The sequence below is a fragment of the Mesocricetus auratus genome, unplaced genomic scaffold, assembly GCF_017639785.1.
Source record: "Mesocricetus auratus isolate SY011 unplaced genomic scaffold, BCM_Maur_2.0 Super-Scaffold_100013, whole genome shotgun sequence".
Taxonomy (NCBI): domain Eukaryota; kingdom Metazoa; phylum Chordata; class Mammalia; order Rodentia; family Cricetidae; genus Mesocricetus; species Mesocricetus auratus.
In genome coordinates this window covers 45,770,339-46,050,465 of record NW_024429196.1, presented here as the reverse complement: position 1 = coordinate 46,050,465, position 280,127 = coordinate 45,770,339, and the positions used below count along the sequence as shown (strand labels likewise).

Below are 280,127 nucleotides of genomic sequence, written 5' to 3'. Positions count from 1 at the left end.
TTTCTCTATTCTATATACCTTTCTTTACTTCTTACTGCATAGCTGGCTGTGTGGCTGTGTGGCTGTGTGGCTGTGTGGCTGTGTGGCTATGTAGCTGTGTAGGTGGGTGGCTGGCTGACTGACCCCTGGCATCCGGTCTTCTCCTCTTCTGGATCCTTCCCTCTTCTCTTTTTCTCCTTTTATTTATTCTCTCTGCCTGCCAGCCCCACCTAGCCTTCTCCTGTCTAACTATTGGTCATTCAGCTCGTTATTAGACCAATCAGGGTTTAAGCAGGCAAAATAACACAGCATTGCAGAGTTAAACAAATGCAACATAAAAGAATGCAACACAGCCAGAAGGCAGTAGCGCATGCCTTTAATCCCTGCATTCAGGAGGCAGTGGCAGGTGGATTTCTGTGAGTTCGAGGCCAGCGTAATCTACAGAGCAAGTTCCAGGACAGGCTCTAAATCTATACAAAGAAATCCCATTTCAAAAACAAAACAAACAAGCAAAAAAAAAATGCAACATGTCTTTGCATCATTAAACAAATATCCCACAGCATAAATGAATGTAATACATTTTCAACTAATATTCCACAACACTAGTGTCCTTAAAATTGGCCATAAGGCTTCTTTGAAAAGCATTTTCACTTATTACATATAATTTTATGCTTAAGATTATCTTCCAATTTGTATTTAGTCTATTGACCAGAAAATAATGCAATAAACACACTGATAAACAGTAGGGGTTCTACTCAGCATTTTAACCATAGAAAGACTGAGAAATCATGCCTCAAAACCACACAGTCATCACTCCTACTTCCTACCACATGTAACCTATATATGATAATAAAATTGTACTGTAATTTTAGCGTACTATGACGGTTACTCTCGCTTGTCAATTTGATGAAATTTCACCATGTTTCTGAGAAGTTTTCTGGATGAAGTTAATTGAGATGAGAAAGCTTTCTCATCTCAAGTCCACACCCAAACAGTCAAAGCAAACATTCCTTCCTTATAAGTTGATGTCCTCAGATAATTGGTTATAGTGTTAGAAAGCTAACTAGCTAACCCTCACTGTGCATAGCACCATCCCATAGACTGGAGTCCGGCACTGAACCAGACAGTTCAGCTGCATTCACCTCTTTGTGATCCTTGACTGGACAGACACAAGATGACCAGCAACCACAAGTACCTGCAGCCATTCCTTCTCCACTATGGTGGACTACACCTGGGATCTCTGAGCCAAAAGGAACCCTTCCCTTAAGTTGCTTTTGTCAGGCGTTTCATCATAGCAACAAGGCAAGTAATTTATACACTCACTATGTTGGCTGGGAAGTTTGTTGTGTAGTAATAGACAATGATGCAAGAGTTTATCTGCTTAACCATTTATGCTAAACCACCAGCATTTATGAATTAATGATCTTGCTTAGTCGATAACGCTTAGATTTACAAACCAGCAACGTCATATAATATAGAGTGTAGGAAAATAGAGCAAGTAATAATAAAAAGTATGATGTTGCTAGAATATATATTTTGAAAGTCCTCAAAAGCCAATGGGTTGATGACTTAGTTCCCACCCTGTAATGCTAATGAGAAAAAGTAGAACCTGTAGAAAGCAGGGTCTACTGAAAGGACACTAAGTTACTGGAGAATGTATCAGGACCCCCAGTTCACTGTCTCTCACTCTCTCTTTGCTTCCCAGCAGCCATGAGATAAGTAGTGTTCCACCATATGTACCTCTTCACCAAGACAATGAATGCATCCAACCAAATCCACACCCAAACAGTCAAAGCAAGCATTTCTTCCTTATAAGTTGATGTCCTCAGATACTTGGTTATAGTGTTAGAAAGCTAACTAGAAAATAGAGACACTGAAGAACAAGAAATCTAACAGTTTTCTCTTCTTTCACATTGAAATCTCTTTACTAAAGGTACCAGCAAGCCCTTTAAATAGACAAATGACAATAATTAGGAAGATGGTTATGGAACCAATGTTAAAATTTATGGAAAGCAGTTAGCATCTGTGAAAGCATTGTATCATACAGGCCATCTATCCACACAGAGAAGAACATCCTTGTTTATTTCCAGAATTAAGAGCTATATGTACTGCTTTTAAGAACAGAATATGCATGAAGACTTATGTTGTATAGTCTTTAGGTCTCCTATCCCCCAAAAAGCACATACTAAAATCCTTATCCCCATATACAAAACATTGACAACCTGTACTTTTTCAAAGAAATGCTTACCTGCAGATTCCAAAGAATTCCCTCCTAGTATCCCATAATAAGTGAATAACCTCTGCCAACCTTTTTTTCTTGAATTTAAAATGTAATGTTGGGGCTGGAATGATAGCTCCCTGGTTAATAGCACTTGCTGCTCTTGCCAAGGACCCAGGATGAGTTCCCAGCACCAACACTGAGTGGCTCACAACTGCTTGTAAATTCAGTTCAAAGAGATCCAACGCCCAATTCCGGCCTCTAAAGACACTGCAGGCATGTGGCACATACACATGCAGGCAAAACATTCATGCACAAAATAATCCTTTTAAAAAATAAAGAAGAAGAAAGAGTGGAGAGGAAAAGAGTAGCATATAATAAATTTTAAAAAGGGTATCTATTACTTCTTCAAATTTTTGTCTCAAATATGTCATGCACATGTGAATATGTTTGATACAAAATGTGTTTCTTTATGAATGTTATTAACAAAAATTGAGCTCCTAGAAAGAATAGCTAGCCAGCTACTAAATGACAGTAAATGTAAAAAACTACTGTTTAGGCTATTCATTTTATGTAACAAAGAAGTCCAAAATTTAGCAACTTAAAAAAAACCACTGTACTCTGCCCAGTCAGAGTTTAAATTTGAAAGGTCAGGCCACACACTCATGTACTGGGGGCTTGCATGCTGATGGCCACCTGGAACATAACTAGACCCTGAGGGCTCTGGCCTGCTGGGTTGGTAATATGATGAAGCGACATCAAAGTGGGGCTTGAAGGTGGGAGTCACCTAGAGAAATAGGTAGATATGCGTATGTGCTGGAAAGATGCATCTTGCATCCTCCTCCTCCTTTCTCTGTTTCCCAGCTCCTATGGACAAGAATCATACTCCATCACACATTCCGGCCACTGGGCTGTTCTATACCAGTGAAACTCACACCCATGGAGCCAGAAATGAAAGTCCTAAAGCCATGAGAACAAACCAATCTCTCCACTCTTAAGTTGTGTCTCTTCCATTTCTGTCAGTGGCAAGGAGTCTAATACCCCTACAGAGCCGATGCATTAGAAATTCAGATAGTGACAGAGGAGTTAGTTTATCCTTGTGCCCTGATGTTCAGGGTTACAGCTAGGAAGACATGATGCAGAGAGCTGGAAACCTTCAAGACTCCTTTCATGCTCTGCTCCTTGTACTAGGGGTGTTCAAAAGCTAGAATGGCTAAGCAGAGTATGTAAGTGGCTTCCATGTGCAGTCATCTTTATCATTTCCAGTGGTATCAACAGCACTCCCATGATTCCTATAGCTCAGGAATCCAAGGCTACAAATAAATTATCCACACTGTAAAACCATGGGCACATGCATGAGACTCTATGAGTAGACATGCTGGGCTACTTTTATTATGTGAAGCAACCTCTACATAGCTAGAAAAGAGATCAACTGGGCCTATGGGCACAGTGTGACTCACCTGTAGTCCTAGCACTTCAAAGGCTGGGGCAGGAAGTTCATGAATTCTATGTTGCTAGAATGGCCCTCTGTGTCACAGAGAAAGAACAGAAACAGTCTAAACAAAAACAAAACACTAAAGGAAAATGTTTGTTGGGGGGGAAGAAAAAAAACAAGGCACAAAATACTAACTGTGCTATTATTTCAAATAATTAAAAAACAAGACATATTGCTCAAGGATGCATATACATAATAAATTAAGAAAGAAAAAAAAACAAATGAATGGAAAGTCAGTTCAATAAACGTCAAGGTTATGAGAAAGAAGAACAGTATCTGAATATCTGAGGAAATTAGCACAGAAAAAAATGAAAAAATAAAACAAAGCTTAACAACATTTTAAAATAAACATGATCTTCACTCATAAAATGTACCACACCCTTACAATAGACACTTAGAAAACACATGCGAACTTAGACACAAGAATGAAAATTGTACCACACTAAGAAAACTATATAGCATTTTTATTATTTCTTCCACCTGGTGAAATAAGCTTTATTCTGAATTATTTTTAAATTTGTAGAAAAGTTGCAAAAGACATTCAAGAATTTTTTTTATTTCCTTCAACTGGCTTTTGGTAGTGTTGTTATTTCATGTAACTGTATATACTTCTCAAAAAATGAGAAATGGACATTGATACAATGCTAACTAAACTTCAGATGTTTTTCCAAATTCCACAGATTTTTCTCACTAGCATCCTTTGTTGGTTCTTGGACATGATTCAGAATATCACATGGAATTTAATTTTTATTTTTCCTTTTCTCTTCCAACCTGTAAGGGTTTGTCAATGGGCCCCATCTTTTGAAGACTGACATCAGTTGGGGACCAAACACACAGTTCCTTGTGTGTGCTAACTAAATTCTCCACTATTGATGCTTAGCTCCAATTGTGATCGCTCATTTTAAAGACTGTACTTTAGTTCGTATTGATCTGACGTTTTCACTGGAGTGATGTTATATGTCATCCTGGTGGGGTTCTTTTAATCAAATTGACATAACTCAGAGTCATCTGATAAGAGGTGGGGTCTCAATTGAAGACCCAGATCATATTGGTCTATGACCATATCTATGAGAGATCTTGATTGTTGATTGATGTGAGAGGTCCTGTCCACTATAGGTACTGCCACACTTGAGGAAATGTTTCTGGTTTGTATAAGAGAGCTGCCTGAATAAGCAGCTTTCCTACATGGCACCTTCAGGTCCCTGCCTCAGGTTCATGGTTTTACTTCCCTCAATGATGAGCTATAAGGTTTAAAAAGTGTTTCCTGCCCTGTGATGACTTAAATAAGAATAGTCCCCTGGGGCTCATATATTTGAATGCTTGCTGAAAAGGGAGAGGAACTCTTGAATAGAATTAGGATGTGTGGCCTTGTTGGAGAAAGTTTATCTCTGAGGATGGGTTTTAAAGTTTTAAAAGCCCATGCCAGGCCCAGGTCCAGTTTCTCTCTCTCTCTCTCTCTCTCTCTCTCTCTCTCTCTCTCTCTCTCTCTCTCTCTCTCTCTCTCTCTCTCTATCTATCTCTCTCTCTCTCCCTCCCTCCCTCTCCTTCTCTCCCTCCCCTCCCTCCCTCCCTCCCCCCTCCCTGCCTCTCTCTCTCCCCCCCTCTCTCTCTCTCTCTGTCTCTGTCTCTCTCTCTCTCTCTGTCTCTCTCTCTGTCTCTCTGTCTCTCTCTGTCTCTGTCTCTGTCTCTGTCTCTCTCTCTCTCTCTCTCTCTCTCTCTCTCTCTCTCTCTCTCTCTCTCTCTCTCTCTCTCTCTGTCCTTCTCTTGCACTGTGCTCCCATGCCTGCTATCATGCTCCTGGCCAAGATGATAGCTCATTAAACCTCTGAAACTGTAAGCAAGCCCCCAATTAAATGTTTTCTTTTATAAGAGTTATCTTGATCATAGTGTCTCTTCACAGCAACAGAATGGTGACTAAGATACTCCCCAAGTCACTTTTTTACCATGGTATTTATCACAGCAACAGAAACGACAACTTGGAAATAAATTTTTCCAGGAAACATGCCCAAATGGTGGAGCACACTTCTTGATATGAGGCGAGAATGTCACAGATACATCTTAATACATTGTGAAATTTACCTTTGTAGGTCAATGTGATTTCAATTGGAATTCTTCACTGTGGATGCATTATCTTTTTCTTCATAGCTAATAGATGGTTCTGGGAAGATGTGCAAAACTCTGGGAACCCTGTTCTTCCACCTCCACTACAGATTGCATCTATAAGAACTTAAGAGGGATTGCTTGGTAGTCTCCTTCTTTCCTTCCATATCTGTTAATTATACTTAAACCATATGAAAATTTCACCACTTCTATTTATTTGTAAATATGCATAAATGTAATTATATACATATATGTATAAGTATACATATATACATAATTCTATGGGTTAAAATAAAAATCAAATCTTATTCTTTTATTCTTATTCATAGTTCTATTCTTTGGTCAAATAGTACTATCTCTGGCCATTAAGAATTCCTTGAGATTCCCTAACTTTTATTTTTCAAGTAGCTTCCATGTTTCTTTTCTTCCCCAATCTCATTTTGCACCATATTCTAGGTCCATTCATAGTCTACCACACTCTAGCCATGGAATCAAACAAGCTTCAGTAAAGAACTCTAGTTCCTTTTGTTGGTGAATGGTGTATAAAAGTAATATCTATGTGGTAATTGCCACTAAGGAGTAAACTACTTCTATGTGCTAGCAACTGACAGAAAAGATGTGTTTATAGACATGTATATACACTGACCTGTCAACATTCACATATAAACCTATGTTCTATTTCTATAAATGTGGTTCCACTTTCAAGTGAGTTCTAGTAATATTACAGTATAAATTAATTCTATCAATATCACTGAGGTCCACAAGTCAAAACTCTGGTCTCATTGTCTACAACATGGAATATTATATGTGTTTGTCCAATTTTAATGTATAGAGACAGCTTTTTAACATCAATAGCCCATATTCCTAAAGAATTACTTCCACTAGATCACTACATAGGGAGTTCTGTCTTTGTGGCTATAGACTTATAGTGTTCAATCACTAGTTTTCCTTCATCATTTAACTTTATCTTTGTTAATCCCCCCAACCTTATCATGGTCTTCATTTTTAAAATAAAACTTTTTATTGATTCTTTGGGCATTTCACATCATGCACACAAATCCCATGCATTTCCTGGTCCCTCAATACCCTCCCTTCACTCTTGCAGCATACCCCCATAAAGAAAATGTTTAAAAAGAAGAATATTAATTAGAAAAAAAAAGGAACAAACAAACAAACAAACAAAAAAGTCACTTTGCTCATCCATCATCTTTTCATTCATCTTAGTGGCATTGGAAGCTGTGGTATGCCAAGCAGTATGCACTTTGATTCAAACAGCTTTACTTGTAAAGTCCATTGAAATAAATTGTTGGTGGGTCTGGTTCAAGGCCTCTGGCTTCTGGTACACCATCAATACTGGACCCTCACCAAATCTCCTCTTTTTTTTTTTTTTTTTTTTTTGGTTTTTGGGGCTGTTGGTCCAGCCCAGCCTCGAACTCACAGAGATCCGCCTGCCTCTGCCTCCTGAGTGCTGGGATTAAAGGCGTGCACCACCATTGCCCGGCTCTCTTTGGTGTCTTAATGTTGCCCCAAGTCATGGAGATCATCCAGCTCTGTCCACAAAAGGAGCAGGACCAGCCCCTTTGCTGCACCGCTGAGCAGCCTGTATCGGAGAATGTGCAGAGGGTGTTGGGATTGTTGACATAGAGACCAGTTGGTGGTGCAATGAAAACTTTAAGCAGGCCCCAAGAAGGCTCAAGAAAAACTTCCCAAGAAAGGCTTCCCACAAGAAAAGCTTCTGCTCCCTTCCTTACCCCTCGCTGATTCCCCAGACACCAGAGACAGCGGGTGGGTGGGTCAGGAAGAGTCGGTTAGTCTTTGGAAAATGTTGAGATCAGGGCGTTCCCTTGGGCGAGCCCTTTTCAGGAACTTATTCCTCCGATAAACATTTCTTATGGACACCAGATTGCTTTCAGTAAACGTGTTTTTAGTAAACATGTTTTTAGTAAACATTGTCTTACAGCTGCCTGCTCCCAGGCTGATGGGGAAGTGGGCCCCCGGCCAAGGTCATCTGTTCCCACACCCCTTCACACACTTCAGCACGTCATAGATTGGGTAGTTGTTGGAGCAGACCAACTCAAAGCACTGGATGTGGGCCTAGGTGGCACCTGAGTTGGTCAGTCCGGACATCCACAGGGACCACCCCCTTTAGGTAAAGACCATAGCCAGCTCTCCTCTACCCACGCCATCAGTGCCAGCTCACCTGTGGTCAAGGAACCCAAGCCGATGGTGTGGGGTGAGGTCAGTTCTCCTATGAGTGGTGAGGCCATGTCTCCAGCTGCAGGAACCAGTGAGGGGCTGCACCAGGTCTCCCAGGGCCAGTGAAGGGTGAAGCTGACTAACCACATACATGGCTTGCAAGACCCCTGGTGGTAACATGGGTCACAGACTACAACACAGATTCCAGCAGCAGCATGACCTTGGGCGGCAACACAGGCCACCCAGATCTGCATTGCCCCAGCAATGGAATGAGCCTCGGACGCCAACACGGCCACAGGTGGCAGCCCATACCCTGAGCAACTGTGTGGCCTTTGGTGGTAACACAGGCCACAGACATCAACATAGACCCTTGCTGTGGTAAGACAATGGACACAGACATAGTACTCAGCAGCAGCCCAGGCTAGACATCACCATGGCCCCAGGTGGCAGTGAAGTCCACCCACATCAGCCTCTTCCTCACCACCTTCACTTCTTCAGCCCCTGCTCTCTCCACAGCACCTGAACTGCTCCATTTCTCTTTCTCTACTATTTCCCCACTGTATAGTTGCTCATCATAATAGCACCAGGTGAGCCTGTGGATGTTTTCTACCCAGCCAGGCTCAAAAGGTGCTGGGAGGGCCTCTCTTGGTCTTCAGTTAATACAAGTGTCAGTGTTTTATTCTACTAGATTCCTACTGGTTTTAATCATTTATTTAAGAGCTTTTTTGCCCAGATAGCAAATATCACTACAATTGCAATTTAATGATGTATGTCTATCACACTTTTTTCTGTTTATTTCTATTCTACCTCCTGCATATAAGTAAGCAATCACTTCAGTTTTTACTTTATCTTCCCTGAATTTATTCTATACAAAAAGTATCTTACTTTATCTTTTTTTCTTAGTTTGCTTTCTTTATCACAGAGTTTCATACCATGAATCTTCTTTTGGATTTATATTGTTACATCAATGTATTTCCAGTAATTAAGTCAGTCTAAAGTAGTTCATAGTTCAAACACTTTTGGAGTTGTGCATTATTCCATCATGTAAACATATCCTTGTTCATTAAACCACCCTCATTCATATAGGCAAAGGGGTTGTTTCTGGTTTTTACAATTCCAAACACAACTACAGGGTATGACTTTGAGTATAAAACTCACAGCTTTATTTTTTACTTAACCAAAAAGGAAAAGTGATGCCTAAGATAATATATAAGTGCTCTGTTTATTATAAAACATCTCATCCACAATATATTAGCCATGATAGATCATACATAGCATTACATTAAAATGGCAAAGAACTCAGAGTTGCAGAGCAAAAGGAACTAAGCACGTGCCTCCAATTTCTTTCAACTCTTCTACAAACCACCTTGTTCCTCTTACTTGCTAACCTGTCGAAATGGAAATGATCAGAGCATTCCACATTTCTAACACTCTTGAGTTCCTAGAAATGATTTTAAAAGCCAGACAAGAATAGTGGGTTATGCCTATCACTCTACTACATAGGAGGTTGGAACAGGAGTGTTGAGTATGAATAAGGTCCTGAGTAAATGTTAGTTGTTTGACATAGGCATGGTTATGTCAAAGACCCGTGCATTAGCCCCATGGGGGTGGCAAAACCTTCCTCTGGTGAGGCTCAGGGGGATGGCAAAGCTTTCTTCTGTTCCAAGTGATAATAGAAAATGTCCACCATTACTTTCTCCCCCATAACCCCCACCCCAGATGTTATAACCTGAAGACTGACTCCCTCCAAAAACTATTCCTGCCAAGATTAGCTAAACTATTCTCCTTGACCCAGTTGTATACCAACTGTCAGTTGTATGAAGCTGCCCCGTATTCCTAACATGTGCTCACATCCTGTAGCATGTGTAGTCCCAGTGTTGGCTGGCAACTTGGCATACCTGGGAAAAGCGAATTGCTCCTGTCAGATTGGCCCACAGGTATGTCTCTTGGCCATTTTCTAGATTTCTAATCGATGTAGGAGGACCCAGCCCACCATACGTACTGAGCTATATAAGAAAGTGAGCAGAACATGAGCCAGGAAACCAATCAGGAAGTAGCCTTCTTCAATTGGTTTATGCTCAGGCTCCTCCCTTGATTTTCTTCCTGACTTCCATGGATGATAGACTATAACCTGTCATCAGCAATAAACCCTTTCCTCAGCAAGCTGCTTTTGGTCATAGAGTTTATGACAACAGAAAGCAAACTAGGACAAGAAAGCACAGATTTCCATGGAAACACTCACATGACAAGAAATAAGTTTGCCTTCAGTTCATTCCAGTTAGAGTTGCAGTGGCTCTCAAACTTGGCTGGGTAGAAGAATATTATGGAAAACTAAAACATTCATATTTTGAAGCATAAGGGGAGTCATTAGTCATAATCATCTGGAAAAAAAAACTTGGGAATTTGTACTTGAAATACAAGAACGAAGTTTCACCCATTCATGTGTAATTCTGCTATTGTCAGCTTGACTAGCAGATTAATGTAAGAGTGAAGCCTCTAATATTGTTCCTATTTCATTACAAAAAAGTATCAAAAAATCACTTGACTTAATATTGGGCAATCTTCATTGCCCTCTCTATCAGTTGAACAGTTTTAGTCTCAGAAAACATACTGTATCATAAGGGAAGATACAGAGGACTTGGATTATCTCAAAATTCAGGGACTTCAACACCCTCCCATCTTGAAGACAGTAAGAAATAAAGAAAGCAAAGAGAGATATTGGAGAACAAATACCAATATATTAATGTAAAATCCTACCATTTACAGCAGTGTGTTTGTTGTCACTAAAAAGAAGTTAAATCCCCGTCATTCGACATCAAACACCCATACAATTTCTCTAGTTCAGAGCTTTAATGAATACAAAAGTTTGCATTTATTAGTACACAATTGAAAAACTACATTATACCACAGAAATTCTGATAATCTGAGTCAATTTATATAAAATTTAGCATTAAAGGTAATACAGGATTTTAAAAATGCCTCATAAGCAGTGTGTTGAACTTCTGTGTTCCTTTTATTAGCATTGTTTGTGTGTGTGGCTGTTTGGAGGAGTGGAATTGATATTGTGATGTTAGAGGCAATCATATCACAAAAAAAAACAACTACCACATTATACTGTTAGCCAACATTATCTCTGTAGTGTGAGCCTTGTCATTTCTGAAGATAATTTCAACCAAACTTCACAGAAATAAGCATTGTCATCAGGCATGCATTGCCATGAGGTTTACTTGGTTGAACATCTGAACCCACTCTTTGAACATCTTTCAAGGCATGTCTTCAGAAGACAATGGCACTGTTAGGATGCCTTTTCAAAGCTGATTCTAAGATTAAAACCTACCTTCATTCACCCTGCATATCACTAACATTCAAGGAGATCTGTGAAACAGTCCGATGTCTTCATGAGGACTATCCATATATGGAGAGCAGCTGTTCAGTAACAGGTCTGGATTTCCCTAATGATGGTTCTCTAATGATGGTTCAGTTTCAGTTCTACCTAGTTTTAATATAGCATAGTAAAATCTATTTCTAAAACATATGCCAGAAGAACTATGCAAGACCCAAAAGAAATTCCTCAAAATAAAGCTAACCTCCACCTCCAAAGACTTCGAGAACACCATTCATAAGCTACTTGGAAATTAATCATTTCTATGTCTGCACCATCAGTATGTTTTGGGGTCTCCCCTACCTCTATACTTCTAAATTTAAGGTACCTCAACCCAAAGGAGTAGTTGTCCAGACAGATAGAAAAGCAACAGCCCCGCCCCCAACGCTTGGGAGCAGAAAGAAAAGAATTATCCTAGAAATTATTTAAAAACTTACGTGGAGCGGGCAGAAATAAAATCATAGATGCATAGACTCATGGCCTAGGAAAGCAGAATTTATCTCAAAGTGGTAAATAATCTGCTAAGCATTGAACTAAACCAGTTTGATGAACTCAAATGCCCTCGGCTCAATAGGCAGGACTCTCGGAGGAGCCTGTGTTACTTCCCTCACTTAAGTGCAGATTTATAATAAAAATCTTAATGCCAGTGGCATGATTTTTGGCCACATAAGAAGCTAACCACTTGGAGAATCGTCTCTGATGGGTCAGAAAACTGTACAGTCTAAGATCAGTTTATAATTTACGAAGAAAATAGAAAGTTTTGTTTCTCTGAGTTGAAATTTGCTGAGCACTGCGGGAAATATTGCAAGTTTTTGACAGAAGGCTTGATGCTTTGCTCACTATTTGAGATGTGCATGAAGCCCGAGGCTTCGGGGATCATTATTTGAGAAAAATCGAGCAATTCGATGTAGGGAATTTTGACATTTTTGGCTTTTTTTGAGGTATAACAAACACAACTCTGCATCCGAGAGGACACTCCGCGGCTGCCAGCGAGGCGGGCTGGACAGCGCACCAATCACGACACAGCTCCGCCCTATATAAACGGGCGGGCGCAGCGCCGCGGCCCGAGTCCCGGCCAGTGCCTCTGCTTCCGGCTCGAGTCCTCTCTTCTCACACACGCTTCGCTATGTCCGAGACTGCGCCTGCCGCGCCTGCCGCACCGGCCCCCGCCGAGAAGACACCCGTCAAGAAGAAGGCCCGTAAGGCCGCAGGTGGCGCGAAACGCAAGGCGTCCGGGCCCCCGGTGTCCGAGCTCATCACCAAGGCTGTGGCCGCCTCCAAGGAGCGCAGCGGCGTGTCCCTGGCCGCGCTCAAGAAGGCGCTGGCGGCCGCCGGCTACGATGTGGAGAAGAACAACAGCCGCATCAAGCTGGGGCTCAAGAGCCTGGTGAGCAAGGGCACCCTGGTGCAGACCAAGGGCACCGGCGCCTCCGGCTCCTTCAAGCTCAACAAGAAGGCGGCTTCCGGCGAGGCCAAGCCTAAAGCCAAAAAGGCAGGCGCGGCCAAGGCTAAGAAGCCCGCCGGCGCAGCCAAGAAGCCCAAGAAGGCTACGGGAGCAGCTACCCCCAAGAAGAGCACCAAGAAGACCCCAAAGAAGGCGAAGAAGCCAGCTGCAGCTGCGGGAGCCAAAAAAGCTAAGAGCCCGAAAAAGGCGAAGGCAGCTAAGCCCAAGAAGGCGCCCAAGAGCCCTGCCAAGGCAAAAGCGGTGAAGCCCAAGGCGGCCAAACCAAAAACCGCCAAGCCTAAGGCAGCTAAGCCAAAGAAAACCGCAGCCAAGAAGAAGTAATTTTCTTTGGCCAAATGCTTTGCAGCCCAACAACCCAAAGGCTCTTTTCAGAGCCACCCACAAATCTCAGTAAAGGAGCTGTTGCGCATTTCGAGGGGGCGTGGCCACGGTGGGAACGCCAGAGAGTGGGCTGTGCTCAGCGGGAGAAGTACAGGGCGGTGGTGTCCGGGTGTGCGCGGTGTTACAAGTGTGGTTTGGGAGTTAGCTAGTAAGCCACGCTTCTAAAGGGCAAGTGGTAGATATTTCCTGCCTGGGTCCATACATAACTTATTTTATGTACGGAGGCACAGTGGTAAAATACACACATGGTGAGCACTAGGCAAATAAAATGAAAAGGTTTAACTGCTGATTGCAGTAAACTTTTTAGGAGTTTACAATGGATCGTTAGCACTAAAAAACGGTTCAGCGCAGATTTAAGTTAGACAAAGGGCTTGGCAAGCGCCGCTAAATTTCATCGAAGTTCTCACTGGTGAGTCACCCCCCCCCACAGAAACAATTTACCCTTAAAAACTATCATTCCCCACGTTTAGCAGCGATCGTACTTGAAAAGGTTAGCTATCGCAGATGTGTGCACCTTAGTTTATACTTCCTGATTGGTGAACGTGAAGTGACCAGACAGCCAATGAAACAGTAGACTATGAAGTGTCGTTTACGTTCCTATTCGTGACGAAACACTAAAACTAATCCAATCCTGAAGGAAATCTTATTAACCTCATTTGAATACTGCGTAATGTAAATGGTTGTGGTGTAACTGGTGGCGGGGTGGGTTTTTTTTAGTTTGGTTTGGTTTAGTTTTTTCTTGTTTTGTTCTGTTTCCAAATGTTTGTTTGGTGTATCTGATACAGGGAGTTAAAATTTTATACAATGCTTGAGCTGGCTGAGTCCGCGCCTGCCCGGAAGAACTGTCCCCAGGGCGCAGGACAGCAAGAAGCGACAGCTTAGCCACTAGGAGAATTGCACGGTGTGTAAGTACAAGGTTCTGAAGCAGGTGCACCCCGATACAGGCGTCTCTTCCAAGGCCCTGGACAGCCTGAGAGAAGTCGCTCCGCACTCAGTAGATCCAGGCGGCCATTCGCCTGCCTGGTCCAGGGACTTGGACAAGCACCAAGGTTGTCACCACATAAACCACCCGAGTAGGCATTTTCACTCTTGATTTCAGACTCTTTTCAGAGCCGTGCATCCTTTCACCAAATGAGTAGTAGTTTCAAGTATCCTCAGATTTAAAACTTTTCCCCCCTAGTCTGTTGTGCACGTGGTCAAGAAGTCTAGCCCAAGTTAACCTGAAATTCCCAGTTCTTTCCAAGTGAAAATTATCTTGTGTGCACCACCATGCCTGTCTTCTCATGCTACTTCTGTTTGTGAGAAATCCGTGATGCCCTGGAAATGCGAGTAATTGGCAATAGCATCCAGGAACCGCAGTCACTAACACGTACAAGTCTATATGGTTAATTGACTGTCACTTAATTACAAGTACTAATATTAACTAAAGGTGTCGTTTTAAGGGTGCAGCTCTCTGTTCCGGTGTATAAGTGTCCAAGTTCCTTTTCTAGAAACTGAATTGATCTTAGACTCCCAAGATTGCTCTCCCTAAACACAAATGAGCATGCTCAATTTCATTTGGCTTGGAGCATTTTCTTTCTTTTTCTCCTCAAACTGTTTCCTTATATAAGGTATGTGCTGCTGACAGGGTGTCTTAAGACAAGAATTTCCAACAGAAATGTGGATATTTGGGGATGCTTGCTTTGCAAGTGAGCCACTTTTGTTGTGACTGGATTTGCCTCTGACTGATATTAAGTAGCCTCTGTCTGGAAAAAGAGAAAGCAATCTGGCATGTTCAGGTGCTCTGCTACTGAATCTTTTTTTCCGAGATTGTTTCTCTGTGTAGCTATTGGAGCCTGTCCTGGAACTAGCTCTTGTAAGCCAGGCTTTTCTCCAAATCACAGAGATCTGCCTGCCTCTACCTCCCAAGTGCTGGGATTAAAGCACCGCCCAGCCCTGTTACTTTATCTTAGACAGTTATCTGGTTCACTGTCTTTGAGCAACTTTCAGCAAATATGTTCTCTGGGTGCCTGTTGGGATGTGATACCTGCTGAAGCCAGAAGGAGGAAAACCCAGGTGTAACTGTGTGTTTACAATACAAACTGGCATCTTGTGGGTGAGGAAGAGACAGTAGAAAAAATAAATTAAGGAAATAGAGAGGTGGGGGAAGGGACGTAGGTAGGAAACAAGTAGATATGTGTCATAAATCACAATGTGGATCAGGAATAATTTGAAGTAAATTGGACGTGATGGAGGAAGTAATGAATTTAGAAACTTCCCACACCCTCATATTTCCGGATTCAATTTTTGTATAATATGATAACTTTCATACATGTATGGATAAATAAAAATCCTGATGATTTCCTATCACCAAGTAGGGCACTGGCTAGCTCAAGGAACTTGGCTTGTGTCAAACCCTAAGATCTACAGTTGACTTTTGTCCAGCCTAAATTTGGCTACCCACTGATGACTACACAGAAAAGCCCAAGCTCTGAACTTACTTCTGGACTGGGCTTGTTTATTTATTCCCAGCATTCAGACCAAAAAATACGAGTAGCTAAACTGAGGATTTAATTCAGATTTTGCTAAGGTATTTTGTGTCCTAGACCACCAGGAAGATCTGGTATTAATTATTACTATGAGGACTGTGTGTCAATAAATGTTGTAGAAATCATAGCTGAGAATTTTCTAGGGTTGATGGATTTCTCAATACTAGAAGTAAATAAATGAAAAAATTACAAAATGGTCATGACATCATGTTGAGTCAAACTATAAGCACTTAACCAATACAATTTATATTGTCTGGAGGCTCTCTTCTGGCCTCATTGGGAACCAGGCACACATGCAATGCACATATATAAATGAAGGCAAAATATTCATATACATAAAACAAAAATAAACAAATCTCACTTACTGGAGCCCATTCTATATGGAAAGATACCTTGCTCAGCCTAGACACAGGGATGGGGTGGGGGTTCCTTGGTCCTGCCTCAAAGAGATGATGGGACAGACTTAGTAGACTTCCTAGGCAAGGCCATCCAAGGTGCAGATGGGAGGTGGGATGGAGGGAAATGAGAGCAGGAAGAGAAGAGGGAGGGGGAACTGGGATTGGAATGGAAAAAATAAATTTAAAAATGAATAAATAGATCTCTTTGAAAGGAAAAAAAGAAAGCCATGGAGTGTGGTTGTACACACCTTTAATTCCAGCACTCATGAGGCAAAAGCAGGAAGATATCTATGAGCTTCAGGTCAACCTTGTCTACATGTCAAGTTCTACCAATGACTACACAGTGAGACCGTGACTCAAGAAAAGAAAAGAAAGGTTAATAGTCATCATTGTCTTTTAAGTTCCTTTCCATAATAATCATTTGAGGGCTTATGAATTATAGCATTTCCTTATGTATGTGTGTACTATTTATTGAGCCGTGGTTCCTTTCTAACTCTTAATTTTCAGTAAGTAATTATTTATGGATTTCATCCTTTCTATTTTTGGCATCTCATGAAATTGTACCCTTCCCTTTTTTGACCTGTTTACAGAAGTTTAGGTTGAGTTGAATTCCTAATGCTGGTTCCAGCTTGCATTCATAAGACAGGTAATTTTTGTTCATTTTGTATTATTAAATTAAATGTGCCTGGAGTATTTTGTTATTCTTTTACATGTTTTTTTTCAACTTTTGGTCACATATGACTCATTATGTTAGATTTTCTTTGAGACCTACCTTCCCTAGGTTTTGCCATTAAGATTATAGTAGCTTCATAATTGTGTTTATCTATTGCTGTTTAGAAAAAGAAGTCCCAAACCTGAGTACTTAAATCAATGAGTATCTAATATTATGTCCTGTGGGTCAAAAATTAAGTGGGAGACTAAAACTCAAGGATCTTTCCTAAGGGTAAAATCAAATGAAATCATGGCTGTGGTCATCCAAGAGCTTTGAAATATTTGAATGTTCCAAAGAGCTTCAGCATTTGCTATACAGAGCCATTCAGATGCCTCATTGGTCATCTTCAAAACAAGAATCCCAGCATAGAAGGCTGAAAGAAGAAGATTGCTGGTAATCGCAGGACAGCCTGGTCTATATAATAAGACAGCCTTAGCCGGGCGGTGGTGGCACACGCCTTTAATCCCAGCACTCGGGAGGCAGAGGCAGGCGGATCTCTGTGAGTTCGAGGCCGGGCTGGACCGATAGCCTCCAAAACAATACAGAGAAACCCTGTCTCGTAAAAACCAAAAAAAAAAAAAAAAAAGAGAGAGCCTTTTCTCAGGAAAAGAAACGGGGGAAAAGAGCACCCTACCCAAGGTGATGTTTGCCTTTAATTCCAGCATTGGTGAGGTAGAGGCAGGCAGATCTCTGTAAGTTCTAGGCCAGCCAGGCCTACATAGTGATATCCTGTGAAAGAAAGGGAGAGAGAGAGAGAGAGAGAGAGAGAGAGAGAGAGAGAGAGAGAGAGAGAGAGAGAGAGAGAGAGAGAGAGAGAGAGAGAGAGAGAGAGAAGGAGGGAGAAACAACTGTTACATTCTAACCTTTACCATGGATACAATGACTCTACTAGATTCCCACTACAAAGATACAGATTGACAACCTAGGAAAACCCCCAGGCCCCCAGGACCTTGACAATGAGACTCGTTTCTAGGCCTCAGTCCCATGCACAACAGTGCCTGCTTACACTGCTCAGTTTCAATTTCTTTCTAGCCAGACACAGATATGGTTTTGCCAATGTTTCCACCACAAGTGACACTAATAGACTGTCCAGAACAGATCAGGGTCACTGAAAAATAAAATATTCTTTAAAGATATGATGGTTTGAACAAGAATGCCTTCCATAGTCTCATAGTTGGTCCCTAGTTTGAGGAAGTGTGACACTGGAGGTAGAATTTGAGGTTTCACAGCACCCTAGCCATGCCCAGTTAGTACTCTCTGCCTCTTGCTTGTGGACTGTTGGGCCTAAAAAGGCTCAGCTATGAGGCCCAATGTAATTTCCTGAGTCTGGCTAGTTTGGCGACCTGTCTGTGGCCTGTAACCTCGATTTGGGGGTGACTCAGCAAAGCCTGATGTAAGACTGCCCCCTGCCTAGCTACCTGCCTGCTTGGTGGAATACTATTGGCCCTTAACTCCTTAGGTCACCTTACCCTATCCTAAGATTCCCATCCCCTACTTCAGTTCCTGCCAGTTGGAATAAAGCAAGATCCTGCTTCAACAGACTCCCGACTCAGTGTGTGTTTCTCCCAGGTAACTGGGCAGGCAGTGGGGGTAGGGGATCTGAGTCATTGGCACTCACCATGACACTCAACCCCTGGAAGAGACCAACTGGACTGGCCCTTCCCCAGTCAGTCCTACCTGCTTGAGGACCCAGCAGTGGGCTGGCAAGATGACTCAACAGATAGAAGTGGTTTCTTATTTGCTAACATTGAAAATGATATTGTCCTTAAAACTAAATATGGACAAAATATAGCTTGGTGGTAGAGCACCTGCCTACCATGTGTAAGAGTCCTGAGTACAGATCCAAGACAACAAAGAGATTGACTTTCTTTATTGAGTTCTCTCACATCCTTTCCTGTCCCATGGTGGTAGACAGGCTTTGCTGGGCTATGTCTGGTAGGAATAGCATCAAGGACCTCTTATCTCACTCCTCACTCCCTGAAACTTCTCCCCACATTGTGTCACCATTCCTCATCATATCCTGGGAGTCCTCCTCTTGTGTTCCCAGAAATGGGCTTCTTGGTTCTTCACCAGTTTCTCACACTGACAGCTTTGTGATGTGAGGAATACTGTTTTGTTTTAGTTTTTGTTTTTCTTGAAGGAAATCCTCAGACATTCTAGACAAACCTATTCCCACTGATCTGTTTTCTTAGCCTCCTTTCCCTTTTTAATCTTTAGATAACACCCCACTAATTCATCTCCCAAACTGACCTTGACTTCACAATACAGGCCAGGCCAGTCTTGACCATATAACCTTCCTGCCTCAGCCTCTAGGTAAGTAGGATTATCCCACAATTGAAAGAATAGCGTCACTTTTTTTATATGTCTTCTGTTTTTGTGTGTGTGTGTGTGTGTGTGTGTGTGTGTGTGTGTGTGTGTGTGTGTGCACGCACTTGTGGCAGTCAGAGTAAGGAGTATATTAGGCAGATAGAAAAACCAGGCATGGGCTTCTGAAAAGGCCTTCTTCCTGGGCTGGTTCCTGCACTAACATTTTGGAAGAAGGTAAGGAAAATGGGAGGGCCCAGACCCTAGGCACATCCCTGCCACTGGGATTCCCAAATGCATGTTTGTCCTCAGACTCTGGCTGGAATTGGCAGCCTGCCTCAATGGAGTCTTCTGCTCTTCTTTGCTTTTTTCTTGATTATTTTCCTTTTTCTTTTGCTCTAAAAGCATTTCTGCCTGTTGTTTTTCCTGAGACAATTATTTGTGAATCCCACAAAGCAAACTCTCCTAACACCATGTGGGTCCCAGAGTCAGGACTCCATCAAGGAGCCAAGCTTGGCAGCAAACGCCTTTGCCTGCTGAGTCATCTCACCAATCTCTGAAACCCTCCTTTTACAAACTCTGCCTGTCGCTGACCTCTGCACTTCCATAGTTAGTTGCATATCATACATTATTGCTATATGTTTATTTTAGGATCATTTCTGCTTGCTCCATTTCAGATACACTTGAGCATCCCTTGCCCCTTGCTTTATTAATCTCCCCCTTTTTATTTACCTAGACCCCTAAAAATCATTATTTTATAGCTTCTGTCAGAGAATTTCAATCTCTGAAATTTTTTGCTTATCTGGGGAACTCACGGTGAGGAGATAAAAGATTTATGTTTGATGACTGATGACTGTTCCAAGTTGCCTGTTTTTCTCTTTAACATCATATCACTTACTTATAACCTTATATTTGAACATCATAAGTCCTTGATGGTGAGTCTGCAGCATAAAAGGCACATAATGAATAATAGCTTAATAAACGATTTTGGCAAACCTAGAAAATCTCTTGCCAACTTCAAAACGTGTTTGACAATCTCAGAAGATGGTTTGCCCTTGTGCACCACTAGGTGGCGCGGCGAGACTGCATCATTTTTAATTCCAGGGCACTTGAAAACACTGCATTAATCTTTGGGTCCAATTTCTTCCTCCACCCTCTTCCAGTTTTGTAAACAAGCAGATTATACGGGACACTGTTTTTCGTTCCTGTTTTTGTTGTTGTCGTTTTGAATTTATTCTTCGTTCAGTAAAAAAATGTGCAACTCTACTCCAAGACAACAGATAAGAACTCCCAAATCTCAGATCTGATCTTGACAGTTACCCAAGGAATTCTAGTCTGTATGTTCATTACCGTTTTAGGTCTTAGGTGTGTGTTGTTCTATAGAGTTTAGAGGGTTCTTCCATTGTTATATAATTTCTTTTTTAAGCAGGCAAGGATGGGCTCCTGTGGGGTAAGGAGTTTCTCTGGTCCTTAGGGGCCTAGGTGTTTTGCAGTAAAAGATTTTCAGAATGTCAGGTCTTCATCTTCCAAAAGAAAAAAGAAATCCTTCCAGTTTCCCTTTCTATCACTAGCATGTTGAGTCTTAGTCTTTTGTCTGATAGTAAGGTTGTTATGTAGCATTCTCCAGTAAACACTACCCAGGTATATTTTTCTTTCATTGCTGTCTAAATCCATGCATGATTTGTTTTCAGGCTCATATACTTGTATATTTATTTTATATTATATGCATTTGTATAATAATTATAGCATGTAATTAATATACATATGGGTCCCTTATTTTAAAAACCATTATAGAACACTGTGCATATTCTAGCACTGGTACATTTTTAGAAAGCAGAAGTAAACATAAACTTTCTTTTCTCTGAGCTCACACATACACAGAAAAACCTTGGAATATATTTTAGTTAATGTGATTTTTAAGTTTTATTTGATGAAGTGTGAAAAAACAGTTTGTGGATGTGGAGAGATTTCACAAAGCAAGCTTCATCAGAACGGTCTTATTGTGAGCATTCTGCCATCTGTTCTAGTTGGTTGGTTGATTGACTCTTGGTTTCCTTTTGTTTTGAGACAGGATCTCCTGTAGCCCATGCTGGGCTAGAACTCACTATGTAGCTAAAAATGACCATGAAGACCTCATCCACCTGCCTCCACTTCACAAGTGCTGGAAATACAGCACATGTAACACAGGACCTGCTCTGACTTACCTTTCAAGCTAGCATCTTGTGGTCTAGTAACACCCTTCAGCACAGCATCGTCTGATGAAGACCTCACCAGAGAACGAGCAATTCCCACCAGGAGCTCTGCCCTCATGGTGAGTGACACACACCGTACATCACTGATACATGTCTACATCTACACCACACTAACACAATGCCAAGTGTGTTTCCTAGTCATTCATATGCATGAAGCCCAGCACTTTTTTTTTTTTCTGAGACAGGGTTTCTCTGTGGCTTTGGAGGCTGTCCTGGAACTAGCTCTTGTAGATCAGGCTGCCTCTGCCTCCCAAGTGCTGGGATCAAAGGCGTGCGCCACCACCGCCCAGCTGGCCCAGCACATTTTAAATGAGATACTACTTACTGTACCTGACAATACTGACCATGATCTGAGGTGGCCCTGGAAGACAACAGCAGTTAAAGGCACCCTAAATGTCTTCTTAAAATGACTTCCTTCAAGGAATTTTTTTTCTGAGAACAAAACCAAATACAGAACCTCTAAATTCCTACTCTCTCCCTCATAAATAATAACCTGCCTGTCTTGCATATTAGTTTAAACAAAATGTTTCTTAATTTTAGTTAAAATTGCTCCTTCATGGAGGCCCTTGGAGTTTCTGAGGCCCTCGTCTCTGTGCATGCTTATGACCCTACTTTTGAGAGTAGACTAGCTTCAAGCAAAAGCATTCTTTGGTCTTCTATCCTACCTGGCAGCATTTCACCACCCTATCCAATGTGAAGTAACATAAAACCATTTCTACTCTGCTTTTACTGGGAGCTATGGGAAATGAGACAGGGTGTCTCATAACCAAAACTAGGAATGGAAGCATTAAATTGGTGTTATAAAGGGATTACCAATAAATTTGCTTAGAAAACGTTATGTTTACGGAAGTTTCTTTCCTGCCTGGTCCCACAGCCATGTAGTCCCAAATAATCACACTGAGGCTTATACTAATTATAAACTGTTTGGCCAATAGCTTAGCCTTTTATTGGCTAGCTCTCTTTTAATTTTTTTTTTTTTGGTTTTTTTTTTTTTTTCGAGACAGGGTTTCTCTGTATTGTTTTGGAGGCTGTCCTGGAACTCGCTCTGTAGACCAGGCTGGCCTCGAACTTACAGAGATCTGCCTGCCTCTGCCTCCCCAGTGCTGGGATTAAAGGCGTGCGCCACCAACGCCCGGCTTCTCTTTTAATTATTAACCCATGTCTATTAATCTGTGTATCTCCACATGGTCTTGGCTTACCAGAGAATGCACAGGCATCTTCCGGACTCTGCCTACTGCCTTTCTCTATCCCTGTTTGGATTGCCCACCTGGCTAAATCCTGCCTGTCCTTTGGCCGAAACAGCTTTATTCATCAACCAATAAGAGAGACATAATCACAGCATACAGAAGGACCTCCCCAATCAACATTAAGTTGCACAAAAGTTAAAATTTAGCACAAGAGCCTTGCCTCTACCAGGAAGTTTAGAGAAGATGACCCTTGCTGACAGGTGATAATTAATCCCTACACCTGGGTCAGAATTCCACAGGATGAACCTGGTTAGCAGCTGCCTAGGAACTGCAGCACAGGTCCATTTCCAGGAAACTATGTCAATACTTGGCATTATCCATCTCTCCATTTGTCTAAAAAACCAAACCTTGGAATTGCATTCTGGGAAACAGGTTTAACTGCTCAAAAATGTAACCTGGGACCAGGAACCTATATAAACTGTCAAGGTTTTCTGTTCGGAGGGGTTGTGCACAATTATTACAAGCTTTTTCTTATTGATATCTAAGTACTTGGAGTGATTGCTCACTGGGAAGGCATATGAACTCTACAACAAAACAAGAAATGAACCTCATCTTCCCACCCCTATATCCCAACTTCTGAGGTTTTAGGTACCTGGCCCTTTTCTGATTTCCCCATGAAAGGCTTTTGCTTGGGAACCCAGGGGGAGCAGGAGGCAGACTGACTTTTGTGGTAAGAGTGTTCAAATCTATATCTCAGTGTTCAAAATGTAACAGGGCCCCAGACCTTAGCACAGCTGACTCCATAAGAAGTACATTCAAGCTGCAAAACTTAGGTATATAGACAGCACCACCTGCCAAAAACTAAAACAAAGGCCTAACCCATCAAAATCCACGGTTCTGGGAAAGTCTCTAAATGCGCTAACCTTGTTTTTTTGGTTCCTATAGTTCTGCTTCTGGCTAACTGCTCTTGTTAACTGAAGTATGTCAACCCAAGACATGGCTTTTGTGCTTAAAAGTCCACACTGAAAATGGCTTGAGGCTACATTGGGATCCAAAACATCCACTGTAGTCACTGTCTGGCTAATGAAAACGTTCTATTGATTTAAACCCGTGCCGGCACAATCTTCTCTGGTGAATGTCCCACAGCACAAAGTACTATTATGTCATTATACTATTATCAACTGAAGGGTTTAAACTTTCCCACTTTTACAACTGAATTTAGGTTTGAGTTCTCTGAGAGGGGCAAACAGGTGTCTCTCCCAACAAAGGGAAATTTATCAACAAATTACCTTCAGGGATGAGTGAGAGAGCATGACCATGACCTGAGTCAGCCCCACAGTGTTTCAAGGACAGTTCCTGCAACCCGCTTGAAACTCAGCCAATTATGGCCACAGATAAAACCTCAGGCAACTAAAAGTATACTAATGTAACTGCTGCCTGCTTAACCAATTGTATCTGAGATGACGTAACTGTCCTTAAAATTCCCTTAGTTGTGATTAAAAGGAGCCTGCACACTCCTCTCAGGGTCGTTATTTTGTACAGGAGAACGACCCACAAGCATGCTGGAATAGCTCATTGCTCTTGCATACTATTGAGTCTGGAGTCTCACTTCAGTGTTTGTTTCCTCAGACCCTTACACACCATCCAGGTGGTTTTTTAACTTGCTCCTGTGTGATCAGATGTAAAATGGGATCCATATAAGATTACAGATAACCTTGTTCGCCTTTACTCATCAGCGCAGAAGGATAGTCGTCTTGTCTGGACAAGCAATTCCAGGAAGGGCACGAGAGCCCTACATCTGCAAGAACTTCTTAGTTCCCAATCTGTAGTAACCCCATTCAGGTGAAAGACCCCTACCCAGGACTCCCTAGGAAAAGAAAAGCAAGGCCAGGCCGTTGCCTAATGAAAAAAAACCCAGACCAGGTGCCTCGCCCAGCTGGCAGAATGTCAAACAGGATCTGTGGTCACCAGAGCAGTCATGGGACCCGGATAATAATTGCTGAAGCGTGCCAGGGTCTTTTATGTGGCAATACCAGGACACCTAGTCCGTGGGAACTAACCCTGCCCCCAAGATGAGCCAATGAAATGCCTGTTGCTATGCTGATACTTATGTAACCATTAAAACTCTATAAATATTGTGTTCCCTGCAAGCTCAGTATGCTCTGCACCCGAGTTGCAGTAGCATCCGCAGGCGCCTGTGTACTCAATAAATCACCTCTTGCATTTGCAGCCAGTGGTCTGGCCCCGGTTCTTGGGCAGAGGGCTCGGTTCAGTGGCCGTCACTTTGATGCGAGGTCTTTCACAGGGAGACCACAACAGCCGGTTCCAGCCAGACTTACTGGTCCAATCCATGTTTGGAGGAAAGTGTGTGGATTAAGAAATGACAGACAGAGCCGGGCAGTGGTGGTGCACGCCTTTAATCCCAGCACTCGGGAGGCAGAGGCAGACGTATCTCTGTGAGTTCAAGGCCAGGCTGGACCAACAGCCTCCAAAACAATACAGAGAAACCCTGTCTCGTAAAAACAAAAACAAAAACAAAAAAAAAATGACAGGCAGAAAAACTAAAGATACCCAAAAAAGGGAAAAAAGGACAGAGACACAGATTAGGGCTGGGGGCATCCAGTGAATACTGAACCACCCATGTTTACTGGTTTTTATATGCCCATCAAAAGAGGGGGGAAAGGCAAAGAACAAAAAGACTTACTTCCTTAATTCTCCAAATACTCAGTAACCACACCTTAGTCTAATTCTCTCATTATCTGGCCTTGAGGGTTAAGAGTAACCACACCTTAGACCAAGTCTCTTGTTATTTAGGTAAGACATCCACACCTTAGACCCAACATCATTTGGTAGTCACAACTTAGACCTTTAGGTCTTATAACTTTAACCTTGGAATACTGAGGATAGTTTTTTAACTCTCTGACATTTACTCAAGATGAAGCAGAGCTATTGCTTTGGACCCTGATGCCAAGCCCCTCACCCTCCCCCTATGAGGGTTGAAGCCAGGTTTTTCCCTTTGCAGACCCTCCCTTTTCTGATGGGAGGCTGCCACTCCCAGTGTGCACTAGTACACATAGTCCTATCTGCGGAAGGTCAGTCTCCCAGCTCTCTGCCTCGGAAATCTATCATCATGTGCCAAAACCGAGGAAGGGCACCCAAGGTCAACCAGAACCCTCCACAAAGATGGGCCTCCCTTGTCCTCATCCACTCACAGGCCCCAGGCCACAATTAGGCCTGGCAGGGCCATCCATCTCTTTCAAATAGCCATTTCTTTCCTTCTCAATCTCCATCCTTCTCTCCCCGAATTTCCTTCTGTTTTATTCTGAGACTTTGACATCCAAATGGGAGTCCTTTCTCCATTTGACCAAACCATGAATCCAACACAGCCAAAATATTAGGACAAGGTAAGTCATAGGTCTTAACTAAAAGGCAACCCAATTAGGTCTCCTGGAATCCCCCATCTAGTCTTCAAACTGCTCATTCAAGGGCTCCCAGAGCTTTCCAGACCCCACAAGTTCACCTGGTCAAGAATTCCAGGAACTCTCCACAGGCCATCGAGACTCTCTCAGTGAATATTCCCTGGGCCCCTCTGTCTCTGAACTCTTGGAAAATACAAGAATAGGGACACCATCCTACTTTCCAGATACATATAGTTAATCTGAAACCTGAGGAATGCCTCCAAGTTGCTGAATTTGACCCTTTTTTTTTTTTTTTTTTTTTTTTTTTTACTTTAGGAACACACCTGGAATGGGTTCCAAATTGTCTATCCCTTAGCCTGTCTGGTCTAATCTAAAAGAGCTCCATTCAGGAGATCTCAGACTGACCACACTTGTTCAGCTCGCAGGCCCAACTTGGCCTCAATATAATTAATTAGACAATGGCCACCACTGGTTCAAATTTGAAATTTTCACTTTCAATATCTCAATTGATGTAGATAACTTCCTAAGACAAAATGGAAAATGATCTGATGACCTTCCCCCAGCTCCTCATAACACTTCTCATCCCCGACACTCAGCTGTCACTTGCAACTGAGCCAGTGCCCAAATGCAGGCTACCATTTGAACTGGTTTTCTAAACACACTTCCCCTGAGACAGAATAGTAGTTCTGTTTGGAGAACTCATCTGCCTTTGATTTATAGTCTGCCTCTGTTTCTGCCCCAGCCAACTTGGAAACTTTTGCTTGTATCTATAATTTTCTGTTTGGTGGCTTTTGGTTACAAGTCCTTATATTATTGGCAACTTGATGTCTTTATAGGAGAAAAAAATACTTGTTAAGCTTTTCAGGTTGTCACCCTCTGTAGACACACAAACTGGTTATGGGTAGATCTTTGTTCAGTATAACAGACATCCAAATGTCTTTGTGGGATAGACAATATTTGAAAATAGCCACGTGCTGCTTTATTTTACTGAAAGACTGGCTCTGAAAATGGGATTTGTCTGCCCATTTCAGACTCAAACAAGTTTGTCTCAAATTTCCCTTCAAAGCCCCTGTAGCAGGGAGAAGGAGAACAACAAAACAGCTCAGGAAACAAACATATTTGCTTGAAAACAGCTAAGAGGTAAAATATTTCCATTAGGGGTCACTGTTGTTTATCTCATACTAATTTTTTAATCAAGAGAAATTTATATATGAATGTTAAAATGGCCAAACATAATTACAGATAGCTGGCTCTCTGAGTCTCCCCCTTTCTTGGTTTTGTTTACAAAAATGCTCCTCCATTCAAGTCATGGATATCTTTGAAGCTCTGGCTAGAATGTAATTTTATTTATTTCAGAATTTGTAAGACTTTTAGAAATATGGTTTTAAAATTTGAACAATCCCGAGCACTGTAAAACTTATAATAAAAAGGGGTTGATAGGTAAAAGTCTATGTATGAGAAATCTTCATTTGTATAGCATACCATATATGCAACTTGTGCTCAACTCTTGTTTAGGAAAATAGAATGAAACAAAATGCAGGTTTAAAAATGTTTAAACAATAAACAAATATAAAATATAAGGTTATGTTTGGGGGGTAAAAATAAAAGTTTAAAATATTTTGGATAAGAATGATTTTTATGAGATAAAATGATTATTATTATCCTAAGAGTAAAAAAAAATAAATTAATAAGGGCAAAGTAACAAAAACTCAAAGTCATATTGCAGGAGCTCTGAGTAAGTTATACAAGGTGTATGCAACATATAGGACGTAGGAATAAAATATGTTCAATAATTAAGGTTTGTAAGTTCCTATGTTATAATTGCTAGCATCCAGGCACACCCTGGCCCCACCCCCTTGGGGACCTGGGTCAACCCTGAGCAAATACCTTGTCTCTGTATGCAGCCACAAAAGGTCCCTTTGAGAGACAAGCTCTGCCCACTCCCACTCTCTCTTCCCACTGTTCCTCTAAAGAAGCATGCAGGCTTTGTCAGCCTCTCCCCTCTCCACTCTTCCCCCTCCCCTCTCCTCCCCCTCCTCTCCTCTTCTCTTCCTCTCTCTTCCTCTGTCTCTCTCTGTCTCTCTGTCTCTCTGTCTCTCTCTGTCTCTCTCTGTCTCTCACTTTCTCTCTCTCTCTCTGTCTCTCTGTCTCTCTCTGTCTCTCTCTGTCTCTCTCTGTCTCTCTCTCTCCCCTTTGGCTTTCCCCACTTCCTTCCTTTCCCCCAATAAAACTTCCCTCGTAAGAAGTTCTGCCTGCATGGCTTATTTGGCTCCCACCTGCCATGGGATTCGCCAAGGTCCCCCTTGTGCCTGAATATCATATCTGTTCCTGCTAACAAAAACTGGCTTCACGATGTATGTCTAATTGCTTGTGTCTTTGCTAATTTCGGTAAGCTTTAGCTATTTTGAAAAACTGAATCACAAAAACTATATTTTCTAAAACTATGCAACAAAAAGATCAGGAAAATGAGGTTCCCAGTCTCTCCACAGACTGTATGCAAAGTTTATTTTGATACTAAGAGTTTCTATTCAAAATTGTAATTTTTAAGGCTTAAAATATTAACGGGGATAAAAATAGAAAATACTAATCTTATGGGAGTTACTAACGTATTAACTGTTTAATATAACTAAAACACAAAAGTTAATGATCAGTCATCTAACAAATGATCAAATATTTTATGTGCTTAGAACTGTTTGTGACCATGCTATGTATACATGTAATTCATTTACATAGACAAGCTTGGAGGTAAAGACCAACTCATATCTCCCATTGTATCTTCTGTATACATTGTCAACAGGCCTAAAACAAGTCACTCAAAACAAGTTTAAAGTAAACATTGTCTGCCTATTGTAAAATATTCTAAATTATTTCTAACCAGTGTAAAAATAGCTGGTTATAAAAAATTAAATGCTTGAGTAAAATAGGTTAAATTTACAATACACTTGTATGACAGGACATCCCATGGCCCAAGAACTGCCGTTCACCTTGGATGGGACACAGTTCCATCACAGCACACTGCATGCTAGTGCTATGATAAAGCTACAGGGATTTCATGGCTGGCGAAGGTAACCGAGGTCGGGGACAAACATGCCAGGCAGACAGAGCATAGTGAGAAGTTTTCTTAGAAAGGCGCGGGACGGGGAAGGAAAGAGAAAAGAGGTAAAGAGACACAGAAACAGAGAGGGGACAGAAGAGCGGTCCTGTCTACCACAAGAGAACATCGGGAATGAGAGCAGGAAATAAAGAACAAGGGGGTGGGGGGGTCTTTCTTTTAAAGGGGTCCTTTGCACTGCACGCTGACCAGGGTGCTGCCTGAGTGCATCCTGCCAGGTGACAGGAGCAGGCCAGATAATGCCTGAATCCTTACACCTAGCTTTCTTGCATGATAAGGAAGCATGGGGCAATAAGACTTGCTAGAAGCCTGTGTCTTCTGTCTCTGGCTGTGTAGGCCAGACCAGGACAACCTCCTCCTTGTCTATAGGGAAGATGAACTACTCCTCATGTCTCACATGACAGTCAAGGATCTTAGAGTCTGTATGAACACCCTAGATGTCTTCCAAGCAACAGAAAGAAAGCAGTAATCATTCTGTCCTCGATGTATCCTGAACTGACTTATGAGAAAGCTGTAAGCATGAAAATATTGCACCTAAGCTATCACACAGCTGGCAAGGGACATGAATGCTAATTCAATTGGCCATGTCCTTTACCTGGCTTTCAGTTCTTGCTTTTAGCAAAACCTAATTCCAAGGTCCACACACTAACCCCCCCCATGTTCTCCGATTAAAGGAGGCTTCTAGGCACTCTGACATCAAACTGACAGTTTGGGGTAAATTATTCAGAATATCCAAGAAGTGTCTTTGGAAACTTTGCTAGATAATCCTATAAAAGTGACTCAGTAGAATTCTATGTGTCTTTTAATGTGTTAGATGCTGAATTTAACTGACTTCCTTTACAAAGCTTTTAGGTACTTATTCTTAATGCAGAAGTCTGATGCAATGAACAGCTAAATACAGTTCCTCTCCTTCTACAGAACCCTCGTAATATGGTCTAGCCGGTGCAAGCCAGGAAAGATCCTGTGGCTTCCATCCTTGTTCTTCGGAGATCTCTTGAGCCTTGGAACAAGTACACTAAATGAGCTCCCCATGTTAGCAGACTGGAGGACTGTGTTCTTTGTCACTGGTGTCATGGCTTTTTCCTGTTGGCTGTCCTGTCACTGAACATCGGGCATGAAAGGGTTGGTTGGTGTTGCCTCTACTTGGTTTGTTATTCTCTCTTTCTGAAAGCATGACTGTAGCTCTTCCAGATGAGAATCTGATACTTATGGTTGGAATCAACACAGGTTCATTTGCAATTTCTGGAAAAACACAAGCAAATCTTTTTTCAAAGGCCAGCACTACATCTGGTCCATTCCTGTGTCAGGGTTTCCCAATAGACAAAAGCTGTGGGTTGGGGGCTATTTTGACCATGATATAACTCCATGGTATGTGACCATCCACACTGCAAGTGAAAAAAATTAATCACAGCTACATACAAAGATTAAAAGGAGGCAACAGTCCTAATGTAGTCGTCTCCCCTTTTGTTTTTCTAATTGAAGCTTTTAGACCACGCAGCCTCTCTATCATTGGGTGACCTTGGGGGATATAAGGTATCTCTATCTTATGAATAATATTCTATCTTGAAAAAAAAAGACTTGAAAGGGTTACAAACATATACTGGACCATTACCAGTTTTAACCTATTTTGCCATCCCCATAAGGAAAACCCAATATGGCATGTGAGTGATCACATGTGAAACTAATTCACCAGAAAGAGCTTTACCACATATACATGTGAATAAATATTCACTACAAACGTGAACGTATTGTAACTTTCCGAAGTAAGGTATGTGGGTAACATCCGTCTACCAGCTGGGATTAACTTTAATTCCTCTGAGGTTCACAATATCCAGTTTTCTCATTGAGTTAAGGGTACACAGGTGTTCCAAGAATTAATTACTTGTGAAGCTTGTTCTTTGATAGTAGAAATTTGGTCTTGTAACATTTTAGCAGGCTGATGTAATAAAACATGTGATTCAACAACTGTCTCAAATACAGGAGCTGTCAATTTATCAACCTCAAAATTCCCTTTTACTAGTTTTGGTAAACCAGAGTGTTACTTCAAATGACTGATAAAATAGAGAAGGTAGACTCTTTGCCTGGTTATTAGTTGCAAGTTATCAAACAATAGCAATAACAATGAATGAGATAGTTTTGACCTGTGCTGTTTCTATTTGAGCAATGTTCACTGCATACTGTGAATCAGAAATGACACTAAGGGGGTTTGTTACATATTGGAGTATACAACAGGTTTTTCTTTATATCACTAGCTCTCCAATAATGACATGGAGATTTTTTTATTAATTAGGGAAGCTTAGCCTTAGCTTAGGCTTATTCCCAAGTAGCTCTTAACCTTAACACTTAAATTCATCCATTTATATTAATCTATATTTTGCCATGAGGCTTGTTACATCTCCTTAGTACTATATATCCAATTTCCTCCTCATCTGATTGGCAAATATTTAGCACGTCAGATTCTTTCCCAGAGTTTATATCTCTCCCTGGAAGTCACACCTATCATCTCTTGGCTAGTTATTGACCATTCTTATAGCTCTTTATTAAACCAATCAGATAGTGTCTTAGGAAGGTTAGGTTAAACAGAGACACATCTTCACACAGTATACAAAATGATTACTTCAACAGGAGAATAGGTGAGGGATTACTTACAGGGGTAGAAATTCAGGAACCCAAAGACAGCTGCATCACCTAAGCCTATCCCAGGACAGATGACAGCTCACAAAGACTGGGTAACCTGGAGCACACTATACAGCCTGAGGCAGACCAACAAGGTGGAGACTGTCCCTTCCAAGTCATCCAGTCTGTTTAAACCTCTTCCAGGCAGCTCAGATGATTTCTGCTTCTACCAGTTAGTAGGTCTGGTCTCAGAGTATTTGCAGCTTGGCTTGTTTACTCTTGGGAAGAAGAGCCTGGTGAATCTGCTCAGTTTCAGGGACTTCCATAAAGATTTACCTTCCTGCTTAAGGAGCATCTCTGCAGGATGGAATGATTCAATTCTGGAGGAAACTGCTACACAACACTTGTCCATTATAGCTACTGTCAATAAATACTCTGGTGGAATCTTTTAGAGGAATAAAAAAAATGTTATTTTAGGGCAAAAATAAGAAGTTATAGGATGGGAATAAATAAATTTATTATAGGGAAAATGGTTCCTGATTGTTAAGTCCAAAGCAAGCCCAGACAATGTCCTAAAATGACAGTCCTAACTCATGCAGGACTCTGACCAGGTAACAGAAGCATTGTTACTAGATAAACTTAGCATTCCTCAGTACCTCCTACTGTGGTTTCTGCTTACCAGGAAAGTCACTATCACCCTTACCATCAAGGACCCCAGGCTGTTCTGAGCCACAAGCCTCCTCCCACCACTACCTTCCCAATAAGACTGGCAAGGCTTTTCCCACCAGCTGCTGTCCTCTAGTCTTAGAACCAGGTAGTTTGTTCACCCAATAAACTCTTCCTTCTACTCACAGAGTGGTATGGTTCCATGAATTTACTGCACCTTCATTTGCAGTGATTTTTGGAAGGGACAGAAAAAGTAAATCTAATTTGATCTTCAGGATATAAAGGAATGATTGTTTAAAAAGCTTTTAAATCTGAAACTCTCATATGCCATAGAACAATGAGGGAGGCCAGGTGGCAAGGATCTCATAGCTTGCATACTAGTATTAATGGCTCTTAAATTATTTAATAATCTCCATTTACCAGATTTTTTCTTTCTTTTTTTTTTTTTTTTTTTTTTTTTTTTTTGGTTTTTCGAGACAGGGTTTCTCTGTGGCTTTGGAGGCTGTCCTGGAACTAGCTCTTGTAGACCAGGCTGGCCTCGAACTCACAGAGATCCGCCTGCCTCTGCCTCCCAAGTGCTGGGATTAAAGGCGTGCGCCACCAACGCCCAGCCAGATTTTTTCTTAATGGCAAATACAGGCGTATACCAGGGAATACTGTAGCTGTTCTACAATTAATTCTTTAATAGCCACAAGTTTCTCCCTGAGTAGGAGCCACTGAAAGCCAAGTACTGGGCTCAACAGCTCTAAACTAAAAAGATTTTTCAATTGTCCCACTAGAACTTGGTTACTCATTTCAAGGGCAGTATAATTTTGAATATTTGTCACAGCTACTAGTAAATCAATGCCTTGTAGACTTCCTTAACTCCTTCCCTGGAATGTGCCCCCAAATCAGTCATCATGACTTAAGCATTAGAATTTAAAGTTATCCTCACTGAGGACAATACATTTCTTCCTCATAAACTCAATGGTAAACTTTTATCACATAAGGAATAAATGATCCAGCATGTTATTCTCTATGAGACCAATAAAGCAACTGTGTTAGTATTCTGATAAACTTGTCCAGGTGTGCCAACAACTGTAATGCCCCATCAGCCAACCTTTAGTGGGCAGGCAGATGACCACCATTTATCACCAATTATTCCAACAACCCTCGGACCCGATAATCTTTTAAAAGATTTCTTTTCTATTAATATTTCCAATTTGGGGCTGTGTTTCCCTAGCTTTTGGGTCCAAACTTCCCCACAGCATCTGAAACCTTGCTCTTTTTGGACACTAGAGGGAGTCTTTCCCTCATTATATGGTAGAATTAAGAGTTAGACAAGTCTGTCCTGGGTGAAATTCAATAAGTGAATTAGTGGAGACCATAATAATAATAATTTATCCTCTAAAATCTAAATCAATAGCTCCAACTCAGCTTTTGTCTTATCGTTTGCCATATCTGGTGCCAGTTCTTAAGATCTAAGTTTCCTTTTGGGGGGGAAGCAAGGATTATATTCAATTCGAATCTCTAAGCATTGTACCAAATCCTCCTTAGTTGCTTTTATTTTCCTCTTAGTTTCAACATATTACTTAACCACGACACATAATGTTTCCTCACATGTTCTGAGTTTTTCATGTTCTTGGGCATGTATTGTTCACAAGTCAATGTGTTCCCCAAACTTGCTTCATCTTGTATCACCCCAATCTGTTATGTCTGTAATTGTCATGTGTCCTTCAGGTTCCAAGTATAGGCATCAATCCCACACCACAATCGGTACCACTTGCTGTGTTCGGTCCAGTCAGTAAAAACAGCAAAAGTTAACACTTGGAGGTCCATGGAAGGGAAGAGCATGAGAGCAAATTTACTTGGAGCCTCTGGGTTTCTTTTAGGGGGAAAAGACAACAACTTTATTTTACAGTTTGGAGTATTTAAACAATGGGGGACACACCTGTGGGTGCAAGTATCAGAAGTATCAGGCCTTACCTAGAGCATTAGAGGCTACCGGGGGGTCGAGCTACCTCTCAAAATGTATACCTAAAAGCATTCTCTTCCTTCTATTAGTCTATGCAGTTTCCTACAGAGACACCTGAATGCCAAGGAGAGGATTAGCTGAATCACAGCTTGCCCTTGAGTTTAGGCTTGCCCTTGATGAAAGCTTTATAATAGGTCTGCATAGCAACAAGGGATTAAATTTAGTGTGTTTTACTTAACCAACTGTAGTTATCATTTCAACATGTGATTAATATGAAAACTATTCATAAAATCCTGTGTTTTTTTAATAATAAACCCTTTAGGGTTGATGTGTAATATAGACATAGACCACATCTCAATTGAGTAGCAAATAAAAATGTAAGGTAGTTCATCTGTACATAGATTGTATAAATTTAAAATCAATTCACACACCAAAGTTACATCTAGATACTTAGTTATCCAGTTCCATCAAATTTACTTGGGTATCTGTTACTCCAGGGTTACGGTTGTTGGAAAGAACATCCTCAGCAACCCTCAAAGAGATACCAAACAAAGCAAAAGTAACTTGAAGGGGCAATTTCTCTGTGGAAGAAGTGGTGTCAGGGAGCCGGGCATGGTTGCTCCTGCTTTTAATCACAGCACTCCAGCAGAGAGCAGGCAGATCTCTGAATATAAGCCAGCCTGGTCTACAGTGTGAGTTCCAGGACAGCCGGAGCTACACAGAGAAACCCTGTCTTAGATAAACAACAAAAAAGAGGTGTCAGAATCCCTGTCAGGCTAACTTTAGCACACTGCTGCAGTAAATTCACTTAGAAATAAACACCACTTGTGTTTTATTCTAATACAGGTGGTGACTGTGTATCATTCCGCTGATAGGAGGTGTTACAATCTGATATGATTGCCTAAGTCTAATTATGACAAAGGAAATGAAGGAAAAGGGAAGGGGCAGTCACTGTTGGACATAAAGTTTCAGGAATGAAGCAGGGCCTTTGTATAAACAAAAGATTTACCAGGTAGAGGAGATTAAAGGAGTGGTTTGGAGACTTTGGGAATATAGGCCCTTGGAAGGCTAGCCACCTTTGACAGAAAACACAAAAACAAAATCTTGCTCATATAGTGCATGGTGAGGCATACCTATCATCCCAGCCCCCAGGAGGCAGGAACTTAAGGACTGCTGGAATTCAAGGCCAGTCTGTACTATCTAGCAAGTTCCAGGCTAGCCAAGAAAATACACTGATTCCATCTCTTAAAAAAATAACTAATGGGGGAGCAGGAAGGTTAAGTTGGGGAAAGAATAGAGAGCAGGATGAGAGATACCATAATAGAGGCAGCCATTATAGGTTTGAGGAGAGATCTGGCACTAGTGAGATTTTCAGAGATCTACAGGGATGACACCAACTGGCATTCTAAGCAATAGTGGAGAGGCTACCTTAAATGCCCTCCCTGATAATAAGATTGATAACTACCTTGTATGTCATCCTAGAGCCTTCATCCAGTGACTGATGGAAGCAGAGGCAGACACTCACAGCTAAACACTGAACTGAACTCCTGGAACCCAGTTGCGGAGAGGGAGGAGTGATGAACCAAGGAGTCAAGACCCAGCGGTGAAATCCACAGAGGCAGTTGACCAGAACAAGGGAGAGCTCATGGACTCCAGACTGGTGACTGAGAGACCAGCATGGGACTGATCCAGACCCCCCTGATTGTGGGTGTCAGTGAGGAGGCCTCAGGAATCCAAGGGGCCTCAGATTGTAGATCAGTATTTATCCCTAGCGTACAAATGGACTTTGGGAGCCCATTCCACATGGAGGGATGCTCTCTCAGCCTGGACACATGAGGGAGGGCCTAGGCCCTGCCTGGGATGATATGGCAGACTTTGAAGATCCCCCATGGAAGCTCTCACCCTCCATGGGGAGCAGAGGGGGAATGAGATGGGGGTTGGGGGTGCTGGTGGGGGGCGGGGAAGGAGGGGAGGGAGAGGGAGCTGGGATTGACCTGTGAAGCAAGCTTGTTTCTAATTTAAATTTAAAAAATTAAAATAGAAAAAAACCTTAAAATCTTTAAGTGCTATTTTGAAATTCATTTTTGCAATAGCTTAGCCACACCTAGGTGAACTTAACACCTCTAGTATGTCTCTGAGCGTGTGTGGGGACACCAGACCTTGAGCAGAAACCCACTTCCCCTTCGGCCTGGGAGCAGGCAGCTGTGTAATGTTTACTGAAAACAATTCAGTGCTTTAAAGCTCTTGATAGGGCTCAGATAAGGGCTCACTCACTGAGATACCATGACTTTCACACCCCCTACGGCTAGATGCCTCTTCCTGTCCCCCCCCCCCCCCCTGCGGTGTCTCCCCGATTCTGGGGCCGGAGATTAAACCACCAGCCAGGAGAGTGAGAAGTCTGGAAAGAATTGTATGTAGATGGATGGCAGAAGTCCATAAAAAGGGAAGCTCTTTTTTCTTGGAGAGACTTCCCTGAGAGCTCTCTCCTAAACGGACTGGGGTCTCCTCCTAAGCTGACTTGGGAAGCATAAAGTTTTTCTTAAAGCAACCGACTGGTCTCTGTGTCATCTATCCCGACCACCTCGCTACATTCTCGGATGCAGGCCGCACAGCAGGTGCGACAAGCGTGAATTGACAGAACTATTCTATTTTAATTTGTTTCTCCAACACCTATGATGCTTTTGCTTTTTTGTTTTTTGGAGAGGTTTGTTTGGTGCATCTTGGGTTTTTGTTTTGTTTTGGTTTGTTTTAGCATTTGTTAAATAAGCAAATGCTATGCAATTACTAAGGAACTTTCACTATGTATAGATGGGGGCAAAATGTTCAGAAGTTCAAGGTCCCCCTTGGCTGCTGAGTGAGTTTTAGTCCACCTGGACTATATTAAGCCTTATATAAAACAAATAACTACTAGAACCTTCCATCAGTCAGGGATAAAAATTGTCAGCATTGGTGGGTAGTTTTGCTATTTAAATTTTTTAAATCATTTGTTGGGCCTAAGAAAGGCTCCTGAGCCTGACTTGAGTTTAGGGCTCAGATGTGAGGTCCAGTGTAACCTCCTGAGCCTGGCTAGAGTTTAGCGACCTGTCTCTAACCTGTAACCTCTAAGTGGGGGTGACTCAGCCAGATCTGAGGCAAGATTGCCCCCTGCCTAGCTACCTGCCTGCTTGGTGGAATACTATTGGCCCTTAACTCCTCAGGTCAAGTTACCCTATCCCAAGATTCCCACCCCTACCTCAGTCCTATATAAGTTCCTGCATGTTGGAATAAATCGAGATCCTGCTTCAACAGACTCCCTACTCAGTGTGTGTTCTTTTTCTCCCCGTAACTAATGGGGGGAGGGTCTAAGTGGTCCACACTCACCATCCCACTCCCGGCTGGACTGGCCCTTCCCCCGCCCTACCTGCAGGGAGGACCCTGCAATCATTGTCTTCAATACTTATGTGTAATCCCCAATTTTGTTCAACCAAACATAAAAGTGAAGGAATTTGAAAGTCTTTAGCACTAGTATTTTTTTTTAAATCAAAGATAGGTCAACTGTGCATGTTGGATTATTCCCATTTGCTAAGAATTTGGGCAGCTGAGGCAGGATTGCCTTTCTATGGAGGCCAATTTCAAGTATCCTGTGAATTCTGGACCAACCTGGGATAAGGGATAGGGTGCCTAGTAAGAGCCTGCCAAAAAGAAAACACCAAACTCTCAAATCCCAATGGCAATCTATCATCTTTAAAAATAGTTGTTGGTGCCAGGCATGGTGGTGCACAACTTTAATCCCTGCACTAGGAAGGCAGATGCAGATGGATGTCTGAAAGTTCGAGACCAGCCTGATCTATACACAAAGAGAGCAGCAGGACAGCCAGAGCTATATAGAAAGATGCTGTCTTGTCGGGCATGCCTTTAATCCCAGCACTCGGGAGGCAGAGGCAGGCGGATCTCGATGAGTTCAAGGCCAGTCTGGTCTACAGAGGGAGTTCCAGGACAGCCTCCAAAACCACAGAGAAACCCTGTCTCGAGAAAGAAAGGAAGAAAGGAAGGAAGGAAGAAAGGCGCTGTCTCGACTACAAAGTAGCTACTGTTCTCACCCCATCACATTTCCAGAAACTTTCTGTGAGCAGTCACTTGCAGCTGGGTTTTTGTTTGCACTCTTTCATAGTATTTCTGGAGTTGCCCTGTGTATCTCTCCAAACGTCTGATTATGTCTGTGCAACACATTTTGCAACTCCAAGATATTAGCCCACCATTTCTACGTAAATTTCTTCTTTACACTTATTTGCTTGTCTTTCTGATTACATCTTTTTTTTTGCCCCTCCCCAAGAACAATCTTCACCTTCACCCAACTTCTCAATGTCAGTTTTCTTTTCCTCTATAAATATATTTCCTAGGATCAGATCTGCATTTTTATCACTTATAGAAACTAAAGACTTTTAGGAAAGAACACACTCTCTTTCTCTAAATTTGTCCTATAGGAGAGCTGGAGTCCCGAGGCTCTGAAGTCAAGAATATAGGCATATTATGCCTAAATCATCTTTCAGCTCTACTACTTAAAAGCAATCAGGTTCTGGGCAAGACTCTCAAACAATTTGTTTTTTAATAGTAAAAAGACAGTAATATTCATCATATATGGCTTTTACAATAACATAAATATATACAAATCTATTAACTTCCAAAGATACAGTCCAAAGTGTTGCGTAGGAGTCCTTCAATACATAATATATGCGTACAGTATGTGATAGGCATTGGATGTTCACAGCTGATAAGGTAAAAGCCTAGGCCACCAGGGTTGCAAAACAATTTCAGGATCTTTTACTGCAAAGGGCTAACGTAATTTGCAAAATTCCCAGAACATATTATGGAAAAGGGGAAGGCCATAATTGAATGTCTTACAAGTTCGAGCCTTAAGCATGATTGTTATTTTAACATTCTACATTGAAAAATCTGTATAAAAGAAATGATTGTCTCTAGCACACATTCAGCAAATATGTTGCAATTTTTTAAATATTCATTTACTTTTTTTGACTGTCAGCAGGTAAGAGGCTTCAGTAGACTTCAGAGGCTCCTTTTTGTGGTCATGGCCAACAATTTCCCCTTTCTCTGCTGCCTTGGGATGTGGCAGGAAAACACTGACAGATGGTTTAGAACAGGTCAGTGGGGTTTACAAGAAATGTTAGTGAATTGGCTAAGAAGTCAGGCAAGAGAGGGGGCAAGGAAATGGAAGCAAGGAGCCTTTACCAATTTACCATTTTCAGGGTTTTTTGTTCGTTTTGGTTTTATTATTGTTGTTTGTTGTTTTTTGTTTTGTCTCATTTTGCTTGGCTTTGCTTTGCTGTGGTCTATATAGGCTAGAACTCCGAGATCCTCCTACATCTGCTTCCCAAGAACTAGGATCAAAGGCATGTACCACCATGCCTAGCTTTTGGATATGTTTGTTTTCATTTTTCTAGAAAGGGTTTCTCTGTTTGCCCCTGTTGTCCTGGAACTCAGTAGAACAGGCTGGCCTCCACCTCAAAACAGCCACCTGCCTCTGTCTATCGATTGCAGGCATTAAAGGCTGTGTACCACCGCAGCCTGGCTAGAGTGAGCGTGCGCCCATCGCAAAGGCTCTTTTCAGAGCCACCCATGCTATCTTTTAGAATGGTTGTAATGCTTGATTGAGAACTGCATTTCTCTGTTACTTTTTAGTCGGGTCTGTCTTGACAGGAGCTGGTGGTCTTAATAGTACAGAAAACGAGTAACAGCGCTTTGGTCGAGAAGGTGGGTGGCTCTGAAAAGAGCCTTTGTGTCAAGAGTGAAGTCAGAGCGTTCACTTGGAGCTGGTGTACTTGGTGACGGCCTTGGTGCCCTCGGACACGGCGTGCTTGGCCAGCTCCCCGGGAAGCAGCAGGCGCACGGCCGTCTGGATCTCCCGGGACGTGATGGTCGAGCGCTTGTTGTAATGCGCCAGGCGAGAGGCCTCGCCCGCGATGCGCTCGAAGATGTCGTTGACGAACGAGTTCATGATGCCCATGGCCTTGGAGGAGATGCCGGTGTCGGGGTGTACCTGCTTCAGCACCTTGTACACGTACACGGAGTAGCTCTCCTTGCGGCTGCGCTTGCGCTTCTTGCCGTCCTTCTTTTGCGCCTTGGTCACGGCCTTCTTAGAGCCCTTCTTCGGGGCGGGAGCGGACTTCGCGGGATCAGGCATGGTGAAAGATATTGAAAACCAAAACAGACAAACACACTACAGTATAGCAGTGGTCTGGTGCCTGGGCTTTTATAGTCCTTCTATGCAAATAAGTGATTCAGGGATCCTCAGCTATGATTTGAAAGCCAGTTAGTGACACCATTATGCAAATTGAGTTGCATTATGTGTCCTCTGCTATTGGCTGCAGCGAGACAGCTATTTTAACCAATCACACTTCACCCTTCCCACTTCCATCAACCAGTATAAGTACCTTCTCATTCCTTCTCAGAACACGATTGTAGCAAGCTTTCAACTCTTGTCTCTGTATCCACAATGTCTGGACGTGGCAAGCAAGGCGGCAAGGCTCGCGCCAAGGCCAAGACCCGCTCTTCCCGGGCCGGCCTGCAGTTCCCCGTGGGCCGCGTGCACCGCCTTCTCCGCAAGGGCAACTACTCGGAGCGGGTGGGCGCCGGCGCTCCGGTGTACCTGGCTGCCGTGCTGGAGTACCTGACGGCCGAGATCCTGGAGCTGGCTGGCAACGCGGCCCGCGACAACAAGAAGACGCGCATCATCCCGCGCCACCTGCAGCTGGCCATCCGCAACGACGAGGAGCTCAACAAGCTGCTGGGCCGCGTGACGATCGCTCAGGGTGGCGTCCTGCCCAACATCCAGGCCGTGCTGCTGCCCAAGAAGACCGAGAGCCACCACAAAGCCAAGGGAAAGTAAGACCACTGCTTTTCACACTGGTCTTCACTATAAAATACACAAAGGCTCTTTTCAGAGCCACCCACTTGTTTCTATAAGAGTGCTGAAATGACTGCGGTGATGTGATGCCCAGGGTATTGAGAACTACCTAGGTAAATACAAAGATTGTAATAATAATTCAGCAAGATAGTGTTTGGGGATGTGGGTGTGCTCTTGGTCTGACAGAATAGTCATTAAAATAAGGTATAAATGATAAAAGGACAAGGAAGAAATTAGATTTAGCATGCCTTATCAGATTTACACCCACGCAGCATGTAAATTCTCATGTCCTAGTAATGCTTGTAGCTACTACGATGATTTCCCTAAGGTTTCTACTAGTACTTCCGTTATGAAGCACCTGCCATTTATTCATACTGGTTTCCAATATCGAACTTAGGCTAGCAATTACAGTTTTTTCCACTTAGGTTGAGCTTTTTTTCCCAAGCGGTATATTACAAGTTTAGGATCTTTCCACCTAATTGCTTTTAGGGGAAAGTACTTATTTATCCAAGTTATCGGGTTTGAAACAAGAGCTTCACTGTTAATGCTCATTTGGGGTTGAAAACGAGGTCCCATTAATGACAAAGACCCCCTTCAAAGTTTAAGAAAGTTGGGCTTTTGGATTCTTTTATCTTGAGAAAGACCCCTTCAAAGTTTAAGAAAGTTGGGCATTTGGATTCTTCTACCTTTCTGTAGAAGGAAAAAGAAAACTCAAGTTTCTTGACCAATTAATTAGGTATAGCTGGTGCCTTTGAAAAATTAACCTTCGGTCCCACAGTTTGAAAAACGTTGGCAAGCAAACAGCCTATGTCCTAATAAGTAATGGTGATCTCGTAGGAAACTAGATAGTACATTTCTTTGAAAGCTGTAAGAACAGCTGTAAAGGAAAAGTGTAAAACCAGATCAAGGGAAAATATTTAAATGAATGGGACGGGTCAGGGAGAGTGATACGAACAGATCTACCAATACCGTCGCAGGGGTAATGTTCCTGTGTGGTCCAATGAGAACAGGGCTCGCTCGCTTTATATACATGTACTTCGGCACCAGGCATTTAGGCTTTCTTTGCCAGCCATTTCTGCTACTCTTCACTATGGCTCGTACTAAGCAGACCGCCCGGAAGTCCACCGGCGGCAAGGCCCCGCGCAAGCAGCTTGCCACCAAGGCTGCCCGCAAGAGCGCCCCGGCCACCGGCGGCGTGAAGAAGCCCCACCGCTACCGGCCCGGCACCGTGGCCCTGCGTGAGATCCGGCGCTACCAGAAGTCCACCGAGCTGCTGATCCGCAAGCTGCCTTTCCAGCGCCTGGTGCGCGAGATCGCGCAGGACTTCAAGACCGACCTGCGCTTCCAGAGCTCGGCCGTCATGGCGCTGCAGGAGGCCTGTGAGGCCTACCTGGTGGGTCTGTTTGAGGACACCAACCTGTGCGCCATCCACGCCAAGCGAGTCACCATCATGCCCAAGGACATCCAGCTGGCCCGCCGCATCCGCGGGGAAAGGGCCTAAAGGCTAGTGAGTGCGAACCTGAACACAAAGGCTCTTTTCAGAGCCACCCACGTTTTCTGTAAAAGAGTGTATACCGTTCATTTTCAATCCTCCATTACCTGCTACCAACCTGTTACTGTAAGCACACTGTAAAGGGTTAGGTTCTTGCTTTGCTTCCATGTCAGGTGAACCAAAATTGCCTGTATCTCCCACTGCATTTTATCCTGTGCACATACACACAGACATAAGTAAGCGTAATTAAAAATAGCAAGAAATTCAAAGTAGTCATAAATTCTGAAGAACGCTGGTTTTTTTTTAACTCTGGATTGCTGCAGTTTTGAGAGCTTCATGTTTTATTTATCCAGTGTTCAACAGGCGCAAATCATTGTACTGGATATTTTTTTACCCAAAGGTCTCTTGAGGAGAAAAAAGGTCAATTGAAAAAACTTTTATGAGAATGGCCTGGTGACTGGGACAGTACAACTCGCTGTGGGTGATCCGTTGCAGGGCACATGGTCATGAGCTCCGGCTGAGCAAGCCAGTACCAGAAGCTTTTCTCCACGGTCTCTGTTGCTGTTTCTGTCCCACATTCTTGCCTTCAATTCCCGCCCTGCTCTCATTGTTAGACGGTGATGGGGCCATGTTAGTCAAATAAACCCTTCCACAGATTGGTTTTGGTCATTGTTTCATCATAACAATAGAAAACAAACTAATATAGCCTTATCAAAGTCCTTGAATCTTTCACAGAGCCAAGTGTCAGCTTATTGCTTAAAAAAATTCTGCTTATATTTTTAATTCTGAGCTCTCCAATCAATCACACATTTTCGAATTTCCAGACCTTAAACAACTAATTTTTTCTTTGAGATTTACCTATCTGCTTTGTATTTTTTCCTATATTGAATAATTATTGTGTGTGTGTTTCCTTTTTTTAACCAAAGTTTCCCCTCCCTTGCCTCTCCCCAGTCCCTACCCCCATCCACTCCTCCCTCATTAGATAACAGGTGAGCATCCCATGGATATCAGCCAGTCATGGTATAGAGCAATGGGTCCTGCTTTGTATTTTAAAAAGCAAGGTTTTTCATTAATTCCCTGCAATCATTACAGTAACAGATACCCATTACTTCTTTCTGATATGAAAATTCTATTGGACCAAAACAATCTTGTTAGTATCTTTTTGTTGACTGTTTGGAGGTTGGATTTACTTAGGAGTTTCCAGTGTTCAAAGTCTTTTTCTTTTCTTTTTTTTTTTTTCTGGTAGGAAAATTAGATGCAATGAACAGTTATCTTCAGTGAGTAGCTGGGACTGCATTGGCTTATTTGGGGAGATACGGGGAAGGCATGAAGAAGGAAATAAGATGGATTTTTTAAATACGGTTTAAATAAAATTACTTCTTTTAAATTGATTACATTGGAGGGAATTAGTTAGTAAAATGTTAAAGTCTTTGGCTGTGCAGCTTGGCCATCTTGACATAGGGAAGAGAAACTTTGGCCAATTGCTCAAGTCATAGCATCATGGAACAGGTGAAAGTATACGTATGTATTTAGAATTGCATATATTAATTACTTCATTGTGGGGACAACAAACCTTGGCCAGAGACCCACTTCCCCATCAGCCTGGGACCAGGCAGCTGTAAGACAATGTTTACTAAACACATGTTTACTAAAAACAATACAATGCCCGGGGCAATAAGTTCCTGAAAAGGGCTTGCCCAGGGGAACATCCTGACCTCGACCTTTTCCAAAGACTAACCACCTCTTCTGACCCACCCTACAAAGTCTCTGGTGTCAGGGCAGAACCAGCCAGGGGTAAGACAGGGAGCAGAAACTTTTCTGGAGGGAAGCCTTTCTTGGGAAGTCTTCTTGAGCCTTTTTGGGGCCTGCTTAAAGTTTTCTTTACACCGTCGACTGGTCTCTGTGTCATCAATCCCGACACCCTCCACACATTCTCGGATACAGGCTGTGCAGCAAGCACGGGACTTCATTTTATATTAAAGCAAAGATATGTGGCTAGGCATCAATTCAGCCACCTGTAATCTCAGTACGTTGGAGGTAGAAGCAGGAGAATGGAGAATTCCAGGCCAGAACTGGATCCACAATAAATCATAAACCTCAGCAGTCTTCACCAAAAAGGAAAGTAATGCGCTTATGGTTTATGCTTCATATTAACTTGAGCAGCAAAAAGATGATTATAGTAGGTAATATGATATTCTTCAACCATTACGCTTTTTTTTTAATTCTTATTTTGAAACAGTTATAAGTGCCTGTCTGACAGCAACTGTGAAATGGAAACTATTGGAAACAAAGTCTAAGGAGTCAGGGTCTCACCCTTGATTTTGATCCGACCTAAATCATCAAAAAATGCATTCATTTGTGTAGTACATCAAAATTAAAATCATTAAAATAGAACAAAAAACAAAATAAAAACATAAAAACAATTCAAATGGTTTCTATAAGACACCAGCGCAATGTGTCTTCAAGGACAGCTATAGTCATGTGGACGCTGCACCACACCATCTGGAGGTTGAAACTACAGCCAGGTGAGATATTACAGTGGGGGCAGCACAGAAACAGGAGGCTCTGGAGGCTACCTTCTGGGACTCCTCATTTTATTATAAATCCATCCAGCTGTACCATTACTATAGCATTTGAAGATGGACAAATGCTGATACTGCCCAGTCAACAAGTGAAGCTCTTTTAATCAAATATTCTCCCAGAGAAATCTAGAAAATGATGATGCCTCAGATATTTAACATTTATTCACACTGTAGGTCGAGAAACTATTGATATCATGATGATCATCACTTTAGTGACAGTTGCACCGAAAGATTCGGTGACAACAGATCACATAAAAACGAGAAGATAAAAAGGAATACAAGTCATGAGGCAGAAAAGAACCTTTTCCATGACATTTCTGTCAGTAAAACTCAAGCTGGAAGACAAAGTCTGATGCAGAACTCCTCAAGATGAAACAGAAAAAGAGTTGTTGAGACAGATCAGTGGGTACGAGCTCTTGCACACTCCTAAGGACCAGGGTTTGATACCAGGATCCCACAATACAAAGGAAGGAACTGACTCTGAAAAGTTGTGCTCTGACCTTCATAGGCCTACCATGCCTTTCCTGCTAACAAATAAGACAAATTAAAAGAATAAAATGAAAAGACAGATGAAAGAACAGCCAGAAAACAATACAATTTACTGGGAAACATCATAATCTGACATGTCTGATATTCGGTTTTCTGAAGAAGGTTTGATGGGTTCTATGTTCTAGGAAATGACTTAGACCTAGAAGACGATGGGAGTTGGAAGATGATGGGAGCTTCACGGGGAAGGAAAGTAAGGGCAGACACTGCCCTGGTTAGTTTTCTGATGTAAACTATAGTTGTCTGGCAAGACAAACCTCAGTTGAGAAATTACCTCTAACGCATTGGCCTGTAAGCCACTTTTGTGAATGATGGTTGATGTGGTAGGTTATAACTCACTGTGGGCAGTGCCAAAATTGAACAGGTGGTCAACTGTATATTGAAGCTTGCTGAGTGAACCATGTGAAGCAAGTCATTAAGCAATGCCTAGTAGTCTCTGCTTCTACTTCTGTCTCTGTGTTCCTGTCTTGTGTAATTGACCTGACTTCCCCAGAAATGGAGCATAACCCAAGAGTTGCAATCTGAAATAAATCGAAGCTGCTTTTAATCATAGTCCTTATTACGGAAGTAGAAAGAAAATTAGAAAAATGGGAATGATATAGAAGACAGTCTTCTTAATGTAGGGGACGATTCCATAAACTGATACATTCTCCCCATCAGACAGACTTTGGCACTCCATTTCCTATAGCCATACTGAGACCATGTGGATTTTCCTGTCATGTTTGGAAAAAAGTAATGATGCCTTTCTGACATGGCACTTCCCTTCTTACTCTTGTCACCAAATGCAATCTGTCACATTTGGTGAATTTTTAATAAATTCATCTGTAATTATTTAGGTTTCCTACCAATTCTGATTGTGTTGGGAGTGGGGATAGAGTGGAGAGAGAAGTTAAGAAGGCCTTGACCCAAAGCTGAAAAATTGGCATATAAAAAAATCCCAACAACAAACCCAAGTTGATACTGAGGAAGTTGGAAAATGTCTTTCTTTCTCTCTTTTTTTTTTCCTTAAAGTCTTATCTACTATTCTGCCTGTATGTTTGCCTGAATGACAGAAGAGGGCATAGAATCTCATTACAAAGAGTTGTAAGCGACCATGTGGTTTCTGGGAAGTAAAGACAGAATCTCTGGAGAAATCAGTGCTCTTAACCTTTGAGATATCTCTCCAGCCTGGGAAATGTTTTTCAGTCCTTCACTACTCTGTCACTCTTGAAGGAGAAAAGGCACTTTATAAAGTCTTAAGGTGACCTAAAAAAACACATCACTTGGTGGAGATTTGGGATACTAATGAGACCTGCAATGTAGGAAGCTGTAAAACTGTATGTACAGCACAGTGACTAAACCCAGGCTATGCAGATGGCCCTAGAGCTATTTATGAAATTACTCCCCACCCCCTCCTCTTTGTATAGTAAGCCTTTTGAGAGGTTGTACTTCTTTTTGCTCTAGTCTGCTTCCTTCCTTGTATGTATGTTCCCTCTTAGTAAATTATCACTGCTTTTGTCACTACTATATATATATATATATATATATATATATATATATATATCTGCTCAGCGCTTTGTTCCTTGTCACAAAAATGTGGAATTCTTTGGGAAATATCCTTGTATTTGTAGATAATTCATTGTTCATGTATAATTCTGCTCATGAGAAAATGAAGGAATATGACATTTCCTATAGTCTATCTTACATTTGGTAGATTTAAACAATTTTGGCACCAAATTGATACTTCTGTACCAATATAGAAGAAAGAGAGTTGCTTATCATGGAACAGAAATGAAAACATCCATATACTCAAAAGACACGTAACAGGGACTATAAAATCAGGATAACAATCTTACTTGCCTCACAAAGGATACTGGAAGAATAAACTCAGTCTCCTGGAGCAATAAGGGCTGGATCTCTGGAACTCCCTGACTATAATGAGAAATTTTAAAGCTGATTCAAAAAGAATATCTGTTATTTGCCCATTGTCCTTAGAGACATCTCTGTATTATTAAAAATACAGATTGATTTAATCTACATAAGGCTTCATGTCTATTCCTGGGAAGATTGAAACGTAGTTTTACTATTTCTCTTTTAAAAATCCTGTAAGAATGATTGAAGTACAAAAATAATACCATTCGTTTACAGAGTCTTACAAATTTCCAATAAATCATTATTAGGAATACCTTTTTCATTCCAATAAGCATGTAACGTTTCTTGACTAAAACATACACGCAGGAAATACCGAGATTCAGCTAAGGCAAAGTAAAAATAGAACCCCCACTATCTTCATTTATAAATCCACTGATTTCTATGTGTAAATCAAGCTGAAGATTCACACCTGTGGGATGAATATCCAGAACATCTTTTAATCATTTAAAACCCTAGCTGTCACTTTCCCTGGTCAATCTACATGCTAAAGAACACTGCTGAGATTCCTAGGCAAACCTAAATCAGTAGAAACAGTCTTCGAATCTTAAAACTGTGTGCTTTGGCCGGGCGGTGGTGGTGGACGCCTTTAATCCCAGCACTCGGGAGGCAGGCGGATCTCTGTGAGTTCGAGGCCGGGCTGGACCGAGAGCCTCCAAAACAATACAGAGAAACCCTGTCTCGTAAAAAAAAAAAAAAACAAAACAAAAAACAAAAAAAACCTGTGTGCTGAAAACCTATTTAGACAAAGTGGTTCTTAACCTCTCTAATGCTGAGACCCTTTAATACAGTTCCCCATATTATGGTGACCCTCCCAAACATAAAATTATTTCTGTTGTTCCTTCGTAGCTGTATTTTGCCACTATTATGAATCCTAATTTAAAAATTTGACTTGTTAACCCGGAGGTCGCGACCCACAGGTTGAGAACCGCGGAGACTTGGAATATTAAATGAAGTATTTTCTGTTTAGTGAAGTGAACAATAAACGACGAACTAATATGTTGATAATACATATATTGTCCTTATTGAACGCTGAAAGAATTGTACGCATGTATGTAATACAGTAAGTTACATTTTAACTTCTGGCTTTGCTATTGTCTCAGTCCCCGCCTTGTCTCCTCCAGCCTTAATAGAACAAACGCACAGAAGGGCGGGCATTGACTGTGGGTTCCGCCCCTTGCCTTCAGGTTTTCAAACAGGTCCGCCATGGTATTATAAAAGAAAGAAAGCACGCCTGTAGGAGTCACTGTGTACTGGGCTTTAAGCTTGAAGTGTGCAGGATGTCTGGCCGTGGTAAGGGAGGAAAGGGCCTTGGTAAAGGAGGCGCCAAGCGGCACCGCAAAGTCCTCCGCGACAACATCCAGGGCATCACCAAGCCTGCCATCCGCCGCCTGGCCCGCCGTGGCGGAGTCAAGCGCATCTCCGGCCTTATCTACGAGGAGACCCGCGGGGTGCTGAAGGTGTTCCTGGAGAACGTGATCCGCGACGCGGTCACCTACACGGAGCACGCCAAGCGCAAGACCGTCACCGCCATGGACGTGGTTTACGCGCTCAAGCGCCAGGGCCGCACCTTGTACGGCTTCGGCGGCTGAGTTTCACACGCATCTTCACCCAAAAGGCCCTTTTCAGGGCCACCCATCTTATCACTTAAAAGGGTTGCATTCTCCTGTGCATTAGTTGTAAGTCTGCCTTAAAGTGAGCTGTGCTCCTTAACATGCTCATTTCCTAGTTTATAGAATGTTGCTTTGACAAACAGCTATGGTAATTCCCCGAGGAAAAAAGTCTTTTCCACGATTTGAGTTTAGATAAGGGGGATTGTTTTAAGTTTAAGGCTATGAATTTTTTATCTATTGCTTTGTGTAGCATGCTGGTTTGTAAATCATGACTGTGCCTCATCTACCGATTCTATGACTACCTCTCCCAGCTGTTTTCGAGTCATGCTTAATTTAAGCCTTAACACAGAACAATGGGCTTTTTATTGTATTATCTATACATTTTTAGTGTTTCTGAGACTGAAAATTTGTATAGCTTAGCCTATCCTGGACTATGTAGCTCCTAATTGGGCCATTTCCCCCAGGTTCTAAAGTTCTGGAATTACTGGTTTGAGGTATCGTACCTGAATATCCCGTTTCTTTAGCGCAGATTATTTTTCTGTGCTAGGATTTTTGTTTTTAACAATTTTGTTAGAAAGGGCAGGGCTGGGGTTTGGTTCCCAGCACCCACATGGTGGCTTTTAATTGTGTTACTCCAGTTCCTGGTGCCTGAGAGCAGGCATCGGGCTTGCATGTGATGAACTTACAGGTCCAAAGTAACAGAAAAAGCCTATTTAGGTACTGGCCAGTACTTGGAAGAGACAGAAAAAGGAAAACTTGTAGTTTCAGGAAGTGGGCAGATCCAGTGAAGTTTCATGACTGCTCAGTTTGAAGGAGCTGTTAGGGAGTAAAGTTCGTGAATGAAAAGTACAGCATCTCACTAAAGGAAAAAACATCCATGTATCTATAGCATGGCTTATGGTGAAACTACCTAATGTGGTCCCAGAGTTTCCACCCCCCACAATGAACCTTTATTGTATTTAAAATATATACATACATAATGCATGTGTGTATATACAAATGATTTATGTGTATGAGTGTTTTATTTTATCAATAGTGGTTTCTGGGAGGGCTTCAAAGCATGGGGGGGAGGATACTAGGAATGTGCTATGCTCAAGGAAGTGTTTGCTTAGCCAGGCCCAGGATTCCATTTTCCGTATTGCATAAAAGCAGGCATGGTCAGGGCTTATTCTCTAATGTCAATACTCAGAAGGTAGAAAATAGGAACAGAAGTTCAAGGCCATCATCTGTTCAAGGCCCATGAGGTATAGACGCTATTCTGTCTCAAAACCAACCAAACCCTCTAATCAGTCCACTCTTGGAAACCTGAAGAACTCAAACTTGTCCGTTCCCTGCTCAGGAGTTTTCTATAACTTCTTAGTCTGTAAAATAAACACCATAGTTAGACATATAAATCTCACATCTTCTCCTCAAAGAAAATCCCACAAGAACCAGGCTTTATTAACTTTGACCTGCATATCAGATGTTTCCAGAATATCACCAGAGAAGGAACATCCGTGTCCCCCAAGAACTTAAAAAACTTTGTGTGTGTGTGTGTGTGTGTGTGTGTGTGTGTGTGTGTGTGTCTATTTATAGCCTTTACAGAAGTTCCAGGGATGAAGCTCACATAATCAGGCTCGAAAGTCACTAGATTTAACTGTCCTGCCAACTATTTTTAAAAGGGGCCAGACCCTGCAGACATCAGAAGCTTGGGTCTTGGAGTCATCAGTATGTCCTTCAATGAGCCCAGGAGGTGGTGCTCACTGCTGTGGAGTCAAGGTGTGTTTTTGTTTGGTTGTTTTTTTTGTTTTGTTGTTGTTGTTGTTGTTGTTGTTTTATGGTAGAATCTTGCTATGTAACCCAGCCAGGCCTAGAGAAAAATTTGCAAAGAACCGATACTAAAGGTAGCCATGGGGATTTCAAACTGAGAAAAGATTAATAAACAACAAAACAAAAGGAAAGCAACTTGAAAAGAATCTTCTGAGGTTGTATTTCATGGAGGGCTAGATAAGGCCTAATTTGTAGGCACCAGTTCACTGCACTTCTGGTTTGAAGTTAAGTGGTGCACTGCTGAAAGGCTCTGGGCAGATTCAATCAGGAATGCTTTAAAAATGAAGGCTACAGCAGGATGTATGCAGGTGCACACCTTTAATCCCAGTTTCAGCAAGCAGAGGCAGGCAGAAGTCTGAGGTCACCATGGTCTTCTGAGTTCCAGGCTCTTGTTTCAAAAAAGCAAACAGGAAAGAACACCAAAGGGTGCGGTGGCCTCCACCTATGATTCCACATTTACAAGGGTGAAGCAAGGGGATTGCTGAGAGTTTGAGATTAGTTTGGGCTTCACAGCTGATTTCCAGGGTAGCCAGTGCTACAACACTGGGACCTTGTCACAAGGAGAAGAAAGCTAACCAAACAAGATATTAACTCGAACCTTTGAACTCTGACATGTAAATAATTCACCAGGAAGTTCCAGGATTACTTCTAAAGTCACAATGAGTAAGCTTGCAATTTTTAAAAAGTGAGAAAAAACATTTATCTGTATGTGCTCTACATGCATGGGATATCTGTGTAGGTTAGGTGTTTTGGGGGAATGTCATGTGGGTATAGTGGACACAACTCAGGACTTTCAGGCTTGGTGAAAAAAGCTTTACCCGCTGATAAGTCTACTGGATTGCAGTTGCAATTTTATGACTTTAAAGTGGATATTTTCTACCTTTGTGTTTCCATAACTTTTAAACAGAGGCCTAGGGAAGTGGGCTAAAGGTATTAACCCAGCCTCAGGAAGGAGACCCTGAAGAGCCTGGAACAGGGATTTTGGTTCCATCCCTAGCACCCCTGATAACCTATTTATATTTTCTTCTAACATTGGATCAGAGTCCCTCCCTGTTGGAACACATAGCTCCCAAACTGCTGAATTTTGAAACGATAGACTCTCCAGAGGCTAGAAACAGAGCCACACCTGACATTCCGAAGCTTTAACTGTAAGTAAAGTGATGTGGCTGAAAGCTAGTAGCTTTTTTTCAGGTCCCATTTACGAAATAAGTCAGGAGAGGAGTTTGGGGAATTTTCTCGGTATATTAAAAAAAAAAATCCCAGCAGCTTAAGAAGAGGAAGAAGTAAATTAAATGACTGAAAAGGCCTGCCTACTTTTTTTTAGTTTTACAAACCCTTTTCACCATTTCCCGTTAATTAATTCATTTCTTTAAATGAAAATCTTGCTGCTTTCTCCAACTCAATTTATATGTAAAACTCTTAAAATTCAAAAGCTCCAGGACAGGTCTTTAAACTCGAAGGAATCCTTAAAGATAGAAGCCAGAGCAGGCGCTTCAGGCATACTTTCGCTTTCAGCGAGCTGAGCTGAGCGTCTCTATACAAGACGGCGCCTCATAAAATGGCGACCTGAAAGTCACAAAGAGCCGGTTAACACACACCGAACAAGCTTGCGTTTTGAACGAAATCTAGAAAGATAGATTTATGTAGGCGTAAACCAGGTGGTAGCAAACCCAAGCTTTCACTCCTCCTGTGATAATTTCCCAGGAATGCTTAAAACAAAAACCCTGAAATACGGACGATCGCTCCGAGATACCTTCCCGATTCACCCCCATCTGACACCAGGGTTAACATTCGCTTAGCATGATAGCTAAAACTAATCTTCCCCAGCGCATTATTCCAATTTCGAATTCAGAGGCCAAACTATTTGGCAGTTTCAGAGAAACACGAGTGCCTACATTAACACTAATGAACAACCTTAGAAACATAAAATGAAGTAAACACTTGTCTCGACTAGAAGTGTACAGCTCTTATATGTGAACCTTTGGGTGGCTCTGAAAAGAGCCTTTGGGTAAAGAGTTGAGATCTCACGCTCACTTGGAGCTGGTGTACTTGGTGACGGCCTTGGTGCCCTCGGACACGGCGTGCTTGGCCAGCTCCCCGGGAAGCAGCAGGCGCACGGCCGTCTGGATCTCCCGGGACGTGATGGTCGAGCGCTTGTTGTAATGCGCCAGGCGAGAGGCCTCGCCCGCGATGCGCTCGAAGATGTCGTTGACGAACGAGTTCATGATGCCCATGGCCTTGGAGGAGATGCCGGTGTCGGGGTGTACCTGCTTCAGCACCTTGTACACGTACACGGAGTAGCTCTCCTTGCGGCTGCGCTTGCGCTTCTTGCCGTCCTTCTTTTGCGCCTTGGTCACGGCCTTCTTAGAGCCCTTCTTCGGGGCGGGAGCGGACTTCGCGGGATCAGGCATAGTGAGAGATGTTGAAAACCAAAAGACACAAACACACTACAGTATAGCAGAGGTGTGGTGCCTGGGCTTTTATAGTCCTTCTATGCAAATAAGTGATTCAGGGATCCTCAGCTATGATTTGAAAGCCAGTTAGTGACACCATTATGCAAATTGAGTTGCATTATGTGTCCTCTGCTATTGGCTGCAGCGAGACAGCTATTTTAACCAATCACACTTCACCCTTCCCACTTCCATCAACCAGTATAAGTACCTTCTCATTCCTTCTCAGAACACGATTGTAGCAAGCTTTCAACTCTTGTTTCTATTTCCATAATGTCTGGACGTGGCAAGCAAGGCGGCAAGGCTCGTGCCAAGGCCAAGACCCGCTCTTCCCGGGCCGGCCTGCAGTTCCCCGTGGGCCGCGTGCACCGCCTTCTCCGCAAGGGCAACTACTCGGAGCGGGTGGGCGCCGGCGCTCCGGTGTACCTGGCTGCCGTGCTGGAGTACCTGACGGCCGAGATCCTGGAGCTGGCTGGCAACGCGGCCCGCGACAACAAGAAGACGCGCATCATCCCGCGCCACCTGCAGCTGGCCATCCGCAACGACGAGGAGCTCAACAAGCTGCTGGGCCGCGTGACGATCGCTCAGGGTGGCGTCCTGCCCAACATCCAGGCCGTGCTGCTGCCCAAGAAGACCGAGAGCCACCACAAAGCCAAGGGAAAATAAGACCACTGCTTTTCACACTGGTCTTCACTATAAAATACACAAAGGCTCTTTTCAGAGCCACCCACTTGTTTCTATAAGAGTGCTGAAATGACTGCGGTGATGTGATGCCCAGGGTATTGAGAATTATCTAGCTAAATACACAGAGATAGTAATAATTCAGCAAGATAGGATTTGGGGATGTGGGTGTGCTCTTGGTCCGACAGAATAGGGTCATTAAAATAAGGTATAAATGATAAAAGGATAAGGAAGAAAGCCTTGCCCAAAAGTCTATTGGGCTTTTGCTTGTTGGAATTTTTTGTTTTCAAGACGGCATTAACCTATGTTGCTCTAGCTGTCATGGAACTGGCCGAGTAGATCATGTTAATTTCCACACAAAGTTCCAACCTCTTCTACCTCCCTATTTCTGCCATGAAAGGCATCGACCACTACAAGTGCAGCCGATAAGGAGTTCGGGAGGTTTTTTAGTGCTCAGAAAAACCAATAGTAATTAAAACTAAAATGAACTCCTTAATTATTCAGTCTTGAATAGTTCTATCAAACACTGAGACTGTTCTGATTGTAAAGTAGGACCCAGCTGCTGCTTTTTCTTTAATCATTGTTTGATTCATCTTTTTTTTATTTATGTGGAAATGTGTGTACCACATTTATTTGGTGCACTCACAGGCTGGCAGAAGGCCTCAGATGCCTTGGTATCAGGATTGCATGCTCCTGTGCACTATCAGGTATACTTGGGTACCCTTTCCATTTCAGGTCCTCTGGAGGAGCAGCAAGTGCTCTCAACTGGTTGTACAGACAACCCCAATGTACAAACCAATTTTATTTATGTATTCATCCATCCAGTGAGTCATTGACAGTATCACTACAACCCTGGATGCCCTGGAACTTACCTTGTAGCCTGATGAGCTTCAAATTCACAGCAATCCTAGTTCACCCTACTTTGTTCTCGAACTACAGGCATGAGTCACCATGCCCCATTGAGGGTTAAAGGTATTGACAAGACCAGAGCTGTGACTGGAATGGTGTCTATGTGTGGATTAGAAAAGGGAGAAGTGAGCAATGGCAGGATTCATGGCTCTTAAACCTTGAAGCCTTTACAATTGTAATCACTTGCACAGCCTAGGAAAAGCAAAGGAAATCATTTTATAATAGAATTACAATCTAGCAGACAGATCGACCACAGTCACTGCACAGTAAAGGTACACTTTTTGTCAAAGAAAACAAAACAAACAAACCTGTGTCTTTGCTTTATGACAATTATCCAGGTGTGAAATCCAAACAAACCAGTTCAAAGTATATAAAACCATAAGTTCGAAGTATGTAATTCCTGGGAAAATCACTAGAAAGCTCTACATAGCTCAAAAGAATATAGATTATCACAATATATGTGTGATTGGCAGGGGAATATAGGAATATATAGAAATACGGTCAGAGAAATATTTATCAAAATTATTCCTGTCTTGTGCCCTAGCTATACTGAAATCTTTGACTTATTTTTTCCTATGAGACAAACATATTTGTGCTTTTTAATGTAAAAAAATCCATCCCCATTGTCAGGATCTTTCAAGCAAAAGTCTAAATGCATAGATGTGGGAGTCTTAAAAAATAAATAAAACCATGAGGCCCTAGAAAATTCTGGAAAATCATTAACAAACCTTTTAGACTAAGCTTTCATGTGACAATGAATGGAAACACAGTCTGTAATCATTTTTTTTTTTTTTTAGTTTTTTGAGACAGGGTTTCTCTGTATTATTTTGGAGGCTGTTTTGGAAACTCGCTCTGTAAACCAGGCTAGCCTCAAACTCACAGAGATCCACCTGCCTCTGCCTCTCGAGTGCTGGGATTAAAGGTATACACCACCACCACCACCAGGAAGATCCAAATGTTTCTCAACAGTACTTATGGTTGCTCCATGGTAGCCAGAGTTCCTTTTTTGATGTCCTCAAAAAGTCCACATCAGATGAAGAATCAGCTTTCCTGTCTGCATTTTCCACCTTCCCTCATGCAAACAATGATGGTGTAACATTGGGGGAGCAAACTGGTGTTCAATTTCCAGAACTAAGCAACATGAAAAGACCAGAGGTTTTATAGCCCTCTCTTTGCCTTCAATCAAGTCCGTAGCATATTTCTTTCACTCATTATTTTAAATGGGTAAAACTGAGATAGAATAAGATAGGAACTTCGCCCTTACCTATCTGATCCTCACATTCATCTCTTGTTGAATGCAGTCTGTCCACATAGTTGACTAAAAACTGTCAAACTACACAGAAAATATCAGAACAGTATTAAGATGACTTGTGAATCATTCTCAGAATGAAAATATGTCTTAACTTCACCCATAGCCATTGTATAAAATTACTTTATAGTTTTTTTTGTTTTTGATTTTGGTTTTTACTTTTTTTGTTTGTTTGTTTGTTTTAAATTCGTTTTACAGACCAGACTATCCTCAGACTCAGAGATCCGCCTGCCTCTGTCTCCCAAGTGCTGGGATTAAAGGTGTGTGCCACCACCGAAGCACTACTTTCTGACTTTTATTCCTGTTTTTACCTTAGTCATACATTTCTTCATCATTTCTAGGCCTGTACAGTAAATTCACAGGTAATCTGATAATTATCTTTAAAGTAGAAATCAAGGGGTATATTTATTTAATTTGTTCTCAAATTAATTCTAATATTAATAATCTTTTCCATTGACAAATCATACCTCACACTTAAGAGATTATTAAAGGGGGAAAATCTCCTTAATACATATGGCACATGTCCACCTCTGGCTAATGATGATGGCCATAAGTAGATTTTCCTAACATGTACAGTTTAAAATTATGCGTTCCACATATTTTCATCCCTAGATTTCTTTTAGGACCCAGCCTCAGATTGCACATTGAACAATTTAAACAGACAAACAGGAGACTGCAAGCCACTGAATTATTTCTGAAGTACACAGGTGTTGTTCTTTTTGAATTGTTATTATCCAGCTTCTTTTTGCCCACCTGGCAGAATTATGCTTTTCCTGATAAGAGCTAAGAGGCAGACCAGGACATAATGGTTATTGTGATTCTACACTGCCCCCTGGAGCTGCAGGATGAGCATAATAGTGGGTTGTAAATGTTTCCCTTATGGGAATGGAAATTAATTGGGAGTAAATCTTGGTGAACAAATATTAGCATCGTAGTATCCTACCTTGCTTATCTCTAATAGACCTGGTTAGCATATTACTTATCTGCAGTATTCTGAAGGCAGTGCTCCCTCAGTTAAATTCTATTTTTTGTGACTTCATGTCTCTCTCCTATTAATAAATCCTCTAAGCATCATTTCCATCACTTTGAGTTTCTTCTACATAGATTACACCAATGAAAGGAGTAAAAGCTATGAAGGCCTTAAACCATTTCAGAAACTGAATGTTGTATAGAAATTTTTAAACAAGGATAAAATGTTGCTACCCTGGAATGAACAAAATTACTGTCCATAAGCCAATAAGCTTTGAAGTTCTTAGTTTTTGTTACATTTTTGTTTACGTATTTAATGTTATACCCACCCACAAATGCTGACCATGATGTGATAATCAGAAGACAATCTCCACAAGTCTAGTCTCTTTCTTCCACCATGTAGCTTCCATGGATTTAAACTAAAATCCTTGGGTTTGGACACCAAGTGCTCCCACCTGATAAACCAACTTGCCAGCTCTGATCTTTGTAGTGCTGTCTGTGCCACTAGTCACAAATAACTTGCACTGCTACACAATAAAAATGCTATAGTTAAAAAGTAAGATTGCATCAATAGAAAAGACAAAAATAAAACAATGTATTTCTCTACAATCCCATTGTGGCCTTAACATTTCCATACTGTAGAACAGAGCCTTCCATATATCACTGTTTTGAATTATTTTGTCCTAACTGTACATCTTTACTAGGGAAAAAAATAGTAACATAAAATGTCTGAATCCCCATGTAATTGTAATAGCGTGGACAAAGTCGAAACATCATAATCTGGTCAGTGTCCACACGTGTACCCACAACTTCACAATCTTCCAGGTAGCCCCCTCTCCCATCCTACACATTCCTTCCATTTTTAGTATTACTGTACATGGACTTAACCTTTCAAAGCCACTGAGTCTGTGTGCAGTCACAGTAAAATGCTCCCTGAAAGACAAGTCTCAGTGTCTGCCTCTCTAAGAATTTTATAAATCTAGTGTAATTCCCGGGTATATACTTTAGCAAATTATCTAATCATAAATAACTTCGCTGTTCATTCTTCCCAGACTCCAAATTAATTGACCCTAACTTTCTTATCTCCCTGTTTCTTGATCTTTGCCAAACTTCTCAAAAATAAATGGTTCTGTGGCTTTTGTTCTATTCATCAATAACTGGGATCTTACACACATATTTCTTCAGTCTTTAATCAATGAAACATGGAGTGTTTGCATATATAGAGATTCTTAAAAACTCAGTGACACCAATTGCTTAAAGTATCAATTTTAGGATCCTTTAAGATGGTTTCAGATGGCAGAAAAGATGGTTCAGTGGTTAAGAGTACATACTGTTCTTGCAGATGATCAGTTTGAATCCTAGCATCCACATCAGCCAGTTCACAACTACCAGTAACTCCAGTTACTGGACTTTACAGGCACCATGCATGACACACACATACACACACACACTTTAAAAACTAAAAATAAATCTAAAAACAAATAATAATAGCTTAGGCTGCAATCCCACCACACAAGACTGAAGAAGGAAATAAACAAACAACCTCCTAGATTTCACAATGAGATGTACATTCAGCTTTGAATTTCTTCCTGAAATATACTTGTTAAAGGTATGTGACTACAAAATTTCAGATAATGTCCATCTTCCTGTCATTCCATATTTGAAGAATTCAAACGTTAATGAAGTCCTTGCTGCTACGTCTCTTCATGACTTGATTAAAAAAATATATGGTTAGGATCTACCCTTGGTTTTCCAACAAAATTAACATACTGTGTATTCTTAAGAGTACTTACTAAGCAGCCAGGCTGTAGAGCCCAACAAGTTTGAATTCTTTTTTCTCACTATAACCATGTCACTTTGGTTGAACATGTTCAAAGGATTTTTCAAAGAGAAGCCAGGGATCTGTGAATTTCAGGTGTATATTTCAAACATACACCAACATATAAATTCATACACTTACCCACAAACTTTAAGCAAATCAAATGTTCAAGATACATATTAGCTTACTGGGTACAATGGTTCCAGTGCTGGGCTGACCAGAAATCTGTAAGACAAAAAGCAGGATGACAGAAATAGGAAAAGTAGCAGGGGCTGGAGAGATGGCTCAAGGATTAAGAGCACTGATTGTCCTTTCTGAGAATCAAGGTTAAAGTCCTAAAGTGACAAGGGGACTAACAGCCTTCTATAATCCCATTCCAGGGAATTTGACACCTGATTTTGGCCTCTACCCAGCACTGCATATAACTGGTAAACATACTTGCAAACAAAACACACATATATAGAATTAAAGTTTTTTTTAAATGAGCAGGGATGTGGGAACACCAGACCTTGAGCAGAGACCCACTTCCCCTTCTGCCTGGGAGTAGGCAGCTGTAAGACAATGTTTACTAAAAACATGTTTACTAAAAACAATACAATGCCTGGGGGCATTAAGTTCCTGGAAAAGGCCTGCCCACAGAAACCACCCTGACCTCCACCTTGTCCAAAGACTAACCACCTCTTCTGCCACGCCCAGATCAGTTTCTGGGGTCAGAGCAGAACCAGCCAGGGGAGAGGAGAGAGCAGAAGCTTCTCTGGTGGGAGCCTTTCTTAGGAAGTTTTCTTGAACCTTTTTGGGGCCTGCTTAAAGTTTTCTTTACATCGTTGAACGAGTCTCTGTGTTGTCAATCCCCGACACCCTCCACACGTCTCGGACACAGGCCGCGCAGCAGACGCGACACTGTGCCTTCAATGCCAGCTAAGGCTATGTTGGGCCTAAGAAAGGCTAGGATGAGAGGCCCAGTGTAAGCTCCTGAGCCTGACTTGAGGTAAAGTCTCGGATGTGAGGCCCAGTGTAACCTCCTGAGCCTGGCTAGAGTTTGGCAACCTGTCTCTAACCTGTAACCTCCACATGGGGGTGACTCAGCCAGATCTGATGCAAGATTGCCCCCTGCCTAGCTACCTGCCTGCTTGGTGGAATACTATTGGCCCTTAACTCCTCACGTCACCTTACCCTACCTAAGATTCCCATCCCTACATCTGTCCTATGTAAGTTCCTGCCTGTTGGAATAAATCCTGCCAGATCCTCATGCCACAGTCTACTGACTACTGAAATCACAGGTCCCTCACATCTAACTGATTTTTTTTTGGGGGGGGGTTTGATTTGTTTAGTTGTATAGAATCAAATCTAGGGAGGTAACAGGCCAGACATAATCCTTGGGGACTCAGCCAAAGTCTTTCTAATTTTATTTCTAGGAATGTAAAATAAAATTAAATTGAAACATAAGTTTATCCTTAAATCTGGCTTCACAGAGTGACAGACCATCCAAGTCCCAAATATGAGAATTGGACATATTTTTTTAGAGCTACATTTTGGACATTTAAAACACAAAAGCTGCCGGGCGGTGGTGGCGCACGCCTTTAATCCAAGCACTCAGGAGGCAGAGGCAGGCGGATCTCTGTAAGTTCGAGGCCGGGCTGGACCAACAGCCTCCAAATTACAGAGAAACCCTGTCTCGTAAAAAAGCTGTTGGGGCTGCAGAGATGGCACAGCAGTCAGGATCATGTAATGCCTTGTCAAGGACTGGGTTCGGATCCCATAACTGATGGACAGCTGACAACACCTGAAACTCTAGTCCCAGTTCTCTGATGCCCTCTTCTGACCTCCAAGGCCACTACACACATGTGGTGTAACATATATACGTGCTGGGAAAGCACCCACAAACAAACAGACAAAGAAAAAAAAATTAAAAGCTGTAAGAAGGTCACCTTGACTTGCCCTGTCACTTCCTGCTTCCACAAAGGCAACAACAACCACCTGGAGCCCACAACAGCCTTAATCAAGGGAAAGAACGTCTACCACAGAATATACAGAGTGCAAATAAAAGGCATTGTGACCTAACCTGAACTGAATCTTCCCAACTTCTGTTCCAACCTTAGTTACTTGCCTTAACCAAATTCCTTTTATTTGACTGGTCTGTCAAAACTGGTAAGCGTTAAATTAGGTGCTATGTCTTAATATATGAGAGCTCCCAAGTCTCTCTCTCTCTCTCTCTCTCTCTCTCTCTCTCTCTCTCTCTCTCCACACACACACACACACACACACACACACACACTGTACTAACACACATGTGTCTTTCTGTTGAGAATCATTACCACAGTGAACTCAGTGAACTCAGGTAAAAAACTAGGAAAATTATGTCACAATGGATTTCTTTTTCACTCCATTTATGTATCTTCTATACAAGGTTATGGCAGAAAACCATTTAAAAGCATCTCAAAAAGTCTGGTGCCCATCTTTTGTCTCAACACAGTCATGTTTTCAAATTAATTGAATTAATCAAAATTCTGAAAGACAGTGTATTAGTCAGGGTTCTCTAATGTCACAAAACTTATGTAATGGGGAAATATATGTATATGTGTATAATTTATTGTAATGATTTACAGGCTACTGTTCCACTAATCCAACAATGGCCAGACTAGCTGTGAACAGAAAGTCCAAAAATGTAGTAGTTGCTCAGTCCCACAAGGCTGTGTGTCTCAGCTGGTATTCTTTTCCTGACTTAGAAACATCCCAACTTTTATTAGAAATGGAAATGCCGCTAATTAACAAGTGCTCTCTGAGCCTTGGCGCTATGTAAGTAGCACCTTGAGACACGTACTGAAGACTGCCCAAGTTTCACACGCAATACAGCATCTTCCGGGGATACTGGAGTTGGCTCTTAAAAGAGCCTTTTTAGTCATGTGCCAATGTATTCAAGCCCTTTCCCCACGAATGCGGCGGGCCAGCTGGATGTCCTTGGGCATGATGGTGACTCGCTTGGCGTGGATGGCGCACAGGTTGGTGTCCTCAAACAGACCCACCAGGTAGGCTTCGCTGGCCTCCTGCAGCGCCATGACGGCCGAGCTCTGGAAGCGCAGGTCGGTCTTGAAGTCCTGCGCGATCTCGCGCACCAGGCGCTGGAACGGCAGCTTGCGGATCAGCAGCTCGGTGGACTTCTGGTAGCGCCGGATCTCACGCAGCGCCACGGTGCCGGGCCGGTAGCGGTGGGGCTTCTTCACGCCACCGGTGGCCGGGGCGCTCTTGCGGGCAGCCTTGGTGGCAAGCTGCTTGCGCGGGGCCTTGCCGCCGGTAGACTTGCGAGCGGTCTGCTTAGTACGAGCCATAACGTAGAAAATGCGAGAGGACGCTGGCGGTGCTGATATTTATAGAGTAAACGGGACGCTCTGATTGGATCTTGGCCAGCACCTCTCAGGCTTCTGACCGAATTTGCGGAAGTGCTTCTAGGGATTGACGATTGGCTGATTCTTCTAGCGTAATTTTTGATTGCTCAATACCAATGGTAAGCCCGCCCCCTTAAAATAACCTTTTTTTTTTTAAACGCTCTTAGTCCCGGAAGCTCTTAACTGGGAAGGTTATTAGTTTAGTCTGCTGTTTGGTAAGTTAACACAAAACATGCTTCAAGAACAAAATGCCCCAGAATTATAGTTTATCCACTTCCCGTACCTCCTTCATTGTCCTGCTTACAAGTCTCACTTGTTATTTCTTACATAAGTTTTCGTAATTGCGTGCACCGTTTATTTGGCAGCAAAAACTTTATAGGGATGCTCTGATTTCCACTCGCAGGAACCTGTAACTTTCCTTGTTTTACGCGTGCTAGTGTCGCCATGGATATTGACAAGTGTACTTTTTATGCCTTAAAAACGTAATTTAAATTTTTGTTAAGATACGTCAGCACAATCGTTTTATATTTCCAATGTGTGTTGGGGCATAGCGAGAAAGCATCTAAAATCTCGGAAAAGATGGCGGCGCGCCGCTTCTGGAGATGAACTGTGGTGACACAAAGGTTCTCCGTTCCCTTTTGCGGAGATCTGAGGCTCCGGAACAGAGAGAATTCTTTGCTGCTGGTCACAATATAGAATTAATTCCTTTCCTTAATTTCAGGTAAAAGCGCGAGTTACAACTCATTTTCAAATTATAATATAGATGAGTGTTGGTACTTATAAAAAGCATTCTGTGATTGGCTTCAGCTTTAGCATAGAATAGCGTTAAATTGACCTTCCTGCTTCCTCTTGCACGAGGTCAGTACTACTGTTTAGCCTGGTTTAATCTCATTAATTTTGGAGTTTTAGCATAAATTTTAAATTGTTTCTTAACAATAAGTAAAGTTTTTAGCTGGGTGTGGTGGCTCATGTCATTAAGCCCAACACCTGTGTGACTGGCAGATTTCTGTAGAAGTTCAACCTACTTTATAGTCCCAGGACAGTTAGAGCTAAGTACCAATATCCGGATTACAGTCTAGACAGACTCGGAAGCTCAAGAACCACTTTTTTAGAGTTGTGAGGGGGAAAAATAGTAAAAAAAAAAAAAAAAAAAAAAAAAGTTGAAGGAAATGGGTAGAAGGAAGAAAATGGCAATGCCCTTTGAATTAGGGTCCCAGAAAGCAGGGAGGTTTAGCCACTGGAGTTGGCAAGCAGCCGTAAAGGGGAGTGGAAGGGATTCTTCAGAGAAAGCAGAAGCCCAGAGTATCGAAGGCAAACAGGCTTCGGATTCTGCTCTGTATCTAATAATGACAGAAGGAAAATAAATAAATAAATAAGTAAATAAATACATACATACATACACAAGGTGGTGCAAGCCTTGGCCAGCAGAGAGGCAGGTCTGGCCTGGTGTACATAGCAAGTTCAGGCCAGGCCAGGACCTAGACTTTCTTGGTGGTGGTGGTGGTGGTGCAGGCTTTTGAAACCAGCACTCCAGGGGCAGAGGTAGGAGCATCTCTGAGTTTGATGCCAGAATGGTTTACAGATCAAGTTCCAGGACAGACATTCCCAGAGACAATCCTGTCTCTAGGAAACAAACAAAAGACTGCCCTAAAAGGAAAAAAGAGAAAAAAACAAGATAAAAATGTATTCTTTTTTAGAGTTTAGAAAACTTGTCCAGAAACATCATCTTAAACGGGTGTCCTGGAACATGTAAGTACATTATCCCATTAAGGGAAAGATTATTTTTCCCAGGTTTTAACACATCTTCAAGATACCAGCTTTTTTTTGGGGGGGGGGGAGCAGTCTTTTAGCCAAATGATGAATAGGCATTGTCTAATCTTTAACCCAAATCAGAATACCTTGTTTTTACCCAAGGTGGGATTATAACACCAATTTCATTCATCTGGAAAAGGAGGTAGATTTCTCCCAATGAGATTTAATGAAACCCTGATACCCCCACCTTTTCAGATGGTAAGTGGAAGGTGGACTCTGATCAGGGATGTTGCCCAGCTTCAATTGCTTCTAAAGGTAATGCCTGTCAAGGCAACCAACGAGAATAGTGGTTGATACTCAAATGTCTTTAGGAAGAATCATAATGTATTTCAGTTAAGATCACTAATGTGGGTCTTGTAATTTATTTTTACCTTTTTTTAACTCAAAATAACTAGTAACAAAAAATTTTAAAATATCTCTAGCACTTCAATATTTTTTGGTTGATAACATTGGATTACTGTATTTCCAACATGTAATAATATACAAATGTATCTTTAAAAATTTGCTCCAGGTTTTCACTCTGTAGGTTTAAATTCCAATTTTAGAAAAATGTAAATTGGTTAGTACTTCCAATTATTTTAATTATTTTCTCTCACATTGAAACTTATATATACTAATAACATACACATAGGTAGTTCATACGTCACCAAAGAGATGACCAGCTATGAAACATCCAGAAAGTCATTTCAGGCTCACAAGCATAATTTTTTTAATACCCCAAAATTAAAGTCTCAGAAGATGTGCAAAGTGGCAGATAACTATAATCCCAAAACCTGAGCAATGGAGGAAGAATCAGAAATTCAGTTATCCTTGGCTGTATAGTGACTTTGAGGTTATTATGGGATAGGTGATAAAGACCTGTCTCAAAAGCTCAAAACTGGGTTTTGACATGGTGGAAGACACCTTTAATCCCAGGACTGGTGAGCAGAAGCAGGTGGATCTGTATGAGTTCAAAGCCAGCCTGGTCTATATCAGGAGCTACAAACAGGTCAGCCTGGGATACATAGTGAGACCCTGTCTCTAAATAAAATAAAATAGAACGAAATTTTTACAAACTGCAAAATAATATAATGAGTTAAGTATCAGAAGCAGCTTCAGAAATAGAAGTTATTGCCGTCAATTCTCCTTTCTTCCTCCTCCCAAGACAAGATTTAGAAACCAGAATCTCTTCCCCAGTGTAGAAAACTCAGAGCTATTTTTCTCAAAGTAACAAATAATTACTACAGTCGTCTTCACCAACTTTTTAATCTTTCAGCTAGCAATACTAATAATGCTAATTTTAAATATTCACAAACCTCATTTGTCCAAAACTAGATCACAGTACATCATCAGTTATCAAGTTCTCCAATCCCCAGCAAGAAGGATATCACATGGAGGCAAAGAAGGAGGAACAAGCCTGGTTAGGTTTCTTCACATACTGTATGAGAAGTCAATTATATGTATTCCCTCTAATAATATTTCTACACAATGATACATGTTGTTGCTTTTCTCCTAATCATATCCCCGCTGTAATGGGAGCAGATATTCAAAAGCACCAAAGGCCTGAGACATTCCTCTGAGTCAGTCAATTGAATGACACTTATGTAATTAAACAAACAAATCACTAGCAGTGTATGCATCGTGATGAGAAATTAATAACTAAGAGATATAAAAATTAAGGCTGTGACAAGAAGGAGGAACTCCAGCTAGCTACCGATCCCCTAACCACAGAGTACATGGTCAAGGAACATAGGCGGCTCCCAGAATCAAAAGGAAGCCCAAACATTTTCCCTTGCCCCATTGTCTTAAGAGAACTGGGAACTGGATAGCCTCTTGACCTAATGATCATAAACCCTGACCCACAAGATATGATAATCAATCTTACCTGAACGGATGACAGTTACTGCCTTCTTTGTCCAGTACCCTCTGTTTCATGATAACCTTGTATTAACGTATGTACATTGTAAAATCTCTGTAACCATGGAAACCTTGGGAACTGAGTTTTGTGGTCTCACAACCCCACTCCCCTTTTTCCCTTTAAAAACACCTTGTAATTGCAAGACGGTTTCCCACTCTTCTGATAGAGTGAGGTCCCAGCCTATTTGGTTCCTAATAAAAACCTCTTGTTCTTGCAGTGAGTGGTCCCTGGCTCCTTGGAGGATTTGGGGGTCTCCCTCTGGGAACAACATGCATGTACATTCCTTCTCACTGAGTAAAGTTTAAATGTGGTCTTATAATAGACACTATGCAGTTCCCATGGTATTGTGTCCCTATCAGTGTTTTATTACTTAAGAATAAAATGTTTAAATTAGACATGAGTTGGAGTCCAAAGGCTCCTATGTTATGTAAAACTACAAGCTAGTTCATTTGTTCACATACTTTTGCTCCCGAGTATTTTATAAGACCATGACTCTCAATGATGGATTAAAAAATAATCCATAAATAGCCAGCAATTTTAGCTTATAGAAAGAAGAGCCAAAATGCAAGCAAATTCAGAAATACCATTTAATGGCTTTTCTACATTCTATCATCCAGCCACACATTTTAAATATTGACATTTCACATAGGAAATTTTCCTATTTTTGATATTCTCCAAAATTTGGGGTTGCATACATAAGAAGGAAAGAGAGAGAGAGAGTAATAAACTAGGCCATAAAGAGGAGGGTCAGAAAAAATTCCCATTGTGTTCATATGTATTTTAACATATATTGCTATATGTATTGTAAATCTCCAAATCCAACTGATAGCAGACAGTATTCTAATTCAGTTCATAGGATTTTAGAAATTCAGTCAAATGAAGCTGCACAGAAGGCAGCAAGAGAAAAGAATGATGGGCCTGACTCTGCTTCCTTAGTGCTATGTTTAAAAGGTATGAACATGGCAACAGGCATTTTCACTGGGTCTTCTGCCTTGGAGACCGGCTCAACAGTCCACACTTCCTTTTTGCTGTGCAGTCAATAGAAATGGCTGCGGAAAACTAAACACATAATCTTAAAACAATGATTTTAAGTACTTAAAGTATGCAAGATAATAGAATTAGTTACTATAATATGATCATATTTTACCCATGTATTTATTCATCATTCTTCAGTAACACTCGGAATATGAACTTCACCTCTTGCAGCAGATAGAAGGAACAATCAGAATATTAACTTCACTTGGAGACACAATAACTGCAGAGTATTCTGCAAGTATCTGATTACACACAGCACATCACAGGCACTTCAAAATGTAATAGGAAGCTTCCTGTCCTTTAAATTATTTTTTAATTACATGAAACTCAAAATCAGTGCCATCACTACAGTCCTTCCTTATCTGGTGTGTGTGTGTGTGTGTGTGAGTGTGTGTGTGTGTGTGTGTGTGTGTGTGTGTGTGGTCTGTTCTTTTCCATCACATGGGTACCTAGGATAGAACTAAGGTCTTCAGTCTTGGCTATGAAATTCTTTACCTACTGAAGCATCTCTAAGTGGTCCACTATCCTCCTAAAGAAATGATAGATTGAAAAATGTAGAATTATAAGAATACACACATGTGGCAACCATGCCACAAGCAACTCCGAGGTATCAGGAAAAGACCAGATGTCCAGCTGTTTGTACTAAGAAGTGTCTTTATTTTGCAAGTGCTAAGAGGTCTTTCTCTTGTAGAAGAGAGCAGTCTTATATATAATCATACAACACAGTAGAAAAACCCCAGGTGGCAGAGAACATGTTTTCCTCCCGCTAGATGTTGATGTCAGTGGGGCAATGTGGGGGAAGTAAGCCAGGACTAGAAAACAGGATGCACCTGTGGCTATCAGCTGACAAATAGCTCAGAGACCCTGTGGGGACAAGGCCCCAACACACACATGATATCTCAGTCACTGCAGGTGCTTGCCTCAAACCTGGAACACACATGGGGGAAAAGAACTAACTACTCCAAGTTGTCCTCTGACCTACACACAAATATATATATATATATGGGAAAAATATTTTTAAAGATGTATGTAACTTCTTACTAATAGGAGCTCCATTAAGCATCTGCAGACTTCTATTATCAGGATGAAACTCCTTATATTACCAGGATGAAAAATAAAGTATGCTCCCACTCTTAATAAAATAAACGAATAAAAACCGGTAATACCTACAGTGAAATGAAAATGACAAATGACACCCACAGATTCTGTTCAACTTCATTTTCTTTTTTTATTTAACTTTCACAAGTCCAGCTGCAAACCAGGCAGCCGTCCAAAATGGTTTTACCTTCAAATTGTTTACTGTTTTACTCGCTAAAAAAGGGAGAAAGGTCAGGCGTTGGTGGCGCACGCCTTTAATCCCAGCACTCGGGAGGCAGAAGCAGGCGGATCTCGAGACCAGCCTGGACTACCAAGCGAGTTCCAGGACAGCCTCCAAAGCCACAGAGAAACCCTGTCTCGAAAAAAAAAAGGGGGGGGAGAACAAATAAGCTAGGAAAAATTACGAAGAAGCAATGTGGTGTATGAACTGCCAAAAGTGCTAAAATTTTACTAAAAAAAAAAAACCTTAGCATTACGATTTAAAAGTCTAGTGACGATGGCATCAATCCCTACAAACTCCGAGGATGTTGAAGTTATTCAAGTCTTTCGCAGCAAACAAACAAAAAATCCAGTATCTCAGCCTCTCATCCACTTAGAACTGGTAATTTCAGAGGTGGGGGAGGGGAAATGGAGGTGCAGAAGAGCGGAGGGGGGGAGAGAACAGGGAATGCCTGCGTCCCAGTACACAAACGCAAACATTAGTATCCCAATCTCTGATTGGCTCAACGTTTCCACTCATGACTGATAGGATAGCCTGATTGGGTAATTCTCAAAACCACGGTCTACGGACCCATTGGAAAAGAACATTTCAAGAGTCAGCCCCAGTCTGTAATCCCCACTGTCGGATTGGTTTGCTAAACACAGTGCATTACCACGCCTGCGCGCCAGAAATGAGGACTTCCCGCCAAGAAGATAGTGATCATAAAAATGCCTAGATAACCCGCCCAGGCCAGTGCCCTTCCAAAGGGTTTTTTAAAAAACCGACCGCAGCCAACAAAATGAAGCTAGAATAGTCACAACCAAGCCTTGCTCTGGGCATTCAAAAACTTCCGAAACACACCCAAAGGGAATCCCACAACTGTGCTTCCGCCTACAAAGCCAGAGTCGGCTGACCAAGGCCACAAGAGGCAATTTAAAACATGGACAGAAATGCAGCTCTTTTGAATGAGATCTGTGGGTGGCTCTGAAAAGAGCCGTTTGAGATTTTTCAAAGCAAGACGCGCCATGTCTACTTCTTGCGGGGAGCGGCCTTCTTTGCCTTGGCGGCCTTAGGCTTGGTCGCTTTGGGCTTAGCGGCCTTAGGCTTCGGAGCTTTGGCCTTCGCTGGACTCTTAGCTGCCTTCTTGGGCTTAGCTGCCTTCACTTTTTTCGGGCTCTTGGCAACTTTTTTGGCGCCTGCGGCAGCCGCGGGCTTCTTCGCCTTCTTCGGGGTCTTCTTGGCCGCTTTCTTGGGTGTGGCAGCACCAGTCGCCTTCTTGGGCTTCTTTGCTCCAGCGGGCTTCTTAGCTTTGGCCGCGCCTGCCTTCTTGGCTTTAGGCTTGGCCTCGCCGGAAGCCGCCTTCTTGTTGAGCTTGAAGGAGCCGGAGGCGCCGGTGCCCTTGGTCTGCACCAGGGTGCCCTTGCTCACCAGGCTCTTGAGCCCCAGCTTGATGCGGCTGTTGTTCTTCTCCACATCGTAGCCGGCGGCCGCCAGCGCCTTCTTGAGCGCGGCCAGGGACACGCCGCTGCGCTCCTTGGAGGCGGCCACAGCCTTGGTGATGAGCTCGGACACCGGGGGCCCGGACGCCTTGCGCTTCCCCGCAGCAGCGCCAGTCTTTTTCGCCTTCTTCTTCACAGGTGTCTTCTCCACAGGTGCGGGAGCAGCAGGAGCCGCCGGAGCCGTCTCAGACATGGTTTATGCTTGCTGGGAGAGCCAAAAGTAAGCACAAACTGTCAGCGAGAGTTGCTCTCAGTACTGAAGGCTCTGGGTTTATATAGCCAGAAGCTGCGTGGTGATTGGTTCGCTGCTCCGTGCGCCGCGCAGCCAGAGAAGGGATCTTCAGCTCTGCCTGGTGGCTGTGTTTGTTGCCCCTTAAAAAAGGTTAAAAATATAAGAAATATGGGCACGAAATAATTAGGGACTTGGGGGAAACTGATCAGAGAGCCTGTATGCTTCATTCTTGCCTTAATTTGTACAGCTACTTTCAAAATCGACAGCCTGAAACTTCCCTGAATGACCTAACTCTCTTTCAAACTTCACGTAAATTGAGACAACTTTAAGGTTTTCCTTAAATATACTATTTCTCTCGCCATCATTCGCAAACTTTTATTTCTGGACATGATTCTGCACATTCTTATCGGTTCAAAATTATGTACATTAACTTGGTTTTACTCAAATATGTAGGGAAATTCGGGTTTTTCGCGGGAGCAACAGCACAGATGCTCCAGGGGCTATCTGCACCAAGCCCTAGGAATTGGCACTACATGGGAAAGTTGTATGTAACTGGGGAATGATTATTGTATAAAATGCCTGTCGTTTTTTAAGGTATTTGAGATACCAGTGTGTAATTCTGTTCGATTTCCTTGTTATGATATTTCACCATTTTCTGGTGTTGAGACGAGTCTGTGCCATTCCTGTTTTAGATCAACAGCTATAAACACATTTCTCCAGAGTTAGTGAGCAGCGGAGACCAACTCACACACTTATGGAAAAAAGAAACCTAGGTCAAGAAGGAACATAAGTTTAGCAACTGGGAGACAAAAAAAACAGTGGGAAAGAATCTGGCTTGACAACTCACTCCTTGTTTATAAAGCACGTGACTTCGGGACACTGCCATAAACCTTTTTGCCATGCCAATATTTACCACAGCATTTTCTGCATACTTCCTATGTTTTAAAATAACGTGAATTTCAATACTGAAAAATAAGCAGAACTTGAAAGAAAAATGTTTTTGAATTCTAATGATTACTGACCTTATTACATATATACTCTGCCCCAAGCAAAATTATTAACTGCTTGTATCCATCTGAGAATGTGAACAAAGGTTTCAAAATGAGGATGAATGCCTTGAAAATTCTTTCTCTGTTAGTCTGCAATACAATGAAACTTATATACTTGGCTCTTCTTGGATGATGAAGCAGAAAAGTCATATTTTCCATTAAAGAAACATTTCACTGAAGCCCCAAGTCTGTTTAATAAGAAAAGTGTTTTTGGTATTATATTTTAATAAATGCTTATTATGGTATAAACTTAATGATTTAATTATGCACTTATTTTAACAGGAGAGTAACTACTAGTAACTACTAGTCAGTGCTTAAGATGTCTTCTCTTCACACCTAGCTATACACACATAACTTGGCATGCTGTAAAGTGGTCATTTATTCAGTGGAAATAATAAGTCCTTCAGATATAAGAACATGTTATGATATAAACTATTAAAATACATACGGTAAATACTAGATTGTCCAGTCAATCAGACTGCATGTGAATCACTCAATGATTCCCTTATATGGCATTTTCTGAGTATGTGGAAGGAGCTGTTTCTATCATCTGTGGAGTCACTGTGCATGGCAGTCATCACAGAAAGTACATCAGCCTTTTCCTGTTTTATATATAGCTTTGCATTGCCTACACCTAAAGATATGATTAAAATTCTAATTTTAAAATTATTTTGATAGCTCAATTCACTTCTATAATCATGATAGCCATTGCTGACTACTTATTGGCATTGCCTACTGCTATTTATTCAGTTAGCAGAAGTTACCATTTCATTCTTCCACAACTCTTACTGGGCACTATGGCTGTTTTAAACACCCCAAATATGAGAAAGCACTAGTACCCTGAAACTCTCTAGTGTTCCTGGATGCAAGACATTAGGTAGGACTTGATATCACCAAGAAAATGGTTTTTCACATATTTACAGAAAAAGGACACACTGTGAACAGTTAACTTTGTTACTGCTGTGACCTGGCTACTTATCCTTACTATAACTAGCAAGAACAAGGCTCTTAAAGCCTTAATCAATCATGGGACTAAAAACTTGAACCCACAAGAACCTTCACTGATTTTCACTCATTACTTTGGAAGGTAGCATCAAAACCATGTTTTTGACCTTGAATCCAAAATGTAACCATACCCTAAAACATATTATCCTATGTAGTAATGTTTGAACTGTTTTTATAGAGATTAAAAGCATAATAAAAATTCCTATGAAAGCCATGGAATTTATGCCATCATCTCTGCTCAATTTTATGCTAAACACATACAACTGTACACCATTACCATAATGACAGCTGAAAGCTACCAGTCTCATTTATTCTATAGGCCAAGTTCATGGGCATTCTAAAATTTAAAGACTTTCAAAAGCTACAGGAAAGGGTAGTTGTATAAAATAAATCAATTGGGTGGTAGTACTCCATGCCTTTAATCCCATCACTCTGGGGGCAGCTGAGGGTGGATCTGGTCTGCAGAGTCAAGTTCCATGACAGTTTCAGAAAAAAATAATAATAATTAAGATAAGTATCAAGAAGAGATAATAAATAAAAGGAAGGAGACAGTTTTAGTGGAATCAAATGTGTTCAAAAGGTCTGGGAGAAATTAGGAGTATCAGTTTTACATTCTTCTCCATTGGCATTACATGAAGATAGTGGCAACTTAAAATTCACATCCAAGTACAACCAGTCTGCATTAATTTAATTTTCTATTAAATATTTGAATGAATTCTTCCAAATGTCCAGTTCCTTGTCCCACCCGCACTGCAATATCTTTTGTATGTAGAAGCTGAATAGGTTCTAGTATGTTTGAGGAGTAGCCTAAACCCTTCTTGTCTTCAGAAAGGCCAGTTCTTCCGGATGCAGCACATTCGTAACCACAGTCTGCATAAATGAAACTGTGTATTTAAAACAGTTTCAGTGCAAGGACAATGCAACTGGGATTTTGCTGCTTCACTGGGAGACTAGGCACCAGCTAGGAATATGCTGACCTGAAGGCACATCAAACCCCTCATCCTGAATTTAGTTTCCCCTTAAGTGGCCTTTCAGTTCTTCAGGGGGGGAGAGGATGTCACTGTGTCTTTCTCTGGGTTATTTGGGATAAGCTAAATACCAAGTACATTCTGAGTAGTTGGAGCTTTCTTTTAATAATTTTTCTCTTCCATCACCATAGACATTTCTCAGACAAGCACCAGCCAAAGCACATCTTCAAGATGACCTTTCCAGACAAGGATGGGACTCACATCAGCACTACAGATGCTAAAAAAGGAAAAATGCCTCAGGTTTGATTTCAGTATGGACTAGAGTGTATTCAAAAATAATCTTTGCTCTACTGCCTCAAAAAAAATCAAGAAAAAACTACCTCTGTAGTGCAGTGTGAGAAAACATTGAAACTCGTGTATTAGTTAATAAACTGATGTATGTGTACAGCCTTACTTCAATAACATTATTGAGCTGTTACTTTACAGAATTTAGGTGTTCCTTTTTTTAATTTGCAAAGCTTCTCGACAGGTCATATTTAATAATGCTTGCAAAAAATGAGACTTTTTTTCTAAGTATTCCACTTAAAAGGCAATCTTATTGTAGTGTATCTGGTTTCCTAGGCAACTGTATGGCTACAACCTTTTTGCAAATGATGACTGACTAGGAGATTTATAAAATATCAGCTGTCTGAACCCACAAGCACACTCCTAAAGGACACAACTAGTGACTAAGAACTCCAAGAGGACAGCGGGAGACTCACATTCCCCTCACACCACAGCTCCTATGCCTTCCTCCATTCAATGGGAGTCAGTCAGTCAGTGAGGTAGAGGGGCGGATACAGAAGCACATTCCCGCCCGCGCCTTTTCAGTTTTCTAAAAGGTCCGCAGTCCTCGTATATATAGCAGCTGTAGAGGGCGCTTGGTCAGCTTGAGCTTACTCTTAGCTTCTGTTCGTTATGTCTGGCCGCGGCAAGGGAGGGAAAGGTCTTGGCAAGGGTGGCGCCAAGCGCCACCGCAAAGTCCTCCGCGATAACATTCAGGGCATCACCAAGCCCGCCATCCGCCGCCTGGCCCGCCGTGGCGGAGTCAAGCGCATCTCCGGCCTCATCTACGAGGAGACCCGCGGGGTGCTGAAGGTGTTCCTGGAGAACGTGATCCGCGACGCGGTCACCTACACGGAGCACGCCAAGCGCAAGACCGTCACCGCCATGGACGTGGTCTACGCGCTCAAGCGCCAGGGCCGCACGCTCTACGGCTTCGGCGGTTAAGCCATTGTTGCGTGTTCTCCCATTTTCGCAAAAGGTCCTTTTCAGGACCACCCACTTGATCTTCAAAAAGCTGTACATTTCCATGTCTCGTGGCCATTCTGAACATTATTTGTACTTGGGAATATGCAGTTAATTGAGTGTCTTGCAAGGTAAACAGAAAATGCAGGTAATAGTAAAAAGTGAACTCTTGGCCCTGTCATCTGTTCTGTCACTCTCTGAAGAGGCGTGGAATGATCCAGGTCTTTGTGGTTGGTAAGCACTCCTTATTACAATACACCAGGCATAAAATTCTGAATTTCCCCATTTGCAGGGAAGCTCTTTGTTTAATACTGCCAAGTCTGAATGCCTCCTTTCTCACCTGTTCTCCAGTTCCAGGTTCACAGTATTAGACTGTCCTTGGTTGTATGTTAATGTGAAATCCCTAATAACCTTTGCTAGTATTGCCTGACAAGCCCTGTTTATAGATCCTCCCACCACACCAGATGACTTCAAAATCAACACCCAGGAAAGGAAAAAATAACATCCATGGCCAACACCTTGGAACAGTGAACCATGCTACTCTCATCCCAGGTAGGCCTTTAATGATTATCTGCTAAGAGGACCTATCTCGTTATGTTTCCATAATTTGTTTCCAACATAATTTTATTACCCATTTAATTTCCCACAATTTTAATAAGAGAATTTTATCATCTACCAGCAACAACTGCACTGTGTGTGTATCTTAATGGTCGGGAGCATGTGAAAGTAAATACATCATTAATATGTATGAATATTTCAATAACTACCATTGAGGGAACTTTCCATATAGTTTCCATATATATAGAACTCCAAACAAAGTAAGTTAAACAGAAAAATAGCATCCAACTCACATTTCTGTTCAAATCTGACTACCCTTTGGAATAATTAAATATTTTTGTCTGGCTACCATATTACTCAAGCCTGCCTTAAACTTGACAAGACAAATATCCCAGGTTTTTTAAAGACAAGGTCTGATGTTAGGCTTGCTTATTAGGCGATTTGGTTGAAATTCATCTTGAACAGCTGCTCCTCCTGGCTCACCTCCCAAATTTACAATTTCACATACAACACCACGACCCAAACATGCATCGCTTGAGATGCGTGCTACACTCGTCTAAAGTTATTTCCTAAGAAACAAACGGGAAAAAGAGACTCTACAGCACAAAGCACAATCTACTTTAGATCAAAGGAGGAACTATGTAGCAGCCCTTTACAAAGAAAATTGGAGGTGGCTCTGAAAAGAGCCTTTGTCTTTATCAGATTTTGTTATCAAAGTTACGCCCTCTCCCCACGAATGCGGCGGGCCAGCTGGATGTCCTTGGGCATGATGGTGACTCGCTTGGCGTGGATGGCGCACAGGTTGGTGTCCTCAAACAGACCCACCAGGTAGGCCTCGCTGGCCTCCTGCAGCGCCATGACGGCCGAGCTCTGGAAGCGCAGGTCGGTCTTAAAATCCTGGGCGATCTCGCGCACCAGACGCTGGAAAGGAAGCTTGCGGATCAGCAGCTCGGTGGACTTCTGGTAGCGCCGGATCTCACGGAGGGCCACGGTGCCGGGCCGGTAGCGGTGGGGCTTCTTCACGCCGCCGGTGGCCGGGGCGCTCTTGCGGGCAGCCTTGGTGGCCAGCTGCTTGCGCGGGGCTTTGCCGCCGGTGGACTTTCGAGCTGTCTGCTTAGTACGAGCCATTGCTGGAACAAAAGATGTGAGGCTGAAGCGCGAGGGGGAGTTCCTATTTATAACAGCAAGAGCTTCCTGATTGGTGGGAATCTTCAAACGCCGCGCCGTGAATGATGTCTACGGAAGGGATTGGTAATTAGATCACAGACCTCCACTTTAAAATGTGTAACCAATGAAAATGTCCTATATTATTTGCGGTCTGGTTCTTTGTTCCATGTTACTGCTTTAGAGACATTGGTGCAATTAAGTACCTTAATTTTGCTTACCAACAAATTAGAGACTATTGGGGATTTTGACCACTCCTGAGCAGTTTAAAGGTATATTGGTTACCCAAACTGAATTTTGTACTATTCTTTATATTGTAGTTCCAGGAAAGAAGGAAAGGGAACATATTGCTTTCAAAACCAAATGTAGTCTAACTACAGACGCACGAACACACTCGATTTTGTCCATCTTTTAATGAATTAATTAGTTTTATTATACGCTTTCCCTCAAAACGTAACTAAGAATGCATCTTAAAAAAAAACTAGAGTGATTTCCAGAAAATATATCCGGGGATCATTAGAATTGCACTGGTGTTGCAAATTGTAACTTCCTTTGATTCTTGAGAGGGAAAAAAAACCTGCCTGCTAAAAACGGACTGTACAATAATTGGGAATTCTAGAAGCATTAGGGTTTGTGACATCTACCCTCTGGGTCCTTCATTGAATTCATGACTTCAAAACATGAACCAAACTTTATGTGAAGCTAGAATTTATATCAGGTTTTTGTGCCTAGGGGACAGAATTCAGGGATACTAGTGACAAAATAATTTATTTTAACGTTTAAAAAGAAAGTTTGCCTTTACTGTGATGTCAGCGGGTTTTTTTTTTTTTTTGTCTAAAAGCTTTATTTCGTCTAATTTGAATATAGAACTTCTGATGTCTACTTTAGCCAATCGGAAACGAAGAAGGATCATACTTTATTTGCATAGGCTGCCTGTAAACACTAGAACGCTTGTCTTTCAAGAAATACGGTAGGCAATTCGCTAGATAAAATGCTTGCTTTGATTGGACAGTTATTGCATGACGTTTGCATACTCTGGCAAGACCAGCCACAGCGTTGTTTAAATAGCAGGGAGAGGAGAAGCGTTTCAAAACCTTTTTCTCTTTCAGCGCTGACTTTTGTGTCTGTTTACCATGCCTGAGCCCGCGAAGTCGGCGCCCGCCCCGAAGAAGGGCTCCAAGAAGGCCGTGACCAAGGCGCAGAAGAAGGACGGCAAGAAGCGCAAGCGCAGCCGCAAGGAGAGCTACTCCGTGTACGTGTACAAGGTGCTGAAGCAGGTACACCCCGACACCGGCATCTCCTCCAAGGCCATGGGCATCATGAACTCGTTCGTCAACGACATCTTCGAGCGCATCGCGGGCGAGGCCTCTCGCCTGGCGCATTACAACAAGCGCTCGACCATCACGTCCCGGGAGATCCAGACGGCCGTGCGCCTGCTGCTGCCCGGGGAGCTGGCCAAGCACGCCGTGTCCGAGGGCACCAAGGCCGTCACCAAGTACACCAGCTCCAAGTGAGCGCGCGATCTCTTGCTTATACCACCCAAAGGCTCTTTTCAGAGCCACCATGTTGTCATTTAAGAGTTGTTGTAATGCTATATTTTAAACAGCATAATAGCACAGGCTTTTTCATGCCTGTCTTGTAGTTGTAATGGGATAGATAGCAGTCCGTCACCATTTCTGTGTTGGATCCACTTAGGGGTGGGGTGTATTTGGAGCTGTAAAAACGAAGTACTAAAGGCCTTTTAAACATGTTTACAGGTCTGACTCTAGGAACTCTACGTAATACGGGGAAATACATGCCGATAATCTGCCGATAACTTATTTCTGAATATTGTAATTGGATGGTGTAAGATGTGGCTGGAAGTGAAACTCCAGCCGTGTTGTGCTGTAGTCTTACATTTCGGAGTTAAGTAGGTAAATTCCAATTAGAAGGACAGGGAGGTCAAATCAGTTATTTAGAATCACTAAAATCTAAGGTCTATGTCTCCACCTTCAGTTTTTCACTAGAGAACTTCAGTAAAATTCTTGGCATCTGCATCACCCGGGACATCACTACCACTCATGGCTTGATGAGGTCAGAGAAAATTACTAAAATCCTGGATCTGCGCCTCTTTACAATATACACCTTTAATACTGTCAAATGGGAACCCAACCAGGACAGCCTGGTCACACCTTTAATCCACAGCAACACAGAGACCCTACTCTCGTACATAAAAGAGATGGTAGACGATAGATCCTGAACCTGTATTGTGGAGGCAGAGCCAGACTAGGTTATTCATTTGCCAAGTATCCTGAATATTATTTTAAAAAAGGGGGGGGGGGAGAGTACAACAAGTTAACAATTACTTTGTCTTGTGGAAGGAAGCCAATTATTGACATTTTACAAAGCTTTATGTAGAAAGCAGCTAAGCCTAAAAGTGAAAGGTTCAAAAATGTCTCCCCAAGGGTACTTGAGGGATAAAATCAAAGTGCTCTGTGATTCATGACTCTTCGTGGAATAGTGTTTAGAAACTAGTGGTTTTAGCATTATCTGGGTGTTTTTCAACATCCAAGCATCAAATAAGTCTTTCTTCCATCAGTCATTGGCTTAGTCCCTTAAAAGCGAACCTTCAAAACCTCTAACAAAACGCTGTGATAATAACTTGTAGGACAAATCCAATGACAAGGTGGATGGCTTCCTAGTGATTGTTAAACCAACTGAACACAAATAACTAAAGAAAAACATGAAGTTTCAGGATCTCAAAAATAAAAAGCCCAAAGGGCAAGGCACGGTGGGGTTAAATGCTTTAATCTCAGCATTTTGCAGAGGGGAGGGGGTAAACAGGCAGGTCTCCTGGTTGCAGACCATTATGGGATACATAGCTAGTCACAGACTAGACTAAGATGCCTAAGTGAATCCGTTGAGGTGGGGGAGAAGAGAAATGGTTTGATAAAGGATTTCTTGGTGGGTTAAGAGTCTAGGGAAGCTGTGAAGTGCTTGCTAAATTCAGTTACCATTTTAAGTCTGGGAAAACAAAATTGACAGCTACAATTCTATTGCTTCTGTCCCCACTCTGAAGCGATTAAGAAGCGATTACATGGCGGGAGCCTCAGAATGTTAAGTCTATTACCAACAGGTTATATTGTAGCTGACACTACCAAACACGCCATACTAATACAAAGGAAAGAAACTTCTGCGAATTCCATGTAATCACCAGGAACAAAGCTTTGGCACACTCAAGAAAATACTGCGGTGTTTTAAAAATCAGGGTAAAGGGCATTACAGCTATTTTTTTTGGAAGATGGGTGGCTCTAAGAAGAGCCTTAAAAGTGGATACGTAGATGATCATACTTTACGCCCGCTCTCCGCGGATGCGGCGGGCCAACTGGATGTCCTTGGGCATGATGGTGACTCGCTTGGCGTGGATGGCGCACAGGTTGGTGTCCTCAAACAGACCCACCAGGTAGGCCTCACAGGCCTCCTGCAGCGCCATGACGGCCGAGCTCTGGAAACGCAGGTCGGTCTTGAAGTCCTGCGCGATCTCGCGCACCAGGCGCTGGAAAGGCAGCTTGCGGATCAGCAGCTCGGTGGACTTCTGGTAGCGTCGGATCTCGCGCAGGGCCACGGTGCCGGGCCGGTAGCGGTGGGGCTTCTTCACGCCGCCGGTGGCCGGGGCGCTCTTGCGGGCAGCCTTGGTGGCCAGCTGCTTGCGGGGAGCCTTGCCGCCGGTGGATTTGCGAGCGGTTTGTTTCGTACGTGCCATAACTGCAAAGGACAGTGGAAAACCAACTAACCTGCACTAAGGCTGCCTTTATGTAGGCTTGCGTTCGCGCACGCGCAAACACAAGCACCAGCTTGTGTTCCCCTCCTCCCCACAGAGATATAGTCTGATAGGCTTATGCATTTTTCAAAAGTCCCGCGCACTAGTACTATTGGCTGAACAGTTCAAGCGTTGATTGGTTAACTCTTGCATACTTATTAGGATGAATTGCAACACAAAGCATTTCTTTTAGCTTGGCACACCAGAGTTTTTAATAATTTATGACTCCATGCTTGTCTTATATGGAACCGCTTGCAAAACTTGAGTACAAAAGATTCCGACTATAAAATGCCTTGACACTCTAGATCCCAAAAACCATTCTGCAAAGCATGTTCTTCACCCTCCCGTGGGTTTTATTTTTCCCTTCTAGTAACTGGTTTGCGATGCTCTAGCTCCACAAATGAGGGTAAACCGGCTAGCGTGAAAATAACGGGAACAACCCAAGTCAACGAGCCTCTGAATTCTGCATTGTCACCTTGGGTGAAGCTTTATCCTACCTAACAATTTCCATAAAATCCTAGGGGCTGGTATTAACTTCTTCGATGGTGACCGCTTTTCAACCTCCTTACTCTTAATGAAAAACTATTTTGCAAGACACTAAGTAAAGCACTAAATGAGCGAAATTTTGTACAAGTATACCAACATGTTTTTAAGGTATCTGAGGCTGTGAGGCCTCTGTGACACGATACTCTTAAATACCGAAAACAAGGCCTTTCCTTTGTCCTTTTCTACTTTTGGTTTCATCAGGCTAGTCTGTCAGGACTTCGTGAACATATCAACATACCTTATTAGTACTAACTTGCCATATTTTCAAATTCTAAACAATCTCAAAAAGGCAATCCCTTCCTTAAAAACCGCATCTCAAAGTACCTATTTATATGTGCATACATGAGACTAAAAATGACTTGAGGGTAATTTTACCAACTGGTGAGAAATCATGATACATTCATTTCGGAAGTTTGCAGAGCTTGGGAATTTTATTGTTGAGAAGCTTCTGGTTAACAGAAATTAACCCAACATGCATAAATTTGACTAAGCCCAAATTAAATACAGTATTCAGCACTTTTTACTGTTAAAGTGGGTGGCTCTGAAAAGAGCCTTTGTGTATTTTATAGTGAAGACCAGTGTGAAAAGCAGTGGTCTTACTTTCCCTTGGCTTTGTGGTGGCTCTCGGTCTTCTTGGGCAGCAGCACTGCCTGGATGTTGGGCAGGACGCCACCCTGAGCGATCGTCACGCGGCCCAGCAGCTTGTTGAGCTCCTCGTCGTTGCGGATGGCCAGCTGCAGGTGGCGCGGGATGATGCGCGTCTTCTTGTTGTCGCGGGCCGCGTTGCCAGCCAGCTCCAGGATCTCGGCCGTCAGGTACTCCAGCACGGCAGCCAGGTACACCGGGGCGCCGGCGCCCACCCGCTCCGAGTAGTTGCCCTTGCGGAGAAGGCGGTGCACGCGGCCCACGGGGAACTGCAGGCCGGCCCGGGAGGAGCGGGTTTTAGCCTTGGCGCGAGCTTTGCCGCCCTGTTTGCCACGTCCAGACATGATGCGGAATTAACTGCAACAAAAAGCTCAGCGTAAAGCAATGGAGCACAGCAGCGAACTTATAAGCATCTCGCGGCGCGAAAACAGAGGAGTTTCATTGGCTACATATACTGTTTTACTTAAGCCAATAGTAACATGGTTTTGAAACATTCTTGATTTGATTGGACAATTAATGCATGACGTATGCAGACTCTCTAGCAAGACCAGCCACAGCGTTGTTTAAATAGCAGGGAGAGGAGACGCGCTTCAAAACCTTTTTCTCTTTCAACGCTGAGATTTGTATCTGTTTACCATGCCTGAGCCCGCGAAGTCGGCGCCCGCCCCGAAGAAGGGCTCCAAGAAGGCCGTGACCAAGGCGCAGAAGAAGGACGGCAAGAAGCGCAAGCGCAGCCGCAAGGAGAGCTACTCCGTGTACGTGTACAAGGTGCTGAAGCAGGTACACCCCGACACCGGCATCTCCTCCAAGGCCATGGGCATCATGAACTCGTTCGTCAACGACATCTTCGAGCGCATCGCGGGCGAGGCCTCTCGCCTGGCGCATTACAACAAGCGCTCGACCATCACGTCCCGGGAGATCCAGACGGCCGTGCGCCTGCTGCTGCCCGGGGAGCTGGCCAAGCACGCCGTGTCCGAGGGCACCAAGGCCGTCACCAAGTACACAAGCTCCAAGTGAGCGCGCGATCTCAACTCTTTACTCAAAGGCTCTTTTCAGAGCCACTCATTTATTCTTTAAGAAGAGTTGTAATTCTACATGATCTTCTCTGCATAACTGCCCTTTGTTAGTGGGTGTAAAACAATTCAATGTTTGGCTAAAGAATGTTTCATTTGGTCACTAGTGGCTTAGTCAAGATTCAGTACAAGTTTCCATACATGCCTAACGCGTAATGGAAAACAACTACAAAGTAACAAGACTTGAAAGTGACTATGGGATACATCACCCACCATCTGGTTGTATTTACATTATACTGAGCCTCCTAAAGTGACAATCAGGTGGTTATTTTCATAAACAGTTTTCATATAAAGTAAAATTAGTCACCAAAAGTTTTATCTGCTTTTGTCACCCTATTGAATTAAAGGTATAGGCCACCTGGAATTCACTGTAAATCAGGCTGGCTTCCAACTCACAGAGTTTCTCCTACTTCTATCTTGATTGCTGGGTTTGAAGGCCTGTGCCAACACACCCATCCCCCAAATTTAAAAACTTCTAAATATTATAGGACTGGGGCAGTTTGTCTGAAGTCAGTAATTTCTTATTACCTTCGTGACTTTCTTCAAGTACCTAAAAATTGATAGGAATGTTAAGTGTCACAATAACGTAAAGAGGCTTGTAATAGAAATTTACCCTTTTTCAATACTGTTTGCTAACTTTAAGGATTTTTTAAACAGTTTATTCAGAAATATTCAGCCATTTAATATAGCCTTCCAGACAAAGTAAGAGTTGTGAATGCTTAGAATTGTATACTGAGGCAAATAATCCCTCTTGGAGCATTTCCTAATCCTAAATGGAAGATACATAATAATTGCTGCATGGCATTCCTGAAATTAAGAAAAGCAGTTGAGACTGGACAGTGAGTGTACCAAGGGAATGGCCTATTGTGCTTCAAGCCTTGGATCTCACAGTGGAAGCCTCTAACCTGTGACTTTAATGAGACTGTGGCCTAGCAGCTTTGCTAAACCTCTGTGTCAAAGTTCTTCAACTGGTCCTGTAAGGGATACTTTTCTAACAGTGAAACTCTCTAGTGTTATTGGAAACCCAAGGTCTTTTACCTCTAAATATTGTCACCCCTCAACCTCCATCTAAAGCAATGTAAGGCCTTTACAGGATTCTCCACAAACTCACTAGAGCTAACAAGAATTAATTAGGGAAAGCCTAGATAAAAGGAGAAACTTGCTAAGTATGTCTCACCCCTGTATGGGCCTGGGCAGGCTGAGGAAGATGTAAAACAATATACAGAGAAGTGTTGGTCTTAGCTTCAATACTTAGACGAGTTATTTTTTATTATATGTATGTGTCTCTGTACAGAAGATCCCCCTAGAACTGGGGATGCATTTGGTTGTTGTGAGTTAGCCACCATAAGTGGAGAGCACTGATTCTCTGTGAGAGCGTACTCCGAGTAAGCTGGGATACCTAAGGGTGTTAAGAGAAAGAAGACAAAGACAACAAGGCAGAGTGAGGAGGACTGTCCAGTTAGTGCCATACAGCACACCAAACAGCAGAGTTTAATTTAGAACCTGCTTATATACAGACTAGAGGCAAAGAGCAGCATAGTCAGTAAACCAGCCCTCTGCTCTGTCGTTCGATTAGAAAGAGGAGCAGACAGGCTTGTTGTCTATCACATGAGTGGGGCTAACATTAAGATGCTTCATTATCTATTTCTGTGTCCCTTCAGCTGGCATCGGCAGCTTGTTAAATTTAACATGGAAGATTTAAGAATATTTTGTCCTGGGCTAGAGAGAATGCTCAGCAGAGGACTGAAGACTCATTCCCAGCACCCACATGGTGGTTCACAACCATCTTGAACCCCAGTTCCCCAGGGAATCTGAAACCTTCTGGCTTCCTTGTGTGCGTGCATGGTGCACAAACACCCATACATACACATTTAAATTATTTATACCTATAATCCCCAGAGCATAAAACAGTGGCTGACACGTAGTGCTGGGCCTAAGAAAGGCTTGGATGCGAGGCCCAGTGTAACCTCCTGAGCCTGGCTAGAGTTTAGCGACCTGTCTCTAACCTGTAACCTCCACAAGGGGGTGACTCAGCCAGACCTGATGCAAGATTGCCCCCTGCCTAGCTACCTGCCTGCTTGGTGGAATATTACTGGCCCTTACTCCTTACCCTATCCTATGTTTCCCATCCCCTACCCTCAGCCCTATATAAGTTCCTGCGTGTTGGAATAATTGAGATCCTGCTTCGACAGACTCCTGACTCAGTGTATGTTTTTTCTCCCCGGTAACTAATGGGGGAAGGGTCTGAGTCGTCGACACTCACCATCCTGCTCAGCCACGGGAAGAGACTTGCTGGATCAGCCCTTACCCCGCTCTATCTGCAGGGAGAACCCTGCAAGGTAGTGTGTTCAGAATTTTTTTTAAGCCTCGAATACTTTTTTTCTTACTCAAACACATTCTTCTTAAACTCCAATATAGTGTCTGATTTTTTTTTCCCCTTACCCACAGAAACGCTTAGCCAGGCGGCGGTGGCACAGGCACTCACTCAGGATTAAAGGCAAGGTGGCAGAGGCAGGCTGATCTCTGAATACGAGGCCAGCCTACTCTACAGTGACTCCCAGGACAACCAGAGCTACACAAAGAAACTATCTCAAAAAAGAAAAACCAAAACTATAATAACAATTAACTAATAAAAATTAAAAATGAGAAGCAAGGAGACAGCCAGAAGGCTGAGCGAGTCAAGTTAACAATTGCTGCAAAGCCAAAGTCTGTGAAACTGAGTTGCATCCTGAGAGAAGGGGGGAGGAGAGAGAAGTGAAAATCCCACTAACTCCATTAGTTTTGTTGATTTCAGGGGATAACCACACAAGTTACTTTCTAGCACCTTTTCCTTTTTTATTAAACAAGGTGTCAGGACATTTAAGCCCAAATTGTTTGGTGTACAGTACTCTCAAATCTTAGCACTCCTAGCTGAAACCTGATTCCAGAAGATACAAACTTGAACCACATTGAAAATGCCAATTGTACTTACAGTGTCTTGGGTTTTCTATTCGGACATCCAACCAACCAAAGTTGAGATGTTTGCATAAAGCTAGACAGTTTTACATTGCATCTAATGCCCAATTTTGAAAATCCTTTACGCGAACACCAGTCCTCCGTCATAGGTGTGCCAGAATAAAGCAGCCGAAGGCCGTGTGGGTTTGCAGCACACTCCAGACAACCTATCAAGCCTGGTTTCAGCACTTAGCACAGAACGGACCAACCACAGGAGTCTGTGTGCTTAGCTACCATACAAAGCCTTTGTCCCCGGCTACACCTCCAAGATCGAAGCCTTTGTCCACAAAACTCGAGCCGTTTACACACAGGGAACATATCAGGTAGTGCGCATTACCGTTCCCGTAAACACGATTGCTGAATCTTCAGAGTAGCCAACATTACAAGGACAAGTTAATGTATAATAGACAGCATTATAGGGCCTACCTTTTAACACTGGTAGAAAGGCAACATGGGGAGGTAAAAGGAGTAAACAAGTATCAGCCCTTTTACTGAAAACGTGGGCGGCCCTGAAAAGGGCCTTTGGTTTTTTTGCTAAGACAGAGGGAAGGACAGATTATCCGCCGAAGCCGTAGAGCGTGCGGCCCTGGCGCTTGAGCGCGTAGACCACGTCCATGGCGGTGACGGTCTTGCGCTTGGCGTGCTCCGTGTAGGTGACCGCGTCGCGGATCACGTTCTCCAGGAACACCTTCAGCACCCCGCGGGTCTCCTCGTAGATGAGGCCGGAGATGCGCTTGACTCCGCCACGGCGGGCCAGGCGGCGGATGGCGGGCTTGGTAATGCCCTGGATGTTGTCGCGGAGGACTTTGCGGTGACGCTTGGCGCCGCCTTTGCCCAGGCCTTTCCCGCCTTTACCACGGCCAGACATGATACAGCTAGAGGATGACTACACCTCAGCAGCGGGAGAGGCCCAAGCACTTCCCTTATATGCAGGGTTTTCGGACCTAATTGAAGACTGAAAGCTCGAGCGCAGCCGCCCCGCCCCGCTTCTGAGAGGGCCATGGCTAGTGACGTCACCAACGCTTGCTGTTCCTACTCCCTGACCTGGGTCCTTTGTTCCAAAATATGACTTCCCGACCATTTTAAGTAATTCAGACTAAAGGATCTCTTAATGATTCATATTTGCCTTGCTACGTATTAGAGCGACAGCAGAGCTTTGGTCATTCAGACGATCAGACTTGCAAGATGAGGGTTGCGTGTGAGTCCACTTCTCATAGTTTTATCCCCTGCTGTAAAGGACCAAACACTGGAGAGAACACAGCACCATTTCCTCCACGATCTCGACCTCAAGACAAACCTGACCCCAAAGTTTTGCTTCCCGCGTGGCTGATCACTAAGACTGTTATAAACTGCGGTGTCTATATTGTCTTGTTTTCGCCATTGTCGGAAATTCGTGATTCTCGTTTAAATATTTACTGTCTTTCTCGTCCACATCGACTCATTATTATGTTAATGTTTACTACTCTTGTCCGAATTCTTCCTACTTTGTAGAGTAGGCATAGGACACCAACTGCAATCAACGTTAAGAATATTATTAGCAAGCTCTGTTTGTGAAGCAGAGTGGCGCAGCGGAAGCGTGCTGGGCCCATAACCCAGAGGTCGATGGATCGAAACCATCCTCTGCTAGCTAAGGTTTTTTTTTTCCCTCCCAAGTCAAATATAAAGTCAAACGATACCTGCGAAAAGAAACCAGACATTTTGTGTTTTCATAGATGCCCAGCTGGTATCTACTGTGATCCCTTGATAACAAACCAGATTTATTCTGATTACTTTGCCCTATAACCTCTAAAATCGCTAACCGAAGGCATATATCCAAGGGTAAGAACGGAAGAACAGTTCAGTTTCTTTCACTTGATTTATAAGACCTTATTTGCCAAGGGTATGGTAATAGACTAGAATAGGTCCCGTCAGATGTTCTTTGCGATTACTACAGTCTTAATCTTGACAGCAACGTGTATTGTTTTGAGAAGTGTGGAGTTAGGGAACTGTGTCGGGGGTGGGGGTCTTCAATTTGAAGTCTGACCGAGAAAACCCTGTCTGCTGCCAACCCTGGTCCTGTCTTTTGCGAAGCTATAGCTATTCTCTACGCTTATTTTCTAAGCTATGAATTCACTGTCTCATGTATCTCTCCCAGGAAGGATTCCTGCCTAAATTTTATGTGTCCGTTGCCGTCATGGAAATTAATAAGAAAAATACTTTAAATACCCTATAATCTAGATAAGCGTTTTGAGTGACCTTGAACTGCTCCCCTTGCCTCTGCCAAAAGGGTTTACTATGTCTTTTAAAAACAACTTTACTGCATCCGAAAACAGAAGTTCAAAGGCCTCTCTCTCATTAGGCTGTGAGAGATGGGGATAAATTCTCCTCAGTGGGGGCTAAAGGTCAAGATCAGCCCTTGAGAAAATTGACAGAGCCACCAAGCACCTAGTAGCCTTGTTTTCTTGCATCAGACATAAATAAATAAATAAATAAATAAATAAATAAATAAATAAAATTTTACTTAAAAAAAAAAAAGGACTACTCAGGCAGTAGTGGCATACATCTTTAATCCCAGCACTCAGGAGGCACAGGCAGGTGGATCTCTGAGTTCCCACGCCAACCCCATGACAGAGCGGGTTCCAGGAAAGCCAGATCTACACAGATAATTAATTAATGATGATAAAGAGACGAGTTTTCAAGCTGTGAGAACAAAACCAGTTGTTGATTGCAGCCCCTAACCACCCAGTGCAATGACTTGGGGCTCAGTGTACACTCACAATTTAAAGATTACAGCAAAGATTACAATACAGAAAAAGACTGTCACAAGGATGACAGACCAGAGAAGGCTTTCTTGCCCTCTACTCCTTGGTAGCAGATACTCTTGTCTCCAACTGAGAGCTACAGCATCATCAGTCATTGCTATCTAGTAAATAAAAGTCCACTTGAACAGGAGTCAATGTGGTTACAGTGAGCTGATTCCCTGGTTCACTGGTCATATCTATGTTAAATATGCTGTCAGCTTCGGGATGTAGAACAGAATACTACCCAGGAGCCACATGCACATTCTGGGATTTCACTTTTCAGAGTGTGACCAAGGATCATCACTATGACAGTCATAGAGCAGTTTAGGTCTAGTAGCTTTGCCTTAGGATTATGGAGTTTGTGTCCCCTGGGAGAGGACTATAGACTGAATCCAGTTATAATGAAAAGATTGATTGACCAGCTGCTAAGCAGGAAGGACAATCTCTGAGCTAAATTTGAGGTTGCCATGAAGCAGGGGTCTGGGGAAGAGTTTATAAAGGGAAAAATCACAGGAAGACCTTCTGTATCTATGCAAGCAAGCAAGCATTTTGCCAAGTGAAGAGGTTAAGGAAGCTCAAAACAATCTTTGGGTATCTGTGTAAACAAGTTACAACAAAACCAACAGTCATATGATAAGAAAAATACATCATGACGGCTGTACGTTTTTTGGGTGGGATTCACTGAGTTGTGGTTACTGGAAACTTATCTCCCAGAGACTGGAGTCAGAACAAATGATGAGTGGGTACCAAGATGGATACACAGCATAAATGGAGTTTCTGCAGCCATCACACTGGCATTTATAGACCAGAAAAAGGGATGGATTTTTGACAAGAAACTTGAGTAAGTGCTTTCAGCACAGTCAAAAAAAAAAATCTGGGCAAAAGAGCAAACAGAAGGACACATGAGAAAGAAACATTTCTAACTATAATAACTCAGTGTGGAAGAATATGAAGGTGAGGGAGGGGGCTCGGCAAAGAGAAGCGGCTGCACTCAGTTCAGCTATTCAACCACTGGAAACGGCATGAAATGTTAGAACACAGGACCCCTAATACAGGTTCTATGGGATTGCTTCCATGTGTATGTCTGGGACTGTCTATATTCAGCTATGTAAGACAGACCCTCTTAAATTGGTAATCTCTACCTTAACATTCCATACACAAACTTAGCAAAACAGATCTTAAACACAAACACACACACACACACCACCCTCCCAAATGTTTCTCCAACACACCCAACACAAATTTGGAGGGTGTTGCTTATTTGTTTTGCAGTTTTTTTCAATTAAAATGTAATTGTAGCCGGGCGTTGGTGGCGCACGCCTTTAATCCCAGCACTTGGGAGGCAGAGGCAGGCGGATCTCTGTGAATTCGAGGCTAGCCTGGTCTACAAAGTGAGTTCCAGGACAGCCTCCAAAGCCACAGAGAAACCCTGTCTCGAAAAAAAAAAAAATGTAATTGTATCATTTCCCCCTCCCTCTCCACCTAGCTTCTCCCATAAGCATCCTGTCAATCCCTATGAAATTCTTGACCACTTTATTATTATTATATCATGACATATATATATATAAGCATGTACATAAATACAACCTACTAAGTCCATTTAGTTAACACAAACTTTGTTGTAGCTGCAGAAATAAGTCTCGAAGACGGATATGATTTCCATCAACCATTCTCACCACTTCAACCATTTCCCATGGTAGTGAAGGCACAGACTGCACTTGCCATTTGAACATCTGAGCAGCTTTTCAAGAAATCTCCAACTCCTGGAAGAAAGAGAACATCATTCTGTTGTGGGCTCCACTAGAGAAGACTGCTCATATGTGAGTTTAAGCCAATAGAAAGTCTTTTTTAGACAGCCAGGGAATACACTGTGTGTTCAGGATCCCAATGTCGTGTCTCAAGCCTTCTCAAGACAGGCTTTTAAGCGCAAGAAAAAAAGAAGAAAAAAGAAAAGAAAAGAAAAAGAAAAAAAATGTCCTGGGTTGGCATACTACAGTTAACAAGTCAGAAGCAGAGCTATAGGTGCCAAAAAGCAAGGTAAGGACATTTAGAGACTTTCCCAGAACTATGGACTTTGATGGTCAGATCCTTGTTTTCGTGTTGGCAGGTGGTGCTGTCTCCGTGCTGACTTTTACAGACTGAATGGCGCTTCCACCGTGGAGTCAGTTGTGCTAAGGCCCGGCGCGGTTACAATTCCACAGTCAGCTTTTGCAGAAGTGAAGAATGTGTCTGTGTAAACTCGGCTCACCTGAAAAACCACTGTGGGACTCACATTTCTATTTCATTCTTGCTATTTTCCAGATGTTATTCTACTGACAGGAAAGAAAGGTTGCAGAAAAGACCCCATTTGTGAACTCCAGTAACTGTGTAGCGATCATGAAAGCATCATAAACTCTATGAATGTTTCTTCTCTAAAATGATTTTAATGCCTTTTTTCATTCATGAATTAAGTGTAAAAACTAGTAATAGTCAAAAAAATTTTTTTGTATTTCTACTCCTCTTCTTAGTGAAAGCTAACTTAAAAATAAGTAATGGCCTTGGACCGCCTCCCATGACACCAGAGGCTTCCAATAAAACTATTTTTTTTTTCTTTTTTAAGCGAACAAGTGTGTCTCTGGAAAAGTGCTGTAATGCCAAGTAATAAAAATCAGCAGAAGTACCAGAACGTGGGAAGGTAGCTTTGTCACGCCGGAGGGTCACACCCACGCAGACGCTTGGTGTGAATGCTAAGTGCAAGGGAGCGTGAACAGGGAAGCAGTTGTGAGTATACGCAAACGACTTTTCTCTCCGTAAACCAGCCATGTATTGCAGTACCGAAATAATTCGGTCTCATCATTTCCCGAATCCGACCCTGTGACCCCAAATAATCCACAGAAATCCTCGGCGTGAACCAAATTGCCTTTTGTAATGTACCGCAAAAGCTCAGCCGAAAGCGCCTTTTACTTTTTAAATCTTGTGAGGCACCTACAGTACTGTGACCACGTGGCCTAATGGATAAGGCGTCTGACTTCGGATCAGAAGATTGAGGGTTCGAATCCCTTCGTGGTTAGCGGGTTGTTTACTTTTCTTTGTAAATATTACAAATTAAGTTGCAATATCTGTATTTTTTTATTATTTATTTTAAGTTTAAATTTAGATTAGAAACAAGGTTGTTTCACAAGTCAGTTCCAGGTCCCTCTCCCTTTCCCTTCCCTCCTCCCGTGCCCCCCCTAGCCCCCCCATTATCCCCTCATTTCCCCAATATCTGTATTTTTTCTTTCTAAATACTACAAATTAAGTTGTAATATCTGTATTTTTTTTTCGAAACTTTCTTCCTCCTTTCAAAGGGAAAAGGAAGACTTTTTTATGGCCTTAAAACAGTGGTTCTCGGGGCCGGCTGGTGTCCCCTCTCCGGCCGGTACCCAAGGAGGCTCTGGGGAAGCTGAAGCAGTTCGATGCCTATCCCAAGACTCTGGAGGACATCCGGGTTAAAACCTGCGGGGGCGCCGCGGTGACCATAGTCAGTGGCCTTCTCATGCTCCTGCTGTTCCTGTCCGAGGTGCGGTATTATCTCACCACCGAGGTGCATCCTGAGCGCTACGTGGACAAGTCTCGGGGAGCTAAACTGAAGATCAACATCGATGTTCTTTTCCCACGCGTGCCTTGTGCCTATTTAAGCATCGACGCCACGGACGTGGCTGGGGAGCAGCAGCTGGATGTGGAGCACAAACTGTTCAAGAAACGGCTAGACAAGGATGGCGTCCCCGTGAGCTCAGAGGCGGAGCGTCACGAACTTGGGAAAGTCGAGGTGTCAGTGTTTGACCCAGATTCCCTGGACCCCAATTGCTGTGAGAGCTGCCATGGTGCTGAGTCAGAGGAGTTCAAGTGCTGTAACCGTTGTGAAGATGTACGTGAAGCATACCGCCGTCGAGGCTGGGCCTTCAAGAACCCAGACACCTCTGGGCAGTGTCGACGAGAGGGCTTCAGCCAGAAGATGCAGGTGCAGAAAAATGAAGGCTGCCAGGTGTGTGGCTTCTTGGAAGTCAACAAGGTGGCTGGAAACTTCCACTTTGCCCCTGGGAAGAGCTTCCAGCAGTCCCATGTGCATGTTCACGACTTGCAGAGCTTCGGGGAGGACTATCCAGGCATTGTGAACCGCCTGGACCGCACCAATGTCACTGCACCCTAGCCTCCATGATGTTCCAGTTCTTTATGAAGGCGGTCCCCACAGTGTACATGAAAGTGGATGGGGAGGTGCTGAGGACAAGCCAGTTCTCTGTGACCAGGCACGAGAAGGTTGCCAATGGGCTGCTGGGTGACCAGGGCCTGCCAGGAGTCTTTGTGCTCTATGATGGTGAAGCTAACAGAAAAACACAGGCGAGGGTAGGGAGTGGAAGAGGCCAAGGCTCTGGGCCTGTGAGAATAGGGTGCCTACCGAGCCGTTCTGTGCCCCTGTAGGTCACGCACTTCCTGACAGGTGTGTGCGCCGTCACTGGGGGCATGTTTACAGCGGCTGGACTCATCGGCTCACTCATCTGCCACTCTGCCCGAGCCATCCAGAAGAAAGTCGATCTAGGGAAGACAACGTAGTCAACATCCTTCCTTCCCTCTGTCTCTGTGGTTATTCCCCAGCCTCTTTCACTACCCCTTAGTCCTCCTCTCCAGAGTCAGCCCGGGGTGATAAACATTGTGATAGTAAAAAAAAAAAAAAAAAGGTGGTTCTCAACCTTCCTATTGTACAGTTCTTCATGTTGCATTCCCCCCCATAAAATTATTTCGTTGCTACTTCATAACTGCAATTTTGCTACTGTTATGAATCGTAATGTAGATATCTGATGTACACCCCTGTAAACGCAGTTGACCACACAAGGGGGTCGTGACCCTCAGGTTGAGAATCGCTGCAAAGAACTGGGCTCTAGAAGGACAAGAATAAGAAATGAAGCTTTTGAGTGTCTTGAGAGGTCAGACTCTCCCAGGTTTAGGTTGTGGGCTTTTTTGTCTCAAAAACAGGGAGGATTTCAAGCAGCACAACCTGGCTCTATCAGGCATTCAGGCCTGCCACATCATGCCTGGCAGAAATGGGAATTCTGACCCAAGAATATAAAAACGTGCCTGAATCAAAGGATTTCCCATCCCCTTCCCTTTCTAATGCATACACAGCAAAAGATACAGAAAGAAAAAGCCTGTCCCACCCGGGGGAAGGCTGAACAAGTAGAGCGATCTTGGACACCCTGAATCTTCAGTGCTCACTAATCACTAGAAATTTGTCCCAAATTCAGAAAATAAGATATTTACACCCTTTGATAAACATGCTGCTTCAAGGTGGGGCTTCAGAAAATCATGCCCGAGCTCTTCAGAGGTGGTTGGAAAGTGAATGCAAGCGGGTGGAGAGGGGAAGAAGGGAAGGAGGGAGGTGAGGAAGGGAAGGGAAGGGACGGCGGGACGGCAGACATGCCATGACCTACTGACAGTACCAAAGTAAAACAGGAAACTAAGAAATAGCTAAGTACCCCACCCTCCACCCACTCTGCATGATGATGGCTTCTTTCCCACCAATAGCCACAGCCACACCTTATCGCTCTATCTATAGAAAAATGACTAGGCTATCCAAGAATACTTTCTGAGTTGATTGATTCACCATGACATTTTGCCTTCTTCGTTGTAATAAACCAATAAATTCCAATTTGCCTAGCTGGGAGTATGTTTCGGTTAATCTTTGGCCAGAGACAACCAATAGTTTTATTTTTATATGTATTTTATTGGTAAAAAGCAAATAATTAGATCAATCCTCCGGCAGGTAGAGCGGGTGAAGGGGCCGGTCCAGCCTGTCTAAAAGCAGGATGGTGAGTGTCAACGACTCAGACCCTCCCCCCATTAGTTACCGGGGAGAAAAAGAACACACACCGAGTCGGGAATCTGTCGAAGCAGGATCTCGATTTATTCCAACACGCAGGAACTTATATAGGACTGAGGTAGGGGATGGGAATCTTAGGATGGGGTAAGGTGATGTGAGGAGTTAAGGGCCAATAGTATTTCCCTAAGCTGGCAGGCAGCTAGGCAGGGGGCAGTCTTACATCAGGTCTGGCTGAGTCACCCCCATGTGGAGGTTACAGGTCAGAGACAGGTCACCAAACTCTAGGCAGGCTCAGGAGGTTGTACTGGGCCTCGCATCCGAGCCTTTTTAGGACCAACAAGGTCAAATGTTGAGTAAAAAGTCAGAGAACAGGTAACTCAGTGGTATAACACCTGCTTAAGGTAAACAGGCCCTGGCTTCCATCCGCAGCACCACAAGCCTTACTGTTTACCCAAGAGAGTTGGAAAGGAAACTGCAGCTCACAGAAACTTGCGCATGAATATCTATGAAGTTCATCCATAACTTCTGAAATGTAAATCTGCTGCCAGGTTTTCAGGGCCGGGGGCATCCTTCTCCTAATTCCCAAGAGCCAGCCAATACCTCCGTGCAGCCACCTGAGGGCACTAGAGAGCCACCAAATCCTTATCCAGAACTAGCAATTTTGAACTTTTAGTCTCTTGCCAGTTCTGGGAATCGAACCCCGAATTCGGGGCCTTGTCCATGCTTAAGCAAGTGCTCTGGGAATGTTGAAACAAATGATGAAGACTCAGCGGGCTGCCTTCCTTGTAACACTTTCATTTCATCCACTAATACACGAAACCAAGAACGAACGTGTGGGTTAAACATCTGAACACAGTTTTCACAAAACTCAACTGTAGCAGTTTTCTCCAATTTACCATCTTTTACCACTGTTGTATTTTCACTTATTTGGAGAACATTCTGAACTAAAGGACAATGTTCTTTAAAGATAAATGAGAAAAATAGAAAATATTTACTGACAACTTTTCATTGACGTTTTCTATTGAATTTGTATGATGTTATGAAACACACACTTTATATATTTTTCTACTATAATTTTTTTTTTTTTTTTTTTTTTTTTTGGTTTTTCGAGACAGGGTTTCTCTGTATTGTTTTGGAGGCTGTCCTGGAACTCGCGCGGTAGACCAGGATGGCCTCGAACCACCAATGCCCGGCTCTACTATAAATTTTTAATGGTCTCATAGTTTTCTATTTGGGGATAGAAGTGTGTGTGTGTGTGTGTGTGTGTGTGTGTGTGTGTGTGTGTGTGTGTGACCAATCTCTTATTCATTATGTTGCTAATAGTTATGGTTATAAGCAGTGCGGCATTACATATTTCTATAGCCAGTAAATATTTGCACATCGCAATGACCAGCACATTTTAGGGATTGACCTAACTGGATCCACTATGGGGAGAAGAAACAATAGAAGTGCATACAGAAAAGCTGGGATGGGGGTTGGTCATACACTGCACCAAGAGCAACCAAGAAGTTCAGTGGGTTTGTTGTACGTAGGTTTATCTTACTTGGTTAAGAACTCTCGATAGGGCAGCAGTCGTGGTCTATAAACGCCCAGCGGGAGGAAGGTGTGGTTGTTAGTTTCTGCAGTACAGAGGTTCTAACTAAAGGGCAGTCCTTTGGTAACACTAGTACTTGGACCAGAAAAAGGCTTTGCCACACCTTGAGGCCTCACTCAGAGAAGGTCTTGCCATTCATGTGGATGTGAGGCACTGAAGTCTTTGACACAGCCATGTGCTTGTCAAGGACACACATTCCCTCACCTTGATCCACACCACTTTTCCTGTGCCCTTTATAGACAAGTCATAGAAGCAGGGCCCTGGGTGCGCTTTATTTCATGTGTCCTGTTGTCACTCTTGATAGTTTTTTATTTGGTCTGGTTTGGTTTTTGTTTTGTTTTGTTTTTGTTTTTTGAGACTGGTTTTCTCTGTGTAGCCCGGTCTGTCATGGGACTTGCATTATCTCTGTGAGTTCTAAGGCCAGCCTGGTCTATAATACAAGTTCCAAAACCAGGCTGGCCTTAGAACTCAGAGATCCACCGACCTCTGCCTCCCAAATGCTAGGATTAAAGGTGTTTGCCACCTCCAGTAGGCCAATAATTATTTTCTTTGTCTTTTTTTTCTATTTTTCTCATCTCTTTGTAATTTATATTTGTTTTGTCTTGCTTTTTAAATTAATATTTATTTATGCTGTTGTTGTTGTTGTTGTGGATATCTTCCTCCTTTAGGTGCCAACCAAAGTTTTGGTTTTACCAAGAACACCATGGGGAACTGATGGATTTGTAAGACTTGCCTACAGAGTTTACCTGGGCCATTCAGGACAGACTTAGAGCTGCTGTATTGACTGGAAATTCTGCCTAGTACTGATGATGGCCCACTGAGTCTTCATAACCAGGCGGCTGGAGTCCCCTTTGCCTAACCTGGATACACTAGATGTTTTGGAAATTCCTCCCCTGGGACACTAGACTTGCACACTAACTAGCTGAGAGTGGTCAGACGTGCAGGAAAGGAACACTTACAGTCACAAAGTTCAGCTGTGTTATTTTTTATTTTATTATTTAGTTTGTTTTGCTTTTTCAGACAGGGTTTCTCTGTGTCTTTGGAGCTGGTCCTGGAACTAGCTCTGGAGACCAGGCTGGCCTCAAACACATAGATATTCACCTGTCTCTGCCTCCCAAGTGAGCACTGGGATTAAAGGTGTGTGCCACCACTGCCTGGATTCTTTTTTATTTTTTATTTTGTTTTTGGAGAGGGTGGGGTAGGGAAGATTTATTTTTTCTTTCTTTTTTTTTTATTTCCTACAATGTATTCTGATCACAGTTTCCCTTCCCAAAATTCCTTCCACCCACCCGGTGAGGCCTGACATTAGGTGTGGTTTGTGAGGGACCAAAAATTAAAATTATCTCTGTGAGTTCAAGGCCAGCCTGGTCTACAGAGCGAGTTCCAGGACAACCTCCAAAACAATAAAGAGAAGCCCTGTCTCGAAAAACCAAAAACAAACAAAAAATTAAAATTAATAAAAGTTTAAAAACCTGGGCTCTACATCTCTACAGAGAAAGGGAACTTCTAATGGAAAAGGAAACTCTTTAAATCAGGAATGCCATGGCTGGCGCCTGAGCCCTGCTCTCACAGAAGGGGAGGTGACTGACCACTATTCCTGCTAACATTCCTTGCTAATTGCTGGTCATAAAGATCCCCAGGCCCAGGGGATAACTGACAGACCCTGTGGCCCCCATAACACTGTAAGCCCATGCCCTGTCTTACCTTACTCAAATGTATCTTGCTTAAAATATATAGTTACTGCTTTACTCTGTACTTTGTATGGCCTTAAGTAACCATGGAAACTGAAATTTATGGCCTTCAACCTTATGGTCTGCTCCTTTAAAAACTTCTCCTTTTAGCTGGTGGGCATCTCATTTCCAGAGATCCGGCTGGCCAGCTGAACAATAAGTGGAACCTTTTGCTTTTGCATCAGAGTGTCGACTCCTTGGGTTAGTCTCTGGAATTTCGCAAACCTGGCACAACAGTTTGTATACTAAGACTCTTATTGAAGAAAAATGCTATTTTCTTCTCGAGTGGTTATCAACAGGAGATAACTTCTGGGTTAGGAAGGGAGGCTTCTGTCCATTGCCCCTCTCAGCAATGGTGCCCAATCTGGCTTAGATCTGTACAGGCAGGCCCTAGTTTTTGGTGTGTTTGTCTAAAGCAGGCACACGACTGACTGAATGAATGAATGAATGCATACACAGAGGCAGCTGGTTTATCTTTGAAGGTAGTACTGTGTAAAATTTCCTTCATAAAGGAAAGTTAAATCCCAACTACACAGGAAAGACAATGTATGGAATTAGGTTTGCATTTTTTTATTTAGTTGTGTTTTGCTTTGTTTGCTTTCTTTCCTTGGCCTTTGATCCCATCCTGTATATTTAGCAAGATCTTGAGAGATCCCAACTCAACATTTTTAGACCCCTAGTGACTAGCCCGCCACAAGAGTGACTTGCCCTTCTGCCCTCTCCTGAGAAACCAGAGACCTCAAGATAAACCTAAAAGATAACCCTCCCTTTTCCAGGAACTAGCTCACCACATTCCTGCTCAATGTTTAACTGTGAAATGCCTAGAGAATGCTTGCTTGAAATAACCTTCCTGTTAAGACATAAGCTATCATTTAACTTCCTCATCTGTTATGTTTATGATGTTTGCCTAACTCCCCAATTCAGTTTTTCCCTTTTAAAAACCCTCAACTGCAAGGGTCATGAGCTCGGCCCCAGTGCACCGGTTCCCCGAATAAACCGCCTGTGCTTGCAGCAAGAAGGGTCTCTCTTGAATTATTGGGGTGTCGGCTTATCCCGAGACTTGAGAGAGGGTCTCCCCACTCTGCCCATGCTCTGGGGAACCTCTCTAGCCATGTTCCCCCCAGTGTCTTTTCTGGTAGGGCCGGGGGCTCATGTAATCTATATTCTTCAGGTAAGATAAAAGTTAAAAATAGGGAAATTCAAGGAGTTTAGCTCTCATTTACAGAGCAGCACTAATTGAAGAATGTTATTACAATTCAGTCTCTCTGTCTGTCTCTCTCTCTCTCTTCTCCCTCCTTCCTTCCTTCCTTCCTTCCTTTTCCTGATATTGATCTAAATAGTGGACTGCTTCGGGAGGTAAGCTTAAATAATCTCTAGCTCAAGCAGAGGGCAGTGAGTAGGGAAGAACCCACCAAGCTATCTCAAATACTAGCCTGGCTCCTAGTGGGTACTACTGTTGCTGGAGCTGTATTCAGTTCTTGCTTTAAGAATCCTGTTGTGCCCTGTGGGAACAAAAGACCTTGGCCAGAGGCCCACTTCCCCATCAGCCTGGGAGCAGGCAGTTGTAAGACATGTTTACTGAAAACATGTTTACTAAAAACAATTCAGTGCCCTAAGAAATGTTTACCGGAGCAATAAGTTCCTGATAAGGGCTCGCTCACTGACACACCCTGACTTTGATCTTTCCAATGGCTAGCCGCCTCTTCCCGCCGCCCCCCCACACACCCTTGCTGACTCTGGTGTCAGGGATATATAACCAGCCAAGGGGAAGGAAAGGGCGGCGGAAGCTTTTCTGGGGAGAGTTTTTCTAGGGAAGTTTATCTTGAGCCTTCTTGGGGTCCCGCATAAAGTTTTCTTTACACCACCGACTGGTCTCTGTGTCATCAATCCTGACACCCTCGCCACATTCTCGGATACAGGCTGCGCCGCGAGCACGGTAGTACCCAAGTCGCAAAGTCTCCAGAGACCACCAGGAAGACAGCCCCCACCAACTGCAAAAGCAAGTTTTTAATGATTGTTCATCCAACCATGACAGGGACACCTGTCTGGCAGCAGCCACCAGAGGGAGTGAAGTTCCCTGTCTACTGCTAGGTTTTAAAGACAAAAGTTACAGGATTACATCAGTAGGTAATGGGTTGGTTTCTGATTGGTTGACATTTGGGAGCAATTAGGAGAATTTCTCAAAGTGTATTTTGGCATGAAATACCTGTGTATCAATTATTCTCATTGATCAGTGCTGAGAGGGAACATTCTGTAGTTTCTATGGCATGTCTTGTTACTTGCCGGTTTATAAGCTGTCTTCAAGCCACATATACTGTACACAAAACTCAAAATTTAAAAAAAAATATTGCTACTCAATCCCCAGTTCTTGTGAGCCTCTGAAAACCCTGGGAACCTGACCAGTCCAGTAACTGCATTGGAACTTGTTGGAAATACTTGCGTGCTTCAGTTGATGGATTTAAAACAACTCTATCTCAATGTCCGCATCTGTAAAATGACGAAGAAGAAATTTTTCAGAGACCATCTGTATTAGGGGCCCCATCAATTCCGTGTTTCTATTATAGGTGAGAAATCTTTTGCTGGTAAGTGGTAGTTTTTCTGGGATGGTGTACTAAAATTAAGATATAAGTGCAACAAGATGGAAGAGAGAGACGGACTGGAAAGCGTGAGAAGGTCTCCAATTAAAATATTACAGTGCATTCTGTCGGGGGAAATTCAAGGCAAAGGGCTACTACCATTGGTCAGAATCTCGCAAGTTTTTTTGGGGGGGGGTTGTTTTGTCTTGTTTTGTTTTGTTTGTTTTTTGTCAGAAGATATCAGAAACTACCAGTAGAAGAAACGTCACGCCCAGAAAGAGGAGGGGAGAGAAACCGCTACTAAAAGGCAAAGTCAGTCCGGAAACAATGGGCGCCCCGGGAAGGAGGTGAGACAACTTTGTACAAACATGCTTGAAGTCTCAAAAATGGGAATTTGAGCAAAAATAGACCTATATAGGAGAAGAAAGAAGTGAGTGGAATAAGCGTTCCAAGATCAGTGTTGGAAGAAAAAAATTGCAGATTAAAAGTGAACATGTGTTCTTCACGCCGCTGCTAAAATTTGAAACCCACATACTAGTGGGAGTATCCATACGACGAGGATGGGATTCGAACCCACGCGTGCAGAGCACAATGGATTAGCAGTCCATCGCCTTAACCACTCGGCCACCTCGTCACACCTGCTGAAGGGTACTTAAGATAAATAGTATTCTGTGTCTTCTTCTATGATTTATGGGATTGTTTGGATTTGGGGTAATGGGGGGAATCTATTAGTTGTATTTGGCTTCTCAATTAGCTTGTTTCAGTTTACAATCTTTATTTCATCATTGCTTATGTCATTAATGAAACCAATGCCTTTGCTGTCTGTAATAGACACCCTTGGTTTGATAAAAGAAAAAGAAGGAATAAATTGTTGGGAAGAAGTGTAATGTAACTGAATAAAGCCACAGACAAGGATGACTCTCGTTTTAAAACTCAAATTGGATTTTGTCATTTCTATGTGGCCATGCATATTAATGTTTTCATCATTGGGATTATGATGTATCTCTCCTTGGTCCCAAGTAGGATTCTAATATAAATAAATGCCTACCATATGATGTAACACTCAGCTCTGGGAACCCAGGTAGGATATGAGTGAAGAGCTAGGGGACTCAGCTAAATGATGATTGGTTCTTACTGTCAGACAACAGAATACAGACTTTGAGTCGCAGAATTGTCAGTATATCTGAGAGGACTTCATTTTGTTCATTCTGCAGAGGAAACTGAGAGAACTGGTCATTTGGCACTGCCATTTGATACAGTTCATATTGTTATTTATTTCTACACTAAACCAAATCAAGCAAAGATCACCAGGAACACATTGTCAGTCAGATGAACTGAATTTGTTGCTCTGAAAATAGGAAGAACACATATCATGGGGAAACCTTGGAAGACTCATCAACAGGGTGGAGTTAAGAGCTTTTGTAGCATTTGTGTGTGGAATTTGTGATATGGAGAAAGATGCAAGGAAGGTGCTTCATTCTACATTGACACAACCAGGTAGAGTGTTCAGATACCTAATCACTAAAATTTGGTAACTGATACACTAAGAAAAGAAAATTTTCATTAAAAAACGGTGTTTGTGTATCTGAATATATTTGATTTAGAAGGTAAGAGTGGAGAGGAAAGTCTGTGAACCCTGTGATCTCTCTTTATTAGTTGTCAAGAGGTGTTTGGTGACTGTTTAATCATCCTTGCTTAGTCAAGAATTGGAAAGTTTTGTTGTTGCTTGATCAAATTTCTACCTCCTTTCGTCGAAATCAGAAAGGTCAGTGTGCTGCAGAGTTACATAGGTCCAAAGACAAACCTTAGGGCCCAGCTGTGAATGTCAGGCTAGGTCCTGACATCCGGGACCAGTAAACAGTCACACCTGTCTCTGGACACCAGAGAATATGTTGCTTTTTTCATCTATACCTAAAGTTATTATTAAAAAAAAAAAGAGTCTGTATGTTTAACATGACCTAATGCAAAATAAATGGAGATGGGGCTGGGGCTTCCTTTGTCAGGAGGGAGAGTAAGGAGCTACGGTTTGTCCCTGAGAACAGGAAGTGCATGTCTGAGAGCTTTTCTAGCTATGCGTACCAGGTGCACTCCGGCTTTGGGTGATAATTAAAATCAATGACACCAAAACAGACAGATCCAGTGAGGCTTGAAATCCAGGTGCTAGACATTATATCCTGAGTTCTTCGAGTTGGATAATTACTGAAAGACTGGCACCCTTAATAGACAGTTAATCTTCTAAATAATGTCAGCCCGTTAGTATAGGTGCTTGGATGGTGTCCAAAACAGGAGAAACTCTAAGAAGCATACAACTGTACACTGGGAAGCCGAAACCTTTAGAAGACAAAGTCCATACTACATTACAGTTTTACTTTGAGCAGCCTCGACAAAAAAGAGAAACTGCAATTTTAAAAACGGAAGCATTTGCAGCTAGGTGTGTGCATCCTGAAGGTGAATTATGAATGATTCAGGAGACTAGGGATGTGGGGCACAGGTAGGAAAGATGTGACATGGACGGAACACATTTAAAAGTCACTATACCATATAATTCTCACATGTAGGAGAAGCTTGTTGCTATCATTTCTTTTGCATTCGAAAATATATTTTCAAGAGGTTCCAAAGAAAAGATTACTTGGAGAAAACAAAAACATTTAAACATCAGTTCCAACAACACACATACACTTTGCATAGGAACAGAATGAGTATAAAGAAACCCAAGTATTAAGAAGTTGAAGGAAGCACTGGCGGAAGTAACTCAAAAGACAAACAAGGTCCCACCGAGATTTGAACTCGGATCGCTGGATTCAAAGTCCAGAGTGCTAACCATTACACCATGGGGCCACTTGCACGAATGTGTGTCTAAGATAAACTACCTGAAGTATATATAAATATATCAAAGTTTCAATGAAACTTTAAACTGTATTTTCATCCGTAACAACTTTACCTCAGACAGAAAACGCAAGAATGACTCATATGTTTTGTTTTGTAAGAACCAAATTCATGCATGAAATCAACTGAAGTTCAAACAATATTTAGTCATTTACACAGGAATTCAGTCAGATTCAGGATAAACAAGGCGCACCCCTAGTCCTCAAATCTGCACAAAATTTTGCCTGATTAGGGTAACTCTAATTTCCAACAAAAAAGGGGAGACAAAGGGGATACGAGGAATCTTGGTTTATCTCATATGAGGGAAAAGGGCAGTTGAAGAAGAAAGGAATCTGATTTTGCGGCCTGAGAGGGGTTTTAGGTGAGCTGATGTTCAGATATTTTAACTTCAGAGAGTCTAAATTTGATGAGAACGTTACACAGACAACAAATTGTGAGAGAAATGCGCTAAAATGTAAGCGAGGTCCCACCGAGATTTGAACTCGGATCGCTGGATTCAAAGTCCAGAGTGCTAACCATTACACCATGGGGCCTCTGGAAGATGCTGCTCTGGGGAGATATTACAGTGAGAGTAGGGAGACTGCTTTCATGTTTTTCATGGTATGGATTTCTAGTATGTTTACTGCATTGCTGGAGAATCATTTACTAGTGTAGCTGCTCCTTGGGAAATGAGAACTGTGTGTTTGCCAGACTTGACATTTGCTGCACTGTAATTTACAGAATAAAGAATTTTATTTTTTTTCTACGACAGCAATACACAGCAATATCTGTATGCGTTAGGAAGCCTGGGCGTTTTAAATAGCAATAGAGTTTTGGGGGTTTTGTTTTCTGTCTTTTGTTTGTTTGTTTGTTTTAATAAAACTTAGTCAAAAAAGAGTTTTGAAAATTGTCTGGTATTTTGAATCAGAAATAGGGCCTCCGAAACAATCTATAGACAAGCCAAACTGGAAATTTGTTTGAAATATTGATTTCATAACTTCAAATACACTCTGGAGTAGAATAGTATTGTGCTGCGTGTGCCCAAGGTCTTGTTCAATCAAAAGGAAGTTATGTGAATGCAGGAGAGGTTTTGGAGTTCAGACGTGAAATTGTATACAATATCAAACTTGTACTAGCTTGCGTGTTGCTAAATTCCAAAGAAGATGAAATGAATTGGAGTAAAACGCTGTTCTCAACCAAAGAAAAGGGACAGATTTTTAATACCTGCAAAGAAAACACAATTGCGTAGTCGGCAGGATTCGAACCTGCGCGGGGAGTCCCCAATGGATTTCAAGTCCATCGCCTTAACCACTCGGCCACGACTACAAGAACACAAGTACTGTTAGGATATATTCCCAAGAGAAGTAATTGTTTTCTTTTATACTTTCGAAACAATCTTTCTGCAATGTAATAACAAAACTAGGCGACTTCTCATCGTATTAAAAGAGACTGCGATTTGAGATTGACACGAAGAAGTGTAACCTTCTGATGTGGAATATCCTCAGAACCTACCTTGCCGAGGCTAAGGCCAAAGTGAACCCGAATCTAGGAAGCTGAATGGCAAACTCTCCCAGGCACTGAATAAATAAAGATATTAACATTTACCTTTATGATTCTTCTATCTCCCGTTTGATGCTCAAAAGTCTATTTAGAGAATGGCTGGCCTCTTTTCAAAATACATAGCAGAGGATGGTTTCGATCCATCGACCTCTGGGTTATGGGCCCAGCACGCTTCCGCTGCGCCACTCTGCTAGTTGGTATAGTACTCTGTATTTCATATCTTTATTGAAGATAGAAACGCCCCTTCCCTGTTTATGTCTGTTTCCTTTTTCTAATCACTTATTAATTTGTCAGCCAGGACTGAAAACATAACACAACCCTAAACAATTGTGCTGCCCAACTTAGAATTCTTCCCAATGAAAATTAATCAGCTGGAGCTCAGGAGCTTGTTCAGGAGCTCGTTAACAATTGTTTCCGGAATAAACACCAAAGGCATACTGAATGACAGACTTTTAGATATGTATCTTTCAAAAGATTCGAGCTCGTTAAACTCAAGTTTAGGACACACAATTATTTTTGGAGAAATCCATAAAGTTAAAACTGTGCATTGGCCGGGAATCGAACCCGGGCCTCCCGCGTGGCAGGCGAGAATTCTACCACTGAACCACCAATGCAGCTATACGTGTCAGGCTCTTATTTTTATTCTTATATATCTCTTCTTATTTCGTCTCGCCCTTTTTGGATCTTTATAGAATGAATCAACACCTAGAAACTCAATATGCAACGATTTTTTTAAAGAATTATTTAGAAACAGAGATTGTTTCTACTAAAAAAAAGTTAGAGACTTTTATTACATGAAAGAAATGGACTCTGAAATTCTGTATAAAATTGAATGAAAGTCAGTCGTCTGGTCCATCTAGTTTTAATCACATCTTCAGAACAGAGTTGTGGTGCCTTGAGAAGGTGGAAGGGTACTTTTCGAAGCCGTGATATGTTGCTTTGGGGGGGGGAGGAAAGGAAAGGAAAGAAAAGCAAGAAGAAAAATTAAAAGCAAGAAGCCGAAATAACAAACTAAGAGGTTCTTACCGGCTTTCTAAAAAGGAAGAGCGGGAGCTGTAACCATGTTTCTCTAAGTCCTAGTAGGATACTGAGCAGGATAATACGAGAAACAGCTCGAATTTAATCAAATTACCTAACTTGTTCTTAATTAATCATCTCTAACAATTGAAATAAAGAACTAACTTCAAAGGGAGTTTAAATGGTGCTCAATTAAAAACAGTTTAAAATAAAACATTTCAAAGAAAAAAAATTAAAATCAACCTGAGGTGGCTTGGTAACCTGCGATTCCAGCACTGAGGCAGACATAAACAGTTCTCTGTGAATTCCATTCCATACCCACTCCAGACCCCTGAGTCTCCCACCCTACTCCACCCCCGGTTAACACAGCAATTTTAGACTGGCCAGAGTTACGTAGTGGAAATCTGGAAATTTGAGGGGAGGCGCCTGCGGGCGGGCCAGAGTGAGGGACAGAAAGACAGAGACAGAGGAGAGCCAGTTAATTTATATGGGACAGATAATCATTTGACTCTTGGATAGAAGCCTGTTACCGGGCATGTTGAACAAAATATTTTCAGCGCCCCCCCCCCAAAGAATGCGTGCAAAGCAGTCTTTCAGAGCCTTTCACAGAGACTCTGATGGGTATTTCAAGAGAATCTTGGAATAAAAGCACTTATTTGCAACATCTTGCTAGATTGATGGAAGTGTGAGACATAAACTCATAGGGATAATAAACCACATTCAATACCAGCTATCACAACATGTTAAAATTAAATTTATGAGAAAGCCAGTAGCTAGATAATCTTATAGATGTCCTACAATGAAATTAAAATACTTGTAGCTGAATGTGTTGGGACAATCTTGTAGTTACATCACCTGGAAGGTGAAGACAGCAGATCAGGAGTTCTAGGTAACTCTTAGCTATCAAGAAGCCCTCAGTTCAAAACTGGCCTAAGTTGTATGTGCAGACCCGCCTCAAATCCGTGATTAAAAATGACTACCAGTTTGGCAAACTTCTAGGAATGTCTGTGTGGGATTATCTAGATTACCCTAATTGAGGATGGAACCATTCCTGGCTTCGGGGTTCTAAACTGAATAAGAAGGAGAAAGCAAGCTCGGTGCTCGAATTCAGACTTTCTGCTCCCTTACCTGCTACCATGCCTTCTTCACATGACCGAATGTGTCACTCAAATCTCTGGGCTTTTTTTCTGGTGTTCTATCCCAGCAATAAAAAAATAAAATAATAATAAAATAACAAAAAAGCTCACCTGGACTCTAAAAGACACTCCTTCGCCTAATGGAAACTAAAGCCTATTCTCTGGTCTGAATTTTTGCCTCAAGCTCAAAGATCTGGCTCTTTCTGGGACTAAAGGCATGCACCACCACTGCCCAACAGCAGTTTGATTTTTTAACAACAGAAAACTGTTTTTAATTTTTAACACCGAAACATCTGGCCCTCAAGCCTAGTTACTTCAGGTGACCATGTCACTGACGTTGCTCTGCTGATGTAGTTGAGGTCTAAATCCTAGAAAAGGAGTTCATGTTTGTGGATGGAAAAAAGAAAAGAAATAAAAGGAAAGGAAGAGACTAACCAAGAGAGGGGAGCCAGATGCAGAAGCCAGGAGGCCCAAAAGGACAGGTAACCAAAATGGTTGGATTACACAGGGAAGGGCTGGTGGGGGAGGGCAGCCCAGCCACTGGGTTGGAGAAGTTTAGGGTAGGGGACCAGTACGCAGGTCATGAGGGCCTTGTAACAGGCAGGGACTGAGGGATGCAGGGAGAACCTGGCAGCCAGGTCAGAGTCAGCTTGTATATGTTAAGAAGACACCTCAGCCATTTGCCCCAGGGTTTGAGACTTAACGGTTTGGAGGTTGAACGCTTCTGTAAATGTCATTTTAATTTTACCTCAATGTGACTCGCCAGTGTAAATTGGTTGTGTGTACAATTCTGCTTTGTTTAAACTCGGTTTTGAGGGGGTTGTTGTTGTTTGGTGGGGTGGTTTTTTGTTTGCTTTTTCTTTTTGAGTTCAGCATTTGTGTTTCATTTCCCATTCTGACTCTAGTGTAACTCCAGGCTGGTTTACAGAGTGCTCTGGGATTGCCAGGGTAACACGGAGAAACACTCCCTCAAAAACAAACAAATAAACAAAAAACCCAATAAGTAAATAATGTCATGTCTTAGCTTGCAGGAGAATATATAAAACTAAAATGCTGGCTATGGTTGTCAATGAAAGATTCAATGAGAGGTCAAGAATCAGAGGTTCAAGTTCATCCTTCCCTATACTTCAAGCTTAGGCCAGCTTGGGTACATGATACCATGTCTCAACTTTGTCTCCCGACCTCCAAATCTAGAATCTTCAGAGCCATGGGTCATGTCAGCATGATCCTCTGGTCATGAACTTCTCCAGAGTGAGGAACTGGTGAAAAGAAGTTCCAGAAGCACAATGCCCACAATGCCACTGGCCACACCAGTCAGGCTTCCTGGGTTCTCTCTTGACATGGTGGCCTCAACCTTGCCTTGCCCAGCCCAATTTTAATAAGAATCCTGCCAAGTCATGCCAGTTAGTGAGGACCCTCCCCATCACCCTCCTTTCAGTGAAGGTGGGGGTTTAAATGAGTTCACCAGATCCAAGATAAATGATAAATAGGTTTTTTATTAGGGAAGAACTTAACACAGATAAGAGTAAATAACCGCTGCAGCCTTCCTGGTCCAGAAGATGCAGTCTCTATCTTTCCAGTGCTCGCCCAAATCCAAGAGAGAATGCCAGAAACTCCTCTACCTTAAAGGGATCATGTCTGCACCGAAACCACACCCAAAGTGCGTGGCCACTACTACAAGTTAACTGGTCAGACAAGATGCCATTACATCCAGTACTTTTCCATCTTTGTCTGGCCCTCACCTAGCCACTGTCTATGAACCTTCAGCTGCCCTTGCTATTTGGAGTTACAGGCAGTTGTGAACTGACTGATGAGGGTGTTGGAAACTGAACTCCAGTCCTCTGAAGCTAGCACTGAGCAACAGTCACCCTTAACTGCTGAGCCATCTCAGAACCCCTATACTCCTATTTTTAACAAATGTTCAAAACAACCATACCTTAACAACGTCAGAGAAAAAGAACATACGGTGAAAAGAAATTACGTCCAAGTTACAATAAAGCCTAAGTAACTGCCCAATTTTTTTTTTTTTTTTTTTTTTTTTTTTTGGTTTTTCGAGGCAGGGTTTCTCTGTATTGTTTTGGAGACTGTCCTGGAACTCTCTCTGTAGACCAGGCTGGCCTCTAACTCACAGAAATCTGCCTGCCTCTGCCTCCCGAGGGCTGGGATTAAAGGCGTGCACCACCAACGCCCGGCACTCACTGCCCAAATTTTTAAAATTTAATTGTTAGTTTTTAGGTGCTCTTCTGCACTATGCTTCAAAATACAACAACAACAACTGAAATTCTCACTGCTACTTTCTTGAGTTAGAGAGCCAATTTTTTCTGTAGTGCCATTTGCCATATACAAACCCTTAATTCGACTGTAATCTGTATGTAGTTCCTTCAGCCCTCCCACTCACCCCCTTGTTCTTAAACCCAGTATCTCCAAATTTTTTATACAAGCCTTGTTTTGGTCCACATATTCCCAGAACTCAGACCTGACTCCAGCATTATAACACTCCCATTGTCAGCCAAAGGCTGACATCACTCTTACAGCTCTGGGCTATACCTGGGTGGAGAACAGGCTTATTCTCGTGAACACCATAGTTTGTCCTAATCCCCAGTAAATGCTGGCTCTTCTCACCACTGAACAGCTGAAACCCTGGGTGTGATTCACTTTTCTAAGAAAATAGCATAAATTATCTGCTCAGCGTTTGTTTTTTTAACATAATTTATATGTAAGACTTTATCTTACACATCTGAAAAAAATATTGTTTAATCTCCTACCAACAAGTGTATGCTGTTAGTATTAGGCAGACTCATTAGTTGTTCACAAGGAACATGCTGTGTAATGTAATTGATGTACAATGGTACCTACAAAATAATGACCTCACACTTCTTTTAAGTTTCTTTTTTAGCCTTTGTTTTGTTTATTTGTTTTTATTGTTGTTGGTTTTGTTTTGAGACAGGATTTTGCTATATAGCCATGGCTGCTCTGGAAACCACCATGTAGGCAGATCAGACTGGCCAAGACCTAGAAAAGATTTGCTGCTTCTGCTTCATGTAACATCAGACTCAACCATTATAAGGGTCTCAAACATATTCTGTTAGATATTCTTGGGTATCTCTGCAATGGTTACAGAATATTTTGTTGTGTGATAGAGGTTTAGACTGATCCTCTTGTTAGTGTACGACAGGGACATCTGTTGAATGTGCCTGCAAAGGGGAGTGAGGATTGAGAAAAGGAAGAGACACAAGACAGAAGATAGAGTTGGGAGTGCTCTCAGTGAATACTATAGATACCTCGAATTTATTTCTCATACCCCTTTTATACCCAAAGCAAAAGGGAGGGCAAAAGACTTCTTACCATAACTCAAGGAACAAACAAGCATAATCACCTCCTTAACACTCAAAACATCTAGTAACCACACCCAAAGTCAAACATCCTGTTATTCGGCCTTGAGGAGCAAGAATAAGCTTGAACTCTCAGACCTTAAGTCAAGATGGAAATACAGTCACTGTGGGCTCCCACAGTATATTGTGTTGACATGTTTATTTTCATGTCTCTGAATAATCCCAAGCTTATCTTTGGTGTATCAGCTGAAAATGACTCTCAAGTAGGCCAAACAATGAGTTACAGTACATGGAAGCCCCTTCTCAAGGAGGTCTCATTCTTAAGCAGCAAGAGAACAGTTCCCAACATGGGATTAGCGACCCTAGGGAGGGCTCCACCCACTTCTAGTGCTGCCTGAGAAAGGTCCACTGAGGACAACAGAAGATGGCAGGTATGTTTATTCCAAGCACCCCTTGTTGTTGGGAAGTGTCATGTGACATGAATAAATGTCTACACACCCCAGAGAGGGAACTGATGGTAAACCAAAGCAAAAATACCACCCAAATCCTACTTGGTGAACTGGTGAGTTTTATTAGAGTTACTTATTAAAAAAAAAAAAATGAAGATTTACTTACAAGAGCAGAAATCACCCAAACAGCTGTATCACCAAAGCCAGCAGGGATAATGTTCACAAAAGCTGGAAACCTGGAGTATACTATACATCCTGCAGGCTGCTCAGCAGGCTGGAGAATGTCCTTTCCAGATTGCTCAGCTGATGTCTGCTGCTTACAGGCAGCTCAACTCCTCTGTCTCCCAGGAGGTCTTACTGCTTATGTGTGCTTGAGGAGGGAGGAGGATAGTGAATCTAGTCAGTTTCAGGGACTTCCTGAAACTTGTTAAGTCGTCTACTTCCTGAGTCTAAGGATCAGAATTCCCCATAGGACAGGATGCACTGCCTCCCAGTAGAACTTCCTATCGTCTCACCTCCCTTTAGCACTCATGTGTCTTCGTGAGCTTCTGTCCGATGGAAGGCTTTAATCTAGGAAGACATTGCTACACAACAGAAAGCTAGGAGTTGACAACAACTTCTCCTCGAATTGATATTTTTTGAGGTAAGGTTTCATTCTGTATTCTAAGCTGTCCTGGAACTCACTGTAATTCAGAATAGCTTCAAACTCTAGGATATCTCCTTCCTCGGCCTCTTGAATACGAAGAGTTTAGGCCTAAACCCATCTTGCAATATATTTTTCTCACTAAAGTCTATCCTTACCAATCTCAGTCCAGTTCTAGGGTTTTGTTTTGGTGACAGGGTTTCTCTTTGTAGCCTTGGCTGTTCTGGTACTCACTCTGTAGACCAGGCTGGTCTCAAACTCACAGAGATCCGCCTACCTCAGCCTTCCAAGTACTTGGGCAAACTGCCATCTGCCCGGCTAGCTCAGTCGGTAGAGCATGGGACTCTTAATCCCAGGGTCGTGGGTTCGAGCCCCACGTTGGGCGGGATGTTTTCTTTTTAGCCGGGCGTTGGTGGTACACACCTTTAATCCCAGTACTCGAGCCTCAGAGGCAGGCAGATCTCTATGAGTTCGAGACCACCCTGGTCTACAGCGCGAGTTCCAGGATCCTGTATTTAAAAAAAGGAAAAAAAAAAGTAAGTTCATTTTATATTTGTAAGAAAGTCATGACTATGAATAGAGTGGTACAACCCTTTTTTAAAGGCCTAAGGCCTGTACCACTCAACACTGGGAGGCAGAAGCAAGTGCATCCCAAAAGTTCAAACCTAGCTTGTTCTATATAAATTCCAGGTCAGCCAGGACTACATAGTGAGACTATCTCAGGACCCACAGAGTGGAAAGAGAACTAGTAAGTTGTCCTCTGACCTTCACACACATATGCACACAGTGAGTAACTATAATGCAAAAATAATAAGTAAAAATGTTTTAACAGATGGATAAAGCTTCTCCTAGAAGTCATTGGCTGGCTGTTAAGTGAAAACCCAAACAGGAATAGGCCACTTCTCTATGAATTGTTGGTCAGGGAGGCTCCCTCTGGCCATAGAACAACACTGGTCATTGTCTATGCTCTTGGTTGCCCACCAGAGCTAGAAGGTAAACCCCTATTGCTGAAGACATCTCACACCCTGGTTACCCAGGATCTAATGGTTATATGGAAGGGAGTTCTGAAGCCACTACTAAGATGCCTATGATACAGAGGCAGGGGATCTCTGTGAGTTCGAGGCCAGCCTGGTCTACAGAGTGAGTTCCAGGACAGCCTCCAAAACAATACAGAGAAACCCTGTCTCGAAAAACCAAAAAAAAAAACCAAAAAAACGATGCCTACGATGTCACGTCTGCTGCGTGGCCTGTGTCCGAGAACGTGCGGAGGGTGTCGGGTATTGACAACACAGAGACTCGTTCAACGATATAAAGAGAACTTTAAACAGGCTCCAAAAAGGTTCAAGAAAAACTTCCTAAGAAAAGCTCCCACCAGAGAAGCTTCTGCTCCCTCCTCTACCCTGGCTGGTTCTGCTCTGACCCCAGAGGTGGATGTGTGTGGGTTTTTGAAGGTGCGGTTAGTCTTTGGACAAGGTCGAGGTCAGGGCGGTTTCTGTGGGAAGGCCTTTCCCAGGAACTTATTGTATCATTTTTAGGAAACATGTTTTTACTAAACATTGCCTTACAGCTGCCTACTCCCAGGCAGAAGGGGAAGTGGCCAGGAACTTATTGTATCGTTTTTAGTAAACATGTTTTTACTAAACATTGTCTTACAGCTGCCTACTCCCAGGCAGAAGGGGAAGTGGGTCTCTGCTCAAGGTCTGGTGTTCCCACAATTCACCCCTTTTTATTTTCAAATGAGGCACTCCTGGCTTAGGTCAAGTAGGGTCACCCTCCCTTTCCCGTCTTTGGGGGACCTTGAACCCCTGTTTTAGGTGGGAGGGGTCTTCCCCACAGGTTGCCCGTCATCGGAGATACCCCAACCTTAAATCATCTGTAACCAACCTTCATGGCTATCGGGATTGCCATGGGCTAAGCTAAGCAATACTTGGTTACGGATCTCTTGTCTCTGGAACAAGGCACGTTTGAGCTTGGCATAAAGCCAGAATGCCTACCGCCACTGCCACCATTTCCAGGACCCCCATTGACATAGCGCCTCTCCATCACCATACCCATCACCAGATCTGGGCCATAACATTCTACCAGCCTTCATCTGTTACAAGGGTAACATGCACATGATTTACATTCTGTTACAAGGGTAACCCGCATGTGATTTACATTTACAATTTGATAAAGTTTCCAATCGTTTCAAGATCTGGTCAGGAAAGCATTTAGAAAGTGCACTTGCACAGATACATTGGGCACAATCATTGATGTTACACATGTAGCATTATGAAAAATATGAACAATAGTTGTCACATTAGGACAAGTTGCATTTCTCCAGAAAAATACACTGGCCTAGTCGTGATTCCAGAAACAGGAACCATCAAGTGACCATGTCCTGTTCAAATACTGAAAAGAGGCTTTTGCCACTCATAGTCCATATCAATGTCCAAATATTTTAAATGGGTCCTTTTTTCCCCTAAAGGGAAAACTGGCAAAATGAATTCTGTTGTTTCAAGGTGTGTCAAGGGCAGACAGTTAGTCTTTCCAGTTCTTTGTTGGCTTCGGGATGAAAACTCACGGGTCCGGAAGGTTAATGCAGCAGGTCTGTTGAGAAACTGGAAATCTCGAACTGACTGTTTTCTTTCTTTCTTGGGCTGTAGATTCGATGACATCAAGGGTCAGGAACACTGATTTAGGAGATCTCACTCAAACTGGCTTAGGTAGGCTCCCATGGTCTCAGGTCCAGTTTTTCTCTGCTCCATGCATCTCACTAATTGGTCTGACAGCTGCCGAAGCTTTATTCTTTTCCTGCAAGAAAACACAAACATGCCCTCGACCCCAAATTAGGGTCTTCTCCACTGTCTAGTGCATGGATGTCTCCATTTGACCTGAGCAATGGTTGCTCAAGTTCCATCATGCCAGAATCTGTCTGAAGCTCACTGGCATTCATATTATAAAATTTTTAAATGAGGAGTGTATTATTTGATGAGTCATGTGGGGACTGGGGGCATTATTCCCCCTTTTTTATTTTCTAAAAAAGTTTTCTTTTTGAACTGTTGAAGCTGGACCATAACAGTAGAAGGATTTGTCTACCCTCCTTGGTTAACTATCTAGGTAAATTGGGCTTACTAAATAACTTTTGAAAATTATTTGAAGTCTGTGAGCAGTCTTTCCCAATCTAACCTGTAGAACTCTCACTAGCTGACAAGGCCTCATTTGTATCTTAAATTTTTCTGTTAAAACATTAACAGACTGGCTGGATGTTCCTTTTGGCTATATTTAACGCAATCTAGGTAGCTTCTTAACTATTTTTGAAGGGATTTAAGTATCCTTTTAATCATATAAGCAGTTCACACTCACACATTCGCAATCACATTTCATACATACCGGTGTGGCCACACCATACATTCAGAACATACATGCATCTTTCAGTCATCCTTTTTCCCTAGGTCATGATTAGTCTGTTGCAATGAAGCTTCCTTAATTGAAATCTATGTAAAAGAACAACTCCAGCCAATCCTTGAACTAAAAAGGTTAAAAAGTCCTATATGTTTTTATCATTCCTCCATTTGAGCTACAGTCATGGGGTACAGCCGTACCTACTCCTTGTAACTCTGTAGATGCAAGGTAGAGAGGCCAGGCTTTTGGCCAAAAGTTTTTAGAGATGACTCACAAAATAGAACTTAAATGTAAACAAAATTTTCCATTCCATATACCTTTGTCTTTTTCTTTTTCTTTACTTAATACCAGTACCTCTTTTACTGTTACCAAAAAAAATTTTTTTTTTGAGTCAGGGTTTCTCTGTATTGTTTGGAGGCTGTCCTGGAACTTGCATAAAGGTGTGTTGGGATTAAAGGCGTATGCCGCTGGGAATCTCTTGGATTCCCCTACTTCCTGACCCTGGTATCAGGCTTAGGAGGGGGAAACTCAGAATGTCTAGTTTCTGACTTTTTAATCTCATTGGCAGCAGCCGCTTCCAATGTATTATTGGTGTTATAAAAATTGATGAACAGGGAGCTGGAATGACTAACTGGCATCAACATGGGGGGGAATCCTCACCAACGCCCATATTTCCCTTACCTGAGTGTTCAGCAATGGTTGGATCTTTATCATGGTGAGCATTCCTAGTATCCGGAGTAGTATTGGGGTCGACATGCCTGATGCACCGTTCGGGGACCCAAATGGGCTTCTCACTTCCTGGAGGGAAAACACAAACAGCCCCTCGGACCCTAGCTAGTAGGGGAGTGGGTGGCTGCCATTTTCCTGTAATCAAATCCTTCCATCTGACCCATCCCAAGGACTGGGAGGGTTTGTTCCAATGTCTCTCCATAGCAGACAAATTATTATGGTCTACGGTCAAAAAATTTAAAATGTAAAGTATGGTGGATAACTGAATATTGGGGGAGGTAACATACTCCCCTTTTTTATTTTCTTAAAATACTGTTTGAGAGTGGCATGGGTGCGCTCCACAATAGCCTGTCCCGTGGGGTTGTGAGGAATACCAAATGAATGGACAATGTGATGTTCCCTGCAAAAGGCAGCAAAGCGATTGCTGGCATAGGCAGGGCCATTGTCCGTTTTTAGGGCATCGGGTACGCCCATGTAGGCAAAGGCCTGTAGGCAATGAGAAATAACATCTTTAATCTTCTCTCCTGAGTGGAGAGAGGCAAAAATCAGTTTAGAATACGTATCCACAGAGACATGCATATATTTTAATTTCCCTGCCTGCGGCAGGTGAGTGACATCCATTTGCCAGAGATGGTTGGCCCTGAGGCCCCGGGGATTTACCCCCTCATTGGGAGAATTATGATAAGGGGCACAATCAGGGCACTGAGAGGTAATCTGTGTAGCTATGGATAAGGGGCACCCAGTGTGAAATTTAATGGAGCGGGCATTTAGATGATACCTCTCATGGAGCTGGTGGGCCAGCTGCTCCTGAGTAAATAAGACCCTAGGGCGGGTCAAGGAGTCAGCAATTTCATTGCCCTGGGCAAGGGGTCCTGGAAGGTTAGTATGTGCACGAATAAATCCCACATAAGCAGGGTGGATGCGCTGCCAAATAAGATGTTGGAGCTGAACTAATAAGGAACGAACCTGGGAGGTTGGAAGAACATATGGAGAAGTTTCTAAAGGTCTAACAATGTTGGCAACATAAACACTATCAGTATATAAATTAAAGGGCTCTCCCTCAAACATTTGGAAAGCCATCAAGCATGCAAACAACTCGGCGGCTTGTGCTGACATCTGCCCTATGGGTACCCTCTTCTGCACCTGAGAAGAAACCACCACTGCGAAACCCTTGGAGGAGCCGTCTGTAAAGACTGAGCGAGCTCCAACTAGAGGGTTCTCCTTTAAAATCTTGGGAAAGATCACAGGGTGTTGTTTGAAAAAAGACATCAAGGGGCTGTTGGGATATTGGTTATCAAACTGTGCGCCTGTAGATGTAATAAACAGGGTCCACCCATCATGGAAGATCTGTAGATGTTCCACCTCCTCCTTACCATAAGGAAGGATAATTTTATCAGGACTCTTTCCAAAGGTTTGAATGCTAAACTTGTGTGCCTTCCACAACAATTGTAAAATGAGATCATAGTAAGGGGTCACTACCTTCTTAGGGGAGGCTGACAAATGTACCCAATAAATAGGACCAGTCTGCCAGAACACGGCAGTGGGCGAAAAGCTAGATGAAAGTACAACCAGAACAAGGGGCTGCCCATAATCTATACGCCGAAGGTGGGCTTGCTCTATACTTCTTAACAACAATTGTAGGGCTTCCCTGGCCTCTGGGGTAATCTGTCTAGGGAAGTTGGAGCAGGGTCCCCAGGAAGAATATCATAAAGCGCTTTAAGAGCCCCTGTTTTAATAGAAAGAGAAGGGCGAAACCATTGCACCTCTCCCAAGAATCTCTGCCAATCATGAAGTGTTTTTAAATTTGAACAATCAATTTGGAGTCTTTGTGGCCGGAGGCCAGTTTGTTGAATTTGATGACCCAAATAAGTATAAGGGGGTCTCTTTTGGATCTTTTCAGGAGCCAAAATAAATCCTCGGGCCTCCAGAAGCTCCTGTAGCTCTGCAAAGGCTATGTAACATTGTCTTTCTTCGGCCGCAGCCAAAAGAATATCATCCATGTAGTGGATAATGTAAAGATCAGGGAACTTACGTCTGAGGGGATCTAAACAGGCAGCTACATAAATCTGGCATATAGTTGGACTATTAGCCATCCCTTGGGGGAGCACCACCCATTGGAAGCGAAGGGCAGGCTCCCTAAAGTTAATCGAAGGAAGGCTAAATGCAAACCGAGGACTATCTTGAGAATGCAAGGGAATAGAAAAGAAGCAATCCTTCAAGTCAATGACAATCAAATGCCAGTCTCTAGGAATGGCCACAGGCATGGGCAAGCCAGGCTGCAGAGCCCCCATAGGCTGCATGGTCGCATTCACGGCCCTCAAGTCTTGTAGTAACCTCCATTTCCCTGAAGATTTTTTTATTACAAATATAGGGGTATTCCAAGGGGACGTGGAAGGAACCAAATGACCTGCCTCCAATTGTTCTTGAACTAGCTGGTGAGCCGCCCTTAGTTTCTCCGCTGGTAAGGGCCACTGTTCCACCCATACCGGATCATCTGATAGCCATGTGATGGGTATGGGGGCTGGCGGCGCAACAGTGACCCTCATCAAAAATGGCCAAAACCCTTCCTATCCCCTGGGGCCCTGGTCTCCAAAGGGAGGGATGCCACAGGGCAAACCTCTCCCTGTTCTAGTTTACCTAGTTCCCTCCCCGGGCTCCAGCCCCTCCCTTGCGTCATCTGGGGGCCCCTGCTTTTGGACTTGGGTGCCTGGGTGGTGAGGACCACTCCCATTTCTTGCATGAGGTCCCGTCCCCAGAGGTTAATAGGGAGGCCAGGCAAAACATATGGCTGGAAAAGCCCTGTGTGGCCTTCAGAGTCTTGCCACTTTAAGATTCTGAGGCTTTTTTGGGGCACAGCCTGTCCTATTCCCTGGAGGGTCACTGTCCCTTCCTCTTTCGGCCAGGCGGGGGGCCAGAATTTATCTGAGAGGACAGAGAAATCTGCCCCAGAATCTAAGACACCCCTAAAGGACTTGCCTTCTATCTTTAATGTAAGCTGGGGGCGGTTCTCCATAGTGGCTACCCAAAATGCTGCCGGGCCGGTACTTCCAAAACCTTGGTTGCCCCTTTTCTCTTTAATTTTTCTAGCCTCACAAGGAGCTGTAGGGAGAAGGAGTATCTGAGCAATCAGTTCTCCTGCAGGGATGGCAACAACCCCACTGCCCACTGATGTCATTATTTTAATCTCCCCCTCACTATCCTGGTCTATAACACCGGGGTGTACCTGGATGCCTCGAAGAATAGTACTGGACCGTCCCAAAAGTAGTCTGACCGTGCCTGGGGGCAATGGCCCATGCACCCCAGTAGGGAGGGCCTGGATCCCCATTTCCGGTGTTAGGATTGCCCGGGCAGAGGGAGCGAGGTCCAATCCTGCACTCCCGAGGTGGCTCTAAGGAGGTCTGAGATATGAAGGGGTTGCTCTGGGGAGAAAATGAGTCCTGCCACTGCCCAGAGCAGGGGTCATTGCCCCGTACACATTGGTTTTGGGGCCCTGGGGCGGGGCCCTCCTCCCGTTTCCCTGATTATTATTAGCAGGAAGGAAATTTCCCTCCCGGTCAGTTTTAGAGTAGCAGTTTTTGGCCCAATGATATCCCCTTCGGCAACGGGGGCATAAACCAGGTCTCTTGAGACCCGTAGTACTATTTTGAGGGCACTCTCTACGGAAGTGTCCCTCCCTACCGCAGCTAAAACATGTTTTTCTCCTTCCCAGAGTAGGTCTTTCTTTCCCCACTTGGGGCCGAATAGCAGCAGCTAGCACTTGGCCCTGGATGAAGTTCCCATCAATGTCCCTACAGATCCGGATATAGTCATTTAGACTTTTATTGCGATAGGGGCGAAGGGCTTCCTTACAATATTTATTTGCATTTTCAAATGCCATCTGCTTTATGACTGGCATCGCAGGCCCAATGCCCCCAAATATTCTTTCTGCTACCTGACTGAGACGGTCTACGAAGTCTTGAAAAGGTTCGGAAGGTCCTTGAAGGACTTTGGACAGATGATCCCCTCCTTCCTTGGAAGGCAATGCTTTCCAAGCCCCTTGGGCCGCTGCTGCCACTTGGGCATAGACTGCGATGTCATATTGCATTTGTTGCTGAATGGTGGCGTATTGACCACTCCCGGTAAGCATCTCCACATTTCTCTGGGGCTGTCCGGCCTGTGCATTCCTTTGGGCTGTCTGGCTGCATCTTTCCTGAAACTCACCTCTCCAAATCAAATAATCTCCCCCTGACAGAGCTGCTCTGCAAAGCTGCTGCCAATCGCCAGGTGTCAAATTAAGAGACGCAAAAGATTCCATTAAGGAAAGTGTAAAGGGAGCCTGTGCTCCATAATTTAAAGTTGCCTCTTTCAGTTGTTTTATATCTTTGAAACTTAAAGGGTCATGGCGCCGAATGACCTGTCGAGAATTGTTCGGGTCTGGAACTTCCATTACCGGGGCCACCACCGGGCAGCATTGGACCCCTCCTCTGGGTCTTCCCTCCAGGTCCAAGAAGGACTGGGTTATCTCATAGGAGGAGTCCCTTTTTTCAGAGTATGGGGAAGGGTTTCTCTCCCTGTCCTGTCTTTCCTTAATTAGAATCTTTTTTAGTTCTTTTTTAAGGGCCGCGATCTCAGCAAGTAACCGTTCCTTTTCAGACTGTGACGAGTCTGAGTATGAGCTACTTCCATTTTCTAGGTCTGATAGAGAAGGATATAACCGATTCTGACCGGAGTCCTTCTTTTTTGGGTCGCACCCGGAGATGTCTACCCATTTTTTTGTTGTTACTAAGAGACTCCTCCTCATCCTCACTACCAATGGAGCCTCTAGTTTCAATCACGGTCTCTTCATCATCACTCTCTGCCCCTGAACTCAAGGAGGCTTGAGTCTCAGTCTCTTGTAACTCTAAAAAAAGCCTCTTTTGTGTCCTGAACTACCTGGCGGTGACGAACCTTATCTGTCAAAAGTGCTCCCCTCACTAATCTCCATAAGGAGAATGTCGTAGGGGGCAAGGACTCAGATCCCTCTTTTCGTAAAAGTCTATGAAGATCACGGCGAACCTCCTCCCAATCTGGAATATTTAAGCTTCCCCCAGTAATGAACCATGGACTGGCTCGTTTGATCGATTTTAGAAAGCCTTCTAGGGTTTTAGACTTGACTGCAGTCCCATGTTCTTTAAGTAACTTTTTTAGTTGATACTGTAATGATTCTAGCTTCCCGGAACTATTCCCCATAGTTTCTTAACCCGTCCACTTACCTCGCTTTCACGATCTCAGTGGGACCTCCAATTGTCACGTCTGCTGCGTGGCCTGTGTCCGAGAACGTGCGGAGGGTGTCGGGTATTGACAACACAGAGACTCGTTCAACGATATAAAGAGAACTTTAAACAGGCTCCAAAAAGGTTCAAGAAAAACTTCCTAAGAAAAGCTCCCACCAGAGAAGCTTCTGCTCCCTCCTCTACCCTGGCTGGTTCTGCTCTGACCCCAGAGGTGGATGTGTGTGGGTTTTTGAAGGTGCGGTTAGTCTTTGGACAAGGTCGAGGTCAGGGCGGTTTCTGTGGGAAGGCCTTTCCCAGGAACTTATTGTATCATTTTTAGGAAACATGTTTTTACTAAACATTGCCTTACAGCTGCCTACTCCCAGGCAGAAGGGGAAGTGGCCAGGAACTTATTGTATCGTTTTTAGTAAACATGTTTTTACTAAACATTGTCTTACAGCTGCCTACTCCCAGGCAGAAGGGGAAGTGGGTCTCTGCTCAAGGTCTGGTGTTCCCACACTACGATACTATAAGCAACCCCTTAGTCAGGTTCCTGTAAGCATTTTTGAAACTGGAACACACAGAGACACCGAAAGACAGGCAGGCAGGCACAAATGCACACACACACACACACACACACACACACACACACACACACACACACAGACCATAAAGGTAGAAGGGGTCTGATTGGGAAGAAGGAAGAGAGGGAACAGAAGTGGGGGGAGGGGCAAGAAAAAGTGATAAGGGATGAATATGATCAAAAATACATTTTATACATGTAACAAGTCACAGTGAAACCCATTGTGTATAATTTAGGATATGCTTGTAAAAACATTTAATAAAAACCAAGAGAACCAACCCCTCCAGCTGCCGGCAACACTTGGGGCTGTACCTCTCCCCTATCACAGCGAGGGATTTCTGCTCACTACTTTGTGAGCTACAGGTCTGCATGCTGCCACTGAACTATACGTCCAATATCTTTCCCAAATTGTTTAGTATTTCGTGGTTTGCCTCTTCCGTCTTCTTCTGTCACGTCTGCTGCGTGGCCTGTGTCCGAGAACGTGCGGAGGGTGTCGGGGATTGACAACACAGAGACTCGTTCAACGATATAAAGAGAACTTTAAACAGGCTCCAAAAAGGTTCAAGAAAAACTTCCTAAGAAAAGCTCCCACCAGAGAAGCTTCTGCTCTCTCCTCTTCCCTGGCTGGTTCTGCTCTGACCCCAGAGGTGGATGTGTGTGGGTTTTTGAAGGTGCGGTTAGTCTTTGGACAAGGTCGAGGTCAGGGCGGTTTCCGTGGGAAGGCCTTTCCCAGGAACTTATTGTATCGATTTTGGTAAACATGTTTTTACTAAACATTGTCTTACAGCTGCCTACTCCCAGGCAGAAGGGGAAGTGGGTCTCTGCTCAAGGTCTGGTGTTCCCACATTCTTCCATAGTTCCTTCAAAAGTGTTAAGCACCTTCTGTAAACCACATGCTTTGCTAGGCATTCATACACACTAACCTTTCCAGTACTTGTCAGTGGAGAACACTCAGGAAGCAAAGGCCTGACTAGAGTAAGAAAGGCTGCCTTGGAAGAACTGATATGTTTTGGTTGAGCACTGAAATGTGAGTGTCTAAACCAAGTGTTGAAGGCAGAGAATACCTTTTCACAACACCTTGTCAGAAACAGCAGCCACAAAAGTCCCATGGAGAGAAAGAGCAAACGCAGTTCAGGACCTGAAAGGCCCCTGTGATGGGACTAACAGGCACAGGTGCCAGGATAAGATTTACATTAAAACCAACGTAATGAGAAGTTAAGTGCATGTCTGTAATCCCAACACTCTGGAAACTGAGGAAGGAAGATACGAGATTTAAGGCCAGCCTCAGCTACACAGTGAGACTGTCTCAAACAGCATAACACAGTCGGGTGGTGGCACACACTGTGGAGACACAGGCAGCCTCTCTGTGAGTTCAAGGCCAGCTTGGTTTACAGCGTGAGTCCCAAGGCAGACTCCAAAGCTAAACAGAGACACCCTGTCTTGAAACAACAACAACAACAACAAAAGCATAACATTAAAACACCACAGTGGCTCCACAAATGTGCACAGTATCGACTGGTCTGATAAAACAATCTTAGTCTAAAAGCAAGCTTAATAGAGATACTAATTTAATTGAACAAGAGAAAAACTGGGAAGGTAACTGAATAGATTCATATCTATATGGTTATGACTTGCACATCATAGACAGGCAGTTTTTCACATGCACGGTTTATTGTTCAAACAAAAGGGGGGGTCAGTTTACAGCAAATGAATCTAATAACCTGACAATCCAGCCCTAAGGGATACCACTGATAATTGGAGTCAGAGTTCACCCACCCTCTGCCTGACTCCATCCCAAGGAGGGAAGCCATTTTGTTTTAAGGTCAGAGCAAGTTCATTTCTGTTCACTGCAAAATTCAAGCTGATGGTACTTTAACCTTTTTTTGGAATTTGACATGATTCCTACCCTATGGAGTTTGACTCACACTTTGAATACACCCCTGATAAGATATTCTGCCAAGTAATTTTAAACTGTTCAGCTAAGTTTACATGAAATCAAAATTCTTCTGGAAATTCCCCTAACCCCTGTAAAACTCCTAGTCTTGTAGGGTTTTGTTGTTGTTGTTGTTGTTGTTTTTTTGACTATAGAAACCCTACCTCTTTCTGTGTTCGATGATGTATTTCTTTCAAACCCTGCTTTAAGGAGATAGCTTTGACTGACAGAAAATAAAGCTTGCTTAATTTGATCAACGAATTTAGGTAGCAGTCTTTATTTTCCTTTGGTGGGATTAACATGGGTAGAAGTAAAACGAAGCTGATCCCAATCCAATAACCCAAGGCACAGCAGGCCACCACGTCTACATCGACTCTCCAGGAGGGGCAGTGGGAGGGTGCTGGTTCCGGTGTTGTTCTTTCGTGAGAGCAACGAAAGCGGCCAAGGTTTGCAGAGACCCTGGTTGAGGCGCCGCGGTCACCCGGAAGGTCTGGTGTCGCTAGTATCCTTGAGTCTTGAGCTGAGGCACGCTGGGGACTACCTCCTGCCGAGCTGCCTGGAACTTGGATTTTTTTTTTTTATAACCCTTTAGAGTTGTCTTAGCTAGGGTTTCTATTGCTGCGATGAAATAACCTTGCCCAAAAAGCAAGTTGAGGAGGAAAAGGTTTATTGGGTTTACACTTCCACACTATAGCCTACCACTGAGGGAAGTCAGGACAGCAACTCAAAGAGGGCAGGAACATGGAGGTCTCGGAGGGTGCTGCTTACTGGCTCCTCCTCATGGCTTCCTCGGCCTGCTTTTTTATAGACCCCAGGACCACCTGCCCAGGGATGGCACCACCCACAATGGGCTCAGCCTTCCCTTAGCAGTCAAAAGAAAATAGCATTTTCTTATCTTAGTTGAGGGTCCCTCCTTTCAGATAACTCTAGCTGACGTCAAGTTGACATATTAGCCAGCATAGACGTTTATGCCGTCCTTGGAGACTCTTTGATCCCCACTCCTGATCGCTGCTGCAGCCTGCTCCTAGGCCTTACTGGATACCCAGGTGATGGCTTCTGCGGGCAGCTGTTTTATGTCAGGACACTGAGCAAGAGTGTTCTATCTTGTAAACCACTCACTACATCTAGTTGAATTTTCTTCTCTACAAAGACAGTAGCAAAAGCTGGAAGTCCGAGTCCCACTTTGGGATCCCAGTAAGAACCAGGAGAATTCTCGCTGAGAGCAAATACCATGCTTTTGTTTGCCCAACCCTCAACCACTTTGGGATCCCAGTAAGAACCAGGAGAATTCTCGCTGAGAGCAAATACTATGCTTTTGTTTGCACAACCCTCAAGCTACAAGAAGCAAATTAAATACCAGAGTGGAGTTTATTCGAAAGAATCTTTAGTCCTACCTACCCACAAAACACTTGACCCCGACGTGATTTGAACACGCAACCTTCTGATCTGGAGTCAGACGCGCTACCGTTGCGCCACGAGGTCACCGCTGCATCCACTTTTTTTTTCAGACTAATTTAAGGATCTTGAATGACCTCCTCACCTGTGCTAAAATATTTGTGATTTTGAAGTTTGAGTCATTGAGTCCTCACAATGTACAGCTTCATTAAGGCCTTGCGTGACAGAGTAAGAAATTTCCGATTTAACCTTAACTCCAAACGCGCTTGCTTCTTACGATATGGTCTTCTCATTTGCTGAATTTTTCTACTTTTCAGAAAAATAGTGGTTGTATGAAGCTTAGATTCACAGCAAACAGAACCAAGAAACATCTCTTCCTCCCCTAGACCAGACTTTTAGATTTGTAGTGCGCCAAAGCTTTGCAATGGGCCACGCGAACTGGCCCCTGGAGGGCCTCAAAGTAGTGGCTCCAAAACGTCGACTCCAGATCAGAGTCCACCGACTTCCTGGCACTGACAGCGCCTACACGTTCAGTTCACAGCAATAATTCCAAAGCAGCCTTACTGAGATAGTCCTCAATTCCGTGGGACTTAGAAATCAGGATCAAGAGAGCACGGATGTAATATTGTTGCTGTTCCTAGGATGGAGGAAAGGGGGTTCTGACTTTTATGCAAAAGAGCACAGGATTGTATTCCGAAGCAAAGTGACCGGCTATTGAGCTTGATTGCCCAAGAGCCTTTTACTAGGGTTTTTTTGTTTTGTTTTGTTTTGTTTTGTGTTTTTCGAGACAGGGTTTCTCTGTATTGTTTTGGAGGCTGTCCTGGTACTAGGGGTTTTAAGATAGGGTCTTGCCTGGATTTGGATAGCCATCTTCATGCTTCAGCCTACCAAATGCTGGGGTTACATGCTGGAACCCTCCTGCAGCTGGAAATTAAGAAAAGGAAAATTTCCTGCTGCTAAATCTGAAAAAGAATCAAAAGTATGTATTTTAATCAAACCTCCAGGTGAGCCGCGGGGGAAAGTTTGAGGGTCTCTCATTGTTTTGATTGTATGGATGTGTTTTTGAGTTCTTTGTTTCTTTCTCTGTTTTTCATTTGTTTTAGGGAAGGGTCTTAGCTGGTCCACCCTCGCCTCACGCTTGCCAAGTACCTGAAGAGACCTGAAAACTGAGGATCCTTTCCCTGAAGCGCCAGTGTTGGAACTCCAGGCCTGTGACATCATGACAAGGCTAATACTTTGCTCCTGTAAAGCAAGAAAAAAATCTGAACAATCCCTTTGTTCCTTATTCTCAAATAAGCCTCTACATGCCAACTGTTCTTAGTTGTTTTTAGTTGACTACAGGCAGCTCTAACAACTGATACAGTTTGACCCATTCACTTTGTAATGCTCCTCAGTCCAGTGATATCTTCAAAGCCAACCCCTGAAGTTAGATTTGAGACTTGGTCTTCTCTCTGCACAAGCTGGAATAAGTCTTAGGAAGACTAACCAGCAAGATAGATAGATAGATAGATAGATAGATAGATAGATAGATAGATAGATAGATAGATAAATCTTGTTAAGAAGACAAATTTGCAGTTTGAGGCTGGGCTACCTAATGAATTCTACGGTATCCCAATCTGCAGTGTGGGGAGGAAGGGAAGGAGAAAGAAAGAGGTAAGGGTGAAGAGAAAGAGGGACACAGCGTCTGGCGGATAAAGACAAATTATTAGTCACCTAGGGCTGCCATAATGAATACCGCAGGATGCAGTACTTAAACAAGAGGAATTTCTGTTTGTTTGTTTGGTTGGTTGGTTTGCGCACACGAATCCGAGACATTGAGAGGACACAGCGGATCACCCGCAGGCCGCCTCAGCCGAGCTCAGGGTCGATGGCTGCTGTGACCTGCACGATGGGAACAGAAGCAGCGAACTACACAAATCCCTTTACCTGGTCCAGACTCAGGTTAGAGTTGAGTCTTCTCGGGCCTGACGGACAGTTGATGTTGCTCCTCCATCAACCGTCCAGATTATAAAATTTCTGGTCTCCACTCCTGAATATCTTTTGTACTATCTGAATTTATGTCTTAGGTCTGTTTGAATGGGGTCTGTGGAAAGAACGAGGTGAATTCTTGTCCTGGAAACATCGCTAGGTAACGGTGGCCCCGGGTCTGTACAGCAGTGGTTCCCCTCCTTCAACTCCCAGCTGAAGCCCTAGCCCCCACCAAAGCCTGTTATCCCTGCTTCAGGTCGATTAAAACAAAAGAACAAGCAAACAAATAAAAAAAAACCCACAAAACTATTTTCTATGACTAAATCAACAAATTCTTGTCTTCAAAAGTTTCTGGTTGAAACTCCGTGTTATTAAATTTAAACTTATCTCATCAATGAATTTGTAATAACAATACCATAATCGCAAGTCACGAAGAGAACATTGTTTTCCAATAACAAAAAAGCAGCAGACCCTCTATGCGGGACCACGTGGCCTAATGGATAAGGCGTCTGACTTCGGATCAGAAGATTGAGGGTTCGAATCCCTTCGTGGTTGCTTGGCATTATCGTTTTTCCATCTTACCCTCGATAATACTAGCTTACAACTACCTCCTGACACAGTACTGGTTAACAGTTAGTACTGGTTAAGCAGAGAGAAAACCAAGAAAATATAACCTGAATCTAAGCACCCTAATCAAGGACATCTAGGTTTCCATTTTATTAAAGAAAGTAAGAAATAAAAGCTGCCATAAGGGAAAACGAGTCCAATACCGAATGTGAGATATTCGGAAATACAATTGAGTTTCACTTTTAGAAAAGTCTTTTGGTTTGTTTATGTTAATTTATTTTTGCTTTTGTTTTTCGAGACAGGGTTTCTCAGTGTAGTCTGTGTAGTCCTGGTTGTCCTGGAACTCACTCTGTAGATCAAATTTAAGATACCAGAACAAAACACCAAAACTTCGACAAAGTATGACACTGAAGTCAAACACAATGAACCAACTTGGACCAGATCCCATGTAAAAAAATAGCTTTCATGCCTGTAATCCCAACAATCAGGAGGCAGGAGCATCACACCACGTTTAAAGATTGCACGATATCTATGCAAGCGGTTTCAGGCAAGCAAGGACTGCTGAGTGGAACATGATCTCAGAGAGGAAGAGAAGCAAAATCTGAGTGCGGGGTAGGGTGGGGGGAGACTGATATTTTAGAGAGATTGAAGTAAGAACCAAATATTATAGATACTTTTAAGGATGCTTCATTGCCATCAGTTGGACAAGACATAGCGGTTGTGTCAATATGTTTGTATGATTCGTGTTTATATATTTGATCATGTGTTCCCTAATTATTTTAATGTTATTCAGCAAAAAAAATAGTAGATGAAACTAATAAACAGTTACATATTGACTCTAGGTGATGATGAATATGCAGATAAATCCATCTTTTCATCTACTTTATATGTTGAAAAATATCATAATAAAAATTTGGCTAAGTGTGATAGCTCACACCTGTAACCCCAGCCCTTAGCCTGAGGCAGGAAGATTCCAAATTGGAGGCCATCCTGGGAAACATAGCAAGATCCTGTCTCGGGGTTTTTTGTTTTGTTCTGTTTTCTGTTTGAGTTTAAAAAAAAAAAAAGAGGTTTTGCTACTCACAAAAAGAGCCCAAAGGATGAACACATGGCTGTAAACACACAGAGCAAGGATCATGGTAAGGAAATATTTGCTGCATGAAGAAGGACAAATTTCTAGTCTCACAAGTGGTCTGGAGAGGAGCATAAAATCTTAGGTGGGGCTACAGAAGCCTCCAGGACTTCTTTCCAGTCATCTCTAGGTGGAAATGCAAACAGATGTGTTTTCCCTCCAAGCTCCAATAACCCTGAGGACATAGCCCACACTCCACACATCTCCAGTGTGCTTTCTCATTGCTGCCCCTCCGAAAGCAGTGTTCAAAGCTTTTTTCCACTGTTCCCATCCACGTTCCACGAGGTTTAAGTCTAGGACACAATTTCATTGCCTCCAGTTTGACTCAGCCTTATACATCATTCAGATGTGAGTTTAAGTATGATTCACTCTTTGAATATTTATCAGAACCCCACACATGATTCAGAGTTTAACACCACCAACAACAAAATGTAAATGTGTAATTGAAAACTGTATACGTGCACTTTGGGGTCTAGAGTGACCCTAGGGAACACTCAAGACCTTTATAGTTATCTAGCGTATGTTTCTCACTACTAGAGCACACTGCGCTATTCATGTCATTTTATGTTTTAATTTCATTTACTTAATTAGTGGGGGCAGGGCGTGTGCTGCGGTGCTCACGTGGAGATCAGAGGACAACTTTTAGGAGCCGGTTCTCTCCTTCCACCACAAGCATCCTAGGGATCACACTCGGGTCCTCAGGCTTGGTGGCAAGTCGTTACCTGCTGAGCCATTTCCCTGCTCTGCAATTTTCATTTTAATAATTTACTTCTGTAATGGTTTACACCAAAAATTATTGAAAGTTGTGGTCCTCTTTGTTTGCATTTTTAGATTCCTTTGAGACAGGTCATTACTATATAGCTTAAGCTAACCTTCTAATGATGTAGCCAATGTTAGTCCCCAATTCACTTATCTTACTTTAGCCTCCCCAGCGGCTAGGATTATAGGCATGCACTGCCACACCAGGGAGGGAGAGGGTGTTGTTTTGGGGAGTCTGAGTACACAAGCGAGAAGGGATAACTAGAACATATAACTATTCTGGAGCCTAGGAGAGAGGGCGGTGCGTAGGGTAGTGATTTTCAATCAACATGAAAACTTGCCCAGTGGATTTTCATCTATGGATGAAACCCAGAAGCCCTTGTTTTCTCACTAATGCATGCACAGACACACAGGCCATGGTAGTGAAGTTTCAGAAATGTGAAGTCTGTGGGGTTCTGTCATTGGGGATGGTCATTGTACTTCTAAACTATTATCTGCAGAATATCAGATACCGTCCCACTTCATTCTATGGGGGAATATCCCTCACAATGGAGAGGATTTGGCCATCAGCAATATTTCCTAATTTCACTCAGTGTGCCTGAAAGTATTTCGATGGAATTTTAAAACACTAATTTTAATGGCAGCTAGTGGTTATCAAACTTTTATTCTATTCCAAATACTGGACTAACTGGTTGTAGATGTGAATCTCTGAAAAAATACCTGTGTCAGACTCAAAATATGTGACATTTAAAGGTTCTGGGATGTGTGAGAAAAAAATTCCTTACAAGTCAAAAGTTGTGACCAAACACCACATTTTTCAACTTCCCATCTAAATGCATAGAATTAAACTTAGTTGAGTGTTCTTCAACTGCATTGATAGACTTCTAATTCAACTAAATCTTCAGTAAGGCTAGACTGGTAAGCAATATGTCATATACGTTAAAATGCAGCATACAGAATAAGTGGACAAGTACTTGTAGTCGTGGCCGAGTGGTTAAGGCGATGGACTAGAAATCCATTGGGGTCTCCCCGCGCAGGTTCGAATCCTGCCGACTACGACCGTGGTCTTTTGCGATCTCCATCACTGTTTAGAGTTTAAGAGCAAGTAATTAATCCCTTGTCACAGATTTTCCTTTGAGTTTGCCTGCAACGGGTGTGTAAGTATGTTGTTATTTTAAATCAGAGTTTCTTTATTAAATATATAAACTTCCTGTTCGGTGTTTCACAAGTAACTTTAAAATATTTTTCAAGAAATTCAACAAAAGTAGATACATCAGCAAAATTTCATTTCGTTTCAGTTTCGTGCCTTCGAGATGAAATAAAAAAAAAATACTTCACAAGGTAATCTTCAGAGCTCCACGATAATCCTTTTACCTCTTTTTTCTATAAGTACAAGACCCCATAGGTGGGCCAGTGGCGCAATGGATAACGCGTCTGACTACGGATCAGAAGATTCCAGGTTCGACTCCTGGCTGGCTCGAGCCTTATTGTTTGGTTTTGGAATAAACAACTTTCTCTTCTTTATTTGCATATCTATATATTGTTTTTTATATTTTACATTTTCACTTTTCAAAATAAATATAGTCTAGGATTTAACTTTGCCACTGTTCTTTTATACATGTTTTTCCTTAAGATAATATCATTAAATTATCTCTACCTGCAGCAGAAGATTGTGACTCAAACTCTAGTTTTTAAAAACTTTGACCAAACGTCCTCTACAGCAATTAGCATTCTCTGTTACACCCAGAGATGAAAAAGAATCAAAATACATTCCTTCACATCTATCTTAGATCGAAAACGCTCATAGCAGAGGATGGTTTCGATCCATCGACCTCTGGGTTATGGGCCCAGCACGCTTCCGCTGCGCCACTCTGCTGCTGCTTATGTTCTTTTCTTACTACTATTTGGCATTTCTCAGTTCAGTTGGACTTTGTTTTAGATCTTTTTGTTTTGTTTAGTTTAGATCTTTTGTAAATTGTTATATGACGTGTAACCTTAAATGTCCATGAATCAAGACCACTACAACAACTATTGCACATAGATAAAGTGGGTCTTTAGAGATGGTCCAATGGTTAAGAGTACTAGTTGTACAATTCCCAGTACCCACATCGTAACTCATAAACATCTGAACCTCCAGTTCCAAGAGACTCAACACCTTCTTTTGATTTCCGAGGGCACGTGCATGCAAAGCTTCTTACACAGAAAATAATAAATCTAAAAAAAAAAACAAGAAGAAAGAAAGAAAAAAGGGAGGGAGGCATGGCGAGGGGAAGGGAAGGGAAAGGGAGGGGAGGCAAAAATAGTAGGCAGCATCCGGGAATGATCCACAGAGCGAGTTCCAGGATAGCCAGGGCTACACAGAGAAATCCTGTCTCAAAAAAAAAAAAAAAAAACGCAAACCAACCGAAAAACAGAAACAAACAAACAAAAAAAATCTTTGTGTGTGTGTGTCGTACCTCATTCCTGATTTTAAGTCATCAACACAAAATAATTAAAAGTCTTCTGAAGAAATAAATGTGCAGGTGTTCTGTTGGAAGCTCTGAAGCCTTGGAAGATTAAGTAGTGGCACATTTGTTTTTTAAATATAGAGATTTATTTGAGTAGTGGTGCAAGAGACACGGTATCTGTCGCTTACAAGTTTTAATGGTTCATTCCCAGAATTAGGTGGCTGTTCTTTCATCTAAAGGTATTTACAAAACAGTTGACCCCGACGTGATTTGAACACGCAACCTTCTGATCTGGAGTCAGACGCGCTACCGTTGCGCCACGAGGTCCCTACGCAAGGGCTTCTTAATTACTGTCTAACCAAATCTATGTAATTAGTTTTTGGTACTCTTTAAACGCCTGGTGACGAGTGGGCTCGACAATTTCTTCCTCTCTTCTCCCTCAAGGGACACTAACCAGGGCAGGCTCTGAGCTTTAAAAGGGAGACTGGAGTTTCGTCGGCGGCTCAGGGAAAAAACTTCACGTAATGTCTGAGATTCTTATCCATATAGCATCCATCGTTCCTGCAAGGTAACAACAGCCTCTCCCAGCACCTCTGCTCCTTGTCTGATGTGGTACCGACCTGTATCAGAGCCTGGCCGCCTTCCAGATCCCATCTCTGTACTGGAACCGGGTAAAACAAACGCGTCTGCCTGAATCGGGCAGGGAGGGATTCCCGCACGGGTCAAGGCTGGTCAAAGGGCCTGCCTAGGAAAGCTGCAGAAGCCGAAAATTTCCTACTTCTCTACCTCTCCCCACTCCCCACCCTCGGCTAGAAATAAATAGCGGCTCTCCACAGAAATATCAATAAAAGAAACGAATGTTATTAGATACTGTGAAGTTCTGAATAAGATATGTGCCCCATAGGCTTGGATGTTAGACTATCAGGATCATAGTTGGTGGCATTCGTTAGGGAGGTGGGTGCATCTTTGCTGGAAGATGTCACTGAAGGTGGACTTGGAGATCTCATAGCCTTGCCCCTCTTCCATTTTGCTCATTCTGTTCTGTGTTTGCCTTTTAAAATGTGAACACTCAGCATCTTATTCGGGGTGTCCGCTGCCACGGTGTCCTCACAATTAAGGATTCTAATCTCTTGGAACTCGCAGCCAAAATAAACATGTTCTTCTGTAAATTGCTTTGGTCATGGAGTTTTATCACAGCAATAGAAAAATAAACAACCCAGGTACTATATGTAAAGTGTGTTTCTCTGAATGTTCATGTGTTATCATCTAATCACGTCAAGTCTTCACAAGTCTGTGAGGTCTGTCGAAACATGAAATTGGCCATAGGCAGATGAAAGTTGGGACAACTGAACACACTTATTTACAATCTGAACAATCAGTCGAGAAAGACCACTATGTTATCTGTACTGGACAAATGGACACAGAAACATCCCATAACTAGGTGGCGGGGGACGGGAGCGGAAACTTTACGAGCACAAACTTTCCCACTTCCCAGCATCACAGGCACTGTGCTTGCTGTCCAGTGACATCTATGTGCACTCCGTCCTCCTAAAAGCAATTTCAGGTTTGCCCAGGCATGCCTTGCCTTGCTTCCTGACCAGTCTGATTCCCTTTCTTTTCCCACCCTCTCTAAAGCCAGAGGTCCTGCCCTTCCACTATGGGGTGCTCTCCCCTCTCTCACGTTGGATAAAGCTAGCTTTCTTTGACCACTGATATATTTGTAGAGGTCTTTAGTAAATAGTCTTCAGCACACAAGAGAGCAAATTGCCGCTGGTAGAACAGAACATTAAATGCTAAACTAAAAAGACCATAGGAAACCTGTCTGAGGCAAGATTTCATACAAAAGATCACTTGCAAGAAGCAGATGGCCTGGGCTAAATCTAAAAGACATTGTCAGAGGAACAAAACTGAATTGGCTGCCAGGATGGGAGACTCACAAGTGAGTCACTGGCACAGATCAGTGCCAGTGAAAAGCTGCTACTATCTCCAAAAGTGGATGTCTTAAGGATACTAAGAGGCACTGAGATCCAAGGGCTGGAGGGCTATCCTGGCTTCTGCCTTATTCTCACCTGCTAATTATCCCAGGCCTACTTGGAAGCCAGAGGGCCAAAGGGTATGAGAAAGAAATCCTTTATGCTTTAGAGTAGAACAAGAGAAGGCCGGGCATCAACCTGACAACATGAAAGCAACTTGATTCACATAATAATCCCCATTATGATCCAGATGTTAAATCTATAACGGGTATCTCTGAGACACATATTAGAGTCTGCCCTTTGGGACAGTTCTTTCTAGTATGTCACTATAATTAGAAGATATTAGTGAAACAGATTTACTCAGGAACCATTGTGACAGGGTTTTCTTGTTTTGTTTCTTGAGATAAGTCTCACACTGTAATCCAGGCTGACCTTGAACTCCAACTTGCAGCAATCCTCCTACCTCTGCTTCCCAAGTGCTAATATTATGTATGTGAACCACCACATCCAGCAAAGGTTACCCTTGTTTGAGAAAAAAGCATTATGTGTGTATGTGAAATTTTTACATTGTTTCTAGAAAGGTCTCAGATGTCCAAAGCTGTTTGGTGTCAGACAGAAGGTCTACAAACACTGTGGATGGGCTGCACATAGCCTCTTGTTTTTTTAATCATTCATAGATGTTTTTATGTTTCAAATGGTTGATCATGAATTACAAGAATACTTCTCCAAGACAAATTACATGACATTTTATTGCCCATGTATAAGGGGTTGTTTGCATGAGTGTGAGTATATGTGGGCGAGTGTGTGTGTGTGTGTGTGTGTGTGTGTGTGTGTGTGTGTGTGTGCATGTAGAGGTATGAGGAGGGTCTCAGGCATCATTCGCTCCTCAGGCACCATTCACCTTATTGTGAGGTAGGGTCTCTCATTGCTTGGAGATCACTAAGTAAGCTGAGGCAGATGGCTAGTGAGCTCCAGAGAGCCCCCTTTCTCCATCTCCCTAGCACTGGAATTATAAACAAGTGTCACAAAGCCTGACTTTTGATATGGACTCTAAAGATCAATTTCAGATCTTCATTCTTGCATGACAAGAATGGTACTTTACCAACTGAACTAATCTGCCCAGCCCACATCCCAAGTTTTGTTGCTACAGCCACATCCAGGTTCATCTACAGCCACACCATATGGAAGTAGAAAATATTTAGTCTCTAACTCCTTACAAAAAGAAGGCTCCAGATTCCAGGCTAGAGAAAGGTGTCTTAAAGACACACCTACCTGCTGTGTCCTGGTAGCAGAAGCATCTCCACAACCTGATATCAGGAGCAGCGGGACAAGGGTTCTGACTTCTCCCGGCATGAACTGCTGCCTGGAGGAGGTGTGGCAGATGAGCAGTGTGAATGAAGGGCATTTGAAAATCAGCAGGGCAAGAAGAGGACACCGAGCCTGCTGCTTTTCTGAAACCAGTTCCCTGGGAAAGCTGTTCTGACTCTCATTTTCAAGGATGAGAAAGTGGAAGACCAAACAACTGTGCACAAATAAGCCTTGTTAAACTTATCTCCATAGGTACTCCTTCCACAGCCTCTATGATTTATGTAAAAGTGCGTAGGGAGAGCTCTAGGTACCTGTGGCGCTGACCACGCCCCTTTTGGGCGTGGCTACGGGTGCGGACCTAGCGTGTGGAATAAAGGGCTGAGGAGAGGGCCACTCGCTCTCTTGGGTTTCCGGTGTGGGTCTCCAAGAGCTGCACAGCGCTGGGTTCTCATGTAAGTGATTTCACTGCTGCAGCCACTGCCGGCTCCAGTCCCTGCTCCCCGCTTTCCCCAGTCCCTGCATCGCCCTCCCTCACGCCCCCAGAGTCCCTCCTGAGTTACGGGTTTCCCAACTCAGTCCCATTCTCCGGCTCAGCTTGGCTCAGCCCCTTGTTCTCCAGTGGCTCCTGGATCCCAGTGCCGCCCGCCTCAGCAACACCGCTTCAGCAACCCATAAGGTCCACTGTCTCACCTATCCGGCTGCAGCCCCAGTAACTGAGATTTCTTGCTCAGCCACCTCCCACTTTGGTGGAGCACAAGCTCCAGCGCAACTCTTGCCTCTGGACGAGTTCCGGCCACCCGCCTAAGCCGCCCCGGCTCCCCTTTCTCCCCACAGGTCTCCGCAAAATCACAGGGCTCTTTTTCCTCCTTTTTTAACAAAATCCTGCTCTCTCTAAATTTGTGTATTCAGATTTCATTTGGAACTGAATGATCATCCGAGGCTGAATTGTGCTTGGCGATATGTCTGCGCCACCTGCTGGCCAGACATAGTTACTGCAAGTTGAAATCCACACCACACCTCCAGACTAGAAAATCGCTGAAGGTAAGCATTGCATTCCTTGCATTTTAAGCTAGTAATAACAAATAAGATTAACTATACCAACGGCGGATAATCTTACGATGCAGAACGTTAGAGATCTTTTTGCTTCTTATGTGGATGGGATTTTAGAGGATTATGACTTGCTCAGAATATACCTATCTTTTTTTTTTTTTTTTTTTTTTTTTTGGTTTTTCGAGACAGGGTTTCTCTGTGGCTTTGGAGGCTGTCCTGGAACTAGCTCTTGTAGACCAGGCTGGCCTCGAACTCACAGAGATCCACCTGCCTCTGCCTCCCAAGTGCTGGGATTAAAGGCGTGCGCCACCAACACCCGGCTTTTTTGTTTTGTTTTGTTTTTTGTTTTTGTTTTACGAGACAGGGTTTCTCTGTATTGTTTTGGAGGCTGTTGGTCCAGCCTGGCCTCGAACTCACAGAGATCCGCCTGCCTCTGCCTCCCGAGTGCAGGGATTAAAGGCATGCGCCACCACCGCCCGGCCTTATACCTATCTTTAATACTAACAATTAGCTTCATAATCCATATACTGTCGTTAAAGAAAGGGTTTGATAATACAGCAAAGAACAACGAATTTGTGCAGATTATTCAGATCCTACGAGAAAATACTGATAAATTAGAGAGTATTGAGGATATTGAATGTGGCCATAATGATCTAATAAACAAATTAGAACATAAAAATGGCCAGCTAGAAGACAGATTTTTTTTCCATGTCTGCTGGTTTAATGACCAAAATAGGAACAATGCAAGATAGCATTAACAGACTAGCAGAAACAACTCGTTCCATGTCTGATGACTTGATTAATAAAAATCAAAGACTGGAACTTCAGATTGGAAAACTGACAGACAGAATTTGTTCCATTTCCAAGGATAATGACCATCTAGCAGATAGAACACTTCTGAAAGACAACTTACATCTAAGGATGAAAATATTAAAATGTATAGAATCATGTATAAATGAAAAATACAGAAAACTGACCAATTTTGTGAAATCTTTAGAAACTTGTATGAAGATAATGTTTAACATATGCTCAAGTCCCCCTCATTACCCCTCCCTATTTCCTGCACCTAGCTTATGCTGATAAGCATTTGCAGAATGCAACTGATGGAAAATTACAGCTTCGTCTTTACCTTATTTGGTGTATATTTGAGTTGAGACTTGACTGGCATGCTTGTACTGCCCCCTGAGTTGCTCTACCTATAAAAGCTATTCATCCCCAAGAATAAACGCTCTTGATCAGCAAAAGTTGTCCTGAGCCTGTTTCTTTAAACCTCTTGAAGTTTGCTTTTTAGATCGGATCTGCTCGTGAAGACCCACCAAATTAGTAGCGACCCTCATCACTTCATCCCCGCGCGTCGGGGGTCCCCTCCGGGTGTCACAACTGGTGCCCAACCTGGGACACGAGTTACAGACCACCAATCGGACGGCAGAGGCGTGAAGAGTCCAGAGCCCACTCATAAGACGTCAGGTAATCCCCATCCGGGTGGCTCGGAGTAGGGTCAGTCTAATAACCTAGGTTAACACCACCGTCCCATTCGTCCCGCAAAAATGGGGACTAATATCAGCAAGGAAGCCAAATTTATTAAAGAATTCAGGAAGAATTAAGAGATAGAAACATTGAGGTTAAGAAAAAAGATTTACTTAAGTTTCTGCTTTTTGTCCATGAAGTCTGTACCTGGTTTGTCATTACTTGCCCAAAAATAGTTTGCAGTACTTGGGAACAGGTCGGGGCCGAATTAACTAATTATTTTGAAACCAAAGGCTCTGAAAGCGATGAAAAGATTATGCAGCAGTATTGGGATCTCTTAAAAGGTATCATTGTTAACTCGGAGAAAAGCCCCCAAAATGAACAAATTCTTAAAGATGCCCAACAACATCTAGAGGTCGCTTCCCGAGAGTGTTCTCGTGCCAGCTCCAGGGCCAGTTCTGTCGCTGATCTTTCTAAAGATTGTTCCTCTTCCTCTGCTAACTCTGACTTTGTTAAACTTCCTCCTTCTCCTTCTGATCAACCTACCTCATTTGCCACTAAAGTTCGCTCTCTAGCCACCAGTATCTACCCCTCCCTACGGGCTGTCGCCTCTGCTCCTCCTGAGGAACCTCTCGATCCTGGGGACGCCCAGGAACTAGAGGAAAAGGTTGCCGCCTACCATCGGCTCGAGGTCTCTCTGTCTCTCTGGCCATGAGACCTCCTCCCTACGATCCTTCCTGGCTCCCTGATCTTCCTCGACCTTTTGCTCCCAAATACTCCTCCACTGTTGATTCTCTTGCTTCCTCTCGCATTCAAGCTCTCAGCGACAAGTTTTCACAGCTCCTCTCTTCGGCATCACCTAAACTCCAGTTCCCTCTTTTTGGCCCTGAAGGGGAAGGAACCGAACCGCCTCCCCCTACTAGACCTCCTCCAGCGGCACAGGGGCGACCACACACTATACAGGCGGCTCGAGCCAAAGAAGCGGCTCGCAAAAATCCCGACCCCGATACAGAGAAACCCTGTCTCATTAAAAAAAAAAAAAAAATCCCGACCCCGATGCTATTGAGCCAGATCCCGCCCTGATGAGGGAGGCGCAGCCGGAGGACCAGACCTCCCTGACCGCCCTGTTCACGAACAGCTCTTAGAGTATAGGGCTATTAACAAAAAAGACCTACATGAGCTTTTTAAGGCAGTTAACACCTATAGTCTTATGGCCCCCTACACCTTGTCATGCCTTGAATCTATGGGGGGCGGCGGAGTTGTCATGCCTTTTGAATGGAGGGGTGTAGCGAAAACCGCACTGAAAGGAGAGGTATATTTATTATGGGAAGTTGATTTTTTAAGCCACTGCAAAGAGCTAGCTGGAGGGGACAATGACTTATTCGCTCGCATCTCTGGTTCCACTCCTTATGATAAACTTGCTGAGCAATGGAAGTTCCCCCGCAACCTCCTTGCCAATTCAGCCCTAGCTGCTATGGGAACGTGAAAGTCTCTACCCCGGGCAGGCACCTCCACGGCTCCTTTAACCCAAATTGTTCAAGGCCTGGATGAATCCTATAACAGTTTCATTTCCCGCCTCCTTGAAGCTGTAGAAAGAATTTTGGGTGTCCCCTCCACTGATACTGATAATACTTTAGTGAAGCAATTGGCTTTTGAAAATGCAAATGATACGTGCAAAAACATTCTTAGGGGAAATTTGAAAGGAAAAACTTTACATGACATGATCAGCCTATGTAGAGAGGCCGATCCCTTTGTTCACAAAATAACCAAGGCCCTTGTTGCTTTTCAAGGGCAGAACAAAGGAAAAACTTGCTTTCAGTGTGGCACCCCTGGCCACTTTGCCTCCCGCTGTCCCCAGCGGCAGGCCCCAGCACTGCAGACAGGCAATTCGGCTCCACGCCCTTCCCCTTGTCCTCGGAGCCGCCATGGCCGCCAATGGGTCTCGGCTTGCCGCTCCACACACGACATTGAAGGCAACCCCTTGCCCCCTGCTCAGGGAAACGGGTTGCCAGACCAGCTCCTGGTCCCACAACATACCAACTTTCAACCGGCCTCGGGGAACAGCCGCCCCGCCGCCAGTTTGGCCCTTACCAGCATTCACAACAAACCCCACCCCAGCCAGCACAGTTTGCAGCCCTTTCTCAAGCCCAGCAGCACGCACCAGCAAGCAAACCTTTGGTGCTTCGCAGTATGCTGCCTCCACAGCAACCTCCCTTGTCAGGGCCACCACCGGCAGCGCAGGATTGGACCTCTGTGCCTCCTCCCCAAGAATATTAAAACCCGAAGATGGGGTACAAGTTATACCCACTGGAGTCTATGGACCCCCACACCCTCCAATACTTTTTTTATGATTATTGGCAGAGCCTCTGCAACCATCAAAGGCCTTATTGTCAACCTTCTTTAGTGGATAATGATTACACAGGAGAAATCAAGCTCCTTGCGGTGGCCCCCTATCACCCCGTACAAATTGTTCCTGGCCAACGCATTGCCCAGCCTCTCCCTCTACCCATGGATGTCCAGTTCCCCGCCTTGTCACAAGATCGGGGTATCACCTCCCCTGGCTCCTCTGATATTTTTTGAGTCCGCACCATGTGCCGCGTCCAAACCCCGCTGTCTATTAATATTGAAGGAAAAATGTTATCTGGTCTATTAGATTTTGGAGCTGACACCACCTGCTTCTCTCCTACCCACTGGCCTCCTGACTGGCCAACGGTTTCCTCTTTTGATAATGTTTCTGGGATAGCAGGCTCTGTCAAAAAGGTTCTCATTGCCGGGAGGTGGTGGCGCACACCTTTAATCCCAGCACTCAGGAGGCAGAGGCAGGCGGATCTCTGTGAGTTCGAGCCAACAGCCTCCAAAACAATACAGAGAAACCCTGTCTCGTAAAACCAAAAAAAAAAAAAAAAAGGTTCTTATTAGTGCTAACAGATTAGTGTGGCAAGATGAAGATGGAGACACAGGTCTTGTTTGCCCTTACATTATTCCTGACTTGCCTATTAATTTGTGGGGCCGAGATATTATGGAACAAATGGGAGTTTACATTATAAAATGTAAAAACCCAGCAGTAATGAAACAAATGCTTACACAAGGATACACCCCAACTAAAGGTCTTGGAAAGAATTTACAGGGCATATCACGACCCATTAACCCTCCCATAAAGTTAGATAGAGCGGGCCTTGGCTATAGCCCCCCTGCTCAAAATTTTCAGTAGCAGTCACTGCTTCCCCTGTACCCCCAGCAGATAAAAATCACCTGGATAAATGATGATCCTGTCTGGGTAGGGCAGTGGCCTCTAGTCAAAGAAAAATTAGAAGCAGCCCAGCAGCTTGTGCAGGAGCAATTCAATGCTGGCCATATAGAACTCTCCACATCTCCTTGGAATACCCCTATTTTCGTTATCAAAAAGAAATCAGGCAAGTGGAGACTTTTACATGATCTAAGAGAAATTAACAAAACCATGATACCCATGGGAGCCACCCAACCTGGACTCCCCTGCCCCTCTGCTGTTCCCAAAGGAAGCTTTAAAATTGTTTTAGACCTGAAAGACTGCTTTTTTTCTATCCCTCTACACCCCGAAGACTGCAAGCATTTTGTGTTCTCGGTGCCCTTAACAAATTGTATTGGCCCCAACCCTAGATACCAATGGAAGGTTCTACCTCAAGGCATGGCCAATAACCCTACCCTTTGTCAAAAGTATGTTGCCTCCATTATAGATCCATTTAGAATACTTTACCCTTCGATTTATCTCATTCATTATATGGATGACATATTATTGGCCTGTACCGATGAACTACTTGTCCAACAGGCTGCAAGAGACCTTATTAACACTTTACAACATAGAGGATTTAATATTTCAGAAGGTAAAATACAGGTCCACCCTCCACAGCTTTTTCTTGGTTTTGAATTACTTCCTAATCAGGTTAAAACCCAAAAGGTCCAAATTCGCACACATCATCTTAAAACACTCAATGACTTTCAGCGCCTCTTGGGTGACATCACCTGGCTTAGGCCCTATTTACAGGTGTCTACCGGTGATTTAAAACCTCTATTTGATATCCTTAAAGGAGACACCAACCCCAACAGCCCACGGCAGCTCACCGCCAAGGCAGCCAAAGCCCTGGCAATAGTTAACACTGCGATTCAAAATCAGTTTATCACTTACTACGACGTCACCCAACCCCTCCACCTTATTGTTTGTCCTACTGCCATTGCACCCACTGCAGTCTTATGGCAGCTGGCCCCTCTTTTTTGGATACATCTTCCCTCATCCCCTAACAAGGTTCTAGCCACATATCCCCATTTAGTACTTCAGCTCCTTATACTGTGAAGCCTCTGTTAAGCTTTTTGGTTGCCAACCCACTAAGGTTATTGTTCCTTACACCAAGCCAGAACTACAATGGCTAATGGAAAACCATCAAGAATGGATCGTTTTCGCCTCAGGGTTTTCAGGCACCATGGATAACCACTATCCCTCAAACAAATTGCTTCAGTTTTTGCGCTTGCACCCTGTTGTTTTTCCAAAGATTACCAAACTTCAGCCCATTCCTAATGCCTCCTTAGTTTTTACCGATGGCAGCTCTAACAGCATGGCTGCCTTTAAGGTGGACGGCGTTATTCATCAAGTGCCCACACAACACACTTCAACACAGCTTGTCGAACTTGCTGCAATTGTTAAAGTTTTTGAGTTAGTTCCCCAAACTTTTAATTTGTATACAGATAGCTGCTACATTGCAGCGTCCCTTCCTCTTTTAGAAACAGTCCCTTATATTAAGCCTTCCACCCCTGCATCTGCCCTTTTTTCTAAGATACAGGAACTCCTTTTACTTCGCACCAACCCATTTTTCGTTGCTCACATTAGAGCACACACTGGTCTCCCTGGCCCTCTGGCTGAAGGAAATGATTCAGTCGATAATGCTACACTACTTCTAGCTGTTCTTGATCAGTCTAACTCTTTACAGTTAGCACAACAAGCTCATAGATTACATCACCTTAATGCACAAACACTTAGGCTACAATATTCCATAACTCATGAACAGGCTCGAGAGATAGTTAAATCGTGAAAAGCTTGCCTCTCCCTTTTGCCTGAGCCTCATACAGGAGTCAACCCCCGTGGTCTTGTCCCTGGTGAGCTTTGGCAAATGGATGCTACTCATTATTCTGCCTTTGGCAATCTTAAATATAATCAGACCTTGAAAAATATGCTCTTTAAGCTTGCTTCCGAAAGTGAAACCCTGTACGCTCGCAAAGGCAAGCATCACCTGCTTTTAAATCATGCACTTTTTGTGCTCAATTTTCTCTCTCTGGACAATAATGGCCGATCAGCGGCTGATCGGCTCTGGCACCCTTCCGCCCGTGAAAACTTTCAACAGGTACTCTGGAAGGATGTGCACACAGGCCAATGGCTCGGTCCTCACCCAGTCCTTATCTGGGGAAAAGGACATGCATGCGTTCATAACACCAGCAATGGAGAAACGTGCTGGCTTCCAGACAGGCTGGTCAAGCTTTATAACCCACCCAGGGAAAGCGCCCCTGAGGAATCTCTTGTTTCTCTTTCAGATGCTATTGACAACAAAACTCCCAGTGAAAATGACACCGCATCGCCTGCTACTTCTTCCATTTCTCCTTTTGATTTTTAGTTTCCTTCCTTGCATCCCTGCCAATCCCTACCGAGTATACAACTACACTTGGATAATTACCAATGAGGCCGGGGACATAGCCAATGCTACCTCACAACTTGCGGGTTCTATCCCATGGCCTAATCTTTTTGTCGACCTGTGTGCACTCGCCATGGGCGCGGCTGGAAAAACTTGGGGCACACCTAATAACTTCATGCCCCAACCCAAACCCGTGAACACAAATAACCGCTATAGTACCGTTCCTGGGTGTTATAACGCCGCTGCACGTACCTATCTAACCATGGCACCCATATACGTTTGCCCCGGCCCACATAGAGATCGATCCCTAACAGGAAAGTGTGGGCAATCAGAAAGTTTTTATTGCGCACAATGGGGCTGCGAAACCACAGGTGACACCTATTGGAATCCCTCCTCTTCCTGGGACCTCATAACTGTAAAGCGATTTAATCCCCCTGCCATACAGCTTAATTCTGGCCCAACACCATTTAATCCCCTTTGTTCACACAGTTGGTGCAACCTCCTCCATATCCAGTTTACAGCTGCAGGAAAAAGGTTCCTCTGGGAAGGTTCCCACGGTGCTCACTGGGGTCTACGCCTATATGTTTCTGGCACAGACCCAGGCCTCACTTTTTCCATTAAACTTTTGAAAGAAATCCCTTCCTTTCACCCTATTGCTGTTGGCCCCAATCCTTTTTTTACACCCCTCTGGTGGTGGCTCATTCCTACCCAAGGCCGCCACCCCTCGCCCTGGTCCTAATCTCCATTCTCCAGCTCCCGCTGTCGCCACCTTTGTTTAGCAACCCACCATGCCTGCCTGTCCAGTCTCCACCGCGGACCTCATCCTTCCGCCTTGGCCCAGGCACTCTCCAACACCGCTTATGAGCACTGCTGGATTTGCTATTCGCCCATCCCTCCATTCTATGAAGGTATTGCAGCCTTCGGCTCACCCATCTACACCAACGACACCAATCTGCTTCGCTGGGGCACGCAGCCACAACCACGCGGCATGACCTTAGGACAGGTCGTGGGATCTGGACTCTGCTAACCACAAAAGTTAAATTTACACAGGGCAGCCCAACCGCCTAGCCAGGGGGGAAGTAACCCTTATAGAACAATTGCCTTTTTTAACAAAAGATTAATGTGTTCCTTTGGATGCTTTTACCATAATGTTTTTATAGTTGATGTTCTATTTATGCCTGCAGAGTAAAGTTTATAAGAACCTGTTTGGCAAACATTTTACATGACTTGTGCTTTTAGTACAAACAAGATGTCCCTTGAAGATAATGTTTAACATATGCTCAAATCCCCTCATTACCCCTCCCTATTTCCTGCACCTGGCTTATGATGATAAGCATTTGCAGAATGCAACTGACAGAAAATTACAGCTTCGTCTTTACCTTATTTGGTGTATATTTGAGTTGAGACTTGATTGACATGCTTGTACCGCCCCCTGAGTTGCTCTACCTATAAAAGCTATTCACCCCCAAGAATAAATGCTCTTGATCAGCAAAAGTTGTCCTGAGCCTGTTTCTTTAAACCTCTTGAAGTTTGCTTTTTAGATCGGATCTGCTCGTGAAGACCCGCCAAATTATAGCGACCCTCATCACTTCATCCCCGTGGTCAGGGGTCCCCTCCGGGGGTTGCAGAGTTCTGCCCCAAGGGATGACCAACAGTCCCACCCTAGCTCAAAGCTTTGTGGCTCAAGTTAGAGCCCCTACCCGCCAAATCTGGCCCCAGACTTACACCCTCCATTCCATGGCTGCCCCTACAGAAGCGGAAGCCCTAGACTGGTTTTCCCGTCTCCAACAAGCCTTAACTCAGGTGGGAATCACTGAAAAGGTGCAGACTCAGCCGCCCTACTCATATCTCGGGTTCGAACTCCAAGGCGGGCAGGTTTATACACCAAAAGTTGAGTTTCACCTTTCTTCCATTTGGACTCTTCATGACTTTCAGCAGCTCCTTGGCAATCTGCAATTTTTGCAGCCCTACTTTCCATTTTCCCCAATGTTTTAGCCCCTATATATGACCTGTTAAATGGTGACTCACACCCTCTTTCACCCCACATTCTAACAGAACCCACCAGACAGGCCCTGTCTGCAATGCAGCAGGCTGTTTCTTTTCAAACTTCCTTTCAGCATGACCCTCGGCTTCCTCTCCACTTCATTGTCTGCAAAACCACCCCCACCGCCTTAGGAGTCTTCTGGCAGAGGCAACTGAGACAGCGGCCTCATACTGGCCATCCACTTCTTTGGGTCCCCCTTCACTCCAAGCCCTCCAAGGTTCTTGCTACCTACTATTTCCTAAAAGTGAGCTTGATTGTAGAGGGCGGAAAGCTGGCTGGGCAATACTTTGTTAAGGACCCCAATATTCTCATTGTCCCATATACAGCCGATCAAGTCACTTGGCTGTTCCAAACAGATGATGATTGGTCTATTGCATGCTATCACTATCCTGATGATCCTCTTATTCAGTTTTCTCGACTACACGCCTTTACTTTCCCTAAGGTGACGCTTAAAGAAGGAATCACCGTCCTTACTGACGGCTCTTCCAATGGCACTGCTGCATGTGGTATTGATAATAAGGTTATCTCCCTAGCCACCTTCTACACCTCCGTTCAATTAGTGGAATTGTACGCAGTCCTTCAAGTATTTAATCTTTTACCATCCACCCCATTCAACTTATATACTGGTAGTGTATATGTGGCTCACTCCATTCCCCTTCTTGAAACAGTCCCCTCTATTAGAGCTAATTCTACGGCTTTTTAGCTGTTCTCCCAAATATAGACCGGAACTCCCCATTTTTTATTGGACACCTAAGAGCCCACACAGGACTTCCTGGCCACTCACGGAGGGCAACACTGTCACTGATGCAGCCACTAAGCTCACAACACCAGTCCTTCTTCCTTCTCAGCTTTCACGAGCCCAACAGGCCCATTTACTTCATCATTTGAATGCCTCCACCCTGCGGCAGATGCTTAAGATAACCAGGGACCAAGCTAGAGAGATAGTTAAGGCATGTGGTACTTGCACCATCTCGGCACCAGTCCCACATCTGGGAGTCAACCCCCAAGGACTGGTTCCCAGTGGCCGATGGCTGTCACCCATTTCCCTGCCTTTGGTAAACTTTAGTATATCCATGTCACTGTGAATGCCTTTAGTGGATTCCTTTGTGCCTCACCCTTTACAGGAGAGGCTTCTCGGGATGTGATCACTCATGTCTTGCAATGCATGTCTGTAATGGGCCTTCCCAAGATTATAAAAGCAAGCAATGTACCCGGATATACAGGAGCTAAATTTCAAAAAAAAAATTGTAGCCTTCTCCAAATAAAACATGTTACTAGCATTCTGTGCAACCCTCAAGGGCAAGGAATTGTGGAACGAGCTCATCAAACGCTCAAGTCCCTACTTCAGAGGCTCCAGACATACACGGAGGCCCACATGGCCCCCACTCCCCGAAACAGGCTTAATCATGCTCCGTTCATGCTTAATTTCCTTAACCTCAACAAGGGGGAAGGACAGCCATTGGCACCCTGGCTCACAGGACTCTTATGCTCAAGTCCATTGGAAAGACCCCTTAGCCAACAATTGGAAGGGACCAGACCCTGTTCTCATTTGGGGCAGAGGCTCAGCCTGCCTCAATGACTCAGAAAACTCTTAGCCCAGACGGTTTCCAGAGCAGCTTGTAAAAATGGTTAACCCACCCTTGTCCAGAGAGGAGCACCAGCCTGCCGCTGAGACATCACCCCCTCCCCTCTTGTTTTATAGATGCTGCTAAGAATTCCAGGAACCTTGATGTTCCTGACAATGGTCGCCAGGAATCTAGGTCCTCATCCTCAACCCACATCAACCCTCTAACCAGACCTGGGTGGTCCTCAATGCACGTGGAGAGATCATCTGGAGCCTGTCTTGTACCACCACCGGCAAAGACAACTCCTGATGGCCCAATCTGTATCCCGACCTCTGTAAGCTCGCCCTGGGTAGATAGGATATCGAGGCATGGACAAACCTTAACACAGCCCCAGAACTGTCCACCTCCCATATGTCCCCTGGTGCTAATGATCCTTGGGCTCAGGGCGGATGCCACAACGCCGGTTTCCGCCAAAGGCTTAAGCATCTTACTTTTGCCCAGGATTTCACAACACCCTGGGCAGGGATGACTTCTTTTGTCTGGCATGGGGATGTAAGACCACTAGCACTGGGTATTGGAAACCATCTTCCTGGGATTTTATCACGGTTAATGCCAATTATACTACCCCTACTGAACAACAGCTCAATAATGTACACAAATGCTCTGGCTGGTGTCTCCCGCTACAGATCTCCTTCACGGAGCCAGGAAAAAAGACCTTAAACTAGGATACAGGATTTACTTGGGGTCTCAGGCTATATAAGGATGGATACGACCAGGGAGTCCTTTTTACCATCAAACTTATCAGAGAGCGGGTTAATTACAAGCACTCCCAACCCATTGGACCTAACCCCATACGTGTTCCTCAACTGCCTACTCAATTCCCTCCTGCCTCCACACGACTCCCTCCAATTACCCTGCCTACGCCCCCTCTTTTCACTGCCCTCCCCCCAGACTCAGAACCTTGTACTTAATCTTATAGACCAAACCTTTCTTACACTAAATGAAACCTCCCCTGAGCTTGTAAAGGATTGCTGGCTATGTTATCACTCCCAGCCTCTCTTCTATGAAGGGATAGCCATTTTGGGAGCTGCAGCTTATTCCAGTGATTCATGGCATTGCAGGTGGCATGCAGACTCCACTCATGGAATCTCTGTCACTCAGGCATCTGGTCGTGGGCTGTGTATTTCTACCTCTGCACACCCCCCCCCAATATAGACATCTTTGCAATACAACTATAATCCTGACCCAACTCATGCCTACATCATTCCCTCCAATGACTCTTTTTTTTTTTTTTTTTTTTTTTTTTTAAAGTTATCTTTTTTTTTTTAGATTTATTTATTACATATACAGTGTTCCACCAGAAGAGGGCACCAGATTGAATTGTAGATGGTTGTGAGCCACCATGTGGTTGCTGGGAATTGAACTCAGGACCTCTGGAAGAGCAGTCAGTGCTCTTAACCGCTGAGCCATCCCTCCAGCCCCCCTCCAATGACTCTTGGTGGGCATGTACCGATGGTCTCACCCCCTGCTTAGCCATGGCCTCATTTATAGGTAAAAACAATGAATTTTGTATTTTGATTAAGCTTTTGCCTTGCCTGCTTTATTATCCTCCCAATGAGTTCCTTCCTTTGTGGGAAGAGAAAGATGGCTCCTCCTTTTTGAGACATCATGGGGAGCCAATTACTGCCCTCACCATCTCTCTCCTTCTCAGCCTCGGCGTTGCCAGAGCCGGGATAGGCATTATCTCCCTTGTCCTCTCAAACAGTAGGTACTCTGAACTGTGCTCAACAATTGATGAAGATGTCCATCGATTCCAAAAAGGAATTGCTGAACTTGTGGATTCCATTGACTGTCTGGCTGAGGTCGTCCTACAAAACTGGAGAGGGTTGGACCTCCTGTTCCTACAACAAGGAGGCCTCTGTGCTGCCCTTAGGGAAGAATGCTGTTTCTATGTCAGCAAGACAGGAAGGGTTAAGGACAGTATGAAAAAGGTCAGAGAGGGATTAGAAAAAAGAAAGAGAGAGAGAGAGCAACAGGAGAGTTGGTATAAATATTGGTTCTCTACCTCCCCCTGGCTATCCACCTTATTGCCTAACATTTTAGGCCCCTTTTAGGGCTTTATATTGCTTATTTCTTTTGGCCTATGGGCCCTTAGGCATCTGACAGACTTTATTAAACAGCAAGTAGATAATCTTGCCACAAGGCCTATTCAGGCCCATGATCAGAGGCTGGCCATGAAGAAGAGTGGTCTTTATCAGAAGGCTGATGATAGTGATGGCAAGGAGGAAGGCGAATTTCGCTTAATGTTCCCAGTCTCCACATAGCAAAAGAAGACAAATGCCCCTGGGGCATATAATCCGTTCATGGCCCCCCATGCAGCCCCAGCCAGGGACCTGGACAGGCCCCTCTACCTACAAAATAAATGACCACACCCATTGATGGCTGACCGAGGAGGGCAACTTTCTGATGCTTCACCCCCCCTAAGACAGGAGCTTTGAAGGCTGGCAAAGAGATCCAGAGACAGGTAAGGGTGTAAGCCACTCAGAATGATCCTAAGACAGGCTCCATCATGTTGGGGAAGTCCTGTTATTTGCCTGTGCATTTGTCAATAAAGTACTGTCTGGCCAATAGGGAATCTAGATAGGAGGGACTAGGAGTCCAGGAGGATCCTGGGAAGGAAACACAAAAGGAGTCGAGATGTAACGCCATGAGGTAGGACCCCGGAACTATTCTCCGGTAAGAGACATACTTAGATTAACAATTATGGGGTAATTACTTAAGGCAGAGGTAGCCAGTAAGAGACAAGCAAGGCCAACAGCTTCATAATTAATACAGCGTCTTGTGTGTTTATTTGGGACTGATGCGGCTCTAGAACCAGGCTGGCGCGGCAGAGCCCAGGCAACTGGCGGGGGATAAACCAAAGCGGCTAGCAAAGAAAAAGCTTCTCTTAGCACCATCATCCTTGTGGTTTTTCGGGTAACTTACATTCTGGCTGCGTCGCTTTGCTTAACCATAAAGGGGGGAGATGTCTGGGACCTCTGCCATAATCCAGCCCTAGCATCATCACATCCTCATAGAGAACATGTGACTACAGACCACCCTGAGAAATACCGCCTCTTCAGACATGAAGCAAATTCCAAGAAACAGGCCTGTAACTTATCTGTCACTTAAAGATTAGCTTAATGGAAAACTATGAAGTCTGTCAGAAGATAGGCTTGAGCAATAGACGATTGTAAAAGATAGGCTTGAGCAACAGACAGTAGATTGCAGCAGATAAGATTAGACCCTACATTAGGTTACCAAGCAACAGGGCGCTCTACCCCTCTCACTGACCTCTTGCCCTGCCAGCTTCCTTGCAGCTGCAGTCAAGACCTCCATTCCCTCCCCTCCTCACTTCCCACCTACAACCCTTTATAAACCCCCTTGGAAAAAAATAAAGATGGTCACCTTGATCAGAATACTGTCTTCGTGTCCGTCTCTCATCCCTCTTGTCTTCCATCTCTCTCCTAGGTTTCCCCAGGCCCACATTGACTGTCCCACTGGACAGGACACTTAATGATCTTCAGAAATTACTGGGAGAAATTTCTCAACTATAGACATGTATTGGAGTAGAAGGACATGATTTGAAACATCTAAAAATGGCCCTAAAGGTGAACAAGGACTTAAATAATCCACGAATATTATCAGCTGAAGCTGAAAAAATTAGAATGAGTAGAAAAGAGAATACTAGAAGCACATGTGGATCGTGTGGATCCAGAACTAGACTGTATTCTGGTTATTTTACCATCTAGAGAATACCCCTCAGGGATTTTGATGCAGAGGGAATATGGTAATTATTTAAGGTTGGGATTGGAAGGAGGTGTTTAGACTTGGACATCCCTTTCAGATAAGTTTAAGGTTTAGATTGGATAGATATACTTAAGACAAGATATAAATGGATTATAATTTATCATCTTCTAGGTATATATGCTGTATGTATGTTTGAGTTTTGCATCAAGTCTAAATCTTTTTTTAGACTAAAAGGGGAATTGTACCCGCAGCACTGACCACACCCCAACGGGAGAATCAGGGATAAAAGAAGGTACAGGGTGGCCTCTTGTGCTCTTGGATCCCAGCCGAGGTTTGGAGACCATAGAGTGCTGGCCCAATTCTCAGCTTTTCATATAAGTTACTTCTCTATTTTAATAAATATCCAACTACCTTTTCCCTGTATCCTTAGTGTGACTCATTTCCCTTCACAATCTGTAACTCTGATTCCAGAGAATCTGATGTTCCTTTCTGACCCCCATGGGCACCACACATGCAAACAAAACACACACATGAAATAAAATAAATAGTGTTTAAAAAACACTTCAACACTTCATACTACACTTTTTTATTTTGTTTTGTTTTGTTTTTCAAGACAGGGTTTCTCTGTATTGCTTTGGAGGTTGTCCTGGAACTCACTCTGTAGATGAAGGTGGCCTCGAACTCACAGAGATCCACCTGCCTCTGCCTCCTGAGTTCTGGGTTTAAAGGTGTGCACCACCAACGCCCGGCCATACTACAGTCTTAAGTTATAAAAATGTAATGTAAAAAAAACACTAAAAATTCATTTGTAGGTAGGAACTGGAGAGATGGTTCAGAAGTTGAGAGCACTGACTGTTTCAGAGGACCTGGGTTCAGTTTCCAGTACCCACATGGAAGCTCACAGCCCCAGCTCCAGGGGAATCTGTGCAGACATGCATGCAGGCAAAACCACCAATTCACATAAAACAACATAAATTCATTTGGGGAGGAAAATAAATACATTACTTCCTACCATTTTACTAAGCACCACTCTCGCTAGACACTGGCCAGTGGAAAAATTCTCAAAAAGTTGGCTAGTCTCAGACTAGTGGTTTCTAGTGGACAGTGGAAGTCAGAGCTCTCGGGCACACTTTTGCACCTTGTTTATGTTCATTTCAAAGAGGCCTATGTGAAGAATTCAAGTCTGACTTCAAGATACTTAGTGTTTCTGGGCCCTTGGTTTCAGATACCCAGGGTCTGCAGACATATATTTGAAAGGATATTTATTGTCTAAAAGACAAGTTATAAGTAGGTACCAAACTATTGCCTGGAGAGGGAGAGGAGGAAGAAAGCGGGGAAAGAATATCATTCCTATTTACCTTTAAGTTTTGTCTTAGTTTTTTTTTTCTGCCACTATGATAAAATGCCGTGACAAAAGCAACTTAAGGAAGGCTTTGTTTTAGCTCACTGTTCAACCGAGAACTCACAGCAGCAGGAGCTTTAAGGAGCAGATCTTATCACATCTATAGTCAGAAACAGAGAGCAATGAATGCATTCATGCCAGTGCTCAAATCACTTTCTCCACTCTAATGTAGTCTCAGAGCTTCTGTCTAGGGAATGATGACACCCATAGCGGGCAGGTCTTCCCACTTCAATTAACATAAGGCCCCACAGACATACCTAGAAGCCTATCTCCCAGGTGATTCTATGTTTTAATCACAACTTTTAAAATTATTTACATTACATATGCTTTGTAATTTCTTCAGAAGAATTCAGATGTGACAAAGATGAAGCTTATTACAAGGTCAAGTAGGGTCACTGGAATGATGACAATGGACATGACCATTATGGAGGAAACTACTGTCAGGAAGTAAGGGAAGGCCTTTACACCAATCTACATTTTCAAGCAGCTCTTTCTTTCTTCCTTTCTTTCCTTCTTTCTTTCTTTCTGTTTTTCTTTCTTCAATCAGCTTTCTGTCTTCCTGTCTCTTTGTTTTCTGCCTTCTTTCCTTTCTTTCTTTGCCTGTCTTTAGTTTTCTTTTTTGTTTGTTTGTTTGTTTGTTTTGAGGCAGGGCTTTTCTGTGTAGCTCTGGCTGTTCTGGAACTCACAGAGATCCACCTGCCTCTGCCTCTCAGTGTTGATCCAACCATGTTGTGCGCTGTTCTTCCTTGAGGGAAGAGACTTTCCATGGTAGAAATGGGTTATACCTGCAATTATCATAGAAATCAGATTCTGTAGCTCCAACTAAGTCAATTAGCAGAACTATCAGGGGTGTACAAGAGGATTCAACTGGATCAATTGATGTCCACTACTTCACAGATGACCACACAAACGGAAAATGCTTCTGGTCCAAAGATGTTAAAACATAGGTAAATTAGCAAGTGATTTAGTTTTATCTTAGGTACAACAGGCTGAAACAAAAGGCTGGCCATAGCCAAAGACAGCAATGCATGTTTTTTTTTTTTTAAAACAAGGAGCAAACAAAGAAAAGTTGTACAAATCTGCTCACAGGAACAAGCATTTAAGGTTACTTATGTGCTGACCTGCCCCCTTAGGGCTTTTCCTAAGGTTCAGTCATTGTTAACTATACCATTGTCTAAATGAATCAAAGGTCTGGAACATGACAGGTAGTGTAGGAATGTTTCTTTACCTGTGTGTAGAAGATACACTCAGATTGCCTGCTAAGAAGCCAGTTGCAGTTCAAAAGATCACTGGGCACTCTGCACCTTGCTTCCTAAAGAACAGGCGTTTGCATGTGGGGAGCTGACCAAAGTGACTCTCCTGGGTTTGTCCCTCTGGAGAAAGGCTGGAAAAGACTGCTATCCAGTGTAGCACAGCCTGCTGGAACCTGGCTTCCCTGCTAAGCCTTTTATAGGCAATGGTTCACCTTCCTGGTCAGAACAAGCACATTTCCCAAGGCTCTAGTCAGCTGGAGGAGGGGCTGAGGCCAACTTCAGGGAATGCTTCTGACCCAGGCCTCATTTCTTTGGAAAGTGCTATGGGTTACCCAGTGTTTTAGATCCTTCCAGCACCGTAGTCCCAAACAAATAACCTGATGCTATGCAATAGAATAACCTGATGCTATGCTTTTGATCTTGTTAGACACTGAATTCAGAATCTACATTAGAATAAAAGTTAGAAGTATTAGATGACAGACAATACTGCCCTCAACAGTTCAATGACTGGCACAATGGAAAAAGTGGTTTTCAGAGCCTTCTGGGGCTTATTCTCATCAAAAAACTTCTGCAAAGCAGGGAAGGAACCTAGAAGGTCTCAGTCTCTTTCTGTCTCCTCCCCGCATCTCTGTCTCTCCCTCTCCCCACCCCCCACTGCTGGGGGTCAGGCTCTGGGCCTGATGCACACAGGCAAACACTCCTATCACTGGGCAGCACACTTCTCCTTGGGGTAATTCCTTTGACTTATCAGCTGTTCAAGAACTCCTGACCTTGGGTAAACTGACTCTACTCCATCTCTTTCTTGATCTGTCTTGCAGCATAGGACCAGGAACTGGCTCAGCTGTTGGGGAAATGGCATTGCTAAAAGCCTTCTCACTCTTTCATTGGATAACTGAGTGCAAGAAAGGAGGAATTAGGTCATGCAGACACCTGTCTTTTGAAAGAGATACTCAAATAGCTAGAAACATACAACTGACACCTGAATGACAATGTAGGGCAGAGTACAGGAGTGGCAAAAGTGCTGGGTGTCAGGTGAGTCTGGGACACTTCCTTAGAGAAGCACCTGGAGTTTATCTTGGAAGAGATGAATACAAAAGCTAATCAAAACTGGGGTGGTTGCCTTTAATCCCAGCACTTGGGAAGCAGAGGCATGCAGAGCTCTGTGAGTTTAAAGCCAGTCTGGTCTTTATATCTAGTTTCAGGCCAGGTAGGGCTACATAGTGATTCCTTGTCTCAAAACAAAACAAAATATACACACAAACAAGCAACAACCTGAAGATGGAAATAACGCTGTCTGAAAAAGAGGTCTAATATATTTTATTAAATATGCTTACAAGATAAACAGGGATAGAAGCTCTGGGAATGTGGCCTACTCCCAAGAGAGAGAGCTTTTTCTTTTGCTTCCTTTTATCCTCACCTGTGCCTCTCCCTTGTCCACGAGTGGACTATATTGTGGACTTACCCCTATAGTTCCCCTTTTAGTCTAAATAAAAGATTTAAACTTGGTACAAAACTTGAACTTATGCAACATATATACATAGAAGGTGATAAGCAAGTTATAATCTACTTATATCCTAAGCTAAACATATCTATCCCATCTAAATTCTAAACTTATCTGAAAGGGATGGCCAAGTCTGAACACCTCCTTCCAATCCCAACCCTAAAGTAATTGAAAACTAACATTAACAGGTGTAAATTTTTTTTTTCCGAGACAGGGTTTCTCTGTGGCTTTGGAGGCTGTCCTGGAACTCGCTTGGTAGTCCAGGCTGGTCTCAAACTTACAGAGATCCGCCCGCCTCTGCCTCCCGAGTGCTGGGATTAAAGGCGTGCGCCACCAACGCCCGGCTTAACAGGTGTAAATTAATCCTGTGATATCAACAGTAGGGAAAGGGGGCATGGAATTCTCAAATTTACTTCCTGCTGAAATGGGACCATGACAATCTCATGTGGACCTGTGGGGAAAAAATGTTAGTCTAACAAGTCTTAAGTAGGTTAACTAGTCTCTGTTTGGCAGGAGATGCTTGATTGAATTCCTTGACTGGAGTTCTAATTTTGATTGAAGCTCTTATCTGAAGCTCTGGTCAGATTGTAGAAGATGCACTGTAGCAGTTCCTTGGTGTGGAGTTGTGTCGAATGGTATAGTTCCAAGCCGGTTTCAGGATGGTGCTTATCAGGTGGGGTCGATGATGTGGGGCAGTTCAGATGCATCAAGTCGAATCAGGTGAGGTCGATGATGTGGGATCCCATTTTCTTTTTGAAGTGTTTGAAGATTGCTGTCAAGAAATCCCTTGTTCTCTGGAAAACTCAAACATTAATGTTAACAAAGAAATTTTCAACTTTTATAAAATGTGTGCACACTGGGAAAGGCAACCCTAAGGAAGATAACAAGAGACAAGAGAAGGTATGCGAGAGGGACAAAGGCAGCTGTGGCGCCATGTTAGTGTGAATGGCAGAGTTTTGTAACTGGATCAGAATGGAACTGGAGGCTTCCCAAGCAAACACTTCGGCAGTTGAACAAAACTCTGAGGGCTGTGACTTGGGACAATTATCTCAGAAAACATTTATGCAATTGTAACCATCCTGACAGGAAAGGACACAATCTAAAGAGAGACACCCATGCCCTCTTCTTTAGCTAACTGACTATAAAATAATTAGCCCCCCAAAAGTTAAATTTCCCTAGGAATCCCATGCTGGGGGAAGGAAAAGACTGAAGATCTAGTGTCATCCAGGGTAGAAACCTGCCTCCCAAGAAGAGACGTCACACAATTTGAGGACCTGTTGGCCTCCTTACACGAGAGACTGGAGCTGAGACAATGATGTTTGGTGATAGGTAGGACCATATCTTTGACCAGGGCTGATGGTTATATGTACCTCTTGCCTTCTACTTAAACTAAACTTCATGTTCCTACCATGAGTACGGACTTGGGGGCAGCCACTGGACCTCTTTTTTCTCCTTAAGGTGCTATATTGGATAACTGTCCTCTGCTTTTCACTGTTATTTGTCTTTGATTGCTCTTCCAGAGGTAGGTGGCCAAGTCTTGCCTTTGGGACTGTCAGAGCTGAGACTTTTATCATAAAATACCTAGTAATGCAATGCCTGCATTGGTGTCAGCTCAGGCATACTGTAGAGAAGAATGGAAGCAGTTAGTAAAGCACAGCCACAAGGTCAGTGTCAGTCCCCTGCCCAATTGCACGTCGTTTTCACAAGGAAAAACGCTTTTCACCTTTTTTTTTTTAGTGTCCTCACAACGCGCCTCTTTCTTACCCAATCATTCTCAGATGAGAGACAAGTACATAACTGCTTCTGCCCTTGCCTCTGTCACCCACCCATGCCTGCTTCCTGCAACTTCCTCCCCTGCCCCTTTGCAAGTTGTACAAGATTCCTTTGGTTTGGAGAAGAGGGCTGCTGGTGTCTGGCTCCCTACTTCCCTTCTTCATACACATTTCAACGCACAGGGATGGGGCCTCTGGACAGCAGCCACAACGCCGGGATCTCTCAAGTGCAAGGAAGAGGCCAAGAGTGGAGAGGATGAGGGAGCAGGGACAACGGGGAAGAAAGGGGCAAAAGGAGGGAGGAAAGGAAGACCCTAGGGCAGAAGGGAAAGGATTGTCTCTGTGTATTCTGCCTTGCAACAGGTGACAGCTAGACACAGGAATACTATTGGCTGATGCCTCATGATAGACCAATCCGGGGCTCTAAACCGCTCAATGGAAATTGCGAGACTGACTTGCACGCGGAGTGGGACCGCTGAGGTCTGTTGCTGTGAGCGCTGGCACTTCGTGAAAATGTTTTCTTCTATAGCAGTTTGTTCTCTAGTGGCTGCTGTGCCCACTGGCCGGTTGGAGAGGCAAGGCAAGGCAGAATAATCGGTATCTGAGTGTCAGAGGAGAAAAGAAAACACAGAGGTTATTTCTAGAAGGTAGGGAAGGGGGTTGGGAGCGCTCTGAGTCCCGGCAGGTGCCATAGGAGCTTGGGGGTGGGGGTGGAGTGGGGGATTGTGCAGGCTGCTGTGAGGGAAAAGCTGACTCCTTGAGTCAGGAAAGAACACCTGCGGGGAAGGGAGGTCTCACCTCCCTAGCTTTACCTGGGGTTCACAAAGACAAGGAAGGAGGACGATGAAGGAGAGTGGGAGAAAGGGAAGGAGGCTAGAGGAGGAGAGAGGGAGGAAGGAGGAGGAATTTAGTGGATAATTAAGAGAAACATCCGGAGGAGCAGGAAGGGGAGGGGAGGAGATGGGAGGGGAGGAACAGGGGGGAGAGAAGACCAAAGAAGAGAGGAAGAGGAGGAGGGAGGGGGAGGAATATCAAATGACCGCTGAAGAAACTAGACTCTGGAAAGACAACTGAGCCTAAGACATCAGAAAACTGCCTGCCTAATGTTTATGTTGTTGGTTTAATATGTTTGGCGAACCCACCCATCAAGTTTTAACCCTATCTGCGGAAAGAAGTCTGTCCATCTAAGGCAGAAGTTGGAACGTTTTGAGACCAGGATAGGGACGAAAAGTGCAGCTTGCGTGAGAACGTGGATGATGTCTCCTCTGTACTTCTAGGCTTCCTGTCCACACTTGATCTAGGTGGCTCTGTCCTGAAGACCAATGGAGCCTGCTACTTCCGTGCGCGCTTGCTCTGTAGCCTCCCTTCCCTTCTTCCTGGTCCTCAGCCTGGATGTGCTGGCCTCAGGTAAGGCTGTAGGCTTCTTACTCCTGTCACGTTTTCAGAAAGCGATACCCACAGTTCTCCTGACAGACAGCCAGGAGGAGGATTGTAGCTGTGCTGGTTCATCTTTCTGTTCTGACTATATATACTGGGTTTTCCCAATTTTGTCCTGCAGAAATGCAGCTAAGAGCCCCAAAGGAGACCTGTAAATACTCCTGTAAAATTTCAAGTGGCAACATTCAAAAGAGTTAAAAACAGATGAAGTAGATTTTAATGATATTTATTTTGTTTAACTCCACATCATCAAATACTAATATTTAAATGCTTACTTTGTCGTGTGTGGTGGTGCACACCTATAAATTTGGACAACTGAGACAAAACTGCCAAGAGTTCAAGACCAGTCAGGGGTACATAATAGGATACTGTCTCGTAGAACAAACAAGGGGGCTGGGACTGTGGCTCAATTGGTAGTACTTGGCTAACATACACAACTGTGGTTTGAACCCTGGGTCTGTGCCACACTCAGACACTGGGTTGAAGAACAAGTCATTCTGAACACTGGATCTACAGTATGTGCTCAAGATGACCTCAGTGTTCTGTTCATGTGGGTTCTGGTTTGTTGGTCTCATTTTTCTTTTCTTCATAGCAGACTTGCTCTTGCTATCTAGCTTAAGATGAATTTGACTGACTGATCCTCCAGCCCTCATAGGGGTGCATTCCGCACAACTTAGTATTTATTCCTGAAATATTTGCAGCATCATTAGGTTGTTCCAAGAGATGCTGCTCCCCAGCCACAGCAACCAACCCATCTAGGGAGCCCCTGTGTCCTTGTCTAAACCAGGCTATCTAACCTTTTTAACTCTCCAGGCCACACTAGATGAGGAATTCTAAGGGTCACACATTGAATGATCCAGAGTTATCTGATCTAGTTTCATTTCTGTTGCTGTGACAGATAACCTGACAAAAAGTAGCACAGAAGAGAAAAGGGTTTAATTGGGTACAGATGCAGACCACAGTTCATTGCCAAAGGAAGTAGGGAAAGGAACTGAACAGTGCCTCCAACCAAGGAACTCACTTCACTGCCAAAGAAGTGCAGGATAGGACATGGAAGATGCTGCTGGCTGGCTGGTATCAGGCTCTTATGTAGATCAGGGTCCCCTGCCTAGGGAATGGTGCAAGCAGCCACCTCCTACATCAATAGACAGTACCCCATAAAGATGCCTACAGACCAATCTGACCTAAGCAATTTCCCAGTTGAGAATCTCTTCTTTTTTTTTCATAGCAGAACATATTATTAAAGACTTTTTTACACTTCATTATTATATATTTAAATTAGAAACAAGCTTGCTTCCCATATCAGTCCCAGCCCCCTCTCCCTCCCCCCAAGCCCCTCCCTCCCCCAGCCCCCCAACCTCCAGCCAATCCCCACTTTATTCCCCAGGGAGGGTAAAGCCCTCCATGGGGGATCTCTAGAGTCTGTCATTTCGTTCCAGGGAGGGCCCAGGCCCTCCCCAAAGTGTCCAAATTGAGAAAGCATCCTCATTGTGGGATGGGTCCCCAAAGTCCATTTGTGTGCCAGGGATAAATACTGATCTACTACCCAAAAACCCCATAGATTGCCTGAGTCTCCTCACTGACACCCACATTCAGGGGGTCTGGATCAGTACCATGCTGGCCTCTCAGCCATCAGTCTGGGGTCCAAGATCTCCCCCTTTTTCAGGTGAGTTGTTTCTCTGGGTTTCACCAGCCCAGTCTTGACCCCTTTGCTTATCACTCCTCCCTCTCTGGAGATTCTCTTCTGAAATAATTGTAGGTTGTGTCAAGTTGACAGTTAAAGCTAACCAGGCCAGTGTCCAAAGCTCAGCTTGAGTGCTGGGAGTGCACACATATGTTTACTTTGTATGGCATTGTGATGCAAAACTGTCACTACGCTTGAGAACCACAGAATCAAAACAGACAGCAACAGAAACAAACCTCATGTTTTAAATAAGATTACCATTTTGTGTTGGATTGAATTTACAGCTGTCCAGGGCCACAGCTTGAACCCTCATGAAACCCTAAAATACCACTTGACTACATTGGATATGGAATGACTGAAATTCCTGTCTGATTGTCCTCCTTTGTTGAATAGCCCAGTTTACTGTCATGGGACCAGCTGAGCCCGTCCTGGCCATGGTAGGAGAAAATACCACACTGCACTGCCACCTGTCACCAGAGAGAAATGCTGAGGACATGGAAGTGCGGTGGTTCCGATGGCATTTCTCCCCTGCAGTGCTTGTCTACAGAAGCCATCAAGAGAGAGAAGAGGAGCAGATGGCAGTGTATCAAGGAAGAACCACCTTCATGAGCACAGACATCAGCAAGGGAAGAGTGGCACTCATTATCCACAATGTCACAGCCTATGACAATGGCATCTACTGCTGTTACTTCCAGGAAGGCAGGTCCTATGATCAGGCCATCTTGAGGCTCATGGTGGCAAGTGAGTCACTCCATATTCCTCTGTTGACTTTTCCCACTGTGACCTTTGGGGGAAATTGCTCTCCTGGATTTAGACTCATCACAAACTAGCACATTTCTCCCCTTTATACAGGGCCAGTTGCGTCCTGAGTCCACCTGAGTGAGCTCTGCTAAACTGTGGCCGTTGCTTCTGGAGTGACAGAGACACTGTTAGAAAATGTGCAAGGGTACCTGAGATAAACTAGCATGCCCCCAAAATCACAACAGACATTTTACTGGTTAATATTAGTAGTATAGCCGAGGCCAGGCTTAACTTTCTTTGTTGCTGACAACGACCTTGAACTTCTGATATTCCTACCTCTCTGCCATGTGCTGGGATTACAGCCTGTATCACCATCTCACCATCATCCTCACCCCCAGCTAATCTTGCCTTTTTTTTCTATTTCTCCCAATAATAATTGTAGAAAAAGCAATTGACATGTAAATAGATGGTAGCAAATGTTAAATACAGCAGCAAAACTAGGCGATAAGACTGGTGGCCCCATAGGGGTACTGACGGAGAGTACTACCTGGAGTAATTTTTGCAAGGCTTCAGGATGGAAATGGCAATAAAACTGGGCATGCCAGGCAGGGAGCCATGGTTTTTTATTTTTATTTATTAATTTTAATATCACACAATATTAAAGGAGGACAGTTTCCTTACCCTCATACCCTGATCTTGTTCATAATAGAACTTCATGGTTACTTGGTGGTGCTTGTGGGTTCCAGGAACCCCTGTTCATTCCCTGTAAGCATGCTGCACTGCCCTGCCCTGCTCTGAATTAGTTTATTATAGAATGTTAACTTGATGGTGTGTGTGTGTGTGTGTGTGTGTGTGTGTGTGTGTGTGTGTGTGTTGTATGCACATGTATGGGGTGTGTGTACATTTTCCAACTTATTTCTTGAGACAGAGTCTCTCACTGGACATTGAGCTCTTGGTTCTGCAAGACTGGCTGGCCAAGTAGCCCCCAGAATCTGCCTGTCTCCTCATCCCCTGCCTCAGTACTGGGGTTATAGACATATGGCCAACCAAGCTTTAGTCCAGGTGCTGAGGATCCAAATTCAAGTCTTCACACTGGTGCAACAAGTTCTTCACCAGTGAACTATCTCCTCAGCACTCCTTGAGGTTTTTCTAAATTCCTATTTTGTTTGTTGGATTGATTAACTGGGTGATTTCATCCTTAAGTCTGTTGTCTCTGAACCTGTGGAATGTTTTATAGTATTGTTTTTCCAGATTGCCAATTGTGTGTGTGTGTTGTTGTTGTTGTTGGGTTTATTGGTTTGTTGTTTTGAGACAAGGATTCTCAAGTATAGCCAGGACTGGTGAAGTTATTTTTAATCTTATTCCATATTGGGTTTTCTGAGTGAAGATCCACACATACCTGTACTCCTACTCAGAACTAGGGCTTGGAGACAAGAGGATCAGGAGTTATATGTCATCCTCAACTACATATCTAATTCAAGGCTAACTGAGCTACATGAGATTTTTGTCTCAAAAACATAACAAAAACAGAATCAAGTCAACTACCACAGTGTGGTAGCATATGCCTGTAATCACAGCACCCAAAGGCTGTGGCAGGAGGATTTCTGTGAGTTTGAGGCCAGCCTGAACTATATAGTGAGGTCCTATCTCAAACAAACAGCAACAACAATAAAATCAAATCGAGCACAAAGCACTGAACTTTATTGAGTGCTTGAATTTCCTTTCTTTGGTATAATTTATTGGGTAAGACTAACAAAGGAACTAGTCAATAAAAAGTGTGTGGGGCATGCCTAAAGGGACAGAAATGTCCCATAGCCACATATCTAAAGTTTTGTCATGCCTAATGTTCTCTTCAGTTGAAGGGCTTCCAGGATATTTTCTGATGACACAGTGAGCAGATGACACTGTTTTGACTACCTCAGATGCATTCCTATCTATAGTGTGGGGGTACACTATACAGACTGCCTGTCTGAGGGAGTCCCTAGGAGGTAAACACTTCTGAAGGTCAAGAGTCAGCTCTGTGGGAACACTGTTCTTTCTTCAAAGGCATCAGGCTGTCTTTCTCTCTGCCTGGCTATGAGAGAGCCCTGAGCCAAAAAGGACAGTGTGTTAAAGTAAGAAAGCTATATAAGGTTGTGGCATCCTGACCATTTCTTGTATTCTAAAATGTCCACAAGACCAAAGAAATTGAGAAATTTTCCCTCACAGCACAAAGTGAAGTTCTAAGTTGGCTTTTTTACGTTAGATAGAACATACCTACTTAGAAGTTAGACAATTGGCTGAGCGTTGGTGGCACACACCTTTAATCCCAGCACTCGGGAGGCAGAGGCAGGTGGATCTCTGTGAGTTCAAGGCCAGCCTGGTCTACAAAGTGAGTTCTAGGACACCCTCTAAAGCAATACAGAGAAACCCTGTCTTGAAAAACCAAAAAGAAGTCAGAAGATTGAAGTCTCTGGCAGAGTCTTGACAGAGACAGTATAGATATATAGTCAGTGATGAACCTTGGAGCTAGAGAGCTTCCAGTGCATCAGCACATTGGTCCTTTCTCTAACACCAGCACCTTTCTTTCTACCCATCTTTTCTTCCTTCCTGATTCATCTTCCCTCCATCTTTTGGCTGTAGGAACTTGTATACTCATTACCCCTGGGTTCAATCAATTTGTACATCCCTTTCCTTGGCTTCTATCATTAAGAGCACATCTCTAAGATACACTCCCTGAAATACTATTGCTTGTTTTATGATGCTAAGACTCAAACCCAAGCCCTTGCTATGCTAGACAAGAACTCTACTACTGAACTACATCCCTAGCCCAGCCACTCTTTTTGTTTTTTGAGACAGGATCTCACTATGTAGCCTTAACTGTCTTGGAACTTGCTAGGTAGACGAGGCTGGGCTCAAACTCATGGAGATCTTCCTGTTTCGGCCTCTCTAGTGCTGGAACTAAAGTAGCCACTCTTTTAGCTGAGCTCTGGTGTTCCTTCCTAGGCCTGGGCTCTAAGCCCCTCATTAAAATGAAGACCCTTGAGGACGGGAGCATCTTGCTGGAGTGCACATCTGAAGGGTGGTACCCAAAGCCCAGAGCTGTGTGGAGAGACCCCTATTATGAAGCTGTGCCTGCCCTAGAGGAAGAGTGTACAGCTTACAGAGGAGGCCTCTTCACAGTCACCATGACGGTGATCATCAGGGACTGCTCTGTGAGGAACATGACCTGCTCCATCAACAACACTCTGCTCAATCAGGAGATGGAGAGTGTGATTTTCATCCCAGGTTAGTCTTCTGTTCTCTGGAGATATGTTTAGAAAAGGTAGGCTCCTCTGCAAATAGGTTGATGTGTGGAATAGTTCTGGGAGATTGGAGGATGATCTGATGAAGGATCTTTGGCTCTGCAGAGCTAGAGGCTGAAGCTGAAGTGAGGTCACATGTTTTGTCACAAGAAGAAAACCAATTAGTCCCAAACATATGAACGAGTAGTGATAAACAGTAATAAAACAGTGAGGAACAGTGGTTATGTTGGTTCATAGCTTGTAGCCCCCACACTTGGAAGGACAAGACAGACAGACTGGATCTGCCAACTTAAACTTGACCACACTTGAATTTGTGGTGATCCTCCTTCCTCTGCCGCCCTTGTGCTGGGATTATAGTATAGGCCACCACACCCAGCACGTTGCATGGTTTTTTGTTTGTTTGTTTGTTTGGTTTTTGGTTTTTTGAGACAGGGTTTCTCTGTGGCTTTGGAGGCTGTCCTGGAACTCGCTTGGTAGTCCAGGCTGGTCTCGAACTTACAGAGATCCGCCTGCCTCTGCCTCCCAAGTGCTGGGATTAAAGGCGTGTGCCCCCAACGCCCAGCCGTTGCAGGGTTTTTATGTATAATGAACTGGATCTCCATTCCTCAGTTGAGAAGAGACTGTATGCAGCAAGGGCAGAGGAAGGAGGAAGGCATTGCAAGAGCCTGGGCCGGAATGCTGGGGACCTGTGAAAGGTGATGGCTGTGGAAACTTAGCAGACTGCTTACCTCGTTTCATCCTTGACATTCATGCATGGCAGCCCTGGGTGACATGGAATTTTTATCCCCTGAGAATTCAGAGGTCAACCAGCAGAAAAGCCATCATCTTTCTCCCATACCTGGGACCTGAAGGAACTCTCCAGATAGACTTCTTCCAAGGAGCACTCTTAGCCCTGGTGTCCCAGCTCTCACCACACAACACTTCTCTGGCTCACTTTCCAGAGTCCTTCGTGTCCAGCCCTCCTCTCTGGATGGTGGCCATGGCTGTCATTCTGCCTGTACTGATGCTGATCCTCCTCACATCTGGAAGTATCTGCCTTGTCAAGAAACACCACAGGAAAAAGTCGATTCTGCCATCTGAAAAAGAAGTTGAATATGAAGAAAAAGAAACTTCACGTAAGGAACCAGGGAAAAGAGAAAGAGCTTAGAAGGTAAAAGAGTAACATAGTAGAGTTCACTATTCTTCAGTTCAAGGCCAGCCTTGGCTACAAAATGAGTTCAAAACAAGCCTAGGCTACATAGGACGATGTCCCAAATAAATGAAAAAAAGGAGGGAAAGAAAAGGGACAATGCCTTTCTGACAGGTAAAAATTTACACGAGAGATACATGTAGAGGCAGTAGAAGGGTCCAGAACTCTCATACCATAGAAATTAAGCCTTTGGATCTTTTGTTCCAATCTGCAAACTTTGCATCTCTTGGTTCCAAGCAGGACTGAATTACTGAACAAAAGCAAACCAAAAAAAGTCCTAATAATATCCATTCACCTGGTACATATCACTTCTAGTTTCTGACAGTTCTCAGATATGGGTGTTTTATTGGTTACTTTTTTCATTGTTGTGATAAAGTTATATCTGACAGGGACAGACAAAATGGTTCAGTAGGTAAAGGGACTTGCTGCCAAGCCTGACATCCTAGAGTTAAGTACCCAGAACCCACATGGTAGTAGAAAGGGACCAGCTCCTATAGCCTGTCCTCTGACCTCCACACCTGCAACATGATACATGAACACAGAACACAGACACAGACACACACACACCCGCACGCACGCACACACACACAGTAAATGAAAATTTTTAAATTAAATTTATGTGAATGAATGTTTTACCTATATGTATTATGTATACCAAATGAATGTCTGGTGCCCACAGAGGTCAGAAAAGGGCATTGGATGACCTGGTACTGGAATTGCAGATGTTTGTGAACCACTGGTAGGTGCTGGGATTGGAATCTGTGTCTTCTACAAAAGCAATAAGTGCTCTTAACCACTAATCTATCTCTTCAGATCCTAAACATTTTTTGTTTTTGTTCTATTTTATTTTGTTTATTATTAAGCAATAAGTGCTCTTAACCACTAATCTATCTCTTCAGATCCTAAACATTTTTTGTTTTTGTTCTATTTTATTTTGTTTTGTTTTCCAAGACAGGGCCTCACTATGTAGCTCTGGCTGTCGTAGAACTCACTGTGTAAACTAGGTTGGCCTTGAACTCACAAAGATTCACCTGCCTCTGCCTCTGAAGTGCTGGCATTAAAGGTGAGTGCCACTACATCCAGCTTCGTAAACCTTTTTTTTTTTTTTTTAGTTACATTTATTTGGAGAAGGCTAGCACACTATTGCCTGCATATACAAATCAGAGGACAATTTGTATGGTTGGTTCTTTCCTTCATGGGTCTTGGGGATTAGACTTGGCTCTTACCCTCTGAGGCACCATGATCAAACTCATTAACCTAATTTAGAAAATCTCTCACAGACAAAGCTAAGTTTTTTCCATGGTGATTCTAAATCCTGTCGAGGTCACAACAGAGATTGACCCTGTCAGGTGGGAAAGAAGAGTTTGATGCTGGGGCAAGAGCCAGCCCTGCATCATTTAAGACAAATCCAAATATTCTCTGCTGACTACTAAGGACATTACTTTCTTTTTCAGGGCAACTTCAAGAAGAACTGCGTAAGTTTAAGCTTCCCTGAACTACTTACTCTCTGCAGTTTGAGTTCTGCTGGCTTAGCCATGACCTCATGACATTCACCTCTCTGTTACTTGCAGGATGGAGAAGAACCCTCTTACATGTGGGTGAGTGCCTCTGGCATTCCCTTATATCCTGAGATTTCTCTCCACTAAGGGAGGACATGATCAAGGACCCCAGGGACCTCGAGTGGGGAAGTAGGGGATTAAGAGTGCCTCACTGGCCATAGCCCCTCTAATGCTGGACCCCAGCTTTGTCAGGGAATCATGACAGCTTTCAATCAACCCTGCAATTTATTTCTCACAGTCCTTCCCTTTTTCAGAAGAAGGCAACCCACGAGTATCAGAGCTGTCCCATACAGAATAGCTCTCCCAAGAGTACTCTTGCTCTTGGATCCTGAATTAATTCGAAAGAAGACAATTCTGCCTTGTGTATCTATTATCTGGGAGATAGAGTGAACAGTTGGATCCCCTTGTGGCAAAAAATGCAATACACTTCCTGCTGATGATCAGGGGTGTAACTACTAGTTGTCCAGAAATGCTTCCTGCTCCCAGGATATGCAGGCTCCTCCCTGGAGGTAGAGCGGGGGAAGGGCCGGTCCAGCCGGCCTCTTCCCGGGGGCTGAGCGGGATGGTGAGTCAGACCCTCCCCCCCATTAGTTACCAGGGAGAAAAAAACCACACTGAGTCTGGAGTCTGTCAAAGCAGGATCTCGATTTATTCCAACAGGCAGGAACTTATACAGCACTGAGGTAGGGGATGGGAATCTTGGGATAGGGTAAGGTGACATGAGGATTAAGGGCCAATAGTATTCCACCAAGCAGGCAGGTAGCTAGGCAGGGGGCAATCTTGCATCAGATCTGGCTGAGTCACCCCCACGTGGAGGTTACAGGTTAGAGACAGGTTGCTAAACTCTAGCCAGGCTCAAGAGGTTACACTGGGCCTCACATCCGAGCCCTAAAATCAAGTCAGGCTCAGGAGCTTACACTGGGCCTTGCATCCAAGCCTTTCTTTTTTTTTTTTTTTTTTTTTGGTTTTTCGAGACAGGGTTTCTCTGTATTGTTTTGGAGGCTGTCCTGAAACTCACTCTGTAGACCAGGCTGGCCTCGAACTCACAGAGATCCGCCTGCCTCTGCCTCCCGAGCATCCAAGCCTTTCTTAGGCCCAACAGGGATACTAACACTCTGGTGAGTCAGGTGAGTGAGAGAGCCCGGAGCGTTATTTTCTCATGTGTCCACATCAGGCACCAAAGAATATAGATGTCTTGGCACAAGGACTTTTGCTCCATAAGGGGAAATTCAAAACTGTCACAATCTAGTTGAGACATAATTACAAGTTGTCCCAAATCAGACATACCATCTTGGGGGGAAGGAGGATACAATTCTAACCCCATCAGCAAAGTTGACTGCCTAGACAAGCCATAGTGCAGATGGTTGGCAAACACTTCCTGTGTCCACAGTGGACACTACTGTGAGTTTCAACCCTGGCTGAAAGTATTCCCTTCTTATGTTTGCTGCACACACCTCTCAGCTTGGCTTTGAGGGACATTTGTTCTCCTTCTGTATCCTTTGGTGGGTAACCTTATCAGTTATTTAAATCAGTTGTCAGCTGGTTGAAGGAATGCAGAGACCAGGGAAGTGATCCAGTACTAGGACTCTCTGTTGTGAGACTCACTTCAGTTCCTTAACTGACTCATCATTAGGGAGAGTGAGAGATTAAGCCTCTCTCTCTCTCTTGTTGGTCAAAGCCAAGTTGGATGGCAGCTACTAGGAGAATCCCAGAGATCTTATATTATGGCAGACACGGGGCAGATCTGAGAATGCTGAAAGTGGGAAGCATTCCCTTTGACTCATTTGCTGAACTTTCTGGGTTTCTTAGAGCCCCTGTCTTCTGTGTAGAAGATAATCCTCCTGTCTTCCTAGGAGACAAATGAGCTTCCTTGGATTAAAAAAAAAAAAAGCCTTCTTTGAAAAGGCCACCACACAGAGGAATCCCATATCAGCTCCCAATATCCCGGGGGGACCAGAGGTTGTACAAGGCTCAGGAGTCTGCGATCTCGGCACTAAGCCTGAGACTTTTCCTACAGCTGATGTGGTTCTGGACCCAGATACAGCTCATCCTGAGCTCTTCCTGTCAGATGACCAGAGAAGTGTAAGACGAGGAGCTTCAAGGCAGAGCTTGCCTGACAACCCTGAGAGATTTGACTGCCGGCCATGTGTCCTGGGCCAGGAGAGCTTCTCCTCAGGAAAGCATTACTGGGAGGTGGAGGTGGAAAATGTAATGGTGTGGGCCATTGGCGTTTGTAGAGACAGTGTTGAAAGGAAGGGGGAGGCCCTGTTGGTTCCTCAGAATGGCTTCTGGACCCTGGAGATGTTTGGAAACCAGTACAGAGCCCTGTCCTCCCCAGAGACGATCATACCTCTGAAGGAGCGCCTTCACCGAGTAGCCATCTTCCTGGACTGTGAAGCTGGAGATGTTTCTTTCTACAACATGAGAGACAGGTCACACATCTACACATGCCCCCCTGTAGCCTTCGATGGACCCCTGAGACCCTTCTTTAGGCTTGGCTCTGATGACAGTCCTCTCTTCATCTGCCCAGCATTCACAGGGGCACAGGGAGTAACAATCCCTGAGGGTGGGCTGATCCTATATAGGACAAGACCAGTTTCTCAGAGCCATGTAAAGAAGCCATAGCTCTCACCTACCTCTGCACAGCATGATCAGGTGGAGAGCAGGTCCTATATCCTTCAGGTCACCTTGAGCATCTTCCATCTGTCCCCTTCCCACACATTTCAGATCCAATCCCAGTTTACTCCTTCAGTAGTTCATTTGCTTTTAACTATGGGCCAAGACCCAGCCCTATTGGACCACTGCTATCACACAGCTCTCTGCGGAGATGAAAGTGGGAGAAGGGGAGAGGTGGAATGCTTGAAGCCTCAGCACGATGCTCTGCCCACAGTGGACAAGGCAAGGGCAATGGGGTACATCAGGATGTGAGAAGGAGAGAACTGCAGAGGAAGGGGACAGATAAATACAAATTGACGCCATAGATGGAGAAAATGGAGCAGAGCTTGGGGTAGGCCTCATATGATAGCTGTGGGGAGATAGGACCTAATGGTCTATCAATATCCAAAGCCAAAGATTTTTATATCATGTAATAAAGATGTCTGGAGTATATATCTGTAAGCCTACACATGGGAAGAAAAAATTAACAGTGATGATCTGGATATAAGCTGGCTCAGATGTCCCTACAGTAGACACTCAGTTCTGAGTGTTTCATTCTCCTGAGTCCCAAAGACAGTTCCCCAACTTTTCACCCCAGAGAGGAAATAGGCTCAAGCTTCTAGCACTGCTTTCTGTCCCCGCATCTGTAACACCCACCAGCACAGTCCTCATGAATCACTACTGACCACAGGGACCACTTGAATAGGGAAGTTTGAGAGAAGCTGGAGAGATAGGGTCGCAGTAAGTGGAGGGTTTGCATCCCCGGAGAAAGGAGCTTGGTGCTGCTCTAAGAAGCATCAGGTGAGAGCCTGCTAGTGTTACAGCTCTAAAGTAGGCGGGGAGGTGGGTCTATTTCACCCTCCCCAGTTTGCTTTCTCTGTTGATGTGATCATTATTCCCAAAAGCAACTAGGGAAGAAAAGGATTTCTTTCATCTTAACTTCCCCATCGACGAAGTTCATCATTATTGAATGAAAGAATCTACACATTTAGCAAATGCATGAGTGGGGAGATCAGGGAGGCAGGTTACAGCAGGGACTAGGTTTTGGCTACTATGAGATCATGTTTCTTAAAACAATAAAAGCACCGTTTAGTCATTCAAACAACTACTTTGACCAAATAAGATTCTGTTAGTCTTTCTCAGAATATGTGTCACCGACATGTGTTGGCACTTTTCAGGTCCTTTCTTTCAGACCAACTTGATGTTTAGCCAGAGAAAGACACATACTGTCTTCCTGTAAAAAGCCTCAACTTAAAGATCAAATGAGCTGAATCTCAGTCAACAGCAGTGGAGCTAGAGCCAACCAAAGGCTTTCTTCCAGAACTGGGTCCCAGGCCCCAGCTGGTCATGCCCTGACCAGTTGCACTCTCTGTCTTTCTTCTTTCCTCCCTCCCTCCCTCCCTCCCTCCCTCCCTCCCTCCCTCCCTCCCTCCCTCCCTCCCTCCCTCCCTCCCTCCCTCCAGTACTTTCAGCTTATATATATTTAGGAAGGGAGGGCCCTAGTGCATCTAGTCAGTTTCAGGGACTTCCTGAAGCTATTGAGTTGTTTAACAAGCTTCCCTACAGGACAGAAACTTTCACCTCCCCTTAGGACAGTGGTTCTCAATCTTCCTACTGCGGCCTCCCTCTGATACAGTTAGTTCCTCATGTTGTGGTGACCCCAACCATAAAATTATTTTCATTGCTACCTCATGATTTCATAACTGTCATTTTGCTACTGTTATGGATCATAATGTAAATATCTGTGTTTTCTAATGATCTTAGGTGATCCTGTGAAAGGGTCATCCAACCTGCAAAGGGGTCATGACCTACAGTCTGAGAAGCAGTGCCTTAGTATATGTGTTGTTCTTCTCTTAACATCCTGTATCTTAATGAGCTTCCTCCAAGATGGAACATGGAAGCACAGATCAAGATTCATGGGATGAGGCTCAATATAAGTCAATATAATTTTATTCCGGGAGAAGGTACTTACACAAGGAACAGACGACCACTGCAAACTCCCGCTCCAAGGATCCACCCAGGCTGCTCTCTGTGACCCTACTGGAAGGAAGAGCAGGAGCTGGGGTCAAGACCCCAGACCTAGTCCTAACCTTGACCAAACAGGCAGGTATTATCAGCACGACCGGGGTGGGGGAGGGTGGGGATGGGGGTGGGTTGCAGATGAGTGGCGTGGATATCTCACTGCAATGGAAGGTTGTGATCTCAGAAGAAACTGCTTCACAACAGGTGGACACTGTTGTTCCAGACTGTGGTGATGTCTGAAGCAAGCACTGTTGACCTCTTGTTGCCTTTCACTGAGCAGAGATGGAGCAATAGTCTCTGGCCATCTGAAGAACTACTTACAGACCAACAAGAATATCCATGTTATTTCATAAGAATAAATATCCAGCCCAGTGTTGGTGGCACACGCCTTTAATCCCAGCACTCGGAAGGCAGAGGCAGGTGGATCCCTGTGAGTCCAGACTAGCCTAGTCTACAGAGCAAGTTCCAGGACAGGCTCCAAAAGAATACAGAGAAACTCTGTCTTGAAAAACCAAAATAAATAAACAAACAAACAAATAAATGAATGAATATCCTTGTTTTGTTTTGTTTTTCGAGACAGGGTTTCTCTGTATTGTTTTGGAGGCTGTCCTGGAACTAGCTCCATAGACCAGGCTGGCCTTGAACTCACAGAGATCCACCTGCCTCTGCCTCCAAAGTGCTGGGATTAAAGGCATCCGCCACCAACGCCCGGTGTAAATATCCTTTTTTTATGGCTGATGCTACATCAGATATACTTGTAGCTGGTAGCTGCCCTGACTGTATCTGGGCATTCTACTTTTTTCTACTTCCTAACTTTTCTAGCTTTAGGAGGCCTTTGAAGTATTTTGTTCATTTTATAGAAAAGCTCATAAACTCTTGACTTGTTTTTCCTTGTCTTTGGTGTTATAATTTTTTTTTTTTTTTTTTTTTTTTTGGTTTTTCGAGACAGGGTTTCTCTGTGGCTTTGGAAGCTGTCTTGGAACTCGCTCTGTAGACCAGGCTGGCCTCAAACTCACAGAGATCCGCCTGCCTCTGCCTCCCGAGTGCTGGGATTAAAGGTGTGCGCCACCAACGCCCGGCTTGGTGTTATAATTTTAAAAAGCTGCTGGAGAGAAAGATGCCATTTGACAGCACTTGGGTGGAGGGGATTTTTACTGGGGGAAAGTGAATGGGAAAAGGGGAGGGGAGAGGAGAGACCTTCCTCTGGGGACAGAAACAGCAGAAGAGAGGAGAGAAGCAAGGGGTGGTGGGAAGAGAGGCAGAGAAGCAGAGAGAGAAAGGAACAGACACAGAGAGAGCATAGTAAATGTACACAGGTAGTGTTCTTAGTGACTGCAGCTAAGTGTATATCCTGTCAGAACCCCAAGAGTAGGCCGGAACAGATGCCTGAATACTAACATTCTTCCCTTTTATTTATTATTGATCACTAAATATTCTCTCCCTAACATGGTAGTTGGCTCCATTTCTGTTTTATTGTAGAATGGAGATTGGCATGGATATATGCAGGTCAGTTTTCTCACTGTTTTTTCTGAACTCTAATCTCCTGTATTTGTTACTTTTCTATTGCTGTGATAAAACACCATGACAAGGCAACTATTTGAAGGTATAGGAATCTGTCACCATCATGGCAAGGAGCATGGCAGTTGGCAGGCAGGGATGGTACTGGGGCAGCAGGTAAGGAAGCAGAGAGCACACTAGGAATGGCACAAGTCTTTTGAAACCTCAAAGCCCAGTGACACATCTCCTCCAACAAGACCACACCTCCTAACCCATCCCAAACGGTTTCCACCAAATGGGGACCAAGTGTTCAAAACATAGGAACCCGTGGGGGCCATTGTCATTAAAACACACACACCTCCCAAGAGCCCAAAGAAGTGAAACTATTGATAAGCCTATAGTAGTGCACACAGAGAATTCTAATTGTGGGGGGAAGTCTGGTAGTTCCTTGTAACTCCTAAAGGGCCTTTGGAGGATGGCCCAGAGACCAGCTCCATGTGACAGGGTGATGTAAAGCACAGCAAACCCCGGATGCTGTCATCTTTTATATTACCTGTGGCTGCTGATGGGGGGATAGAGGCTGTGAGCAGGCATCTCTTCCCTGAAATACCTGCCAGCTCCTAGAACATGGCTGCATATCTTTAGAGAAGGTGGGATAGGCTATCTCTCAACTGGCATTCACTGATGCACTTTCTCTTTTCCTCCAGTTAATGTGATTCCAGATGAGAAAACAGCTTACCCCCACCTAGTCCTTAGCAATGATTCAAAAGCAGTTCACCTGGAAGACTCACATTAGGCACTCCCTTCTACACCAGAGAGATTTGACACCTAACCCTGTGTTAGACCGGGAAACCTTTAATTCAGGGAGGTGGCAAGTAGGACTGACTGGCTGGTGAGAGTTATGTAGAGAGAACGTCCTGAAGAAAGGATTTATCCCCATGTCTCCCAGGAATGGTTTCTGGGTCATGGAGTTGTCTCAAGAGGAATACTGGGCCCTCAGACTCCCTTGGGTTCTTCTCTCCCTGCCAGAAGCTCCTGGTCAGGTTGGGATTTCCCTGGACTATGATTCAGGAACTGTCCCCTTTTATAACACAAGTGATGAATCCCATGTTTGTCATCTATTCTATTTGTGGTCTTGTGGTAGGACTCCCCTGACCATATGTCCAGTACCTGCTCAATCCAATGTGCCCTGAGTAATGGTTGACAACAGAGTCCATCCCCTCAAGCAGCCATTTGCTCCATCCAATGGTGTTTGCTGTTTATCCTCTCCTGTCTCCTTCTCTTGAGGCTGCAGCTGTCACTTGTCATCTACAGAATCAGGTTTAACAAAACTGGGAGAAAACTGGATTGACAGATTGTGGGGGACTTTGTAGTGAGCTTTAGGCCAACTGTATTTCAGGAGGATGCAATGATAAGTGAGTCAGGCAAGAGTGTGGCAGGAAACAGCTTCTTGTCCTGGAGAGAAGAGAAGGAGCACAGAATGAGTGCAGGGAAAGCCGCAGGGCACAGAGCGAGAGGTGAAAGTAGACCAGAGGTACGCTGAAACAGCACTCGGGAATTCCGCAGATGAATGTTCTTGTCTCTAGGCACACATCCAACAAGGTAGCAAACTCCAGCTCTCCTTTAGGTTCTGCTGGACAGGCTAACAGGAGATTCAAAAATGGAAGGGTCTCCAGCATGGCAGCTGTGCAGGCTAATTTATGCCAACTTGACACAAGCTAGAGTCACTGTAATGTAGAGTGTCAGCTAAGAAAATACCTCCAAAAGACAGGGAATTTTTTTTTTCGAGACAGGGTTTCTCTGTGGCTTTGGATGCTGTCCTGGAACTCACTTTGTAGACCAGGCTGGCCTCAAACTCACAAAGATCCACCTGCCTCTGCCTCCCGAGTGCTGGGATTAAAGGCGTGCGCCACCACCACCCGGCACCTACAGGGAATTTTTTAAACTAATGATTGATGTGGAAGGCCTGGGTTCATTGTGAATGAGGCCACCCCTGGGCTGGTGGGCCTGGGTTCTGTAAGAAAGGTTGAGCAAGCTATGGGGAATAAGCCAGTACGTAGCACTCCTCCATGGTGTCTGTATCAGCTCCTGCCTCCAGGTTCCTGCACTGTTTGAGTTCCTGTCCTGACTCCCTTCCTTTGATGAGCTATAGTGTATAAGTGTATCTCAAATAAACCCTATCCTCACCAACTTGATTTTTCTTCATGCTGTTTCATCACAGTAATATTAACCCTGACTAAGGCAGTAGCAATTGAGACATTCTGGTTAGGACTCTAACCAGTGTTGTTGTCTTCTGGATGGCCCTGACCAGCCCCTGTGTCTTCAACATCAGGTCAATAGTTTCAAAAAGTGCTTTTGTCTTGTCTTCTCCTCTCTCACTTTGGAGACATTATTTAATGAGCCTCAGCTTCCTGTTTCCCAGACACCATCAGCTGCCTCCATCACCATTATCTACAGACACCTCCATGCTAACTACTGTCCTCCATGCCTCATACCCAGCCACTCTTTGCTAGTACAGCATCTCTTCTGCTTACAGACTGTCTGCATCCTGAGAACTAGCTCATGCTTTTGGCTAATCCTGGAATGAACTTTATTCATATTCCATTTCTCCCCATATCCACGTTTAATACCATTAAGGGAGAGAGATTTAAGTGCATAACACACCAAAAACTGGCCCCAATCTCAGAGAAATACACGGGTATAGTCAATGCCTTTTCCCTCCGTTGGCTCACTCTAACTTGTTACATCCCATTTGTACAAGGACTGCAGTTTCCTTCCCTCCTTACTTTTCTGTCACCATGTCATCATTCAGACCTTACTTCTGTTGGTGCGTTGCAGCGAGCTTGCACTGGCAGGGGAGGTACTACAGTGTGTATCAGATCTGCAGTGTCCCCCAAGGGACTGGGAGAAAGCAGGTCACTGGTCATTGTGTTGAAGGAATTCCAGCCTCTAACCTCTCTTTGCTTCCTGGACAAGTGTGGGGATCACAGACCCTGGCCGGAAACCCATCCCTCCATCAGCCTGGGAGCAGGCAGCTGCAAGATAATGTTTACTGAAAACATGTTTACTGAAAACAATTCAGTGCCATAAGCTCCTGATAAGGGCTATAAGGGCTCTCACTGAAACGCCATTGACTTTGATCCCCCCCCCCATTCTGGTGCCGGAGATTTAACCACCAGCCAGGAGGGTGAGAGGTCTGGGAGAGCTGTGAGAGGTGTGGGAGAGTTCTGTTGGAGATTTGTGCGTGTATGGATGGCAGAAGAGCTAAACAGTTTCATGACCTCTCAGCCATGACGATTGTCTTACTCAAAGGTAACCACAGGTCTAAGAAACCATGACTAGACTCGAATCTTTCCTTTTTAAGTTATCTTGGGTATTTTGTCATGGCAGGAGGAAGCTCACTAACACTAATTGTTACATGTTGAGAACTGTAACGAGATAAGCTTACCCATGGTAGCACTTTCCAAAAAATGTAAAACATTTTTCTGTACATAACTTATTTGTATGCCACTGCTTTGTTTCCATAATTTTGCATCTTCTTTTTGTTAAATTCATTTCTCCCATCCAAGTAGTAACTAGGTCTCACCAAGAAGCTGGAGAGGAAAGACTAAGGCTTGAAATATAGAGAGAAGGGTTAGAAATGGATGTTTCTGGGGTTCTAGAAGACCTTGTGCTGTTGTGTTCATACTCTGAGGAGACCTGGAGGTGGCACTAAACAAACCCCCACAGGAGCTGATCGCAAGGTTCTGTGCAGCCCGATCCTTAAAAGGTGAGGACATACTGCTCCAGCAGGTCTTGTTGGTCTGGTCATCTTGAGTTCCAAAGCTCAGCAACCCTCACTGCTCCAGTGGGCTCTCAACCATAGTCATACCAAAAGGCTTCTTCCAGCCGCGCTCGCGCGCGCACGCGCGAGCGCGCACTCGCGCGCGCACACACACACACACACACACACACCAGGTCTGGCTGACTTGTCCATATGTTCCTGAGAAGGGGAGTGAAGATTGAGGAAAGAAATAGACAAGAGACAGAAAGAGTTGGGAGAGCTCTCTATGAATACTGTAAAAAGCCCCAAGTTTATTACTCATACCTCTTATATGCTCCAATCAAAAGGGGAGGGCAAAAGACTTCCTCAGCATGATGCAACAAACAAACAAACCTAATTACCTTCCCAGTACCTAGAACATCTTGTCACCATGCACTAAATCAAATATCCTGTAATTTGGTCTCGATGGTCAAGACATCCAATAGCCATACCTTGAGCCAATAACCCTGTTGTTTAACATTGAGGAGCAAGAATAGGTTTGAACTCTCTGACCTTAAGTCAAGATAGAATGGAGTCAATAACAATGGACCCAACACACACACACACACACACACACACACACACACACACACACACCTACCTCAGATCCCAGCCCAGTATCACTCAGTAAATTGTTGGTTTAGCAATTCAGGTGGTAGCCACAGGACAGGTTGCAGACTCCAGAATCCTAGACAAGGAAAGTAGAAAAAAAAAAAAAAAAAGGCATGCCAACCCTCCCAATGCCCATGGAAAGGCAGTAAGCCTCTCATCAGAGTCTGGTTGAGAACTCCAGTACAGTTTAACACTGGCAGCAAAAGATGTCTACACAAACACCACATTTCCTTTATATAGAGATGTTTCGAGTTAGAATGATAAAATAGCCTGTGTCATGCCTAGACCTTGGCATATATGAATTTTCCCAGCTGTAAATCTACAATTTTCTAAGAATCTCACAAGAAACACATTTATATTAATTTCATTTATCAAAAGAGAGGAGAAAAGGAGAGGAAAAAGAAATTTCCTAGCAACCCGTTGAGATGTAACTTGAGAGTCACTAAAAATCATTTATGTGGCTACTGGTAACACATGTAAGTGTAAATCTCTCTTGAGATACCCACATTCATATTTGAGTGTGTCTTTTCCTTTCGCTAGTTGCCTCTCTTCCTATTATTCCCTTCGCTTAACTCTATGCTACAGACTCAGCAGTTAACGTTACTCACCACCAAGGCTGACAACTTAAAGTTCAGTGCCTGGGACTCATGTGAAGAAGAGAACTGATTCCTGAAAGTTGTCCTCTAACTTCTATATGCACATTCTCCTACACTCATCTGTCCCACTCATCAATCAATCAATCAATCAAAAAAGGGAATGTAATAAACAAAATTTTAAATCTATGTTAAAATGTCTTCCTAAGAAACTCCATTCTGCTTCACGTTGGTTCATTTTAAAGTTCCTTTATGTCATGAAGTCAAGAATCCCATCTTCGAGGGTTCCCTCTCGCCGCTTCTGCTCCTCGCTCAGTCTCTAGAGCTCCCTCCCTCCCTCCTCCATGGCGTCGCTCCTGTCCTGTGGGCCTAAACTGGCCGCCTGTGGCATCGTCCTCAGTGCCTGGGGAGTGACCATGTTGATAATGCTAGGGGTATTTTTCAATGTCCACTCTGCCGTGTTAATTGAGGACGTTCCCTTCACAGAGAAAGATTTTGATAACGGCCCTCAGAACATATACAGCCTGTACGAGCAAGTCAGCTACAACTGCTTCATCGCCTCGGGCCTTTGCCTCCTTCTCGGAGGCTTCTCCTTCTGCCAAGTTTGGCTCAATAAGCGAAAGGAATACACCGTGCGCTAGAGCGCACCGACTCTCCCTCCCCACCCCCCCTCCTCTATTTAAAGCCTCCTCAGCCTCAGTCTGTCTCACCCGTATGGCGTCCCCTGGGACCGAGCTACCCCGGCGAGACCTTATCCCTGGCCCTGCAAATCCTGCTGTCCAGCCCTGGGGGGGTGGGGGGTGGGAGTGGGGGAACCGGGACTGACCCCGCCCCGTCCTGAACTACAATAAAAAGAAGCGATTCTCCTATAAAAAAAAAAATCCCATCTTCACTTGAGTATCTGCAAAAGAAAAACTTCTTCAGGATGCTGTAGGTGACACTGTGGAGCTGTGTCTCCAATCCGGGCCCCACAGCACTGACAAACCCTAATTGGGCAGCTGGTAGACCTGGGCCAACAGGCAGGTGCTCAGAACCCTCCCAGAATTTACATACAACACCCACCCCAAACTTGGCTCCCCATTTTGAGTTCTCAGATACAGTAAACTCTTGACTTCTGAAGCCAAAAGGAACTTCCCCCAGATTTCTAAGAACAAAAGCTGAGACACAGAGGATATTCATGATGTATTAATAAACAGTCACTCCCAGGAGGGAACAGTTGTTTCACTGTGAGTTTTAGACACACATTCCCAGAAATGCATCTGGTTGCCACATACGTAACTCACCTGATAATTGGTTTTTAGTCTTGCTCACTTTCCAGAGAAACTAAGAAAGGTGCTTGGAAAAGTCTGAGTCTTCCTTGTCCCCATTTTTTCTACAAACAACGAGACTTTTATAAGCCCCACTGTTGCCACAGAGCCGGTACACACATGGTCTGTGCCTTCACTGCACGCGGAGGCAGAGCTTCACCCCCCAGGATCTCTAAGCCCCAGGATAATTTAAAAACAAATACAAATCTGACAGCATTTTGGAGATAAGTACAGAAAGGAACGAGATGGTAATAATTGTTTTTGGAGTTTTAGGTTACAACTCTCTCTCTTGGAAGTTGACCACAACATTAGCTGACCCATTTCTCCCTCCGTAGGTTGCTTGCAGTTGGTAAATAGGAGCATTATTTCAGAATTGTGTTGTCAAAATGTCGTAAGGTCATATGTGGTTTGTGCTAATCCTGTGTGCCCCCTAAAAGAGCCGTGAAGTTCAATGGCAAACCAGCTAACAACTTGCATGGTTCTTGCTCACCCCAGCCCTTCCTCTTGGCTCAGTTTAACCAGAAGTGTCCCACAGCTGGCTGCTTCCTCATCACCTGATGATTCTGAACAAGAATAAGAAACAAAGCAAAACACAAAGCAAAAACAAAACTACAAAAGCCTGTGTGGGTTTAACTGAGCAGTATAATATGTGCACAGCATCAGGAGGCCTTGAGTTCAACCTCCAGCATGCTCGCACACACACACACACACACACACACACACACACACACACACACACACTAAAAAGGGCAAAATGTAACAAACAAAATGAAATAATAAAGTGATGTGCAGCCAGCTTGGTGGCACATACCTGTAATCGCAACCTTGGGGGGTGGGGGCAGGAGAATCACTCTAAGGTTATCTTCAGCTGCTCCTGGTGTCAGCCTGGGTTATAAGATCCAGCCCTCCCACCCCCATAAAAAAGAATAGTCTTATTTGTTTGCTTCTGGAAGAAGTTGAAGAAGTTACCACCCTTAAATGACTTTTGAGGGAGGAAGAGGAATTAATCATGCAGGCAAGAAGGGGCAGAATGCTCTGGAAGAGGGAAGATAAGCACTGTTATCTGGAGGTGGTGGTTTGAGTAGCCACTCCAGTCCCAAGTCCTGCCTGCTGGTGAGAGAGCAGGAAGGATGTAGAAAAAAAGAGAGACTGGTATTTTCTGTAGGCTGTACACGAATCTACTGATATTTTAATTATCGCCTACTGCCCCTCAGTCCCATTGCCACGGCTCTGCCACGACCTCGATATGTAGGTTTAAATTAAGTGTCTATAATTCTATTTATCAATAAGACTCAGAAGTCCAAGGCTGGGGTGAAAATTTGCTAGCTCACAGAGGCTGGGTAGCAACTAGCTGACCTTGCTTTTTTTGGCCAGAGAAACTGTACGAGACACATCTGTTCATTTGTTCCAGAACCAAGAGAGCTCAGACGCTAGCCCCCACCCTTTCCTTCCTGGGCTTCCCTATGACCAATTCTGGTCAGCAAGTCACTCACTCCACTCTCTGATTCAAGGTATAACTTTATTGAGCAGTCTCAGGAGTATCACCGTTTGATCAAAATTTCCCACAACAAAAGACTTTTCCCTTTTGCCAACTTTTTGACACTGGGAATCTTTGTCATCTACAAAGTACACATTGAAAGGAAAAAAATAACACACACAGAATAATCTCATATGAATTTGTTTTGGGTCACCACTGCCTGGCAGTAATATTTTTCAAAGATTTATTTTATTATTTTTAATTGTGTATGTACGTGTATGCCTAAGTGTGGGTTTGTGAACATGAGTACAGATACTCAAGGAGTCCAAAGAGGGTATCAGAGCGCTGGGAGCTAGAGTTACAGGTGGTCATGGGCCACTCAGCACAGGTCCTTACAGGAGCAGTCCATGTTCTTAACTGCTGAAACATCTTTGCAGCCCAACTGACAATATCTTTATCGTCCAATCTGCTAAGCCAGTATGTAATATTTCAATGTGTTATGTGAATCATTTTAAAACACAAATCACCCACAACTGATGAGGCAAGAATTCAGGACTATTTTGATAATATACATATCCTATAGGTATGAACAAGATGAATGTGTTATTTCTGATTGACAATTAGACATGCAGGGATTGTTGCCTTCTAAGCCCTCTTACCAGTTCTTAACACACAGAGAAATTTAGTATAACCTGATTTGTGCTTGGGAACAACCCACATACTGGCAGCCCAGTGGGCCAACTAGGGTAGCTAGCCTTGAAATTAATCATAATAATTAAAAGAAGAATAAAATTGAGAAGGAATTTTGTTAAAAATATAAGGCAGATATTTTAAATTTTGTTTTCAATTTATTATTTTCATTTATGTGTATGCCCGTATGTCTGTCATATGTGTGTGGGTATCCCAGGAGGCCCCTAGAACTTTAGTTACAGATGTTGTGAGGTATCATGTGGGTGCTGGGAACTGAAACTGGGCCCTCTACAAGAGAAGCCAGTGCTCTTAATTGCTGAGACATCTCCCCAGACTCCAAATATAATACTTTAATTTTTAAAATACCCACACCTGGACGTTGGTGGCACACGACTTTAATCCCAGCACTCGGGAGGCAGAGGCAGGTGAATCTCTGTGAGTTTGAGGCTAACCTGATCTACAGAGGGAAGGCTCCAAAGCAATACAGAGAAATCCTGTCTCGAAAAACCAAAACACACACACACAAACACATACAGAGAGAGAGAGAGAGAGAGAGAGAGAGAGAGAGAGAGAGAGAGAGAGAGAGAGAGAGAGAGAGAGAGAGAGAAAGAGAGAGAGAGAGAGAGAGAGAGACTGGCCTGGACAGCTGCAATTTAGACTACACCAAGTGGTTTGGTAATACATGAAAAATGACCAGTCTTGCTATCATAGAAAGGCTTAATAAAAGCCGGTGTTGGTGGTACACGCCTTTAAAATCCCCTGGGAGGCAGAGGCAGTCGGATCTCTGTGAGTTCGAGGCCAGCCTGGTCTACAGGACAGCCTCCAAAACAATACAGAGAAACCCTGTCTCGAAAAACCAAAAAAAAAAAAAAAAAAAAGGCTTGATAAAAATAGTAATAATAATTTAATAAATTTCATATATAACTTCTTACTGGCAGAGTTAAAGTACTCTGGTAGAAGCAGTATGATAACATGTTTATGAAAGGTACCTCTTACAGAGTTGGATCACACAACATATTAGGAATTTATCAAACTTATGAACAAAGAATTACGCATTTCTTTTTTTATTCTACTTGCTTTTTTAACCACAAAACATTCATCCTTCGAGCCGGATTCGAACCAGCGACCTAAGGATACCCACAGTGATTTCCCCTACAGTCCTCCGCTCTACCAACTGAGCTATCGAAGGATGACGCACAGAGCTTCTAACAAGGTCTTAAGCAGCTCAGGCTAACTTCAAATCTATTCTATATTTGTAAATGGTTTTAAATTATTGATCAGCAAGCCGGATATTGGTGGTGCACGACTTTAATCCCAGCACTTGAGAGACAGAGGCAGGTGGATCTCTGTGAGTTCGATGCCAGCTTGGTCTAGTTCCAGGACAGGCTCCAAAGCAATACTCTGCCCCCCCCACCCCCCAAAATAAGTTTGATCCTCCTGCCTCTACCTAAGATCAGTATGAGCCACCATGCCTAATTTTAAGCAGTGCTGGGTCAAACTGAGCCAAGTACATTATTTATAATAGGAAAAAAAACCCAAACATCCCACAATCTTGGCAATTACACACTTTTTTTTTTTTTAGCAATGCTTTGAATTACTCAGGAAAACTTACTGATTGTTTCTATGATGTACATAAATATAAAATAAATACCAGAGCAATATGTGTCAACTATCATTAATGGATGGTTTCATGGTGATTTTGTAAATAAAATTGTTTTTCTTCATTTTCCCATTTTTCTGTAATAAACGGAAATTCTAAACAAAATAAGGAATTGCTGGTCTCATGAGTGACTTTGGCAGAGAGAGGCTCAAGTCCTTATGAGCTGTGCAGTTGTACCACCTTAAAGGTGGGTGTCCCGTGGAATGCTGCCACCCACACAGCCATTCCCGAGAGTGTCTGGTACAGGAGATCAGCGATGGAGCTCTGGAGTCAACCTTTAATTATTCACAAATGTAATGATAAAGCAATTTACTTTGGGGACTCCTTTTATCTGCTTTGCTTCAATTACTCTTCCAAATGGTTTTTTCTCAGCATAACTCAAACAAGGTATTTCTAGCATTATTCTTTTTCTTAAAAAGAAAACAAACAACAACAAAACCTCACAACAATTGTAAAAGACACACACACACAAAAGAAAAAGAAAAAAAGAAAAAAACAGTTCTCTTTTGTTTTGTTCAAGCAGCTCTTGCAAGCCTCGATCTTTCTATGTAACCCAGACTGGCCTGAAACTTAAAATGAATCCTCCTGCCTCCTGAGTCCTGAACTTACTTACATGGGTGAGCCAACACACTGGGCTTATTGTAATTTTCACTGTAAAAAGAACGGGAGATACAGGGGTAAATTAACCGGCAGATGGCCTCACGTCTCATTTTGGTTAGTCAGGGTTTCTGTCTTTTTGTCCCTAGTCTCTATAAGCAGTCCAGCTCTTCAATGCATATACTGTTTGTTCTCTGAGAGATGAATCTGAACCGCCAGAGCACCAATCCATAGTTCAGGACTTTGGAGAACTTTTTTTTCCTAAGTAAACACACTTGGCCACGTAGGAGCAGGCTTCCTTAACAGCCCACCACCCCCTTCCTTCTGCTGGCTCTAACTTTGGCCCTGGGCCACAGGCAGCTTTTTCCCTTGGTCACTCTGAGTCGTGTTCCTTTTTCCTCCGTGACCATCGAAGTCGGTAGGTGCTTCACTCAACTCACCGAGGCACAGAATAACACAGCTCGTTGTCCAGCTTCTCTGTGCTAAGTTTTCTGTTACTCAAGCTCTTAAGCTCTTCCTGTCTCTTCTCTCTAGACCAGGCAGGATTGTATGTAGCTCACTGTGTAACTCACAGAGATCCTCCAGGGTGCTGGGCTTACAGGTGTGAAACACCACTTCCCATCTTTTTCTCTCTCCTCCTCTATTTCATTTCATGTTATCCATTTCTACCTCCATGTCGTCGTCTTTATTATTGTTTCTAGGCAAGAATGACAAACTATTCTACTCAATACGATTCTATTTTATTTCTTCTTTCTCTTCTCTTTCTCCGTCTCCTTTTTCTTGTAAATGCAGAGATTCCAACATTTATTTACCTGCAGCTGTGCCTCAGAGCTCCCTTCTGGAGACCATTGAGGGCTGTAGGACAGGGTTTGCTATTTTGTGCACACCTGAACAGCCGTAGAGAAGGGTGTGAATGGGCATTGTTGTATCATGGACTAAAATTACCCTGCGGGGGAGACACAGAGCCCTCCGGGTTGGAAAGAACTGGTGGAGAATAGGGCGCTTGCTGAGCCAATAGTTACCCCCTGACCATTTAACTCCCAAGCCTGAAGCTCCTGGCAGACTCGGTCAGCAACCTGTTGCCCCATCAAGGTTGGAAATGGCAGTTTCCCCCAACCCGTTCCTCTTGGCTTGTCTGCTCACCCTCCTGGTCCTGCAGCTACCTACTCTGGATTCAGGTACGTCTCTGTTCTAGCCATCTCTTTCTTGCAAGGTTGGAAGGTACCTATAAATGTCAGTGACCCAGTTTGGCTCCAAGTGGGGGCCTCCAGCAGATTTCAGTGGATCAAAGTAAATGCACCCAGGTGGTGGTGCAGCCCCACTACAAAGACTACAGAAACGATCTTTTTGGATTCAGAACCAGTCTGGTCTACATAGAGAGTCGGGCCAGCTGGTGCTACGTAGGGAGATCCTAGTTGTTCTTTCTTTAAATCAAAGGAATTGGAATGCTGGGTGTGGTGGTCACCTGCAATGCTAGTTGAGAGTTGAGAATCAAGGCTGCACAGTGAGCTGCTGGCCAGCTTGGGATTTGTAAGATCCAGTAGGAAAAACAAACAAAACAACAAAAGGAATAGTAGACCGCTTGAGCTTCTTTCTTTACTAGAAGCATGTTCTGTAGGTCCTCCATATGCCAACCCATCGTCCCATCTGACCTTATCGATTCTGGCAGCTCCCTTGGATGCGATCGCACCTCAAGAGCCAGTGCTGGCCTTAGTGGGCTCAGATGTTGAGCTGACCTGTCGCTTCTCCACAAACGCGAGCGCGGAGCACATGGAGGAGCTGCGGTGGTTTCGACAGACTAGGTCGCCAGCGGTGCTTCTTTACCGGGCTGGCCAGGAGCAGAAAGGCCAGCAGATGACCGAGTACCGCGGGAGAGCGTCATTGGTGACCGACGGACTCCCAGGTGGTCATGTTACTCTGCGGATCCGAGGTGTCAGGATCTCTGACCAGGGCGAGTACCGGTGCTCTTTCAAAGATAACGACAACTCCGAGGAGGCCGCTACGCATCTCAAAGTGGCTGGTGAGTATACAGAGGACTTGGCGCCGAGACGCTCACTTGAACCACCGGGCTCATTCTCCTAATCACTTTGAGGGTGAAGGAGGCCGACGCAGAGCGGGAGACGAGTGGGAAGAGCCCCAGTTAAAGGGGCGGGGGTGCAAAGCGAGACGGGGTTCCTGAGGATACTTCATTTTAATTATCTTCCGCACCTTCCCCTCTAAAAGAGGACCACTTCCTCCGAGAAATATGTAACATTCTTAATTTAGTTTAGTTTTGAAACAATATCTGCTATGTAGTCCTGGCAATCCTCCCGCTCAGGGCGTAAGGATTGACACCCTAGCCTTATAGAGTGTGGTGCATTTCTAATGTTCTTTATTCAACCCCAAAAGGTTTTACTTTCACTCATACTTCTTCTCCTTCTCCCTCTCTCCCTCCCTCCCTCTTCCTCTCCCTCCCTCCTTTCCCCCAGATAATAAGGAAATACCTCAGTTCCGACTCTCTTACTTGCTAGAGATCAGAATCAAGCAAATCATTCACTTCATGTTTCCTACTGTGAAACCAGTAAGCTATATCCAATAAGAATTTGCAAAAGGAAATAAAGCTTATTAGTAGTCACTTATTATCTAACAAGTGAAAAGTACTTTGTCAATGGCAGAAGCAATAGACTTTCAAAGAAACTTCTACTACGTTTTAGACGCATATGTGTATATATGTATAATACACATATATATATTCCCTTATTGTTAGTTCATTTATTTACGTGTTTAAGTTACCTTTGAGACGGGCAGTTTAAGAATATCAGAAATCAGCCTGCTCAAAAGGGTAACATTCCCACACCGGGAGTCGAACCCGGGCCGCCTGGGTGAAAACCAGGAATCCTAACCGCTAGACCATGTGGGAGATGTTGTATTCGTATCTCTCTTGTCTCCTCCTCCTAAGTACAGGATTACAGACAGGTGTATGTACTTCACACCCTTTCTAGATGATGGGAAACGGAAGCATTCTTAGGAATTTAACTCTTTCCCCAGCCCAAAAGTAAGTAGCCATGGCTTGCCATATTTAATGTGCCACACATAACTCTCATGTCATTTTAGGGAAATGCATCTTAAAAATTAATTACATATATAATCGTGTGTGTGTGTGTGTGTGTGTGTGTGTGTGTGTGTGTGTGTGTGTGTGTGTGTGTGTGTTTAAACTGGGTGAAGTGACAGCCTGTAATTCCAGCAATTGCGAGAAGAAGGCATTAGGATTAGGAGTTCAAAATCAACCTTGGCTACTAGGAACCTCATGAGTTCGCGGCATAAAACCCAGCCTCAAATAACAGAAAAACCCACCTAGATATTTGATGACATAATATCTTTAGCCGATCCTTGTTGGTGTCCGTCTTTAATCCCAGCCTTGGGAGGATCTCGGAGTTCGAAGCCAATCTGATTTACAAAGAGCATGAACTCCAGGGCAGAAAGAAGTCTGTCTCGAAAAACAAACAACAAATCACAAAACAAAACGAAGCCGGATGGTGGCGGCTCCAGGAGGCAGAGGTAGGAGGATCTCTGGAGTTCGGTACTACCCTGGTCTACAGAGTTCCAGGACAGCTAGGGCTATACAGAGAAACTCTGTCTCTAAAAACAAACAAACAAACAAACAAAAGTTGTTACTATCTTTTATGAGTGCTAACACCTTTGAGTGATAGCCATTTTCATGAAACGAACTTACATTTTTTATACACACTAGTTTGGAATACAGATAGTTGTAGAGGTGGTGTTTAATGAGGATTCTCTGCAGCCCAGAATTTTTCTGTACCCTTTAGAACTATGAAAGGAGAGAGGGGAGATGGAAAGGGTGACGGGAGCGGGGGGTGGGGGGTGGGGGGTGGGGGTTAGGGGGAGTCGGAATAAAGGGGAAGAGAGAGAGGGAAGGAAAGAAAGAATTAAACTACACAGTTGGGGAAAGTAGCTTTATGTCCATTTTGCTGTTGCTGAATTTTTCGTTGTTTGTTTTGTGACAAAATCATACTATGTAGCTTTGGCTAGCCTGAAACTTGCCATGCAGACCAGGCTGGCCTAGAACTCATAGAGATCCATCTGTTTCTTCCTCTTCAATACTGAGATTAAAGGCCTGCATCTTCGCACTCTGCTGTTTTTGAGATATGGTATTGAACTCACGTAGCAGATGCTGGCTTCGAATTCCTGATCCTTCTCCCTCCACCTCCTGAGTGCTGAGATTACAATTGTGTGTCCCCAAACCCACGTTGATTTTTGTTAGGGCATAATTGTGTGAGAAAAGATGAGGTTGAAACCATTTAAGAAAATCCCTGAGTCAGCATCCTAGTTAAAAGAAAGTTAAATTATCAACTACAAATCTCAAGGGGAACAAAATCCTTCAAAGCCTCTTCTCAAGACTATAGTCTTGGACCGACAGCCTCCAAAACAATACAGAGAAACCCTGTCTCGTAAAACCAAAAAAAAAAAAAAAAAGACTATAGTCTTTTGGAGCTGGGTGATAGTAGCTCCTGCCTTTAAGCCCAGCACTCGGGAAATAGAGGCAGGTGGATCTCTGTGAGTTTGAGGACAAACTGGTCTACAGTGAGTTCCAGGACAGCCAAGGCTACATAGAGAAACCCTGTCTTGAATATGTATGTGTATGTATATGTATGTGTACATGTATATGTACACACACACACACACACACACACACACACACACATATATATATATAGTGTTATAGTGTCTGGGGGACTAGAGGTATGGTAGGTAGAGTGCTTGCTTAGCATGCACAAGGTCCTGGGTGGGATCTCCAGCACTGTGTGAATGTTGTTGTGGTGGCACCTGCCTGTAATACCACTTGGCAAGTAGAGGCAAGAGGATCAGAAGTTCGAGGTTATCTTCAGCAGCATAATGAATTTGAGGCCAGTCTGGGCTACATGAGACTCTGTCTAAAAAGGAAAATACTTTTCTATCCATCCCTAAAATTTCTAAACATAGTTGTCTCATTCCCCCAAATTATAGTATGTAGTGTAATATGTAACTACATATTGTAACTACAGAACTCTTTCTTGACTCTGGAGCTCCTAAACTACCTCTTAGCCATTGTTCTTGCTGCTCCTGATGGTTGGACAAGTACCCCTGTGTCTACCCATCAGACTTTTGCTCATGTTGAAGGACTTGATCCCAATACTTTTATTTTTATTGAAATTTTTTGAAATTGTTTTTATTGATTCTTCAGTCTTTACACAGAAGGACCAGAGGAATCCCACCTATTCCTGGTCCACTTTTGCCTCCTCCCTGTCTTCCTCAAACTAAGATCATCATGCTCCCAGGAAAATACCCACTGAAAGATTAAAGCCAGGTTCTCTCTCCATAGCTCTGGGCTCTGATCCTCACATCAGTATGGAAGTTAAAGAGAATGGACAGATCCAACTGGAATGCACTTCTTCGGGCTGGTTCCCAGAGCCGGAAGTGCAGTGGAGAACTCCCTCAGGGGACAGACTTCCATTCACTGCAGAGTCCAAGAATCATGATGAGGAAGGCCTGTTCACTGTGGCAGCCTCAGTGATCATCACAGACAGCTCCATAAAGAATGTGTCCTGCTGCATCCAGAATCTCCTCCTTGGCCAGGAGAAGGAATTAGAGATCTCTATACCAGGTCAGTGGAAAGAATATTGGACTGCCATGTTGACAGAGACTCAGGGCAATAAGTCCTGCGGCCCTGCTCAGAAGGGACTTCATGGCAGAGTTGTCTACATCTTCCCCCACTGCTCTCCTCTGCTAACCTGAGGGAAAAGCCTTATCAGCTTCATTAGAATAACAATACTGAGGGTTGAGCTGTACCTCAGTGATGGATCTTGTAGTGATGATCTTGTAGCACGCATGAGGTCCTAGTACAGCATACACCCCACCCCACCCCCATGCCAATCTCCCTGGGGGCCTTCTTGACTGGACCCCTTCTCCTTCAATAAGTAGAGACTAAATTACTTCTCTTATTTGACTGTGTTGATATCCTGGCATTATGCTGACCCCGCCCCCCTGACAACTAGCAGGTATGCACACCGGCATTCAGGCAGATACTTAGACAGCTTAAAGGGTCGTGTGCTTTGTGGCTACGACTGTGACCAAAGAGAACCTCTCCTCCCTCAGCCCACATTGGAGCTCCATATAGGCTGCCAAGTTCCTTCAGGAAGCAAGCTCTTTCGTTGTTTCCTAGTCATTACCTCTGGTTTAGCAGGAATCATTCCTATTCTGTCATGCATGTGGTTATCATCTCCTTCTTCCTTTACCTCACCACCTCAGTAGTAGTTAAACAAGGGGTTTCTATAACACCAAGAGGCACATTAGATTTTTATTTCACGTGTTCTGGCCTAGATGGCTCTTCAATATTTGCTTTTGCCCAGAGTCAAATCCTCTGTAAAGATTAGCGTGACGGAGAAATTCTTGGTGTGGGAAGTGGGAGGCTGTCACGGGCATCCCCATCTCTATTCTCCTTTGACACAGGAGAGAAGATGAAATTAGTCAGTTTCCCAAACAATGTCCTTCTTGGTTTTTGGTTTGTTTTTGTTTAGCTCCCTTTACTCCAAGACTGACTCCTTGGATCGTAGCTGTGGCTATCATCATACTGGCCCTAGCATTTCTCACCATCGGGTCGGTGTTTTTCACTTGGAGACTATACAAGGAAAGATCCAGAGGGCAGAGGAGTGAATTTGGCTCTAAAGGTAAGTCATAGTACCCACAAGGGCTTCTTGTCACAGCTTCCAGGGGAGGTGGGATTCAGGCCTGCTCAGCTGACTTTCAACAGGAAAATGCTGGATTTTAGAATTCTGCAGTTGGAAGGGATTATAAACCTTCTAAGATTACAGGTACCTAACGTGAAGAAAATTGAAGTGACATAGGCAGAGTCAAAACCAGCTGTCATTTTTATGTTCTACTTTATGTCCTCTCACAACTCAGCTTCAGGCCCTCTGGCCAATTCTAATCCTGTTTCCCAGGAAGAATCTTATGATTAATATCTAGTCCTAAACCAGGAGGAACGTCCAGATTATTTCTTAGAAATATTCTGTTTGTCCTGGCAGCATTTCTGTTCCTGGTTTACTGACAGTGTTTCTGTCCGGGTCACCATTGATTAAATAGTGTCTCATTTTTCCTCTGTCTGCTGGCCTGTCATAAAAAAAAAGAACAAAACAAAAAAATAAACAAACAAAAAAAACCTGAAATAATTTTGTTTGTTTTCCAGAGAGACTTCTGGAGGAACTCAGTAAGTTGCCTTCTTGTTTCTGACCCACGAGACTTTCTCTTTCCTATCTGTTAAGGCACCACTGACAGTCTCTCTTATTTCACATTGCAGGGTGTAAAAAGACTGCATTGCATGAAGGTCAGTGGTTCCCAGCTCCTCGTTGCCTTTGAAGCCCAACCTTGGGAGTCAAAGATCTGTGAGGCTTGAACACAAGAACACTCAAATGTTCCCTTTAGTGGCAGGCTAGAAAGGGGGAAGGTGACAGTGAATGACTCCAGCACTTTCTGTGAGGCCTCCTAAGGACCACAGAAGATGGCTAGCAGAAAAGCTCCTTTGACAATATCCCATTAGGCAGTCAGTTCTTAAGTCATTCCATAGTTGCCAGTGAGAGATGGGTCAGGGGAGAAGGACAGTTCTCCCACTACAAGGATTCACCAGCTCCTACAACTCTGTTTCATGTATTTAGGAAGAGGATAGGCTAAATACCATCATGCATTTGCTGATGCACTCTCTCTCTTTGCCTCCAGTTGACGTGACTCTGGATCCAGACACAGCACACCCCCACCTCTTTCTGTATGAGGATTCAAAGTCAGTTCGCTTGGAAGACTCACGTCAGATCGTGCCTGATAGACCAGAGAGATTTGACTCCTGGCCCTGTGTGTTAGGCCGAGAGACTTTCACTTCAGGGAGACATTACTGGGAGGTGGAGGTGGGAGACAGAACTGACTGGGCCATTGGTGTGTGTAGGGAGAATGTGGTGAAGAAAGGGTTTGATCCCATGACTCCTGATAATGGGTTCTGGGCTGTGGAGTTATATGGAAATGGATACTGGGCCCTCACCCCACTCCGGACCCCTCTCCGATTAGCAGGACCTCCTCGCCGGGTTGGGGTTTTTCTGGACTATGAATCAGGAGACATTTCCTTCTACAACATGAGTGATGGCACTCTTATCTATACTTTCCCTAGCACCTCTTTCTCTGGCCCTCTCCGTCCCTTTTTTTGCCTGTGGTCATGTGGTAAAAAGCCCCTGACCATCTGTCCAGCTGCCAATGCACCTGAGAAAGTCACAGTCATTGCTAATGTCCAGGATACCATTCCCTTGTCCCCGCTGGGGGAAGGCTCTGCTTCTGGAGAAACAGATACTCTCCATTCTAAACTGATACCTTTCCCACCTAGACAAGTGGCACCTTAATGAATCTTCCAGCTCCACCATCTCCCTCTCCTGCGACTACTCCCTCACACTCTGAAGCTTCAGTTGCGAGCTTCCTGCAGTCCTGTTTCTTCCTGGTCATGGAGGTTAATTCACCTTGGGAAGGTGGTATGCTGCTGCTGGAGAAGGCAGGGAGAAAGGCTTTCCTAATTTGTTTCTGTATCAATATTGAGGAGATTGAGAGGTGATTCCTAAACTATTTCTAGTGCCCATATCCCTTCAGATCAGAGCCTACATAGGAGGACTTGATACAGTCACCTAAGAGACCAAGAGGCAAGTAGGTCAGCATGAAATTGTGGCAGCAGTGGAATAGGGGTATGTGGAATGACAGATTTTAGGCAAGGGGAAAACCAAACCAAACCACAGGATGCTGGGAAAGGAAGATCTTAGGCTAAAAACCCCATAAAGAAATTTAGAGAAGACAAGGCAGACACAGATGAAGTAAACTTGGTCCGACTAGGTGCACTTGTCCTGTCCTAGAGTTTTCCAGGACTATATCTCAAACATTTCTTATTAATTAAATTTTGACAACTTCATATAAGTGTATAATGCATTCTAATTACTATTACACTTCTCTATTCTGTCTTATTTCCCTCCCCTTCTCTCATCAGCACCCCTTATTTGCTCCAAATATGACACACTGAGTTTAGCAGAGCTATCATGGGAACATGGATTTGGAGCTATCCACTGAAGTTTGGTGGGCTCAAGAGGACAGGTATAAAAGAACACAGTGATTTCTTCTCTCCCACAACCTATCAGCCTCCAATGGTTCATTATTTTTGTTAGTCTCAGCTGCATGCTCCCTCAGCCTTCATTGCAATATCCAACCACTTCACAGGCACCTTCAATTCTCTTCCACTGCCATTCTTTCCTGCAGGGTCCTTCCTGCAGGTAGAGTGGGGGAAGGGCTGGTCCAGCAGGCCTCTTCCAGGGGACTGAGTGGGATGGTGAGTGTCCATGACTCAGACCCTCCCCCCATTAGTTACCAGGAAGAAAAAGAACACACACTGAGTCTGGAGTCTGTCGAAGCAGGATCTCGATTTATTCCAACACACAGGAACTTATATAGGACTGAGGTAGGGGATGGCAATCTTGGGATAGGGTAAGGTGACCTGAGGAGTTAAGGGACAATAGTATTCCCCCAAGCAGGCAGGTAGCTAGGCAGGGGGCAATCTTGCATCAGGTCTGTCTGAGTCACTGCCACATGGAGGTTACAGGTTAGAGACAGGTCGCTAAACTCTAGCCAGGCTCAGGAGGTTACACTGGGCCTCACATCCCAGCCTTTCTTAGGCCCAACACTTTTCCACTCTGTGCTATTGCTTAATGTAGCCTACTCAGCCTTCCTGAATTCTGTTTTGTGTTAGGATCCCCAGCGTTGCACCATGATGCTCAACACAGCTAGACCGTTTGTTTCTATTTGAGTCTGCTCCAGTGTCCTGTTTGGGATTTGTTTTGCCAATGACCTGTGTTTGTATCCAAGCTCTTGCATTTCTATTGTATTTTTTTTCCAGGTTCCAGCATGGAAGTTGTCCATGGACTTTGTCAAACAAACAAACAAACAAATAAATAAAGTCTGATTGCTGAAGGCAGCTACTGGACTTCCCTTTGTTCATCCCAGTAAGAAGGACTGAAACAGGCCTGAAAGCTGCCTGGGGATACACTGCCTGCCACAGCAGTGCTTATCTGTGCGATCCCAGGCCTAGGCCTGCAGGAGAGCTTCACCAGAACAGGCAGGGACAGGAGCCACTCATGGGGATCAAACTACTTTCACAAAGGCCACTGCCCCGAAAGCTTCCTGCTCTCAGCCTTGTTTCATTTCTAGTCCTGTAAGGTAATTGTGTTGGTGAGTAAGCCTCATCCCTTCCTCAGGATCTACCAAGAGGGTACAGTTCCCAGCAGTCTTGGGTTCCATCCCTAGCACCGCCCCCCATGTGTCTCTGACATTTAAATCTTTGAACACATGAAAATTGGGGGACACATTCAAACCACCACGGGCTCTTTCCTCCATCAACTCACGGCACCTTGTGTCCTTTCTTCTCCTTTTTCCCCCCAAACACTGGCTACCCTATGCACCTTGCCTTGTACTGTACTCCTGGGAGGGAAGCACATTTTATCTTTCCTTTAAAAGAATTTAAGTTGAGTATGGTGACACACATGTGTATTTCCAGAACTCAGAAGATAGAGGCAAGAGAATCATCACATAGGCAGTTCAGAGTTCAACCTAGGCTATATAGCAACACATTATCTCAGTAAATAAATACACAAATAAATGTGTTCATTTGTATTCAAATTTTACTTGTAGAAATTCACAGAAAACATAGTCCAAAGCATTGAAGGTGGGCGTTGGTGGCACACGCCTTTAATCCCAGCACTCCAGAGGCAGAGGCAGGTGGATCTCTGTAACCTGAGTTCAATCCCAGGGACCCACCGCGTGGAATGAATTGTCCTCTGATACCCACAAGTTTGTCATAGACCATGTTTACCCATACACATATACACATACACTATATATACGAATAAATGTAGTTTAAAAAGTTAAATGCAGCCGGGCATCGGTGGCGCATACCTTTAATCTCAGTACTTGGGAGGCAGAGGTAGGCAGATCTCTGTGAGTTGGAGGCCCAGCCTGGTCTACAGAGCGAGCTCCAGGACAGGCTCCAAAACAATACAGAGAAACTCTGTCTCGAAAAACAAAACAAAACAAAAAGTTAAATGCCTAGGAAAAGTAGATTACATTACTGTGATTAATGTATGATGTGTATCCTAATATGTATTTGCAAAATGTCACACAGAATATATGGAACTGTATCTCTAAGATTAAAAAGAAAAGGGGTCACAGAATTGGGCCTGGTGGAACACACTTGTAATATCTGCACTCTGGAGACTGAGTTGGGAGGACCACAAATTCAATGACAACTTGAACTACATATTAAGTTTTAAGGCCCTATCAAAAGGGGGTGGGTAGAGAAAAGCTCTCTCAGGTTTCAATCAGCTCTGTCTCTGCTTCCCTTTGCCCCATATATTCAAAGAAAGTGGTCTGTGGGTGTGCTAAACAGTCTTGGATTCTAAGGAACACTGTGCTGATTCCGAGTGCTTCAGTTCCAGCCTCAGCCTCCGTGTGCCACACTGAGACTGTGTGATAAGGAAGGTTAGTCACCAACAAAGTCCCTTATTCTTACAGTCACAGCAGCCTTCCAATAATCATGTATTTTAAATTCAGTCTGAACTGTATGAGACCTTGCCTCAGAACAAAACAAAAGCATAATTTGGACCAGAGTCCCGTTCCATACTGTCTTGAACATTGTTATCAATGTGGCTACACCCTCATCCTTAAAAGAAAGATTCAGGCTTTCACTAAAGCTTAACCATGAAAAACCAAGCTCTCAAATCTGAATGCTTTCGGAGTTCCTTCAGGTAATGAGGGTCCCTTAAACCCAGTAATCAGCCAGGGTGACATCGAGCGTTCCTGATAATAATAATAATAATGATGATGATGATAATAATTTAAAAATCCTGTCAGGTGACACTCCCAGACATTCTGGCTTAATTGGTAAGGGGAGAATTCTTATCCTAGAGGGTTATCAGAAGCATTACCTATGCGTTTTCACTACTTTCTGCTAATGTTGGGGGAGTTTCTCTAAGAATTACAGAAATACTATTTTTATTTAAGCCATGGTTCTCACAATCGTTTGGAGGGTTTGTTAGACCCATAATATGGAGCGCTATCCCCTAAACGTGTTTAAAATTCACCAGTCAGGATTATATATATTTATGGTGTACAAAAATGTTCTGATATGTGGAACACTGTGGAAAAGCTGAATGAAATTACAAACCATACCTGTTACCTCACATACTTCTTTGTGAGATCCTTTAAAATCTCTCAGCAATTGTCAAGTATGTGACACATTGTTAATTCTCATATTCTTGTTTTTAAACAGCAAAATTTCAGATTTAGTAGGTCAGGGTGAGGCTGAGCACCAGCACATACCTGACTATCTAGAGCTGGACATTTTACTCACAGTGTAGTGTTTCGTCAATGACATTTAAACTCTAGAAATTATCCAAAAAATAAGGGAGGGTGGGGAAGCAGTTTCTAGACTAGACACAATGATTCAAGCCTGGAAGTCCGGCGCTCCGGAAGCTGAAGCCGGCTTGGACTACATAATAAGACCCTTAAATCTCAAAAACTAAAACCAAGGGTGGTGGTGGAGTGGGGTGGGACAGTTTCTAAAGCCCACAGAGCCAGAATGACCTTTCTGCGGTCCTTTGGGCATTGGACCTTAAGGTCTAAACCAGAGCTCCGGTTTCTTCGACTTCCTGTGAGATTCCAGGGATTCCATCCCTACTGCTGAGGCTGACACTTAGAAATAGGTCGCCTCTGGTCTCGATTTGAGTTTGGAAAATGCGCTGTTGTCGAGGACTGGTGGGTTTAGGAGAGAAACGATTTCTGGTTTTCGGTTTCATGTTTTTGTCTCGGAGAAGCTTTGTCTTTGGCTAGTGCACACTGCGGTGCCCGCTCGGACTCTCAACCTCTGGGTGTGCCTGCGGGTAGGGGTGGGGGTGGGAGTGGGGGGGGGAAATCTCATGCCCGAGGGTTCTGGATGAGCAGAATGTGGAAGCCCCACGCTGAGAGTCAAACCTACCGGCTTGCCGCTGAGAACCCGGAGCAGACCACGCTGCAGCCAGGCCCGCGCTCCGCACCAGCCAGACAGCGGACGGTTCCCAGCGGTTGATTGTTGTCGCTGCCTAAAGTAGTTTACCTAGTTAAAACAACCACAGTTTATAACTGAAACAGTCACAAGCCTCCACTGAAAGAGGACAGAGCGTAGCAAACGGCATTTTGGGAAAGATAGAACTAAGAGTTGGGCGACGACAGGTAGCAGCGGGTCAGGATGGCCGAGCGGTCTAAGGCGCTGCGTTCAGGTCGCAGTCTCCCCCCTGGAGGCGTGGGTTCGAATCCCACTCCTGACAATGTGTTTTTCTTTTAAAACTTACTAGATTGAGTTTACTTTTGTTTTTCTTTTTCTTTCTTTAGTAAATATAATATATATAAATAAATATAAAATATATATAGTTGTTTCCTAGTCTATTTTTACAGTAGAAGCACTGTGTATTTACAAGATAGCCTTTGATCTTTCTATTTGACCCGCCATATAAAAATGGTACCCAAGTGCTCAGTTTCTGTAGTCGGCCTGGAGCAGATGAGGCAGGTGCAAGAGTTTGTGGGCAGATAGAGAAATTGTATGAATCAGAGAATTTGCCTTCTCAGTCATTGCTGCTTACAACACGGGGGGGGGCGGGGGGGTCAGAAACTGTACCTACCTCCGGAGCTGACCCTCGGAGTAGCAGGCTGTTTCCACAAAAGCAGTAAAGCCAGTCATGTGGAATTTTCTGTGCCAAGAGCTGGGAGTTGGATCTTGGGAAGTCAATGGGGGATTGGCAGCTACCTGTTTCCCTGATCTTAGTGAGAACACTCAGCTAAGAGTATAAGTACATTTTTTTTTCCTTCCTTTTTTCAGACTTCTCAGTGTCTTCATACTACAGAATTTTGGGGAAGGCTCTCCATTCCTAAGTCTTCTTCAGGTCTCTGTGTTTCAGAATATCACTCACACTGTGACAGGTAACCACATAGATGTTTTCCTAGACAGGTTTTCAGGTGTACAATGCACCTTTGAAATGAATCATGGCTTGTTTATATGATTGTCAGAGGTGCTATGGGCTTTCCGCAACAGCGTTATCAATCATTTCAAAATCCGTTTAAAAAAAAATAAACAAAAGGAACAAACCATTTGAAGCAGACTGCAATAGTACACCCATTCAAGATTCCTGAGAAATAAAAATAGCCAGAGGTCTCGTAGTTCTTGCAGAGTTTTGTTTTCTGTCTGCTTTCCCTGATAATTTTTTAATTGGGGTGGGGCGGGGGGTGTACTACGTGGGACAAAATTATAGTAACACTAAGAAATGCATTTGTCCTTAAAGAAATAATCTTAGCCTTTGTTTTCTTTTTGTAAACTAGAACCCACTTCCTAATCCACATAAATACTTTCGTAAAGTGCGTGTAGTGCATGAAGATGGCTTTGATGTCACACTTCAACACAGCATTGTTTACTGAACACCTCCAGAAAAAAAACCACAAAAAGGCCCCGCTGGGATTCGAACCCAGGATCTCCTGTTTACTAGACAGGCGCTTTAACCAGCTAAGCCACGGAGCCCGCACATGTCCCAAGCTTCAAATCCACAAAGAAAAGGAATGAACGTTGCTTTTGTTGTAGTTTGACAGATTTTATTGATGATGGCCCACGCAGTTCCCCATATCTTAAAAACGGTCTCGGCTACTGGTCAAAGACTTAACCGCTCAGCTGCAAGAAGATTGAGTCCTGGTCCGGGTGGGTTGGGAGAAGCACCGGTGCAGGCTGGGTACGCAAGAGCACCGGTGCAGGCTGGATACGCAAGAATGAAGCTACCTCGAACTACAAAACCTCTGCCCCTCATAAACACGTATTGTACTACCCAGGCATTAAGGAAAAGCGAGTAGGCCGGGAGTTCAAAGACGTGTGTGTGTGTGTGTGTGTGTGTGTGTGTGTGTGTGTGTGTGTGTGTGTGTGTGTGTGTTACACTTATGTTCCCAACCCCCAAACGGTTCATGCAGCAAGCATACTTTTTTTATTTTATGATGTTTAAGTTAAGCTGAAATTTAAGATTTTGATCATTCTTTAATTGCCCCCACCTTCTCCCACCCCTCTGTAAATCAAGCTTTCATCTACCTCCTTCTTGGATCTAAAATTAACGAAAAGAATTAGAGATACGAGCTTTAAAAATTTAAGACTTCATATTCAACAGCCTATTCTTGGACAGATGTAAAGGAGAGGCCAGTGTTCAACAGCTCTGGAAGGAAAGCCTTCTTATGCTTGTCCAAAGGATCTGATTTGCTAAAAGAACGAGTAAAGACCCTTTCTGTATTGTCCCCAAAGCTGTGCATTTGTGCCTGCTTCCAACATACTCAGTTCTCTGTTCAAATAAACCCACCCTTGAAGTATGATTCAAACAAAAGGGAATGGACAAGTTACAAACGCTTCATTGTGAAAGTAATTTCACAAATAATTGTAGTGATATATTACTTATGATTTATTAAAGCTTGACTGGGGATTCAGAAAAGCAAAGCAGCTGGCCACTAGCCTCTTTCCTCTACCTCAGGCTGAATGTACTGAACCTGTCTCTACCAGCTCTCACCAAGCCTTAGACTGTTGCCTCTCCTCAGTGTGGCTGGAGTATGAATCCTCCAAATTCCATAATGTTGGGATTAAAGATGTGAGCTATAATTCTCTTTTAGACTGATTCACTCTTGTGTAGATCTGGGTGGCCTTGGATTCATGGAGATCTGTTTACCTCTTAATCCTGAGTCAAAGGATTAAAGGTGAGTACCATCACCTAGCTACTGGCTGCTGGGATTAAAGATGTGTTCCCAGATTTTAGGGTTTGTGGCTGACTTTGCTCTTTGGAATCCTCAGTCAAGCTTTAATAAATCATAAACGATATCTCACCACAAATGATACCTATAGTTACAGTTGGTTGGATTTCATAAGACCTATTGTCCCTGGGATGATACTAAATTCAACATTTCAATGTTTGTAAACTGTGTTAATAGTTGAAGGATTTGTCACACTGTAAGACAGCCAGCCATTGGATGACGAAGGTGGGGCACAGTGAAAGTCTGTGAGTACTAGGGTTCTTTCATTAGATAGTTTATGAGCTATGAACTCTATTTATGAATTTGTGGACTTGATGAAATTATCTTTCATTTTATTTTTTAAATGTCTTATTTTGTGTACGTGTGTGCTTGCTTGAATGCTGGTGCTTGAGGAGTTAAATCCCCTGGAGTTTTGAGCTGCCTAACTTGGGGACTGAACTAAGGTCCTACTGCTGAGTCATCTTTCCAAACCCTAATTTTTAATCTTATTGTTAGCCATCATGTTGTTAATAGTGTGTTCAAAGGCTCACCCATACAATATAGCTTTAACGAAATTGTGGCAGATGCCAGATGGCTACATTGTGTTTGGTTTGGTTTGTATTTCTCCTTTGACTGAAACTGGTGCCATTTGCATGGGTTTTCTAAAAAATCAAGACATTGTTGAGCATGAGCTAATTCCTGGAAGATAACAAAACTCTGGTCAACCCTTTATAGACATGAGTGAATTGAGCTCATACTGTAGTCTTAGCATTTGGGAAGTGAAGGCAGGAAGATAAGTTCAAAGTCATCTTCAGCTATAGAGAATTTGAGGTTGGCCTTGCAACAGGAGACCCTGCCTCAAAAAATCAAAACAAGCAAGCAAGCAACAGAAATATGGGAGTGGATACTGTTTCCCTGTAGCCTTCACTATGGACCAGGGAGGCAGGTTCATAGAAATCTCATAATTACTTTGCTGCACATATCTGAGACTGGAGACAAGACAGAGCCTTGTGTCACACACATACTGCTCACATTTAAGAAAACAAGAGAGGGGGTGGGGTAAAGAAAGAGAGAGAGAGAGAGAGAGAGAGAGAGAGAGAGAGAGAGAGAGAGAGAGAGAAACAGCAGCTTCCCTTATGCCTTGGAGCAAAACCAAAGGGCAGTACATTGATACACAGAGGGAAAGAACTCATCACAACAGTAGGTTAATGTGTCCACTTGGCCAAGCTGTAAAGCCCAGTTATGTACTTAAGCACTAATGTAGCTGGTCATGGTGGGTTCACATAGAGCCTAGGCTACTCAGTAGACAGGCTGCAGAAGTTTAATCCTATCAATCATGGAAAGTAGTTAATAATGTGTTCTTCTAGATTTGCTTTCTCTGCCTATTTCTCTGCCTAATACAGTCACTGACTGGAAGCTGGGACTCTCTCTCTCTCTCTCTCTCTCTCTCTCTCTCTCTCTCTCTCTCTCATACACACACACACACACACACACACACACAAAACACATTAGACTCAAATAAGAGTCACACAAATAAAGTAAAACAATACCTTGCTGTGAACATGGTTCAGTAAATTGAGGCATCCAGGAAAGGCCTTGAAATTTTGCAAAACGAAGGGAGTTTTTATAGATTAAAAACAAGAAGACAGGGTATGTGCACAGAGAATCCAACTACCTGGGTTAAAGTCATTCTGGACACACAGAATGGGTCTGATAGCTTTCAGAGATGCTCTAGTACGTAGCCCCATCTTTGAGTCTGATTGGATTAAGCAAGACCTAGAGGCACCAGACTTTGCATCATTACTGAAAATCCAAGCATACAAATGTACATGCTTTCTTTGGTTGGTTGGTTGGAGACAGAGTCTCAGGTAAAAAGATGGTTGCTAGGTAAGGATGGGAAGACTACATTAACCCTGACCCTCTTGTCTCCTCCTCTTCAAGGCTGGAAGTGTGACCATGTGATCCTGTGACTTTATGTTGGTGACACATTTCAACATAATGGGTTTCTTTTTTAAATCTTTTCCTTTTTTTTCATATATAATAGTATCACTCAGATGGAATAGAAAAAAAGCCCCAAATTACCTTATGGGTCTGTGTACAAAACCTGATGAGAAAGAGCCATGTTTTTTTTTGTTGTTGTTGTTGTTGGTTTTTGTTTTGTTTTTGTTTTTTTGAAAAAGAATTAAGTAGGCTTCCCTCAATGTTTAGGTGTAAAAACAGTAGCGTGCATTGTGAGTTGTTGAAACTGTATGATCCAAAACTAGTTTTCCAATCTCAACATGTATAGTCTCAACATCAAGCAATTCAGTTCTGTTTAACAGACGTTGTTTTATTTGCAGTGCATGAATAGAGACGCCTTTTCAAAAATCATCTTTACTTAGGAAAACTATCCAATGTGTACCAGAATTGACAGTTCCTGGAAAGGCTACATGCTGAGACGTGCGGTCAGACTGCCTATTGCGATCTTCTTTGGTAAATATTTGGGGTCCGGAGCATCAGGACACCCTATGGTATGTTCCGCTTTCCTTCCTTGTGGTACTTTTCCTCCATATCCATCACAGTTTTATTTAGAGCTTTACTGCCTGTGTCAGAACTATCACATTGTTTTCAAGAGGGCACGGGAGGATCCGTTTTCTTCACTATTTTATCTCTCGTGTATCTAGTAGTAATGATTGCATGAATGCGAGAGTAAATAGAAAAGCGACACGGGGACACCTATCACGTTTTTTGGGGGGGGACAAATCTAGAAAGGGAATAAAGATAATAGAGAGTATCTCCTAAACAAAATCTAAACCAGGAAGGCAGTGTAACAAGACTGGAGAACACGTAACTAGTTACCTCCCCCACCCGACAGCTCACGTGTGCAGGGCCAGTGGCGCAATGGATAACGCGTCTAACTACGGATCAGAAGATTCCAGGTTCGACTCCTGGCTGGCTCGGAATGCGCTATATATACTTTTCTTGAAGTCATGGAAAAGTAATGAAGAAAATACATATATGTCTGATACCGTAACAAAACAATAAAAAGGTCACACTGAAACCATTAATTTCATTGCTGCTTTCTGGAGTCTTTTACTCTAACACAATCTGTTGCAATTCACAGCAAGCCTCCTGCCACAGCCTCGATTCTTTGTAGACCAAATTCCGCGTCTGACCATGAGGTGACGCCACCTGAGTATCTGCGGAGCCGTGATCCCCAGGCCGGCCTGCGTTGCAAGTCCATTTTGGCTGTAGGATGATTTTAAGTAATCTTTTAAGCCATTAAAATTTTTTCAGAGCATTTCACTTTAATAACAAGGCCAATTTGATGAGATCATAGAAGTTTCTATTTTCTTATTTCCTATTCAGTCGTTTCCCGATTATGAGGCCCGAGGTTTTTGTTTTTCGGATTTAAACACGGGGGACACCTTCGCAAATCACCATCATTTACAGCAATAGAAGCGAATCACACAGAAAGAACATCTCTAGAGGAGAGACGTTTCCCAGCTCGTTTCCGTAGTGTAGTGGTTATCACGTTCGCCTCACACGCGAAAGGTCCCCGGTTCGAAACCGGGCGGAAACAGTGTTGTTCATTTTTTTAATACTACAAAATTAATTTTAAATACTTTTCTTTAATTAATATATTCTCCCTTGGTCCCAGAGTGCAGCTTGAAGCTGTCTCTTGGTAAGATCCTGTTTGCCACACTCGAGCCTAGACCTCTTTCAGGGAATCGGGACCCTTCGCCCCTAGACCAGCCTCCGGAAGCGCAAGAGAGGCTCCTTCCCGTCCCCGCGCCTATGTAGTCCGCCGCCGGGGTTTGCCCCCTCCCCGGACTCAGGTAAGTGAGCGGCAGCCCCCTCGTGCGCACTTCGCCTGTTCTTGGCAAGGACACTAAAAGAAGCCTCGGCGTTTCCACAGATGGCCTCGTGAAGGCAGCTCTGGAAAAGGCTGTCGCACGCCCGATACTCGGGAGGACAGGGAAGCGCGAGCCGAAGGCGCGTTTAGAGGGATGGGGGGCCTTGACCGTGGTCAACTCCGCGGGTTCCGGGCCGGTGGGACTCTGCAGGACCCTTGTCTAAGGACGGAAGTCACATTTCCTCAAAAGTTTTCTCAAAAAAAAATTTTATAGCACACGCTCGCGTCCTCATTTGTCATTTACATGTGTTTATTGTAGAAGAAAATACTGTTGCTTTTTTATTTCACTGTTTCTGTCAGTTAATGTAAACTTCACAGCCCCCCCCCTTTTTTCAGATGAAGAAAAATGCAAATTTTCTTAGATTAAAACGTATATTCAATGGACTGTGGTAATTTATGCCTTTAATCCCAGCACTGGAAAAGCTGAGGCAGGAGGATCACCTTTGAAGCTAGCCTGAGCTACTGAGTGAGACATTGTCTGAAAAGGATAAAGCTAATATTGTTATTCCTTCTTCCCCGAAACTGCTGAGAGGTGGTAAATGCTCTTCTATATTGTGAAATAGTATAAAATTAGCAATTTGAATGGGAATGTATCTCTTGCCAAGCATGGGGAGAGGGAATTGAGTTAAATTGGAGCTGGGCAACGGTGGCACAAGCCTTTAATTCCAGCCCTTGGAAGGCAGAGGCAGGCAGGTTTTTGTTAATCTGAGGCCAACCTGCTCTACAAAGCAAGTTCCGGGACAGCCAGGACTTACACAGAGAAACCCTGTCTTCAAAAACAAAAACAAAAACAAACAAAAAAAGTTAAATTGGAAACTTGGACAAAGCCCAGTTCTTCCCAAATGACTGTAAGTAGTTCAGATGTTCTTGAAATAGTTATCTTAACAACAAAAGAATTGTTATAGACCTAAGACTTTAAAAGTGGTTGACAAATCTTACTAAAATAATCACCTAGATAATTTATTGCCTCTAAAAGTCAGTGTTTTATTTTTCCCCATCTGTGTAGTTCTAAAGATCATAAAATCACATGTAAAAATTATCTGCTAGGCAATAACTACTTTTTCTCAACATGTATGAGCAAGTATTTCTAATTTTATATTTTATTACTAATTAAGATAGTTCCTAAACTGCATGTTTTATATTGCTAGACATGTATAAAGAGGATTTAAGTCACAGAAAGTTCCTAAAACTGTTTTTTGTTTTGTTGTCTTGTTTTCTGAGACACTTTGTAGCCTCTCTCCAGTGTTGGGGTTAAAGGTATGCAAAGTGCCTCCATGCACTTAGATTGAAATTTTATTTTTAAGTGTTAAACATGTTGATTCCTTGGTGGTATATGTGTTTTGTGTCTAGTTAAAGAACTCTTCCCACGAGTGGGATGAGAAAGAAGCATCCAAGACTGGCAAGCTATCTACCAAGTACTGTTTACACCATGCATAAGAGAAAATTAAAAGACAATGTCAAGAATGATGAAGGAAAGGTGTCTGAGCCACAGGCCAAAAAAGGTCACTGAAAAGAAGGGAGACAGAGCTACCCAGAGGGGAAAGGGGAAGCAGATGCTGGCAATGACTGGAACAATCCTGCAAGAACTCAGGATGCTTCTATAGTTCAGTCCCAAGAAGAGAATGTCACTAGGGATGCCAAGTAAAATGACACGTGCTGTTAGTGACCCTGCTGTTACAACAACTATTTTTAAAGATCAAACTTGTTTCTCTTCATCTGTCCCTGCTCCATTTTCTTTACTAAACAACAAACCTTAGATGTTTCCTCATCTCTTGACCAAAAGCACCAAAGAAACAGACTCTGTTCTCAAAGAGCTTAGTGTCTGGGACAATTGACCCAACAGGAAATGTTTTCTGTGGGCTGATATTGCAGAGACCCTAACCCAGAACGGCACTAGAAGATGCAAGGGAGGGCCTCTGGGAATGAGGTGACAGGTACTCTAGGAGTAAGGTACCGTGAAAGAAACAAACAGCAGCTGGTCAGTCAAGAAATGGTTAAAAGTCTTCTAAGATTGATACCACACGCAATGATATAGACAATAATTAAAACGCATAACAAAACAAATTATATTAGGTTTTTTGTTCTAATAAAAGATAATTCTTGAAGTTTATTGTTTTGCAAACACTGTGCATGACCCCTGCTGACAACTTCTACCTACAGTCCCACCTAGAGGAGAAGGCTCGTCCGGGCCTTACCTCTAGCAGCCGGCCTGGAGCAGACTGTGGCTCACACTTTCCTAGAAAGTGTGTCCTGGCTGGTAGGACAGCAAGTTGCTTCTCACTTGAAGAGGAAAGGACTTTTTGGAGGTCATTCTGGGCCACCAAGAAAGCCCTTTGGAGACGTAGTGTAGAGAAAGGAGCGATGTAATTTACTGGACTCACGGTAATCAAGCCAGCTGATGTGGCGGACAGGCGCAAATACAGAAAGTGTTTCCTTCTCCAGGGCCAGTACCTCAGGTTCAGAGCAAAAGCCGCGGGACGCTCAGCAGGCACGCAGATGCTCAAAGCAGGATGTTATTTATGAATTTACAGACAGGATGAGCCTGTGAGATAATAAAAAAGTCAGAATTTTTTTTTTTTTTTTTTTTTTTTTTTTTGGTTTTGGTTTTTCGAGACAGGGTTTCTCTGTGGCTTTGGAGGCTGTCCTGGAACTCGCTCTGTAGACCAGAGCTGGTCTCGAACTCACAAAGATCCACCTGCCTCTGCCTCCCGAGTGCCGGGATTAAAGGCGTGTGCCACCAACGCCGGGCTAACGTTTTATTTTTAATTGACATATAACTGTACATATCTATACAGTACAAGGTTTTAATATGTGTATATAATAACTAGAGACATGATCGGAATTAATTACTTCATATGCCTGTCATTTATGCTAATGTTTATAATCTTTTCTTTTTTCTTTTTTAGTTTTTCTAGACAGGGTTTCTCCCTGTAACAGTCCTGACTGGCCTGGAACGTGCTTTGGAGACCAGGCTGACCTTGAACTTACGGGGATCCACCTGCCTCTGCCTCTCGAGTGCTGGGATTAAAGGCGTGAGCCACCACCACCTGGTTTATAATCTTTTCTACCAGCTTCTTAGAAATATTTAATTAACTGCCAACCATAGTTATCTGTGCTATATAGAACATTGAGGGTGTTCCTTCCAACTCTTTAGGAATATCTGTGTATATTCATGTATATGCATATTCATAATAATCATACATATGTATATTCATGTATATGTGAAGTCACAATCCATGGCAAATAATACATCTAAATATCTGCATTCTTCCGTTTTTCCTGCCATGGAAACCTGACTTCCTCGACTGCTTTCCCTGTCTCTTTGTCATTATCCCTTTTGTGCTGGAAACTACCATTGTTGAATTTGCAGAACACTGTAACTGACTTGATTTTGATAGTTTCACAATGGTATCTTGCAAGTTTCTTAATTGACTCAGAGACACCAAAATCTTTTTTGGAAGGGGGGCAGGTTATAGTTAAAATTTACACCAATAATTCCCAATATTTAAAAAATAAGGTTTCTTGAGGTAGCCCACACCTTTAAACCCAATACTTGATACTGCTGTTGGGGTGGCCAGCCTCCAGCAGCATAGGGCTTCGATAGGAATCCATCGAGTTGGTGAGGCTAGACTTTTCTCTCTGAGGGAGGTTAGGGAAAAAAATTACCCGCAAACTCTATTGATGACCTCCTTCTTTATTTTATTCTCGTTCTCTCTCTCTCTCTCTCTCTCTCTCTCTCTCTCTCTCTCTCTCTCTCTCTCTCTCTCTCTTTCTCTCTCTCTCCCTTCTCATGTTTTTTTCACGACTTTTATACCCCAACAGAAACTTCCAGGCAATACAAGAATCAAAAACACTTGCGTTCCATTTCTCAAGTAAATGATAATAGGTAAAACATGTTTTCATCTCCCTCACATGATTAAACATTTTATGTATTACAGGTGAAAAACAAATTATTCCAAGAACCCACATGCATTCTTACCCAAGCCACTTGTTATAGACTAAGCCTGTGGGCAAGCAAGGTGTTCTTGTCAGGTCTTTTACTGGCAGGCTGTGTTGCACTTACAAAAAAAGGGCCAATTACTTTATCACTTATCTTGAAAGGTAATCATATATGGAATCACAAACATAAACTTTTACATATGAAAAAGAATCAGTCAGCTCTACTTTAAATCTTTAGGGTACATATCTATTCAGTAATAGTTTTTTTTTAATATCAGGAGACTGAGGGCAGAAATGGGTATAAGGAATTAATCATCACCTTTGGTCATCAACCAAACCTAGCAAGGAGAGTATGTCAGCCAGTAATAAGTGGGCTGTTTTGCTCTTGTTCCCTGACCTTAAAGAGTTTCACATTTAACTATGTGCCTTTCTAAGACTTCAGATTGTCTTCCTGGGTTTTTCACCTCAAAGTCATTTAACAAAAACATCTTGGTCTAACTTTGTGGTTTTCAAAGCTTTGTTTCAGCTGTGATGCTGGGCTACTGGGACTCAGCTGTTAACTTGAGCTACAATCCATGCAGCTTCTTAGGTGAAACTCTGGCTGTGAAACATATCCTTGTATTATTTGTTTTTATTCACCAAAATTCTGTGTAAATTATCCTTGTTATTATCAAATTAGGCAGTACAGCTTAGGGAGGTGTCATCTTCTTGGCAATCCACAGGTAAAAATGCCCAGTAGAATGGGATGTTTCCAAGAGATAAGCACACTACAGGCGGTGGAGACCTCCCCACATCCACTCACCATGCTAGATAGCAGACAGAGGGCTGCAGCAAACATGTAGAGACACAGAAGCAAAAGACATTCCAGCGTCAGCAGTCCCTTGGCCTTGCCTAAACGAGACTGGCCCATCAGAGGATTCCCTTCTGGTGGCCTGACACCTGGAATGTCAATTGCAACTTGATGCTCCTCTGACATGGCAAACGGCAACTCAGGATGAAAGTTCTCCGGGATTTTCTTATGAAAAACCAGAGGGTGCCTGGCAATCATGTTAGCTGTCCAGCTTCTTACTTATAAGAAATTGTGTAATATCAAAAGTGTCAATAAAATTTTTGTGTATAGCAAAGAAGTTTTTATTAGCTTATATTAATTATGTGTTATAATGTTCCGTAATGACATTTCATGCTTGTATATAATACAGTTTGATGGTCACATCCATCCCTTACCTTCTTTTATCTCCCACTTGTGATAATTCCCTTTTCCCCAGCTAGTCATCTCCAGCCCCCCATCTTTAGGTTGCGTGCATGTGTATGTAAGCGTTTCATCAGAGTTGGTTACAGGAGCATGAATGAGAGTTGCTTGTAGGAAGACCATCTTTGTCCCACTGAAGACACTGTCCCTTTCAGCAACTCAGCTGTTGAGCTGTGTATAAATCATCAGGAGGGGTGGGTCATTACTGCTTTTCTTCCATCTATGCAGGTATGCTTTCTCTCTCTCCTGGTGACTATGATGGAATTATTCACATGAAAACTTGATAGACTGTAAGATGAGAGTTGACTTCAGTGCTGGAACTTTCTCTTCACACTTCATACTACTCTACCTTTCCTTAGGAAGCACTAAGTACAGGACCATGATGAGAGAACTAGTCAAGTACCACTGCGATGCTGTATGCTCGTTCAATCCCGTGGCTCACTCAATCACAGCTAGGAGCTATGTTGGGCAGGTCCATGAGTACACTGTACTGAGAGACCCCACAAAGCTTCATATCTGGCTTGCATTCTGGAGTGTTACCTTTTGTGATTGTTTCCTTTTGTCTGATTCTTATCTGAGTCCTTCCAGGAGGATCCTAGCATCTTTGCAAAACGTTATGAGAGTACTTGGCAAACCAAGAGGTTTTGTGGTTGAGAACTGCTTAGGCAAATGTTTCCTTTAAACAACTCCAAATAAGAGGTGTTGGTCTGCAGAAATTGACTGGCTAAGGGGTGTAAATCGTGAGACAATAAAAAGGCTTTCTCCAAAGCCACAGTCAGTTCACTAGAAGTTGGTTCCTCTGCTGCTGTTTGCTAAGCCAGCTTCTGAAGTGATTTCCTTGTTCGACAGACTGTGTAACGCAGACATCAACACACGTAAAGATCAGTTAGAGTTCAGATCATTCCTGTGGACAGTTAGACATAGTCCCTAAAATAGCACAGAGCACACACTCCAACACAAAGTGGAGAGGTGAGTCTGGAAGATGTGAGGAGACAGGCTGGGGAAGCCTCCTAGAGGAGGACATGCTTTCCAAGATCAATTCTTGTTGTACTCACTGAACATTTAGAGCTCTGATGTTGTGCCAAGACTACATGGCAGGGCAAGGGCTTTTCCCTCACCAGAGACATGAGTCAGGGGTTCAGTGCATAGTGCGGGGGGGGGGGGGGGGGACGGGGGACGACACTATGCCTTTTGAGGACAGGCTTTTACAAAAGCAAAAGTGAAGAAATTGTACTCTGTGGTTTCTAGAGCACTCCCACATCAGAAGGAAATCTGCAGGCTTCTCTTTAGATTACCTGAAGTTAGTCACTCCATGAAGGAGCTTGTTTTATAGGGTTAGGGTTAGGCACAGGGTGGAACATGACTGTGAGCCCAAGAGTGGGAGGCTGAAGCAGGCTCTCAGGCCCAGAAGAGGCTTAAGAGCAGGCTGTACAACGATGAAACCCTTCCCTCTGCTAACTATAAATTAATAACTAGGTTTTTTTGTTGTTTTGTTTATATAGGTTTCTCTATATAATAGCCCTGGCTGGCCTCCAATTCACAGAGATCCAGCTACCTCTGCCTTCAGAGGGATTAAAGGCATATACCACCATCCAGTTAATAACTAGTTTTTTAAAAAGAAGCAAAAAGAAATACAGGAAGTTCATGGTCCTAGGAAAATCCAGTTCCACAAAAACTTTTTTTCACATGAAATTTCAGATTTTATCTGTTTTGCTTAAAATCTTTTAGGAAATATGATGCTATTTGGACTTCATAGAAACTCTGTTCGCCCTTGAATGGTGGGATTCAGAGGGAAACACCAGAAGTGGAGATATCCTAACAGTAAAATATTGCTTTATTCTGGAACAAGTCAGGACTGTCTAGGAGGATTTGGATCATTTGCCCACTTAGATGAAGATGGAATAATGAAATAATGTTTAAGAGCATGGGCTGTTCTTACAGAGGATGGTGATTCTGTTCCTGGCATCTATACGGTGACTCATAACTGTCTGAAGGTCCAGTTTCAGGGGAACCATGCCCTCCTCTGGCCTTCTCTGGCACTAGGCACTCAGGAAGCACAGGCATACATGTAGACAAAACACCCACACACATAAAACTTTAAGTATTAGAAAATAGTAATAAATAAATAATAAAAATAAACCCAGCCCTTGGGAAGCAGAGGTGGGCAAATCTCTGTAGGTTCAAGGCCAGCCTGGTCTACATAGAGAGTTTATATATATATATATATATATATATATATATATATATATATATATGTAAGACAATTGTCACAGTACCAACAAAAGAGGTAGCATGGGTGTAGAAAAGACTTTCATAGGAATCTCCATAGCTGCCCTCCCCCCTACTTTTAAACAGTAGAAAGTACTCTAATTATGGAGTGTATGTGTAAGGAAGGATAGGCACCTGTATGCCTAGTTTTTGGAATTCAAGTACATGGTCCTGTTATGGTCAACAAGGTAAGGAATAAATGAGGAGGGGGGGGGGATGGGAAGACCGGTGGACTGTGAGGGACCTGGGGCAGAAGTCACAGGCCTGGAATAGCAGTCCTCAGGAAGGGAATTTTAGCAAGATCCTGATCCAGTCCGGTGTCCATTACTTTGTGAGTTAGAGACCAGCCCGAGCTGCATGGACCCTGTTTCAAAAAAATAAACCAGGGCCAGAGAAAGACATGACTCAGTGGGTCAGCCAAGCCTGACCACCTAAGTTCCACCCCCAGGCCCCATCCGACAGAAGGCAAGAACAGGAAACAATTTGTTAGCAGTGATGGCTGGAGTATCAGTATTTGTACTTTGGTTATCTGGCTCTAGTTCCCAAAAGACAACACTATGAGACCCTGTACACTCAGTGAGTGGTGTTTGGACGGAACTACGAAGTTGGGAATCCCATTTCTTACATAGCCAGCAGTAAGTATAACTGCCCATTGCTCTGGAGACATTATTTTCTTAGGTTGCTTGCTTTGTAATCTTTCTTGAAAAAAATCTGAAATAAAGAGAAGTCAGTTTGCCAATAACAAAACACGGAGATACGAAACCCACAGAGAACTGTCATCCAACAGTGAATTGCTTGCAGTAGTTGAGTTTTCTGTGTTTGTAAACAACCAAGCTAATGAACACACAGGTTTAGAGGTTAAGAGAATGGTGAAAATCAGTAATATGTCTCTTAGTTTAATCCATTGCCACTAGTATATGAACTGTTTGCCTCGGGGAGTTGAGGATGATCAACATTACTTTATGCTTTACCATACATATTCATACCCCTCTTGCGTGTGTGTGTGTGTGTGTGTGTGTGTATGTGTGTGTGTATGTGTGTGTGCTGTATATATGTATCGAATTATGTTAATTGAAACCTAACAACACCCACATTCTATCCCTAGACTTTTCCCAGAACAATATCAATATTCTATATTTAGGCCCAAGCAAACTGGAGCATGTAAAGGAGAACTGAATTGTTTTGGGATACACTCTTTGAGTATGAAATGAGAAGTTGAAGGGGTGTGGAAGCAACCGTGTATTTAATAATGCTTAGCTTTCACTGCTTTTGAAAAAGTGGAAAAGAAAGAAGCTTTTAAATAAGGACTCTCCTTTTCCTCACCGGATTCCTAGGTGGTTCTTTTGGACAGGTAGGGAAGTGACTAGTATCCACTGGCTAAAAGGCATCCTTTACTTGAAAAGCCGCTGACTACTGTTTCTCTAACCATTTCGAGATTTTGTTTTTTGAAGACAACAAGCCGGTTTCAAGAGGAAAAGGCGACTTCAAAACTTGGGGTGCGTCTTATAAAAGGCAGAGCAGCAGCTGGGGATGTAGCTCAGTGGTAGAGCGCATGCTTCGCATGTATGAGGCCCCGGGTTCGATCCCCGGCATCTCCAGTTCGTTTTTCTCCTCCAAACAGACTACATTCTGAAATATCAAACCATTTTATATTTTACTTATTACGTTCTGCAGTACATTTATTTTCTTCAGTGTTTTCTTTTTAGCTACAGATAATAAATAGAGCCGGATGTTAGCATCGAGGGGCATAGGATTGCCTTTAGGTATTTTAATATCACTTTATCTGAAACAAATGAAATCAAGAACGTAGAAAAAAGACCCCATGCATGATGAGAGAAGCGAAGCATTCTGGAAAATAGACCGTTTTCCAGTATGAATTGTTATTTGTAGTGTACGGGTGGCTTTTAGGGCAGAAATAATATTGCCTTGAAAACAAAAACTAGGAGATGTCGCTAATCCAGTATTTCATAGAGCAAAAAGAAAAAAAATCTGTATAGAACTGAGGAAACGGAAAACGTCTAGTTCCTTGAGAGCAAATTTAACTGCTGGAATACACAGCATTGTCTTTCAACAAAACCAGAGAAAGAATGCAGAATAAAATTGTTATGGTAATTTTGGAAGGCTGTCACTATGCCTGGCCGGTTAGCTCAGTTGGTTAGAGCGTGGTGCTAATAACGCCAAGGTCGCGGGTTCGATCCCCGTACGGGCCATGAGAACTTACGTTTTTTGGCTGGCTTGTCCACTGGGTCTTCCACCAACCGTGTGATCACTGCGCTAAACTTTCCAGAGAGCAAAACAACTTAGTTGTTCAAGCAGTGTTACAGGACAATTGATTGCTACAACTTCGCCCACAGCGTTTTGCAGCGAATCCATCTCACTACGTTAAAATGTAAGATACTTATTTTCACTAGTGAGAGCGTCAGTAGCTTTATAAGACGCTACAGGTCAACTCTCGAGTTGGGTCTGAATTCATTAGAAGGAAAAAAGTCCCACTGCTTTGTTGAGTGCCTAAACCTGCCTCGGAACGGTCTGTAAGCAGACTCCAGAACTGGGACACAAGGTTAGTGTGAGCAGACACTATCTACAGTGAATCTGCTGGGGCCAGTTTGCGGTAGGAATCCAAGCCTTCAGAGAAACTTTCTTCTCTTTTTCTCTCCCCTATGTCCCACTCTTCCCCTCTCCCCTCTCTCCTCTCCCCTCTCCTCCTCTCCTCTCTTCTCTCCTTTCTCTCTCCCTTCCCTTCCCGTCCCTCCCCTCCCCTCCCTCTCTCTCTCTCTCTCTCTTTTTTTTTTTAAATTTAACCTTTAATTTCACAAGTAAGAAAAAGCTAAGACCCTTTCCAGATCGGCTTTAGCCTGTCAGTGTGCTGATTCGAGTTAGTGAAGCTAGGTGCCAGCCCCTCCGCTCAGTTCATTTCTTGATGTTTTTCCTGCCACCATTTATCAGACTCATTTTCCTACTATCTTCTTTCAGGATCCCAAACCTATTAACCCTATAATCCCTGGACAGTTGATTTTTCTGTTTATCCGTGAACTCCTGGCTGTGTATTTCGGATAGTGCATTTTTTTCATCTGTCGAATTATCTTCCAAGGGAAAAGTCCAGCATTAACTCGTGAGGTCCAGGTGGGTTTCGGGACCGTGCAGGAGGGTTTACCATCAGCCTCGCACTGACACATGTGCTCAGTTTTAGGTTTGCTCAGAAATGGGTCCTTTTGGGTTTCGCTTCCAGATACCCACTAAATAAACCTGAGAAGGGATTAGATTCTCTGTGTTCTTAATAAACGCCACGGTTGTTCCTCTTAAAAGAGGTGTTTTATTAAAATTTTTAGAGATTTAACGAAGGAACGTCCAGAAGAGTCAAGTAATCTGCCTTGTCAGAAAAAAAAACACCACGAAAGTTAAAGACAACATAAACTGTATTAAGCTTCTATCGAGTAGTATCAAAAAGAGTTTGTTCAATGGTGAAGAAAACAAGAAGAGGATTAGCGTGCAGGGCTCGTTGGTCTAGGGGTATGATTCTCGCTTAGGGTGCGAGAGGTCCCGGGTTCAAATCCCGGACGAGCCCTAATTTTGTTCTGTCATTGAACTTTGAAAGTTTAATTTTAGCTGTACCCATAACGGTGTCAATGTCGCGTTCCCTTTTGCAAATCATCATTCTATGCACTCTGCTCCGAATTGTATCTGGAAATCTCTTATTAAAACAAGTTGTTTTCAGATTTGACTTTCACTTTTTCCTCCAGGGGGTTTTCAGTCTCTCTAGGCCAGCACGCCAGCCAAAGTCAGGGGCAATAAATTCTGTATAAGCGGTGCAGCCGCACAGTGCAAATTCCAGTATCATAGCAGTTCGCGGTAATATCATAATTCGAATTGATTTTTTTTTTAAGTTACGGGTTTTGAAAACAGCTTTTGTTTGATACTACATGAAAACATAACTGTCCCAAACTAAAAATTTGCGCCCAACGTGGGGCTCGAACCCACGACCCTGAGATTAAGAGTCTCATGCTCTACCGACTGAGCTAGCCGGGCAGCTGCGATTTCTGCTACTACATTTTCATAGGAGAATACATCTTGTTTTCCCCCACGTCTTAAGATAGCCATGAATTGCTATTTTAGACTTTATTTCGTCGTTTATATAAGTTTTCTAGGTAAGATGAAACTCTAATAATACAATTTTGCAGTAAATTATTACACTATATTCCACTGTATGTTTTCCTTCTTTTCCCGTTCTCGTCCACTGATGTTCCATCTTTTCTTCCTTTCTATTTCTCTCTTTCTATCTTCGTCTCTTCTTCTTCTTCTTCTTCTTCTTCTTCTTCTTCTTCTTCTTCTTCTTCTTCTTCTTCTTCTTCTTCTTCTTCTTCTTCTTCTTCTTCTTCTTCTTCTTCTCCTCCTTCTCCTCCTCCTCCTCCTCCTCCTCCTCCTCCTCCTTCCTCTCCTCCTCCTCCTTCTTCCCTCTCTCCCCTTTTCTCTTCTTTTCCTTCCCTCTGTTTCTCCTTGATAAACCACAAAATGTTTCCTGGATCACTACTAGTGCTTTTCCAGAGCTCCAGACTTTGTAGCTAACCTGGCCCTGAGCACAGTCCTGGAGGAGCTCAGTTCCAAAGGTATCCAGGGCCCTCCTCTCTGTGATCCCCTGATGTTTTCTGCTGGGTTTCCCATCACCTGCCAAGTCTTCCGGCTACCTTGCTCTTTGTGTTAAGAACAGACTGGAGGGGACAATAATGCAGACAAGGGTTTTGAGGGGGCTGGTGTTGACAGGTGTTGAATTACAGCAGAGAGACAGCAAAGCAGAGGTAAGACATCTGATCACTTGTCTGTCAGGAAGGCTGAGTCGGCCCGATTGCCTGTCAATTTCATAAATTTATAACAAGAAATATAACTATGTGGTTTAATGCATTTCTTCAATTGTTTTCAAAATTGGAAAGACTAAATTCATACCCAAAGTTGACTGGTATATAATCAAAGCAAAGGGGGCTTAGAGGGTAACCGTTACATCATTTCGAAAACCCAGTTAACACTCAGCACCTCATTAAACCTGCCAAGAGATTATCGAGATTGCATTGCCAAAACACCCACCTCTGAGTACCCAGTCACACTCTCCCACCCAAGTCATTCCTTTTCCTTTATCTATGAACCTAAATATTAATGTCTCCATTTGATATGTCATGTCATTCATTCCATAGTCTAGCTATTCCGCAGAACAGCAACAACAAAAATCACATGCTACCTATTCAGAAGTGCAGCTCCTTACGTCTGGCAAACACAATCATGTCTCATAAACTGAGGATGGACCCCCTACATTGGTAATGTTGCTGGAATGTACTCAGTGAAACTGGGAATCAAACATTAACAGTAGGTTTAACCTACAGTGATCAGAGTCATAGAGTCTTTCAAATCGATTGACGAATGTAATTAGGTGATTACAGGTAATTTAAATAAAGATTGCTTTTTTTTTCTCCTAGTGGGAGACAAGGAGGCCCATGCTCAAAGCTCTGGTTGTTTTGGGGTGCAGCACAAGCTCTCTGGCAGGGTCCTTTGTGGGAGACAATTCTATTAGATCTTCCCTGAAGTCTTCTTAGCCTGACTTAATTTGAATTCCTTCCTCCAAATGCAGCTATACTAAGGGTTAAGGCTGCACGCTATGAATTTCATGCAGACACAGTTCAGTTCCTAACAGGAAGACAACCAACCAAGCAAAACAACCTGTGATGTTTAGTCATTCCGGAGTGTAGTCTGATGTGTGTGAGGCACTTGAAAGTTTTCTTAATGGCTTAAATACCTTTTAACAAGTACACCAAACGGTGTGCTTGTTACGTTCAGTAAGTGTGACTGAATTGACTTAAAAAAATCTTATGCGAGTTTTCCTCATGAGAGATCATCTGCAGGCAGGTTCATGCTCTTTGGTGAGAGAGTGGCAGGACATTACCAAGACCAGGAGGTAATCATCTGAGGGGCCATCTGCATAGGCACCGGCTGAGACAGTCACAGAGCAACTGAGCCTGTTCAGGGACGGTGTTTGATCTATCCGTGCAGGCAAATGCATACTTTAAAACATCTAGGCAGCTAGAGAGACACAGAAAGGATACACGGGTTCAGGGACTAAATGTAGTTTGCGGGGCAAACTGGGCCTTAGGTGAAGGGAACAGGAAATCCTTCAACTTATCCCGTTCCATCCTCTCCTCCCTCCTCCTCGTTTCCTCCCCTCCCCTCTCCTCTCAAACCTCTCCAAGTTTGTTTGCTTGTTTACACAGGCTCTCACTTTGGCTGTCACTAAACTCATTACATGGACCGGATTGGGCCTGGAATTCCCTGAGATCTCCCTGCCCCTGACTTCCTGATACTGGGATTGCAGGCGTACGCAACTACATCTGGACCAGTCTTAGAATCTTGCTGCAATTAGAGGTTATATGTTTCAGATCTTGCTGATAGATGATGCTGAAACTGGCCTTTTAAATTCACCACAATACTGAGTTCGAGACCAGCCTGGTCTACAAGCGCTAGTTCCAGGACAGCCTCCAAAGCCACAGAGAAACCCTGACTCGAAAAAGAGAAAACAAATAGTTAATAAAAATAAAAAAGTAAGAGGCAGCTCTTACATATTGGTTAAGACACAGGCTCTAACCTCTCCCAGAGATGGATGGCATCCCCAGTGGGAATAGTATACACGTGGGTCCTTCGATAGCTCAGTTGGTAGAGCGGAGGACTGTAGATGCTCTTCTGGCTATCCTTAGGTCGCTGGTTCGAATCCGGCTCGAAGGAATCTTCACCTTTAGCTATTTTTGCTGAGTATTGAGTGTCACCTTCAATATTTGAAGCAGTCTAACATACACTGTTATCGATGTGCAGTGAAACTGCTGTTTTTAAAACTCGTTCTCTGTAGTAATTTTTAATGCTCGCAAGCAGACTTCGACTTCATAGATCACATAATCCCACCCCTGGAGATCCTTGTGCCTTGTGAAAAGGGACCAGGAACGTTCCCTAGGCTTGGGGTCTGAAGCGGGGTGTGTGCCCTCAACGCCCCACGCACCCCCTGGGACTACCTCGGTTAATAGGTGGGGCACGCGCGCCCTCCAGTGGCCAGAGAGTCCTCAGCAACTGGCCTTCAGGCTCAGCTCTCAGTTTCACAATGCCTCGGGCCGCAAGGGAAATACTGTCCGTTCAGTCTTGGTTTAATTGTGTTACGGTGGTTTGATGTTTGTTTTTTTCCCAAGAGGCTGGGAAAACTCGGAGCATATCAGAATCACCTGGAGACAATTTACAACCTAGGAGTTAGTAATTTCAAAAGGTATGACGACGATTTTAATGAATTTTTAAAACACTGCTAGGCACGGTGGGTTTATTACCCAACAATCTCAGGCCAGCCCTGGCAATAAAGTTTGTCTTAAAAACAAACAAAACAAAAGGCACTGATAGAAAAGAAATGACAATTTTAAGAGAGAAGTGCTAAAGGGGATTAGTTCAAAAGAGATCTCAGTACCAGTAGAAAGTATTTGCTAATTTTGTGCTAATCCCATTAAACTACGTTATTCCTGCTCTCAAAATGTGATCTCAGATACAAAACTGTGATTCTCAGATACACAGTGGAAGAGTGTCAGACAGGGATTACTATCAAGTAATTGACAATCGATATACCGAAGTTGCACAGGGTTTTGTAATTGACAATCGATATACCGAAGTTGCACAGGGCTTTGTAATTGACAATCGATATACCGAAGTTGCACAGGGTTTTGTAATTGACAATCTATATACAGAAGCTGTACAGGGTTTTGTAATTGACAATCGATATACCGAAGTTGCACAGGGTTTTTTTTGTAATTGACAATCTATATACAGAAGCTGTACAGGGTTTTGTGCTTTGCAATTTCTTGTACCTTTCATCCCATATGTCAGAACTTTTATTCTCTTAGCAAATTATTTTCAATTGTTGTTGTAAATCCTAGCGATCTTAAATTAACAGCATGAAAAATCACGAGGCCGGCCCAGCTGCTGTCCTGCCTGAACTGGCTGGCAGCTCCGGAATCTCTTGTGTTTTGAAAGTGTGTTGGGACAAGAGAAAAATAGTCTAATTTTCTTTTTAAAGATAATGTATTAGATAGCCCTGGACTAGATTTCTCTGACAGAGTTCTACATTTCTTTCCGTATCTTGGACGGTATTCTGAGATATTATAAAACGGGTAATAGGCCCAGGGTAAAGCAAATAAGCAAGCAACCTAGATTCAAACACACCTATGCTCGATCTACATATCCCCATCTTATTAACAAAGGGGAGCGCGTTTATTTGCAGCTATAAGAACTTGATAGGAGGCACCAACATGGTCCCTCACAACTGTCTGTAACTCCAGTTCCAGAGGACCTGACACCCGTGGGAAAACACCAATGTACATAACGTAAAAATAAATAAATTAAAAAAAACAACAACCTAGAAATGTAAAGACAAAAACGAAACAAACAAACAAACAAAAACAAGCAGAAAAAGAAAAAAGAACTTGATAGGAAAACGGGGTAAAAGGTGAATAAAAGGATCATATTATCACATAACTATTGGAAGGGTAGGCGTGCAAATTCCCTCGAAAGTAACAAAACTCCAGCCCTCCAAGTCATGAGGGAAATCTCACACAACTCGGCCATTTCCTATAGAAAAGTGTGTGACAACAGCTGAAGGAAAATGCGGAGAGGGTCTTTTGAGCGACGGGGTTGGTGCCTTTGGGAAAAGACTGGAGAATGCGGGCATCGATCCCGCTACCTCTCGCATGCTAAGCGAGCGCTCTACCATTTGAGCTAATTCCCCACCTGGTGGTAGACTGCTGCTGACTTGCTCCCTTTTGGTATCTGAATTTAATTCAACACAAGCAGTTTCAGTCCACCAAATAGAGAGGTTTTTTGTTTCTTGTTTTTATGGGTTTGCTTTTAAAAGTCCAATGAAATCTGAACAAAAAATAATAAAACTGAGATGGAGAAGGTGAAATATCGTATTCAAGAAAATTTTTTCCAATCTGGGTGAAGTGTTCCGTAAACCTAGAACTGCAGAGGAGGAGGAGTCCTGAGGCAGGATAATTGCCTCCTCTTTAGAGACCAGCTTGGAAAACGAAGCTGAAAGTGTGGGATTGTGGTTTGGTAGTCGCGGAACAGCCCCGGGGTGACTTCCGCCCTGTACAGATGACGGACAGTACCTCTTGTTCTGCACAGGCACAGGGATGCGTACAGGGGGCCAGGGCGTGCAGATCACTGAACAACAGTGCTGGGATTGGCAAAAAAAAAAAAAAAAAAAAAAAAAAAAAATCCCGGAACCCTATGTACAGAAACCAGATGGCAGGAGGGAATTAAGCTTTCAGCAGAGAAAAACACTCTAGTTCCTCAGGCGTCGAGGCTGGGCTTTGGCCCACTCCTCGGTCCTCATCCCACTCTCTACACTGGGTCCAGAAATGGACTCCTTCATCACTACGGTTCAAAACAAACCAACGAAAAACAAGGCGCTGACTTTGAGGAATGAGCCCTTTGTTTTTTTGTTTTGTTTTGTTTTAAACCACTGCCGGAGTCACATGGCCAAGAGCACGTCTGTCTTGGTTTATTTATCTTCCCTTTGATTTTTTTAGGCACTATTTCGAGGAGTTTCAAAATTAGTCTTTCAAAGTAAATGCTGAGAAGCTGGTAACTTAAATTCACTGTGTTGTCGAAGACGATCCTTAAATCATGATCTTTCTGCCTTCTTTCAGGAATATTCCACCACCTTCGGCTAAAAGTGGATACAAATACGAGTTCAGACAAGAGAAGTCTGCAAAAAGAGAAAGGAAGTAATTGCTTTTTCATTCTGGAGTGCTGAGTATCCAGTGTTGTTCCAGGTCCTAGATAGGGCTCTGGTGAGCAGAGGGGTGGGCTAGACTTGTGTTTATAGGAGAATAGCAGTGGCCCCTTCTCAATGAGCACAAGTACAGCGGCCTCTTCTGAAAGTTCATCAAAAGAGACTTCCTCTTGTGAGCTTAATGTTGATTTTTACATGTTCAATAAAACTGGAGTAAGATATTAGAACTTTAAAGGGAGAAGGCAAGACATAGTTAAGTCAGTGATTCTAGAGCTGGTTGTGGTTGAGTTGGAGGCCTGCCTGGGCTGCTTCATGAATACCAGGCCAGTCGGAATTAGAAAACAAGATCCTTTAAATATGAGTAAATAAATGAATAAACAGAGGAAAGGGAAAGAAAAGAAAAAGAAACACACATCCTAAAACCTGATCCTATGTCGGTGAGCTGTTCAAGGCACACACACAGGCCTTTCCAGGCTCTTAGACACCCACACAGATCTTTGCAGGTTCTTAGACCCCCTCTTCCCCACAGGCCTTTCCAGACTCTTAGACCCTCCACACAGGCTTTACCAGACTCTTAGACACCCACACAGATCTTTTCAGGTTCTTAGACCCCCCCCCCCCACAGGCCTTTCCAGGCTCTTAGACCCTCCACACAGATCTTTTCAGGTTCTTAGACCACCCCCCCAGGCCTTTCCAGACTCTTAGACCCTCCACATAGGCCTTTCCAGACTCTTAGACCCTCCACACAGGCCTTTCCAGACTCTTAGACCCCCCCCCAGGCCTTTCCAGGCTCTTAGACCCTCCACATAGGCCTTTCTAGACTCTTAGACCCTCCACACAGGCCTTTCCAGGCTCTTAGACCCTCCACACAGGCCTTTCCAGGCTCTTAGACCCTCCACACAGGCCTTTCCAGACTCTTAGACCCTCCACATAGGCCTTTCCAGACTCTTAGACCCTCCACACAGGCCTTTCCAGGCCCTTTACACCAACCTTAACTTTTGCTTATTCATTACAGTCAGGGTTGACAAAAATAGAATGACTTTCTGTTGAAAGAAGTTCCCACCACATAAGAGATTTTAAATCTCAGATGTATTCCTATTTTCCTCTCATAGACTTGACCTGGTACTATCCACTCTTGAGATTCTTTCTCCTTACTGGGCAGTCTGCCCAGTCTGGCAATATTTATGATGATGAGAAATGTAGGCATGGAACAGGGTCAGAAGGCTAGCCCATTCCGAAGATGCAGATCCACCTGCTGGCGCGACTGCACACGGTATGAGGTCTTCAGCAGGAACAAAGTTTGGGCTTCCAGTAACACTGGATTGGGTGTTAACTTTCCAAATTCTCAGTTTCCAGGGGTACCTGAAGATGAGGAATATTTTACAATTCACTCTGAAGTTTTGACAGTTGTTAAATGGTGCCACTTCCTGACTTTCAGGAAGAAATGCTAAGCTACCAAGATGACCAAAAGTCATTGCTGTCCATAGTCAACAACTATCTTCCTCTAATGTTTTAAACTTAATGCAATCGTATCATTTATCTAGCAAACCTCGACAACCTCAGAGAAAAAGGACAGAACAGGACGAATCAGATAGGACAGGCAGGCTATAGATTATATATCCACGAAACTATCAGTATCACTATATAAAATATATCAAATATTTAAAGAGATTACTCTAAAAAGTTATACCGTTAACATAACAAAATTGAGATCATATAATATTACTTAGTAAAGACTTACTATCACCTTCGATAGCTCAGTTGGTAGAGCGGAGGACTGTAGTGGAATCTTTCGCCTTGGAGGTATCCTTAGGTCGCTGGTTCGAATCCGGCTCGAAGGATGAGCATTTTGGTGGGAGTGTAAGGGAGAATTGTCTACCGTGACTTTCCTTCTTAGCCTATTGAAAGACTTTTTGCCAGGAATTAGGACATACGCAATACACTGTGGGGTTCCCTGTGGTCGGCATCATCAGTGTTGACACAAAAAGAATTTTATGAGGCCATGCCAAGCATACCCAAAAGCAAAACGTCGGGTACCATTTCCCAGATAAAGCTATCATCAGTTCAGCCCCTTTTGCACAGTGTGTCCCCAACACACTCCGCCCACCTCTGACAGTTCTACGAACACCTAAGATGTGCAGTCCTCTCAGTAAAGGTCCGAGTGAGGGAATAAAAGAGGGACCAGGTTTGTGTTCCTCTCCTCCTCCCCACTGCGAGCGAAGACGATTGAAGGAGTCTCTCAAAATTACAGGCGAAGGGTGCAGAAGAGACCCACGCTGGAATCCCAGCAACTGCTCTCGAGAGGTTGGAGCAGGAGAACCTGGGCAGAGCTCGTAAATATCCGCAGTTTTTGTTTTTGCTCTTGGTGTCTGCGTTTTGGCTTTTCTTTCTCAGAGGCTTTCTGGTGCACCTAGGCTGCTCCAGCTCCGTACAGCCTTCCCTCAGCTCCCCACCTGATCTCTGCAGTCTCCACTCCTAGCCGAAAACTCTCTGGAACATCGATGTTGTACATACCCGCAGACCTCCAGAAGCTGCCCACTCAGCCACCAAACAGTTCAGCCCACTCTACCTGTGAAGATGTGGCAACTTCAGTGGACGAGCAGAGGAGCCGGATGAGAAAAGTCTTGACGGGTTCTTCAGAAACTGGGATAATCTATCCTTTAGGAAATTCCTTCTGGAACAAATATTCTCTTCCACCAGCCCCAGTAGGTTCGTTTTCACACACCTCTGGCGCTAGAACAGGAATTGAAGTCCAAGACTTCACTGGGAAAACACTTTAATTGTAATGTTATGATCTTCCACAGTTGAAATACTGGAATGATTTCCACAGATGTTACTTTTTCTCTTCACCTATTATAACTAATAAACTTTAAAATGTATGAATTTCAACAAATAAATAAAAGTTTCCCTGGATGGCATCCTATGCTTTCCCATGGTACTCGTTTTTCTGTATTAGGCACCAGGAAGCCAGTGGCACCATAGGTGGTCGCTAGCCAAACATAAACATGAAATGATTAAATTTATTATCTCTGAGGTTTGTAATGTTTTGTTTATTTGTTCCAGTATAATTGTTCAATATAACATGGGCTGCTCCATTCCTAACCACATGCAGTACTGGTTAGTTTTTGTCAACTTGACACGTTAGTCATCTGGAAGAGGGAGTCTCAGTTTTGAAAATGCCTCTATCAGATTGGCCTGTAGGCAAGTCTCGGGGAATTTTCATGATTAATGATCGATGTGGATGGCTCAGTGCCACTGCTGGACACCTGGGTTGTATGGGAAAGCAATGGTGTGCAAGCCAGGAAGAAGCATTCTTCTATGATAATCCGCTTCACTTTCTGCTTCCAAGTGCTTGCTTGCTTGAGTTTCTGCCCAGGTTTCCCTTATGTAATCAAGATGCATAACTTAAATAAACCCTTTCCTCCCGAAGTTGCTTTTAGTCATAGTATTTTAACACAGTGACAGACACCAAACTGAAACACATCAAAAGCCTATCAAATTTTGTGTCTGATACAGCTGCATTCACCTTTCTTCCCTTATTCTTCAGAAAAGAGAATCATGCATTTCTCTGAACTGGGCAATAGCTCTGCTTCAGGATGGTGTTGTCTATGATAATGTTCTTTTCTCCCACTTTTAACAGAGGGAGGATGTCCTAAAGATACAGGACACTACAGTAAGACAATCCAGTGAAAACAATATTCTAGTACCTTAAAAGACTCTTCTGGTGGTTGTTTGCTTTCCACAATTAATCAGAAAGTAGAACAAAACAATCCCTTATGTCATAAATTATCACTACCTTGACAGCTCCCTTCGATAGCTCAGTTGGTAGAGCGGAGGACTGTAGTTGTACTTCCTGGATATCCTTAGGTCGCTGGTTCGAATCCGGCTCGAAGGAGAAGCCTTTTGGTGCGCTTTAGATTCCCTCATCAAAAGGTGGTATAAAAACACCAATGTGTACTAATGACCTTAAGAACTTTAGAAGTTCAGATTTGTAGGAGACATGAGTTTATCCTATAAATTACATTCGGTCTAAATCCATAATTTTAATGAGATGGTCTTTTAGAGATAAACATTTTTCATACATGTCATGATTTATAACATTTACATTCAGTCTAAATCCATAATTTTAATGAGATGGTCTTTTAGAGATAAACAACATTTTTCATACATGTCATGATTTATAACATCCAACCCTATCATAATTCATATATTCCATAAAAATATCCCTGTATGGCTTCTCGTTTTTCCCAATGGTACTCATTTTTCTTAGGATGAGGATTCTGAATGGCACCATAGGTGCTTGTTAGCCAGGCATGACAGCATACTTAAAATGGAATGGTTAAAATTACTTTTTGAGGTGTATGTATAATGTTTCATTTATCTGCTCCACTACAGTTGTGCAAGATAGTATGTTTTACTCCTTTTTTAGATCCACGTTAAAGGCATCTCATGCACTTGTCCAGAAGGAGAATCACGCGCTTCTCTGGTGAAATGGGCACCAGTGCTCCAGACGTCTCTGCTATCATTGACCTTTTCTCTCACTTTTAATAAAGAAAGGAGGTGCTAAGGAGACTGGAGGGTTCAACGAGGAGCGTCCATCAAAGGGGATGGATGCTCTGGTCTGTAAGGATTCAGGGCATGAACATTTCAAGGAGCATTTTTGGGGGAAATCTATGTGAAACACACATTAAAAAGCACACACCTCAAACCTGTTGTGTGATCACTAGCTAATTTACTCTTAAAATATCCTAGTACCTCAAAAACATTTCCTTATCATCTATTTTAAAATGAATCAGAGGAATTACAAGAAATCCACCAACTACTTTATAAACCTTAAAGGGACTGTTGTTATCTTCCTTCGATAGCTCAGTTGGTAGAGCGGAGGACTGTAGGTTGACTTAGTAATCCTTAGGTCGCTGGTTCGAATCCGGCTCGAAGGAGTGCTCTTTTGGAACAACTTCACCACCACCATGTTCCCCAGATTTTTAAGAAAATTGAAGAACCCTGTGACAATCAATGTCATGTGAATATATACAATTATAAACGTTGGTGAAGCAAACATAATCAACAACTCCCAAGTGCTGTTCCAAAAACCAAACAATAAAGTATTCTTCGAGTTCCCAGAAGAAGTTTCTCTTCACGAAATTCAGGTCGGATCATGAGGAGTGTTAAAATAATGCGTTGAACCGCGATTTTGCATGTCCACTCATTGGCGAGTCAATGATTCTTCACGATCCTCTACTATAGTCAAATTTTTAAAGTGTTAATTTTCAAAAGAGTCTGTCTTGTAGCCCAGGCTGGTCTGGAACTTACCTTCCTTTCTCCACCTCCCAAGAACTGCGGATTACGTGGTTGCCACCACTCGCAGTTGACTTGGCACTTAATGTTTATAAACATTTCACCAACAATGATTCCAAACACACACAAAGTAGAGAAATAGCATCAGGTGTTGCCATGTAGCTACCGCGTGAGACACTCTCGCATCTTCACATGTGCCCCTCCCCCAGCCTCACTGCTTTGTGGTAATTTCTAAGAGGTGTTCTCAAGCGTCACCACTGCTGCTGAAATAGTAGTCCGTTAAAAATTAAAAGTAGGAGTCTGTTCTCCCCACACCGGAAAAGAAGCAGAGGTAGCCAACAGAAAGTTCTCTTCAATGAAAGCAGCAAAACAAACTCACGGTAAATCCAGCTTTAATTATTTGGCCTTCAGATGCGCTCGAGCTTTACATAGAACAACCGGAACCTGCCGACAGTTGTCCCGGATTCTGTCCTCTATAATTTTCGTGGCGGTGAAGGATAAGAAATTATGTGGGGCCTCGGCGAGAGAACACTTAAATCCTCAGGGTCGTCCTGGGCTCCGTCTACAAAGCAGGAGGGACGGTTAGTTCACGAACTCCAGAAGCATCCAGGAGCCTCACCAGCTGGACTTAGCAGCCTGAGGCACAGCCGCTGCCACTGCGCAGGATCTGGGGCCTTAGGTCCCCAAAACAAGACCCCACCACTTAGCGGCGCCGGCGACCCGCTGGTATGAGGACCGCGCCCCCTGGCGGCTGTGCGGGGGTACTGACCGAAGCGTGGCCAGAGAGCAGAACCGAGCGCATCAGCTTGCAATAGAAATAGATTCGAGCACAACAGCAGAGAAAATACTCTAAATAATACATTTAAAGATCTAAATATTCACGAAGTTAAGTTTAAAATCACTAGAGGCGCGTTTAAAATTTAAAAGCACAAATTAAAATTCCAAAATTATATGTGCAAGTTTATAAGCTGCTTCAAAAACTTTAATTTTAAAATGTTTAAAACTCAGTTGAAATTTCAAATAATTAAAACTCCAAAGCTTTGACTGAAATTTACATACAAACTGAACTTCATCTTTTAAAAGATGGATTATCCCCCTCAGTCGCATTCGCACCATCGTCCTGGAATAAAATACTGTTTTGGTCTGTACAACATAAACTTTCCCAAAAAGTTCTGCAAAAACCCCGTGAGAGGCACAAGGACACGCATTTGGTGCAGGCAGGCAAAAACATTCATACACATTAAAAAGAAAAACTTCAAGTACTCCTCGGGAGCTTGCGGGCAAAGGCGTTCTACAGGGACCCGCTTCTGTGGCTCCGCCTCTTACTCCAGAGTCAAGCCTTTTGGCCCCGCCCCGCCCCGCCCCAAACCCGGAAGCTAGCTCTAAGCGACCTTTCGCGTTTGCCTGGTCGGCTCCGCTCCCCAGCAGCTGACCACGCCGTCTTTTTATTGGTCTTCACGGAACCGTCCCAACCCCTCGCCACAGAACAACACACAGGATTTACGTCATAAGCCACCTTTATTCCCTTCCCAGATCGCAGATCGTCTCGCAGGATATGCGTCATCGGGTGGCGACAGATTTACGGCGGTCGTGCTCCCCATATCCGCCATCATGAAAGCCGCGGAATTGGTGGAAGTGCAAAAGGTGCCGATGGCCGGAGAGTCGCATGAAGAGGCAGAGCTGAGTGCAGAGTCGGCGGAGGAGCAGGAGTCCGAGGAAGCGGCCTGCAACAGCAGCAAGAAGAAGAAGAAGGTAGTGCCGGGCATTGTGTACCTGGGACATGTCCCGCCGCGATTCCGTCCCTTGCACGTACGCAATCTGCTCAGCGCCTACGGTGAGGTCGGACGCGTTTTCTTCCAGGCCGAGGGTAAGCCCTGCGTTGAAAGAAGAGGGTGGCGATGCAGGCCGGTGGGGACGACTTATTGCAGTCTGTACTGGGTGAGGCGTGGGTTGTTGGCTTTTGGAAGACTCTGGCTCCGTAGTGGCTGTTAAATCTGTAGCGTTAACGTGTCTTTGAAGCCTGGGGCCGGGGAAGGAAAATGGAGAGGGTGGGCGGGTAGAGTTGGGTAATAAGGCCTGAAAGATACCCCTGATTTTCAGATAGCCCCCGAAACAGTGTATGATTAGCGTCCTTCAGCCTCTTCCACTCTTGACATGCACAATTTGGAAATGGAGGGGGGAACTGGTGCGGCTCTCGGTGTTCAGGGAGCTGTCATTTGAAGACAGGAATGAGTTATAAGGAAAAGAGAGTCTGTACCTGACAGATACTCCTTTCCTATCAACAACTATGAAATAACACCCGAGCTAACGGGTTTGGACTTCTGGCCAGACAGAGGTGTGTCTCAGTGGATGCTTGACCAGGATGCTCGTTGTTTTTGGCCCACAGACCGCTTTGTGAGACGCAAAAAGAAGGCAGCTGCAGCCGCAGGAGGAAAGAAGGCAGCTAAATACAGCAAGGACTATACAGAAGGCTGGGTGGAATTCCGTGACAAGCGCATAGCCAAGCGAGTGGCAGCCAGTCTACATAACACGCCCATGGGTGCCCGCAGGCGCAGTCCCTTCCGTTATGACCTGTGGAACCTTAAGGTGAGGTTCTAGGTTTCTCTGCCACACTTTAATTATCCTAGCCCTTGCAGGTCATCTCTCTTGTTAACTCCTAACAGGTCACAGTTTCTTCTCCCGTTCTGGTTTTCCCCGTCTTGACCTTTTCGTATGTTCCTGTCCACAGTATTTGCATCGTTTTACTTGGTCCCACCTCAGCGAACACCTTGCTTTTGAGCGCCAGGTACGCAGGCAGCGCCTAAGAGCAGAGGTTGCCCAAGCAAAGAGAGAAACTGACTTCTATCTTCAAAGTGTGGAACGGGGACAGCGCTTCCTTGCAGCTGATGGGGATGCTACTCGCCCGAATAGTTCCTGGACATTTGCACAACGTCCCACAGAGCAGGAGCTGAGGGCTCAGAAGGCAGCACGGCCAGGAGGTCGGGAACGAGCTCGCCTGGCTAATGCCCAGGACCAGGCCAGATCTAACAGAGGGCTCCTTGCCAGGATCTTTGGAGCCCCTCCACCTGCAGAGAGCAAGGAAGTACCGTAACCAGCAAGGAACTCCTGGTGGAACGAGAAGCCTCTTGTAGCTGCTAGCCCTGCTGTCTTCCGGTCTGCCTCCCACAGAGTGTAATGAACTGTCCAGGCAGAAGTTTTCACTCTTCTGCAGACCCAAGAGTCGGGTAAAAAGCCTTTTTGGCCTGTTCAACCCACCGTGACGAAATGCTGTTAAGTTCGCTTACTTCTGGTTGCCTGCCTCTTTCTCAATGTGCTCCTAACAATGTCTGGCTCCAGGAGTGGATTTCCCTTCCACTAGAGCAGCAATGACGCACCCATGTGGTCCATGGTGTTCATTCACTGTAGTGGGGGCAGAATTAAATCAGTGGCCCAATTTGAAGTTTTTGTTTGAAAATTAAAAAAAAAATCCTATATGCTTTTTAGCATTTAGGTGAGAATCATCCAGTGAGTTTCCGTTTCTTTTGAAGTCAAACATGCTACTCAGTTACTCTAGCACAGGCATGATCCTAGTGCACGCCTGGCTCTCAGTTACTCTAGCAGATACGATCCCAGTGCTCCTCATGCCTTTTTCAAGTTCCAGCTAGTCTTGAGTCATTCTGTAAGTTGCTCAGGTAAGCCCTGAACTTAAATCCTGTCTCAGCCTCCCAAATAACTGGGATTATACATCTGTGCCAATGTTCTTAAATAAGTAAGTAAAATAACAATTTTGCTTTGTTCAATAAATTCTTATCTTGAAAAGATGTTTACAAGCTATCATAAACCCTATCTTTTACAATGTTCCAGTACTTACTTTGGTTCATGTCTTTTTTTTTTTTTGGTTTTTTGAGACAGGGTTTCTCTGTAGCTTTGGAGGCTGTCCTGGAACTCACTTTGTAGACCAGGCTGGCCTCGAACTCACAGAGATCCACCTGCTTCTGCCTCCTGAGTGCTGGGATTAAAGGCGTGCGCCACCAACGCCCAGCTTGGTTCATGCCTTATGTACAAAAATTGCATATGTGGTAAGAAAGATATTTACTACTAGATCTAGGGGAAGAAAGACTTTGCCAGTGTATCAGCCCTGCATGGATCCATTCCACGCCTTTCCAGCCTCTGTTCTAATCTCCATTCCCTTCCTCAGTCCCGCCTGCATGTGGTTCTATCACATGGGCTGCTTTCCTAGGCACCTTCTGAAACTTCTCTTCCAACAGCCTGACACCCTGGCCCCTTGTTCCCTTCCGCTTAGGCTCAGGTGCATTCTCCTTTTTTTTTTTTCCCGAGACAGGGTTTATCTGTATTGCTTTCAAGGTTGTCCTGGAACTCGATCTGTAGACCAGTCTGGCCTCAAACTCAAAGAGATGCGCCTGCTTCTGCCTCCCAAGACCTGGGTTAAAGGCATGTGCCACCAACGCAGCTGCATTCTTCTTTGAGATCAAGTCAAATAGGATGTCAGGTGGCTTCTCCACCTGAAGTAGGTGCTCTGTTTCTGTGGGGCTGGAGCACTATCAGATTTCTGGGGTAACATTTCTCCTGTTTTGCAGTACTTGTTGACATTTGCTTCCCTCTGTTACCAGGAATGAAGATTGAACTTCATCTTTGACTCCTTAAGGTGCCAGTTTGTTTGGCAATAAATATTCGCTGACTCTTTGAGTTACTATGAGGAAAGATTTTATAAAAATCCTAAGTAATATGTTCTGCACTTTACCCATGATGTTTACTTTGACAACCAAGTCGGGAACCATCATCTACTTGTGAGAGTGGTAAGGAGTGGCAGAAAGGCATTGTCTAAAGAGTCACATAACTAATTGAAGGGAGAGTTACATCTTCATCTGGGGTCTCTGTTTAAACCTATTCTTTCCACATAGCCTCCTCTACAGTAATAGTGGAAGAACAGTGAAAGTTAATGGAACACAGTAGAGCACAGTAATGAAGCCTTGACAAAACCAAGTGTTAGCTGGGCTTCGTGCAAGCCTTTAATCTCAGTACTTGGGAGACAAAGACAGGCAGGTATCTGTGAGTTTAAGGCCAACCTAGTCTACATGGTGAGTTCCAGGACAGCCAGGCCACATTGTCGCAAAAAAAAACAAGAAAAAGAAAGAACCAAGTGTTAGTGCAGATGCTTCATAAATAAGATTGGGAAGCAATGAGCATTTTCTATTTTGTAGATAATTTCTGATTTCCAACATTGGGTGTTTACGGCTCTTTCCCAGCCCTGTGGAGGAAAGTTGAGCCTGCTACCAAAACTGACTTAAAACCTGCACTTTAACTGGGCTTTGGTGGCCCATGCCTTTAATCCAACCACTCAGCAGGCAGAGGAAGGTGGATCTCTGTGAGTTCAAGGCCAGCCTGGTCTACAGATCCAGTTCCAGGACAGCCTCCAAAACAATACAGAGAAACCCTGTCTCGAAAAACCAAAAAAAAAAAAAAAAAACCAAAAAACCCAAAAACTTGCACTTTAAGGCACCATGGAGTCATGTGCAGTTATGGTCATTGTGCCTATATTTGCTGACTCTCAGCTGGCAATACAGGACAAGGACTAGCTTGCTTCTATAATGGGTTTCCCTGGAAATTAGTTGTGAATTAATATGGATAAGGAATAGTGCTTTTGTTTTTTAAATTGGTCTTTTTCAAAAATAAATTATTTTTATTTTATGTGTATTGGTGTTTTGCCTGCCTGTATGTCTGTGTGAGGGTGTTATATCCCTTGGAACTGGAGTTTAAGACTGCCTTGTGGGTGCTGGAAATTGAACACCAGGCTCTCTGGAAGAACAGCCCATGCTCTTAACTGCTAAGCCATCTCTCCAGCGCCTTAAATTGATCTTTTTAAAAAGACTTCTTTTCTATATGTATGGATGGTTACCTTCAGGTATTCTGTGCACAGAAGGCGTTACATTCCCTGGTGCTGACAGCTGTGAACCAGCATGTGAATGTTGGGAACACAGGTCCCCTGGAAGAGCAACCAGTGCTCTTGACTGGGGAGCCATCTCTCCACCATCAAGGATTAGCACCCTAGTTTTGATATGGGGATATGATGTGATAAGTGCATTGCTCCAATGCTTGACTGTATCATCACCAATTACCACAAACTGCCCATTCCTCCATTCCAGCAAAAAAGTGATTTTTGTTCCAATTCTCCCTGTCCTAGCTTTGGAGGGGCAGACTCATGGGCAACTACAAATATGTTATTTGATTAGTTAATCCTAGGGTTTCCCCTTGGTAGTAGTTGGATGAGGTTTATTATCAGATCTACACACCAATAGGAGGGAAATGCACTCAGCAATAGTTGTTGTCCACAAGTGCAAGTGAGAGGTCTGTTGCTTTTCCTCTGGACTTTGTCAGGAGCTGTGAGGCTTAAAGGAACTAACACAAGAGTGTGAGGCTCATGTTGGGAACGGCAGCAGATTCAATGACATCATGAGACACTAAGTCTGTATTTCTGATACAGGGGGTATTAGATCCACTGGTGCAGACATCTGTGAATGGTGGGAACCCAGGTCCTCAAGAGGGGCAGAGATTCCAATGCCATCATGAGACAATGAAGTACCCTCTGTCATTTCTGTCTCCAGGTGTGTGGGCTGTGATGCTATATCCACTTTGTTTAAGACGTTTGCTGCTGAGAGCTCCTAGGCTAGCTATCTCATAACTCAGTACTGGAAGCCTTGTGTCCCAATTCCTCTGATCACCTACCTACCTGATGAAAAGTTCAAGTCAGTGACAGTCTGTGTGCCAAGGGTCAGCAGTATATTCTGGATGTTCTGGCCTTCCTTTTAGGACTGGAGACCAGCCCTGCTTGACAGTCAATAACTTTATACTTAATTGTAAATTGCCCAGCACCAACTCTACTCCCAAAGCCACTTAAAAAGGAAAGACAAAGTGGAATTTGTCAGGCAGAGGGACAGGCAAAAGAACAAACTCTTACTTGAGAAATGGAAACATCAGTGTAGTGTGTAGTCTCCGCTGTTTCTCAAACACCTGCCTTGGGATAGCATACGATCAGATGCCTGCAAGCTACCTGGACAGTGAGACAACCTTTTTCCTGATGCTGACATTGTTGCTTCAGGTCTTCCCTCATGCCAGCAGATGTTAATCTAGGAGCAGATACTGTAGACACGAGGATCCTGCTCTAAGGAGGGGACCAGGAAGAGGGGGGCAGTTGAGCAAGCAGTGTGAGGAACATCACAGATGAGACATTTGCAGTCCCCCACAAGGACAGGCAGGAACCCAACCAAATGGAAATTAATTCAGTCAGATTGAGGTGTTTTTCTGTTATTTCCTTACTTAAAGATAGGACCTCATTACTTAGTCCTCAATGGTTTGGGCCTGCCTAGGTAGACCAGGATGGTCTTGAGTTCTCAATCTTACTCCACCTCAAAGTGCCGAGATAACAGGTAGGTTGTTCCTACCAGTTTCAGACTCCTGGGTTCCTGTTTGGAAACCAGACCCCTAAAATCTCCCAATAAGCTAGTTCCAGGTTCCTCCCTCCCAGTGAGAAGGAATTTAAATCTTACAGAAAGTGCCACTTCAAGAGCAGTGACCTAGGACCAGTGAGAGAACTCAGCAGGTAAAAGTACTTGCCACCAAGCCTGACTACCTGAATTTGATCCTTGGGACCCACATGGGAGAAGAACAGAACCAACTTCTGCATTTGTCCAGATTTCAGCACGGGAACACTGCCACTCTCCCTTCCCCTGCCCCCTAACAAATAGGTGTAAAAGAATAAAAACAAAAAAACTGTTTACATCTGCTAAGCTGAGAAGTAGGAGGTGGGGTGGACTCATGTCAGGAATGTCAGTAGAAGTCAACATTAAGTGTGGGGATCATTGAGAAAGAGCAGGAATCCTGTACGAATCGGTTCCCAGAAACTTCCAAGAATGTTGGTTGAAGCTCAAAGAATGACCTAGGCTGGTGGGACATAATAGACAGAGGCCCTGGCTATGGACAAAAAAATTCTTGTTATGGCCTGGATGTGACCAGTTGAGAGCACGCAATGCCTACCATGAAAACGATCCTGGTTTAAAATGTTCCCTTTTGACAGTGAGTTGGGGCATTGGATCTGACCAGTATAATCCACCCAGGTCAAGAAAATCTTCAGAAAGCATCTTTCTGAAACATTCCTCAAAAATCTCTGTTATAACTTTCTTTAGGTCACCACACGCTGAGGTGTGAGAGGAGGGGCAAAAGGTTTCCCAAGAAAAGATGAGAACCTGTCACCGGTCACCAGCAGCATCTCCTACACCACCCCACTTTGCAAGGAGAATGTCCATCTAAGGACTTTTGGCTCTGTGTTTAAATCCCCTCCGAGAATGGACACAAAAACAGCAGCTCACCATGCCCAATTTTCTTTGATAAACAACTGCAGTTCACATTGAAACCAACTATCTTGGCCTCATAACCAGTAGAGAGAGGCTTTAGTAAGGCAGGTGGGATGCACCTGGTCAGACAGGAATACTACCCAACAGCTGTAAGTAATCTTCCTTGAGGGAGAGGAGCTACCTGCCCCAAGTGGGCAATGGTGATTGTGTTTGGGCCCAGGGAGTGCGGCTGAGGTGTGAGTCCCTGGCAGGATGAGCTGTGGTTTTCCTTGGTCTCCCCACCAAGGCTCTGTGGGTCCTGAACCCTACTCTACTGTATGCATGCACCATGTCTGCCCTCTGTGCTCCCACGGTTGGGAGGACTCTGGATTTGTCCTCAGGGAGGGATCTACACCTTGAGAGGATCATGAATGTAAGGGAGGTGGGCCCCGTGGCAGTCCACACAGGATTTGCCCAGACCAAATTCTCAGCACAAAGGGGATTTATTAACCCGAGAGTGGTCGGGGCTGCAAAGACAGCAGCAAGTAAGCAAGACAAGTAAGAGAACAAGAATGGGTGTTTCTGCAGGGTTGTGTTTTACAAGAAAAAGGGTGAGTCTGTCCCTGCATGAGCGGGGAAATCCTGGTTGGTCATATTAGCCAAACGATGTTTTTTTTTTTCTTGAGGACCAAAGCTTAGTTTTTCAGAATTAATGCTTTGTGACCTCACACTGACTGAAGACAACCATGTCTAACAAATGTGAAAAGGAAAAGTATCTCAATTCGCCCAGCCCTGTGCTCCTGACGCCTCCCCTTCCCGGCCTCACCTGCACTATGTGCAGCCCTCTGCTCCACCCCCAACCATTCGCAGTCTACCTGCATTTAGTTTTGCAAGAGAGGACAATATTGATTCTCCTAGATGTGAACTGACCTCAGGATTTATCCTCAAGCCTTCTATTTGTGGAAGAGTGTTTCAGGGTATTTATATTGACTAGATTCATTTTCTTCTGTGAAGTAAAGTGTGTGCACACATAAAAACCAAATTCACAGTGAAGATCCACATTAGAACTTTCAGATTCAGAAGGAAAAGCTTAGACATTTCTCTATCAAATGGCAGGGGAAGTTGTTGCATTCAAGTTAAAAGCTTACTTAGGATGGGACAGGCATTCTGCTTTTAATCTTACATTGTAATTTCACTTATTCTTTTGTTTGTAGAGATACATGATATATCCCCATGACCATCCTGGAGCTGGCTACATAGACCAGAATGGCCTTGAATATGCCCAAGTTTTGTATGTCAGTAACCTCATTTGCTTTATAGAATAACTTGTGCTCCACTCTCAAACTGGAAATAGACCCAATAAAGACTTTTTTTTTTTTTTTTTTTTTTTTTTTTTGAGACATGGTTTCTCTGTATTGTTTTGGAGCCTGTCCTGGAACTTGCTCTGTAGATCAGGCTGGACTCTAACTCACAGAGATCTGCCTGCCTCTGCCTCCCAAGTGATGGGATAAAAGGTATGTGCCACTAATGCCCAGCCTTTTTTTCTTTTCTTAAATATATTTTTGAGGCATGATTACACTATGCAGCTCTGGCTGACCAGGACTTCACCTTGTAGACCAGGCTGACCGAAAACTCACAGAGATCCACCCCTCACTCCCCCACCCCCTCTTCTCAGTGTGCCCTGTTATCCCAGTGTGGAGATGAAAGTCATGTGCCTCCACACCAGACCCAATTAAGATCTTTAATGTTTATTTCATAGTTGTATGTACCTGTTTATTTTCCTTTATTTTTGGACAAGGTCTCACTCAGAAAATCTGGCTGACTTCAAACTTCAGGTTCTCCTGCCTCAGCCACTTCCGGGAAAGCAGATCTGGCTGCTGGAAAGAGGGGTTGATGAGGGAGGCCAGCCTCTTTTCTTGGTCTCTTCAATAAAAGAATTTAGAGAGACAAAGGAGTCTAGCAAGCAAAGTGTTCACTTACAAAGCTCAAATGCATTCTGGGTAGCAGAATGGAAACCTCAGGCAGGGACTGAGGAATCCAAAGACAGTGGAACAGAGAAATTAAGGTAAGCTTTACATCAGCACAAAGACCAGCAGCATTTCTAAACACTAGCAACAAGATGCCTGAGAGGGTCTCAAAAATTCCAATTATAGTAGCTACAAATAAAAATGATACATTTATCCAGCAGGCTGAAAGCTATAAAACATTTAAAATGCTATGAAAGTGGAAAAAATGATAGCAGTTTCAGCAAAAACAAAAACAAACAAAAGTAGATTCATCGCCGGGCAGTGGTGGCACACGCCTTTAATCCCAGCACTCGGGAGGCAGAGGCAGGAGGATCTCTGTGAGTTCGAGGCCAGCCTGGTCTACAGAGCGAGTTCCAGGACAGCCTTCGAAACAATACAGAGAAACCCTGTCTCGAAAAAAAAACCAAAAAAAAAAAAAAGTAGATTCATCATACTATCTGACTCTACAAAGTTCTAGTGACCCAAACAATATGGAACAGACATTAAAAATATATGTAGACCAATGAAACCGATAGAGAACCCAGAAATAAATCTGTGAATGTATAGTCAGTCCATTCTTCAAAAGGTTGTTAAGACCTGGTTGGGGGAGGGACTAGTTCACACTTACAATCCCAGGTCTTGGGAGTCTGAGGATAGAAGATTGACAGGAGGTTTGAACAAGTTTAACCTATATAGTGAGTGCTAGGTCAGCTTCAGGTATAGGGTGGAACCATCTCCAAGGAATAACAAAACCAAAAGGAGAAAGAATGCTCTCTCCAGTACACAGTATTGGGATAACTGGATATCTGCATGCAGTGCATATCACACACCAGGTGCAAATACATAAATATAAGTCTTGAAACCATAAAACTAACAGGGGAAGGTATCAGGGAAAGCACCATGGAAGTAGTCTGGCTGTGATATTGGACGAATTTTAAAAGCACAGGCTACCAAAGTAAAGATAGAAGCCACAAGCTTCCTACCCTGAAACAAACTTCTTCTGCACAGAGAAGAAAACAGCCAGCAGAGCTTCAGGCTGCCTACACAGTGGGAGAAAGCAAGGGCAATCGCACATCTCATGAGGGTTTGCTGCCCAATACACACCCAGCACCATAGCTAGAAAACAAAGAGTCTGACAAAACAGAGCATAGGATAAGAACAGGCATTTTTCAAAGGAGACAAATGACAAACTGATCCATGAAAATGTGCCCAGCTCAGGAGTATCAGAGCCCTGTGAGGTATATGTCACCCCTATCCTATCAGAAACAGGAAAGAGCTGGTGTTGGAGGTGTGGAGAAGAGAGGATGCTCGCTCAGTATTGATGGATGTACATCATCACAGCCATTAAAGGCACCAGCATGCAAATTCCCTGAGAAATTTAGCAATAGAGTCATGGACTCACAATTGCTCTGTCCATGGTGATGAGCCTTGTCTTCTGAGAAACTGGTTCCTCATTCTCGGCAGGGTTATTCCCAACAACCAAGATAGGGAATCAAGCTACTGTCCATCAGTGGACAGCTGAAAATACAGCAGATACACATGAAACGGAAGCTACTCAGCCTTTCATAAAGCAGCTCTGTCATTTGCAACTGGAATGAAGTTAACCGGCCACTGAGGGACAAATTTCACAGGCCTCACTTAAAGTATGGAGTCTGAGTGTTCCACTGGCTGCAGCAGAATAGAGTCGGGTCACCAAAGGATGGAAGAGATCAGCTATCTTAGTTACTTTGATTTAACTAGCCCATGTTAACACTACCATCGAACCATTTACTAAGCAAGTTTTGAATGTATGTTTTGAAAGTAGGAAACTCTGGGGCTAATAGGGGTTTCCGTCACGTAGTGGTTATCACTCTAGCCTAACACTAGCCAGAAGTCCTCGGTTTGAAACCGGGCAGAAGCAGGGTTTGTTTGTTACTTGTTTATTTGTTTTTGTTTTCCACGTTTTCATACTTTCAACTCAGTCCACTTCCTACATTTTGTAGCAATTAGGATATTAGGATACAAGATTCTCGGCTCTTTGTCTTTTTTGTTGTTGTTGTTTTTGTTTTTGTTTTTGTTTTTTTGCTTTGACTGTTGTGCTTTTCTGGGACTTAGATACACCAGGTAAGTTTGTGAGGACAAGTTGATCCAATGCGCGGGCGCGCGCGCGCACGCACACACATACCCACACACACACACACACACACACACACACACACACACACACACACACACACACAAACACACACAAATAACAAGGAAAGGAAAAAGTGAATACCAATGGGGGATTAGCTCAAATGGTAGAGCGCTCGCTTAGCATGCGAGAGGTAGTGGGATCGATGCCCACATCCTCCATTTATTATGTTACCTTTCTACCAGACAAAACTACCACATCATTGGAAATGTACTCAACTCCACCACCACATCGAGCAGGCTTTCCTCTATAAACTTCAGTGCACCCATTCCTTGAGCACATAATAATCACTTGGAAGATTCTATTTGTTCTGTGCACTTAACAGATGTTTTTAAGCGTCACTATACTTTGACTCGCCAGACACTGAGTCAGAATGTCTTCTGTGCCACCAACTTTAGGATTTCCCCTTAAACCACGCTGTCCCATAAATTCTCTGCCGGTCCCTCTGGAATCTTTGTTTTCCTCGATAATTTGCCCATTCAACCATTGGTGGAGGGCAGTTCTACAACAAACACACTGGAGCTGCCCAAAGCCCTGCACTGCCACCGACAGCGTCGCGTGGATAAACTCGGCCTGACTGGGATCCTCTCTGCTACTCTCAATTTTCCATTTCTAAGCTCTGCTCAATAAATAAATGAATAAATAAAATAAAGGTGAAACTCTTTCCTTAACACGTTGCTGGGACTTTTTCCGTCACCTGTCCGGGTTCTCTCAAAAGCGCTCCAGCGTCAACAACACTCTCCTCCACGTGTCTCGGGATGATCAGGCTCCTTCACTCCGTGTGTTTTGCATACCCGTGATTCCTCTGCGATGCACGCTGCGTCTCCACGCACGCGGGATTTCCTACTCCCGCCCTTCTCCCTCCCTTGAGCGCTCTGCCCTTGGCGTGCCTCTCAAGCCACCTCTGGGCCATGTCGCCTCTGCACTAGGCCTTTTATCTTTAGCTTGGTTGCATTCTTTGCAGTTCTCTCTGTTCATGTGAGTCTCTAACTTCTAAAGGACCGTTTAACAAGAATGGAATGTCTGTCTTCGATTGTAAAGTTACAGCACTATCACCAAAGCGTGTTTCTGTAGTGTAGTGGTTGTCATGCCTTCTTCACACGCGAGAGGTCCCTGGTTCGAAACCGGGCGGGAACATGACCTTATGTATATTCATGTTTTTTTTTTCTTTTTTTTTTTTCTACAGTTCTTTGAAGATCTCAGATTTTCAATAGAGCGTATCCCCGTCTTATTATATTGAGGCAGTCTTTCCAGGACTTTTATCGTGAAGTGTTTTTGGATATTGTCAAACACCCTTTGTACATATAATGAGATGGAGTTGTTTCTTGTATTTCAGTCTGTTTATGGGTGGATAATGTTTATTGATTTACATATATTGAACCATCTACCTCTGTCTGCATCATGGTAAAAAAGCTTTTTGATATGTTCTTGGATTCTCTAAGCAAGTATTTTATTGAGAATTTTTGTATCTATTTCCATAAGTAATATAGGTCTATAATTTTTGTTGGGTCTTTGTGTGGTTTTCTTATCAGGGAGGAGTAGCTTTAGAAAAGGAATCAGAAAATGTTCCTTTAGTTACTATTTGTAGAATAATCTACGGAATGTTGTTGTTCGTTCTTTTTTGAAGGTCTGATAGAATATCTGACCCTGGTTTTCTTTTGTTTTGTTTGATAGGGGACTTTTATTTTTTCTAGAGATTAGGGGTATGTCTACATTGATCTTGACTTAACTTTAATAGGTTGTACACATCAAGAAATTCATCCATTTCCTGTAAGATTCCAATTTGGTGAAATATATTAAACACATATGATGTATGTCCTTAGAATTCTTTGAATTTTCTCAGTATTGGCTATAATGTCCCCTTTTACCTCTTACTTTTGCTATAATGGATATTCTCATTGTATGTTATTTAATTTGGCTAAAGACTGTCAACTCATTTTGTTGATTCTTTGAACTCTGTTTATATGTTTGTTTGTTTCTATTCCATTGATTTCATCCTGGAGGTTCATTATTTCTTTCCATCTACTCTGTTGAGTGCTGTTCCTTCTTGCCATTCTCTAGAGCTGTTAGAACAGCACTTGTGTTAAGTTACAATTATGAGATCTCTCCAGGCTTTTACTGTTGTCATTTAGCGCTATGAAGTTGCCTGCCTCTTAGAACTGCCTTCCTTGTGTCCAATAAGTGTGGGTGTGCTGTATTGTTTTTTGGTTTTTTCGAGACAGGGTTTCTCTGTATTGTCTTGGAGGCTGTCCTAGAACTCGCTTTGTAGACCAGGCTGGCGTCGAACTCACAGAGATCCACCTGCCTCTGCCTCCGGAGTGCTGGGATTAAAGGTGTGCACCACCAATGCCCCGCTACATTCAACTTTAAAAGGATTTAATTTATTTTGCACATTTTTCATTCAGTAGTGAGTACTTAGTCTTTCAGTCCCAAATAAACACACAGAGGCATATATATTAATCATTATAAACTATTTGGCCTATTTGCTCAGGCTCCTTATTGCCGACCTCTCTCTTAATTGTTAATACATTTCTATTTATCTGTGTATCTCCTCATGATCTTGGATTATTGGTGATACCCGGTTCTCTTGCTTCCTCAGCAGCTACATGGCACCTCTCTGACTCTGCCACTGTCTTTCTCTATCCCTGTTTGGATTTGCTGCCAGGATAAATCCTGCCTCTCCATTCCTCAAAACAGCTTTACTGATCAAACAATATGAGAAAGATATATTCACAGCATACAGAAGGGCATCCCCTATCACTTTTTTAAGACTGATTTATTTCCCTTGCAATTTTTAATATTGTTTCTTTGTTCTGTATATTTAGTGTTTTCATTATTATGTATTATGGGAACTTCCTTTTCAGGTCCTCTCCATTTGGTGTTTTGTATGTTTCTTATATTTGGAATCATCTTTGTATTAGGGAATTTTTTTTTGATTTCTTAAAAATATTTTATGTAGGACAAACATGGTATGTAATCACTTATTAGGGGATATTAACTGTAAAGTAAAAGATAATCATGATGTAATACATAGATTCAGAGAATCTAAGCAACAAAGTGGACTCAGAGTGGGTATGCATGGATCACCTAGGAAGGGGAGATTTTCAGGGGGTGACAGGAATGAACAGGGGGGGTTAGTGTCGAGGAAAAGAGCAGTGTGTTGGGGATGACTCCAACTGTGATGCATTCCAGAGTGAGATAGAAACCTAGTGCAATGGGAACTTCCAAGACTCCTTGAGGGTGACCCTAGTGAAAACTCTTAGTAGTGAGGATTTACTGAGCCTAAACAGGCTATCTTCTGTAACCAGACGAGCATTCTAGTAGAGGAATTGGGACACAACCTTCAATTTGTCCTGTCTGCGAGATATGCTGGGTAAAGGTGGTGGAGAACTTGTGGGAGAGGCCAGCCAATGACTGCCCAGCTTGAGATGTGTTTCACGAGAGGAAGCCCACACCACAGACTGCATGGAGGGCTAGGGACCAGAGCAGGAATAGTTGAGAGACTTGGGATAGAACCAAACACAAAGGGGGTGGTGTGTCAATTAAACTATTTCTAAGGATATTCTAGTATACTCATAGACTGGAGCCTAGTATAATCACCATCAGAGATGGTTTATTCAGCAACTGTTGGGCGCAAATGTGGTGATCCCAGACATTATTTGGAGCTCCGGGAACCTCTGGAAGATGGAGATGAAGGCTTGTAGGAGTCAATGACATCAAAAGGAAATGGCCTACAGACTCAACTAACCAGGCCTCATAGGGACTCACAGAGATGTCAGGGACCCTGTATGAGTCTGACCTAGGTCCTCCCCATGTATGCTGTAATTGTATACATTGGTGCTCTTGTGGGACTCCTAACAGTGAGAACAGGGCTGTCTCTGACTCTTTTGCCTGCTTGTGGGACTGTGCTCCTCCTATTGGGTTGCCTCATTTGACTTTAATATGAGGGGAGATACCTAATCTTATTGCAACATGATAAGACATGTTTGGTTGATTTCTTGGGAGGCCTGTCCTTTTCTGAATGGAAACAGAGGAGGAGAGGATCTGGTGGGGAGGGTGGTTGGCGGATGGTGACTGGGAGGAGAGGGGGGAGGGGAAACTACACTTGGGATGTAATATGAGAGAGAAGAATAAATAAAAAATATTTTCTGTGCCTTTGATCAGATTTCCTGGATGTTTTGTGACTAGATCTTTCTTTCTTTTTTCTTTTTTTTAGATTTAGCATTTTCTTTGACCTATCTTTTTAATCTACCATATCTTCAAATTTTTCTCTTGAATATCTTGTAATCTGTTGATGAGGTTTACCTCTAAGTTTTTGTTTGAAATCTTAAGTTTTTTTATTTCTCGTTTTAGTTCAGTTGGGGTTTTCTTTAGTGACTCTATTTCCACTTTCATTTCTCGAAATATTTACCTCATTTTACTGTCTTGTGGATTCTTTTGCTGTGAGAGACACCGTGACCACGGCAACTCTTAATCGGGGCTTGCTCACAGTTCCAGAGGTCCAGTGCATTATCAGCAGGGCAGGGGGCGTGGCAGCACACAGGCACACATGTGCTAGGGAAGGAGCTGAGAGATCTGCTTCTAGATCCACAGGCTGCAGGAGCAGAGAATGAGCCACTGTGCCTGGACTGAGCTTCTGAAAGCTCCAAGCCCACCCCCAGCAGTGCTCTTCCTCCAGTAAGACCACATCTGCTCCAACGAGGCCACATGTCCTAGTGCTTTTAGGAGCCATTTTCATTCAAACTGTCGTGCTAATTCAACTGTTTGTGTTTCCACAGTGTTTGGTAAGGCATTTGCTCAGATCCTTTTCAAGGTCCTTAACATATTCATAAGTGCTATTTTGAAGTTCTGATCATATGCTGCAGCTTTACTGCACTTCTAAAGCCTATTGCAATAGGGTTACTGGCTTCTCCAGGAAACATGTCCTGCCTGTCCATGGAGACAATGGAGTTATGACAGTTGTGGTGTTTCTTGGGGTAGATATCTGATCTGGTCCCTGTTGAGTGGGTATTCTGTTCTTTGGTTGTTGTTGAACACTCTGGGTCCCAGACAAGTGTGGTAGCTGTGTGTTTCCTAGTGGAGAGGGCTTCTGCAGGTGGGCAGGTGACACAATGTTAGGGCCATGGGCTATGTATGAGGAAAAGCTCAGAGGGCAGTGGAAAGGAGCTAAGGGCACACTGGATCCCCCCCAAGAGGCAAAGGATGGAGTAGGGAGTAGGTGATTCTGTGTTTCACCCCAGTGTGACCACTGGGAGTCCCTAGGAAAACGGGCTTCTGTGTGTCATTGGCTGACCCAAACGGTAGGCTGATGGAATCGAATCCACAGGCAGGAGTGTAATTATTTGTTGGGTGTATGGATATTTGCATGTAGTGCCCCATGTATCCAAAAGAGGGCGGCAGATGCCCCAATACTGCAGTTTAAAATGCTGATGAGGTGCCTTGTGGGTGCTGAGATTCAAATTTAGATACTCTAGCAATGACAATCCCGATAGCAATTGAAAACAGAGCCACAGAGCCATCCCCCTATTGGTCACGTGGCCACTGCAGTGGAATCGATTTCTCAGAAATTTGCTTGTTCATAGGAAAGGGTCCCTGTCTTCTGAGATGCTAACCCCTTCATATATACAAAAGGATAATTACCTGAAGGATTATTCACGGGAGCATTAATATTATGAAGCGATTTTGTCACTCGAAACCAAAGAAGCTGAGGACATTGTGTTGAGTTGAACCAGCCCCCGAGGGACAGATTCCACAGGACTTCACTTACACTGTGGAATCTGAGCGTTCATCTGGCACTAGAAGAGTAGAGCAGCGTCACCAAGGACTGGGGATGAAGTGGACAGCCGCCTGCCTCTGCCTCCCGAGTGCTGGGATTAAAGGCGTGCGCCACCAACGCCCGGCCCTTAGTTACTTTGATTTAGCGAGCCCATGTTACAAGCATATTCACCCAATACCACCATCGAACCATCTACTCAGCAAATTTCGAATATATTGCCTTGAAACTAAGAAAGCTGGTACCATCGAGGGTTTCCGTAGTGTAGTGGTTATCACGCTCGCCTAACACGCGAGAGGTCCCCGGTTCGAAACCGGGCGGAAACAGGGATTTCTTTCTTGTCATTTTTCTGTTTTCAGATTCTCAGCTTACTCCCTACAGTTTTCAGCTCTTGAGACAAAAGAGTCTTGCCTCTGCCATTTTTTACTTGACTGCCATGCTTTCCTGGGCCATAGATGCAGCAAGTAACTCTGTGAGGATTGACTGGACACAAAAGAAAGAAAAAAGAAAAGACAAACCGCAGTAGTCGGGGAATTAGCTCAAATGGTAGAGCGCTCGCTTAGCATGCGAGAGGTAGTGGGATCGATGCCCACATTCTCCAGTTCTTCTTTTAGACCTCCAGTCTCTTTCTTAGAAAGTGCACATTGGATTAGTTCACCCTAACCGTTGCTCTCATACTCACAATATGAACTTCCGGGCTCCCTTGAGTACCCAGTGTTCTCAGCACCTAACAAATACTTGAGTCACGGCCTCTATCTGAGCAACCAACCAGGTATAGTGCTTTGCCCTTAAACCAGATCCTGCTCTTTGCTTTAAGTTCTCTGGAGTCTTTTGCCAGGGTTCTTCTGGGCCTCCCAGGAAGACAGCTTTGCACCGCCCTGCACAGCCACCTGCACCATCGGGTGGACAAACCTCCACTTGCCCGGAGTGGGGCGTAGCTTCCTCCCCACTACTCTCAGTTTCCCATTTCTAAGCTCTGTGAAAAACCGAGAGAATGACATTGCTCTGACCATTTGAGCCACCTGCCCTGGTTCTATCAAAAACTCTCCATCATCTACAACATTCTCGGAGGTGTCTCTGGAGTAACCACGCTCGTCCTCCTCCCCCTCCCCCACCCCATGTGTTTTACACCTTGGAGTTTCCCCTACAGTAACACTTTTTGTCTCTACCTTCAGAAGATAGTGTGGAATGCTTACACTCTGCCCTGCCTTCTGCCAGAAATTCTAACTGGGATTGCTCCTCCTGACATTCCAAGTCTTAAAAACAACCATTGAACCCATCAAGGACACCTCTGCCGCAGCGAATGGACATTCTCAGTGTACCCTCTGGGACCTGTATGTATTGCGTGGACTACCTAATCCGGGACATTCCCTGTGGGCCGTCCAGATCCCGGATAAACTTTCTTTGTTCCAGAATCTGAAATGATATCTTGAACTGGTTTTTTTGTTTGTTTGTTTGTTTTTGTTGTTGTTTTTTCCTGGAAGAATGAAGTAGCAGGCAAGTCTTGCTTGGCCCATCAGTGGAAGACTCACTCTAACTAGCAGTGAGAGATCTCAACTCAACATTTTTAGGCCCCTAGTGACTAACTAGCCAGCCCATCACAGAGTGACTTGCCCTTCTGCTCTCTCCTGAGAACCAGAGACCTCAAGATAAACCTAAAAGATAACCCTCCCTTATCCAGGAACTAGCTCACCACATCCCTGCTCAATGTTTAACTGTACAATTGCTAAAGAATGCTTGCTTGAGATAACCTTCCTGTTAAGACATAAGCTATCATTTAACTTAACATCCTTTATGATGTTTGCCTAACTCCCCGATTCAGTTTTTCCCTTTTAAAAACCCTCAACGGCAGCTACTAGGGATCGAACTCCTCTGCCCCTTCGAGGGTCATGAGCTGGTCCCCAGTGTACTGGTTGCCCGAATAAACCTCCTGTGCTTGCAGCAAGAACGGTCTCTCTTGAATCATTGGGGCATGGTCTTATCCCGAGACTTGAGTGAGGGTCTCCCCAATCTGGGGGTCTTTCAGCAGGGTCTGGGAATTGAGTACCAACTCGGAGGCCTCAAGACAGGGGAACAAGGACAGCAACCTGTAGGCTCCAGCTGTGTGAGGATGAGGAGAATGAATGCTGGTGGTAGAAAGAAAGGCTCAGGTTTTCCGTTGTTGCCCTCTGCTTCCAGAATGGATTCCTGCTAGAACTCGACTGCCTCCACCTGTGCTTTCAGGACGCTAAAACCACAGAAACAAAACACAGTAGGGAACTTCGGTCAATAAAGATCGCTACACAGAGTAGAATAGTTCCTGCTTCGTGGTTATTTTTTGTTTGCAGCACATTCGCTTCCGATTATGAAAAATAAAACTTTCCCGTCTGGCCCGTACGGGGATCGAACCCGCGACCTTGGCGTTATTAGCACCACGCTCTAACCAACTGAGCTAACCGGCCAAGTTGAATAGAAAGATCCTACTAGACCTACAGGGATAGGAATAACCCAAAACTTTGGAGAGTTTTGTTTTGTTAGCTCGTTTAATTTTTAAACTTTTCAGAAAAGAACTATGAGCTTCACACTGTTCTAAGACTGAATAAGGAAAAGAATGTAAATGTTGATGGACCCATGTTTCTTGCACAATAGACAAGACACTTGCTCAGGCTGCAAGTTGTCCTCTCGTTGTGGAAGTGAGCAGTTCAAGCTGCGTTCTATTTTAAGGTGGTATCCCTTAAATAGAGTCCAGTAGATGAAAAGTGCGCTTCAAGTAGATATAAATTGAGGATTTTGTTCTGAAAGGAAACAAAATCTGTCCGGTACAGGGATCGAAGACGCGACATTGTCTTTATTACCAGCACCTTCTAGACAACTGACGTAAGCGTCTACATTGTAACTAACCACCTGATAACCCAGTCGACCCGTCAAAATAAGGATGGATATAATTGCCAATTGAGAAAATTTGTTTTGTTTTAACTATGTTTTACTTAACGCTGTAAAAAGTTATAAAACTCCTGGTGTTTCAAGTTGAAAGTTTCTCTGAGCAGATGCCTAGTGTCCTCTGACCCGGAGGCTGCGATGGTCCTCATCCTGACTTCTGAAACAGCCCCTCGCCTCTCCGCAACCAGGAGCTAGGGTGACACGGAATATCTGTGACTGGGAAGTGGCCTGCGACCTCGGAGCCCGTAACCGCTGAGGCCAAAGCAGAGCATCAGCCTCCACATACCCAGTCGCTTGTTCTTCCGCCCCTCTTGGTGAAGACTTTGTTGATCCTGTTCACGAGGGACCGACCGACCCTCAGAGCTCCGGGTTCCTAGCTGGTGGCCATGCTGGGGCAACAACCACAGGAGACACGAACAAAGCAGCCTTCGATAGAGCGCGACGTGTGACGCGTCAGGCACAGCTGCTAGAACGTCACAAGCCACTGCACTACTCTAAACTCAAACGGCTGTACCGCCAGGCTGCCAGGACCCTTGGGCCAAGGTTCCACGAAGGCTGGTCCAAGAGCTCGGTCTGCGGGGTCTTCATTTCAACGCCCTGTCCCCGCTGTTGATCCAGTAACTCTCCAAGGTTAGAAAACCTGTGCGTGAGCAGCCGCCAAGGACCTTACAAACTTTCTCTGGTTGTCCCGGGAAAGTTTCATCCCCAAAGCCCCCGAATTGCCTCTCGGGTTGTCTTCTGCTGGCTTCTAAAAACTACAGAGATTCTGCGGAGGTGGGGCTCTTGGGCACAGAGAACTTGATCAGGACATTGTAGCGGGATAGTTCATTTATATCTTTGGGAGATAAGGGAACAGTTCCTCAAAATGTTGACTCTTGTGCCTGTGCGTGGAAAGTTATGAATACATAGATATTCTGGTCCCAGCAGTCTGTGTTAGACAGTACAAATCCTTTCTGACTACCTCCACAGGGAGTTAACATTCCAAAATAACTACTCCATTCCCGTTGAGCTGTCTCGGTACTGCTAAAATGCTTGCTAAATTGCACCCTAAAACGGAACGTTCAGTTCCTATCTGGGATTCTCTATTGGGGAGATTGTGAAAATCTCAGGTTCAGACCGCAAGCAGTGAAGTCTTGTAGTAAATTCCCGTTTGTGGGAAAAACCACGAACGACTCCAGTGCCGCTGACCTGTTTGTACCAAGCATTCCGATATTGAGCACTGAGGGAGAAATTAAGGCAACTGGGCTCTTCATTCGAGTTATTTCTGAAGGAAAGGAACAGGTTCCATCTGGTTATTTAAAGTTGAAAAGAGGAATTAGCCAAGATCTCAATCCTCCAGAGATGCCAGGCATACCAGATTAAAGATGGAGTGACCACCCAGGGCAGCTGACTTGGTATGTGTTATTCTCTGGATTTCATCATCTCCAGCACCACAAAACAGTCAATAACGCATGTTGGAAAAGCCAAAACATCTCTGGGATGAAGACTTTTTGATGATGGTAGTTGTTAGTTGGGGTTTCTGTTGATGCCAAGTGACACCAGGACCAGAGCAACTCTTATAGAGGAAGACATTTGATGGGGCAGCTCACTTACAGTTCAGAGTTTCAGTTCATTATCATCATGTTGGGACATGGTGGTATGCACGCAGACATGCTGCTGGAGATGTAGCTAAGAGTCCTACATCTTGAATGCAACAGCAAATAGGATTTGTATCACAGTGTGCAAAGGTTGAGCAAATACCTCAAAACCCACTCCTACAATGACACACTTCATCCAACAAAGTGAAACCTACTTCAACAGGGACACTCTCCAAAGAAGAGTGTCACTGGCTTTGGGAACCATGTACTTTCAAACCACTAGAGTAGATAATCTTTTTGCCAAGTTCTTGGATTCTGTTTGCAAGTATTTTATTGAGAATTTTTGTATCTATGGCTGTATATAATATTGGTCCATACTTTTTACTGGGTTTTGGTATCAGGATAACAATAGCTTTGATAAAAGAATTAGGGTATAGTCCTTCAGTTACTATTTTATAAGATAATTTCAGGAGCATTGTTCTTTCCTCTTTCAAGTTCTGGTAGAATTCTGCATGGAATCTATCTGGCTTTGGTTTGGTATTTTGTTTTTTGTTTTTTTGTTTTTTCGTTTTGATTTGATAGAGGACTTCTATTTTACTAGAGGCTATGGGCATATTCAAATGATCTGTACTTTGACAGGTTATACATATCCAAAAATTCTTTCATTTTTTGTAAGTGTTCCAATTTGATAAAATATAAATTTCCAAAAGTATATCATATGATATCTGAATTTCCTCAGTATCCACTATAATGTCACCTTTTCATCTCTACTATTGTTTTTTTTTTTTTTGTGGGGGGGGGTTTGGTGTTTTTTCGAGACAGGGTTTCTCTGTGGCTTTGGAGACTGTCCTGGAACTCGCTTGGTAGTCCAGGCTGGTCTCGAACTCACAGAGATCTGCCTGCCTCTGCCTCCCGAGTGCTGGGATTAAAGGCGTGTGCCACCAACGCCCGTCTATACTATTGTTAATATGGATCTTCTCCTTGTATGTTACTAAATTGGGCTAAAAGGTTGTCAATTGTGTTGATTTTCTCAAAGGACTAACTCGTTTCATTGATTCTTTAAACTGTGTTTATATGTTTGTGTCTATTACATTGATTTCATCCTGGAGTTTCATTATTTCTTGCCATTTACTCTGTTGGGGTGCTATTACTTCTTGTCATTCTCTAGAGCTTTCAGAACAACACTTGTGAGATATCCCCAGTCTTTTGATGTAGTCATTTAGTGCTATGAAGTTGCCTCTTAGAACTGTCTTCCTTGTGTCCAATAGGTGTGGGTGTGTTGTGCTATTATTTCCATTCAATTTTAAAAGGATTTAATTTATTTCCCAATTTTTCACTCACCAGTGAGTTATTCAGTTTCCATCAGTTTATATACTTTCTGCTGCTCTTGACATCCAGCTTTAATCCATGGTGATCAGGTAGGAGGCAGAGAGGTTTTCAGTTTTCTTCTATCTATTTGTACTTGCTTTGTGTCCTAGTATGTGAGCAATTTTGGAGCATGTGCCATGAGTTGCTAAAAAAAATGTGTTTAGCTGGCATGTTCTGTAGATGTCTGCCAGGTTCATTTGACTTATAATATTACTCAACCTCAGCATTCCTCTGGTTTCTGTCTAGATGACATGTCTACTGAGGAAAGTGGGGAATGGTGGTCACCCACTACCACAGGACCCTTCAGGGTAATGCTGACTACCCCAAACACTGCTAAGCTCAAGGGTTTCCCTCACTGGATTCATCTCTCCCCTCTCAAATCTCTTATACCACTGCTCAAGATAATCCTCCTTCTTACATTTTGACCCCAAAAGGACCTTGCCTGTTAAGTTTCAGAAGATACCAAAGTTGACCAGCCTGCCTCCTGTCTCAGAAGAATGAGGCCTTACACACCTGTCAAGACTCCAGCCTGACCCTACTGGGTAAGGTGTACATTTCTCCTTCTTCTTTTTCCTACAACAGCTGTCTGGGCTGGCAACTGAAGTCTCCCTGAGTTGTAAACTTTTGTCCAGGCTCTACTGACTTTCAAGGTGTCTATTGAGAAGTCAGATGTTATTCTACTATGCATGCCATTATAAAGTTTTAGGCTTTGTAAGACTTTATAAGACTTACCTTATTATAATATGTATGTTTTTCCCTTGCAACTTCTAATGTTGTTTTGTTTTTTTGTTCTATATAGTTAGTGTTTTGAATATAACATGCCTTGGGGAATTTCTTTTCTGGTCCTGACTATTTGTTGTTCTGTGTGCTTCTTGTACTTGGACAGGCACCTCTTTCTTTAGATTGGGAAAATTTCCTTCTGAGATTTTCTTAAAGATATTTTTTGCCTGGGTGGTGGTGGCTCACACCTTTAATCCCAGCACTCTGGAGGCAGAGGGAGGCAGAAATCTGCAAGTAGGAAGCCAGCCTAGTCTAAAAAGGGAGTTTCAAAACAGCCAGAACTACACAGAAAAACCCTGTCTCAAAATACAATTTTTTTCTGTGCCATTGATCAGCTTTTCTGGATGTTTTACAACTGGATTTAATTTTTATGTATGTGTGTATTTTATTTATTTATTTTATTTAAATTTTCATTGCCTGAGCTATTCAGCCAATCTTGTCCTCAAATTCTTCACTTATAATGTGCTAATGAAGTTTAACTTTAGGTTTTTATTCGACACCCTAAGTTTTTTACCTACAGTTTTAGTTCAGTTTGTGTTTTCTTTAGTTATTCTATATATTTTTTCATACCTTGAAATGCCTTCATACTTTCATCCAACTGCTTGTGTTTTTACTAAGGCATTTGTTCATGTCCGTTTTTTGTTGTTCCTGTTGTTTTGTTTTTGGAGACAAGATTTCTCTGTGGATTTGGAGGCTGTCCTGTAACTAGCTCTTGTAGACCAAGCTGGCCTGGAACTCACAAAGAACCGCCTGCCTCAGCCTCCCGAGTGCTGGGATTAAAGGCATTAGCCAACAAAGCCCTAAGTTCATGTCATTTTTTAAAGGTTCTTGAACGTATTCATAACTGCTATTTTGAAGTCCTTGTCTTTTTGCCACAGTCCAACTCCAGGATCTCCAGAGGGCATCAGGTCCCAAAGAAGAAGCGTGGTGACAGCTAAGGGAAACAAGAGACTAAGAAAATCTGAAGGGGAGTCAGGATGAATGCCACTTAACTGAAAAAAGGCTACCCCTTTTACTCTATAACTGCACAATAGCTTAACTGTAGGCAATATTGAAAACAAACTCAATGATTCAAGGATGAAAGATCATCATTAACGTGATTACAGCATTTATCTGAGACAAAAGCAATTCAGCAAGTATCCAAATCCCCTGACTCTCAGTTACTCTAGCAGATACGATCCCAGTGCTCCTCATACCTATCCAAGTTCTGGCTAGTCTTGAGTCATTCTGTAAGTTGCTCAGGCAACCCTGAACTTAAATCCTGTCTCAGCCTCCCAAATAACTGGGATTATACATCTGTGCCAATGTTCTTAAGTAAGTAAAATAACAATTTTGCTTTGTTTAATAAACTCTTATCTTGAAAAGATGTTTACAAGCTATCATAAACCCTATCTTTTACAATGTTCCAATACTCATTTTGGTTCATGTCTTATGTACAAAATCACATATGATGGAAGAAAGATATTTACTACTAGATCTAGGGGAAGAAAGACTTTGCCAGTGTATCAGCCCTGCATGGATCCATTCCACGCCTTTCCAGCCTCTGTCCTAATCTCCATTCCCTTCCTCAGTCCTGCCTGCATGTGGTTCTATCACATGGGCTGCTTTCCTAGGCCTCTCTTCTGAAACTTCTCTTCCAACAGCCTGACACCCTGGCCCATTGTTCCCTTCCCCTCAGGCTCAGGTGTATTCTTCTTTGAGATCAAGTCAAATAGGATGTCAGTTGGCTTCTCCACCTGAAGTAGGTGCTCTGTTTCTGTGGGGCTGGAGCACTATCAGATTTCTGGGGTAGCATTTCTCCTGTTTTGCAGTACTTTTTGATATTTGCTTCCCTCTGTTACCAGGAATGAAGATTGAACTTCATCTTTGACTCCTTAAGGTGCCAGTTTGTTTGGCAATAAATATTCGCTGACCCTTTGAGTTACTATGAGGAAAGATTTTATAAAAATCCTAAGTAATATGTTCTGCACTTTACCCATGACGTTTACTTGGACAACCAAGTCGGGAACCATCATCTACTTGTGAGAGTGGTAAGGAGTGGCAGAAAGGCATTGTCTAAAGAGTCACATAACTAATTAAAGGGAGAGTTACATCTTCATCTGGGGTCTCTGTTTAAACCTATTCTTTCCACATAGCCTCCTCTACAGTAATAGTGGTAAGAACAGTGAAAGTTAATGGAACACAGTAGAGCAGAGTAATGAAGACTTGACAAAACCAATTGTTAGCTGGGCTTCATGCAAGCCTTTAATCTCAGTACTTGAGAGACAAAGACAGGCAGGTATCTGTGAGTTTAAGGCCAACCCAGTCTACATGGTGAGTTCCAGGACAGCCAGGCCACATTGTCACAAAAAAACAAGAAAAAGAAAGAACCAAGTGTTAGTGCAGATGCTTCATAAATAAGATTGGGAAGCAATGAGCATTTTCTATTTTGTAGATAATTTCTGATTTCCAACATTGGGTGTTTACGGCTCTTTCCCAGCCCTGTGGAGAAAAGTTGAGCCTAGTACCTCAACTGTCTTAAAACCTGCACTATTAGGTGCTGTGGAGTCATGTGCAGTTATGGTCATTGTGCCCATATTTGCTGAATCTCAGCTGGCAATACAGGATGGGGACTAGCTTGCTTCTATGATGGGTTTCCCTGGGAATTAGTTGTATTTTAATGTGTGTAAGGAGTAGTGCTTCTATTTTTTACATTGGTCATTTTCAAAAATAAATTATTTTTATTTATTTGTATTGGTGTTTTGCCTGCCTGTATGTCTATGTGAGTGTGTTATATCCTCTGGAACTGGAGTCTAAGACTGCCTTGTGGGTGCTGGAAATTGAACACCAGGCTCTCTGGAAGAACAGCCCATGCTCTTAACTGCTAAGCCATCTCTCCAGCCCCTTAAATTGATCTTTTTAAAAAGAATTCTTTTCTATGTGTATGGATGGTTACTTTCAAGTATGTCTGTGCACAGAAGGCATTACATTCTTTGGTGCAGACAGCTGTGAACCACCATGTGAATGTTGGGAACCCAGGTCCCCTGGAAGAGCAACCAGTGTTCTTGACTGGGGAGCCGTCTCTCCACCATCAAGGATTAGCACCCTACTTTTGATATGGGGATATGATGTGATAAGTGCATTGCTCCAATGCTTGACTGTATCATCACCAATTACCACAAACTGCCCATTCCTCCATTCCAGCAAAAAAGTGATTTTTGTTCCAATCCTCCCTGTCCTAGCTTTGGAGGGGCAGACTCATGCACAACTACAAATATGTTATTTGATTAGTTAATCCTAGGGTTTCCCCTTAGTAGTAGTTGGATGAGATGTATCATCAGATCTACACACCAATAGGAGGGAAATGCACTCAGCATGTAGTTGTTGTCTAGAAGTGCAAATGAGAGGTCTGTTGCTTTTCTTCTGGACTTTGTCAGGAGCTATGAGGCTTAAAGGAACTGACACAAGTGTGTGAGGCTCATGTTGGGAACGGCAGCAGATTCATTGACATCATGAGACACTAAGTCTGTATTTCTGATACAGGGGGTATTAGATCCACTGGTGCAGACATCTGTGAATGGTGGGAACCCAGGTCCTCAAGAGGGGCAGAGATTCCAATGCCATCATGAGACAATGAAGTACCCTCTGTCATTTCTGTCTCCAGGTGTGTGGGCTGTGATGCTATATCCACTTTGTTTAAGACATTTGCTGCTGAGAGCTCCTAGGCTAGCTATCTCATAACTCAGTACTGGAAGCCTTGTGTCCCAATTCCTCTGATCACCTACCTACCTGATGAAAAGTTCAAGTCAGTGACAGTCTGTGTGCCAAGGGTCAGCAGTATATTCTGGATGTTCTGGTCTTCCTTTGAGGACTGCTTCTTTATTTACTGGAGACCAGCCCTGCTTGACAGTCAATAACTTTATACATATTTGTAAATTGCCCAGCACCAACTCTACCCCCAAAGCTGCTTAAAATGGAAAAAGGGGGGGCTGGAGAGATGGCTCAGAGGTTAAGAGCACTGATTGCTCTTCCAGGGGTCCTGAGTTCAATTCCCAGCAACCACGTGGTGGCTCACAACCGTCTACAAATCAATCTGGTGTCCTCTTCTGACATGTAGGCAGAACACTGTATATGTAATAAATAAATAAATCTTAAAAAACAAATGGAAAGATAGTCCTGAAGGTAAAATGTCAAACTGGAATTTGTCAGGCATCAGGAAAAGCAGAGAAGAACAAAGTCTTACTTGAGAAATGGAAATATCAGAATAGATTGTAGTCTCTGCTGTTCCTCATTTAAACACCTGCCTTGGGAAAGCATACAATCAGATGCCTGCAAGCTACCTACAATGAGACAACCTTTTGCCTGATGCTGATATTGTTCATTCAGGTCTTCCCTCATGCCAGCAGATGTTAATCTAGGAGCAGTTACTGTAGACACGAGAATCCTGCTCTAAGGAGGGGACCAGGAAGAGGGGGGCAGTTGAGCAAGCAGTGTGAGGAACATCACAGATGAGACATTTGCAGTCCCCCACAAGGACAGGCAGGAACCCAACCAAATGGAAATTAATTCAGTCAGATTGAGGTGCTTTTCTGTTATTTCCTTACTTAAAGATAGGACCTCATTACTTAGTCCTCAATGGTTTGGGCCTGCCTAGGTAGACCAGGATGGCCTTGTGTTCTCAATCTTACTCCACCTCAAAGTGCCGAGATAACAGGTAGGTTGTTCCTACCAGTTTCAGACTCCTGGGTTCCTGTTTGGAAACCAGACCCCTAAAATCTCCCAATAAGCTAGTTCCAGGTTCCTCCCTCCCAGTGAGATTAGGAATTTTAAATCTTAGAGAAAGTGCCACTTCAAGAGCAGTGACCTAGGACCAGTGAGAGAACTCAGCAGGTAAAAGTACTTGCCACCAAGCCTGACTACCTGAATTTGATCCTTGGGACCCACATGGGAGAAGAACAGAACCAACTTCTGCATTTGTCCAGATTTCAGCACGGGAACACTGCCACTCTCCCTTCCCCTGCCCCCTAACAAATAGGTGTAAAAGAATAAAAATCAAAAAACTGTTTACATCTGCTAAGCTGAGAAGTTGGAGGTGGGGTGGACTCATGTCAGGAATATCAGTAGAAGTCAACATTAAGTGTGGGGATCATTGAGAAAGAGCAGGAATCCTGTAAGAATTGGTTCCCAGAAACTTCCAAGAATGTTGGTTGAAGCTCAAAGAATGACCTAGGCTGGTGGGACATAATAGACAGAGGCCCTGGCTATGGACAAAAAAATTCTTGTTATGGCCTGGATGTGACCAGTTGAGAGCACGCAATGCCTACCATGAAAACAATCCTGGTTTAAAATGTTCCCATTTTAGCATTGAGTTGGGGCGTTGGATCTGACCAGGTCAAGAAAATCTTCAGAAAGCATCTTTCTGAAACATTCCTCAAAAATCTCTGTTATAACTTTCTTTAGGTCACCACACGCTGAGGTGTGAGAGGAGGGGCAAAAGGTTTCCCAAGGAAAAGATGAGAACCTGTCACCGGTCAACCAGCAGCATCTCCTACACCACCCCACTTTGCAAGGAGTGCGTCCATCTAAGGACTCTTGGCTCTGTGTTAAACCTCCCCTCTGAGAATGGACACAAAAACAGCAGCTCACCATGCCCAATTTTCTTTGATAAACAACTGCAGTTCACATTGAAACCAACTACCTTGGCCTCATAACCAGTAGAGAGAGGCTTTAGTAAGGCAGGTGGGATGCACCTGGTCAGACAGGAATACTACCCAACAGCTGTAAGTAATCTTCCTTGAGGGAGAGGAGCTACCTGCCCCAAGTGGGCAATGGTGATTGTGTTTGGGCCCAGGGAGTGCGGCTGAGGTGTGAGTCCCTGGCAGGATGAGCTGTGGTTTTCCTTGGTCTCCCCACCAAGGCTCTGTGGGTCCTGAACCCTACTCTACTGTATGCATGCACCATGTCTGCCCTCTGTGCTCCCACGGTTGGGAGGACTCTGGATTTGTCCTCAGGGAGGGATCTACACCTTGAGAGGATCATGGATGTTAGGGAGGTGGGCCCCGTGGCAGTCCACACAGGATTTGCCCAGACCAAATTCTCAGCACAAAGGGGATTTATTACCCCGAGGGGGTTCCGGGACTGAAAAGTCAGCAGCAAGTAAGCAAGAGAAGTAAGAGAACAAGAAAAGGTGTTTCTGCAGGGTTGTGTTTTTACGAGAAAAAGGGCGAGTCTGTGCCAGCACCAGCTGGGAAATCCTGGTTGGCCATATTAGCCAAACAATGTTTTTTTTTTCTTGAGGACCAAAGCTTAGTTTTTCATTTTACTCTTCTTTCTGCTGCTGGTTCTACTTTAATATTTTATTTTTCTTTATTTTTGGACAAGGTCTCACTCAGAAAATCTGGCTGACCTCAAACTTCAGGTTCTCCTGCCTCAGCCACTTCCGGGAAAGCAGATCTGGCTGCTGGAATGAGGGGTTGATGAGGGAGGACAGCCTCTTTTCTTGGTCTCTTCAATAAAAGAATTTAGAGAGACAAAGGAGTATAGCAAGCAAAGTGTTCCCTTACAAAGCTCAAATGCATTCTGGATAGCAGACTGGCAACCTCAGGCAGGGACTGAGGACTCCAAAGACAGTGGAACAGAGAAATTAAGGTAAGCTTTAGCATCAGCACAAAGACCAGCAGCATTTCTAAACACTAGCAACAAAATACCTAAGAGGGTTTCAAAAATTCCAATTACAGTGGCTACAAATAAAAATGATACATTTATCTAGCAAGCTGAAAGCTATAAAACATTTAAGATGCTATGAAAGTGGGAAAAAATGATAGCAGTTTCAGCAAAAACAAAAACAAACAAAAGTTGATTCATCGTACTATCTTACTCAACAATGTATTCTGCAAAGTTCTAGTGACCCAAACACTATGGTACTGACATTAAAAACATATGTAGACCAATGAAGTGAATAGAGAACCCAGAATTAAATCTGTGAATGTATAGTCAGTCCATTCTTCAAAAGGTTGTTAAGACCTGGTTGGGGGAGGGACTAGTTCATACTTACAAATCTCAGGTCTTGAGAGTCTGAGGATAGAAGACTGACAGGAGGTTTGAACAAGTTTAACCTATATAGTGAGTGCTAGGCCAGTTTCAGGTATAGGGTAGAACCATCTCCAAGGAAAAACAAAACCAAAAGGAGAAAGAATGCTCTCTCCAGTACACAGTATTGGGATAACTGGATATCTGCATGCAGAAGAATGAAATCGAGTGCATATCACACACCAGGTGCAAATACATAAATAAAGTCTTGAAACCATAAAACTAACAGGGGAAGGTATCAGGGAAAGCACCATGGCAGTAGTCTGGCTGTGATATTGGAGGAATTTTAAAAGCACAGGCTACCAAAGTAAAGATAGAAGCCACAAGCTTCCTACCCTGAAACAAACTTCTTCTGCACAGAGAAGAAAACAGCCAGCAGAGCTTCAGGCTGCCTACACAGTGGGAGAAAGCAAGGGCAATCGCACATCTCATGAGGGTTTGCTGCCCAATACACACCCAGCACCATAGCTAGAAAACAAAGAGTCTGACAAAACAGAGCATAGGATAAGAACAGGCATTTTTCAAAGGAGACAAATGACAAACTGATCTATGAAAATGTGCCCAGCTCAGGAGTATCAGAGCCCTGCGAAGTATATGTCACCCCTATCCTATCAGAAACAGGAAAGACCTGGTGTTGGAGGTGTGGAGAAAAGAGGATGCTCGCTCAGTTTTGATGGATGTAAATCATCACAGCCATTAAAGGCACCAGCATGCAAATTCCCTGAGAAATTTAGCAATAGAGTCATGGACTCACAATTGCTCTGTCCATGGTGATGATCCCTGTCTTCTGCAAACTGGTTCCTCATTCTCGGCAGGGTTATTCCCAACAACCAAGATAGGGAATCAAGCTACTGTCCATCAGTGGACAGCTGAAAATACAGCAGATACACATGGAACGGAAGCTACTCAGCCTTTCATAAAGCAGCTCTGTCATTTGCTACTGGAATGAAGTTAGTACATGGTGTTAACCGGCCACTGAGGGATAAATTCCACAGGCCTCCACTTAAAGTGTGGAATCTGAGTGTTATGCTGGCAGCAGCAGAGTAGTCGAGTCACCAGGGTCTGGGGATGGAAAAGGTCAGCTATCTTAGTAGCTTTGATTTAAGTAGCCCATGATAACACTACCATTGAACCCTTTACTAAGCAAGTTTTTAAAATATGTTTTGAAACTAGGAAACTCTAGGACTAATAAGGGTTTCTGTCACAAAATGGTTATCACACTCTCGTAACATGCACCAGAAGTCCTCGGTTTGAAACCCGGCAGAAGCAAGGTTTTGTTTGTTTGTTTGTTTTTCTTTTCCACTTTCTCCTTTGTTTTCAGACTCTCAACTCAGTCCACTCCATACATTTTGTAGCAGTTAGGATATAAGAATCTTGGCTCTTTGCTTTTTTTTTTTTTTTTTTTTTTGACTGTCTTGCTTTTCTGGGACCTAGATACATCACGTAACTTTGTGAGGATCATTGGATTCAATGGTCAAAAACAAAAACAAAAACAAAAAAGGAATAGTAAAAGGCACTGGGGGATTGTCTCAAATTCTGGAGACCTCCCTTAGCATGCAAGAAGAAGTGATATCGTGCCCACATCCTCCACTTATTATGTTACCTTCCTACCAGACAATCTGGCACTACAGCATCATTGGAAATGCACTCAACTCCTCTATATCGAGCAGACTGTCCTGTATGAACTTCAGCACATAATCTAATCACTTGGAAGTTTCTCCTTGTTCTGTAACAAATGTTTTAAGCGTCTCTATTTGTTCCTTCACATTGAGTCAGAAACAATTCTGTGCCACCAGCTTTAGGACTTCCCCTTAAACCACGCCGTCCTATAAATTCTCTGCCGGTCTCTCTGGAATCTTTCTTTTCCTCGATAATTTGCTCACTCAACCATGTTAGTGGAGGTCAGTTCTGCAACAAACGCGCTGCACTGCCACCGACAGCGTCGCGTGGATAAACTCGGCCTGACTGGGATCCTCTCTGCTACTCTCAATTTTCCATTTCTAAGCTCTGCTCAATAAATAAATAAATAAATGAATAAAATAAAGGTGAAACTCTTTCCTTAACACGTTGCTGGGACTTTTTTCGTCACCTGTCCGGGTTCTCTCAAAAGCGCTCCAGCCTCAACAACACTCTCCTCCACGTGTCTCGGGATGATCAGGCTCCTTCACTCCGTGTGTTTTGCATACCAGTGATTCCTCTGCGATGCACGCTGCGTCTCCACGCACGCGGGATTTCCTACTCCCGCCCTTCTCCCTCCCTTGAGCGCTCTCCCCTTGGCGTGCCTCTCAAGCCACCTCTGGGCCCTGTCGCCTCTGCACTAGGCCTTTTATCTTTAGCTTGGTTGCATTCTTTGCAGTTCTCTCTGTTCATGTGAATCTTTAACTACTAAATGACCGTTTAGCAAGAATGGAATGTCTGTCTTCGATTGTAAAGTGACAGCACTATCACCAAGGCGTGTATCCGTAGTGTAGTGGTTATCACGCTCGCCTCACACGCGAGAGGTCCCCGGGTGGAAACAGCAGTTTTTTTCTTCATTACAGGTCTCTGAAGATCTCTGATTTTCAATGGATCCTACACCGGTCTTTCTCAGCCAGACCTATTGTTATGTTGAGATAGTCTGAGGACTTTTATCATGAAGTGTTGCTGGACATTGTCCAACACCCTTTATACACATAATGTGTTGATTGTGTTTCTTGTGTTCTGTCTGTTTATAGGTGGATTATGTTTATTGATTCACGTATACTGAACTATCTCTGCATCTATGGGATGAAACCTTTTTAATCATGGTAGAAAAACTTTTTTGATATGTTGTTGGATTCTGCTAGCAAGCATTTTATTGAGAATTTTTGTATCTATTTCCATAAGTAATATACGCCTATAATTTTTGTTGGGTGTCTGTTATCAGGGAGGAGTAGCTTTAGAAAAGGAATCAGAAAATGCTCCTTTAGTTACTATTTATAGAATAATCTACGGAGTGTTGTTGTTCGTTCTTTTTTGAAGGTCTGGTAGAATATCTGACCCTGGTTTTCTTGTTTTCTTTGATACGGAACTTTTATTTTTTCTAGAGATTAGGGGTGTGTCTAAATTGATCTTGACTTAACTTTAATAGGTTGTACACATCAAGAAATTCATCCATTTCCTGTAAGTTTTCAATTTGATGAAATACATATGATGTATGTCCTTAGGATTCTTTGAATTTTCTCAGTGTTGGCTATAATGTCCCCTTTTATCTCTTACTTTTGCTGATATGGATATTCTCATTGTATGTTATTTAATTTGGCTAAAGATTGTCAATTGTGTTGATTTTCTAAAACACTAACTCATTTTGTTGATTCTTTGAACTCTGTTTATATGTTTGTTTGTTTCTATTCCATTGATTTCATCCTGGAGGTTCATTATTTCTTTCCATCTACTCTGTTGAGTGCGGTTCCTTCTTGCCATTCTCTAGAGCTGATAGAACAGCACTTGTGTTAAGTTACAATTTTGAGATCTCTCCAGGCTTTTACTGTTGTCATTTAGCGCTATGAAGTTGCCTGCCTCTTAGAACTGCCTTCCTTGTGTCCAATAGGTGTGGGTGTCCTGTATTGTTATTTCCATTCAATTTTAAAAGGATTTAATTTGGTTTCCCCATTTTTCATTCAGTAGTGAGTTATTCAGTTTCCATCAGTTTACAAACTTTCTGCTGCTGTTGACATCCACCTTTAATCCATGGTGATCAGGTAGGAGGCAGAGAGGTTTTTCAGTTTTCTTCTATCTGTGGGGACTTGCATTGTGTGCTAGTGTGTGGCCAAGTTCGAAGCATGTCCCATGAGTTTCAGAAATGAAAATGTATTCTTTAGTGTTTAGCTAACATGTTCTGTAGATGTCTTCCAGGTCCATTTGACTTATGATATTATTTAACTCCAGCATTCCTCTGTTTAGACTTTTTTCTGGATGACAAGTCTATTGAGGAAAGTTTGGCATTGAAGTCATCCATTATCCCTGTGTGTGAATAAATATGTGATTTTAGCTGTGTAGTATTTCTTTTATGAGTTCCCTTGTATTTGGTGCACAATGGTTTACAATTGTAATATCTTTTTGGTGGGTTTTTCCTTTAAAGAGTATGTGGTGTCCTTCCTTATCTCTTCTGAACAATATTGGTTAGTAGTCTGTTTTGTCTAATATTAAAGTAAGTACACCTGCTTGATTCATGGTCCATGTGCTTGGAATTCTTTTTCCATCCTTTTACGTTGAGGAGATATGCATCCTTGATAATGAAGTTTGTTTCCTGGACTTATCAGAAAGATGGATTCTATTTTCTAACCTAACCTGTCAGCCTGTTATCAATGAGCAGTGTTTATTGATTTCTGGTCTTTTGTTGTTAGGACTCGCGTTTTTCTTCCTCTTTATGAACTGTCCTGGGATTATTTTTTCCTTGTGTCTTTTTGGATGTAGCTAATCTCCTCATTCTGCAGTTTTCCTTCTAATGTTTTTTCCTTTCTTTCTTTCTTTTTTTTCTTTTTTTGTAGGTACAGATTTCTTAAATTTGTTTTTGCCGTGGAATGTTTTTTCTTTCCCACTGTCTGTGATTGATAGTTTTGCTGGGGGTAGTACTCTGGACTGGCATTTGTAGTCTCTCTGAGTTATGGAACTTCTGTCCAGGTCCTATTGGCTTTGAGAGTATCCATTGAAAAGTCACGAGTCATTTTAATGGACATGCCTTTATGTGGATAGAAGTTCCTGTCAAACCTCGTACTCAGTCTTTCAGTGTGAAATAAACACACAGAGGAACATATTAATCATTATAAACTATTTGGCCTATTTGCTCAGGCTTCTTATTGCCTAGCTCACTCTTAATTGTTAATACATTTCTATTTATCTGTGTATCTCCTCATGATCTTGGATTATTGGTGATACCCGGGTCTCTTGCTTCCTCAGCAGCTACATGGCACCTCTCTGACTCTGCCACTGTCTTTCTCTATCCCTGTTTGGATTTGCTGCCAGGATAAATCCTGCCTCTCCATTCCTCAAAACAGCTTTACTGATCAAACAATATGAGAAAGATATATTCACAGCATACAGAAGGGCATCCCCTATCACTTTTTAAAGACTGATTTATTTCCCTTGCAATTTTTAATATTGTGTTTCTTAGCTCTGTATATTTGGTGTTTTCATTATTACATGTTATGGGAACCTCCTTTATGGGTCATGTCCATTTGGTATTTTGTGTATTTCTTATATTTGGAATGATCTTTTTATTGGGGAAATTTTCTTCTATGATTTTGTTAAAATATTTTATGTAGGACAAACATGGTATGTAATCACTTATTAGGGGATACTAACTGTAAAGTAAAAGATAATCATGATGTAATACATAGATTCAGAGAATCTAAGCAACAAAGTGGACTCAAAGTGGGTATGCATGGATCACCTAGGAAGGGGAGATTTTCATGGGGTGACAGGAATGAACAGGGAGGGTTAGTGTCGAGGAAAAGAGCAGTGGGTTGGGGATGACTCCAACTGTGATGCATTCCAGAGTGAGATAGAAACCTAGTGCAATGGGAACTTCCAAGACTCCTTGAGGGTGACCCTAGTGAAAACTCTTAGTAGTGAGGATTTACTGAGCCTAAACAGGCTATCTTCTGTAACCAGACGGGCATTCTAGTAGAGGAATTGGGACACAACCTTCAATTTGTCCTGTCTGTGAGATATGCTGGGTAAAGGTGGTGCAGAACTTGTGGGAGAGGCCAGCCAATGACTGCCCAGCTTGAGATGTGTTTCACGAGAGGAAGCCCACACCACAGACTGCATGGAGGGCTAGGGACCAGAGCGGGAATAGTTGAGAGACTTGGGATAGAACCAAACACAAAGGGGGTGGTGTGTCAATTAAACTATTTCTAAGGATATTCTAGTATACTCACAGACTGGAGCCTAGCACAATCACCATCAGAGATGGTTTTGTTTATTCAGCAACTGTTGGGCGCAAATGTGGAGATCCCAGACATTAGGTGGAGCTCCGGGAACTTCTGGAAGATGGAGATGAAGGCTTGTAGGAGTCAATGACATCAAAAGAAAACGGCCTACAGACTCAACTAACCAGGCCTCATAGGGACTCACAGAGCTGTCAGGGACCCTGTATGAGTCTGACCTAGGTCCTCCCCATGTACAATGTAATTGTATACATTGGTGCTCTTGTGGGACTCCTAACAGTGAGAACAGGGCTGTCTCTGACTCTTTTGCCTGCTTGTGGGACTGTGTTCCTCCTATTGGGTTGCCTCATTTGACTTTAATATGAGGGGAGGTTGTTGTTGTAGTGGAATCGATTTCTCAGAAATGTGCTTGTTCATAGGAACGGGTCCCTGTCTTCTGAGATGCTAACCCCTTCATATATACAAAATGATAATTCCCTGAAGGATTATTCACGGGAGCATTAATATTATGAATCGACTTTGTCACTCGAAACCAAAGAAGCTGAGGACATCGTGTTAAGTGAGGTGAACCAGCCCCCGAGGGACAGATTCCACAGGACTTCACTTACACTGTGGAATCTGAGCGTTCATCTGGCACTAGAAGAGTAGAGCAGCGTCACCAAGGACTGGGGATGAAGTGGACAGTCACCTTAGTTACTTTGATTTAGCTAGCCCATGTTACAAGCCTATTCACCCAATACCACCCTCGAACCATCTACTCAGCAAATTTCGAATATATTGTCATGAAACTAAGAAAGTGGCCGGCATCGAGGGTTTCCGTAGTGTAGTGGTTATCACGCTCGCCTAACACGCGAGAGGTCCCCGGTTCGAAACCGGGCGGAAACAAGTATTTTTGTCTTTTTTTTTTTTTCTGTTTTCAGATGCTCAGCTTACTCCCTACAGCTTTCAGCTTTTTTTACTTGACTGCCATGCTTTCCTGGGCCATAGATGCGGCAGGCAACTCTGTGAGGATTGACTGGACACAAAAGAAAGAAAAAAGAAAAGATAAGCCGCAGTGGTCGGGGAATTAGCTCAAATGGTAGAGTGCTCGCTTAGCATGCGAGAGGTAGTGGGATCGATGCCCACATTCTCCAGTTCTTCTTTTAGACCTCCAGTCTCTTTCTTAGAAAGTGCACCTTGGATTAGTTCACCCTAACCGTTGCTGTCATACTCACAATATGAACTTCGGGGCTCCCTTGAGTACCCAGTGTTCTCAGCACCTAACAAATACTTGAGTCACAGCTTCTTTCTGAGCAACCAACCAGGTGTAGTGCTTTACCATTAAACCAGATCCTGCTCTTTGCTTTAAGTTCTCTGGAGTCTTTTGCCAGGGTTCTTCCCAGGAAGACAGCTTTGCACCGCCCTGCACAGCCACCTGCACCATCGGGTGGACAAACCTCCACTTGCCCGGAGTGGGGCGTAGCTTCCTCCCCACTACTCTCAGTTTCCCATTTCTAAGCTCTGTGAAAAACCGAGAGAATGACATTGCTCTGACCATTTGAGCCACCTGCCCTGGTTCTATCAAAAGTTCCCCATCATCAGAGGTAGGTAGGATGGAGGCCATCCTGGTCTATAGAGCAAGTTCCAGTAGAGCCTCCAAAATGATTGAGACTTTGTCTCGAAAAATAAAAGATAAAAAAAAGAGCAAAATAAAAATTAAAAAATTAAAAAGAAATCTCCAGCCTTTTTCCTGATCCACTGAAGCCAGCAAAGTAAAGGGGAACCGAGAGATCTAAAAGGCTGGCCAGCATGTAAGGCTATGACGATGTATTAAAAAGGGGTAAGAAGCTAGGGGTACCAGATTAAATCTCCAGGCCTTTGCCCGACAAAGATCAGGAAAGAAAGGGCAACCTGAGAGGTCGCCCTCACTTGGAGGGTGAATTGGATTAAATCTCCAGGCCCTTGCCTGAAGGATCATCCTCAGTGGAAGGATGGATTAAAGTTGGGTAATTTAAAAAATTGGTAACAGTTAATAAACAAGGTACTAGTATTAAGTAAAAGAAAAGGCAAAGGAATATAAAATAAAAAATGTTTGCTTACATTTATATGGGGTAGGTTATTGATACAAACTTAAGGTCAATTTTATAAGTCATCTCTAAAAACTTTTGGCAAAAGCCTGGCCTCTCCACTTTACATGTACAGAATTACAAGGAGTGGGTTCTGCTGCAGCCCCTGAGTGTAGCTCAGAACTTCTCAAATGGAGAAATGATGAGGAACATACAGGACTTTTTCAACCTTTTGTTTTAATTCAAGGATTGGCTGGAGTTGTTGTGTTAAAGAAGTTTCATTTCAACAAACTAATCATAACGTAGGCAAGAGGAGAGATACGTATGCATGGTCTGTGTGTATAGGCATGGCCACGCCAGTATGTATGAAAAGTAAAGTGTAAATGCGTGAATGTTGACGAAAGCAACTGTTCTAATTGCCTTGGATATGACTAAAGGGATACTTACATCACTTCAAATATAGTTAAAAGATACCTAAATCGCTTTAGATATAGCCAAAAAGAGCATCCAGTCATTTGAGACGGGGTTTCTCTGTTCCAGGCTGACCTCGAACATACAGAAGCCCGACTGCCTCCCACCTAAACGCTGGGATTAATGGCATGCACCACCAACGCCCTGCAATGACTGTTCGCGCAACCACGAAGGGATTCGAACCCTCAATCTTCTGATCCGAAGTCAGACGCCTTATCCATTAGGCCACGTGGTCCCACACGTCAACGTCTTAACAGAAATCCTAAAAGATATAAGCCTTCAGGGCCAGTCGATTAAAAACAAAGTTTCCTCAGGGAGCTGCCGCTTTGGCAGGCCCCACCCCCAAAGGTGTCTGTGTAGATGCAAATTAGGCCTTTCAGGTCAGATACAAATGAGACCTTGTCAGCTAGTGAGAGCTACCAGTAAGATTAAAAAAGACTACTCACAGACTTCAGACTTGAAGTAATTTTCAATTTGGGACATAGTTTACAATCCTTAAATGATTCTCAAAAGTTTTTTTTTTAAAAAATACTTCATGGTTATGTCCCTTTTAAAGGACATCTACTAATAACTTAGATAGTAATCCCAATTCAACTAAACAGTTAATTAAGGAGGGTAGACAAATCCTTCTACTGTTATGGTCCAACATCAACATTTCAAACAAAGTTCAAAAAATAAAAAAGGGGGAGTAATGTCCCCAGTCCCCACATGATTCATTAAATAATACACTCCTCATTTTTAAAATGTGGATGCCAATGAGCAATCTGCTACAGACAGATTCTGGCATGATGGAACTTGAGCGAATTTTGCTCAGGCCAAATGGAGACATCCAGGCACTAGACAGTGAAAAAGACTCGATTCTGCCCTAATTTGGGGTCAAGGGCATGTTTTCTTTCAGAAAAAGAGTAAAGCTGGGCGGCTGTCACAACATTTGGTGAAATGCATGAAGCAGAGAAAAATTGGACCTAAGACCCTGGGAGCATGCCCATGCCAGTTCGAGATCTCCTAAATCAGTGTTCCTGTCCCTTGATGTCATCAAATCTACAGCCTGAGAAAAAAAATAAAACAGTCGGTGTGAGATTTCCCGTTTCTCGACAGGCCTGCCGCATCAACCTCCCGAATTTGTGAGTTTTCATCCCGAAGCCAACAAAGAACTGGAAGATCAGCAGTTTGCCCTTGACACACTTTGAAACAACGAAATTCATCTTGCCATTTAAAACATTTGGACACTGGGATGGACCATGATGAGTAACAAAAGCCCCTTTTCAGTATTTAAACAGGACACAGCCGCTTGAAATGTCAGCCTTGGTGGTTCCTGTTTCTGGAATTGCCCCTATGCCAGTGTATTTTTCTGGAGAAATACAACTTGTCCTAATACGACAAAAACAAAGCAGCTAGTATCCAAATGCCTGTTGTTCTCTGAATCTACCAGGAGCCCTCTTACACTACTGGAACGGTCACCACTTCCTTCTGCCAGAGATGAAGAGAATGACTGCTTTTATCAAGCAGTAACTTTCCTGAGGGAATAGAAGCCTTATTCAAATGCTTGACCTGGGGGAGGGGGGGGGAGGACTTCCTCTGGAGACCAGACACTCCACTACAATTTACTAACAATTTTAAGTCCTCAAGGGTATGACTCAGTATAAGCTCTTGGCTATTCCCTGATTTCCTTCCTTTGAGTCTTTGCGTTCTATTTGGGCCTGTTTCCCTCATACACTCTCCAATGGGAAGGCCCTGGTGTCTTAATCTTTTCCCATTAAACCATACCATTCTGATTCTTCTATACTTATTGACCTAACTCTTGCCTTTAATGATCTCAGGCTCTAGACCGGAATGGCACACTTCATCCTTGGGGACAGGAGTGCCTACTGGAAATCTCTAACTTTCCTATTCTTGGTGTAATCAGAGGGACAAAACAGGGATTCCTGTATGCAGAGTCATCACCCCATATTGTTCCATGGTGGTGGGGAATTTTCCCAAAGATTATTTTGCTTAGAGAGGCTGCCATTGTAAACATTTTCAGCTTTCGCCAAAGCCTCCACAAAATTTCCCAAGGGAAGAGGCATAACGAACTCCCATAACATAGAGCGAGAGTCATTGAACATTAAAGTAAAATCTTTTACTGGATAAGTGTGGTCTGCAATATCTAAATGCTGGAACTTCGTCAAGCAACAGTGGTGGCCAATCACCATGCTGTCCACACCGTCTTATTTTCAACTTTATTGCATTTCCTAAATCTATTGCAATACCAAAACAAAACAGAGAAACCCTGTCTCGAAAAAACAAAACAAAATCTATTGCAATAAGGGTTATTGGCTTCTCCAGGAGACATGCAATCTTGCCTGTCCATGTAGGCAATGGAGTTATATGATATTTGAGGTGTTTCTTGGGGTAGACAGCTGATCTGGTCCCAGTTGGATGGATATTCTGGTCTTTGGTCGCTGTTGCCCACTCTGGATCCTAGGCACGTGTGGTAGCTGTGTGTTTCCTAGTGGAGAGGGTTTCTGCGGGTGGGTAGGTGACACAAAGGAATGGAGACGGGCTATGAGGAAAGGCTCAGGAGCAGTGGAAAAGAGCTAAGGGGACTCTGGACTCCGGCAAGAGGCAAGGTCCCTAGGGTGGCGAAGGGAGTAGGGGCTTCTGTATTTCATTCAGCCCAGTGTGGACATTGGGAGTCCCTGGGAATAAAGGTTTACATATATCATCGACTGACACAAAGGGAAGGCTGAGAGCATCCAAGGAAAGACTATCAATTATGTGTGTTATGGGCATTTGCATGCAGTGCCCGATGTGGTCAAAAGAGGGCGGCAGATGCCCTAGTACTGCAGTTCAAAATGTTGACGAGGCGCCATGTGAGTGCTGAGAGTCAAAGCCAGGTCTAGCATGATAATTCTTTAGAAATTGAAAACAGAGCCACAGAGGCTTCCCTGTAGAGGGCACATCGTCACTGTGGTGACCTCAAGGAATTCTCAGACATTTGCTTGTTCACAGGAACAGATGCCTGTCTTCTGAGATGCCCACTCCTTCATATGCAGAGAAGGATAATTCCCGGAAGGATTATTCACGGGAGGATTAATATTATAAAGCGTCTGTGTCCCTCGAAACCAACGAAGCTGAGGTTGGTATTAAGTGAGTAGAACCAGCCACCGAGGGACAAATTTCACAGGACTTCACTTACACTGTGAAATCTGACTGTTTAGGTGGCACTGGCAGAGTGGGGTCACCAAAGGCTTGGGATGGAGGGGCAGCCACCTTAGTTATTCTGATTTAGCTAAGTCACGCTACAAATATAGACAAGGAATGCCATCCATCATCCAACTATTTGACAGGCGAGATAGCTGCGTATTTTTCTAATAAACCAAGTACAAAGGAGTGTAGTGGTTATCACGCTCGCCTAACACGCTAGAGGTCCCTGGCTCGAAACCGGGCGGAAAAGAACACTACATTCTTTCCTTTTTTCCTCACTTTCTCTTTCTCTTTTCAGATTCGCAGTTCAGCGCTCCTTAAACTTTCAGGTTTTCAACTTCTCGACTTTGAGAATCCTGACTTTGGCTGTCATACTTTCCAGGTCCCAATACGAGTTGATGCGTTGGGCACACATACAGAAACATAGGACCAGTGCAACGAACCTGGGGGATTAGCTCAAATGGTAGAGCGCTCGCTTAGCATGCGAGAGGTAGTGGGATCGATGCCCACATCCTCCAACTTTTACCTTGTGGTTGGCATCCACTCAGCTGCCACAGTGATGTGGGGGACCCCTGAATAAGGTCTCCTTACAGACTTCGGTCCCTCTTTGGGACACAAATGCCCTGTGTAGAGCTTTCAAAATCTGGAATGCGGCTGAGTTGCATGGTCATAACCAGTGTGTAATGGCGTGGGGAAGTTCACGTAAATACGTAATGGCGTGGGGAAGTTCACGTAAATACCACAACACAGATCTCTGCCAGGCTCCCTGGGAGTGCTGGGAGGGACAAAGCTCAGATGGAGAAAAGTGTCAGGAAAGATCTTTGCCTGAAAATATTTTGGACCTCACTGAGCTGTTGGACACTGACGAATGGCTTGGGGTTCTGAACCCGGCATTGCTCAAGTCACTGTCTCTAGAGCAGCAGAAGGCAGGAAACAAACAGGAGTTCCCAGGCTTCTGATCCACGCGGGAAGTCAGAGTGAAGAGTCAGTGTGGCTGGACAGAAGCGAGGCTGTAGGAAACGTGAGGTGGAGAAAGAAAGGCTCAGGTTTTCCGTCGTTGCCCTCTGCTTCCAGAATGGATTCCTGCTAGAACTCGACTCCCTCCACCTGTGCTTTCAGGACACCAGAACCACAGAAACAAAACACATAAGGGAGCTTGGGTCCATAAAGATGGAGTTCTTTGAAAGTATTATATGCTTAAATATAGATCTTTGGTATGGCTGTTTCCATTTTGTTGAATTAAAATTCAGCCTGGCCCGTACGGGGATCGAACCCGCGACCTTGGCGTTATTAGCACCACGCTCTAACCAACTGAGCTAACCGGCCAACTGCATATCTACCTACTAATGCCTCTACAGAGGGGGCTTCCTACAAAATGGCACTTCTCAATGCATTCTTTGCAGTTTGTTTGTTTCCATTTTAAGGTTTTCTGAAAACAGTCTTGAACCTCACACTGTTCTAAGATTGACAATGAAAGGAATGTAAATGTCACAATCCAGTGATTGCCGAGCCAGCTTTCTTGCACCATAGACTAGCCCAGAACACTTGATGAGACCGCAAGTTGCCCGCCAGTTGCGGAAGTGAGGACTACAGAGCACTTTGAGTTCCATTTTCTGTAAGGTGGTTTATCTAAACAGCTTCCGGGAGAGGTAAATTGAAGACTTTCTTCTAAAAGTGAAGCTTTACCTGGGCCGCAGGAGGATAAAACACAGGACTTCATGCTATTAACACCACACTCTAACCAACTGAGCTAAACTCCGAGCTACGTAGTATTCTATAGGCGACCCCTACATACGAGAAAAGATATAATTGCCAATTGAGGTTGTTTGGGGGTTTTGTTTTGTTTTGTTTTCTTTGCTTTGGGTTTTCGGGCTTTTTAACATTTTTTGTTTTACTTTCTTGAAGCTGGGAAACGTTAAAAACAAAACAAAACTCGTGTTGTCCTAAATTGAAAACTTCTCTAAGCATTGAAAGAAAATAGTGTACGAGGGCAAGTAATATCACCTTGCAATGATTCTTGACCCGAAGACACTGGCCCTGGATAGCTCAGTCCACTCGCTCAGTGGCCGCCCAGACTGCCAGCCGCCCTCTAGTCCTCACGGAGTTCGCTTCCTGCGAGTTCTCCCTGTTGCCTCCAAGTGACAGTTTGACAGCCTTCCTAGTTTCACCGAATTTTGCAATCAATTCGACAAAAACTTTGGGAAAACGCTGTCGGTGGCAGGCCTCAGCCGAGTCGCGCGCGTCTCTACTGGGTCACTAAGGCTTCGCTCTAGTCTTGTAGATGCGGGAACTCCAGAGGCCTGGTGTTCGTGACCCGAAGATATTCTTCTTCGCGGCGGCGGGGCTTTGTTCCTCTGGCCACAGTAGGGGACCGCGGAGTCCTGTGTGAGGAGTTTGTACAGGACCAGCGCCCCGCCGCCCCCACCCCCACCCCCACCCCAGGCTGGTCACAGGACGGAGTCGTCTCTCTTGTCTTAGGTCTCAGTGATGCCAAACTCTGCTCAGTTCCAACTTGGGTTTGCCGTCGGCACAGTTCTGGGAGTTTGGGGGACGCCTGCTCTTCCGGCGGTTCCTAGCTGTCTCAGCGGGAACCCGAAGAGTCGAGAGGCCGCTGTCCTGTCCTCGGCGTCTGAATTCGAGGAGGGGCTCCCGTGTTCATTCCGTCCTCCTTTAAGGAAGTCTCCGAGAAGTGGACAACCTGAGATTCGAGGCGGTTTTGGTCCGAGCCTCGGCAAGACTTGGCAACTCACGAAACAAGCAGAAGCAACAACACCCACCAGGCTGCATGGAGTTGGCGCTGACCACTGCAGGGCCTGATGCCTAGTGTCCTCTGACCCGGAGGCTGCGATGGTCCTCATCCTGACTTCTGAAACAGCCCCTCGCCTCTCCGCAACCAGGAGCTAGGGTGACACGGAATATCTGGGACTGGGAAGTGGCCCGCGACCTCGGAGCCCGTAACCGCTGAGGCCAAAGCAGAGCATCAGCCTCCACATACCCAGTCGCTTGTTCTTCCGCCCCTCTTGGTGAAAAGACTTTGTTGATCCTGTTCACGAGGGACCGACCGACCCTCAGAGCTCCGGGTTCCTAGCTGGTGGCCTTGCTGGGGCAACAACCACAGGAGACACGAACAAAAGAGCCTTCGATAGAGCGCGACGTGTGACGCGTGACGCACAGCTGCTAGAACGTCAGAAGCCACTGCACCACTCTAAACTCAAACGGCTGTACCGCCAGGCTGTCAGGACCCTTGTGGCCATGGTCCCCGAAGGCTCTGTCTGCGGGGCCCTAATTTCAACGCCCTTCTCTGCTGTTAATCCAGTAAATCTCCAAAGTTAGGAAACCTGTGCTTGAGCAGCCGCCAAGGACCTTACAAACTTTCTCTGGTTGTCCCGGAAAGTTTCATCCCGAAAGACGTTGAATTGCCTCTCGGGTTGTCTTCTGCTGGCTTCTCAAAACTACAGAGATTCTGCGGAGGAGTGGCTCTTTGGCACAGTGAGTTTGAACAGGACATTGTAGCGGGATAGTTCGTTTCTTTGGGAGATGAGGGAAGAGTTCCTCACGTGTTGACTTCTGTCCCTGTCCGTGGGAAGGTATGAATACATAGATATTCTGGTTTCATCGGTCTGTGTTAGACAGCGCAAATCCGTTCTGTCTGACTACCCGCACAGGGAATTAACATTCCAAAATAGTTACTCCATTCCTATTGATCTCTGTACTGCTAAAATGCTTGCTAAATCGCACCCTAAAAACGGAACTTTCAGTTCCTATCTGGGATTCTCCATTGGGGAGACTGGGGAAACCTCAGGTTCAGACCGCAGGCAGTGAAGTCTTGTAGTAAATTCCGGGATGTGGGAAAAACCACGAACGAATTCAGTGCTGCTGACCTCTTTGCAACAAACATTCCGATACCGAGCAGCATAGGAGAGATTAAAGCAACTGGGCTCTCCTGTCGAGTTATTTCTGGATAAAAAGGAACCGGCTCCATCTGGTTATTTAAGATGGAAACGATCTGAATCCTCCAAACAGAGAAGCCAGGCATACTAAGTCAAAGACTGAGTGACCACCTAGGGCAGGTGACCTGGTATGCTACTCTCAATAAATGCATGTTGGAAAAGCCAAAGCCTTGAGGGGTCATTAGCTAAAGGATAGAGCAGCAGCACTGATCCAGAATGAAGGAGAAGGGTGGATGCTGGCCATCTCCAGCTGATGTGCTTTCTTCCTGCCTAGTCCTTGCTGTGGGCTACTCACCAGAGGAGACTACTCACACTTGGGTTTAAGCTAATGGAAAGTCTTTATTAGCCAGCCAGTGTCTGCACTGGGCCCTCAGATCCCAGTGTAGTACTCAGTCTTTCTCAGAGTGTGCTTTTAAGCACACACACACACACACACACACACACACACACACACACACAAACCCACATTGTAGGTTGACATAACTCTGTTACCAAGAACAGTTAGCCAGAGGCATAACTGCAAAACCCAAAAATCAAAATTAGTACATCTAGAGACTGTCCCAGAACTATGGACTTGGAGACATCAAGTCTTTGTTTTCAGTTTTGGCAGGTGGTGCTGCCTATGTACTGACTTTTACAGCCTGAATGATACTTCCATCATGGAGTCAGTAGTGCTAAGGTCTGGGGGCATTCTATGATCTGGATTCCATGTCCCTAATAGAATAAATAAAAAAAAACAAATGAAAGAGATATATGTTATATTTTACATATATAACAAAATATAATATTTATTTGGATATTATACCATACATATTCTTTACATATACATGTGTATACTTCTCTGCTTGTCTATAGAGGCCAGGGAACAACGGGTTTCTCCTAAGTCACCCACTTGGTGTTTTCAGTTTTGTTTGGGGACAGTATCTCTTTGGCCTCTACTTGCTAAATAGGCTGGACTACTTCTCCACGGAGCCCCAAGCACCACCCTGTGTCTTCCTATCTAGAGTAAGAACTACAAACTCAGACCATCACGCCTGTTTTTTAAAACCCTCCTTTAATCCTGAAGATCAACCTTGGCTTTAAAGAGTGGCCTGCACCTCACTATGTGAGAGTGTTTTTGCTAAGTGAGTTACTGGCAACGTTCCTCACTCACCCTCCGGCAGGCTGATTTCTTACCCTGTCTTCCTTCAGAATGCCTGGCCCACTCTCAGGCAATCTCATGACTGTTCCTATGCTCTCTGGCTACAGTTTGTGAATGTGAATGTCAGATACACACTTAGTTAATGGGACCTCTTCTTGACTCTGTTCCCAAGCCATTTCCCACCTTGAACTCATAGTCTGTAGTCTGCTTTCCCACAAAAACACTAATTTTTTTTTTACTGAAACCCTAAGGCATTCTAAACCTGAGTATGTAAAAGCCATTTAGAGTATTCTCACCAGCTTTTGGATAATATATCATACATGTAAGTTTTGTTTGCTTTTTTGATATATATATAATATATATGTATACAAACAATACATTTAATGTGTGTACATATGTTATTTTATTCATTTAAAATTTTACAGATATTATGTGTATCTGTATACATGTGAGTGCAAATGCATAAGGAGGCCAAAGGGGATATTGGATTGCCCTGACTGGGTGCCTGGAGTCAAAATCTGTTCCTCTGCAAGAGACATATGTGCTCGTAACCACCTCTACAGTGCAGTTTCACAATTATAACATTGTTCCCTGTTCTAAGAAACTGCATGAGATTCTGACTTAACCACGAGCCGTGTGACTTAGGCCACTTATCCGTAACACAGCCAGTGTGCTGCAGAGGGTCTTGGGTGTTCATAAGGGCTGGCTTGCTTCAGGAGCTCCTGCAGGCGGCTCTTGGCCCTGCCATTAACACCTGTGTCTTTCCTCATCCTATCTCATGCAGTTGATTGACTCTTCTCAACTGTGGGAGGGGACTCATAATAGAAGACACAGTCTATTAATTCAGTGAGTCCACACAGTAATTCTTTCCCCCCTTTTAGCAAACAGACTGATCCCTGCTCCCCAGACACTAACATTTAGTGGAAGGCACTGGCTCCTGTCACTCTGAGGACAATGCACTGTCATTCTTCCCTAGTAACATTTCTTTCTCAGACAACAGTATTTCAGACCCTGGCTCTCTCCACCTATTTTGGTCTTCTAAAACTGCATTCCCTTTCATAGTTTCTAAATTACCTGGCTAGCATTTCTTCATCCCACAAATCCTTTTTGGTGTGTTTTACTTAATATTGGGTCTTTCTGTCATCCTGGCTATCTTGGAGCTTGCTATGTAGACCAGACTGACTTTGCTATTTCATAAATCTTGATAAAGCCCCTACCGTGATGTTAGCTATGATCAGAGAAAATGACTGTTTCAGCTTTGGTGAGAAACAGCTTTGCAAGCCACTGAGCTCCGCACTTCTCTACTACCTTGGCCCTTGACTGTTGACAAACTGTGTGGAGTTCTAGGCAGAGTATGAGGCCTAGTAAAAGACAAGTAGAGACAGGGGAGGAGGAGGCAACTGGCCTCTAGGTCAAGCAGTGTGGATCTGCCACGTGGTTTTTGTTTTTCTTTGCTCTGGGAGGTCTTTTGGATCTATGTTGACACACGAACAGAAGTTTTTCTCCTGGAAAACAACAACGATTGAGTGTCACTTTCATGAACTCATGGGATTAGGAGTGAGATTTGTGGCAGGGAAAGGAGGAAAGAAAGAATGGGCAGGGAATATAATGAAAGTACATTGTAAGCTGGCTGGATTATGTCACCTTGACACAAGCTAGAGTCGTTGGAGAGGAAGGAACCTCAGTTCAGAAAATATCTCCATAAAATCAGGCTGTAGGCAAGCCTGTAGAGCATTTTTAAATTAGTGACTGCTGGGGTAAAGAGCTCAGCACATTGTGGGTGGGGTTACTCCAGGGCAGGCAATCCTAGGTTCTATTAGAAAACAAGCTAAGGAAGCCCTGGGGATCAAGCCAGTAAGCAGCACTCCTCCATGGCCTCTGCATCAGCCCCTGCCTCCAGGTTTCTGCCCTGCTTCAGTTCTTTCCTGACTTCCTTTGCTGATGAACAGTGATGTGAAAGCATAAACTCTTCCCGCCAAAGTTGCTTTGGTCAAGATGTTTCCTCACAGCAGAGATAACCCTAACTAGGACAACCTGTATGAAATTAAAAAAAAAAAAAATAAAGCTGAGCCCTGATTTGTTTCTTGTCTGGTTTTGTCAATCACCAGGCCGTGATTCGTTCTACTGAGCCCCAGCTTTCTCAGTAAGATTAGAATAATGATAAACAGGCTTATGAAAAAATAGGTTGAGTGAAATAATGTCAGTAAGATAATTAATAGATGTGAGGGTCACGGAGGTGGAAAAGAAGGAACAAAACCAACAAGAGACGCCACACTAGACTCATTGTGTGACATTTTTGTGAGCTTATCCAGGACAAAATGGTTAGACCTGCAAGTTTGCATGAACGGCCGGCCCGGCACACCTGTCCCCCAGAATTTTATGTGAGCTGTTTCTACTTTTACGTATTCGGTGACAGGCAATGTTACGGCAGGGTAGGGTTGAATCCCAGAGGGAACAAGACTGAGAACAATGAAGTAACAAAGTAATATGTCAAGTAGAAGAGACTAGGCACCCCTTGTTCAGCCCTGCATCATGGTTTCAGGGCCTGTGAGGCTCTCCAAGAACCCAGGGCTAAGAGAGTTCGTGTTGGTTCTCTTGAAAATATCCCCACCTTAAACCACAACACTTCGAAATGCTCAGATTCGAGGGCTGACGCTGGGAACAGACGCCGAACAGAAGACACTGAATCCGTCCTGTAAGATATAACCAAGTGCAAACTGTGGACGCCATCTTAGCGCAGTAGGCAGCGCGTCAGTCTCATAATCTGAAGGTCCTGAGTTCGAGCCTCAGAGAGGGCATGTTTTATTTCCTCTTTATAGAACTCAGAACTATGGATAACAGAGGCTACTTGGAAGTTAAGTAAATGGAATTGTCCTCCAGTAGATCCACAGAATTTCGGTCCCGCTCTAAGATGCCGAACTCCGGTTTCCTGGTGTTTGGTACTTACCGAGCGACCACAAGTCAATTTTGTGCATGGGTTAGAAGGCTGGGATAGCTGAACTGGGAAATAGGCTAAGCCAGGTTGTAAGTACATTGGCCCGGAGTCAGGTAGATGTGTGTGGGGGGGGGGGGACTGAAAAGCTTCTGTTGTCCTAAGGTGGTCCTGACCCGCAGGGGACCCGTAGGAGAGTAGTTCAAGAGAGAGGTCTGACCCCGAGAAGCACGCTGTCTTCAACGATGGCCAAAAATGATACAGGATAAAAATATCTGTGTCTCTTGAGGGTGGGACTGGGAGTAAGGTAGAAACCAGGTATGGTGCCGCTGAGATAGTGCCCAAACTGCTCTTACTTAGTCAGCTCTCAAAAAAACAAAAACAAAACCGACTCACTTCAGAATAGCTCCAATAAAGCAGACAAAGCAGGTGTTCAGTTAAATTCCTACCCTTTAAATAATTAATTGTAAATCCTGTCTTCCAGGTGTCACCTCATCTGAAATTGTACACACACTTTAATACTTTTCAGGCTGCATTGTAAATCTTCCATTAACGTTACCTGACCTTCCTGGAATTTCATGGGAAACATAGTTTTCAGAAGAAAGACAGGAAAAAAACACAATTTCCTATTTTACACATTGTAAACTCCCTTCCCAAAGGGATCCTCAGGTCTGAGTTCTTGGAACCACTGAGGAGTTGCCTTGCACGGGAACATGACTCTGTAGATGTGTTAGGGTCACAGAATCCGGAAGAGAGTTTTGAAAAACCTCAATCCCCACCCCCCAGCCCCTCACCCTCCCACCCCCCACTCCCCCACCCTGCTTTTTGAGACTCAGAAGGTTGCCTCAGTGGAAAATTCCTCAAGTTCCCCTAGACAGGGAACAAGGTCTGATTAAAAAGAACATCTGGTCCAGAGAGGACACTGGCAGGCTGTTAAGATAAATTTAATCTTGACCTTGTGATTTCTCCAGGAAGGATGTACGAGTTCTTACAATACCCCTATTGCTTGCCCAGATCTGTACCTGCAGTGGCCCAGCTTTTTACAATACCCTTATTGCTTTGCTTGCCAAATTATGTATATAAAAAGAAAACTGTCCTAAAGCCCAGCGCGTTCAGTTAGCTAAGGCTGCTGAATCGCCCAAAGATGCCTGTGTAAACAATAAACCTCTTGCGGTTTGCATCCAGCTGTCTGGTTATTGAGCTCGGACGTCACCCGGGTATTCAGCCTGAAGCATGATAGCCTCAGGTCTTTCAGTTTAATTTAGCGTAAGCTTCTAACAGGCTAAAATGGTGGGAGGCTGGCAAGCAAGCCACAGGCATGGCTGGAAAAGCAGGAAGCGCAGAAATCACAGGTAACTGCAGAGAACTGGGGTCCGGTGAGTCTGTAAAGTCTCAAAGTGACCCTTGACACTTCCAGCAAAGCAGCACCACTTCTGCAAACAGCTCCACCCACTGGAACCAAGTCTTCAAAGAAGCCTAAGATGGGACATTCCTCACTCTAATCACCACAGAGAGATTATATGGTATTACCCAGGTCAGCCCAATAGAATCACAGGAGTCAATAGAAATGGAGAACCTCTCCCTGATATTATCCAAAGTCATTCAATGGCAGGAGATTTAGAGGTGTATGAGAGAAGGAACTGGTCTTTCAGTGCTAGCTTTGAAAATGGTGAAAGAGGGCTACAATAGAAGACAGAAAGAGAAGAAATAGGATTCTCCTGATGGAACACATACAGTCAACATCACCCCAGTTATAACTGAGAGAGACTTGGACTAGACTTGATCTGTAGACTTGTGAAATGGCAGAAGCATCATCATCATACTGCCAGTGTTTAGCCCACTGACTTTGAAGATATATGTTCTAGCAATTTAAAAAATGTATTACCTCTGAGATATAAAGAGAGTATAGCAGTCATGCCTGTTTTGAGAAGAGCTACTCCTTTCTTGTAAAAAAAAAAATGTTAGGAGACAATTTCCCTCATAGGCCAAGAGTCGGTTAAGTACTTTCAAGTAAATTAAAGCCACGAGCTATCATTGTATCCAAGTGTGTGAACAGAACTGTTTGTAGACCTAGAGTTTTGGCTGAATGATGAGTTTCTATTCAGTTGTTTTCCAAAAAGAAGAGACACCAAGTATGTTTTCCGGCTTTCTTCCCCTATTTTTTTTCCCTCCAGTTCTTAGTTTCTACAATTTGTTTTGATGAACAAATCACTAATGACCTGGCAATTTGAAATGTTTTGTGGGACTTTTATTATTATTAATTTAAAAACACTGTTCTTCAGCTGAAGAAGTAAAGTTCTTCATTTATGTTGAATTTTTAAAAATCAGCATAGAAACATCTCCCTGCCAGGATCTCAATTGCTATATAAGAAACCTTTGGAGTAAGATGGAAAACTAGGAGACTCTAAGTTCTTGTCATTTGACAGAATCCTTTAGAAACAAGCAGAAAGTAGGAAAAAACAAACTCTCCCAAGAGCAGAAAGCAGAGCCTAGGTGGCCTATGGCTAGTGGCAGGTGAGCTGCCACTCTTTATGAGAGAAGCTGAAGGAGGATTGGGATGGACAGGAGTGATATTTGAAGAACTAATGCTGAAAACTTCTCAAACTTGACAAAATTCATGGACAGTCACATCCAAGAATCTCAACAAACTCCGAGCAGTATAAGTTCAAAGAGCTATAAGACTCATTACAATACAACACCAAGGAGCAAATACAAACAATTTTAAAGGCAGCAAAAAAGAAGCAATTAATTTAGTAAAACACATTTTCAGGAGGTTAATAGCTAATTTCTTTTGAGAAATGACAGAGGCAAGAAGGCAGAGAGATTAAAGGAGGGGAAAAGGCCATCAAGAATAAATTTAGCAATGGGTCAGTGAGATGGCTCAGCAAGTAAAGAAACTCAATGCTAATGTTAACAACCTGAGTTTGATTTCAAGGACCCTGAAGGTGGAAGGAGAGAAAACACGCCTGAAAATTGTCTTCTGATTTCCACATATGCACTGTGGTGGGTTTGTGCGCGCACGCGCGCGCGCTAGCGCGTGTGCGCACACACACACACACACACACACACACACACACACACACACACACACACGGTGGTAAAACAATTATAAAAAGAAGGTATCTAGGAAAGCTTTCAGAGGAGCCTGGAGCTGGTGGGGCACCATGTGGTTGGGCCTCATATCCTTTCCCATGGTCCTGGGAAGCAGGGAGGGGGAGGTAGAGATTAATATGAAACCCACATGGAAAAGTTAAAAGAGAAAAAAAAGGGGGGAATCAACAGGAGAGCTTTTAAAACCGATTTAACTTTGCTCAATTTAGGAAGAACAAATTCCAAAATAAACTGTGGATGTC

General features: G+C 43.6%; 19 protein-coding genes, 4 long non-coding RNA genes, 42 other non-coding genes and 1 pseudogene across 71 annotated transcripts; 39 read left to right on the top strand and 27 right to left on the bottom strand.

The window, feature by feature from the left end:
• The first annotated feature begins 12,445 nt into the window (after positions 1–12,445).
• On the top strand, positions 12,446–31,090 carry LOC101828346 (histone H1.4). Of its 2 annotated transcripts, none has more exons than XM_005066470.4 (4): positions 12,446–14,117; positions 16,733–16,788; positions 21,230–21,469; positions 30,047–31,090. In XM_005066470.4, the coding sequence occupies exon 1, from the start codon at positions 12,497–12,499 to the stop codon at positions 13,154–13,156; it is 660 nt and encodes a 219-aa protein (XP_005066527.1). In that variant the 5' UTR covers positions 12,446–12,496; the 3' UTR covers positions 13,157–14,117; positions 16,733–16,788; positions 21,230–21,469; positions 30,047–31,090. The 2 variants fall into 2 exon arrangements, with proteins under 2 accessions (XP_005066527.1, XP_040611605.1); XM_040755671.1 differs by having other exon boundaries at positions 12,446–14,121.
• A 7,842-nt stretch (positions 31,091–38,932) lies between these two features.
• LOC121143562 (histone H2B type 1-H) lies at positions 38,933–40,578 on the bottom strand. Its single transcript, XM_040755690.1, has one exon. It carries the CDS (start codon positions 40,540–40,542, stop codon positions 40,162–40,164), a length of 381 nt encoding a protein of 126 aa, XP_040611624.1. The 5' UTR covers positions 40,543–40,578; the 3' UTR covers positions 38,933–40,161.
• Positions 40,579–40,806: 228 nt separating this feature from the next.
• On the top strand, positions 40,807–41,484 carry LOC121143553 (histone H2A type 1-B). Its single transcript, XM_040755680.1, has one exon. The coding sequence runs from the start codon at positions 40,855–40,857 to the stop codon at positions 41,245–41,247; it is 393 nt and encodes a 130-aa protein (XP_040611614.1). The 5' UTR covers positions 40,807–40,854; the 3' UTR covers positions 41,248–41,484.
• Positions 41,485–41,638: 154 nt separating this feature from the next.
• LOC110340246 (histone H3.1) lies at positions 41,639–43,413 on the top strand. The gene has a single exon (XM_021225071.2). It carries the CDS (start codon positions 42,191–42,193, stop codon positions 42,764–42,766), a length of 576 nt encoding a protein of 191 aa, XP_021080730.2. The 5' UTR covers positions 41,639–42,190; the 3' UTR covers positions 42,767–43,413.
• A 5,616-nt stretch (positions 43,414–49,029) lies between these two features.
• On the top strand, positions 49,030–49,431 carry LOC110340250 (histone H4). The gene has a single exon (XM_040755698.1). It carries the CDS (start codon positions 49,074–49,076, stop codon positions 49,383–49,385), a length of 312 nt encoding a protein of 103 aa, XP_040611632.1. The 5' UTR covers positions 49,030–49,073; the 3' UTR covers positions 49,386–49,431.
• A 3,730-nt stretch (positions 49,432–53,161) lies between these two features.
• On the bottom strand, positions 53,162–53,673 carry LOC121143560 (histone H2B type 1-H). Its single transcript, XM_040755688.1, has one exon. The coding sequence runs from the start codon at positions 53,624–53,626 to the stop codon at positions 53,246–53,248; it is 381 nt and encodes a 126-aa protein (XP_040611622.1). The 5' UTR covers positions 53,627–53,673; the 3' UTR covers positions 53,162–53,245.
• A 220-nt stretch (positions 53,674–53,893) lies between these two features.
• LOC121143555 (histone H2A type 1-B) lies at positions 53,894–54,475 on the top strand. Its single transcript, XM_040755682.1, has one exon. The coding sequence runs from the start codon at positions 53,939–53,941 to the stop codon at positions 54,329–54,331; it is 393 nt and encodes a 130-aa protein (XP_040611616.1). The 5' UTR covers positions 53,894–53,938; the 3' UTR covers positions 54,332–54,475.
• A 7,607-nt stretch (positions 54,476–62,082) lies between these two features.
• Positions 62,083–62,716, bottom strand: LOC101828345 (histone H3). The gene has a single exon (XM_013110577.3). The coding sequence runs from the start codon at positions 62,676–62,678 to the stop codon at positions 62,268–62,270; it is 411 nt and encodes a 136-aa protein (XP_012966031.1). The 5' UTR covers positions 62,679–62,716; the 3' UTR covers positions 62,083–62,267.
• A 5,971-nt stretch (positions 62,717–68,687) lies between these two features.
• Positions 68,688–70,541, bottom strand: LOC101829141 (histone H1.3). The gene has a single exon (XM_013110574.3). It carries the CDS (start codon positions 70,466–70,468, stop codon positions 69,806–69,808), a length of 663 nt encoding a protein of 220 aa, XP_012966028.1. The 5' UTR covers positions 70,469–70,541; the 3' UTR covers positions 68,688–69,805.
• A 3,902-nt stretch (positions 70,542–74,443) lies between these two features.
• On the top strand, positions 74,444–74,852 carry LOC101829406 (histone H4). Its single transcript, XM_040755696.1, has one exon. The coding sequence runs from the start codon at positions 74,487–74,489 to the stop codon at positions 74,796–74,798; it is 312 nt and encodes a 103-aa protein (XP_040611630.1). The 5' UTR covers positions 74,444–74,486; the 3' UTR covers positions 74,799–74,852.
• A 1,119-nt stretch (positions 74,853–75,971) lies between these two features.
• LOC110340207 lies at positions 75,972–80,324 on the bottom strand. Its single transcript, XM_040756198.1, has 3 exons — positions 79,874–80,324; positions 77,573–78,086; positions 75,972–76,610 (listed from the first exon to the last, which is right to left on the bottom strand). The coding sequence occupies exons 1-3, from the start codon at positions 80,278–80,280 to the stop codon at positions 76,092–76,094; spliced, it is 1,440 nt and encodes a 479-aa protein (XP_040612132.1). The 5' UTR covers positions 80,281–80,324; the 3' UTR covers positions 75,972–76,091.
• Positions 77,624–78,288, top strand: LOC121143559 (histone H2B type 1-C/E/F/G/I). The gene has a single exon (XM_040755686.1). It carries the CDS (start codon positions 77,672–77,674, stop codon positions 78,050–78,052), a length of 381 nt encoding a protein of 126 aa, XP_040611620.1. The 5' UTR covers positions 77,624–77,671; the 3' UTR covers positions 78,053–78,288.
• A 971-nt stretch (positions 80,325–81,295) lies between the features above and the next one.
• LOC121143554 (histone H2A type 1-B) lies at positions 81,296–81,931 on the bottom strand. The gene has a single exon (XM_040755681.1). It carries the CDS (start codon positions 81,870–81,872, stop codon positions 81,480–81,482), a length of 393 nt encoding a protein of 130 aa, XP_040611615.1. The 5' UTR covers positions 81,873–81,931; the 3' UTR covers positions 81,296–81,479.
• Positions 81,932–82,125: 194 nt separating this feature from the next.
• Positions 82,126–82,588, top strand: LOC101830217 (histone H2B type 1-C/E/F/G/I). Its single transcript, XM_005066477.4, has one exon. The coding sequence runs from the start codon at positions 82,165–82,167 to the stop codon at positions 82,543–82,545; it is 381 nt and encodes a 126-aa protein (XP_005066534.1). The 5' UTR covers positions 82,126–82,164; the 3' UTR covers positions 82,546–82,588.
• A 3,507-nt stretch (positions 82,589–86,095) lies between these two features.
• Positions 86,096–86,505, bottom strand: LOC110340249 (histone H4). The gene has a single exon (XM_021225080.2). The coding sequence runs from the start codon at positions 86,461–86,463 to the stop codon at positions 86,152–86,154; it is 312 nt and encodes a 103-aa protein (XP_021080739.1). The 5' UTR covers positions 86,464–86,505; the 3' UTR covers positions 86,096–86,151.
• A 644-nt stretch (positions 86,506–87,149) lies between these two features.
• Trnam-cau lies at positions 87,150–87,221 on the top strand. The gene has a single exon. It is a non-coding gene; the product is annotated as a tRNA-Met (tRNA).
• A 695-nt stretch (positions 87,222–87,916) lies between these two features.
• On the top strand, positions 87,917–88,051 carry LOC121143807. The gene has a single exon (XR_005881131.1).
• A 2,954-nt stretch (positions 88,052–91,005) lies between these two features.
• On the top strand, positions 91,006–92,944 carry LOC101828874 (annotated as a pseudogene).
• Positions 91,352–91,424, top strand: Trnar-ucg. Its single transcript has one exon. It is a non-coding gene; the product is annotated as a tRNA-Arg (tRNA).
• A 7,716-nt stretch (positions 92,945–100,660) lies between the features above and the next one.
• On the bottom strand, positions 100,661–100,742 carry Trnas-gcu. The gene has a single exon. It is a non-coding gene; the product is annotated as a tRNA-Ser (tRNA).
• A 2,132-nt stretch (positions 100,743–102,874) lies between these two features.
• On the bottom strand, positions 102,875–102,946 carry Trnaq-uug. The gene has a single exon. It is a non-coding gene; the product is annotated as a tRNA-Gln (tRNA).
• A 509-nt stretch (positions 102,947–103,455) lies between these two features.
• Positions 103,456–103,527, bottom strand: Trnaq-uug. The gene has a single exon. It is a non-coding gene; the product is annotated as a tRNA-Gln (tRNA).
• A 690-nt stretch (positions 103,528–104,217) lies between these two features.
• Positions 104,218–104,299, bottom strand: Trnas-uga. Its single transcript has one exon. It is a non-coding gene; the product is annotated as a tRNA-Ser (tRNA).
• A 354-nt stretch (positions 104,300–104,653) lies between these two features.
• On the bottom strand, positions 104,654–104,725 carry Trnam-cau. Its single transcript has one exon. It is a non-coding gene; the product is annotated as a tRNA-Met (tRNA).
• Positions 104,726–105,076: 351 nt separating this feature from the next.
• On the bottom strand, positions 105,077–105,147 carry Trnag-gcc. The gene has a single exon. It is a non-coding gene; the product is annotated as a tRNA-Gly (tRNA).
• Positions 105,148–111,422: 6,275 nt separating this feature from the next.
• Trnak-cuu lies at positions 111,423–111,495 on the top strand. The gene has a single exon. It is a non-coding gene; the product is annotated as a tRNA-Lys (tRNA).
• Positions 111,496–124,380: 12,885 nt separating this feature from the next.
• On the bottom strand, positions 124,381–124,452 carry Trnaw-cca. Its single transcript has one exon. It is a non-coding gene; the product is annotated as a tRNA-Trp (tRNA).
• Positions 124,453–126,815: 2,363 nt separating this feature from the next.
• On the top strand, positions 126,816–126,888 carry Trnar-ucg. The gene has a single exon. It is a non-coding gene; the product is annotated as a tRNA-Arg (tRNA).
• Positions 126,889–129,767: 2,879 nt separating this feature from the next.
• Positions 129,768–129,849, top strand: Trnas-aga. Its single transcript has one exon. It is a non-coding gene; the product is annotated as a tRNA-Ser (tRNA).
• Positions 129,850–130,198: 349 nt separating this feature from the next.
• Positions 130,199–130,271, top strand: Trnar-acg. Its single transcript has one exon. It is a non-coding gene; the product is annotated as a tRNA-Arg (tRNA).
• A 324-nt stretch (positions 130,272–130,595) lies between these two features.
• On the bottom strand, positions 130,596–130,667 carry Trnam-cau. Its single transcript has one exon. It is a non-coding gene; the product is annotated as a tRNA-Met (tRNA).
• An 826-nt stretch (positions 130,668–131,493) lies between these two features.
• Positions 131,494–131,565, bottom strand: Trnaw-cca. The gene has a single exon. It is a non-coding gene; the product is annotated as a tRNA-Trp (tRNA).
• A 3,321-nt stretch (positions 131,566–134,886) lies between these two features.
• Positions 134,887–143,573, top strand: LOC121143575. 2 transcript variants are annotated; one of them, XR_005880803.1, is made up of 4 exons: positions 134,887–134,971; positions 135,429–135,560; positions 136,861–137,036; positions 142,593–143,573. It is a non-coding gene; the product is annotated as an uncharacterized LOC121143575 (long non-coding RNA). The 2 variants fall into 2 exon arrangements; XR_005880802.1 differs by having other exon boundaries at positions 136,849–137,036.
• A 12,909-nt stretch (positions 143,574–156,482) lies between these two features.
• LOC101830754 (butyrophilin subfamily 2 member A2) lies at positions 156,483–169,018 on the top strand. Of its 2 annotated transcripts, none has more exons than XM_040755663.1 (8): positions 156,483–156,663; positions 157,294–157,423; positions 159,672–159,878; positions 162,864–163,145; positions 164,104–164,277; positions 165,806–165,826; positions 165,923–165,949; positions 167,928–169,018. In XM_040755663.1, the coding sequence occupies exons 2-8, from the start codon at positions 157,339–157,341 to the stop codon at positions 168,533–168,535; spliced, it is 1,404 nt and encodes a 467-aa protein (XP_040611597.1). In that variant the 5' UTR covers positions 156,483–156,663; positions 157,294–157,338; the 3' UTR covers positions 168,536–169,018. The 2 variants fall into 2 exon arrangements, with proteins under 2 accessions (XP_040611597.1, XP_005066536.1); XM_005066479.4 differs by having other exon boundaries at positions 159,531–159,878.
• An 8,374-nt stretch (positions 169,019–177,392) lies between these two features.
• Positions 177,393–177,771, top strand: LOC101831371 (ribonuclease kappa-like). Its single transcript, XM_040755699.1, has one exon. The coding sequence runs from the start codon at positions 177,436–177,438 to the stop codon at positions 177,730–177,732; it is 297 nt and encodes a 98-aa protein (XP_040611633.1). The 5' UTR covers positions 177,393–177,435; the 3' UTR covers positions 177,733–177,771.
• A 3,893-nt stretch (positions 177,772–181,664) lies between these two features.
• Positions 181,665–181,754, bottom strand: Trnay-gua. Its single transcript is given in 2 exon segments — positions 181,665–181,700; positions 181,718–181,754. It is a non-coding gene; the product is annotated as a tRNA-Tyr (tRNA).
• Positions 181,755–183,872: 2,118 nt separating this feature from the next.
• On the top strand, positions 183,873–192,800 carry Btn1a1 (butyrophilin subfamily 1 member A1). The gene is made up of 7 exons (XM_040755661.1): positions 183,873–184,000; positions 184,492–184,842; positions 188,182–188,463; positions 189,377–189,526; positions 190,045–190,065; positions 190,156–190,182; positions 190,572–192,800. The coding sequence occupies exons 1-7, from the start codon at positions 183,922–183,924 to the stop codon at positions 191,234–191,236; spliced, it is 1,575 nt and encodes a 524-aa protein (XP_040611595.1). The 5' UTR covers positions 183,873–183,921; the 3' UTR covers positions 191,237–192,800.
• On the bottom strand, positions 185,650–185,721 carry Trnae-uuc. The gene has a single exon. It is a non-coding gene; the product is annotated as a tRNA-Glu (tRNA).
• A 3,340-nt stretch (positions 192,801–196,140) lies between the features above and the next one.
• Positions 196,141–196,225, top strand: Trnal-cag. Its single transcript has one exon. It is a non-coding gene; the product is annotated as a tRNA-Leu (tRNA).
• Positions 196,226–197,392: 1,167 nt separating this feature from the next.
• Trnat-agu lies at positions 197,393–197,466 on the bottom strand. The gene has a single exon. It is a non-coding gene; the product is annotated as a tRNA-Thr (tRNA).
• Positions 197,467–201,567: 4,101 nt separating this feature from the next.
• On the top strand, positions 201,568–201,640 carry Trnar-acg. Its single transcript has one exon. It is a non-coding gene; the product is annotated as a tRNA-Arg (tRNA).
• A 550-nt stretch (positions 201,641–202,190) lies between these two features.
• On the top strand, positions 202,191–202,263 carry Trnav-cac. The gene has a single exon. It is a non-coding gene; the product is annotated as a tRNA-Val (tRNA).
• Positions 202,264–204,665: 2,402 nt separating this feature from the next.
• LOC110340253 lies at positions 204,666–226,650 on the bottom strand. Of its 3 annotated transcripts, none has more exons than XR_005880797.1 (3): positions 226,541–226,650; positions 221,599–225,711; positions 204,666–205,138 (listed from the first exon to the last, which is right to left on the bottom strand). It is a non-coding gene; the product is annotated as an uncharacterized LOC110340253 (long non-coding RNA). The 3 variants fall into 3 exon arrangements; XR_005880796.1 differs by lacking the exon at positions 204,666–205,138 and adding an exon at positions 220,648–221,213 and having other exon boundaries at positions 221,593–225,711; XR_002382060.2 differs by lacking the exon at positions 204,666–205,138 and adding an exon at positions 220,648–221,213.
• On the top strand, positions 211,579–211,650 carry Trnaa-cgc. The gene has a single exon. It is a non-coding gene; the product is annotated as a tRNA-Ala (tRNA).
• Trnai-aau lies at positions 212,189–212,262 on the top strand. The gene has a single exon. It is a non-coding gene; the product is annotated as a tRNA-Ile (tRNA).
• Positions 213,546–213,617, top strand: Trnap-agg. The gene has a single exon. It is a non-coding gene; the product is annotated as a tRNA-Pro (tRNA).
• Trnak-cuu lies at positions 214,006–214,078 on the bottom strand. Its single transcript has one exon. It is a non-coding gene; the product is annotated as a tRNA-Lys (tRNA).
• Trnay-gua lies at positions 216,725–216,811 on the top strand. The gene is given in 2 exon segments: positions 216,725–216,761; positions 216,776–216,811. It is a non-coding gene; the product is annotated as a tRNA-Tyr (tRNA).
• On the bottom strand, positions 218,768–218,840 carry Trnaa-agc. Its single transcript has one exon. It is a non-coding gene; the product is annotated as a tRNA-Ala (tRNA).
• On the top strand, positions 221,598–221,692 carry Trnay-gua. Its single transcript has 2 exons — positions 221,598–221,634; positions 221,657–221,692. It is a non-coding gene; the product is annotated as a tRNA-Tyr (tRNA).
• Positions 222,507–222,620, bottom strand: LOC121143848. Its single transcript, XR_005881157.1, has one exon. It is a non-coding gene; the product is annotated as a small nucleolar RNA SNORD22 (small nucleolar RNA).
• On the top strand, positions 223,659–223,746 carry Trnay-gua. Its single transcript is given in 2 exon segments — positions 223,659–223,695; positions 223,711–223,746. It is a non-coding gene; the product is annotated as a tRNA-Tyr (tRNA).
• Trnay-gua lies at positions 224,707–224,791 on the top strand. Its single transcript is given in 2 exon segments — positions 224,707–224,743; positions 224,756–224,791. It is a non-coding gene; the product is annotated as a tRNA-Tyr (tRNA).
• On the top strand, positions 226,555–230,837 carry Abt1 (activator of basal transcription 1). Its single transcript, XM_013110530.3, has 3 exons — positions 226,555–227,016; positions 227,536–227,735; positions 227,878–230,837. The coding sequence occupies exons 1-3, from the start codon at positions 226,761–226,763 to the stop codon at positions 228,238–228,240; spliced, it is 819 nt and encodes a 272-aa protein (XP_012965984.1). The 5' UTR covers positions 226,555–226,760; the 3' UTR covers positions 228,241–230,837.
• Positions 230,838–237,743: 6,906 nt separating this feature from the next.
• Positions 237,744–237,816, top strand: Trnaa-agc. The gene has a single exon. It is a non-coding gene; the product is annotated as a tRNA-Ala (tRNA).
• A 5,865-nt stretch (positions 237,817–243,681) lies between these two features.
• Positions 243,682–243,754, top strand: Trnav-aac. Its single transcript has one exon. It is a non-coding gene; the product is annotated as a tRNA-Val (tRNA).
• A 202-nt stretch (positions 243,755–243,956) lies between these two features.
• Positions 243,957–244,029, top strand: Trnaa-agc. Its single transcript has one exon. It is a non-coding gene; the product is annotated as a tRNA-Ala (tRNA).
• A 1,766-nt stretch (positions 244,030–245,795) lies between these two features.
• Positions 245,796–245,869, bottom strand: Trnai-aau. Its single transcript has one exon. It is a non-coding gene; the product is annotated as a tRNA-Ile (tRNA).
• Positions 245,870–245,931: 62 nt separating this feature from the next.
• LOC121143569 lies at positions 245,932–246,850 on the bottom strand. Its single transcript, XR_005880792.1, has 2 exons — positions 246,634–246,850; positions 245,932–246,538 (listed from the first exon to the last, which is right to left on the bottom strand). It is a non-coding gene; the product is annotated as an uncharacterized LOC121143569 (long non-coding RNA).
• LOC121143570 lies at positions 246,807–255,819 on the top strand. 2 transcript variants are annotated; one of them, XR_005880794.1, is made up of 5 exons: positions 246,807–246,977; positions 249,727–249,834; positions 250,951–251,386; positions 251,917–252,102; positions 255,512–255,819. It is a non-coding gene; the product is annotated as an uncharacterized LOC121143570 (long non-coding RNA). The 2 variants fall into 2 exon arrangements; XR_005880793.1 differs by lacking the exon at positions 250,951–251,386 and having other exon boundaries at positions 246,821–246,977; positions 255,512–255,808.
• An 8,042-nt stretch (positions 255,820–263,861) lies between these two features.
• On the top strand, positions 263,862–263,934 carry Trnav-aac. The gene has a single exon. It is a non-coding gene; the product is annotated as a tRNA-Val (tRNA).
• Positions 263,935–264,109: 175 nt separating this feature from the next.
• Trnaa-agc lies at positions 264,110–264,182 on the top strand. The gene has a single exon. It is a non-coding gene; the product is annotated as a tRNA-Ala (tRNA).
• Positions 264,183–265,727: 1,545 nt separating this feature from the next.
• On the bottom strand, positions 265,728–265,800 carry Trnar-ucg. The gene has a single exon. It is a non-coding gene; the product is annotated as a tRNA-Arg (tRNA).
• A 3,396-nt stretch (positions 265,801–269,196) lies between these two features.
• Trnaa-agc lies at positions 269,197–269,269 on the top strand. The gene has a single exon. It is a non-coding gene; the product is annotated as a tRNA-Ala (tRNA).
• A 734-nt stretch (positions 269,270–270,003) lies between these two features.
• Positions 270,004–270,077, bottom strand: Trnai-aau. Its single transcript has one exon. It is a non-coding gene; the product is annotated as a tRNA-Ile (tRNA).
• A 6,490-nt stretch (positions 270,078–276,567) lies between these two features.
• Positions 276,568–276,640, top strand: Trnam-cau. Its single transcript has one exon. It is a non-coding gene; the product is annotated as a tRNA-Met (tRNA).
• Positions 276,641–280,127: the final 3,487 nt, after the last annotated feature.

What these genes read in the sequence shown, in the direction of transcription:
- LOC121143562 (XM_040755690.1), bottom strand. Translation starts at nt 40,542, where the DNA reads ATGCCTGATCCCGCGAAGTCCGCTCCCGCCCCGAAGAAGGGCTCTAAG.
- LOC121143559 (XM_040755686.1), top strand. Translation starts at nt 77,672, where the DNA reads ATGCCTGAGCCCGCGAAGTCGGCGCCCGCCCCGAAGAAGGGCTCCAAG.
- LOC121143555 (XM_040755682.1), top strand. Translation starts at nt 53,939, where the DNA reads ATGTCTGGACGTGGCAAGCAAGGCGGCAAGGCTCGTGCCAAGGCCAAG.
- LOC101831371 (XM_040755699.1), top strand. Translation starts at nt 177,436, where the DNA reads ATGGCGTCGCTCCTGTCCTGTGGGCCTAAACTGGCCGCCTGTGGCATC.
- Abt1 (XM_013110530.3), top strand. Translation starts at nt 226,761, where the DNA reads ATGAAAGCCGCGGAATTGGTGGAAGTGCAAAAGGTGCCGATGGCCGGA. An exon ending in CGTTTTCTTCCAGGCCGAGG is followed by an intron (nt 227,017 to 227,535) that starts GTAAGCCCTGCG and finishes TTTGGCCCACAG; the next exon opens with ACCGCTTTGTGAGACGCAAA. An exon ending in ATGACCTGTGGAACCTTAAG is followed by an intron (nt 227,736 to 227,877) that starts GTGAGGTTCTAG and finishes TCCTGTCCACAG; the next exon opens with TATTTGCATCGTTTTACTTG.
- LOC110340250 (XM_040755698.1), top strand. Translation starts at nt 49,074, where the DNA reads ATGTCTGGCCGTGGTAAGGGAGGAAAGGGCCTTGGTAAAGGAGGCGCC.
- Btn1a1 (XM_040755661.1), top strand. Translation starts at nt 183,922, where the DNA reads ATGGCAGTTTCCCCCAACCCGTTCCTCTTGGCTTGTCTGCTCACCCTC. An exon ending in GCTACCTACTCTGGATTCAG is followed by an intron (nt 184,001 to 184,491) that starts GTACGTCTCTGT and finishes CGATTCTGGCAG; the next exon opens with CTCCCTTGGATGCGATCGCA. An exon ending in GAGTGAATTTGGCTCTAAAG is followed by an intron (nt 189,527 to 190,044) that starts GTAAGTCATAGT and finishes TTTGTTTTCCAG; the next exon opens with AGAGACTTCTGGAGGAACTC.
- LOC110340246 (XM_021225071.2), top strand. Translation starts at nt 42,191, where the DNA reads ATGGGACGGGTCAGGGAGAGTGATACGAACAGATCTACCAATACCGTC.
- LOC101829406 (XM_040755696.1), top strand. Translation starts at nt 74,487, where the DNA reads ATGTCTGGCCGCGGCAAGGGAGGGAAAGGTCTTGGCAAGGGTGGCGCC.
- LOC101828346 (XM_005066470.4), top strand. Translation starts at nt 12,497, where the DNA reads ATGTCCGAGACTGCGCCTGCCGCGCCTGCCGCACCGGCCCCCGCCGAG.
- LOC121143560 (XM_040755688.1), bottom strand. Translation starts at nt 53,626, where the DNA reads ATGCCTGATCCCGCGAAGTCCGCTCCCGCCCCGAAGAAGGGCTCTAAG.
- LOC110340207 (XM_040756198.1), bottom strand. Translation starts at nt 80,280, where the DNA reads ATGGCACGTACGAAACAAACCGCTCGCAAATCCACCGGCGGCAAGGCT. An exon ending in CGCATCCGCGGAGAGCGGGC is followed by an intron (nt 78,087 to 79,873) that starts GTAAAGTATGAT and finishes GGCTCTGAAAAG; the next exon opens with AGCCTTTGGGTGGTATAAGC. An exon ending in CTGTGGCTGGTCTTGCCAGA is followed by an intron (nt 76,611 to 77,572) that starts GTATGCAAACGT and finishes TCCCTTCCGTAG; the next exon opens with ACATCATTCACGGCGCGGCG.
- LOC121143554 (XM_040755681.1), bottom strand. Translation starts at nt 81,872, where the DNA reads ATGTCTGGACGTGGCAAACAGGGCGGCAAAGCTCGCGCCAAGGCTAAA.
- LOC110340249 (XM_021225080.2), bottom strand. Translation starts at nt 86,463, where the DNA reads ATGTCTGGCCGTGGTAAAGGCGGGAAAGGCCTGGGCAAAGGCGGCGCC.
- LOC121143553 (XM_040755680.1), top strand. Translation starts at nt 40,855, where the DNA reads ATGTCTGGACGTGGCAAGCAAGGCGGCAAGGCTCGCGCCAAGGCCAAG.
- LOC101828345 (XM_013110577.3), bottom strand. Translation starts at nt 62,678, where the DNA reads ATGGCTCGTACTAAGCAGACCGCTCGCAAGTCTACCGGCGGCAAGGCC.
- LOC101829141 (XM_013110574.3), bottom strand. Translation starts at nt 70,468, where the DNA reads ATGTCTGAGACGGCTCCGGCGGCTCCTGCTGCTCCCGCACCTGTGGAG.
- LOC101830754 (XM_005066479.4), top strand. Translation starts at nt 157,339, where the DNA reads ATGGAGCCTGCTACTTCCGTGCGCGCTTGCTCTGTAGCCTCCCTTCCC. An exon ending in TGAAGAAAAAGAAACTTCAC is followed by an intron (nt 164,278 to 165,805) that starts GTAAGGAACCAG and finishes TTTCTTTTTCAG; the next exon opens with GGCAACTTCAAGAAGAACTG. An exon ending in GCAACTTCAAGAAGAACTGC is followed by an intron (nt 165,827 to 165,922) that starts GTAAGTTTAAGC and finishes TGTTACTTGCAG; the next exon opens with GATGGAGAAGAACCCTCTTA.
- LOC101830217 (XM_005066477.4), top strand. Translation starts at nt 82,165, where the DNA reads ATGCCTGAGCCCGCGAAGTCGGCGCCCGCCCCGAAGAAGGGCTCCAAG.